We start from the raw sequence: 288358 nt of genomic DNA, 5'->3' as shown, positions 1-288358 counted from the left end.
CTGCCCTACAGACCTTGGGCATAGTTTTCCAAGTGCCTAAGTGATGTAGAAGCCTGATTTCCATATTCACAAGTGACTGAAGCTTCTAAGTCTCACTCACTTCCAATAAAACTCAAGAAAGGACTTTTATATATGAAGAATTAGACCACTGCAAGCTGAGGCGTGACTCCACCCTGCACTAGCCTGCTGTCGTCTAACATTCTATGTGCACTCTATGGATGTGTATTAACACTGCAGTAGCATGCTTGGGGCTAGTTCTGTTGCAAAGAGAACTAGCTCAAAGTGACCTAACACACTGATAATGTGCATCCACACGGTGAATGTGGACAGCTAGACTGAAGCGGGCCAGTGCAGGGCAGATTCACACTCCACTTCCCGAGTCTGTTCATGTAGGCAAGTCCTAAATCTCTTTTGACAATGGGACTTGAAATCTTGATCCACTGATCTCAAGAGTTCTTGCCATTGACTTTAACAGAATCAAGATTTCACTCTTAGAATCCTAAGTTACGTAGGCACTTCTGAAAATGTGTCCCCCCCAGCTAACACTATTTTCACCCCCTTCCTCTGTAGGCACTATCTGATCCAAATCCCATTGAATGGGAGTCTTTCTACAGATGTCAAAGTGGATGAGACCTCCTTAGTGACCTCATGAACCTTTTCTTTCAAAGTTCACAGTCACCACCCCACCTCTTTTCTGTAGCTGTGTCAGCTTCCTTTCATTTCAGACATGGCAGTAGTGAAGACAACCTGGTGTGGGCAGAAAGGTGAGTGGCACATACTTCAAGTAATAGGACAAGAAGCAATGGGCTTAAACAGCAAGAAAGGGAGATTTAGACAGACATTAGGAAAAACTTCCTGTCAGGGTGGTTAAACACTGGAATAAGTTGCCCAGGGAGGTTGTAGAATCTCCATTTTTGGAGATATTCAAGAGTAGGTTAGATAGTCATTTATCAGGGATGGTCTAGATGGTGCTTGGTCCTGCTGTGAGGGCAGCGGACCGGACTTGCTGACCTCTCAAGATCCCTTCCAGCTGCAGTATTCTATGATTTTAAGTATGAGTCATGATACAGTATGCAACTACTATTCCTAAAACATAGAAATAGCTGTGGGTCTAAGTGGTAAGATTTGGGTTTGGGTTTCCAAGTTCAGGGGTTGTCAGATCCTGGGGTTTTGTTTGAGTCCATAGGTAGATAAAAAAAATAAGTCTGGGTTTGGAAAGACTCCAAAACACAGAGGGTGTGTCTAGACTACATGAAGCCATGTAAAGTAGTTTACCCAACATAGTCAGCGAAGCAGGGATTTAAATAATCCCCGCTTCATTAAAACAAAAATGGCCGCCGCACTGTGCTGACAATCAGTTGATCTGGCACAGCGTGGCAGTCTAGACACGGATCAATTGACAAGAGAAGCCTTTGTCGACCACTCCTGTAAAGCTCATTTCACGAGGCATAAGGGAGCGGTCAACAAAGGCTTCCCTTGTCGACCGATCCACATCTAGACTGCCGCGCTGTGCCAGATCAGCTGATTGTCGGCACAGCGTGGTGGCCATTTTTATTTTAAAGAAGCGGGGATTATTTAAATCCCTGCTTCACTGACTATGTCAGGTAAACTACTTTACATGGCTCCATCGATGAAGCCATGTAGTCTAGACACATCCATAATGTCTTCTCAACACAAAGCCCCTCCCCAAAAGGAAAATAAACGTAAACATATTGGGCCAAATCTGGCCCGTATTATTGCAGGTCACCCATTAAAGATAAAGGGCTCTGCTCCCCTGTATTGTGAACCATTTTAGTACACAAACTAGGCTCTCCATGAGTTCTCAGTTTTGTGTCCAAGAGGATGATGGAAAACAGCCAAAACCAAATGCATCATTGTGTTCTCCCAGTATAACAGAACTGATCTGTAATGAACCTGTCTTCCAGCCTCTTGTCTTGTGCAGTTTTGTTTTATGCCATTCTATCCCACACAAAACACTTAATTAAAAGGTAGTAAAGGTGGAAAGAGTATTACAGCCATAAAACCAAACAAATAGTTCTCAGCCTCTCTATGATACATATACTAATCACTCTGCCACACAATTTATATGAGGAATTTAGTTATCTAGCCTGTTCCTTACTGCCACACGGGAACTGACCATTTGGCATCGCCCCAAACACTTAAAGATATTCCCATACACAGGCACAATTATGCCTTTAATTATCATGAGAGGTGAAAAGACGCAGTCACATATAATAGGTCAGCTCTAAACATAGTGGGAGAGCCCAAGCAGATGACGCTGATGCAGATGCATTTGGGTTTAGCTGTTTTTACTTACCTTAGCATTTTAAAATCCTGGTTTAAAAAAGGCGAAAGCTGATGAAAATCCTGGTTCGCATAACAAAGTGATACATGGTGCAATATGAGTAGAAGAACATTTTTCACTCTGCAAGTGGCTCCTTCAAAACCAAATTCTATTAAAGGAGGTACGTCTAGAAAGAAAATGCCTAGATTTAAGGAAAAGAGCTCAACCATCTAATTCTTCTAGTATTTGCCACCTATGAATATAGCCGTGATTTTTTTTATCTGCCTGTCTCTTGAAAAGTCTGGGAATTTCCTGCAAAACATAGAACATGCTTGAGGCATCGAGTTTTTAACATTTGCCAAACAAAATAAAAAAGGTGTATTGTTTGGCTTCTTTCCACAATTACTTAATTCAGGAACTATGAGAAGGATGAAAATGGAAAGCACCTTTCAGTTACTAAATACCATTTGTATGATTCTGAATCTGAATAAATGATGCTACAAAATTCGCCACAAAAATCAAAACATAACCCCAAAGCCACAGCACTTTTCTGTTGCCCAGCTGGGAGCACCATTAATAAGCCATAACAAAGGCAGAACAATGTAGTACAGTGGCTAGAGCAGAGGAGTCAAAGTCAAGAATACTAGGTTCTTTTCTTGTACTAAGTGACTCTGGTCAAATAATGTAACTGCTTTGTACCTCAGTTTCTCCATCATTAAAATGGGTGTGATGTTTCTTACCTACCTCATGGCTGAAGTGAGGCTGAATCAGTGTTGCCAATTCTCATGATTTTGCTATAAGTCTCATAATATTTGGTGAGGGTTTTTTCATTGCCCCAATTCCTGGAGTCATGGGGATCTTAGCTTTCATTTAAAAAAACCTCACACTCTCTTAGCTGTAGAAAAGAACGAACATATGACCCCCTAAATCAGTGGTCTCCAACCTTTTTAATCACAAGATCACTTGTTCAATTTCAGTGCAAGGTAAGATCTACCTCAAACCCAAACACCCTTGCCCCACTTCCTTCCTGCCCCTTCTTTGAGGCCCTACTCCTGCTCTACCCCTTCTCTGAGGCCTCACCCTGCTCACTCCATCTTCCTCCAGGAGGGGTTTCAGGATGCAAGCTCTGGGAAGGAGTTTGAGTCCCCCCGGCACCCACCTCTGGGGCAGGAGGTTGGGTGTAGGAGGTAGTTCAGGGCTGGGACAGGGGTTCAGGAAGCAGGCTCTGGTTGGGCACTGTTTAACTGAGACAGCTTCCTGGTGGGGGAGCAGTGGGGTTAAGGCAGGCTGCCCTGGCCCTGCACCACTCCTGAAAGCAGCTGGCATGGATGGCAGTGGCTCCATGACACCATGTGCTGCCCCTCATCTACAAGCACTGAGCCCACAGCTTCTACTGGCCACAGTTTCCCATTACTGATCAATGGGAGCTTCAGGAGCAGTGTCTGCAGGCAAGGACGGCATGTGGAGACCCCCTGCTCTGCCTTTCTCAGGGGCTGTAGGGACATGCCAGCCATGTCCACGAGCAGCACTTACCACAGGGATAATCACTCCAGCCACGACAGGTTAGACATTTGAGAACTCACTATTCAAAGAATTAAATTTAAGTGTGAGAGAAATGAAAATTTTGAAATGCACAGAACAGTCAAAAACTAAGAACAACACACTTTGCAAGCAGTACAAGGAGTAACAACAACCCCACACATATGTGTTTGGTCAGGAGATGAGAGTGAAGGACAGTGTGTGTATGTGAGAATGACAGAGACACACACAGTGTGTGAGAGTGACAGAGATTTGTATTGCCAAGCTCCCTCCATCACTCTCTCTCTCTCTGTGGAGATGGGGTACAGAAGTGGAGGCAGGGAAGACACCTTGACATCAGCACACACACACACCCTTCTCCCTCCCACATCCTGCACAGCTAGTGGAGACTCCCAGGGGGGCAGCTCCAAGGCAGAGGACAGGAGCATCATGACAGTGGGTGTAGGGGCAACTGAAGTGCTTGATAGCTTCCTGGCCAAACCAGTCAGGATCACCTGTCAGTAGCTCCAAGATCTACCAGTAGATCCCGATTTACTGGTTGGTGACCACTGCCCTGAATGCTCACACACAAAGAGGCAAATAAAAACAACCCATTCATGTATTATTTTATAAACCTCACAATTTACAAGCCAACGCCTGATGTTTTTGGAGTCTGACTCATGATTTTGAATGTTGGAGGGTTGGTAATACTTGTCAAGAACTTTTGAAATTCTTTGTATCAGATATTATTATGAAACGAGGCCAATATTTTGGTTGCCTCCATTTTTTTTTAATTTTATTTTTGTGCACAGTTTGAAACACCTGAAAGGGGCCTGAGTTTCAGAGAGTAGGCATTCAGCACTTCCGAAAACCAGGCTACCTTTAGGGTGTCTTACATTGTACATCCAAAAGTTGAGGTGCTCACCTCCATCCTTAGTGACATTGAAAACTTTGGCCCCAATCCAGAATCATCCTTTCACGAGAGAATACAACTAGTCCTGCAAAATGGAGTTAGTCCAAACAGCAGGCCACTAGAACCTAAAACCTCCAGTACTCCTCTAGAATTAGCCTTATCCAATCAGATCAACAACAAAAGTCTTTGTGCCCTCAAGTAACTTTCGCCTAAAATCTGACTTCACTGACTGTTTTGGCCTCCTATAATGACCTATAGGATTATGCCCCTATTGTTTTGTTAGAGTGGCTGGCTTTCCTGGGCCATTGCCTCAAGTTTTGGTCGACTGACTTTATATTTTATGTATCATCCAAGATGCCTGGATTTGGGTACTTCAGAGAATAACAAAATATATACATAAATTGAGAATAAATTGGCCTCACCAATTCAGCAAACACTGAAAAGACAATGCAGCCATTGGAACACCCTGCTTAAGGCAACCATAAAATAAAACACAGAATGAAGTAAGGAACAAATAGATTGGAGACTGGATCTTGTTTAAACCTTCTGGGAGCCTGTCTGCCCCCTATTCAAATGTCTATCTTGTTCCAAGCAAGATTTGTGGCTATGTGGCTTTCAGTTATCACTTCCTGGACTCATCACATATTGAGAATATACCTAGCTACACTGAGCTATGTAAAAGAAGGATACCAGATTTACATAAATTAACATAAAATTTACCAAACCATGACTTATCAGAAAAAAGTTTTCTTTAATTTCCATTCAAGGGAACTTCAACTCACCCTTTTCAACCAATTCCCCATGGCAACTTCAGAAGCAACTCCCTATTCCTTTCTCTGGGGGCCTAAAGGTGCCTCTCTTCCTCTACAATTCCTCCTCTCTCCATCTCTCTTTGACTCCATTTCTCTCTCCTCCCTCATCTCTCTCTATTCTTTCTGACAGAGCAATGGAGTTCAGTTAGTTGTCCCAGCTGTTGCATCAGCTACTTGCTGCTGCACTGCTGTTGGGCTGGCAAAACAGTTTTGCCGTCAGACTTTTTTTTTTTTTTAAATGGCGGCGGTTTGAAATGTGCTTAGCAATGCAGAATATTAGAAACCCTTGCTGAAATGGATCGGAGGCAGGTGAGAAAACTGAAGTGCATTATAAATGTTCTTCATCACCAATTTCTAGAATGGATTAAATAATTATTATCTATCTATCTACACTTATTTACAACAATATGTAATCACCAAAATAAGCTCAGGTCACCATGACTGCTATTTTCCTTGGTGTGTTGGCCTTGTAAAATTAAAAAAAAAAAAACTGGTGAGGTGAAATTCAGACTAAGTGTTAAACAGCAAAGACGAAAAGAAAGTTCCCTCGCTTTCTGCGAATACACGAACACTGCTGAGCTGATTAGGATACATTTAACTCCAAACCTAGTGTAAGATGGCTATAGGTTACTATTATACCAACAAGACTATTTCAAGTACTAAAATGTTATAATTTTTATTAAAATTATGAAAGTCTTTTCTTTCTATTACAAAATTACTGCAAGCATTGTCTTGATTTTCATACGCTAAGATGATGTACAATTTTTTTTAAAAAAAATTTATCTTCTCTTAGGCTTACCCCAAAAAATCAATCACATACTTAGTCAGCAAATAAACTAATTTAGAGCCTCTTCCAATCTCCCCCTTCCCCCAAAAGCTCAGATCTTCATAGGTTTTGACGGAAAAAGACTAGAATTATGGTGTCAGAATGACACCAAAACTATAGTTCAACCACAACCATGATTCAAGGAAACATGTGGATTCAAAGAAGGCCACAGTTCCCATTAGACAAATTCTGACCTCATTTACACTGTTGTAGAATAACTTAATTGACATCAGTGGAGTCACTCTGGATTTGCACCGGTGTAACTGTGATCACAATTCATGCACACAATGTGCTAGATTACAAATAGTCTCTCATGAAAACTTTCCTTTCATCACAATCAACCCTTTGAGCCAAAATTCTTTCCTCTTTCAATCCCACATAAATGCAGTAAATTCATGGTTGTAATTTACAAGAGTATATAGGGAATATGTAGATTTTTTTAAAGGAGTAGCATGACTTTACTAATACATAAACTTCAGAATAGAAAAAAAATCTGCGTATTTTCCAGTTTGACAATTATTTTGAAAAGCCATTTTTAAACAATAACAATTTGAGTGGCAGGACATTTGCTGGGATTTAATGACTGGGCAGAAGGAGTTTATGGCCTGAGGCCTTGCTTATGACCATTAACTCTGGACAACAATCATTAATCTGTGGGAATTACATATAGATAAGAATGTAATTGCTGTTTTTACTTCACCCCCTCCTCCCAAAAAACCCAATATTTGTTAAAAACCAGTTAAAGATGAGGTAATACCAGCACAACCACAAAAATCATGAGCGAAGATAACATTAGCTAATCCATCAACTAACACACTACAACCATTATTGTGCCTTCTCCACATTACTTCACACACCTCCACCATCCAAGTCACAAAGGACTCCTTCCTCCCCTACACCCCGGGCAGATGGAGAGAGATAGTCTCCTCAGTAGGAAGGTCCAAAAGGTTTATAGGCAGCCAGAACAGATCATGGAGCACAGGTTGAATATTCACAGAGCAAGACTACTTATTGACCAAGCAAACTCCCATATCTTGCACTAGGTTCCAGATATAAATGGCTTTAAGATGTAGCCCCTAGTAAGCATACATTATAGTAATTTAGTCTTTAAGGTTACAAAGCAAATATATGAATTACCGTGGTGATGTCTGCTTTGGGGGAAAAAAGCTGCAACCTACTCACCAGAAGCAAATGTTAGAAGGTTATGTTGGCTTCTGATGAAAGATGACCACCTAGCAATAACTGGGGATATAACTAGACTGCCACCAGTCAGCTGGTGGGAAGCCATCTTCAGCAGTAGAATAGATATAATTGTTCCATGTGTTCCAGTTGTTATTTGCGAACTACCAATGTCACCTCTCTCTTCTTTCGGCTGTTCCTCAGGCTGTTTGTGGCAATCCAGGCCCATCTCCATGAAATATTGTGAAAACCATGCAACTGCTCTTCCTGGGTGAGAAGAGATGGAAATTGGCATTCAGCTTTATGACTGACTAGCAGATTTACCCAGTGTTGCTCAGGTCCTTAACTATAGTCATTTTTGGTTTGTTTGTTTTATTGGGGGTTTTTTAATTAAAAGGAAAATGTGCATTCTGTATTTAAATGATTGTATCAGAGAGGGAGAGGGTAGGGTGTAGTGGGAGAGTTCAGGGTAGAGGGAGGTAGATGTGAGGGGGCTCAGGGAAGCAGTGGGGGATACAGGAGTCAGGGAAAGGGACTGGGAGGTATGGGGGGGACTCTAGGCAGGGGGTGGAGGTACAGGAGTCAGGGCAGGGGTAGGAGGCTCAGGAAAGGAGGTTGGGTGTGGGGAGGGGCTCAGGACTGGGAATGGAGGGTGCTGGAGTGAGAGCAGAGAGTGAGGGGCAGTGTCCAGTTTCGGAACCCCACTACAGAAAGAATGTGGACAAATTGGAAAGAGTCCAGTGGAGGGCAACAGAAATTATTAGGGGCTGGGGCATACCACTTTCGAGGATAGACTGAGGGAACTTGGCTTATTTATTCTTCAGAAGAGAAGAATGAGGAGGAATTTGATAGCAACCTTCCACTCTCCACATAAAACTGAAGAAAAAGTCCAAGAGACAATAGTCCCCTGAGTGGACTGGGAAGAAGCAGGACAACGTATTTTTGTTCTTTATCACATGCACCATGGCGGCAGGTGATGCATAGCAAACAGTGAATACCCTGAGGTTGATCGCATCATTCACCAATCTCCATTTTGAGTACAAGAAATGAACACATACTCATCAGGCACTTTGTTAGGGACAAGGCCCATGGGGGAAGATAAGAGCTATGTCTACACTTGCAGGTTCTTGAGCAAGAACATCTTGCGCAAGAGTTCTTGCACCCTTGCACAAGAACACGTCCACACTGCCATATGCTTTTGCGCAAGAGCATCCAAGGCAGTGTGGACGCTCTCTTGCGCAAGAAAGCTCTGATGGCCATTTTAGCCATAGGGCTTTCTTGTGCAAGAAACCCCTGCCGTGCGTCCACACTGCCCCTTGCACAAGAAAGCTTACACTTGTTAGAAAAGAGCATAGCTCTTGCGCATAAAGCCCTCTCTTACCACGCTTTACTGTAAATCTTCTTGCGCAAGAGTGGGCAGGCAGTATGGACGTTCTGCGGAAGAATGGCTGTTCTTGCGCAAGAACCCGCCAGTGTAGACATAGCCATAGACATTAGACAACATCATTTGCTGGAAATGACCTACCATCTTACCCATACAAACTTCCCTTTGAATCTTGTCTCTGGGGGTATGTCTACACTACAGCGCTAATTCGAACTAACTTAGTTCAAATTAGTTAATTCGAACTAAGCTAATTCGAACTAGCGCGTCTAGACTTAAAAACTAGTTCGAATTAGTGTTTTGCTAATTCGAACTAGCGCATCCACACTGATTGGACTCAGGGGCGCATTTAAGGGCACCTGAAACCGGTTCTGGCAGGGCATCAGGTCAGTAGTTGCTTTGCGTGGCTGCTGTCTGAGGCTATCTGAGGCTCGTGCTTAAAGGGACCCCCCTGGACAGCCGGTTCTCAGCTTTTCCTGCTTGCTTGCCAACCTCGCCGAGGGACACCAAAGCGTTGGTCTCTGTGCCCGTCTGTGTCGGTGCTTCCCTTCGGGAACGCCGCCGCAGGTGGCAACATGGAGCCAGAGCTCGCCCTGCACCTTCTGGTACCACCTGGTGCACGTCAGCCCCCTGCCTCTCCGCCTGGCCGCCCTGGGGGCCGTGGAGGAGCCGCGGCGGCACCCGGATGCTGGCGGGCCCCGCCGCATCTGGCGTCTGGACACCAGCAGTGACTGGTGGGACCGCATCGTCCTGGAGCGCTGGGGAGACCAACAGTGGACCCAGAACTTCAGGATGAAGAGGGAGACCTTCCTGGAGCTCTGCGAGTGGCTCGCCCCTGCCCTGCACAGAAGGGACACTCACATGAGGCCCGCCATCCCCCTCCAGAAGCGTGTGGCCATCGCCCTCTGGAAGCTCTCCACGCCGGATAGCTACCGATCCATTGGGAACCAGTTCGGCGTGGGGAGATCCACCGTCGGAGCGGTGCTCATGCAGGTACAGCACTCGCCGGCCACTGGACCGGGGGCGGAGGGGGGCTGCAAGGAGGGGATGGGCTGCCCCAGGGAAAAAGGGGGGGGGAGGCGAAAGTGCCCCGCACCGGTCTCTCCCGGCCATACTACACGCCGCCCGGGGGGGTTGCTTCCTGGAGTGGGGCACGGGGCACTGCCAGGGCACGAACACTCCCAGCCACCCGGGCACCCCACTGATTCGCGCTTTGCTGTGTCTCTCCGCAGGTGGTCAGGGCCATCAACCGGGTGCTGCTCCGCAGGGTGGTCCGCCTCGCCGACCTGGGCGCCATCATCCGGGGCTTTGGCGCCCTGGGCTTCTCCAACTGTGGGGGGGCCATCGACGGGACGCACATCCCCATCCGTGCCCCGGAACACCAAGCCTCCCGGTATGTCAACCGCAAGGGGTACTTCTCCGTGATCCTGCAGGCCGTGTGTGACCACCGGGGACAGTTCACGGACATTAATGTGGGCTGGTCCGGCAAGGCACACGATGCATGGGTGTACCGCAACTCCTCTGTGTGCCAGAGGCTGCAGGCCGGGACCTTCTTCCCCAATCGCCACATCAGGGTCGGGGACGTGGACATGCCCGTCTGCCTGGTGGGGGATGCCGCCTACCCCCTACAGCCGTGGCTGATGAAGCCCTACACGGGGCACCTCAATCCCTCCCGCCAGGCCTTCAATGCCAGGCTCACCAGGGCCCGCATCATGGTGGAGGGGGCCTTCTGGCAACTGAAAGCCCGCTTTCGATGCCTCCTCACCCGTCTGGACCTCGCCAAGCACAATATAACGCCTGTAGTGGCAGCATGTTCTGTGCTGCACAATTTGTGTGAGAGAAAGGGGGAGGCTTTCCTGCCAGCCTGGATGGCTGAGGCTGACCGCATGGCTGGCCACTACGCTCAGCCCCCCACTGCCGCTGTCCGGGAAGCCCACCTGGGGGCCGTCTGGATCCGGGAAGCCCTGCGGGAGAGCTTCCTGGTGGAGGAGGAGGACTGAACTCTCCCTGCATACCCCACTGGGGCCTTCTTCCACCCTCCCCCCCTTCCCCTTTCCCCTTCCTAACCACCCTTCCTAATGTCAAATAAAGACACCTGTTTTGGCAAACAACCTCTCATTTTATTTAACATAAGTGGGGTGGGGGGATGGAGGAGAGAGGGTGGGAGAGGGGAGAGGGAAACCTGGGAGGAGGGAGCTGGAAGGGGAGGGAAGGGAGGAAGGGAATGGAAAGCTCAGGGGTGGGGGTCCGACTGCCTCTCCCGTCTTGCAGCACTGCGGGTGCGGGGGCCTCGGGGGGGAATGGGTGTGGAGGTTGGGGCAGGAGGGACGGGGGCTGCGGAGGAAGCAGGAGCAGGGGGTACAGGGGGAGCAGGAGCAGGAGCAGGGGGAAGCGGGAACCAGTCGAGGAGGCTCTGGAGGTGGCCTCTGAGGGCACGGCCCTGCTCCTCCAGCGCCTCCAAGCTCCGCTGGCGCAGCCGAAGGTCCTCCTGGACCCAGTGGTCCTGGGTGCGGAGCTGGTGATCCGGGAAGCGGAGGTGCCGCCGCTGGTACTCCTCCTGGTTCCTGGCTCTCCTGCTGGCCCGGACTTGGGCGGCTGCTGCAGGTGGGGTGGTGCACCCTGCAGGACCAGGTGCTGCGGCTGTGGTGAAACAAGAGCAGCGGTCAATTCTCCCTGGGGCTCAGGTGGGTGAAACCCAGCCCCCCTCTGCAAGGCCAGGGCCCCTGCATGACACCCAGCTGCTGCTCCGTGGTGGGCAAGGCCCAGGCGCACGGTCCCTGGGCTCCCTCTCCCCCCAGCCCCCCGTACACATAAGGGGAGCATGATGGTACTCACATGTGGAGGCCTCGCCGGCCTCGGATGACACAGGCGAGCGGCTCAGTGGGGTGCCTCGGGGGTCCTGGGTCCTGGGCAGGCTGCTGCCAGGCTCCTGGCTCTCTGTGTCCTCCTCCTCCTCCTCGGTGTCAGGGAGTGGTCCCTCTGTCCCGGGGTCAATCACCACCCGGGGGGCAGGGACGGCATGAGCCCCCAGGATGCGGTCTAGAGCCAGAAAGTGGGGGCAGGCCTCCCCCTGGCAGGCAGGCCCGGGAGTAGGACTGCCGCAAGTCCTTAATCTTGCAGCAGACCTGCTCCCGGCTGCGGTGGTGGCCTCTGGCGGCCAGGCTGGCAGCTATGCGGCCGTAGATGGCCGCGTTCCTGTGGCTAGTGCGGAGATCGTGGACATTGGAGGCTTCCCCCCAAACCTGGATGAGGTCCACGATCTCCGCACTAGACCACGCAGGCGCCCGCCTCTTGCATCCCCGGGCAGACTCTTGGGAGCTGCCAGGCTGGTCCTGGGAAGAGGGGGAGGGCTGGGGGGCATCGGGTGGCTGGCTCATGGGGTGTCAGGTGCAGGGTCTGCTGGCAGGGTGCTGGCAGCCTTGCAACTGGCACAAACACTGTAGCCAGCCCGTGGCCCTTTAAGGGCTCCGGGGCCGGGAGGGGGTCAGTAGAGTTTGCCTGGTGTTGGCCAGAGTGGCCAGCAGAGCAAGCTGGGAAGGGCTAGCCTCCCACTAGTTCGAACTAAAGAGCTACACAGCCCTTAGTTCGAACTAGTAAGTTCGAACTAGGCGTTAGTCCTCGTGAAATGAGGTTTACCTAGTTCGAACTAAGCGCTCCGCTAGTTCGAATTAAGTTTGAACTAGCGGAGCGCTAGTGTAGCGCCTATCAAAGTTAATACTATATCTCTGCTAAGAGTGTGGGTTCCACTAATAGGCATCCCTGAGCCATGCACTCCAGACATAGTTCCTGATCAATTTTATCTCAGCACATTCAAAGTGCTCATCATACAAGAGCTAAGAAGAGTCTGAAAATGTACTATAAGCCCTATGTATAACATACCAACACTTCAGCATGGATCCGTACATAGCTAGGTACAGCTTTCCCATCACCACGAGGTACATGCTGTAGGCCGTAAGCCAGTCATCCCAATTCCTTTCTCTCCTCTTCAATGGGACATGACTGATCATGAACTTGGTCTGCAGGGACTGGAGTGGCCTGTGCTGGGCATGACAATTGTTTTTCAGAACTGGACTGCATCATCGCTACTAGTTGCCCTATCTCTGGCCATTTAGGATGTTATTCCTCTCCTGGCCTCCTACTCTTTTCTCTATCCTTTCTGACCTTCTGGGTTGCTTCATGGTGCTGGCTAGGCAATATACCTCTCCCTGCAACAGCTGCAACGGATCTGTCAGCCTATCCTGCTGTCTCTCTGGGTCTCAGGCCCAGCCCTGCCACTAGCCAACCACATAATCAAGCAGGTTTCAATCATTGCCAGACTGCTGCTTATAATCTATGTGCACTGAATGCTCTAACCACCCATTGCCTTCAATAGGAGCAGTCGTTAACTCAGTATGGGTATGTCTACACTACCCCGCTAGTTCGAACTAGTGGGGTAATGTAGGCATACCGCACTTGCAAATGAAGCCCGGGATTTGAATTTCCCGGGCTTCATTTGCATAAGCGGGGAGCCGCCATTTTTAAAACCCCGCTGGTTCGAACCCCGTGCAGCGCGGCTACACGGGGCATGAACTAGGTAGTTCGAACTAGGCTTCCTAGTTCGAACTACCATTACTCCTCGTGAAATGAGGAGTAATGGTAGTTCGAACTAGGAAGCCTAGTTCGAACTACCTAGTTCGTGCCCCGTGTAGCCGCGCTGCACGGGGTTCGAACCAGCGGGGTTTTAAAAATGATGGCTCCCCGCTTATGCAAATGAAGCCTGGGAAATTCAAATCCCGGGCTTCATTTGCAAGTGCGGTATGCCTACATTACCCTCCTAGTTCGAACTAGGAGGGTAGTGTAGACATACCCTATTTTACACTAAGTAGTCCCAACTGTATCTCAGCAAAGTGAAAGCCAACTAAAACCAAAGGTCATGCACTTGAATTAGTGGCAAAGCCAAGCCTTTGACAATGTTGTTTGGATCAACAAAGCATAAGAATATACACAGTGTTGTAAGGAATCAATAAGATGACTAAGAGTTCATTGGCTGATACACTTGAATATTCAAGTTGCAAACACTGACACTGCCTCCTGCACACCCAATCTCCATGGATTACTTTTTCATTCCTGGAGAAGAGGCTATCCCCTTACAGTGTCTTTTCTTTGTTTTCTTTACCATGGGCGGGAAAGGAGAGTACTACCATAAACTGACCTCTTTGAAAAATAATCTAATGACTTAGAAACATAAGGTCTCTGGAGACACTTGTTTGCCATATTTCACCCAGCATCAGTTCATCCCTATTTACCCTTCTTTCTCCTGTGCTAACATCTGTGGCCAGCTTCATTTTCCTTGCATCTGTACAGTCTCCACCCATCACAGGGAAGCAGCCAGGCAAAAACCGAAGCTGTGCGTGAAAGCTCACTTAATAGTCTCAGACCATGTATCTCATGGTGATCATTTTTTACAATATTCAGAATTTATGCCCAGATGCCCAGGCCTGACTAGCACAGCGATATCTGGCTCATAACCACATAAAGAACAACAGGTTTTGTATTACATCAAGAGAAAACACATAATTTCCTTCTTGTCATTAGCTTCTTTCTCCGTTTTTTGTTTGTTTAGTTTTGTTTTGAAGCTACAGATTGTTTTCTTCTTCTCACTTTGGTGATGAGCTCCTGGGAAGCCAGAAAAAGAAGATTCACACTGTAAATGGCATGCCAGTGATTGCAAGAACTTAAGCGAAATGTGGGTTACAACAGAAATCCCAAGTTAGGAAGGTTCTATGCCATTGCTGTACAATTAAAATGTGCATCTCATTTGTAGATCATACTTTATTTGCTTATGTGTATTTCAACGATGAACATATGAGTTTCTACAAGGAGCACTTCCACAATAAATTCTGTTCAGAGACAGCTGTTAGTTACAGCATCAGAGAGTCCTGAACTAGGGATGTAAAAGTGTAGTTGATTAACCAATTAACCGATAAGCAAAAGCTTATAGGTTAATGCTATAGACTACATGCATTCTCTCCCTCCACTTGCCAGTCATTTTTTTAGCAGGCTGGCCACAGCCCGGCTCAATCCTGGCTTGCAATAGGTCCGGGACCTACCCCCACCGGACAGGCAGGCAGCCCAGCTCAGTTCTGGTCACACCGGGTCCGGGAGCTCAGACTACCCCTAGACAGGGGTTGCTCCCACTCTACGCCGCTGCCTCTTTATCACAGCCAGCAGCACAGGGCAACGGGCAGCCAGTCCACAAGGGGAGCTGGTTTTTAAACTGGTTCCCCTTGCAGACCAGTTCCCACCTGGCACCCCACACTGCTGTCTCCGATACAGTGGTAGCAGCTCAGAGTGGCAGGGGTCTTCTCGGAAGTGAGGCCAGAGCACACTGGCTGCCAGCCCCACCCCCTGAGACTATAGAATAGTCAACTAATCAATAAGAATGCATGAGGTTACTTGACTGTTCAATTAACCGATATTTAACATCCCTGTCCTGAACATGCTTGTAATATTGCATTGAAAGAAGACAATATACAAAGTATTCCAACAGAGCAACCCCAATTTGGGCATGGGAAATGACTATACCTTGAGTCTGAAGGGCAAATGAAGTGGACTATTTCTCACAGACAAAAAGGCAGGCAGTGGAAAAACTGGCTGGGCTTGTAGCTTTGAAGACCAGCATTCCCCCATCAGCTCCAGGGCAAAAGGGTTTACTCTTTAATGGCTTCATGCCCTCTAATTAAGGTTGCCATCTGCAATCCTTTTAAACAAATGTTTAATGAGAACAACAAGACAAACATAACTACCCATCAGAGGCCCCTGCAGTTATCTACGCACAAGGCAGATGAATCCCATGGCCAAAGCCATGTGTTTTTTAAAACATTTAACTACCTGATCTGCACAAACAAAGGCAAGTGTTACCACATGCAAAAATCTGTAATTGTGGGTACAAATTTAGAGACTGAGCGAGAGCTCCTTTGGAAATGTGACTCATAAATGTCTTAGGCTTTCTGAGACCCAGTGGGACATTCTCATCCAGAAGCAGAACTGAAGAGTCCTTTCAATTTAAAAGTTCCAACAAACTTACAGTCTAAGAACAAAGGTTTCTCTAGGAACGAAGAAAGAATGGGATGCTGCTTACGGCCCCCATATTTAGGACTCTGGACATCTGGGTTCAATTCCAGCCCCACCACAGACTTGAATTTCTTTGTGCCTCCGTCCTTCATCTGTTCTATGGGGATAAGAGCATACTCCTGTCTCACAGGAGTGTTATGAAGAGAAATTCATTAATAATTGTGATATATTCTGACGGAGGCCATAAAAAGTACTTAGGCAGGTATGTGAGCTAAAGGCAGGAAAGGTGCATTTGAAGCGACTCTTATTTCTGATAGGTGAGGAAGGACATTTTTATATCATTCATAGAAATGTGCTTCCTTCTTTTTCAAGAACTTCTCAATAAAAGATAAATATCCACTCAATATTTGGTGCGCCCTCCAATTAAAAAAGGAATAAATAAATCTTTCATTAAAAGGAACTGTCATGATCCAAGACTAGCTACAGCTTTTCAGTTTCTCTGTGTGCTCCTCCTTAGTAGTAGGCCTCTGGCCTTTACCCTACTGGGGTGGAATTCCACATTTTCCCACGCTTATCTCAACCATGGACTGCAGGACTCCGGATTATTGTACCTTGTGTATCAATCGTATTTACATAGAAGGTGAAATTGAGTTTGGATACCTGAGGTTCTTCCTTTTGGAAGTCTTGGACTAATGGTAGATAGTGACAGAACAGCATTCTTGAAAATATTGTTTATTTTACCAACAGGAACAAAGCATTTAGAGAAAAAGATTTTTTTTTAAAGTCTCTATCCAAGTCTCTCTCTGCTAGAAGTTTATTATCCCCTGACCCAGTCTAGACACACCTGACTTTTTCAGACACCATCAGTGGGTGCCTGAGCCTGTCTGATTTTCCAAAACAATTACCCCCCTTTTTATAAGTGCATGTGCCTTTTAAAGCCTGCCACAGTTCTTTTGATCTCCTGCTTTCAGGGCCTCTTCTTGTCCTAACATTGTCTCCTCACAATTAAGGCTACGTCTACACTACAAGGTTTTTGCACAGAAATGGCTGTTTTTGCGCCAAAAACCCGTGGAGAGTTCACACCTCAAGTGTGTTTTTGTGCAAGAAAATCTAGTCAATCGACAGAACGGAGGGCTTTTTGTGGGGTAGGTATACCTCCTTCTACGAGGCATAACTCCTTTTTGCGCTACAGCTCTTGCGCAAAAAGGCATGTGTGGACACTCCGCAGGGGTTTCTTGCACAAAAAGAGCCTATTCAAAAAAGCACGGGTGCTCTGATGGCCATTCTGTGAATGGTATTCAAAGCTTTCTTTCGCATGAGTGTCCATACAGTGTGGATGCTCTCTTGTGCAAAAGCGCATCGCAAAAGTGATGCACTTTGAGGTGTGGACACACTTTTGTGCAAGAAGTTTTTGAGAAAGAACTCTTCTGCAAAAGACTTGTTGCGCAAATACCCTGTAGTGTAGACATAGCCTCAGTGTTTGCTGAGAAGTGGCTTATCTTGAGCCATTCTTTTTCTTCTTGTCCCCCCCAACCCCCCGCTCATCCCCAGGACCCTATATTAAACAACCCAACATATTCATACTGCAAACATCCCAAAAACCAGAACAGCATACAGTTTTCATCAATTCTTAGAAAGCAGCTCCAGATTCATCACAGTCTGCATTTAAATGACTCTGAAATTTGTGAAAATTTGCATCTAGCACTAAATATGAACTTCCTGATAGACCTAGTAAAGACACATTTCCCCTTAAAACTGTAGTGGGAACAGAAAAAAATACCTTATCATATCAGATCAGTCATACAATTGTAGTATCCTGATCTCATGAATGGCCTACACTTCAGGCTTTCAAGGAAAACACATAAAAATAAGTTACCCGTGATAAATCTGGCCAGTTGGATCGTGAATGAAAAACTCCTTCCTGAATCATATGCCACTCAGTTGCCACCATGAAATATGTAATTTGACTAACCCTATTCTACACAGTTACAAGCCAAAAAATCTGGCTCTGAAACCAGACCTCAGAGCTAGCATATGGCTTAGGCCTGTTATAAAATTAGGTGTCACTTTCATATTCAAGAGTTTGGTCGGAGATTGCTTTTGGATCCTTAACTTTGGCTTGGGACTATATCTGATTACACATTTTATTACTGGAGGAGTGAGGGGGGATTTGATAGCAGCCTTCAACTTCCTGAAGGGAGGTTCCAAAGAGGATGGAGAGAGGCTGTTCTCAGTAGTGACAGATGGCAGAACAAGGAGCAATGGTCTCAAGTTGTGGTGGGAGAGGTCCAGGTTGGATAGTAGGAAAAACTATTTCACTAGGAGGGTGGTGAAGCACTGGTATGGGTTACCTAGGGAAGTAGTGGAGTCTCCATCCCTAGAGGTGTTTAAGTCTCGGCTTGACAAAGCCCTGGCCAGGTTGATTTAGTTGGGATTGGTCCTGCCTAGAGCAGGGGGCTGGACTTGATGACCTTCTGAGGTCTCTTCCAGCTCTACGGTTCTATGATTCTATGATCATACCCTCCTCAATTTAACCCAGACATTGAACTGAATGAAAATTTAGTTGCTTACATACAGTAGGTGAAAGAAAATGCAAGCAAGCAGGCCAAAACACCCAAATAGCACTGTCAGTTACCACTCATGCTGGGTAGTGCTATCCAGGCTATACTGAGAGATACATTAGCATATGACCTATATTTTAAACATAAATTTTGTTCTCAAGTTAAGTCTTCTTCCTTCTCCTCCCTCATAGGTAATTGATGTTGTTGTACGTGTATTAATGTATCTGCTCTACTGTATGTTTTCCCTCCCTGCCAGTGTTTGCAAGTAACAAGAGGAGGGGAAACAGACTAGCAAGGGACGGCCCTTCCGGTAACCAAGGGCCAAAAACAGCTTACTCCCCTCTTCTGCATAGCGCATTGCTCACATCAGCAAAGCAGCAACCAATGAGGTTTCACAAGGAAGGCTGCTCAAAGCTCTGAGGACAAAGAATAAACTGCATGAGAAATGGAGAAGCAAGAAATTGAACGAGAGTTAGTTAAGGTTTGCAAATAAAAGATAAAAGGCAGCAAAGAAAATACATTAATTTGAGCCAAAGAGGGCTTGGGGAATTAGGAAGGCTTCTACAAATGTTCTGGGGAGGGGAGGGGGGCCGGAGGGGCAAAATTTGTAGAGGAAGGATGGAGCCATTCATGCAACAGGAGAGGACTAATATGAATAACTCTGAAATTGTTGACATGTGAGACTCCGTCTTTAACAAGACCCACGGAGTTTGGACAATTAGGAAATAGAGTTTGTAAAAACAGTTGTGGATATAAAGCAGATGAGGGTTTACTTGGAAAATTATAAAGATCCAGGTAACAAGTGTTTAAAGGGCTGAAAGGAGTTATGGCAGCAAAAAAAAAAAAAAAAAAAAAAAAAAAAAAAAAAAAAAACCACCACCTGACATAATTTCAAAGGATTGGGGAGAACTGGGGGAAAGGGCAAATGTACAATTTTTTAAAAGGAAGAATGAGTGTTCATGGAAATTATCACCCTTTGGATTAATTTTAGTCCTAAGTAATGGCAATTAACACTTGAGTAAGACCACAGACTTTTACCACTTGAGTTAAAGTCCATGGGAGTTAGATACCTACATACTAGTGAGGATCTTGGCCTATATCTCTGGGATCGCCTGTTATTGGGAGGCATAATTAGGTGCACTAGGCTAGTGTATTACTTTGGGACACCGAAGTAACTAAGGAGGACTGGAATTGAACCGCCACATGTGATATTAACCACCCCTTCTTTGCTGACATGTTCCCTTTTTTCCCTTCTCTAGCTGAGACAGCCTGTATACTCATTAAACAGTCACAGAGTGATACTATGTAAACGCTTTATATTGCATTGGGAAGGATTTAGGTTATTGTAAAAATAAGTTAGAGCACCTTCTTTTGCATTGTTCATTCTTCCTCTTTTTAACCTGAAGCTTCTTAGGGACCAGGGATGTGAAAGATTAAACAACTAACTGGTGGGAGATGGAGCAGTTTCCTGCCAAGCGCAGGCAGGGGCTGCTCCAGCCCTGTGGGGCCTGTTGTGGACAGGGGCTGCTCTGACCAGGCTGCAGCAGCCCCTGTCCATGGTGGGCCAGAGCGTGCCACAGATAGAGGCGACTTTAGCCTGGGCCCCCCTGCCCTTCACTCCCTTTAATTGGTTAACTAGTTAAACATTACATTTAACCGGTTAACCAATTAAACAGGATTTCACATCGCTAATTGGGACAGAGACTGTCTGGGCAGGAGCGAAAGTGAGTATGTGTAGACATATGCAACTGCAGCATCTAGCACAAGAGAGCTGTGATCATGGTTAAATTAAATGATCTCTTTAATCATTGCCTTGGTACTGCTCCTATTGAACAATTGATCCTGATCCATAATTATTTGTTTCTTGTATAATAGTCCTCATTTACAAAAATGACTAATTAATTTTAGAAGCTTCAGGGGGTAGCCGAGTTAGTCTGTACAGGATAAACTTAAAAACCAACAAATAGTCTGGTAGCACTTTATAGACTAAAAAACCATTTAGATGGTATCATGAGCTTTCGTGGGCACAGCCCACACTTCTTCAGATGACCAGAATGTTGGATGTCCAGAACTAAAATAAATTGGGGGTGGGGAGAGGAAAAAATAGGAAGTGTGGGTGGGAACAAGAAGAGGTAGCGGGTATAAAAATATCAAGGGGAAAGCTGAGCTGGAATGTAACAGGAAAAACTAATAGTCTATAAACACCTAAAGACTGGATAGTCAAAAGAGGCAGATAAGAACCATTAGTAGGCAATAGAGAAGAAGAGTACTACCACCAGATACAATAGAGACAAAGAATCATTGGCACCTTCATTGTTTGGTAGGTTGATAATGTCCCAGCCATCTAGTATCTTTATTTAATCCATTAGCATGAGTATCAAACTTGTGAATGAACTGTAGTTCCAGTCCTGCCTGTGTATTTGGCTTGTGGAATTGGTCTGTAACAAAACAGCCACTTGAAGATCTGTTAATGAATGCCCAGGTAGATTGAAGTCTTCCCCAACTGGTTTTTGTATGTTCCCTTTATGGCTATCTGATTTGTATCCATTAATTCTTTCCCATAGGGACTGGACAGTCCCTAACTATTTAAAACTATTTATTTTAGGTCTGGGCATCCAACACTCTGGTCAACTGAAGAAGTGGGCTGTGCCCACGAAAGCTCATGATACCATCTACATGTTTTGTTAGTCTTTAAAGTGCTACCAGACTATTTGTTGTTTAAGTTTAATTAATTTTAGGACTATGCTAACTGAAAAGGCTGAAAATTTTAGTAAAAATTATGTCTTCTAAGTGTAGAGGAAAGTCTGCATAACGTCTGTAACTTTGGATGCCTTCTTGATCTATACACTCAAACTGCATTCATTCCTTACTCAATAAAAGGAATTTCCAAGAAAGCTTTGTTGAAATTAACCTTCTTGCTTTCCACATTTCGCATGGGAACTGTGGGGTAGGCATTTTCTTTTTCTCAGTTTGGATGACTCCATCATAAATTTAACAAGAAACTCTTTATGTAATGCCCCCAGGATAAGAAGGGGAAAAAATGAGGTTTAAACATAAATGAAAGACGACAGCTAAATCTCTAAAATCATAGTAACACTAATCTCTCTGTTAAGCATAATAGCTGCAAAACCACATGAGTTCACTGTGCAGAGCATATTATTTGTCCTTTGGTTGCAGGGAGCAGTATGTTAAAAAACTGACTTTGAGACAGACTGTTCAGACAGTCATTGGTGTCCTACCTAATGAAAATAATTGAAATCAAAATAGTAATTACTACCAAAAATAATACCAAGGGGTGAAGATAGGTGAACCACTCAGTAATAGCAACCACAATATAATTAAATTTAACATCCTTGTAAGGGAAAAAATACCAAAGAAAGCTATCACAGTAGCATTTAGTTTAAAAAAATAAAATGTCACAAAAATGATGGAGACTAGTTAAATGGAAATTAAAAGGAACAGTCACCGAAGTGAAATGCCTGCAAGGTGCATGGAAACTTTTTAAAAACATCATAGTAGAGGCTTACACTATATGTATAGCCCAAATTAAAAAGACAATGAAGATGAAAAAGATGAAGACAAGAGAGAAAGAATCAGAAAATGCCACTAAGGCTTTTTCAAAAGAGGCTGATAAAGACAAAAAGAAATATTTTAAAAATTGGAAGTCAAATCCTACTGAGGAAAACAGAAAGGAGCATGAACTTTTTAAAGTCAAGTTTAACAGTATAATTAGGCAGGCCAAAAAATAATTTGTAGAGCAACTAGCAAAAGACACAAAAACTAACAGCAAACATTTTTGTTTAAGTACCTCAGAAGTAGGAAAACTGCTAGTCAGTGGATGACTGAAGTGTTAAATGAGCACTCAAGGAGAGTAGCTGATATAGGGCAGGGCAAGCGGGGCGGCCGCCCCAGACCCCGTGTTTCAAGAAGCCCTGCGCATGCGCCGTGGTGCCACCGCACATGCCGCGAAATTGTGCTGCCCTGGGCCCTGAAAAATCCTCATCTGCCCCTGCTCAAGGAAAACAAAGACTTTGTGGAGAAGTTAAATCAATGCTCTGTATCGGTTTTCACTGAAGAGGATGTGAGGGAGAAACCCACATTAGGGATGTCAATGTATAGATGACTACACAATTAACCAATAAACTTCTTATTGGTTAATCCTCTTGACTACATGCATTCCCCTCTGTTGCTGCCTCTGTATCGGAGGTAGCAAGCGGGGGGGGGGGGGGGGGGAGCTGGTACCTGTGAGGAGCCCTCTTAAAGCTGGCTCCCCACAAGCACTGGATCCGCCTGCCCTCACCCACTCGCATGTTGCTGCCTCTCGTAAAGGCAGCAGAACAGAGGGTAAGGGGGGCAGGTGAGAGCCAATATGCGCAGGGAGCTGGCTTTCCATGTGCGCTGGCTCCGGGAACTTGCCTGTCTCCCCCCGCTCCCTCCTACAGAGGCAGCAGGGGGAGGCAGGAGGCAGGGTTGGGGGTAGCCACTTAAAACCCAGCTCCTCGCCGACTCTGTAGTGCTGTCTTCCCCGCCCTCACTCCTGCCTCTTCACTGCTACCTCTACCAGAGGCAGCAGCATGGAGGAGGGTGCAGGAGAGGCTGCTGCGAAGCAGCCTCCTTCCACAACAGGCCCAAGCTGCTCCGTGGCACCAGCCCCTGTCCACAGAAGGGTCCGAGCTCACCGCGGACAGGGCCTGCTGTCGCGAAGCAGAACTCTGTCCACTGGTTGCTCAGACCCCCCCACGGATGGGGGCTGCTGTCACCCTTCACTGCTGCGGTTTTTAAACCAGCTCCCCTCGTGGACCTGCTCCCACTCTGGGAGTGGGGAAGGCAGCGCACTGGCTGCCAACCCTGCCTCCAGGGACTATCAAATAGTCCTGTAATGCTAAAGTTTGATGCAATTACATGACTATTTAATTACAGGCTCTCTAATGTCCTTAACTCACACCAGAACCTTTCTTTTTAAATGACAAGGAATTGTCCCAGACCCAGAAGAGGTCTTGGAACAAACTGATGAGTTAAATAGTAATAAACTTATTATGGTATTCTCCCAAATGTTCTCTCTGGAATTCCAATAGGAAATTCCAGAATTCACCTATGGTTTAAATCAGCCTCTGTACCAAATGACTGGTGAATAGCTAACATCAGGCTGATTTTTGAAAGGCTCTAGGGATGGGCCAGGCAGAAGTCAATGGGCAGGAAATATAAAAGGCAGTTCTGAAAACTCAGTTGTGCAGCAGCTGCTGAAGAGTCAGACATATCCTGTATGTTCCCGAGCTGGGAAACTGCTGCCAGGCCCTAGGGAGCAACCACAGCCCTTTCACCTGGATGATCTGGAGAACCCTGTTCAGGACCAGGTATACCCTGAAGAGGCAGAAAGTGGCCCATGGGCCCGAGTCTGGCTGCAGCAGCATCTGAGCATTGATCAGCATGTTGCAGGCAGGATCTCTGCCAACCAATGGCAAATACCACTTCCACTGATTGGGCCCAGAGCTGGGTGCAGTACAGTGGGTGGGCCTGTGCCCCCACCACCATCACTCCAGCACTGGGGGGAGCAGTCTCCCCCTCTAAAGGTCAAGGAGCATGCCAGAGCTAGGATGCATGAATCTTTTGCTGATTGGCTCTGAACACAGGCCCAAGCCACAGACTCCTACACCTGCCATGCCTGAGGAGCTGGGCTACCTAACTGTATTTGTTGCTTGGCCCTGACCACAGGCCCGAGCAGGGGCGACCCGTGACTATAGGTGGACTCGGCCACCACCTAGAGTGCCCGATGATGACGTCACAGGGCGCCCGGGGTGCTCGATGATGACGTCAGTCCATTGGCAGCCCTCCAGGCGGGGGCACTGATCACAAAGAAGAAAGAAGCTGCCACAGTTGGCTTCGGGCCACTCCTGGGCCCAAGCCATATACTCCTTGCCCTACCCTGACTAAGGTCCAGCTTACTAAACTGTGTTGCTCAGCACCTGACTACTGGTCTAAGCTTTAAACTTTTGCCACATTGCTAATTCCTCACAACAGGTAACATCCCAAGACATAGTGAGGCAGACTGGCCTCCCATGGATCCAGAGTGAGAGGAATCCTGCCACTGAATGACTACAGAACTATATAAAAGTGAAGGGTTTATACTACTGACTGGTCAAATAGTGAAAATGTCCCTCATGCATCCCTGATAGTGAATCCCAACTGGAACCTGCAACTAAAAACAGAACAACCCCAAACAATTTTCAGAAGTGTAGCTATGTTTGTCTGTAACTTTAAACACAATGAGGTGTTCTGTAGCACCTTAGGGTATATCTACACTACCACCCTAGTTCGAACTAGGGTGGTTAATGTAGGCAACCGGAGTTGCAAATGAAGCCCGGGATTTGAATTTTCCGGGCTTCATTTGCATATTGCCGGGCGCCGCCATTTTTAAATGTCCGCTAGTTTGGACTCCGTGCCCGCGGCTACACGGGGCACGAACTAGGTAGTTCGGATTAGGCTTTCTATTCCGAACTACCGTTACTCCTTGTGGACATACCCTTAGTGACTAACAAATACAGGCAGTCCCCGAGTTACGCGGATCTGACTTATGTCGGATCCGCACTTACGAACGGGACCCTCTCTCTGGTCTCCAGCAGACCAGGAGGACGGGGAGCAAAGCGGCGGAACACGCGGGCAGCGGGCAGCCCAGATGCGTCTGGGCTGTCTGCCGCCCGCGTGCTCCGCGGCTGTGCTCTGCTTTGCTCCCCGTCCCCCTGCCAAGGGGACCGGGAGCAAAGCAGAGCAAAGCCGTGGAACACGCGGGCAGCGGGCAGCCCAGACGCGTCTGGGCTGTCCACTGCCCGCGTGCTCCGGGGCTTTGCTCCCCGTCCCCCTGGTCTGCAGACCAGGGGGACGGGGAGCAAAGCAGAGCAAAGCCGCGGAGCCCAAGGGCAGCAGGACAGCCACGGCGCGTCTGGGCTGTCCCGCTGCCCCCGTGTTCCGCGGCTTTGCTCCGGGCGCCTGTGGTACAGCAGCTGGGGCGCTGCCGGTTGGTCCCGTAGCGCCTCCACCAAGAATGCCGGTTTTGAAAACTGTCTGCTTCTTCTGTGATGTGGTAAAATGGGAACTATAGTAAAATCAACAATATCATTAAGCAGCATATGAACTTTGGGCCTGTAATATCATCTCTTTACATTGGTGTAATTCTGCAGTAACCTCCTAATTCACCTGATCAGGAGTTACAACTATTAAAAAACAGCATAACAGATCACAATCTAGGCCAGGACTACTCAACACGCGGCCCGCGGGCCGCATGCAGCCCACGGCATAGTTTGGGTTTACTCAGGGCTCAAGACATGGCCCACAGGTGGGATCCTTTGAACATGACCTCCATAATGGCAAGTCAGTATAATGATCTTCTGTTGTTATGCGTTTTAGTAGTTCAATTCCTGGACTGTCATTGCTCATTAAAAGTGCTGTCATATGGGTAGAAATCGGGTAAATATTGTATTTATTAATATCAGCAGAACTGACTTAAATGGAGCCCGTGTGTTGTGTAGTTTTGCCTTAATCTTTGTATTCACGCCCGTCAGTGTGAAAGAAGCTATTTACATATATTTGCATGTACACACAACCACACTTAAGTTGCGACCCTCAGCATGTGCTATGAGTATCATTGTGGCCCCCGGGGCTTCCAAAGTTAAGTAGCCCTGATCAAGGCTGAGGTCTCCAAAGCTTAAAAGCAAGTTATTATTCTGATCTTTTTTCATTACACTTGAGCAATCTACCATTATGGCATAAAATGCACATCTTGTGCCATGTGGCACATCCATGGGGGTATTTTAAAGCTCCCACACTGTACTACAAATTAAAACATAGTTATCAAAGGGAAACATCTACTAGCTTTTTTTATCTGTATACCATAAATGGATAATTGGCATATTTTAAAAGTCTCCTCTTAGCCTTACATTACATGTCCTGTTTATAATTTCATATTTTTATTTTATGTTACTCGTCTGAGAAATTTTAAAATAATTCAGTTTGCTATGACAGCTCTGAACTAAACGCTTTCTCTTCATACAGTAACAGGTATAACATGGGAAGTTTTATTAGCATTCATGCAGGCATCTGTCAGCACTCCTGCCCAGAAATCACTGGAACTCTTTACAATAACTTGTTACCACCACACTAGCTGGGTTCAGAGTGAGAGGAGATCGAACAATATATGTCAGGACTCATGCTTTCAAGGCCTTCCCTCTTTGGCAAAATTAGCTCACACTTTAACTCCTTGTTAACTAAACAGCACTTACAATACACTCAATGTCACGGTGATAAGAAAATGCACGTGATTTCTCTGGATTAAATTAACTATTGACCAGATCACAACAACAAATTATAAAGAGCTACAGTATGATAAGAAGATGAATCTAAATATCTGATGGATTGGAAGAATCCAGAGAACTATAGTTAGTGGCAGTAAATTCGCAGAGATGAGTAACAAGTGAAACAGGCCATTTCTAGACATCCTATTACTTAGGCTGCTGTGTCCAAGAGCTATATATAAACCACAATTTGCATTTTTTTTGCTTTTTTCCAAAAGAGGCTTTCCTGAAATTTGGCCCATCTACACGGTGCCAAATTTGGAAAAAACTCCTCTTTCAGAACATCCCTTATTCCTCTCACCGAGAAGAATACAGGGATGCCGAAAGAACCTGTCTGCTTTTTTGGAAACCGTTCCAAAAAAGCGGATGCGTTGCTTGGAGCTTCCTTTGGATCATTCACCCCAGCCCCAGTGATCACCTGCTGCTGGAAGTCAAAGCAGAACTGGGAGAATTCCCAGAGGATAAATCTGAGGGACTGCCAGGGATCATACAAAAACAGGGTCTCAGGGTGTTTGTTTTCTTTCTTTCTTTAATTTGGCGCTGACATGACTTTGTTTTCTACAGCCGACCACATCACATTGTCACCTTCGTATTGTCAGAAACCACTGACCAACAAAGTAGACAACACGGGGCCAGCTCCTTCTCCAATCTGAGTCAATAGTAAGTCTCACAGCAGCAGAGAGCATGCATTGCGAAAACAGCCTTGGGTTGTTTCAATTCATATGTTATGCGGCTCGGCCTAGTTTAGACATACTGCAGCATTAAACAATTAGACATGCTGAAGTAGCATTATCCGTCTGATGCGTAACTGAGCTTCCCAGGTTCAGTCTTTCCCTCCTCCCTCCTGAGGGCTCCTGGTTTTGTCACTCCCATTGAATAGCTGCCCAATAACTACAGTTCACCTCGTCTTTGTGTTCAGCTGTCTTTTGGCCCTTTAAAGAAAAAAACCACAAACAAATGAAACAGAACTGGAACCCTGCATGACAACACTGATGGTTTAGGTAACACTTTATGGTTGGGGGTGGGGGAACTTACACAAAATGTTATCAGTTTTCATTGATCAGTTTTCATCCTTAAGAGTGTGTGTGCTGTTTAGCTGAAGGGTGCGTGGCCAATTTTAAGCGGCAAGCTTAGTCACACAGGGCACCTTCACACTAGGAAAACATTTCAAAATAACTTAGGGTATGTCTACACTACCCCGCTAGTTCGAACTAGCGGGGTAATATAGGCATACCGCAATTGCAAATGAAGCCCGGGATTTGAATTTCCCGGGCTTCATTTGCATAAGCGGGGCGCCGCCATTTTTAAATCCCCGCTCGTTTGAACCCCGTGCCGCGTGGCTACATGCGGCACGAACTAGGTAGTTCGAACTAGGCTTCCTAGTTCGAACTACCGTTACTCCTCGTGGAATGAGGAGTATTTAACTCCCAAAATAACTATTTCAAAATAGCATGTCTACACTATGGGGAAGCCTCAAAATTAGTCCAAGGCAGGCTCTCTTAATGTGGACGCGCTACCTTGACTTAGAGCCCCAGGAAGCACTGGGAAGTAATTACTTTGAATGACTCCGGGGAGTAGTTATTTCGAAATAGCAGCAGTGGAATACCCACACTACCGCTATTTCAAAATAAGCATTATTCTTCGTGGAAAGCAGGAGTTATTATTTCAAAATAACCAGCCCCTTATCTCAAAATAACAGGTGGGGTAATGTGGATGCTCCTCTTGATATTTTGAAAGAAAGGGAGCTATTTTGAAATAACTCACAAGTGTAGACCATGGCTTAGTAGGGTTTTTCAAAAATCAGCAAAATGCTCATTTTCAAAAGTTACCCTTAAAAAATTCAAAACTTGTGGAACGTTTCAAAAGGTGAACGATTTATACAATCCAACAAAACTAAACAGACTAAGAAATACTGGCACCTTTTTGGGGGGCAGCGGTTGCTTTTGTTGTTGTTGACCTGCTCTACTGATACATTTTAGAACCCCTTGTCAAGGCACTTAAAACAGGAGCAGCAGTGTGTTAGATCTTAAATCACGGTGACTGTTGACAGAGTTGAGCCAAAAAAAATTCCAATTAATAGTTGTTTATTCGCCAAAAAATGAATGCAAAACTATCTGTGATGATGTGTTACATTTGTCCAATAATTTAAATTGAACCAGAAAATTTCACATGTGGTGACACAGAATCCTTTATTTTGTTTCGACTAAAAAAAATAAAAATAAAAATTAAGGCACTTCGAAAAAAACCATGTGAATGCATTAGGCTACTATACATCAACAATGTGTAAGATGAGGGTTCAATTCCTGTGTCCATCTGATGTGGAAAAAGGATTTGGACTCAGCATTTGCACAGCATAAGTAAGCACTCAAATCATCAAGTTATGAAATCATTCTAGGTCCCTGGCCCACTACTTCTTGCCATTCATAATGGCAATTCCTAGTCATTCTGAACTGACCCCTAAGCACTAATATAATAAACATAATAACTAACAACAATGTAAATCTGAAGTACACTGATTTCAGATTTACATCAGGGCATCTGAATGTGACATATGGCCCACAAAATGTAGAAAAATACAAGACAACCTTGTTTTTTCTAGTCCATCTCATTATTCCCTCCAGTATATTCTCAACTATTGCATTCAGACTAGTTTTAAATATCCCCAGATGTGGCTTCCACCATTTCCCTCAGAAGACTATTTCACGAGCTAACAGATCACATGACAGGTAAGTATATGCATTGCTCCTACCATTTGGACTACCCTAAAGATTCATTTTCCCCACTTCATGCCCTTTTAAAGCTAGGAGACGGTTATCAAGTTTAAAGGAAGAATCGTTAGGATCATAAATATATGCAAAATTACAGATGAATGAAATAGAAAGATTAACACTGAGAAGATACAGTATGAAGCATCTAAAAATACCTCAGTGCTGAACTGCAATGGAGATGGATAAGGATAGATCCTTACACAGTATTTAGATGTGGATAAATAATGCAATTAAGCACGTGTACGTGAGTCTGAAGGAAAGAAAAAGAGAATATTATCCCTTCATGTTCCCTTCATGTTCCGTAACACTGGAAGCCTCAGGTTAAATATCATTTCAAAGTGTTTCTTGGCTGAGTCTACTGTTCAACTCTTTTGAGGGAAGTTGTTGGATCTCACTTAAAGGGCTGATTATCCTGTAAAGAGGAAGACCATATTACTTCAAGCAAGTTTATTTTAAAAAAAAAGCCTCTGCCAATCACTTATTAGAAAACATTTGCCAACAGGCCAGGCATTCTTTATAAGACAATGTTAATTTATTTTAGTAATTACTTTTTGTTTAAGGCACAGTAAGCATAAGGTATCGTTTCCAAGTCAAAAAGGTGCCCAGGGCCAGACCATGAACTCCCTATTCATCCTGTGAGAAGGCACATGAATAGCCCATAGAGATGGATATTGTGATCAGTGCTCCCTGTAAGCTGTGCACTTGTGCGGCCGCTCAGGAAAGCTTCAAATGCTTCCCAGCTGATTAGCAGAGGGCCCACGGCTAGGTTTGTTTCTATTGGTATTGCACGGTCGCACGTGCCTCGATGCACATAAAAATTTATTCTGCACATGGATGGAAAAAAATCTGCACATGGAGGGAAAAGATTAGGGGACCATTGATTGTGAGGGAGCTCTGAAGAGAGGTGAAGCTATTCAGTTTTGGTTCTCTTTGCTGGGATATGGCTGGATAGAGAAATAGCTACGTTATTGCTTGGCTGAATATTGCAGGCACATCAGTCTGGCATTAGAGTTCTGAAAGGCACCCTGTAGGAGCAGCTCCTTCTCCACTTCCTTATCCAAACTGGCTGGAATGTTGTAGTGTCCTTCACAGTTCCTGAGGCCTAGAAGATGGCATATCAGTCTGAGGCACTTGCTACCTTCTTCCCCAACAGGCAGGACAAAAGCAGGGAGGGATGTCCACAGTGAAAAGCTAAGCCACAAAAATAATGTTGTCCCTATTGATTAAGGTATTATCTTTCCATCAAACCCCCAATCATCAAACCCCCAATCATCAGTCAGAAATATGTTTGTTCTAGGTTCCAAAAGTTATTCTGTGAATCTCTGTGCATCCTGCTCAAGGGTGCCATTTATGGGAAGTTAGGGGGAGCAGTAGCTCCCACTCCTGAGTTTGAACCCCTGGGTTTCATACTTGAAGTCTGCTTAAAGCCCATGCGAGCGGCAGTTCTTAAATGAAATAGAGTCTGAGTTGCTTGCAGCTTTGCCTTTGGGACAGGGAGTTTGTTATAAAAAGAGGGAGGCAGGATGATTAAGAACCCCAAAGGGCCGGGCATTCAAGCAATTGAAGGATTGTTAGATCATCATGAAAACATTTCCAAGTACTCCACTTACAAGATGGGGTAAAAAAAAAGAGTAGGAACTACTATTGTGCTGCAGGGATCTTCATTTGGACCATTGCTGTTAAACATCTCATAAAATGTTCTTGAAAAGGGGGTAAACAGTGACTAATCCAAAGCTGAATGCAACGAGTTACAAAGGGATCTCACCAAACTGGGTGACTGGGCAACACAAGGGCAGATGGAATTCAGTGTTGATAAGTGCAAAGTAATGCACATGGAAAAATGTAATCCCAGCTACAAATACAAAACTGATGAGGTCTAAAAAAACTGTTCCCAGTCAAGAAAGATCTTGGAATCATTATGGATTCTGTTCAATGTGCAGAGACAGTCTAAAATCTAAAAAACTAACAGAATATTGGGAATCATTAGGAAAATAATAGATAATATGAAAAAATACCACACTGCCTCTATATAAAGTCACTGTATGCCCACATCTTGAAAATTGTATGCAGATCTGGTCACCCCATCTAAAAAAATATAGATTGGATTTGAAAAAGGTACAGAAAGGGCAAGAGACATGATAAGGGGGTCAGGAACAGCTTTCATATGAGGAGAGATTTACAAGACTGGGACTTTTCAGCTTGGAAAAGAAGTGACTAAAGGGTGGGGGGATATGTTAGGGGACTAGAAAATCATGAATGGTGTGGGAAAATAGAATAAGGAAATGTTTCCTTCACTAACATAACAGAAGAAGCTGACCCAATTAAGTTTATCGGCAGCAGATTTCAAACAAAAAAAATAGGTGACAGGGTATGGAATATGATGTTTATTCCTTCTGAAGCACCTGGCATTGGCCACTGTTGGAAGACAGGATACAGGGCTAGAAGGACCATTGGTCCGACCCACTATGGCCGTTCTGATGTTCTTGTATAGAGCTAAAATGTATCTGCCCCCTTGCTGTAACCCACTAGACTCCATTCCTCTTCCAGAGCTGAGAGAAAGCCTAGGAGTCCTGATGGAGTCTCTCCCCCTGCCCCCCCCCCCCCAGCTAGTAACAAAGAAAGAATATATATTAACATTTTAAGGCTAACAAGTGTACCTTAAGTGACTTACTACAAGATGTCAGAATATGCTAGTGTTAGAGATGAGTGGGTCTAATATTTATTTAATTTTCTTTCTTTTATATAGGAATTAGATACAGTGCTCCTGTGAGCGAACTGCTAGGTTGTCTGCAAAAAAAAAAGTAGAGTTTTGCAATGCCTTAGTAGCTCCTGGATAGAGATGATGTGTGTGTGGAGGGAGGGCAGAAAGGCAGATGGCGTAGGTTTCCCCCACACAAACACATTTGGTGCTTGGCTTGTACTGAGCATGCTCAGCAACACTGCAGAAGCCTTTGTCCTCAGTCTGCCCCCTACCCCATACACTCACTCTCTTCCCCCTCTCCCATCACAGCATGGACAGATTGCCCCCTCCTACCAAACCTGAAATGGCACCTCTGGTCCTGCTCTCAGTTGCTCTGCAGTCACTGCTCGGTATTGCTACACCCTCATTAAAACAAGCATTTTCTTTTTACTGTTTATGGGGCAGACTCTATGATTCAGCAGAAGCTGCTGTGTGAAGAAATTGTCACCCTGATTCTCATTTACACCAAGGTTCCCTTTACACCCTTTTCGCAGGGGAAAGGAACCTGAAAGTAAATGGTAACATCACTTTAAGGGCCTCTGACACTGCAAGAGCCACATCAGGACAACTCAGTGTGAAAGAGAGTCAGGCTCAATAAGAACAGAAATGCTACGCTGGCTTGTGTGTGTGGGAACTTTCACAAAAGCCATCTCCCACAGAAATTCTTATCCAGGCTGATACACGTTCCGCCGGACACATGTGGCCTACAGATCTTTTTAGTTCATCAGCCTCTGAACATATGTTATGGCGTCTCTGTGCAGTGGAAAAAAGAGGCGTCTCTGTATCCAATCCCACAAAGGATGTGAGCAAGCTGCGTATACTTCTTCACTCCAAGTCAGTCAATAAAATTAGATCCTTACATTGCACCCACCCCCTTCCTTGAAGACATTTAATGAGTTGCACATTTATGCTTTATAAGGACCAGAATTCACACATGAGTACTGTGGGTGAACAGTAAGAAGAACCACTAGATTGGCTTCTGGCCCTGCACTATACTATCTTTCTGATAGCCAGAAACCTCAAAGATGGAAGTTAATCATGAGTCTGAAGGCCAGGATGAGTGTAGTGCAACATGTGAAGTATACATTACTTTACAATATCAAGTTTCTTATTGAATGCTTGCTAATTACAGCCTTCAGATTAACTCATTTTTAATTTATAAGAGCCTTGCATATTCATAATCAAGTATCACTATGTATTCCTGGCTTTGTTTTTTTCTTGCTTGTTTTTATTTTTGTTTTAAGATGAAAATAAATAGTCTAAGGTTATCCTGCTGAGAATCTAGGTGGCAAGATTTTTGTTAATGCTACCTGTAGGGGAAAACATGTATTATCTTGTCAAGCCTTTAAAATAATGTTTCAAATCACTGTAACTTCAATATAATGAAATGATCCATGATTTATCTATAAATAAAGAAGAAAATCACTGGTTATATAATCATGTATATTCACATCAGGGAAGACTGGCACAAAAGAGCTACATTAATATGCCTCACCTTAAAATATGAGGCAGTCCCAGATATCTAAAAATTTTATTCTAACAATGTAGCTCAGAGCTCTCTCTCCCTCAAAACTTCCCAACTTCCTTCTAGGCCAAGGAGAAAGGTGTTTCCTCTGTCTCTTGATCCCAGATTCTGAGAACTAATAATAGTCCCATTTTTTTTGAAAAGGGGTATTACTTGTAATCATGGCATTTCCATTTTCCTTTCACCCGATGATTTAAAGAGAAGTTTAAAAAGAAATATCAGCAACATAGGCTTACCTGAATAATATAAGAAAGAAAAAAAATCACCCACCGTTCCAATAGTACTTAGAAAACCTTCACAAACTTCTCCATTCCCTTTCCAGCACCTGGGTACAACTCAGACATCCAGAACTGTGAAACAGGTCCCCTCAGCTCTGTTCTCTTCTCTTTTGGAATACTACATTTAGGCTTTGTCTACACTGCGAGTTTTTGCAGCAGAAAATATGCTAATGAGGGACTCATTAGCAGAAGTTGCAATGTCATTAGCATATTTTCTGCTGTTTCTTTTTGCGCAAGGTTTTTTTTTTGTGTGTACAAAAAGAAGCAGTCTATGCGGGCATAAGGATCTTGCGCAAAATGGGGTTTTTGCACAAAACGGAAGCGGCTACACTGCTAATGAGATCGCTACTTATGTTAATGAGTCCCTCATTAGCATATTTTCTGCCGCAAAAACTCACAGTGTAGACAAAGCCCAATTGTACACACACAGCAACTGTCTCTTGATCCTGCTTTTAACGTGTTACTTTGCATTTTAATTTTTATCATAAGGTCAAATCATTTTATGTTGTGCTCAAATATTTGGATTAATTTCCTGAACTATCCTTCTCCTTGCTCTCTTCCTAAACAGGCTCCTGATATCTTTCACATTAACCCATTTTTCCCCAAATGACATTTCAAGAGCTTCACTATACCAAGACTTATTGGAATGTCTGTTCATTTTCTACAGAAAAGCCCCATCCCCTACTGCAATGCACAGTAGCATATTCTAAGTGACGGGCATTATAACCCTCAAAAGCTTATGATACTTTTGTCATTCCATGCAAATTCTCTTTCTAACTGTACATTTGAAACATGTACAACAGTCCCCTTAAGTCCCCTCCTTGTAGTCCCACTGCAGGAAAGCTGTCAGCAAATGTAAAAAGGACAAGTTTTCCTATTACATTTCTACTCTGGGAACCTCCTAAATCATTCATCACTGTGGACATTTACTAATGCATTCTTCCTTTTTAAACAAGGAGGTCAAGAACTAAAAAAAATTAGGGAAAGACCTGCTGAAAGGGTTAAACTTTTACCAACAGCTTCCCTAAGCGGAACTGATATTCTTAGTCTGACTTAAGGATATGGAATAGAAAGGCTGCCAACTTCTGTTGTGGTCATAGACAGATAAAAGAGACTAATTCATAGCTAGAAGAACCCATGTACAGCATTCTGTGTTGCATTACCCTTTTCAGAAAAGCATGCACAACAGGGTTTGATAATGTGGAAGATAGATACCCACCTAAACTTTTCTATAGTGAGGACTCAGAGGCTTGCTAAGAAAAATTCACCAAGATCATCATCACATTACGTGAGAGAACATAAGGAAAGCAGGAAACACTAAGATTTTGATTATAAAATTCCAGGACTGGGACTATTACAGGAACAGATCACAAATCCATACTAGTAAACAAGGCAAAAGTACAGAAAGAGAATAGACAACAAGTGGCTTAGAAGTATAGGACCTGATTTTGATCTCACACTAGTGTCAGGACTATCTCCATGGAAGTCAGTAGGATTATGCCAGTGAAAAATTGACATGGTCAGGATAAAACCCACAGAGTGCACAATTAAAACAATTACTCATTGTATCCTCTCTCGCTCGCTTGTGTGGGTATCTTTTATTTGTTTTGTTTTTCTTTGTTTTGTTGTTGTTTTTTAAGACTGATCTCCCTGGAGGAAAAGAACTTTATTGTATGAAGGGGATTTCAAATGGCACTCATTTCACTACAGGATAGGAACAGCCTACAGCCAAGCTGTAGCATTCTGTAATTTAAAAATTCCAAGGTTTATATTCTTTTCAGTATTGTTTGGGGGTCACATTCTTTGGGCCTTATTCATACAGAATTCCCAGAATGTCAACAGAGCCTTTACCCAAGTGAGGACTTCAGGATTTGCCCATGTGTGATTAAATTAGGAGATGTAACTAACTGTGTGTAAATAAGTGCATTAAAAGATCATATAGTTAGGAATCACTGGGAGTGATGATTATGGCCCAAATTCTGCACTATGTCAAGTATAGTGGACAGTGGAAGCCACAGGGAATGGTTCACGTGGCTCAGCCTTGGTAGAAGTTGGTGCAGCAAGGAGCCTATTGGCATGAAGTGTGGTCCTTATATAAGGAAATAGCGTAATTCCATTCTACCTCTTACCATGCTCTGTCTCTGGGAACTAGGGATATCAACGGGTAACCAATGCAGGTGGGAGCGCTCTAGCCCTGCCAGGAGGGAGGCCACTCCACCCTAGCTGGACTGAAGAGGGCCCCCATCTACATTATCCCGGTTAAACGACATTTTTAACATTCCATTTAACCAGTTAACACCCCTACTGGAAAGCCCTGACATGTCTCCCTACCCTTAAGCTGGGGATTTGGAAGCCACTGGTATAAGAAATGACTCCACAGAGAGTTCTTCTACATGAGGTGAACTCTCCATTGGCTATCTCCAACCTTTTAAAGCCAGTTAGCACTGATTGATTTTAATAGACTAGAGATTCTAGCTTAACATTTCTAAATTAATATAGATAAAGAAAATCAAACTTAAGAGCGGGGGACAATCTGCATCCAATGTGGTTCAATAATCAGGAGAACTTTGTTGTCACTGCCCTCCCTCCATTGTTCATGTGTACTTGCGTATGCACGCAACATTACAGGTTCTAATGTCAAAGCTGCTTTTGTAAGTTTGACCCACATTGCTTATCTTACAATGAAAATCTACCTTCACGTTCAACACGATGTTTATGTGTTCAATATGTACACACAAAGAATTCGTAAAATAATAGTTGAGGTGTTAGCATGATGGATTACAACATCTATTTCCATGGTAAAGCTTCAAAATAGGTCTTTAACTCTTTATATATATTTATTTTTCCATGTTGCTATTTTAGAAATATAAATATGTTTTCAATAACCACTTGGTTTTAGATGCACGGCAATAAATTATTTTAAAAAAAAATTGAGATTTAAACTATATACCTTCAGTTATATGTCAAGATACAGATACGTATTCCTACTTAATTGACATATAAAAATTGTCTCTCTAGAGTGAAATGAAGGATCAGATTCTACTCTCAGATCTGCACTGCATGTCTCCCAGTTTTTTTAATACTTTATATAACTAAGGGCTGACAGAGGCCTTTGCACAAAATTTGATCCACTAGAATTTTGCCATCCAACTTGTGCCAGTCTCCGCATCCATATGTCTTCCACATCTGTGATGGCAGCTCCCCAAAAAGGGACATTGTTTTGTGCAAAAGTGGGAGGATTTAGCACACCACACAAGTTTTTCATGTTCCACAATCTAAAATAGACTTATCTGGAGCCAATTTACTGGATGTAATTTATACCAGACCTTACTGGAATAACTGGCACTCTTGTGGTTCCTCAGATGTATAGCCAATAGGGAGCTCTCGGTCTGCATGAGTTTTTATTCAGAAGTCCAAATACAAAATCCAGCACCCAGAGACCGCATGTGGATTTGTGACATACTCTGAAAGAAGTTGAGCCAATAAATCAAGAGATGGATTACATAAATTCATAGATTTTCTAAGCCGTGACAGGTACAAAAGGGGACAAGAATCCGTGTTAACATTTAAACAGTATTCCTCAATGAATAATTAACCCAAACATTTAAAATAAGTTAGTGTCATATGTATAGAATTGTCTGCATTTCACTTAACTATTTCAGAATTAGGCAAGTCTGATACTGACAGCTTCTGAGCATTTGCAACTTTCACTGAACTCTCCAAGAAATAAGATTCTCAGAGGGGTAGACATGTTAGTCCGTAACTTTAAAACAATGAGTAGACCTGTGCCATCAAAGGGTATGTCTACACTACCCTCCTAGTTCGAACTAAGAGGGTATTGTAGGCATACCGCACTTGCAAATGAAGCCCGGGATTTGAATTTCCCGGGCTTCATTTGCATAAGCGGGGAGTCGCCATTTTTAAAACCCCGCTGGTTCGAACCCCGTGCAGCGCGGCTACACGGGGCTCGAACTGGGTAGTTCGGACTAGGATTCCTATTCCGAACTACCGGTACACCTCGTGGAACGTGGAACGAGGTGTACCGGTAGTTCGGAATAGGAATCCTAGTCCGAACTACCTAGTTCGAGCCCCGTGTAGCCGCGCTGCACGGGGTTCGAACCAGCGGGGTTTTAAAAATGGCGGCTCCCCGCTTATGCAAATGAAGCCCAGGAAATTCAAATCCCGGGCTTCATTTGCAAGTGCGGTATGCCTACATTACCCCGCTAGTTCGAACTAGCGGGGTAGTGTAGACATACCCTTAGAGACTAACATCTGCTCATTTGAAGAAGTGGATTTTGCCCACGAAAGCACATGATACTATAGATATTTGTGTCTCTAAGGTGCTACAGGACAATTTGTTATTCTCCAAGAAATACGCAATCCTATTTTGAATTTGCAAATTCCCAACAGCCCATTGCAAACAAATTTAGCAGCATGAACTATATTACCTATACAGTATTTGCCAATATATTTCATATTCAATTTATGACTGTTCCAGTCATTACACGTAACCAGCATCAGAATTTGTACATTGGTGTACATCGCAACCCTTCTGAAAACTCACTGTGAATGAAGTCTCACGCTGTGGCCCTTGCTCCACAATACACAATGTGACACCATGCATACTGATCAAATCCATTAGACCAATTGGCTATCATAAAATAAATAAATAATGTATTTGTTTAATTACTGGAACCATTTGTTCCTTATATCATAAAATTCCCTGTGATGTTGATCTGTGCTGCAGCTAAAAAAGAAAGGACAAGGAAATAAATGTTGGTTTCCATAGCGGAATGAGGCATATGGTAGGCACAAAAGAACATCTCTCTCCATGCCAGAACTATAGTTATGGAAACCACAAACACAGCCACAAAAAGCCGAATATAAAACAAATTCTTCTGACCTCATGGCATGCAGGAAACATCCAAAATTGTTCTTATGTGTCTTATTCCTTTGGGAACCTCAATAACATTTGATCAACCGGCTTAGAACATAACAACCGATGAATCTTTCTTAGGTTCTCATATCATGAGTGTATTTATCCTCACAGCTCCCATCTGAAGTAGGGCAGCATTGTTATCCTCATCCTATTGTGCTGGGGATAAAGAGAAGCAAACTGATTTTCCCAGGTTCACACAGGAAGTCAGGGGTAGAGCAGGCAATAGAACCCATATTTGACAAATCAGAGTTTAGCACCCTACATTGCCTATTCTTCCTCTTTGGGGTCTCTTGGGCTATGTCTGCACTGCACAGTTATTTTGGAATAAGCCATTCCGGAATAGTTACTCCGAAATAGCTTATTTTGAAATAGCATGGCTACACTGCCAGGAAGCCTCAAAATTAGTCCAAGGCAGGCTTCCCTCATGTAGACGTGTCATCTCGATTTAGAGCCCCAGGAGGAATAACTTAGAATAGCCCACATCTACACATGCCTTATTTCGAAATAGCTATTTTGGAATAGGAGTTATTCTTCATAGAATGAGGTTTACAGAAGTTGGAATAAGCCGTCCATTATTTTGAAATTATTTCAAAATAATGGAATTGATGTGTAGATGCTTGCATAGTTATTCTGAAATAACTTTGTTGTATAGACACACCCCAAGTGGACCTCCCATAGACTCTGTGGCAATTGGGCCTTTAACTCTATGGCAAAATCCTGGCATCTGTGCTATCCAGGAGTGGCCCGAGGCCAGCTGTGGCAGCTGGTGCCCCAGGCGGAATGCGCAATCGGTGCCCCCGCCTACAGGGCCGTCAATGGACTGACGTCATCATTGCCTATAGTCACGGGCCGCCTCTGATGCTATCTGTGCAGCAGACTGAACCTTTTACAACAGCTTCACTTCAATTGAGGGGACCCCCCCCCCATTTGATCTCTGCTCCGCTTTAACTTTTCATCTAAGTAGCAGCACACTCAGAGTTCAGAATACCGCCAAAAAGAAAAAAACAGACATAAGATCTTGAAACAACTCATTCCAAGAAAAAAAAACAGAAGAGTGGGAAAAGGGATAGGTTCTGCTGCTTAATTAAACGTTTTGACAGTTCTCATATATTTCTCACATTTTCTAAACTAAGCTATCATATCTTTGTATTTAAAGTTTATTTTGGTTAAGCTAAAAAGAGTTTTTATTCTTTACTTCTGTTCTGCTACCCAGCTCTCTCAACCCTGTTGGAGAGAAACTCAGATTCTGATTCTGCAAATCACATAAGAATATGCTTAACTTTAAGCATTTAAGCACTTGTCTGAATAGAAGTGGACTTAAAAGCATTCTTAACTTTAAGAATCTATTTAAGTGCTTTGCTGAATCATGCCCTCAGGTAAAAACAAAGCAGGATCCAGAAAGGAAAGAAGGGGGCTGGATTCAGTGTAGTTTTTATTGCCACACCCTAACCAACCTGGAATCATTGCTTGTTGCTGGTTTGTCTGCTTTGTCCATGGCAGCTGGCTCTCCTTTTTCCTGACTGCCACTTGAATTCTGCTCTCAGAGATTGGCACTGTGTTATGAATTGTTATTGTCTGGCCGCATTTACAGTATTTTATTCCAAGTGCCAAGCAAGACAACTATCCTCTGGGTGAGCACATGATCCACTGCATCTTTAAAGATGTGGAAATTAAGCTAATTTCTTAAAGCTTGCCTTGCTGAGGAACCTTAAGCTTTTATGTTTTCAGCATGTGCACACATTGTACTTACTTTCTTTTCCACACTCACGTCCTAAAACTCTAGTTTTTATAACAGTTTTTCCAATGTAAACGCTGGCTTTCTAACAGCTATTCTGCGAAGAATATTGTAAAACAAACTGCATCTTGCTCATGACCCAAGTCAACAAACTCACATGTGAGTGCTTGCTATGAGAATCTTGCCTAAGGTCAATGTCTCACCTGGGTCTGGTCTCTCTTGCCTGAAGAGAAATATTTATTTCATACCTTCTTTTTATAGATACATGGAAAAGCAGAACATAAGGGGATTTTTTTTGCAAGGAGATCTTAATCTTTGCTAGATATTTTGTTGTGCAGCAACTCAAACGTCTTTCACCCTCCCTGCAATAAGCAACAAGCATAGCAGGTGGGAAGCTATGTCATTTTAGACTTCCATTCTGAAGGGCAGTGAACAGATTGCTGAATCTACTTTTCCATTTCTGCCATTGCTGAGCAACTGTCTTGCCTCCCGGATATTACATGCTAGTGATGAAGATAAACGGGAAAGCTGCATGGCATTTGCATTAGCTCCTTGCTATTGCTTCTCTCTACCTGTGATTGTATATCCTTTCTTTTAGGCTTTTATCTAATTTATTGCTGTTTTCCCATTAGTTCTGTGAACTTTTGTTACAGCTGAGTTTAGGAGCTGTTCAGTGATGTTAATCAGTGGAGACAATGCTTTTCCCATATCAAAGATGGCTACAGCAGGTTTCCTTAGTTTCTTTTGCCTTCAGCAAAGGTAGGAACTGCACTTTCTGGTATGTAGAAAGCTGCTTTTTCAACTCTGTTTGACAAGTGCAGAAGTTCTGCCTGGATGCCAGCAGAACGAGTTTTAACTCACCACTTTACCTAGCCCGTAGGTGTGCGGGGTGAAGAAAGAAAGCAGGGACTGCAGACCCAAGCACTCCAGAGAAAGCGATTGCCACTATGTCAATGGATTTAGGCCTCAGTTGGAGTCCTGAGTCCAGTTCTAGGCACCACATTTCAAGAAAGATGTGAAGAAACTGGAGATGGTCCAGAGAAGAGCAACAAAAATGAATAAAGGTCTAGAAAACATGACCTATGAGGGCAGACTGAAAGAAATGGGCTTGTTTAGCTTAGAAAAGAAAAGACTTAGAAGGGACATGATAGAAGTTTTCAAGTATCTAAAAGGGTGTTACAAGGAGGAGGAAGAAAAATTGTTCTCCTTGGCTTCTGATGACAGGATAAGAAGCAATGAGCTTAAAGTGCAGCAAGGGAGGCTTAGGTTGAACATTAGGAAAAATTTCCTGTCAGGGTGGTTAAACACTGCAATATGTTAGGGTATGTCTACACTACCACCCTAGTTCGAACTAGGGTAGTTAATGTAGGCAACCGAAGTTGCAAATGAAGCCCGGGATTTGAATTTCCCGGGCTTCATTTGCATCTTGCCGGGCACTGCCATTTTTAAATCCCCGCTAGTTCGGACTCCGTGCCCACGGCTACACGCGGAACGGAGTAGGTAGTTCAGATTAGGCTTCCTATTCCGAACTACCGGTACACCTCGTTCCACAAGGAACAGAATTCATGGATTTATCCTCACAACACTTCCATGAGGGCAGAGAAATATTAGCCCTATTGTACAAATAGCAAAAATTGAGACATGGAGACATTAAGTAACTTGACCATAGTTGCACAGTGACAGAGAGAAGCATTGAACACAAATTGCTTGAGTCCCAGCCATAGTATATTACCCATAATGACATCCTCCTCCGGGAGGCCTTGACTGAAAAGAATACAGCTCCTATGGATTGGTCTAGACAATTGTTTTAATGACATATCACTTTCTCCCCTTTGGGAGAGGGGAGGAGTTTCTGGATAGGGCATCATGGGAGATGGGAATCTGTAGCGATGGTTCCCAGCTCTAATGGCCAGTCAACATTTCCAATTCACTTAGTAGCCTGACAAAATTGGAATGAATCTCTCAGAACCACTGTACCAAAAACATATTGAGCTTAGTATAAAATTCAGATGGGCTGCATAACAGCCAAACAAGGCTTGAAAGCAGATCAAGTGGCAGCAATATTGCCTAGTAATTAGAGTAGTTGTATTTCTTACAAAAGACCCAGAAGAAAAGTGTCTTATATTTGAAGCCCCTAGTCTCATAAGATTCCCTCAGGAATCTTTCTGTTCTTTCTCAGAAAAGTTGCTTCCCTCCACCGTTAGAAATATCATCCCATTTGGATAATGTTTGCAATCAAAAGGAAATTGGCACAGATCTTTATCAACAAATGAGACCACAAAAATTGGCGAAGGATGGTCCACGAGAGGGGAGCGTGAAAACGTCAAGAGAAAAAAGTGATTGGAAGTAGTTAAAAAAAAAAGAAAAAAAAGAAATGGTTTAGTTTGTTTAATATAGGAGAAAGTGTGAGTAAACAGTGCCACCATTTAGAGGTGAATTCTGCTCCCCTATTGCACAGCTATTTTTAACCTTCTTAGTTTCATAGAGAGTCTGCTCATGGTAATGATTAAACATATTTTATAATGGTTTAGTCTGCTGACACTGCAGGACTTGTTCAGCTAAGTGGGATTCTGTCCCTTTCTGTGCACCAACACAACACATATGGTGCATGATTCTAATTCCCAAACATTCAAAAATCATGAAGTAGGCCCCCCAAAGCCAGGCTATTAGCTAAAAAAATCCCATGAAATTTGTATTTATTTATACACACACATATACACACACAGTTTCTTGCCTTCTAATTTCTGAGCCGTTAGAATGCATTCTGGTCATATTTTCAAGGTTTTTTACAACCCCAAGGTCTAGAACCTTACTGAGGTTTAGTTTGTTTATAAAGAAAAATGGAGATTCTCAAATATTCACTTGACTCCAGTATGAGAACGGTAGCCATGTTATTTTGCAGATACAAACACAACTGTGGAACCTGTTGGTCTTTAAGTTGCCACAGGGCTCCTCGTTGGTTTGACTTCAGTAGTTAGCTCTTTAAAAATTTGTTGCAAAACTTGTCAGGATGTCAGAAAAGCGAGCAATGCTGTCTAAGCCTGTATCTCCACTACTGCAGAAAGTCAACCTAAGGTATGCAACTCCATCTACGTTGAATAATGTAGCTGGAGTCAATGTACTTTAGATCAAGTTACCACAGCACCACAAGGAGTCAATGGGAGAAATTCTCCTGTTAACTTATCTTACTCATCTGTATCCAAAAGCATAACTTTGTAAGGAATCCACAGAAAACTTAATTGGTCCAGATTCATAACCATTGTAATATATATGTCTGGATAATAGTTAAGGAATAATGTATTTATACTGAATATGTGCTTTAGGAACTTGGAGTAGAAATTTCTCATCAAAAAGTAAGCAGGGTAGTCAGTCAGGACCCAAGCAAGCAAGGGGGAGTTGTCACCCCACTCTCTTTAGCCAGGAATACAATTGTTTATCCCTGCACACTTAAGATTTTGAATGGGGAACTAACAGAGTCAAAGGCAAATAATCAAAATCACTTAAAGGTAAAAAAAAGAAACTTTACCAGAAGACAAGGGTTCACCCTGTCTGTGAATAGAAAGAAACAAAAAGCTGCTCTCAGTATCACGCAGAGGAAAGGAAAAGCAGCCTGTATCCATTCACCAAGAAACCCCCTTGTGGAAAAGGGAGTGTTTTAATGAACATTAGGAGCCCGGTTCTAGAGCAATGAGCTATCTCTGAATCAGACTATTTTGGGGGAGAAAAAAAATCTACTTTATTAGAAAGGAAAGGTACCAATTGATCAGTGTAGACCCAAGCTTGCATTTTAGGAATTTGGTTTGTATTGTAACCACTTGTTTCCTTCACCCACTCTTCTTTCTAGTTAAAAAAAACTTTATTCTTTCTTAAACTGCTTTTGTTTTCTCACAAGTGCTCACTAGTACTGTGTGGTGTAGAGAAGAAGTGGGCTAAAGTCCAACTGGATACACTGCTCCTTTGAGTGCAGACGATCTGGGATTTCTGCAAGTAGACCGTGTCAGGGGCTGCTTATCACTGGAGACGACTGCAAGGAACTTAAGAATTAGGCTACATCTAGTGTTAACCTGAAGGTGAAATCAGAGCTGGCATAGCCCAAAAGAGAGAGTGTCTGAATGCCTAAAAAGGCTGATGATATCTGGAAACAGACACTCTCGCATTTGAGGCAGAGGGTAGCAATGTGGCTCTCAGTCCTGGGCACCTCAAAAACTATCGGTTACCTTCAACCAAGTTCATGTATATATCTTTGTTTGATCCAAAGAGAACTGTCCACTGGAAAGCACAAATTAGAAAAGGTGAGCCTAATACTCTGAAAAATGTATGTCTGCCTGGTGGCTCTCTCTAGATGCTAGATTGTAACTTCCTGAGCATCAGGGAAAGTTTACTCTAAGTTTTTTTCAGCAGATTTGCTTTGAGATAGAAAAAAATTTAGAGATTGAATAGCCAAAAAAATCGATAAAACAAAACTAAATGAGAGAGAAGAAAAAAATGTCACCCTCAAGCAGTTCCATCAAGGGATAAAATTCTAAATCACATCATGTCTCACACCCATTTCTTAGTGTAAAATAAATCACTTGAACAGAGTGCAAGCCAATTTTTACTTTAAAAAATGTTTTGTCCTAAGGCTGTCTTCATGAACTTCAAAAGCACACTTCATAATTACTCTACCTATCAAAGGAAACCCAATATTTCACCTCCAACCTTCCTCTACTTGTGTTATAATTTTTAATAGTTAATATATTATATTAATTTTAAACTGGTTATTTTCTTGAAATTACATGTCTTAATGTAAAGTAAGTTTGTGTATCCTTTTAACATATATACCTTAAAGTTATATTTTAGCAAGTTTATGAAATTTCTTTCCCCTTAACTCTTGCTTTAGGATGTAATCTGGGGACACCCCCATTTTAATTTGATTTTAGTACTAGTTTCTTCATTTTGAGAATCAATTTGTTTTGGCAAGTTTCTTGATTCTAGGGGGGTAGAATTTTCTTCTCTTTTTTTGGCAAGAGTGTTCCAACATGCTTTTGTTTTGGAGGCACCAACTCAGAGTGCAGAAAGCCCATTTTGGCATAAGTCCTTGGAGCCTCTGTGTCTCACACAAAGATCTTCCTTGACTACAGGCAATACTGTGAATGGTAAGCTAGTGACAGCCTAGCTGTATTACTGCCACTGGAGGCAGATGCATGGAAAGCAAATCACCCCCCTTTTTAGGCAAAATTAAGGGTGATCAACTTATCTCAATATACATATCATGGAGTTTTGTTCACAAATTCCATCTCATTGAAATAAGTTTTGTCCTACTTTGTTTCCAAGTGTAGTTAACGAAACAGGAACCTGGTTTCCTGTCTCTGCTTTCCAGCACAGCCCCACCCGGCTACTGAGCAAACCACTAGGTTCTAGTTTAATCTCACCTGATCTGTCCCAAGCAGCACAAGAAAAAAAAGCTAACAAGGACATTGCATTTTTCCTTTAAGATGTAATTGGATGGGAAGGGGGCAGGAGGGAGAACAAAAGACAGAGAAAGAAAATGTGTAAGCATTTTTCTCCAACAAAAAATGGGTGAATTGGGGACAGAGAGTAGAGTTCGTCCTTTGCAGATTATGAGGGCGCCCAAAAAATATATTTTTTGCAATAAAAAGCAAGGCATGGTAGCTTTTTCGATGTTTAAATTTTATTTCCTGCAGTTAAAATCATCTAAGGAGCAGCATGTTTTCTCTTGAGTCTGGCATTGCCACTGGCTGAAGCAACAGATGTATCACACTGATGACACTGAAGAAGGGAAAAAACATCTGTCTGTAGGAGTTTTTTTTGACTCAGAGGACTGAATATATAAGCCTTGTGGGAACCCCCACACACACACTTGTAATCCTAATTTATTCATTGTTGATTTATTTATATACCTTTATTCAAAAGCCTCGGGTATACAGTAGTGCATGTAGATAAGTTTTAGTATTTAAATTAAATATGTTCCCCATTTTAAGATAATGCCAAAGATTTCTTTTAAACTTAGGATACCTGTAAAGCAGTGTGTTAGATGTCTAATCTATTGAAGCTAGCATTTGATGTTTTATAATATATATGCTGCCATCTAAGATGCCTAGCGAATTCTCCAGCACATCTGTGGTGCAATTAAAGAACCTAGTGAACAATTAAAATTCAGGTCAGCAGCACAAACCAACAATAGCACGTTTTGATGTGAAATCAGTATTGGTCACCCATGTGCTCATTAAACAGGTTAATCAATTTTGTGCAGTAAAATCACCTTAGTGCAGTAAATACAACAGAACCAACCAAAAATCTGTTTAAATATCAATTCTCTAAAAGTAATAGCAAATAAAACAGTCCTGCTTGTTGGATATTGAATATTTCTTCTAACCACATTGACACTAGATAAAGTTCTGGTTGTAAAACTGGGTTACAGCATGTACAGATGCTATTACTCTTGTTTGAGAGTGAGAGGGGGGGGGGGGGTGTCTACACAACACTGTTACTGTATTTCGGAATAATGGCCATTATTTGGAAATAGCAATGCATCTACACTGAAATTCTATTATTTTGAAATAAATTAGAAATAACGGATGGCATATTCCAACATCTGTAAACCTCATTCCACAAGGAATAATGCCTATTCCGAAAAAGCTATTTCAAAATAGCTGTAGTGTGGATGCTCCACTGCTGCTATTTCGAAATAGCTCCTCCCCAGGGCAATATCCAGCTTATTACTCCTCAGTGCTTCCTGGAGCTCTAAATCGATGTAGCGCCTCCACATTAGGGAAGCCTGCCTTGGACTAATTTTGAGGCTTCCCTGTGGTGTATTCATGCTATTTTGAAATAAGCTATTGTGGAGTATTTCTTCTGGAATAGCTTATTAGTAGACATCCCCTGAGAGACAGAGAACTTAAGCCCTATGTTCTGCAGTTCAGCTCTATGCTGGGCTGGCACAAAAGACACTGCACAGATAATTGACTTTATACATAGTGGGGATATGCATGTGGGGCGCTTGGATCATATACCTCTGTCAAATCCCCCCACGCTCTGCCCATTTGTCTGCCTCAGCCAAACCTACTTTTTAACATCTCAAGCATTTGCTTTCTTAAAGCTGTTCAACTACTAAATAAAACCAGAACATCGCAATAGGTACAAAAATGTATCAGTCTGTCATCTAAACATGGGATTCATCCTGATCCTTGAATAAATTCCTATACCAGCGTACAATCCAATATCTCCTAACCTTTGCTCTAGATTCCCAGCTTCCCAGCGGGGGAGACAACACTTGCTTCTCAACTTAGGAGGCCAAAAGTTAGACTCTTCATCTGGATTTTTGGAGCTAGGCGCCCGACTCCTACTAGAATGCAGAGAATTAGAGACTTGATTCTTCACCATTTGAGTCAGTAGCGAATGTGCCATTTACTTCCATTGGCACAAGATCTGGTCACGGGTACCTCATTTACATAAGCTCCATTCCAATGTTGTATTGTTATATATCGAAAGGGCTGTTTAGGTAACATTTATAAGTTTTAGAAACAGTAGTTATAATGGCTCTCTTTCAGTGCAGTTGGATTTATAAGGGAGCCTGGCTTTAGAGGCGAAGGGAACTGAAAATCAGTTCCAGAGGAAGTGTTAACCAAAGAGGATGGAGAGAGGCTGTTCTCAGTAGTGACAGATGGCAGAACAAGGAGCAATGGTCTCAAGTTGTGATGGGAGAGGTCCAGGTTGGATATTAGGAAAAACTATTTCACTAGGAGGGTGGTGAAGCACTGGAATGGGTTACCTAGGGAAGTAGTGGAGTCTCCATCCCTAGAGGTGTTTAAGTCTTGGCTTGACAAAGCCCTGGCCAGGTTGATTTAGTTGGAATTGGTCCTGCCTAGAGCAGGGGGCTGGACTTGATGACCTTCTGAGGTCTCTTCCAGTTCTATGATTCTATGATTCTTTCAGGAATGTCAGAGATATTGTTTCTGCCCCAAAAAGCTCCCATAGACATATTAGACAAAAAGCCATACAATTTAACATGGGTCTTATAGGTCTAAGTTAAGGTGAGTTAAAGAGTATTCTACATTGCTCCTGCTGCAGCCATGGTCTGATGAGGTTTTAAATTGAGCCCTTTCATTGAATCTCTATAATCAAACACTATTAACACGGTGGTGTTTTTTGCAGCACTTGTGCTTCTGGTAATGACCACAGAAGTTGCTGACTGACTTCACTGTCTAATGGAAAACCAAGCCAGATAGTATCCTTTTACTCCAAAATTTCAGGAAATCCTACTTTGACTTTGTATATTCCCATTTGCAGGGCTCTTCCAAGCTAGAAATACACAAGATTCCTTCAAAGTCAATGCTGTTCCATGATGTGATTAGCACGAGGTGTTTGTGTAGCAAATACAGTCCTATATGACATTTTGCCTTAATTTTCTCTTCTAAAATAAATACAATCATATTTGAAAGAAACAGCACCATTCTGCTACAGGAAAAGAAAATGCTCAGCATAGCAGGAAGACTAGCTTGGGCTTTTCTGCTAACTGAACTATTGCTTTTCCATTAAAGTTATTGTCATCAAGTGTATTGGGAGAGGAACAAAAATAAATGGAAAACATGTTACTGAGCCCTAGCAGAGTTACAATTTGTGGATTCTTTTTATAAGTGTCCATGGAGTATTCCATCTTTATCCTCCCAAGTCACCCACATCAAAGAGCATGTTTGCATTTCTACAATAGATAACAGCATTGACACAAGCTTCAGGGTTCAGACAAATTACAAACTGAATTAACAATCTCACATATTTATAAACTATAAATTGAGCCTACTAAAAATCCAAAAGAGGTGAAATAATAATTGTAAAGCCTTTTAGAAATCACTTTTTCATAGTTAAAATACGAATTCAGGTGGACAAAGAATCCTCATTTTCGTTTTCTAACAACTCTGATCTGATCCATTGTAAGAATCAAACAATAGCCCTTGTTTCTATTGGTCATAGTAGCACCAAACATTACAACATGAGAGTTTGGTGACTAAATCCTCCATCCATGACAGAATTGAACTGTTACTGATCTAAGCTTGCTCCAGCTGACACATTATGGGGTGAAACCAAACCTCTGTCCACTCCTGACCTACCTGTATGTAATGGGCAATAGCAGCCCCATGAAAACAACTCACCCAACACTACTGGCACCAACTAGTAGGGTGACTGTAATTCCTGAGCTAAATATGGGACTCTCTGCATGCTATAGAGCTGCTAGAATAGCTCGATATAGAACTTTCTTACATAGTTTCTGGCGTAGTGGGTATGAAGAAACCAGGGCCAGAGCACAATTTAACACCTGCTATTCTTGGCTGCCAGAATGGCCACTTGAGGCTGTAGGAAGCCAAGAGCAAATTTGGGCAGCCCTTAGGCTCTAGACCAGGGGTGAGGAACCTTTGTTAGGTTAGCGGTCACTGACCCACAGAAAAAAAAATCAGTGGTGGCTGGAGTGCCAACATGCACCCCTCCCCCAGTGCTGGGAGGTGGAGCCCTGAGCCCCGGGGGCTGGATCCAGGCAAGTTGGGGACCACATCTGGCTCCTGGGCCTTAGGTTCCCAACCCTTGCTCTAGAGCTACCTTTCCCCCACATCCAGGTCTTGATTGGAGCACAACTCATCATTCTGGTGTGAATAGTTATTTCACTGTGGCACCGGTCCTTGCCTGTACAGATGAAAAATCCACCAACATATGTCCACTGCCACAATGATCACTCACCTTTCAAGATCCAGGAGTCCTGCATATGCCTATCACAACATGTGCATAGGACCAGACAACTACACAATCTCTATGTTCCCAAATGAATTCACAGAGGAAAATTATAAAGGATAAATATGCCACATCACCTTGTGTGATCATTTTTCACAAAGCAATCACTCTGTGTGTGCTGTTTCAGGCCTCACCCACAAAGGAAACCTGCACACCACTTTCAAAAGACAAGCCTGGGAGCTTAAAACGATAACTTTGCTAGTCACTAAAAATCATGGTCTTCATAAAGAAACTGAATGTATGGCTTTTTACAACAATCTGAAACACACTCACCACCCCCTTTAGTCTATGAACGCGGATGTTAACCAGCCTCTTACCCTTGAACTGTCCCTTAGAATACATGCTCACTAGGGATGTTAAAATGTGTTTAAGAAAATGTGTAACCGCTGAAAATTTCAGCAATTACACGGTTACGTGCACGGCAGCAGTTGGCTCCCCAGGAGCAGATGTACATGGGAACCTGGCTTTTAAGGTACCGTTCTATCGCAATCCTCCCATCTCCTGCCTGGAGCCCCCCCCACTTTAGTGATAGGACAGTGCCTGTAAAAAATTTAAGTTGCTTCCACTCCTTATAATCATGCATTGAGCTTAAGAGCAATATAAACCTTCGACCAGGAACATTTTCTAGATCTTAATTACCAGCCTGGGTAATCAATTCATGGTCAATATTGCCCAGGAAACATCCTACCCTAGGATTATTACTACTTAACATGTGCAAAAGAAACATTGAAACAAGGAGGAGACATCTTGTATTAAAAAGACAAAGTTTGTAAAAGTGGAACATTTTAGAGAGATGGTTTCATATGGAGATGTTTTTAAAGGAACAAATGACATGGACAATTGTATTACAGGTTGAACATCTCTAGTCCAGAACTCTCTGATCCGGAAACATCCGTCATCCAGAATGATTTTAGTTAGCCGGATGTCCATTTTTCATGGGGGTGGCCTTGTTTCCTGCCGTCCTATAAAGTTTGTTTACAACCATCAGTCCTAGATGTCAATGTTCTGTTATTTAGCTCTAATTTACCCCTCAATGTCCTTGAACAGATCAGTAAATAGTGGAAATGTTGCTAATGGTACTAGACAATATTGACCTCCTCTGGTCCAGAAAATTATCTCGTTCAGAACCGGTCAGCTCCCGAGGGTGCCAGACTAGAGAGGTTCAACCTCTATTAACCTTTGTTCAGAGTATATGTCACATTTAAAAACTCATGGTCAATTCCGAGACAGGACATACTTGTTCCCTATTTGGATACTCCCAACAGCAGCTAAGCATGTAAAATACACATTTAGGGTCAGATTTTTAAAGGTATTTAGGCATCTAAAACTGCAAGTTGTTGCCTAATGGGATTTTAAAAAACACATGTATATGCCAAAGATATTTAGACACCTATTGGGATTTTCAGGAATGCTTATCTGCAACTTTAGGCAGCTAAATATCTTTTAAATTATGGCTCTTAAGTACTCTTGAGTATTCAGATAGAACAGTTAGATAACCTACTATCCCATTATTACTATATTTGAAAATTGGATTTACTCAGTCAGAAATAGAAATCCCTGCTATACTATTTTACCTTATGGACTCTACTTATACTCACTCCCCTTCAAAAGATATCCAGGAAATAGAATACATGAAGAAACCACTGTATTATCTCCTGGTGGCCTTTCGTATTAACAGAATGGTGTAACAGGTCACTGAAATAGAATATCTTTAGATGTTTTAAATGATCATTGATTCTCACTTTATTTTAGTTACAAGAAAAAGCATTTCTCCCTATTATGTTCTAACTTCCCGAGCCTACAACTACATTCTATTGCGAACTGTACACTTTGAATTCTGTGCAGTAATTGAAGTCAATACCGGAAAATGTAGATAAATATAATAGTTATTTATAGTACATTTAAATTAGTATTCTTTTACTGTTAAACTGGACAATTAAAACTGCAATTAATTGTGACTTTTTTAAATTGCCCTCCTTTAAGAGCCTCTGTTCCAAAACATCTCGGCTGTGTCTACATTGGCATCCCTTTCCGGAAAAGGGATGCTAATGAGACACTTCAGAATTGCAAATCCGCGGGGGATTTAAATACCCCCCGCGGCATTTGCATTTACATGGCTGCCGCTTTTTTCCGGCTCGGGGTTTTTGCCGGAGAAAAGCGCCAGCGTAGACGCGATTCTCCGGAAAATAAGCCCTTTTCCGAAGGATCCCTTATTCCTACTTGAAAGTAGGAAGTACAGAAGTAACTTATTCACCGGTGTGCCCATGCAGTAGGCTGGAACAGCTGTGTCCTGTGCTGCATGCCATTCAAGAAAGTGCAGGATCAAAGATTTAAATTGTAAGGTGGGAATTGTTTTCTCTCATTACTAATCATGCACAAATTTAGAAGTAGAAGGACCACTCGGCTCCTTTCATTGCTGTTTATTGGACTTCAGGACTTTCTATCATGAGAGAAAAAAATGGAGCAAGAACATTAAATAATCCTAAAGATGAGGGGCTAAATCTTGATTTCAGCTTGAGAAGGAATTTCAGTAGGAGTTTTGTCTGAATGGAGTCCTAGACCCCAATTCTGCTTAGTTAAACTTAATAGGAGTTTTGTCACCGGCTTCAGTGGAAGCGGGGCTTGGCCTTAAGGCATTTCAGAATCCATTCTCCTAAGCCACCAATTAATTGCAGTTTTAATAGTTTCAACAATCTTCACTTTTCTATTATTATTTGTTCTTTGCATTTCCATTGCATCCAAAAGCCCTAATTAGGATTGGGGTCCCATTGTGCTGGTCCCTGTATATATACACAGTGAAAGACATGGTCCTGCTCAAGGAGCATACACAAGAAACACTGAGAGTGATGTTTTAAGACACTGGGTCACCTCTAGAGAGTGCAAATATCTCTTCCTTCTAGTTAACCGACCTGACTTAGTGCTATTGGTACTACTCGCACACTGTGGCCACGTGGTGATGATCTGCTGGCATAAAATGTCTCTAACTTGGCAGAGCCGACCAGCACAGATCCATCATGCAGAGGAGGATCTTATGGATGGCATAGACCCACAATAGCAATCATCTTCTTCACACACCCACCATCACCTCAGCATAGGGGGTGTGGCCAGGTGAAAGAGGAAATGACTTACGTGTTCATTAACCTTGGTTATTCACATTCTTTGGTCAGTGTAAAGTACAGAAGCACTGAGGCTGCTCCTCTGTACATTTTGGACTGGACCAACAGTGGGCCAGCCTCCGGACTAGGAGTATGTGAAGAGCTTCAGGTCTCATTTGACTATGTATTTGACTACGCACTACATAGACTTAGCCTGGGATCCAGCCCAATTACTTCAATAAAGAGCATGATTAGGTTCTTAAAACCATAAGCAAAGACTCTAAAATACATGCCCTCTAATTCTTTCTGGGTCCTCCTTATTGGAAGCTTACAAACTAGAAAATATAAATTGTAGTTCCTAAGAGATTCATGACAAAATTACAGCAGCCTCATATGGGAAGCTGTATAGGTAATATTTAAAATAATCTTAGAAAGTTTAGAACATATCCTTCAAAAGTGCTCTTCCTCAACTTCATCAACTTGAGCAAGAGTTAAGGATGCTAAAAGCCTTACAGCATTCTGCCTTTAAACTGCCAGAAAACTAATTGTCAAAGATTTACTTTGTGTGTGTCTTTTCCCTCAAGTTAAAGGATAGACAGCGGTTGTGGAACAGATTCTGTCACTGAGTAACACTAAAGTAGTTCCACTGATATCAGAAGGATTATTTCCAGAGTCAGGTACTGTTTTGCATGGCTACAGGTAGCAAAATCTGCCTCTGCCAGAGGGAAGAAGCTTACCCAGAGAATACTGGTTATTGTTGCATAGTACAGTGGGGATTCAAACACCAAAAGTTAAAGAAGCAGGAAGGTCGGTGGCAGCAGTACCTAAAGAAGCAACGTTTTATGAGGCTGAGCTATAGCACCAAGTGATCAAGCCAGGTGTCTGCCTTATTGCTCATCTCCATTCACAAAACAGTAAACAAAAGGGTCAAAGAGGAGATAGTTACATTCCCATCTGTAACCAGTCACGAGAGTTGTTTTGATACCTCTGCAAGGGATGTTGTTGCATAACACTGATTTATTTTTAAGTTTCCCGTGGCACTGGGCAAAACCCTGCAACAGGATTTACTTGGGCAAGATTCCCACGGATATGGAAGTTCCGTCTAAGTAAGGAGTGAAGAATGTAAAACTGGGCCTTTAAATGCACTGTTCCTACACCCATTGAAATTGGTACTAAAGTGCCCACTGACTTCAGTGGTGCAGGATCAATTCCTTCCCTTGACTGTGACTCTTATTCTTTTTAAGGTAATGGGAATGAATTCTGACAGATGCTGAGTACTTGCCATGCCCATTGCAGTTATGAGGTGCTATGGTGTAACGAATGACTCACCACTTGCCTGTCTCTTTGTGACAGTGTCTGGCATTCCAAGGTCTTCTCACATAGCAGCTTTGGCCCCCACAGTGGTCAGTCCTCCAGCCACGCCATTCATAGCCTCTTCCCAGGGCAAAAGAACCATGTTGTCAATGTTCTCTGGTCCAAGATGGAAATCAGCTTTCTCTTCTTCATCGGCTGTTTGATGAGCTGTGGACAATCCCAAAATGTTCACTTTCTTTCCATCCATTATTATAGCACAATCTCCTTGGATTTCTGTTATCTTCAAAAGGACATGAATATCTTGAACATCCTTTTTGGCTTAATGACAGCTTCACATAAACAAATCTCCTACGTTGAATGTATGAGATTTAGTACCTGTCTCATAATCTTCTATTTGTTCTTAACATCACCACAGATAGTTTCACTGGAAGGTTTGGTTGAAAAAGTAGAAGATGTAAGCCCTCGAGTAAGTCAGTATTGGCCTTGAGTCCTCTTAATAGTTTAAAGTGTGACACTTGAGTGTGGAGTGGTCCTGTAAGCAAATAATGTTTCACATAAAGCTTTTTTACGTGGTCTTGTTTTAAGATGGTAAGTGGCACACTTTCTTTCATCAGTCTGTCCATTCTCTAGGATGGTATAAAGAAACCACTTTGTGCTTGATGACGTTGCAAATGAGCTAGTGCTGCATTTCAGCATAGGGGACTTGCGTTCCAATGTACGTTCTCAATTCCATGGGAAATGCATCTCTGGCAAAGACTGATATGTGAACTTAATCACCAGTGAACTTCCAGAACTTCGAAAAAGAGTCTACAATTACTACTATGGCAAAGCTTTGTGTAACAGGCTGACTTTCCAATGACCCCATTCTGTCAAGAAATAGTTTCTCCCCTAGGCAGTTGGGACAATCAACTAGTGTGAAAGAGGTTCTGTATGTTTTCTGAGACATCACTACTAGCACAAGCCTTGATGCTTGTCTGTCTCTGGGCACCAGAAGTCTTGTCTCTATCATTTTTTGGTTAGACTCATGACCGGTGCAATGTTCTTTGTGTGCCAGGTGATTTAATCATTCTCTCAGAAGTATAGACACAACAACACAGTCAACTCTCAAAATTCATCCATTTACAAGAGACAACTAATGTAATACGTGTGTATATGGTTGCTACTATTCTGGTGTCACGATTTTGTAAGGCTATGAAAGTATTTAGGTCCTGAAGTAACTTATCTTCTCTCCTAGTTCTTGCCCCTCTGAGACTATGTGGTCACTCCCTGAGATCTGGGCAATGACAATCTTTCCTTTTTTTTTTTTATTGCATCGTCTCGATAAGGTCTGGGCAGAGAAGACAGACAATCTTCAGTAGCGTTCTTGGAACTTGTAAGATGAATTGCGTGGAAATCAAGTCCATTCCTTTCATGACCCATTTGTCAATTCTTGAAGTTCCGGAAGCTCATGTGGTCAATAAAATTGAGAGGTTTCTGATCAGATATTAAGATAAATCTCCTACAATTCAGGTCCTGAAGTGCTTTGCTGCCCAGAAACATGCCAAAGCTTCTTTTTCAGTGACAGAATAGGGTTTTGTTTAATCAGTCAGGACTGTGGAAGTGAATGGAATAGTGACTTCCCATCCTTTTTTTTTTTTTTTTTTTTTTTTTGAGTAAAGACAGCACCAAGACTGTACTCACATGCGTAAGTTATGGCAATTGTTTACATCTCATAATCAAGAGGGCTAAGAGGAAGGTTGGTGGAAATGGCTTGTTTTATCTCATTAAACTGTTCTTACATGGTTCATCCCATTCAAATCGGATTTCCTTTCTTAGAAGATGACAAACTACTTTCAGAGCCAATCACCGTACAATATTTGCACAATCATAAGACAGATAAAATTTTGTCCTTTTTGTCAGGCTCTGGTGCATCATAAATGACTTTCACTAGGTCTCATTTTGGTTGTATGCTGTTCTGAAAGATTTTATGTCCTAGATATGTCATTGAATCAATATGGAATTCATATTTATTCTTGATGATGGTAAGTCTATATCATTAAAGTTTTTCTGTTACCTTTTTAGGGTGACATCACAGTTAGAGTCATATTTGCCATACACTAGAATATCATTTTGAAAGTAAGTAACACCCTCTCTCTCTCCAAAGCATCTGTAAAGGTTGTTCCCCATTCTGGCACTTCAAGTGCAGAAGGTAGGGGCCCATAAGAGACCTTAAAATACTTTCTCTCAATAGGGCTTTGCTTACAAGCTCTCCAAGGTCACAGATTCCCTGTCCTTGGGAGGTAGCTGCCACCACCATAATGGGGGGGGGGGACCCACCTTTCTTCTTGAACCCAGGAAGCAAGCACTTGGGAACTTCTTCCAGAGGGTTACTTACTCTAAGCTATTTTACCACTGGAGAGCTTGTGGGCGGGGGGGGGGGGGGGGGGAGGAGGGAGGCGAGGAAGGAAAAACTAATCTCTGATAGCTGACCTCTCAGTCTTAGGCATGCATACCTCCTATTACCTTCCAGGTCACAAGAATCAAATTATAGCCTTAAAAAAAGTGATTTTATTAACAAAACAAAAATATATACTTGGTAAGCATACTTGGTTGCTAGGTGTTTTAAAGTAACTGAGAAAAGAACAAATCAAACACAGAGAATTTCATCCCTGGGATTCATCTGGAAGCACAGTGTATATGGGGTGGGGGAGGGCATATGGACTTAGCACAGAGTCTAACCAAACAACAGACATATGGGTTGCAGAAGGAGCCAAGGCATGTGGATCCTGGAGGGTCTGTCTGCTCATCATGGCTGGGGAAGCTGGTCAGGAGGAGAAACACTGGAGAGGAGCTTCTCAGGAGCAGGGGAAGGAAAAAGAAAAGAGTCTCACATGTGCTCCCTCTTTTTATATAGTGTCTGAATGGCTCCTGTGACTGATTCACCTCATCATCAGGCAGCAGGCCCAGACTTCCCCTTATCCAGCAGGGAGCATGCCCAGACTGTGATGACTCATTGACATGTGGTCCATTGACATGTGTTCCCAATCTTCTTCAAACACACTCTCTCTCCATTCACCCAGGGGACAATGCCACTTAGGGAAAGTTACAAGCAAAGTGGCTGAGAGTTACAAAGATTACAAAGTTGCAGTTTACAGTAAATTTGAGAGTTACACAGATTACAAAATTTGACAAAGATCACAATGAGGTGCAGTTTAAAACCTTAGACCCTACAGTTTGGTGTAGCTTTGCAAATAAGTTCAGGCAGAGGCTTTTTTATGCAACACTAGCTACCTGGGTCTAACCTTTTGGTTATTGAATGCTAGGATGCTCAGAAAATACCAGCATTCCTCCCATCCACCGTAGAATCATTCTTCAGAATAGGGACACTGCAGTAGTTAACCCAAATGGTATGTGATTGAATTGGCACTAACCTTCTGATTTAATGAAAGCTATGCACTTGCAGGCTTTTTACAGTAAAGGGTATCTGGCGTTTAGCTGAGGATAAATAAAGGTTAGTAAAGACTGTTGCCTATTTCAAGGTGAGAAGTACATCACCGATGTTGGGTAGAAGATGACAATCCACAACGGTGTTGAGTTTAGAGCTCTGAAGACCACACATGCAATAGCGCCATTTGGCTTCCTGGAGAGAATGACAGAAGAAATCCATTCTGATGAGTCAACATGTTCAATCATATGTTTTGCACAGATTCAGAACCTCCTCCCGGAGGAGCTGTCTGAGTGCAACAGGTACGTTTCACACTTTATTGTGTACAGGCACCACAAATTTTTTTTAGTAGGATCTTGTGCTTGAACTTTTTTCAACATCTGTGCATTGGTGAAACTTTCCGCAAAGTCAGAGATAATTCCTGGTTGTGGTGTATCCTTAGTTTGCAGGATCGGTCCTATGCTATTTGGATCTAATATAATCTGAAGATTCCTTTGATGAGACCATCCTAAAACAGAAACTCTCTTTTGAGCTACATCAATTTTTCCCTTGAATTTTTACTCAAGGGTAGCTATAAAATGGGGATGGGTATTCTACTAAACCCTCCAGGGTATACGTCTAGAAGATGCAAGTCTGGTTGTGAGTTGGCAAATAGCAGTGTACAATTGGTTGGAAATTACTGTGCATAGTACAGGCAGTCCCCGGGTTACGTACAAGATAAGGACTGTAGGTTTGTTCTTAAGTTGAATCTGTATGTAAGTCGGAACTGACGTCCAGATTCAGCCGCTGCTGAAACTGACCGCCAGTTCTGACTTACATACAGAATCAACTTAAGAAACCCAGGCGTCCCCAAGTCAGCTGCTGCTGAAACTGATCAGCAGCTGATTCCAGGAAGCCCGGGGCAGAGCAACTCTGCCTCGGGCTTCCTGTAGTCAGCGCTGGTCAGTTTCAGCAGAAGCTGACTTGGGGACGCCTGGGGCAGAGCAGCTGGGGTGCTGCTGGGTTGCTCCAGTAGCGCCGCTCCTCGGTGCTACTGGACCAACCCAGCAGCACCCCATCTGCTCTGCCCCAGGCGTCCTGATTCAGCCACTGCTGAAACTGACCAGCAGCGGCTAAATCAGGACCTGGGGCAGAGCAGCTGGGGTGCTGCCGGGTTGGTCCAGTAGTGCCCAGAGCGGTGCTGCAGGACCAATCGGCAGCGCCCCAGCTGCTCTGCCCCAGGGTCCAAAACAAAAGCCTGGTCTGCTGGGGGGGGGGCACACTAGCTGCGTCCACCCCCCAGCAGACCAGGGACACAGGGAACAGAGCCGCAGAGGCGCGGGACCCCGCCGCGGCTGCGGCTTCAGTCCCGGTGCCTGTGGTCTGCTGGGGACGGTCCCCAGCAGATCACAGGCACCGGGACTGAAGCCACAGCCGCGGGGGGGTCCCGCGCCTCTGAGGCTTTGCCAGAGCAAAGCCTCAGAGGCGCGGGACCCCCCCGCGGCTGCCGCTTCAGTCCCGGTGCCTGTGGTCTGCTGGGGACCGTCCCCAGCAGACCACAGGCACCGGGACTGAAGCAGCAGCAGCGGCGGGGTCCCGCGCCTCTGCGGCTCTGTTCCCTGTGTCCCTGGTCTGCTGGGGGGTGGACGCAGCTAGTGCTCTGGCAAAGCCTCAGAAGCGCGGGAACCCGCCTGGTGCCCCTGGTCTGCTGGAGACGGTCTCCAGCAGACCAGGGGCACCGGAGCAGCTTACGAACGGGGCTTTCTCGCCCCGGAGCTCGCAGGTAGCAATCCGCCACCTCGACCTCCGGGGCGAGAAAGCCCCATTCGTAAGTGCGGATCCGACGTATGTTTACTGCCTGTAAAACATAATGCACTAGCACCCTCATCTCATAGGCACTGACTCGCAGTTGGCATTGTGGACTGGTGTAGTGTTCTGTCACATTCAGAATATCACTGGCATTCCGGCCACATTCATCTTCATCTGTGAGAACTCCAGATGCAACAGAAGGATGATTTCATTTCCCCAAATTAAACTAACGTAAGCAGGTTAGTTATTGGTTCCAGTAGACAAGCTTCTTGTAGACTCAAAACTTTTGAGGATAGGATAGGTCTCTGCCCTAAAGAGTTTAAGGCACCTAACTCCCCCAGAACCTGGGCATATCTGCCTGTATAGCACCTCACACACTACTGACACTTTCCAAATATGTTAATGAATAAGCATCCACATAGCAAAACCACAGATAAGGCTACAAGTGAGGAACTGGAAAAACGTCCCACAGTTGTCAGAATACTTTAAACAGAAAGTCAGCTAATCCATCCAAGAACTTTTTAAAATAAAAATTACTCAGCCCAAGCCTTCCAGAGCCACAGAAAATATTATGTCTAAAAGCAAAGAACCCATAAAAATGATGGGTACCTTATGCCTGGTACATCAGAGCTTTTTTCCAGAGAACAAGTAACATTTTTAGAACTCACTCACTCTAAAATCCACATGCAAAAACTCCTTATGCGCTGGGTTTTACTGAACTATAAACTACCTTAAAACACAACATAAATTAAAGAATTAACTATTCATAGCTCCCAGTGGGGAATCCAATAATTAATATATAGCTTAATCTACAATTTTCACTATCCTTATGCAGCTCTAACACTTTGGCCTGCAGCCCCTTTGTTTTAATTGCTCTTGCTAAAGATAGAACTCTTCTAATGCAAAATAATCTGGTGAATTCTACATCTGTATCTGGGCTAAACTGAGTGTTCACAAGAGGAAAAGAAAATAGCTGAAAGTATTGTGAAATCTGCTTGAATTATAAGAAAAAATGCTTTAAAGAAACAAAATATTATGTAGAAAATGAAATTAAATCCTATGGAGGAAAATTGTCTTCTTGGTGAACGTTTCATGGAACACCCTTTGATAACATCAAATTTTAAGGCCCAATATCAACTGGCTTGCATGCATGCCAACTGTTAAAGCCTATGTAGCATTGCTGATATTTTATACTGAGATGTAGGGATTTTTTTAAAACTTCAATAAATATTTTGTTAATTAGAAATATTGTTGGGGTGATCATCAACCCAAACATATTGATACAAACAGGAGCCTTGGCTGAGTTAGAATTGCAGAATTGAGTTCATAGATAAGAAGGCTAGATACACGGCGTGTTTAATTTCATTATCTACATAATAGTGGCACATGCACATCAGTTGGTATTAATCATCATTATTGCCTGAGGTTCAGCCATTGTAATTAGTGATTGATGGTACATAGTAAATTTAAATATTGTGGGGGAAAATACGGTCGTCTTAATTTATGTATTAAATCTCATTTTAACTCAGATAAGACTGCAGTTGTCTGATCCTTAAATTGCATAAGATGCCCATATTGTTTTCTAAAATGTTCAATCTTTTGTACAGGTTGTGTTATTTTCGATGAAATTAAGGAGACCCAGAAAGTTAACCATTATTATAGGCAATATAATGTTTTATGAACTTTCACACCATTTTTAATAATTGAGTTCACAATTGGGGTAGGCCTGGGGGACACAGGAATGCCAACGGCAGGGGAGGGAAAATAAGGAAAAAGCAGATGCCATGGAGCCTGGTGACTTAAAAGGGCCTGGGGCACCAGGTGGCACCGAGGGCAGGCTGAGGGAGGTGCAGCACTCTCCAGGTGATGCTGTGGGCTAGCTGCCTTTAGTCCTGCCCCTTCTGTCCAAGGTCCCATCCCTTTCAGAGGTCCGGAACATTTTGCCCTCCCCCCCAAACACATTGTCCAGGACCTGGCAAAGTCCGTCACCAGCCCCAGGTGGATCCCAATTATTACAACACTTCTTTTGGCTAAGATGATAAAGCTTAGCAGGATTAGATCGCTAGGCATTAAGAGACAACTGGTTCTGAAGACACTTTCAACAGTAAATGCTCTAAAGCTATCACCGATCAAGGTTTTCAGGAGTGACTGGTGATTCTGGATACCTCCATTTTTGGGTGCCCAAACTGAAATACCATAAAGGGGGTTGATTTTCAGAAAGTGAAAAGAACTTAGCTTAATTTTTCAGAGGGTTTCTTAGGTAGGGCATCCAAAAATCAAGGCACCCAGAACTACTAAATCATGTCAGGAAAGCCTGCCCAGTATGCCCCAACGGAGCATTGAGTATCTGTGTCATTTCCTAGTTACTAGCGAGGCACTAATTTATCTCTGTGGCACTCATATGGGCCCTCTGTGCAACTTGCTCCTGACTTAACTACAGTCAGCATTCAGTGGTTGCAAATTTCATAGAGGTTTCAAGTTTAAAACCATCATAACATCCACATCCCAATATTAAGTACCTGTTGAGTGTAGGAGTAAGCATTTCAGTATTGTTGCCCCTCTAAGAAATTCCCCCAACAATGGCTGATGCAAATATACATATGATTTAAATAACTATTGAACACCCAGATCTCCAGCTGAAGTCAACAGGAACTGTAGATGCTCAATACCTCTGAAAAATCAAATTAATACAATATAAGGAATCTTGTGACACTAGACTGAAGAATACAGCTCCATCTCAGTGTCTGCATTCTCACTAAATTCAGATTCTCTTTTTTTTCTCATCCCAATTTCTAAACCTTCAGTTTTTACTCAAACAAAACTCCTGTTTAAGATCTGTAGCATTTAGCCTAACATTGTCTCCAGTGTTTGTTGTATTGTTTCAGTCTCCTTCTCATCATCCTGTTTTTGTATTAAATAATTCCCCTCTTCTCCTCCCCCATTTTCCTGATCCTGAGGGAGTAATTTTGGAATATTTAATCATTCACTAGTAGGAACAGTATATTTTCTACTTAACCAAGGTCTTCTTGACAAACAATATTATTCAATGTCTATGCATGACAAGGCTGAAATAAAGGTGAAGTTTTCAGCCTTAAAAAAAAAAAAAGAAAAAAAAGCAAGACTAATATGAGTTAAAAGAAAATTTAACTGTTATTCTAAGCTGTGGAAGCTATTTATATTTCAACCACCATCAAGCTGCATGTTTATTATCTGGCTCCTAAACCATTAAGCTAAGGTATTTTGAGGAACCTCTTAAATTATAGCTCAGAATCTTACAATGCCCTTCCAATTGTACTCTGCTTTTATATTTCTTTAGCAAACAACCCTGGATACTGCTGGAATACATCTGTTACTATTAATTTATAAATCTTCATACACTAATTGAGCAAATTAATGTCAATTACTTCATCAGGAAGTAGGAGATTCAACTTCACAACAAAGTAAACCTCCAAATGTCTCATGATAAGAAAGAAAGACATTTCCCTATTATTTGCTTTAAAGACTTTCCTTGGGGAATGCTCTTTGTTACAATACAGACAATTCTGTGGCATAACCCACTGTCCCTCCCCTTCTGTTTCCAGCTGTATTTGTGAAGTGAACTTGGTCAGATGGTGTTCAGAGAATTTAAAAAAAATATAGGAGTAATGCGCTTGGAGCAAACATTCATTGCATTGCTTAACTATCTTACTAAATAAGCAGAAGACTTCCACATCCTCATGCCTTCCCTTGCACAGCTGCCCCTGGAAAGTTTCCCAAAGCCCCTCCCACCCATTTCAAAGAACCTCATCTGAAGCTACCAGCCCTCTTCTGTTAGCAATATTTTGTTACATCACAGGAAATTAATGTCATCTAAAACCCAAGTAAAAATTATTACCACTAATGACCTCAATGAATGAAGATGGTACCAAGTCCCCGTTTCCAGTAACAAGGCAGAGATTTGCAGACTTCTGCATATAAACAGAGAAATCCCAATATGAAAATATAGCTTGTGTTTCAAAAAAGGCCATGGAAAGAGGTACTTTATGAGGATCATGTGCCTGTAAAGCAAGTAGCAGATTCTGGGCACTACATAAATGGTAACACTTTCTACTATTTCAGCTTGAATTTTCAAACAGACCTAAATGTTTTCCAATTTGCAAATATTTAAGGAGCATGTAATCAGATGAAGTCCTCACCATGCAGCTGTGTTAATAGGTGTGTTGTGAGCAAGACAAGAGAAGTCATTCTTCCGCTCTACTCTGCGCTGGTTAGGCCTCGATTGGAGTATTGTGTCTAGTTCTGGGCACCACATTTCAAGAAAGATGTGGAAAAATTGGAGAGGGCCCAGAGAAGAGCAACGAGAATGATTAAAGGTCTAGAGAACATGACCTATGAGGGAAGGCTGAAGGAATTGTGCGTGTTTAGTTTAGAAAAGAGAAGATTGAGGGGGGACATGATAGCCATTTTCAGATATCTAAAAGGGTGTCATAAGGAGGAGGGAGAAAACTTGTTCATCTTGGCCTCTGAGGATACAACAAGGAGCAATGGGCTTAAACTGCAGCAAGGGAGGTTTTGGTTGGAAATTAGGAAAAAGTTCCTAACTGTCAGGGTGGTCAAACACTGGAATAAATTGCTCAGGGAGGTTGTGGAATCCCCATCTCTGGAGATATTTAAGAGTAGGTTAGATAAATGTCTATCAGGGATGGTCTAGACAGTATTTGGTCCTGCCATGTAGGCAGGGGACTGGACTCAATGACCTCTCGAGGTCCCTTCCAGTCCTAGTATTCTATGATTCTATGCTCTAAAAACACTGCACAAACAGTGAATTATTGTCCTCTTCACAGGGCTTGCCTTTTTTATCATATTAAGAAAAATAAACCATAATCTTCAGCCTAAACATTCACCTCACCTGAGTGTCTGGATTTGTCACTTACTCTGCACCCCTTAGAGAATGAGCTCAATACCCTTTTTATGCACCTGGGTTGGATTAATAGAACTCACTTGATATTGTGAGTCAGCAAAAATAATTCTGTATCTCAGCGAACAGTCCTAGTACTTGATATCAGCCTAAGTCAACAAAATTAGCTCCTGTGAGAGAGTTTATTTGAACAAACCATACCATTTCTTATACGTTTTGTATGAAGGTTAAAGAACAAAACAGAAGAAGAGCTGTACTTTGGAAAATAAGATAAAAGAGAACAAAGGGGAAAGTTTAGCTTGCCCCTGACATGGGAATTCTATGTTGTTAAACCTGCAATCTGTTTGTTTCTTAAATGAGACAATATTGCACAGCTTGACTCTCATCTCTCTGACACAGAAATAATTCTGGGGAACTCCCTGGAGTTCAAAATTATTTTTAAAGATTTCATAAGTTCTAGGCCAAAAACATCTTAATCTAAAGAAAATTTCTCAAGTAAAAATACTCATTTCAGATTGCCCCTTAAAAGCCCACAAAGCCCACTTCATCTCATGGGACTCTGGTTAAGAAAAAGCAGCACTTTATGAACAGTCATTCTGAGTTTAGAACACTGATGGATTCCCAGAATGGAAAAGCTGGATGTGACTGTTGCAAACAATAATAATTAATAAATAATAATTATACAATATCCTAATCTGATATGTACTATCCCTGATCACTTCCAAAATACTATTGACCTTTGATACTGCTGATAGATATATAACTGAAGTGCTCTTTTACTTTAAATAACATTGTTTCTTTTATAAAGACTCTAATGACAGCTGAATTTGGGGAAAAAATCTTTGTTTATTTCATTCTATATTTCTTATTTAAAAAAACACATTTATAAAGACCAAATTATGGGTCAAATACAGAAGTTATTTTGTGATCCTTACTCAAAAAACCTCCCATTTTCTTAAATAAGAATTTTGTTCGAAGATGGAGTCAAAACTTCAGGATTTTAGTCCCTTTTAGTAAGTTACTTGAAACACCATAAGAAATCATGCATTTGTAGAGAGTTCCAGCAACTGCAGTACACTATGAGCATCAAGTTAACCACCCAAATGGGAGAACATCATTTTATGTACCAGACATCCCACTGATAAAACACTTTGGCGCTATGTGTAAGAGCAACTTCCTCATTATCTGAGTTCAAACCATTTGCAGCTAAAATCAAAGGTTTGGGAACTGCATGGCTAAAGATTGAGATACAGCCTGTCAACTCTAGGACACTCATTCGAATCTGGACCCTGTCAGCAGTGACTGAAAGCAGTTCCAATCTGATGCCAGCTTAGAAAATTATGGGAAACAGACAGCACAGTCACAGTCCAGAGCCCAGTAAATAGGTTTTGCCATTACACTTAGCACCAGTTAGTCCCTAAGGAAAGAGGCCCAGGACTAACCACCCCTCTTACCTCTCAAAGTGGTCCTTTTAAATCAAGAATAGTGATCATTGATGGGCTCTGGATGAGCGGTTGTACAGCCATTGTCCATGGTGTACCTGACCTGTGGATAAAGGAAGCATTTGGGTTAGGTTACAGCGCTGTTATCCTGGTAATGGGAGGCTGTCATCATTGCAGCTGGCATTAACATTCATTTGAGATCTAAGATAACAGCTGGATTAGCATCATGCTTGTTGTCATCATCTGGCATTACTGTCAGAATGGATCTGTTAGTAACACTCTTGTGTTTAGGCAAGAAATGCTGGTCTTGTACCCAGTGCTATTTAAAAAAATAAAAGCATTAGAGAGATACTTGCATTGTTAAAGGAACCATGCTTAAAACAGAGATCCTTTCTGATTTTCTATGATAGTCATCCAAATCCATTATTTATGGGCTTTCCAATGGGGTTCCTGACTGTAGGTTCTAATAATGGAGTACATGAGCACCTCAAGTACGCCAATGAAATTATCCAGACAAATCCCCTTTTGGGAGGGAATATTCCTGATTCCAAAGAGTAAGGTGCCCACTTTAAGGCACTTTGGATGATTTTCAGAGGTGCTGAACACCCACAACTCCTACTGAAATGAGTCAATGGGAATTGCTCAGCACCTTTAAGTGTCTTTCATTGGGCATCCAACAATTGAAAGCTTTCAAAGATCTTTGAAGTTTTGCTTTGGATTGGAAGCATTGTATAAAAGTTTTGCTGCTTGTGATTGTGTAACTAAGGCTGGCCAGTTTAGCAGGACCCATTGTGCTGAAATTATTGAGGGAAATCAAATGATGAATTATACTTTATAAGTGCAAAGCATTAATTAGTTATTTTTAATCTTTTAATCACTCTTTATTTAATCCAAGCCGCCTGTCTTTTGGAGTTTCGCATGATCAAAAACTTGAGGATTGTTTAGCCTATACACTAAATTTCCACATAAATCAGTATGTTATCTAAATACAGTGGTGAATAAAGACTCCGGAAGCATAGCCATTCAATCAGGTTTTAAAAAAAACAATATAAAGAAAACTTCAACTGATAGTTTAGAATCTAACAACCCAGTTTCTTTTTTTCTTTTCTTTTCTTTTTAATCCCTGTGGGGCAATGACAGCAAACATAAAATATAGGAAAAGCAGAGACAGCTTTCTCTCAGAATGCTGACAGTTTATAAAGTGGCATGTTTACAGAGAAACAAACACCAACGTGTGAAAATTAATGTTTTAATAGTTCTCTCAATCCAACACTGAAGCTATATACTGCAAACACAGCTCACAGTTAGTAATAAAAATACAAGAATGTACCAAAATACACAAAAAGTTCTGTATCAGCAATGTCTTTTAAATCTGTTCCTTAGACACTATGTTCAGTCTGTCTAGCTGGTTTTATAAAGTATTAATGGGGTGCTGATAATGTTTCCACTGTGAATTCTGCACTAGGCTTTTGCCTTTCAGAGGATAGCAACAGGCACTATCTCATGCTTGTCTATAAATATTTTCCCTTGATAAGAATACATTATTGTATGTTTTGACACTCCACGGCATGTTTCTAAACATTACAGGTAACCTGCCAAAACTCCCTCCCTCATGGCAGATTAAATTTTGAGGGGGAAGGAGTGGTGTTGTTTTTTTTGTTATGTGTGTGTTTGTGTAATGAAGTACTTCTCTCCTCTGCTGACAAATGTGGCAGCGAGTCAGAGCAAAGCTCACTCATCGGTTCTGATTGTCAAACATCTGGAGAAAAGTGCAAGACCCATTTTGCGCTCAATTTTTTTTTTTATAGTTGAAGCCATTTGGCATGATAATTATACACCTGAGAGTTTCCTTAGGAAAATAATTGCAAAACCTCCACGCACAAAAATTGTGGGAGAAAAAAATAACTCTTCCCCTCGGATTTCTTCTGTTTTACCCCATGTGCTCAACGCTCCCTCCTCTCTGTGCGCGTCTCAGTCAGTCTGCTCAAGGTTGGACGGCGTCCAGGGCTTGATTTTTATTTTCAATGCACATTTCAGATCCAACTCCACAAACTCTTTGATCTTTCTTTCTGTCTCCTTACCCGGAAGAGAACCCTCGCCTGCTCAGCTGGGAGCGCTGCGCACACGTGGAAAGCCTGGCGCGTCTCCATGTTCTTGCCAAATTTAGTCACACAAAGGGGCCAGGAGGGGGATTGCGGGGGGGAAGGGAGAGGATGAAAGAAGCAGCCGCCGGGACATCAAAGGGAGCAGCCGCCCCGCCCCTGTGCTCCCTCTACCCCGCCTTCTGCCTATTTAAGGGGAGGCGGTGGGCTCTTCTCACGCAACGCCGCCTGCTCCCCCCTTTCGCAGCGGCCCCTCTCTGTGTCGCTCGCTGCTTCCCAGAGCGTTACCGTGATCTATCTCCCCCCCCCCCCCCCCCGTGTTGAATGGAAGCAAATTAGAAAGCTGGGTTTTGAATGTACATTTGTAGACAGGGGCTGAAAGGTGGTGAGCTCCCGGCTGGGCGTCAACTTTCTTCACAAACTTACTCCGGGCGAACTTTCTACTTGGAGAACTTAAAAAAATATATTGGGTGTGGGGGGTAGATTTTTAGTTTCCACCCTCCTTGGCATCAGTCCCCCATATTTTCTCTTACTCCGCGGTCTCGCATGTTCTTTACTATTTGTGTCTGTTGAGAAGATATCTCGTTATCTTTTGATAGAGGATTTACAGACCCGGTCGATTTAGTCATATCCTGATGTCAGACCTTGGCTAATACCCCCTCTCTCCTGCCTGTGGGGCTTATCCCACTGGTCCATCCGCCGGTGTTTATTCAGCTCCGTTACTGATTATGTGTGTTTCCTATCATTATCTCTTCCCCCCCCCCCCGTTACTGATTATGTGTGTTTCCTATCATTATCTCTTCCCCCCCCCCCCCCGCCCAGGCGATTTGAGCATGATTATGTGGGGCGATAAGCTCACTTTCTTTCCACCACCTTTCCCCCCTCCCAAAAAAAAAAAAGTTCAGAGGATCTAGCGAGTTGCACCATGATTGGTCAAACAATGAATTGGCTCCTTCCTTCACTTGCATCAACTCTTGCGATCAAATCCGCAAGAATATTGTGTCTGGCTGCGGGTGGGGGGGGAGGAGTACGGAGAGAGTGGGGCTACTGGGAAATACAGCCTATTTGCTTAGTTCGGGGAGGGGGCCTTTTTTCCACCTGACTTGTTCTGTCCCAGTGTTTGCAACCTTTCTGTTTTCTCTTTCCCCTCTGCCCCTCCCCCTCTATTTTAACTCTACATCCCCGCTTTTGTTTGCAATCGACTTAGATTTTTTTTTTGCCTCCCCTTGCATTTTCGCCCTCCCGTCCTAGGAATTGAAACTACCGACAGCTTTGTGTTGTCTCCAGTCAAGTCTGGCGTTGGAGTTGAGGTTTCCTGAGTTTATCCTCTTGTCATAAATCACTACGCTCCCCCCACCAGCACCTCCCTACTGCCTTTAAAATGCTCCTACCAAAAAAAAAAAAAACTGCTATGGGAAAACCTCCAGCCCACATGAAGGGGAGTGGGGAAACTGGACGGGGTTGCGGGGGAGCCCTTTAACAAGGGATGCGGCTCCGTTCCTTTAATTAAACACACAGTTTATTTTTGTGCAGACTAATTTGGCGGGGAACTTGCTGTTCGGATTTTACCTACCCTACCGCCTCTGGCTATAAGGAGAAGGGCATCTCTGTAACGCGGTAGAAGCGTGTACATGCCATCACTTTTTCATCAACCCCTTTTGTTTGGACCTCCACCCAGAGAAAGCCAGTACGTAAGGAAAGCAGAGATCCAGGACAAAACACAAACACATCTCTCGCTAATTGTTAAATCCGCCGCGTGAAAACTCACACCGTGGAAAGGGAAACAACTCCCGCCCCCTTTTCCAGTATTCTGCCTAGTAAACAACAGCAACATCGACACCAATCTCTTTGGACTGGAAAGGATTTAATCCTGACCACGTTGCCTCCGGATTTAATGCCATCCCTATAGAGCAGATACATGAGTGTTTGCATGTAGATTGGAGACCCACATGCTAACGGTCGCGACAATTAGTATAGTCTCCTGACTGTTCAAGATTTGGGTTTTTTTAATCATTCCAAAAGGTTGAAAACATCTGCATATTTTTTAAAATCTTCATGATAAAGCTAATTGACTCGGGATCTGTCAGCGAACCCTTTTGGGCTACCACGAGTTCCCTTTCAATTCGACAAGAGCAGGACAGCAATACCTGCAAATACGATCAAGTCATTAAAATCACATATGTATGTTAAAGAAAATTCCTAGGGCATCTAATGGGCTCCGTTAGTTTTCCAAAATAGACGGTCCCTGCTCGAATACAGCGAATGCAACATCTTCTGCTCCTTCTCCTCCGCTAAATTGAGTCCCCTTAGGTAGCTGAAACTCGTTTTTCTTGCCTGCAGTAATCCGGAGCGCGAAGGGAGGTGTGCGGCAATGAATATGGAAGTCCCCACAATTAACATGAAGGAGAAAATAGGATTTGAATTAGGAGTAAATACCAGACTTTACAAATAATCACTTCCCCCATTTTCCAAACAACCGCCTCTTAATGACTACTCAAACCATCTTCAAGACATCTCTCAGAGATTATGTGGGTTTCACCCACGAAAGTTTATGCTCTAATAAATCTGTTAGTCTCTAAAAAGACGGAGGACTCCTCCTTATCTTCAAGAGAGTATTTCATTAAGGAGACATTGTACAGTTTAACTTCTTTTTTGGGGGGGGAGGAGTCTATTTTTAATGTCTTGCTTTCTTATGTATTTAGTGCCACTGGTTTAACGTGACAAACATATTCCTATTTCTCTTTTTCTATTTTCTTATCAGGATGTATCCGTTTTATATCCCCACTGGATTTTAATTGCCGTTTGCATAGGAAATGATGTAAAGAAAATATTTAACTTTTGGAAATTCAGCCTAACTTTCACGATTAGGTCGCCGAGAACATGGTTTGCCTTCTACGTGTCTCTTATGAGGAGTATAATTAAAATGGATTAAAAATATCTTTGTTTCTATTTCATCGTATTCTTGAACTTGCATAATTGTCAATTTTATAATGACTATACAAGACATGAGTTTTAGACTTCCCAAGCCAAAGTAATTTCAGCTGTTTCCCGCACAACGTATTTTCACTATGCCACGTACAATAATTAGAGTAAATGCACATTAAGGACATTTCCAAATGCCCTGAGCGCTGGTTGTTTTATACAGATACCGTGGGTGCTGTTAACACATGGGGCTAACAAAATAATCCAAATTCCAACTGAAGGGGATGATGAGGGAAAGGGGTTTCTTTCGCTAGTCCTAAAATTTTTATTACCCAGTTTATTTTGATGACTTGAAACATGACCCCTTCAGGACTGGTTTATCTCATTGTCCCTTCCAGGGCTACTGGCCAGGTACTTCTCTCAGTCAGTTGCTGGCTTGCTCTAGGTTTAATGATGATCTAATAACACTGCCCTTCATCTGAAATGACTGCGAACGTTTTTAAAAGAGAACATAGTACCTCTTTTGCTCTGCGGACAATTTCATGCGCATGCGGTCCCACTCCCTCCAAAAAAAAAAAAAAAAGAGGAAGTCTTAACAAGGCAGCCCTAAAAACATCCTTGTTCCAGATTTGTCTGTGGGATGTTGAGATAACGATTATTTGCCTTTCTGGGGACGGGTAGTCATTTGGGGGGCGACTGATAAGCCTCCGCCGTTTGGGGGTCCTATGTCCCTTCACCGTCCCCTTTGCGGCTCCGCGTTATAGAAATAAATCAACGTGACCGCACGATGCCGAGAACTTGCAAAATCATCACTGGCTGCTGCTGGTGTGCACCATGCAAGTAGTTCTACACTTTTACCAAAAGAATGATTTTTATATTTTTCCCATGCCCCTTCCGACCGCCTGTTTTCTACCCTCTCCCCCTTTTCCTGCGCTGGAAATAAACGAAGCGATGGCTTTCCCGACTCCTCGGTACTAGCTTACGCTGGCCGAGGCGACGGCTTTGTACTGAATGAGGAGGCTGCAGCCCTCCCCGGGGCTTGGCACTTCGCACTCGAGCCAGCTAAGCCGGGCTGCTGCGCGGATCCATTTCCCTTCCCTCTCCCGAGCGTCTATCAACGGGCTGTCAATCAGAGCGGCGGCTTCGCTTTCATCTTCTCCCCCCGCCCCCACCCTGTCCACAGAGAGAAGGCGGGGGGGGGGGAGGCGGAGTGGGTGGAGGGGATGTTAAAGTTACATTGCAGACACTGGCTCCCACTTCGCACCGCCGGAGCTCGGGCGAGCGCGCTTGGTCCGTCCCGCTCCCCTTGCTGCCCTGGAGAGTCTCGCCCGGGCCAGGAGAACGCGCCCCGCCGGCTCCCGAAAGCCCCGGGCCGCAGCCCCAGTCCGGGAGAGGAGGGAGCCGAGGGAGCGCGCGTGGATTGTTAGGGCCGGGCGGCAGCTGCACCTGGGCAGGCGAAGGGGGGCGGCAGCTGCTGGGGGGGGGTCTCCCTTCTCCATGGGGGGCTCCATGCCCGGCCTGCAGCAGGCGGCTCTGGGAGACGGGGCTGGCCCCCTCTAGGGGCGGTGAATGCAGGGGCGCCTCGGACCGCGGAGACTCCTCGCTCGGGAGAGAACTTTCCCTTTCGGCCCCCGCCGGCTGGCGCTGTGACATCCGCCCCACGCGTGGGGGGCTGCGCGTTATCCTGTTGCTCCAAGGCCCCCCCGGCGCCCGCCGCAGCCGGGCCCAGCGAAGAGCAGCGGGGGAGAGAGCAGCGCTCGGAGCAACACGCGAGGACAAAAGCCAAGAGTCTCGGTGCGTGTGGCCGGGCTGCCCGGGGGGGGGGGGGGGCAACTTCACTTCAGAGGCAAACTTTGTAGCATCCCACCCCCCCCAGCCGGAGCGCCCTGGCGGCTCGGAGAAGCAGCGAGCCGCGGCTGCAGCAGGGAAGCCGCTGCGGGCTCTGCTCTGGCAGGACCCTCTCGCCCCCGTTCGCTGGCGGCTGGGGAGGCGGGGGATGGGACCCAGGCGGAGGGAGGAGGTGGCTGTAAGAAAGAAAAAGGCCCGGAGAAGATCCAGGCTTATCCAGGAGGGCTCCCAACACTTCTGCCCTCTTGCAGCCGCAGCTGGGGAGAGAGAGGAGGAGAAAAGTGCCTGTGTTCCCCCCCCCCCTTTCCACGGCCGCAGACGGCCCAACAAGTCAGACAGACAGACAGACCTCCTTCCCTCCGGGTGGCTGAGCCTGGCTCCACGCTCCCGCGGGAAGAGGGCATGGGGAGGGGAGGGCAAGCGGCCGATGCTCGTGGAGACTTGATCATAATCATATTCTTATTCCCTGTGCTGTTGTTGTTCCCCGGGCGGCGCAGGCATTGAAGGGCAATTATGCCTCAGCTGTCGGGCGCCGGAGGCGGCGGCGGGGGGGACCCGGAGCTGTGCGCAACCGATGAAATGATCCCGTTCAAAGACGAAGGCGACCCTCAGAAAGAGAAAATCTTCGCCGAGATCAGCCACCCGGAGGAAGAAGGCGACTTGGCTGACATCAAGTCCTCGCTGGTGAACGAGTCCGAGATCACCCCCAGCAGCAATGGGCACGAGGTGAGCGGGGCCGGGCAGCCAGCGGCGGCGGGGGACCGGGGGGGGTTCACACCAGGGGCACGGAGAGAGGTTTGGGGAGAAGGGCGGCTCTGGAGCTGGGCAGTGCCAGGGCAGAGCAGCACGCCTCAGCAGAGGGCTCTGAGGCCCCGGGGTTCCCGCCAGCCCTCGGGGTTCACACCACCCGGAGTGGCCAGGACTGGGTGAACACACAAGTCACAGGCGAGCAGCGCCGTGGGCACCTCTCCTGGCACCTCTTCTTCAGTGCAGGAGAAATTAAAGGAGCGGGGCCGGGGGGTGGTGCGCAAAGGAAAACAGGACGTCGGCAGCAGACGCGGTTTTCATCAAAGCGCTTTGTACACCAAGCCGCCAAGTTTCCCCTGAATGGGAGGGAAGGCGCTCGGGAGTGAGAGTTGCACAGGTTGGGCGGGGGGGAAGCGGACACGCCGACCTCTGCGAGCCGGAGAGCTGTGTGCGAGAGCGAGCATTTCATTCCCTACCGGCAGGGCTTTGATCTGCCCTGGCCTCCTCCCCCCGTTGGGGCTCAACGGGTTGGCAGACCCGGGATTATCGATTCAGCACGACCCCGTCGGCGCGCTCCCTCCCCAGTCTGCCTCGTGTGCTCCAGCCGGTGCTGAGATAAAAACCCTTTCCTGGAGCCTTGGCCCGAGCATTATCAAGCTTGTGCTTTGCTTAGGGGCTCCTTCGGCTCGAGCGCCTCGATAGGTACAGTCAGGCAAGCGATCCGAGCAGGGTAAATAGAGACACGTGGGTACTTGTGGGAGGGAGCTAGCTGGAGCTTTTACCTTTTCTTTAAAAAAAAAGGGGGGGGGGGAATAAGTTGCTTTATCGATCAGCATCTGATAGGAATTTTCGTGGAGAAAGGGTGGCCGTGGCCCATCTCTTTCAGTACAATGCATTGGCCTGTGTGACAACATTGAAAAAACAGGTCTAGAAAAGTCTCGGGGTTTACTCCAAATACAGGAGGATATGGGGAGAAGTCATTGCATTGGGAAGGCACATTTTTTTAGACGGCTAACTTGTCGCCGTGGACGAAGGGGAAACAGCTGGTGCATTCACGTCACTACATGAATTTTTGGTGTTAGTGATGGGTTTGAATGAAGATCAGAGATTGCTGGCCAAGATTTATGCGGTGTCACACTTGAGTTTGATTGCATCTCAATCATTATATTGACCAGTTTTTTTAATCGCTGCATTTCAGTTGGGCATGAGCCTAGGGAACCAGAATGAGCAACTAAAAGGACTGTGTACTTCTGGAGTTAATACAGTGCTACTTCTAGTGACTAATGAAAGGCATGGCTTTGCAGGGATAATGGAAGGTGGATCCGTATTGTTTGGGAGTTCATTTGCAGTAAGCCAATACAGTCAGAACAGGGGATTGGCACTGAGATCAGCAGTCGATAAACACAGTAGTAGTTACCTTGCTTTGACATCGGAAGTCTTATTTTTGACAGTAGATCAGCACTGCCAACTATCGAAACAACCTTTCTCTTTAGTCATAAGAGACTCAGAGGAGACATGCTGGTTCTTGGCTTCTATTGCAACTTCCAGTAGGGGACTATCCAAAAGCTTAGCTGGCTTTTTTTCAGTTCCAGCCTGTCTCATGATCTAGCCAAACTGCATGTTGTAAAAATAGCTTTAAAAATGAATCTGTGGGGTTGCACTGACATATTTTAAGTGCCTACTAAACACCCTTTTAGTGTGTGTATGCAGGAGGACCTTCTCTCTCCTTCATATTTCAGTTTCATAGCTCAGGACAAGCAAGTACCTATTAATCACAGGATCCTATAATAGCATTAGGCCTAAAGTAACCATGAAATTTCTTCAGTAAAATCAGAGGTCAGAGCATTAATTACAGTATAAACTCTTTAAAGGTTTTGAATAACCTGTTTTGGTAGCAATTTACTAACATGGGAATAATTTAAAAATAAGGATGGAATTTTTAAAGGTCCATATAATGGGACACTCAGTTTTCATGAAAAGTATTCAGTTTAGGAATACTATTTTGATTCTTAAAGCTTTAAAGTGTTTTTAAGAAATAAGCTCCTTCAGTAAATTGAGTGCACTACTTGTGCTAGAACTGCTCTGCAGAACCACATGGTAATTGCATTTGTAATAAAAAAGACCATTCTGTTATAGCTCACTTCCTTTTCAGCATGAGTCAAGGGAGTGAGAAAGTAGAACAAAAATACAATTGCTTCTCTTGACTGAGACACTCACTAATTTTGTATTACTTTTTGAAAGATTGAGTCGTTAGCAAAAGTGAACAGATATGCATAAAAATACTTATTTTTAATAGTGGATTCTGTGTGGTTAGGTTTCCAGGCAAGCCCAAGGTCAGGAATCCTATCATGACAAAGGCAGAGAACATTCTGAAGAAGGTGAGATGTACTTATTCTTTACTTTACATTGTGACTTTATTTATGCCCCTCTCAATGTGTATGCAGCTGTAATTTTAATAATGCTTTTTTAGTTAGCAGTCAGTTGGACTTGGGTGTATATGTGTGTTTATGGAAAAATACAAACGTTTTCAAAACTGAGTAAAATTACATTTGGTGTGCATTCATCCTACTTAAGTAACTAAATGGTATTTCAGTTGATTGCCAGTTGAAGTAAATAGGCCAACCGGATCTTTTTACTGAAGAAATAACTATTTTTAGAATATCAGTGGTTCATATATAAATGTTGTCTTGCTTCCCTCGTTCTGACAAACCTACTGAGTTATGTATATTAAGAAGTTGTACGCTCGCTTTCCAACCCAAGTTCTGCCACTTTAAACATGCCTTAAAATCAGAAAAACGTCTAACCTTTTGATGTGCAAATTAGTGATCTCTAATACTTCATTAAGGAAGATGCGTGAAGCTGACTACACATTTTTAGTTTAGAAAGCTGGACACTAATATAGGATGAGGATCAGTATATTTTTATAATGGGGCTTTAGTTCATAAGGATGATCTTCTGAACTGAAATGAGAGTTTCACATTAAGTTTGGGGCTTCAGCTTTTCTTCAGTCTCAGTCCTTGTTAACAGCTTTTATTATTTAAATTAGATATTAAACAAATTAGAAGTGGAACCTCCTTTGTTTTGAATAGGCCCCAATAAGCAGTAGGGTATCCTTGTACACCAGCCTGTATTCCTGTTCTCTTTAATAGCTTTCAATTAGCATGACCAGAAAGAATTATTCATACATGCAGTATGCCAGCTAGTGAAGGAAGTGGTTCTGTCTAACTGTAATACTGCACTTCTCTGCAACCAGCTGTGGAACTGATGGGAGAAGTCTATATGCAGGACAGTTCCAACAGATGCTACTTAAAATGAGAGACTTACTACTTTATAAATTTGATTTCCATTGCTGGGATTTAATATCTGTAGCATTGCTTATTGTTCATGCAAGAATATGCACCCACATAGCCTAGGAATCGTGTGTTGCGTATTGTTTCTAAAATTTACAGGCACACACCAAAAAGACTATCAAGTAACTTTAGAATCAAATGTAGTAGTACATTAGGCATGTGTCTGTTCTTTGAAGCTCTTAAGCAAATCATCCTAGTCCAGTCTTTGTTTGTGACTTATAAAATAGACTGGTTATACTGAAGTCTTCCCATGTCCTAAATGCAATTCCTAACAAGTGTCTGTTAATAAGCCATTTAAGGGAGTAACTGTTGACGGAAATGCAATACAAAATTAAATGAATCCTTAGCAATATGTTTCCTCCAGCCCCCAAAAGACTTTTACAAATATTGTGAATTTCTTACTGTGAAAAGCCTCTAATGTGCCAGAAAAGCTTAAGAGTTGTTAATTTAGCCTCCACTTATTTTCTTTCACAGGAAAACATCCAGATGGTGGCTTATACAGCAAAGGCCCATCCTACTCGGGTTATTCTGGGTATATCATGATGCCAAATATGAATAATGACCCCTACATGTCTAATGGATCTCTGTCTCCACCCATCCCTAGAACAGTGAGTTACCTGTTACACAAACAGTCCTTGGAGAGACAAATGGTTTTCTGTTCAGTATATGCTTTTGATATTATTTATCTTTATGCTAAATGCAACTAAGATGAACAATGCATTGCTATTCTGTATTCTATTTTCAAATAATATATATACTTCCTGAGGATTTTGATTGGAATGGTGGAAGAAAAGCTGCACATCTAATAACTGAAGTATTGTTGTGTGGTTGAATAAGGCTGAAAAAATAACTTTATGGTATAAGTTGTGATGGAATGGTGTAAATGCTACCTTTAGAATGAAGGGAAAGGACAGAAGCACTACTATACTGTCTTTAGTGTCTCCTGCTTATGAGGGAAGATAGAGGATTGGGGATAGGACTACTAGAATTGCTAATCTGTACATGACACTCAAAAATAGCTGATACGTGGTTTTCCTTAGCTGATATTTATTAGACTACTCTGTGTGAAGTTGTCAGGTCTGTGCCATTGAATGTCACTTGGAACCAAAAGCATAGTTTAAGATAAAGCAAACAGGGGAGTCATCTGTGATAGCATGTGAAACAACTGTAGATAAACTAAGATGTAGTTGAGAGCAACTTTTGTTTGTGCGCTACCATGATGGCCATTGACTTTCATTTACTGTCAAGATATGTAATTTTCTCCGGTTGATGTAGAAGTGAACCTGATTGACACCTGTATTAGAATAGAAAATTCTGAAATGTTTTTGGTAAATTACTGAGGGTTTTTTTGGAAATTTAATTTTAGTTGAGGAAATTGCATTAGCAGAATTATCTTTGAAAACCAGAAGTTTGTGTGTTGTGGAAGGCCATAGACATTAGGAAATAATTTCCTACATTTTATTTGTTATACACATTGCATTTTTTCTAGTAATGAAAAACTAGTAAGAAAAGTATTTTTGGCAACATCTCTATCCTATAACTTGTTTCAGTTCTGATTTTTTTTAAACTTTGAACTAGTCCATATTGGTATTTTTAACAGCAAAATATTATACTTAAACACTGGAGACAGTCTCCACCAGATGAAGGTGCTTGAATTCAGAATGAGACAATAGGTTGTGGCCTTCTGAAATGTGCTTCTGAAACCTTCTACATGCTTCTGTCTTGTACTGTGCAATCTTATGTACATTTGAAAGAATAAAAATCAAAGGCATGTAATGCTTTTATAGTTTTGTGTCTTAAATCTGACTTGAATAAGAAGGTGGCAAAACCTGTTTTTTTTCTATCCGTTTGAAGGTCTATATGCTTAATTTTGAAGCATTCATACTATATCCAGTATAGTCTTTCTATATAGGCTTCTGCTAAAAGATATGTAAAATAAAAATAGTTGACAGAAAATATTGCAGTTCTGATTTGCTGACAAAAAGAATGCAGTCACATGGAAGTCTTTAATGCTCAGATCTGTGTCTCCTTGAAGAACAGGAATTTAGTAAAACCCTGTACTATTTCCTTTACCTCCAAGAAACACTAATGAATGCAAGATTTGGAACCAAAAAAAATTCAACTTCTTAATGTTGCCTATAAAAATAACTAGAGATTTTAAAATCTCAAAATTGTTCTTAAATGTATCACAATGAACCACTGGTTATTTTCTTGTGCATGACTGGTACATTTCTGCAGATAGTATAATAGTTGATATTTCAGACCAAATTGATCAGGTTCTTTGTACTGTAAAAATGTGTGAGTAGCTATTGTGATATTGGGGAGAGAGGGGGAGATAAAATGCATCTGCTTTCCATCCTAGCCTGATGTCTAAGGGATTAATTTAGTTCCGTGTTCTTGCATGTTAGAGCAGCACCACAATAATTGTAAAATAGGGTTCTTGTAATATGCTAATGTTGACCATAAACTGAAATCTCCAGACTTAACCACGAGGCTAGATACTTGAGTTAATTTTTTTAAATTGAACTAACATCTTTTGTTTTTTATACTTGACAGCTGTTTTTAATGTGTGTGAGTGTGTGTGTGTATGAGAGAGAGAGAGAGATCAAAACACTGTATTATAGAAGATGATACTCACTCTGTCATTAACCACAACCTGTGTGGTAAGCAGTTATGCCTTCCCACCTCTTCACTTCTGCTCTCTACCTTTGGTGGGCTTCTAACTGTCACCCATTCAACTTCCCTCTGTTTCCTTTCAGATAGCAAGATTGAAAAACAGTTTAGATAAGTAGATTTTAAGAGACCCAGGCTCTCATCCTCTCATCACAGTTGTCTGACCATTTGCGTGTAGAGTAGCCTTGTGATATACCTGAGATTCTTCATTTGCATAACACAGGAACTACTTATTTACTGCATCCCTTGATTTGAGGTGTTAGAATTTGAAACCACCTTGGGATACTGAGTTTTTTCACACTACTATCTGATTTGCTTATGCACAGATAATCCAGTAAATGGAACATATTAGCTGTGGTGGCCCTTTCTGATTAACACAATTTTATTTCATTATATTTAAATACAAAAGTATAAAACCAGCTTTTCTTTCAGAGGACAGGGATACGAGTTCAGGCCCTGATCCTGACAAGATTGCACATGCTTAACTCTACACATGTGAATAGGCCTGCAGATCTTAATGGCATTGTGTACATGCATAAAGATGTGGACTGTCTGTCAGCAGGGTTGGGTCATTCAACCATAGGTGTAGTCTGACTTCTGTATTTCAAGGCCATTCCCAGTCAGGCCAATGGGGCTACTTGTGCCTGAGGCTTGCAGTTTGGGTTAGGCAAACATGGCCAAATATTCATCTTGAACTTTTTTTCCCCTCTGGAACCTCAAGTACAACAAAGGGGTAGCCGTGTTAGTCTGAATCTGCAAAACCGGCGAGGAGTCCTGTGGCACCTTATAGACTAACCGAAGTGTTGGAGCATAAGCTTTCGTGGGATGCATCTGACGAAGTGGGTCTTTGCCCACGAAAGCTTATGCTCCAACACTTCGGTTAGTCTATAAGGTGCCACAGGACTCCTTGCCGCAGGTACAACAGAGATTCTTCTAGATCTTACATACAGGGCACCACTACCAGTGATGTCTGTAGCTAAGTTTTCATTAAGTCAAAATAATTGGATTTGGGAGACGAAGAACAATGCTGTCACTAGTCATGCTGTGAAAAACTATAATCAAGATTACTGAACATTTTAGAACAATGGAAAAATGACTAAAAAAGGTGCTGTTTAAAACACTTAAAGTTTTCTCCATGTACACCTGATTCTTTGGCTGGACTTTACTATAGCTTGACTCTACAGTTTAGTTTCTGATTAAAGTGCAAGATGCATACTAAACCCTGATAGAGGAAAATTAATAAACTGGTACTGACATTATTATTGATGTAGAGAGATGAAAGTTTATGATCAGTTTTACTAGGGTTAGGCTACTCTCTCCTCGTGGGTTCTTCCCCCACCCTGGTAAGGTATCTTTCATTTATTTCTTGCAGAAAAAAAGCAACAAGCTTTTCTACACTTTCAGCATTGTAGAATAGAAGCCACGATAACAGTATACTCCTTATCAGATAGTTGGGTAGGCGAAAGAGCAAAGAAATTCGTTTAGGTAGCTCTAGTAAAAGTGATATGCACATGCAGAATAATATGAAAACCACAATAACACCTGGTGAATATGAGTCCTGTTAGATTGAGAGTTCTCTTTGTGGTTTCTCTTAGTTGGTGCATAGTGTGGGTGTTGAAGATGGGAGAAAGTAGGCAGCTGCTGTTTGTTTTTTCCCCTTTGAGCAAGATTAGTTTCAATTAGCGTTCTTGAAGCAAAACCTTAATAAAACCTTTTGTACAGTATTTTAAAAAATTCCTCAAAATTCCTACAATGCTAGGAAATGTATCTCTTTTCTAGGGATTAGGGTTTATATTGTATTGTATAGACGTGCTTCAACTCCATTTCCACTCCTCTCTCATATCCGTACATACATGCCTTGTAGAAAGTGAGAGTTTTTTTAATAGCCAAACTGTTTTTTGATTAGCAGCTGGAATTATTAAATAGACCGAAGAATATTTTCAGCGATATTGAAAAAGGGTGTGGATCTGCTCCACTATAGACACTGCAGATGAAACTCACTAGGAAGTTCCACAGGAAGGAATGTGAGAAGTAGTTGTGAGAAAGATGTTGGAAATTTCCAATTGTATTTGGAGAGCAGACAGTACTAGGTTCTCTACAGATGCATAAGAGAGCTTCTGCCTTCAGGTGCTTATGTCTCAAGATGAATAAAACAGAGTTGGGAGAAAGCCTAGGACAAAAAATGATAAGAACACGTGGTTACACAGACTAACAATGTATTCAAGTGTTTTGGCTATTGGGAGCTATCCCTCCAGGAACAGGGTAGGGCACTTGTTTATGGACTATATGCATGCGCCTGAGAACAGTGTGGGGCTTGAAGGGGGGGTTGCCTGGCTATGCTACAAAAAACTTAGAACTTAAGTTCTTAAACTTACCATTCAAGAAGGCAAGCTTCATTTTTGAAGATGTCAACATTGACCCTTACAGGGAAACTGGATAGTCAGCAGGAATTCAATGTTGAATGGATATTTTATGGGTCTTAGTGCAAGATATGATGAGGATGGATAATGGGAGCATTGTCACAGATCAAGACCTGTAAGGGACCTAGACAAAACTACTCCTGTTACTCCGTTACTTTCCTTTTCTACCCTACTTGCTTTCCCGCTTCATTCCTCTCCCCCCACAAAATCAGAGTGATGGCATACTTGTAGGCAGCATATAGGTAAACAGAGCAGTTCATTTGCCCAAACTGTCAAGCCAGGCTCTTTCACAAGCACTGAAAACCCACACTTTTTTTGTTTGTTTTGTTTTTTAAGATGAAATTTGAGGTTAAGTGAATTTTGCTTATTAAATACCACATAAAAATCATGCATGGAGCTGCAGAAAACTTAGCACTTAAGTTGGTAGTTCATTTGATTCAGTCTGGAGAGGAGTAAAACGTGGCCCTTGGAACATTTGATTTTACTCGGTGTATGAGCTGGATGCCGACATTAAGTGCCAAGTAGAGAAAAGTTTCAGAGGGGTGGCTGTATTCACCTGTAACTGAAAAAACAACAAATAGTTTTTCAGCACCTTAGAGACTAACAAAACATGTAGATAAACTTAAAAAACAACAAAATGTCTGGTAGCACTTTAAAGACTAACAAAACATGTAGCTGGCACAACCCATTTCTTCAGATGAATGGAGTAAATTTGTACCCTGGACCCTTTACTCCATTCATCTGAAGAAGTGGGTTATGCCCATGAGTAACCTGAGTTCTCTGGTTTGTCTCTGTTTCAAAGGACTACTCTAGTAGCTGGGATGTTGTAGAATAGTGCTGAATGGGGCCCTATTCATTTAAGGCACACTTTTTTTAAGACACATTTTACACTTGGGTGACTTCCCTTCTCCAGCCATTAGTGAGGGCATTCAGCCCACAGTGGTTTCCCACTACTGCTTTCATTTCCTATCTAAGCTGGTGCTATAATGGTGATTCTTATTTTGAAATCTCAACTGACCAGTTAAAAATCCTTACTGGCTGTGGAACAATGAGTCAGACACACCATTCTGGCTTTGGACTGAGCTATAAATGTGTGTATGTGACTACCTGTTAAAAATCTTTCATTGAAATTGTATTAATTGCTATGAAGTATCAGAAGTGAAGCTTTATTTGATCTGGTTATATGAGACATACTCTCTTATTTCTCCCCAACAGACAGGTTCTCCCCAGGTTGTGTCTAGACAAATTAATTTAATGTAACTTTTAACAACTGGAAACTGCAACTTTCATTTTAAGGAGGTTTAAAAGTAAAATTTCATCCTGTTGGTGGTGGTCATCTTTCAGTCATGCGCCAGAGAAAATGTTGCTCAGAATTGCTTGTTGCAGGCTCTCAGTACCAATGAAGTATCAAATACGAAGGATCTAGTTCTAAAGAAACACTCATTCATTTTGTATCACATCCATGTTGTTAGATGCCAAGAAGAAAGCATGAACCTCTAGAGTTCATGAAAGCAAAAGGGGATGAACCATTGCCAAATATGTCATATTCTTCAGTCTGTATGCCGAGAGCCACAAGAGTGACTTATGAGTTTCTAACATGTTTAGGTATGAAAAGCTCGTCTGATGAGAAGGAAATGTCACTAAACAGTAGGGTTAGTGTATATGTGTCCTAAAAAGTTTGTTAGATGCATGTGCCTTTGTGATAGGAAGTTCCCTCTTATCCCTAATGTACAAGAACACACTTCTTAAGCTCACATTTTTTAGCTAATTTTGAATTGTTGAATCATAAATAAAATCTCTCTTCTGGTATTTAACTGAGGCCTTGTCTACATTAGCTAAATCATAATTAATTCCTGTTCTTACTTTTGGAATGGTTACACTAAATCAATCACTGTCTTAACTGGCCTGTGTGTATGAGGGACAGAGTGTTTGTAATCTGCTTGATCACTGTCAGCGTTACCACATATGACAAGCCATAAGTACAGGGATCCTTCTTTCCCAGAGTATAGGAAGGAACAGCCTAAGTCAGAGGATAAGGTTGAGAGACAGTGGCTACATGTGAGCAGGAATAGAAAGCCCAGAGTGCACAGTCAGGGAGCTGGCTGCAGAGGGGAGGCTGGGCAACAGATAGCGGGACATAGAAGTGGCTTTTTGCTGGGAAAGGCTAGTCATGTCAATAGCTAGAGTTGTCCTTGTAACCTATTCTGGACTGTCTCAAGTATCTGGATCTGTTAGCTTATTTATTGTAAGCTGAAGTGACTGTGCCTTGAGTATTTTGCATCTTGTAGTATTTGGCAGTGTTAATAACAAGAATCCTGTTACTTGCAGCATGAAAGTTCAAGGAAATATGACTGTGGGCAAGAGGTCGAAGAGCCTCGTGGTTGGCGCTTGTGCCGTGGTTTGCTCTCAAGTTGTGGTACGCTGAGCATATTCATATGCATTAGAGAGGGTGGGTACATCAGATCAACTAGACCCGTGGTCACCAACCAGTAGATCGTGAGCTACCGGTAGATCTCAGGGGGTATGTCTACACTACCCCGCTAGTTCGAACTAGCGGGGTAATGTATGCATACTGCACTTGCTAATGAAGCCCGGGATTTGAATTTCCCGGGCTTCATTAGCATAAGCGGGGAGCCGCCATTTTTAAATCCCTGCTGCTTCGAACCCCGTGTAGCGCGGCTACACGGGGCTCGAACTAGGTAGTTCGGACTAGGTGCCTAATCCGAACTACCGTTACTCCTTGTGAAACGAGGTGTACCGGTAGTTCGGAATAGGCACCCTAGTCCGAACTACCTAGTTCGAGCCCCGTGTAGCCGCGCTGCACGGGGTTCGAAGCAGCAGGGATTTAAAAATGGCGGCTCCCCGCTTATGCTAATGAAGCCCGGGAAATTCAAATCCCGGGCTTCATTAGCAAGTGCGGTATGCATACATTACCCTCCTAGTTCGAACTAGGAGGGTAGTGTAGACATACCCAGGGGCTCTAAGAGTAGCTCTTGAGCCCTCTCTGAACTGCGCACGTGTGCAGTACATTTACATTAGTTTTCCTCATTTGAGGAGCAGCTACTCACTGAGCAATACCACAGCTGCGAGGAATGGTCAGAGCTGGGAGGTCGGGAGGGCTGAAACACCCCAGCCAGCTGACTGTGGCTCTGGACTGACTGCAGGGCAGCCGGGCTGGAAGGAAGAGAAGCAGCTGCCTGGCCAGCTGGCCATGGCGCTCAGCCAGGGTGCACCAAGCTCCACATGGGCTGGTGCAGAGGAGAAGCTGCCTGGCCTGCTGACTGTGGCCTTCAGCCCAGAGGAGGCTGAACCGCGCTCCAGCTGATTGGGCGGCTTCCCCTCTGCACCTGCCCATGTGGAGCTTGGTGGCACCCTGGCTGAGGTGGCTGGGCAGCTGCTTTTCTTTGCTCCAGCCTGGCTGCCCTGCGGTCAGTCCAGAGGGAGCGCAGGTCGGAGGCTTCCCTCCGTGGCTGGTGTAGGGAACTCCCTGCCCCCAACCTCGTTCCCTCTCCTCTGCCCCAAACTTGTCCCCCGCCCTCTTGGCCCCCTGTTCCCTCTCCCTTGCCCCCTGACCCCGCTGCAGAAACCTGTCCCCCAGCACCCTGCCCCCCCTGCAGAAACCAGTTCCTTCTGGCACCCTATCTCCTACTACAGAAACCTGTCCCCCTGCTTCCCTCTGCAGAAACCTGTCCCCCCCAGCACCCTGTCCCCTGCTGCAGAAACCTGTCCTGGCACCCTGCCCCAGTGGCACCCTGTTCCCTGCTCCAGAACCCACTAGCACTCCTCCCCAGTACTGTGTCCCCTGCTCCCAAATGACTTTTCTATGGGTCAGTGACCCGTGACTCAAGGCAGGTTCCCTGCCATTCTCATAAATAAAGACAATGCCGAAACTTTTTGTGTTTGACATAGTATTTTATTTAAAAATGAAGCCTGGCCAACAAACCCCCAATTGGGGCCAAGCCCCCATCTGGCCACAACCACTCCTGCACTCCCCCTTCCCCAGACCCTAGATCTGAGCCTATCAAACACTGGAACCTCATGCCCTCAGTCCCTCACATACCCCATCCCAAATTCCTGCACCTTCACATCCGCAAGCCTGTGGCTTGCTTAGTATCCCAACACTGCCCAGCCTGGAGCCCCCTCCCTGAGCCAGTGTCCCCTTCTCCACCTCCTCCTGAATCCAGATTTCCTCCCAGAGCTTGCACCTCTTACCCCTTCCCACACCCAAATCCCTCATTCCCACCCCAGAGCCTACACATCCTGTCTCAACACAGCAAGGGTCCAGCTAGACTGCAGGAGTTTTTCAGGATTCTGGAGATATCCCAGAATAACTCTTCTGCATCCAGGGTTGCGTTTGTTCTTCTGCTTTTTTAGTGGAAGAGCAAACAGGCTCTTTTGGTCACCTCTATATTCCTCTTTCCACAAGTAATAAGGTGGCTTCCAAAAGAAGGGGCTTTTTTCTGACATTTGGTCCAGTGTAGACAGGGCAAATGTTGGAAAAACCTCTTCCTACAGAAGAATAAAAAAAAATAAGCAGCAGTATAAGGATTGGGGATAGCAAGTGATGGAGAGGAGGAGAATAGAGAGGGCAGCGCTTCAAGGAAGGGGAGGGGCGGTAGATCTTGGTTTGGTTTGTTATTTAAAAAGTGATCTTGGGTGTAAAAAGGTTGGAGACCACTGAACTAGACTGTGTGGACTTGCCTTCTCAGCTAAAAATGCTGTGGTTTTCCCACTGGGATGAAGTGGAGGGGATACATATGTTAATGCATGCTCGCTATCCCAGACTGAAGATAAAGTGTCTTACTGCTGAGGCAGTTCCTGGTGGGGGAATGTAGTTGGCATTCTTATTGGTGGAGCAGTAAGGGTTTACATGGGTCAAGAAGACTGAATTTCTTTCTTGCCACTAGTATTGCTCTCCTGGGATCATTGGTGGGTCATTGTGGAGAAGCTTGGATAACTACTTTGCATACTGTTCCTATCCTGGGTGTCAAGGATTAGCCTCTCTATGAAGGCCTAAACACTAAGCAGTAAATTAGCATTAAAAGAAAATTGCATGCAAAATAATTTAGCAGCCCAACAGTTTCTATTTTGAGACTCTGAGCTTGTGGGATTGTTTTTATTTATTTTTGGCTTTCCACTTCAAAAGAATCTGTCCAGTCAGCAAGAAAGTGATTGAGCGCTTAACTAAAAATGTATTCATTGAACTAAAAGAACAGTAGTGAGTCAGCATGTGCCCCAGTTTTGCTAATCGGCCAGAAATTATCCCCTTCCATGAGGGGTAAAATGACGTGAGTTGTTTCAGAAGAGTTTGGATGTATTCAGCAAACAGGAATGTGTGTTCACTGACTTAGATTTAGCCATTGATGGACCTATCCTTCATGAACTCATTTTTTTGAACCTTGTTATACTTTTAGCCTTCACAGCATCCTCTGGCAATGAGTTCCAAGAAATTGACTGTGTGGTGTGTGTGAAGAAATACTTCTTCTTGTTTGTTTTAAACCTGGGACCTATTAAATGTTTTGGGCAACCCCTGGTTTGTGTGTTATGTACAGGAGTAAATAATACTTCTTTACTTTTCAACACAAATCAAGATTTGATAGACCTCTATCATCTTGCCTCTTAATTGTCTCTTTTCTAAGCTAAGAAGTCTCAGTCTCTTAATCATACAAAAGTTGTTCCATACTTCCAATCTTTTTTTGTTGCCCTTCTCTGTACCTTTTCCAATTCTCGCCTCTTTCTTGAGATGGGACAACCAGATCTGCACACAGTAGCCAAGATATACAGTGAACCCTCGTTTATCGCGGTAGATAGGTTCCAAACCCGACCGCGATAGCTGAAAATCCGCGAAGTAGGCTTTGAAAGCCGCGGAGGGGCTCCGGCGGGGGAGCAGCCCAGGCGCGCCTGGGATGCCCCCCCGCCGGCTTCCCCCGAGGCTTTTTAAAGTTTTGGTAAGGATCAATTTTATGTTCACAGTACAGTGAACCCTCGCTACTTCGCGGTTCGACCATCGCGGATTCACGTATATACATAATGTAATGAAAAAAGTCCGCGAAGTCGTGAATCCGCGATGGTCGAACCGCGAAGTAGCGAGGGTTCACTGTATGTGCTGTAAATTTATATAAAAGGAATTATGGCATTTTTGGTCTTACTAACTACTTTTCCTAATGATTCCTGTCAGCTTTTTTTGGCTGCTGCCCACATGTTGAGTGGCTATTTTCAGAGCACTATCATATTGATTCCAAGATCTTTCTTGAGTGGTATCACCTGATTTAGACCCCATCATCGTGTATGTATAGTTGGGATTATGTTTTCCAATGTACATTACTTTGCATTTATCAGTATTTAAATTCATCTGCCTTTTTGTTGCCCAGTCACCCAGTTCTTGACATTTTATTTCTGAGCTAGGAAAATAAAATCATATTGAAAAACATTAAATGTCCACCATGGAGATGAGAGCAGACTTACATGTTTTTTTTATAGATGAAACTGGGAATATGGTTAATCAAATTTGGCTAGTACAGACTGTTATTACTCAGTTATTTAGCTTTTACTGTATCTTTATCAAGTGTAATTTTAAATAGCAAACCTATTGTTGACACTACCTGTAACTACACTTGTGCGTATAGAATAATTTTGGCTATTTATTAGGGATTGATGTGTTCCCAAAGGTTTTCATCCACACAAGTGTTTCTGTAATCAACACTCAGGGCTTCATTTCAAGTGCCACTGCATAAGGGTTTAGGTAGATCCTACTTAACCCGAACTGATGCACTGGGTTGAAGTCTCTTGGGATTCTGTGATTCCACTTCACAGCATGTAGGCACATTTGCCTTTTAGAAAATTTCTAGGCTTAATGCCAGCAGTAGCAGTAGTGTGAGTGTGTGGGTGTGTTTTTGCTGGGGAATCCCAGTAATGCTGTCTCAAATAACAAAATATTTTTTGTTTTGGAGATGATCCTTTGTTCATCTTCTGAGGATAAGGGAGACTTAATATGGATTTTAATGAAAATACGTAATACTATTTTTAATTACAGCAGAGCCTAAAGGCCCCACTGTGATGGGCTCTGTACATATTCCATAAATTCTTTAAGACACTCCCTGCCCTGCTATCTAAACAGACTGCAACTATTAAAACAAAGGAAAAAACAACACACCAGAGAGTGAGATTTAATAAGATTTAAAGCCCGATGCTGAAAGGTGAAGAATGTAGAATTCCCACTGATTCAATGTGAGTTCTACATTTCTCTGCACATCTTGGTCTTAAAAGTGCAATCCATTTGCAGTTGATATAGAACAGGTGCCGGTGCTAGGTATGAGATGACAAGTCTGGCAGTGCCTAAATAGATACCTGTGAAGGACCACAAACAAGATAAAGGAAGTTGGGGCAGTAGCTTTTCTAGGTCTGGATTCCAGCGAGAAGATAAATGTATTGCGGAAAACAACAACTAGATTTGTGAAGCTATACATTTCCAAGCTCAAGGTTCACCCACTGCTATGTGGGACATTTTCTTAGTGGTTTGTCACTCAACTGCGTTATGTAGATATGATTCCATTATTTCTGTCTTTTCCACCCTCTATAGTAAAACAGTGTCTTGAGACTAAGTGCTCAGGAGAGTGACCTGTGGTGATGATATTTCCCCACGTTAACACCTCTACCTATTTTCCTGCTTTTAATTTATGGACTGTGTTATACAGACGATCAGAACAGATGATCACAACAGTCCCTTTCTGTGATTCTAATAGTCTTAGTGAGGCCTAGTATTAAAAAGCACATTACTTTTATAAACTACACTTACAAGGGAAAGTCTATCATGCGGCGGGTCGTCCAACGATACTATATGGTGCTGAATGTTGGGCAACAAAGAAGAAACGTGAGCAGATGATCCATCTGTTCCATAGAAATGCAAATATTGCGATGGATAAATGGTGTCAGCAAGAAAGACCATGCGAGGAAAAAATGAGGGTGTGCAGATGGTTTGGTTATGTAAGGCGCAGTCCTGACAACTATGTGAGTAAGAGTCCAACAGATCAAGACTGAAGGATAAAAGATAGCTGAAAACTCAAAAAAGTGGTGGGATGTCACAAAGGGCAGACATGTTAACAGGTCATGTTATAGAGGACATGGTATTGAACAGAGTACTTTGGAGGTAGAGGACTTGTAGAGTGGATGCCGTTCGATTGGATTAACGAAGACTCTGAGAAATTACAGTTCAGACTAACTAGTACCGTACTTCATTTGTCAAATGTAAAATACATAGCTTTATTTATGAACAAAGCTGCTCTCCTCCCCCTCCCCGACGCGTGTGGGTCTTATTTGCTAATTATAGAGTTCAGTAACTTGTAGTGCATCTGCCGGCCATTGATGAGGTTGTACTGTAGAGCTTTAAAAGGCTCAAATGTTATTGTTTTGAAATATTTAAAACTGAGGTGTATCCTGTTGTAATTATTATGACTGGGGCTGGAATCGGGAGGGGTGTAGTGAGAGGAATGGAAAGGGTTGGTTAAAATATAACTGCATATTATAATCATGATTGATCCCATCATGACTGCGACTTCCCTGGAGTGGTTTAAAAACAGACTTCCTGAGGAAATCTTGTCTTGCCCTAACAGAGTAATGCTGTCTCTCCTGCTTTGATGCCATTGTTAACGCCACTGAAGGACTGTTTATGACTAAAGAGAGTAGGAATGGGCTACTTTTTGTAGTAGGCTACTTTCACCTTGCCTTGATAGTCCCCCACGGTTCATACTACGCTTGCCTCCTTTAACTTGACTAAACTCAGGGGGTTTTTCCTCCAGAGTAAGGCCTATTGTAGCTAGACCTGTAATACAGCTTCAGTGCATTCAGTGGTGCTTTTTAAAAAAACTGCTTGTACTTGCATGGGTGAGTGGAAGCAGAAAGCAGATTAAGGTTTGCCTACTCTGATTTCATGTAGAAACTCCCGAGTACTAAAGGAAATGCTGATTTCTGGTATTGACTGGTAAAAGGAGTAAAATCTACAGCTCCTTCCAAAGCCAGCACAGTTTCATTCTGGCTTTGTGTCATGTCAGCATATTCAGAGCAAGATCAGATGAGATAGTATGACACCTCCACAGCTAATAAGAATTTGCAAACCAGCAGGGAACAGGCAAAGTTGGAAGAGTGGAAAAACTCACAGTGAGCTTCCTTCCTTCACGCTGAATACCTAGGGCAATGGAGACCACATGATGATGTTACTCCTGGCAATGGAGAGCTTGGAGACAGCTGGCTGGACTAAGCACAAATCAGTAACTTCCTGGGAAGAGGGAGCAGAACTTTCTATATCACCAGTGATTGTTGGTCTTCAGGAGGTGGCTCAACCCTCACCTAATTGCCTTTTGTGGTCTCTAGAGCCACATGATTCCTTCCTCTTTCCCCTGATGATTGACTAGTTAAATAGAGCTGCCAGCTGGGAGGAGTCAAGCAACTTAAAATTCAGCTTCGGTGAATGAATGAGTTCAGGTAATAAGGACCACACATTTTTTCCTCAGTGGTGCATGATGCCATTTAAGGGTACTTAAGTCTTGGTGGAATGGCGGCAGAATGCCCAATCTAACATGCAGGTTTCCTAGAGATGGTGCTATAAACCAGCTTCCTCTGTGGGAGGAGAACTTCTGTGGGCCAGCACAGTTAAGTTATCTCTTAAAAGCTAAGTGTATACTAGGGGACTATCTCTTCACTGCAGTGGTGACTTGAGTTGTTAGCGTTAGAACCCTTTTTTCCCCCTTCACTTTTATAACTCTCTTATGACTGTTTAAAGATCTTAACTAGTGGCAGTGGCGGCCAAGACCTTGTTAACTTTTTTTTTTTTTTTTTGGAGAGGGGATGTTACTTCAGTGATCCCAACCTAATGAATAATAAAAAAAAAAACAAGCTTGAATCTGGATCTTTGGGCCATTAAAGCTTTTGGACTGGAGAGTGACTGGCGTATGGATGGGCACAAAGGAAGAGAATAAACAGGATAGGATTCCCTCAAATTACTTTATCTAACCATTGACTAACAAGAGTTCTCAACCATTGGTGTGGGACCCCCGGACAAAGGATAGGGAAGCAGATTTCAGATGGAGCCAATGTTAGACCCGCTAGGGCCCAGGGCAAAAAGGTGGGACCCTGAGCCCTGCCAGCCATGACTGAAGCTCAAGCAATTGCCCTTCTTGCTACCCCCAACACCAGCGTTGGCTTTTATGTGCGGAAAACTAGTTGTTGTGGCACAGATGGGCTGTGGAGTTCTTATAGAATATGGGGTTGGGGGGGGGGGGGGGTCAGAAAGAGAGAGGGTAAGTGCCCCTGGTCTAACAGACTAGATTTTTTTACTGGGAATTATTATAGTGCATGGCTACAGGATAGATAGCATTTTATTATCAAATGACATGTGAAATTGACTGACTTTGTTCGTGCAAACAAAGGACTATTAACCGATTGCCATAAGGACTCCAAGTAAAGAAGGCCAAAATATTTTATTCAAAACTTCCTTAACAGATAACTTTTTGGAGGAAAAAAATGGAAACCCTTTTTAAGCCCTGAACATTCCAGTAAAATTGATGTGTGTGTTGGTTTAAGTAGCATTTTTATGTGTAACACATTGATCTCTACCTCTTTTTCTTTGCTCCACAAAAAAAACCCTATATGGCCTGTGTGGAACAGTATTTATCCCAGTGACAGAATCAAACTTCTCTTTCCCCAAATTAAGAGAACTCCTAGCTCAGAAAGTAGCCATGCGTTGACTTTTATATCCTCTCCGCTGTGAGCAGAGTTAGTAGTAATATGTGCATCTTGCATTTTTATGTGCCATGTATGCTCATTGCAGCAGGTGTAGATTAAAGCAGCGTTCTTGGGATTCAAGGCCTGTCGCTCTGATCATGAACCAGCTGGTGTGTCAGAAGAGGTTCATGGTAAACAGTTGGGCTGTGGAGAATCAGTCCAGCTTCAGGAGAGCAGGATTGGCCATACAAGGCCACCACCCTACTTTGTAGGGTGGGGGAAGGGGGGGGGTGAGAGAGACTGGATGGAAGCGGAATACTGTTACAGTGTATTTAACTATGCTAAAATGCTCATACAAAAGTGCTGAGCATGATAATAACTAAATCTGTGGCAACCACACAGCAGCATTCATCGTCCTACATATGTTCACACTCATAGATTTAATTAATGGAATGGAGTTAAGTTTATCTTGGCCAGCTAACAAAATGGAAAATCCACTTGTTGCCCCTGTTCCCTTCCAGAAAAATCATCCCCAAGAAAATTTTCTCAGAGCCTGGTAATATATAAACAGCTTTTACCGTGTACCCAGAAAATCAGAATTGGACTGACATGTTCTGCACCCAGCTTCAGCCATTGACTCTTTAAGGAGTAGCCCATGCAGTCCATATTACAACAGTCTAATCTTGAACTGAAAAAAGCATACCACAGCAAGGTCTGCATACATAAGAAAGAGGGACTAGAGCAAGGAATATTTCCTATCAAGAATCCCCAATACAAGGATCACTATGACTAAAGAAATAAAAAAACAAACATTAAAACAATTCAGGCAAAAAAGAGGAGTTGGCCTAAAGAAAAGGAATAAATGGCTGTTCATAATATAAGTTGCACTGTTTGTATTTTTACATATTCTGCCTTTCCTACATTGTCCCACCCCAATTTAAGAAATCTTTAGCTGGCAGCTGACACATTTTTGTTATATTCGTTCCTATATTATATTCTTATATTATAAGATAGCTGCCATCCAGGTATTCAGAATGGTAGAAGGTATTGTCCAAAATACCCAGTGCTGGACGTCTGTGGCCAGAATACCGGTTTAGAGTTATGGCACAGTTATTAATACTACTCTCTTTTCTCTTTACCTCTTCCTCGCCTCGGTTTCCTCAAATTGTTAAACTTTGAAGTTTTCTTCCAGTAAGGTACCTGGTACCTGTATATGCAAAATCGTAAAAATCAAAATCTGGAAAAAGTGTCTTGATCAACACAATCCGGCTTGTTTTGCTTTGTCATGGGGGTTTTCATGTGAGTGTTTGTTTGGCTATTCTAAAAACATACATGTGGTAGAAACAATTTTAACATGGCATAATAGTGATTTGGGTGGGAGGGTGTATGTGTGTGTGAGAGAGAGAGAGAGAGACTGTAAAGGCGCTTCTGTGGAGAAAAAGCCTTGAAGGAAGCTGCTCTGATTTTTTTTTTAAATCCTTTAGATAACTAATGAGGATTTTATGCATTTCTAAAATGGACACGTGATGCATTACAAATGCACGAATGAACCATTGTCTGCCTGCTACAAGGATCTGGGAAGGGGAGACAGTTCTTAGGCATCGCTATTATTTCACCTTACATCAGGTGGTTAGAAAGTAAAAATAATTTCTCCAATTTGGCTCATTTATCCATTTTGTATTTTTACTTAAGTCTTTAGGCTTGAAAAAGCAGGTGCATAATGATTGTCTCTTTGTGTGGTCCAGGCGATAAAATGCCCTCTCTGTTTTTTCCCTATGAAAAACATGTTTTTGATTTTGTGAAATGTCTATAATTTGTGTGCTTTTTTTATTATTTCATATTAAAAACAAATGCTTCCTTCCCTTAACTTTGCATGTTCCAAACAGAATTGATGAAAATAAGTTATCTTTCAGCTTTTGTTACTTTAAAACAGCTATTGGTGATGTCAGAGTCAATACTAAAAGCATTAAGAATGCTGGCAGAATGTAATGCAGCTGCAATCCAACATGATGTTGGAAATGGGGTTGAGAGCATAAAGGCTTTCCATATTCCCAGGGCGCACAACTGCTTGCGGCCTTGGCTTTGATCTCTTCAAAGGCTGCTGCCTCCTCCTAGATGGAGAGACTTGGCTGCCACTCGCTTGCATTGAAAAAAGGCAGAGGTCTCTATTCAGGCAGAAATCAATCATTGTGCAGAAACAATTATGTGTAATTCAACCATCATGAAAACAGGACGAGATTATGGGTTTGTTACCTGAGTTACTGTGTGGAGATGGGGAACAGAGAACACTGGAGTCCTGCTGACATGCCACATCTTGATGACAATTATAGACCTATGAATGATGTGGGCGGGGGAGGCATGATGACAAATGCTGGTCACGCTGTCCAGCAGAGCAGAAAATGAGGTTACAATTGGGAGATAATGTTTGCATATGTAACCATATTCCAGAAAGCTGGACAAATTCAGGGAATAGATGAGATGAGATGGGCTGTCATAAACAAGCGTGCGTGCGTGTTTGTGTTTTTGTGCAAGTACTTGTGTATTGACTTTCTGTAATATAAAATATATCACCAGGAGAGGAAAGTTGAGTGCCTGCTTTTTTTTTTTTTTTCCCCAGAACTGATTATTTAAAACATTTTAGCAATCTTTGGGAAAGGGAAAGAAGAGAACTGCAAGCTGAAGAGGGGAACCTCAGGTCATTACAAAGAAGGCTTATGTAGAAGTTTCAATAGTTTTTAAATTGTCCATTGATTTGATTTCCTATCTCGGGACAGTGTTAATATTCGTATTGACACATCAGTGCTTCTGCACAATTTACTCTCCTACTATCTTCCTCTTTCTGTGGGGTATTAAATTGATTTCATATGATTTAATCTTCCAGTAATTGTATGTGGTGGCTTTGAGATTTGCATGGTAGTGATTTTGGCAGTGGTGGTTTTATACATAGTATAACATGATGTGTAATGATGTCCTTATGTTGAGAATAAGGGTCTCTTCTTCCCTCCCCAAAAAGTAGTCTGCAGTTCATAAAGTTTCTCTTTTAAATAAGTCTTCATGACTACTGTGTATGCTAATACTCCTTATTCAAAATCTTCTTGTTACCTATAATATAAACCCTTAAAATAGCCTTCCTTCCCTCCCCCACAAGCAAAAGAAAACAGATAGATGACTGGTTATAAAATGGTATCATTGCTTGATAGGCAGGACTAGGTTTACCTTTTATGCTGCTCAAGCTTAGACATCAGAGGCGTGATATCTGCTTTGAGTTACAGATCTTCAAACAATAAGTCAAAACAAAAAATCAATCCCTCCGGTCCTTGGGTGCAGTTATCTAAAGATAAAAGAGAAAAATAAAGTTATGCTAAAGCAGATAGAGGAAAGGAACAGATATGCCAAGGAAACACAGAGGACAAGTGCAGAGTTGAAGTGGGCCTAGTGTGAGCCAACATCAATGAAATTTTATCTTATCAAAAAGTTTTAGGGTTGCCAATTCTTTTCAAACTGGATCCAGTATGCTCCAGGGCTGCCTAAAGCATTGGCTTCAGTACAGTTACTTCCCTTCACTGCCTTAAATATCACCACACAGGAATTAGATGGCAAGTTACTTAAAGTATAAAACTTTGCTGCAGAGATGAACAATGTATGAGGGGCTCTGATACTCCCTTGATATTTGATATATAAATACAGATTTCTTTTTGAAATGTTTAGTGAAAGGCATACTCTAAGGATGTTAAGTAGCATGTATTTCACTAATCGAATAGTCAATGCATTTTTGCATCGACCACTTAATTAGTCAGTAGGGCGGTGCTGCCCCTTTGAAATGCTGCCACTGCGTTTCAAAGGAGCAGTGCTGCATGGAGCCCAGGATCAGCTAGGGGCTCCCTGGCTTCGTGCAGCAATGCCCCCTTGAAGCGTTTCAAAGTGACAGCATTGCACGGAGCCCAGGCTCTCTGCGAGATACTCCTCTCTTCCTTCTCTCCCCGTCCCCCCGTTCAGAGAAGCGATGAGTCAACTATCCTGTCAACTATCTGATAAGCGTTTGCTTATCGGATAGTTGACTGACTTATTTTTTCTCTTCTGGGGGAAAAGCGTCTTAAACTGCACTGAGAAGAGAAATCTAGAATTTTGTGGAGGGTAAAATGGAAATTTAGTATGTGCCAGCTTACTGAGTCACTTTTGTTAACCTTGGTACATGACTTAGGGCATGTCTATGGTTCAGGGACCATAGGAGTATAGCTATGGCACCCTAGTTATGTCAGCATAACTCCATAGTGTGGATAAAGTCGACAGTGGGAATAAAGCACTTTTTATTCTGTCACAGTCGGAACTCCACTTCTCTGAACACTGGTAGAGAGGTTGTCAGAAAAAGAAGACCTAGCTGCATCTATACTGGGGAATAGGTTGGCAAAGCTACAGTGCTTATGGGGGGAATGGATGCACTATGGTACTGAAGTTGCAGTGTATAAAACTAAACACATTCGCTGATTCTGCTAAGATGTATGCTTTTCTAGACCCCATGCTACTCAACCATGTGAGCACAAATGATATTGCAAGGTGTGACCCTGAGCACATCAAGCGCGAGTACAGGGCTCTGGGAGTATGGGGGAAGGAGTTTGGAGTGCAGGTGGTATTCTGGTCAATCCTTCCTGTCAAAGGTAGGGGCCCAAGCAAGAGATAGGTGCATCCTGGAGATGAATGCCTGGCTGCAAAGATGGTGTCACCAAAAGGGCTTTGGCTTCCTTGACCATAGGATGCTGTTTCAAGAATTGCTGCTAAACAGGGATTGGGTTCACCTTTCGAGGAAGGGGAAGAAAGTAGAGTAAAACTCCGATGGTCCGGCATCTGATGGTCCAGCACTCCTGATGGTCCGGCACCATCAGGAACCCAGAAGTGCTTTGGGCAGCCAGATCATTGGAGCTGCTCCGCCCCCAGCTTCCCGGATTCAGCCACTGCTAAAACTGACCGGCAGCTGAATCCGGAAGCTGGGGGCAGAGCAGCTAGAGTGCTGCCGGTAGGTATCATAGCGCTGCCCCTCGGGGCTGCGGGACCAACCCGGCAGCACCCCAGCTGTCCCCGATTCAGCCGCTGCTGAAACTGACCAGCGGCTGACTCCAGGAAGCCCGAGGCAGAGCTGCTCTGCCCCGGGGTTCCTGGAGTCAGCCGCTGGTCAGATTCAGCAGCGGCTGAATCAGGACGCCTGGGGCAGAGCAGCTGGTGAGCTGTCGGGTTGGTCCCACAGTGCTGAGGAGCGGTGACATAGTTGGTATCACAGAGACCTGGTGGGATAGTACACATGACTGGAATATTGGCATAGAAGGATACAGCTTGCTCAGGAAGGAAAGGGAGGGAAAAAAGGGAAGAGGTGTTGCCTTGTATATTAAAAATAAGTACACTTGGACAGAAATTCAGATTGACATAGGAGACAGAATTGTTGAGAGTGTCTGGGTTAGGTTAAAAGGGGTAAAAAACAAGAGTGATTTCATGCTAGGGGTCTACTACAGACAGGCAAAAGAATGGATAAGGTTTTTTTTTAAAAAAATAACATATAACAAGATTTGGTGGTGATGGGGGACTTCAGCTATCCAGACGTATGATGGGAAACTAACACAGCAGGGCGCAGATTATCCAATAAAGTATTGGACTGCATTGGAGACAACTGTTTATTTTCAGAAGGTTGAGAAAGCTACTGGGGAGAAGCTGTTCTAGATTTGATTTTAACAAATAGGGAGGAACTGGTTGAAAATTTGAAAGTGGGAGGCAATTTGGGTGGAAGTGATCATGAAATTATAAGAGTTCACGATTCTAAGGAATGGTAGAAAGGAGAACAGCAAAACAGAAACATTGGATTTCAGGAAGGCTGATTTTAGTAAACTCAGAGCTGGTAGGTAAGCTCCCATGGGAATCAAGACTAAGAGGAAAAACAACTGAAGAAAGTTGGCAGTTTTTCAAAGGGACATTATTAAGGGCCCAAAAGCAAACTATTCCACTGCGTAGGAAAGATAGAAAGTATGACAGGAGACCACCTTGGATCAACCAGGAGATATTACATAATCTAAAAATCAAGGAGTCCTATAAAAAGTGGAAACTAGGTCAAATTACAAAGAATGAATATAGGCAAATAATGCAACTATGCAGAGGCAAGATTAGAAAGGCAAAGGCACAAAATGAGCACACTCTAGCTAGAGACATAAAGGGTAACAAGAAGACATTCTAAAAATATATTAGAAGCAAGAGGAAGATCACGAACAGGGTAGGTCCATTAAAGGGGGAGAAACAATAACAGGAAACTTGGAAATGGCAGAGGTGCTTAATGACTTCTTTGATTCGGTGTTTGTCAAGAAGATTGATGGTGATAGAATGCCTAACATAATGGTCGGTAGTGAAAATGGGGTAGGTTTAGAAGTTAAAATAAAACAAGAACAAGTCAAAAAATAGTTAATGTCTGCAAGTCACCAGGGCCTGATGAAATGCATCCTAAAATACTCAAGGAGCTTGATAGCTAATGGCTCAGATACCTCCTCTATCATTTTGAAAAATCATGGAAGTCAGGAGACATACCAGAAGACTGGAAAAGGCCACATATAGTGGCCATCTATAAAAAGGAAAATAAGAACCCAGGAAATTACAGGCCAGACATTTTAACTTCTGTGCCAGAGAAGATAATTAAGTAATTAATCTGCAAACATTTAGAAGATAATAAGGTGATAGGTAACAGCCAGCATGAATTTGTAAAGAGCAAATCATGTCAAACCAATCTGATAACTTTCTTTGATAAGATAAGTCTTGTGGATAAGAGAGACGTGGTGGACATGGTATGCCTAGACTTTAGTAAAGCATTTGATACAGTTTCTCATGACATTCTTATCAATAAACTAGGCAACTACAACCTATATGGGGCTATTGTAAGGTGGGTGCAGAACTGGTTGGATAGCCATTCACAGAGAGTAGTTGTTAATGGCTCAAAGTTATATGGGAAGGGCATAACAAGTGGGGTTCTGCAGGGGTATGTTTTGGGACCGGTTCTGTTCAATATCTTCCTCAGTGATTTAGATATTGGCATACTGAGTTTGATTATTAAGTTTTCAGATGATACCAAGCAGAGAGGGATTGCAAATACTTTGAAGGATAGGGTCATAATTCAAAATGATCTGGACAAACTGGAGAAATGGTCTGAGGTAAATAGGATGAAGTTTAATAAGGACAAATGCAAAGTACTCCACTTAGGAAGGAAAAATCAGTCTCACACATACAGAATAGGAAGCGGCTATCTAGGAAGGAGTACTGCAGAAAGGGATCTAGGGGTCATAATGGACCATAAGCTAAATACGATTCTGGAACACATTAAGAGTAGTGCTGTGAGCAAGACACAAGAAGTCATTCTTCCGCTTACTCTGCATTGATCAGGCCTCAACTGGAGTGTTGTGTCCAGTTTTGAGCACCACATTTCAAAAAGGATGTGGAGAAATTGGAGAAGGTCCAGAGATGAGCAACAAAAATGATTAATGATCCAGAAAACGTAATCTGTGAGGGATGACTGGAAGAAATGGGCTTGTTTAGTTTAGAAAAGAGAAGACAGAGAGGGGACATGACAGAAGTTTTCAAGTATCTAAAAGGGTGTTTGTGACGGGTTTTAAGGGTGCGAGCGCCCTCTCTCAACTGAGCAGGGGGGCTCCACGAACCCACCGCCAGGTCTAAGTTAGGGTTTTGGGGTCTGTGCCCCTTGGAATTAGCTCTCAGAGGGGCAATGTATTAATCTCCGGAGGTTCTGGTGCCAGCCAGCACCTGCGCTCTCTGCCGTACAACTGCAGTTGCGGCAGTGGAAGGGTAGGGGGAAGGAGGACGCGGGCCCTCCCTCTCCACAGGGGCCCTAAGTTTAGGGTTTAATACACTTCCTGCACGACAGATGGGGTTTGAGCCTGAACGCATCTGCCCTCGGTCACCAGAAGCGCTCTGCCCCAGGCTGCTTCCTATCCCCCTCCCCGTCTTCTGGTTCTGCCAGTGGCTCTCGGGGGCTTACCCGTCCGCTGCCGTCCTTGCACCCGTCCAGACTCCGTGGCATCCTGGTGTTCCCCTGCCGAGTCCTTTAGCGTGGGGGAACATCCTCCCGCTTAGGGCGTGATCGGCGGCTCCTTTCCCCTGAGCCGCCCTGCTTCCTCCATCCCGGCCGCTTTTGAAGTGGCCCAGGTGAGGCCATGGCAGTCTGGCGCCCCGGGCATCTTCACACCCTAAGACGCTGGACCATGTGCTCGGAGCCCTGCCCCGAGGGCTTTCCCGGGTCTGCGGCTTATGCGGCGGCCAGCCAGCATTGTTCTGCCTCGCCTCCTCCCAGGCGGGGCGCACGGTGTCTCACCACAGTCAATCCTGGCCGTAGCGGGCCGGGAGCGGTGAGCGCTGTTGGCCCTCGCTGCGCCGCCCCAACTTTCTGCTGGGGCCATGGGTGAGGTTCCCCCCGGGGCAGTGCGGGTCCCGACGGGCCCGTCACAGTGTTAAAAGGAGGAGGGAGAAAAAACGTTGTCCTTGGCCTCTGAGGATAGGACAAGAAGCAATGGGCTTAAATTGCAGCAAAGGAGGTTTAGGATGGACATTAAGAAAAAAACTTCCTGTCAGGATGGTTAAGCACTGGAATAAATTGCCTAGGGAGGTTGTGGAATCTCCATCACTGGAGATATTCAAGAGCAGGTTAGATAGGCATCTGTCAGGAATCATTTAAAAGGTGCTTGATCCTGCTGTAAGGGCAGGGGACTGGACTTGATGACCTCTCAAGGTGCCTTCCAGTTCTAGTATTCAGTGAATCTATGATTCTGTGTTTTCAAGTGTAGCAGCAGAGTCTAAACCTCGCACTCATGGCTTTTAATTTCTTTAAAGAAAAACAAATCTGTTAACTTTTGCTGACTGCATATTTGCCACCATAATTAGACTTTGGGATCACAAAAAGGGGGAGGATGGAAAATGTATTCTCATGTAACCATGGTAAGTAGAATTGAATTGTACTAACCAATTCTAGTACGATTTTAGTAATGATGAGCATTTTTAAAGAAAAATGTGGGGTTTTTCCCTTAGTTTCATTAACATGTCACAGTTAGTGATGTCTGTCTGATGTTTGGGGGCACAGAATTTCCTCTTGACCTCACTTGGAGTAGTAAATGCTCCGTACCTCAAAACAAAGGGTTTGGCCCTCTTATTTCAAAGGCTGATAGAAAAACATGAAAGGGATAACTGATTATTTTAAACAGACTCTTGAAACATCTGACATCTTGTATTAAAAGTGCTCCTTAATGGTAATTTTAAGCATTTTAAGTGGTAGTTGATGAAGCATAGATATCTGAGTTCAACAAATCATCTTGCTATATTTCAGAACTATACCACAAAGATATAGTAGTTCCTACTTTTACTTGTGAGAATAGAATTAATAGAATTTACTTGTGGGAATAGAATTCCTAAGGAATTTTTGTTCCAGAAAAGGTATGAACGTGGATTTATTACCTTAGAAAGTACTGAACATGCAGTATTAACTGAGTAGTGTTATATCACTTCTCAAACTGACTCATGGAGCACTTGCTAGTGGTCTGCAGAGAGCATCGGGCAACATTGTATTTTTAAAGGCAGCTAAATATGTATAACTTCTTCCACATAGCAGCTTCAGTAACTGCCTGAAGACGGAGTAGGAAAGAAAGGAGGGCACCACAAAGCATTCTGAATGAAATTGTGGTCCATGCTGTGGTAATCTGGGAATCCCGGTTTTCTAAAATTGACAGGCTGAAAGTATAAAATTACAGTGCCTCATGCCAACTCAAATGCAAGAGGACCACCTGCCTAGCTGTTCCTCCTTTAAAAAAATCCTGCTCAAAACTTAACTCCATTCATCACAAATTAAATTAGTGTCTTGTAGATCGTTTTGTTTTTTAAAATTATTTTAATTGGAATTCTTGCAGTATAGAGCAGTGCTGTGACACCTGTCATCAGGAATGGTGTAGCTAAATTGTTAAATTGAAACAGTTAAGTTAAATTGTACAAGAAGCTGAACTGAATCAGGTGCCTGCCAGCCATAGAGGAAGATTGGACAGTGCTGTATGCATTATGACATTTTTGGGAATAACTTTCCCATTCATCATTTCCCCCCATCCATATTGTTTAGCTGCTGCGATTGTTGGTTGTCAGTGTGTCAGCGGTTATCTTAAATTGTGTGCTTATTGCAGCAGAGAATTATGCAAGAATCTTTTCTAAGATTAATTCATTATACAAAATACAAAACTTTTTTCTTTTTGTTGGGCAAATATAGCTAAACCCCACAAACTGAGGGCCTGAGCCTGAAATACTTAGTATGGGGCATAAGACAAGTTGTTCTTGTCGGATCAGATCCTGGAAATGAGGAGAACATGAGTCTCTGATCCCTGCTTTTTTAAATGCTATCTTTAAGTTTTGAAAGGTGGTGGTATGGTGTTTATCCTCCCCCCCCATCTTTGGAGGATGCTAGGAATAACTGGATAATTAGTTGGTTTGAAGCAAGATGAGATAGATTCAATCATTTTAGGTCATGACACCAGAAGTAAGAAACATCATCATGGGGCCGTTTAACTTTGACATTCAACTTAAACTATGACATAAAATTGTATAATAATGCCATGTTTCTTCCATTAGTTTTGGAAGTGGGTTTTGCTTTGTTTTTTTTTCTATAGGATGGGAGGGAAAGGAGAGACAATGGAAGTCTCCATTAAAAAGTGGTCATTTTTCTTCTTTGCGGACCTCTGATAAGGCTGCTTCAAGTATGGCAGGGTTAAAACACCTGAGATGCAAGCCTCAGGTTCTTTTTAGTAGTGAGTAAAATGTGTCATCCCATTTTGATTCAGTCTATTTCTGAGATTCACAGTGATCAGCTAATTAAATTATTGGAGTCTCTCTATGAACCAACTGTGTAGTGAGCAGATTTCAATTCTGTCATTTCTGCATGGTGTGTAGTCAATCAGAAATTCATAACTTCACTGTGGGTTGAAATTGGATAGTGCATATACTGTACTGAAGAAGTTACCTTAATAATTTTGAACACAAGCAATTTTCCTGATTCAAAATTAACTATGTGCATTATGGAGTTGGGACACTGAACAGCAGCTAGTAGCAGTGTATTGAAAGTAAGCATTGACAAATTGACAGCTTTGACACAATCACTTACTTCCATTTTAAAGTAAACACTTTGTTGTCCCTTAGGGTATGTCTACACTACCCCCCTAGTTCGAACTAGGGGGGTAGTGTAGACATACCCTTAGTGAGCTGTGAGCAGGCCATTGTGCTAGGATGACTTTCTTGAAAGTACCTCTTCAATTAAAGAGTTACTTTCACTACATGCATCTGATGAAGTGGGTCTTTGCCCACAAAAGCTTATGCTCCACTATATCTGCTAGTCTATAAGGTGCTCCAAGACTTCCCGTTGTTCTTGCCGATTCAGACTAACACGGCTAACCCTCTGATACTCTTCAATGAAAGTAGCTTTTAACTGAATGAAATATCATTGAAACCTGAAATTGTTAACTGAAAACTGCGCAACTAATCAATCACAGTGAAATGATTTACTAAAACCCTAATTATACATCTGCTAGATCTATTGAAAAAAAGCCAAGTATCTCCTTTTGGCGTTGAATGCTAAGGAAGTGCACATGAATGCTAGCATTACTCTTATGAAGGTCATAGGTCAGTGCCCAGTGAAAACCATGGATTGAAACATTAATGGTGTGAATCCAGTGGTGAAAAGCCAAAAAACTCAGAGCTAAGTTTGAGAGGCTGGTTAAGAATGACATAGGAATGTGAATGAGCTACATTTTATTTTCACATGTGTCTTTCTCAGAACTCTGTTATGCTGCCCTGAATACATCCATGCTCTTAAATTCTCTCCATAGAGTTCCTCTCCATCAGGATACAAAGTAACAGTAGCAGTTGTGTGCATAAAGTGTTTGCTGGGGCTCTTGTTACATTTCAGAGGTGGAATGCTGCGAGGCGCTTCTGCCTCTGAAATGTAGCAAAAGCCCGGCGGGCTCTTGCTACATTTCAAAGTGGAAGCGTCCTTATTGACTAATCAAAGAGTCGATGGAAATTCCATTGACTATTAGAATAATCTAATTTTAACATTCTGATAGTGTAGATGCATCGCTTACAAACTTTATCTTTCAACCAGAGGGGGAGAAGGTGTTATTTCGGACTATGGTCCTAGTATAGACCAGGCCTAAGAGAGAAACTGAAGTTTTCTATAATTTACTCAAACCAGTTCCCCTCCCCGCATCCTTCCTTTTCTGGTGCTCTATTAATGCCAACGAAAGAGGAATCCTCTCTTTCAAATTGAAAAGTCTGATCAGCTGCACCCTGAAACAAATGTATTGCATTGTAAAAATAACAGTCACAGTAGAAGTAAATAACCCGAGTGTAAGCTAGCGCAGCACCACTTCTCATCAGGTGAATCTGGCTCCTTTTATTGAATTGACAGCCAGGACATGAATTAAACTTACCTTTAAAGACTATGTGGTGAATGGGTGAGTCGGAGCAGGTTACAGGAGAAGGTTGGGAAAAAATCCAGTATGGTGTGGGTGTGGGTGGGTCAGTAGTAACTATAGCAGGAGAATGCATGCATGAGGACAGTGTGGACGAGCTCTAGCAGTCATTTGATGTCTGGTATAGTGGATGTTGTAGGGCTGAGTTAGGAACTATAGTGATGGTGTTGCAATTACTGAAGTAGTCTTGCTAAGCTGTTTTGCTTTGTTTCCATTAAGACTGCCAGAAATAGGAATCCTCCATTACACTGTTTGTGTGTTCATGTGAACACACAGAAGAGTGGAACCTAATGCTTGGGAGTGTCTATAGCAGTTGACTCTGAACATGCTACTAGTCATCTAGAGGGGACCACAACATACTGCAGTGGGGTGGAATTAAAATGATCTGTGGGCATACATTCATGGGCTTTTGTGCTCCAATGACAAATATTTATTAAATTGCCACACCATCTAATTGATATACTTTTACTGAGTAAAATTCGTAACTGCTGGAACCCACTTCTGGACAGGCTTGCTTCCCCCAAAGGCTTAGAAACACTATCTCTGACAGACCAGACACTTTAGTGTGTCTGCACATAGATTTCTGTCTATATTTGAGACTTTACAGTCATATTAGCAGATTGTATAGATGCAGTCTTTTCTGTACTTCAAGTTTTCAATAGGCTTTTACTCTTGTAGAGCTAGTGCTCTTAAAAAGCCTTAAGTGACTAGATGAGTAAGAGGCTGAGATAAATAGGATGCAAGTGAGGGGGCAGACAAAAAAGGGAGGTCTCTACAGCACATTATATAACTCGATCCTAAACACTGCCACTTATTTCAGGAAAATACAGTTAGTTAATCTTGGAACACAAGTGACATGCTCCTATGTTTTCAGGAAAACTTAAACCACACTGTGATGGAGTGCGGTCACAGACGACCCCTCGGGGGTGCCTCACGGGGTGCTGATACGGCCACTGCCACTTGCTTTCCTGCTCTCTGGGGCTCCTCACCACCTGGTCCTACTGGGCCAGCTCTGCTGGTCTCCCCCAGCCAAGGCCCCGAACTGAGGTCCCTGCCCTCACCGAGAAGCAGTACAGACACTGAATCACTTCAGGTCCAAGGAGAGTGCAGTTTAGGGTCCAGCCTCCTGAGAGAGCACTCCCCAGATGGGATCAAACCCCAAAGAATTAGGTAAGCCCCCTTTAGCAATGAAAGGGAGAATATGCACACTGGTTGTGTCCCCCCCGCCCCCCAGGTAACAGTCGCTTACACTGGGTTTGATAGAAAATAAAAATGGTTTTATTAAGTTGAAGCAGTAGGATTTAAGTAGTAATAAGTGAAAGTAGGCAGAACAAAGTAGGTTACAAATTAAAAGAAACAAAACCGCTTGGCTAATTCTTCACTGAAACCTCAGTGCAAACTTAAACTAACCCTAAAACCTTTTCCAGCTGCCACTCTAAACCAGGGCTGTCTTCCATGCCCTGGGATCCCTGACCCCTTCCTTCAGGTGCAGCCCAGGCAAAAGACCTAGGCCTCTCCTCTCCTATCCCTTTTGTTAACGAATTGAGGCCCCTTCCTACCAACCACTGCTCAGACTTAAGGACATAAGATTGTTTAACTGTGGCTCATCTAGAAGTTTCAGGTAACACCCTCCGTGTCTCCCATTCATGCATTTGAAAACTCACCAAGTATTCCCCACTCCATGTGTCTAATTTTCCACACACAAATGATACATACAACAGAGTAAGATAAACAGAACCAGCAGATCATTACTTAAAGATCGATAGGTTACATGAAATAATTTTCTCAAACCTCTTTTGAGTTATGTCTATTCATGTCCATGAGTCCATTTCATAAAGCATGGAGGGGGTCCATCACACACACTTTTTAGCTATATCCTCACTTAAGTGAACTGCAGCTGTACATGTCTGATAAATTTCTAAGACCTCGCTTCTTAATTCACACCAGTGTCTGTCCATTTTCCTAGTTCTCCTTCCCTGATCAGGTCAAAACTAAGAATTAGATGAACGGCGAGGGTACATGTACACTGCACATTTATTTCAAAATAAGCTATTCCAGAAGAAATACTCCGAAATAGCTTATTTCGAAATAGCACGTCTACACTACAGGGATGCCTCAAAATCAGTCCGAGGCAGGCTCCCCTAATGTGGATGTGCTAATTCGATTTAGAGCCCCAGGAGGCACTGGGGAGTAGTTAGTTTGAATGGCCCTGGAGAGGAGCTATTTCAAAATAGCAGCAGTGGAGCATTCACACTACAGCTCTATCAAATTAGCTATTTCAGAATAGGCGTTATTTCTCGTGGAATGATGTTTACAGAAGTCGAAATAAGCCGGATGTTATTTTGAATTTATTTCAAAATAATGGAATTGCTGTGTAGATGCTCACATTATTTTGAAATAACATCAGTTATTTTGTAATAACTCTGCTGTGTAGATGTACTCCAAGAGTATAGTGATCACATTGTTTTCACTGTCTTCTTGTTTCACACATTACATGTAAATGGTGCATTTCCCCTCTTCATGTGCCTGCATCTAGGGTGCTTCTCCAGTCTTATTAGAAACGCATCTCAGATCCAGACCATTGGGTACTTCCCTTGAAAATATCATTCATCTCTGCCTTCTGTATTTACCTGTGCAGTGTTTTCTGTAGCATTCACCATCATCGTATCTGAGCATGTTTAGTCAAAATATAGATAAAACATACATTAATATTCCTGCATTATTTCTGCTCATTCCTGATAAGGTGAGACTGTCTTAGCCTGTCCAGTGATTTAGCAGCACTAGTATTACCCTGGTATGTGAGAAACCTTGCTTGTGTAGTAGTACACTGGCAAACATCACTCGCTGGGCTTTTATAGGCCTGACATGTGGATGTAGGAGGTGGCAGTGGTGTTTTGAAGAGAGCTGACTCAAGGTAAGCAACACCCACCCAGTTGATTAACAGAGAGTAATGACTGCCTTGGAGGTCCACTTTCCAGCATCCTGGCCAGAGGGTGAGCCTCACGATAGCTGCAGCAGGTGGTTTGGAGAGGAGGGAATGCAAAAAAACCTGCATGCCCACAATGACAGAGTAGCCTTTGTCCAGGTTTTCTGGTCTTCTGCCGCCACACCCATTCCTTGACTAAACATGCAATGAGACTGCAGTTCTAGTAGAGGTGCGAATTGGTTCATCAAGCAGGAGTTTAGACTGCGCCATTCCATGTAGAACACAGGAGGACAGTTCTATCAAATGCAAATGTGAACATGTATTCTGCACATGAGTCTGTGGCCTAAAACTGCACTGTGTCTTTAATGGCAGAGTCATATGTACCAAGAGGGCAGGGGAAAACAAGCTGACTTTTTTGGCGGGAAGGGGGAGCTTGCATCATCTCACTGATGGTTCAGAGGTATAGGGTTTGGATCACTCTCTGAATAAATATAAAAACTGCTGTATGAAGGCAGTATTAATTGCAGGCGATGGCTTTACCTGGACTTGTAAGGAGCTTCAGGTCTGGAATACCTATGTTTATTCTGTGAAACCTGAGGGGAAAAAAAGGGTACAGAAATTCTCCCGTGGTTCCAGGAGAGTACACCTTTACTAAGGGTCACCACAGCTCCAACAGCAGAAGCATATGGGTTTCCTCAGACACTCAGGAAAATTCTGACCTGAGACATGACGAAGAAAGACTCTCCAAAATGTTGACAGGTAACAGAGAAGTTTAGTCTCACAGTCTTTCTCCTGGTATTATGTAACAGCACACTAAAAAGCAACCCTCTCTCTGGGCCTCAAGATTCCACAAAACCTAATTAACAGGGAGCAGGGAGTGCTTGTATGCATACAGGTGAAATTTCAGCAGGCAAATGGAGACTCTCTTAACATTGTAGAGCCTGTCCTAAAGTAAAACTTGCATCTTAAATCTACATAATTAGAGGAAGACAAGGTGGCTTATTACAACTTTTTCTTACAGAGAGATAACATCCTGGTTTGCTATATTTGGCTTCAGTCCACTTGCAGCCAATGAGCTCTGCTCAGTGACCCATGCCTGTGGTAAAACCATTGAAGATGATGTAGTCCACAACATACCATTTAAGGAATTGTAATGAACCCTTTAAAAAATCATATTAAAATTGCATGAGTGGAAAAATAATTTGAGACGATCCACTTGCAAATTTATGTAAAACAAAGCCAAAAATAGCCTAGCTGTTAGGTGGATTTGGGTCTTATACCTTCTCATTAAAGAAAACGATTCAAGAGTCAATCTAATTAGCACATACAATATTCAGCACATTCTACCCAGGGTTCCAGATGTTTCATACTTTACTAACTTAGTACCTCAGCCGTTAATTCTAAATTATTTCAAATGAGCCATTCTGAGATAGACGCCTATACATTAGATGTAATTTACTTTTAATGGCAGCCCCATGTCTAATAAAAATATGGGTTAAATATGGAAAATGGAAGTGGGGCCAAAGACTGCAGGCCAAGTGTGACCAAACCCCACCTCTTCTGCAAAAGCAGCAGAAATGTCTATAATTACACTTGCACTAGCTGTACTATGTTCCTTCCTGTCACTATATTACTGTCTTAACTGCACATTGATCAGACTCTTGTACTATTATGCCTATCATGCTGCTTACTTGCAAGGTTTGGGTAGAATGTGCTGAATATTGTATGTGCTAATTAGATTAACTCTTGCATAATTTTCTTTAATGAGAAGGTAAAGGACACAAATCCACCTAACAGCTAGACTATATTTGGCTTTGTAACTGATGTGCCAAAGCCACAACTGTGTGTGACAATTGCTGTAACTCTTTAAAAATAAACCAACTAATCTTAAGCAAGGGATTGAAGATGGGGCTAATCAGAGCCTCTTCCTCCCTTCATACCTTTGGACTTCGAAAACTTTTCTTTTGAGTAAATACCGAGAACAGTTTCATTTAAAGTTCAGGTCTAGAAATGCTATCTAGAAAGCAAAGTTGGATTGGGTAGAGTGCTGGAAGCACAGGTAAGTATCTGGCAGTAAAAACATGAGGACTCAAAGCCGTGTGTGCGTGTGGGGGGAGGGGGCGGAGGTTAACACCACCAGATTCTGCAGAGGGCTGGTTATCTCACACTGTGAGCCAGCATGATCAAAGCCCTGGGAAAGGTCAGGCATTCCAGTAGGAGTGACACTCAGGCTGCCTGCTTAGCACTCTTCTATCCCACATCTCTCAGAGCAGAAGCTACAGTACCTAACTGAAATCCTTTATCTCGTTACTGAGTGAACCTACAAATTAGCTGGCCTGGCCTTAACCGGAACTCTACGGCATGAAACACCTGGCCTGGGTTTTCTAAGGGGGTAAAGCTTATTCCCTTCTATGTATATAAAATAACTTTAGGGAGGGGAGCAGGGGCAAATGTGAGCTGCGAAGTTTTGTGGAGGAGGCCGCATTTTAAAAAAATGTATAGGCATAAAACTAGCATGCTGAGAAGAGGGTGCCTCCTTTGGTATGTTGAAGCAAATAAATAATGTAGACTTGTAAGGATCCGTTTATGCATCTTCACACTGCTGGATTGTAGAGTTTGGGATCCCAGAATTTAGATTCCAAACCTGACAAGCTCTCCAATAAGAGAAGAATGGTTTTAAGCTAACTTGTATTGTTCTACTAGATTTAGGTACAATCTTGGGCTCTTGCCAGCTGTTTTAGAAAGGCGGCAATGATTAAAGTATGTGGGGGAGGAGAGAAGGATGGCGGAGTGGAAGGAGTGTGTTGAAACAGTTTAGCAGCTGAAATAGTTTTAAGGCTTGGCTGCATGCAGTTTTTGTATCTAACTAATTGGTAGTAAAAGTGACAGAGGTAAATAGATGCAGTCCTCTCGCATGGACATTTATGCTGGTATAGAGGTCTTATACAGCAAGCTCCTTAAGGCTGTTACCGTGTATGTTGACATAACTGTGACTAAACCAATCCCCTGAACAACGGAAGTACCAGTGTGGACAATTGCAGCAAGGAGTCCTGTGGCATCTTATAGACTAACTGAAGTGTTGGAACATAAGCTTTCGTGTGCAAAGACCCACTTGGTCAGATGCATGTAGTGGAAATTTCCAGAGGCAGGTATAAATAATTTCCACTATATGCATCTGACGAAGTGGGTCTTTGCCCACGAAAGCTTATGCCCCAACACTTCAGTTAGTCTATAAGGTGCCACGGGACTCCTCGCCACTTTTGCAGATTCAGACTACCCTTCTGATACTTGATGGTGTGGACAATGTTATGTTGTCAGGAGAGCGCCTCCCACTGGCATAGCTCTTGCATGACAGTGAGAGAATTCACCCATCCGCATAGTGTGTCCTCACTAGACGCGCTGCAGCAGCACATCTGCATCAGCGCGGCTGCCCCAGTGTAGCACTTCTAGTGTAGACAAACCCTTATACATTTGAACCTCTTTAATCTGACATATCCTGAGAAACAAGGTATTCCGGATTAAAGATTTTGCTGGGCAAGGGAGGGCAGTGCGGGGTCTGGGAGTGAGGGGGAGGAGAGTGGGGTTCTTACCTGGTGTGTTGCTTTTCTGCACCCCCCCCCCCACTCCCAGACACCGCCTCCTGCCACTATGGGAGCAGCAAGGAAAAGCTGCAGGGGAAGTGTGTCACTGTGCTGCTGTTCCCGCAGCTTGGAGTGGGGAGAAGGGCAGGCAGTGTGCAGAGCCTCGTCCTCCTCCACACCACAGGTGTCCCCGGATTAGGGACCCACGGAGTACAGAGGTTCAAGGATGCTATGGTGCATGTGCCCACAGAAAGGGGTTGCACCTGCTTAAATTGATACAGAATCTGGGTAGACAAGTAGGCTTGCCAGGTGCATTCACCAAAAATCCCGAACATGTGATCTATTCACTTACTGCTTTTTAAGAGTCTCTGTGCTCCTTGCTTCCCCCTGCCCTTGACAGGCATGGCAGGGGAAAATTGTCCCTGCCGGCCTTTCATCTGAGTGAAACAGAAAATACCGGACATTTTACATGTCCAGTATTTTCTGGGTTTTTTTTACTGGACAGGGGCCAGAAAAAACAGACACCTGGCAACCCTATAGACAAGCTCCTATTCTGGCTCTAGTTAAATATGCCTGGCCTTACTGGTTGTAGGGGGAATTTTAGTCCTCCAGAGAATTCAGTTTTATACTACCCAAATATAGCTTAAAACTTTGTCCATACCAACAAAGCAAACTGAAACGAGTGTCAGCCTTAACTAGTTTAACACTGATTTTAAAAATCCAATTTAGCATACTCTGTTCTTGCCAGTTTCATCCTCAAGTGTGGAGGCAACATGTGGAGGATTAACACAGACACAAAGTACTTTCAAATGCATAGAGCAAACTGAAAACCTCTCTCCCCTCCCTTCAGGTTTTTTTTGTTTGTTTGTTTGTTTGTTTGTTTTTAAATATTCAGATAGCAGTGTGATTTAAGTGAGGAGTGTTCCTTTTTAAAATAAGAACTAAATCTTAAACTGACACTGAACTCTGAGAATGGTAGGCTAAAGAAAGTCCTCCTCTTCTGAGGAATATAGGAGGATCTGATGTATCTCCAATCTTGGCTTCAAATTTTTGAAATGCTCATTTAAAAAAAAAATCTCTTTACAGCTTTGTGCTCAGAAAAGATTGGCAAAAAGTTTGAGGCTCCCAGAAGGTTGTGCTGGCTGCATACCCCTTCCTGGCCTAGTTTATGATCGCATCAGACCTCAAATAATTAATACTCTACTCCTAATTGCTTGTCTAGCAGCTTGGCTCTTTCAAAGCCAGACCTTTGTTCCTTGTGATATAGTTTCAGTAAAGATGCTGCGCCTTTTCAAGAATCAATAATATTTTAGTGGACACTTTGCCCTCCTCTCCCCCCCACTTTATTTTGAGCTAATATGACATAACCTGTCACTCCTAGGGCACTGGCTCAAATCTGGCTAACGGGAACAACCGAAACAGTTATTGGATAATGATTGTCACAGACTATGTAGTGCTTAGCACGGGGTGGGTAATAATTTTTTGCTAGGGTCCACTTCAGAAATTTTTTAAGTGGCCATGCGCAACACTGGAAGGGGCGGTGCCTCAAGAGGAAGGGGCGGGGCCAGAGAGTTCCTTGCTTCCCCACCTACAGACCATGATAGGTCTGGGGGGAGGGAGCATGTAAAATCTTCACCCCCCCATGAAGTTCCCCCTTGGCGCCCATTCCCCTGGCAGAGGAAACTGCATGCTTGCCCCGCCCCCAAACTCTAATTGAACTGGGGGCAGGGAAGCAGCAGGGCTTGGTGGGCCAGATTCGGCCCATGGAGGCCCTTTTGCCCATCCAGGCTTAGCACAATGAGGGCATGTCTACACTAGGAAATTATTTCAAAATAACTACATTCGACTTAATATCTTCCAATTTTACAAAATTGAAATAGCATATCCCCACTACGGGGAAGCCTTGAAATTAATCCGAGGTAGGCTCCATTAATGTGGACGCGTTACCTTGATTTAGAGCCCCAGGAAGCAGGGGGGAGTAATTAGTTCAAATTACTCTGGGCAGTAGTTATTTTGAAATAGCGGCAGTGGAGTGTTCACGCTAATGCTTTTTCAGGATAACTATTTCAAAATTAGCGTTATTTCCCAAGGAAAACAGGAGTACAGATTTCAAAATAAGCGGACCCTTATTTTGAAATAACAGGCTTGGTAGTGTGTACGCTCCACTTTTAAATTCGACCTGAGGGGGGTTATTTCAAAACTAGCCAATTAGCCCGTCATAAATGGGATTTTCAGATCTTCGCTCCTGAGCTCTCTCTCTCTGTCTCTCTCTCTCTCTCTTCCTACTGCCTCCCCCCTCTCTCTCAGCTCTCCTCCATCTCTTTTTTTCTCTTCTCCTCCTCCTCCTCCTCCTCCTCCTGCTTCTCTCTCCCCTCCATCTCTCCCTGCCCTCCTTACCCTTACCCTTCCCTCCCGCCATGGCGCTTGGCTGAGTGCTGCCTGCTCAGCCGAGCTGCCGCGAGGGAGAAGGGCAGGGTGGTGACATACGGGGCCAGGGCCGGGGCTGTGTACATCACCTTCCTTCCTTACTCTCCCACCCCAGGGGAGCCCAAAAAGCCCCTTGCACTGCTGTCTCCCCCGGCGGCCCAGCTGAGGGGTGCAGCACTCAGTTGAGTGCCACAGCGGGAGGGGAACAGGAGCGGTGATGGACACGGCCCTGCCCCCTGGTCGTGTACGTCACCGTGGAGCCGCCGTGGGGGAGGAGGAGTGGGGCAGTGACGTACACAGCCATGGGGCGGGGCTGTCTACGTCACCGCCCCCCCCACCACGGCGGCCCGGCTGAGGGGCACACCACTCAGCGCCACAGCGGGAGGAGGAAGGGGGGGCGGTGACGTACACGGCCCTGCCCCCTGGCCGTGTACATCACTGCCCCGCCCCCCTTCCTGTCTCACCGGGGATCAGCTGAGCGGCCCAGCGCCACTCAGCTGGGCCACGGCCAGGGAGCAAGCGGCCATTTGGGGTCTGGCTGCGGCCAGTGGCTGCACCCCCCTCCCCGCCAGGTCTGCTTCCTGCCCTCCTCCTCTCGTCCAGCCATATGGCCCCCAATCTGCCCCCAGCTCTGCTTCCCACCCCCTCTTCCTGCCGTATAGCCCCCCGGACACCCCCCCGCCAGTGCTGCTTCCCTCCCCTCTTCCTCTGGGCCTCCCATCCTCCCCTACAGCCCCCGATCTCCCCCCAGTTCTGCTTCTCACCCCCCTTTCGGCCAGCCCCGCCCCCTTCCCCTCCCTGCGTGGCGCCCTGCCGCCCTTCACCTCCCCAAAGGGCCGCTTGCTGCCCCAGGCCCAGCTGAGCGCTGCTCCTGCCAGGCCCACCTGAGCGGCGCTCCCGCTGGGCCCTGAAAGGGCCCCTTGCTGCCGCTTGCTCCCCCACCGGGGCCCGGCGGGAGCGCCGCTCAGGTGGGCCCGGCGGGAGTGCCGCAGTGCGCTATGCAGGGAGGGGAAGGGTGCGGGGCTGACTGGAAGGGGGGTGGAAAGCAGAGCTGGGGGGGAGATTGGGGGCTTTGGGGCTGGAGGGGAGGATGGGGGGGCCGGAAGAAGGGGGAGGGAAGCAGCGCTGGTGGGGGGGGGGTGTCCGGGGGGTTGTGGGGCTGGTTGAACCGCCGCGGAGCGAGGGGAAGGGGAGCGGGGCACTGACGTACATGACCAGGGGGCGTGGCCGTGTATGTCAGCGTTACAGACGCACAGACACTGGGCTACTATATATATGATAACGCCCTAATGTAGACTAGGGCTGAAGGTCCACCTTGGCTGCCCACAATGGTTTGCTATGTGACCACTATGCATTGCCCTATTGGAAATGAGTAGGTCTCAATACAGATTTATGGTGGAAAAAACAAAAAACCCCACCCTAAAAAAAAGTTCAAATTGGCTCCTAAGACCGTCAAAGATACTGAAAACTGGCAAATTCAGTCTGCAAAGAAATATGCTGTCTGAACCCAGGGCTTCATGTAAGGCAGACTCCCTTCCGTCTATAAAAAGGGGTCTAGCAGACCTGGTGATGAGTACTGAAGTGAACTATACTATTACCACTGAAGGTGGTCCCTCTGGGTTTATGGCGGGTCACATTATTGGCAAGGTAACAAGGCAACGATTGCACTGGAATTAAGTCTCCAAGCCTGTTAAGCTGGCATTTTTGATGAATTGCACCTTTCCATCTCTGTTGTTTTTGTGGATTTTTTGTTTGTTTTTGTTTTTAAATCCCTGTACCCAGTAATTGTCTTAGTTTTGTTGTGCCTCTCTCCCCTAAGGGGATGAACTTTCCATGCCTCTACTTATCCATCAGACACATCTTGTTTTTTCTACAATCAGATGTCTCCAGCTTCATATGCTGCCTAAAATATCTTTTCATTTTTTGTCAGACTATGATATAGCGGGATGGGAAGGTGAATAAATGTCTGGTGCCTGTTTGCTAATTGTAACACTTTCTCACATGTTCCGATTTTAAGAAGCTGGACTGGCTGTACATTTCTTTTTTTATGCATTTGTTTTTAGTTTTTTCTTTCTCTTTTAAATACCAGCCTAACTAAGACCTTTTATGTGCTAAACTTTTTAACCTGTCACAAATGAAAGAGCTGAGAGAATCCTTGTGGTAGTAAAGGCACCACTTGAATGCGAAGAATAAACGTGAGACTTCAGATGTAGTGATGGGAAAGAAGAGTGAGAATCTTTTAAAGCAAGACTATCCCTTATTGAAAGTGATTATTTTTTGTAACTTCTTGTAGCTCTGGGTGACATGAAGAAAATTTTTAAAAAATCTTTGTAATTTAACGCCTTAAAGTTGTTTTGGCACATGCTAATTTTTTGTCTGATAAATTGTTGTGCAAAGTGCTTCTCCTAATACAATGCTTCTCTTTCTCCCCAGAGGCTACTATGGTCTTTGTATATCAACTGCTAAGAAGGGAAGTGATTATGATGAAAATCCTGCATCTCTCTCACATATTTAGGGGAAGGTGCTAATTGCATACAAAATTGAAAGAGCCATTTGTAATGGAAGGATAATGGTGAACTTCAGAAGTCTCTTTTAAAAAGCATAATTTATATTTATAATGTTTCGAAGGGTTAGGTAGGATTGACTTTGGTCTGCAATTGTTTATTAATGTTAGCAGTGGTCTGTATAAAAGAGGAGTAGATCCAGTAGCTTTGATTAATTTTAATTTTAATTTAAAAATGAAATAGTCAAAAAGACCCTGCATTGTTTTATATACCAGAAAAGTGTATTTAGGATTACTTCACAGTGAACACAGGTGAGAATTGTGAAAAAAAATTATCCTTGTAAATTTTAAAAAGGCAGATCTTGATTAAGAAATTAAGCCTAGTAGCAAACAGGAAGGTCTTACATGGAATTTATCAGGCATCACGTGTGTTGTGCATACCAACTGCTTTTGAAGGTCTCTGGCCAACTGGAGGAAGGTGCCCAGGAGAAATCAAATGCATTGACTTGATGGGGGGCGGGGAGAGTCAGAGGAAGCTGAAGGTAAGAAGAAGCAGTCTCAGCCATTGTGAAAGTTGTCATTGCTTCTCCTTCTAGATGCTTGATGTGGCAGATGGTAGAATCATAGAATACTAGAACTGGAAGGGATCTCAAGAGGTCATCAAGTCCAATCCCCTGCCCTCACGGCAGGACCAAGCATCATCTAGATCATGTGTATCCATGATAGATGTCTATCCAACCTGCTCTTAAATATCTCCAGTGATGGAGATTCCACAACCTCCGTAGGCAACTTATTCCAGTGTTTAACCACCCTGACAGTTAGGATGTATGACATGTATAACATTCAAGAAGCAGGAATGTACATCTGCCAGCAGTGAGAAGCAGTGTTCCCTCTAACTTTTTCCATCCTTGGGCGGGTTGAATATTCTTATGTTCAATACCAATATTGAGGTTGTGTGGATGTGTACCTCCAGTACAAAAAAAAAAACCCTATATATAAATATATATTTTAAACAATTTGTAGGTATGGAAGACAAAAAATTTTAAAACAAAGGGATAATTAAAAAGGATCAATGCTTAAGACGTTTATTTAATATCAAATAAAAAAAGAAAATTAGCACTACCCTTGGACTTTCTAACAGCACAAGCTAATAAACACACCAAAATGGGGCATACTAAAAATAGCCATATCAATAAATGAAAGACATATTAAGTAAAAAGCATAAAAAATGTATTAGCGCCCCAATTTAACAGCCTACTCCCGTAGACCACTAAATCTTCAGAATCTCCACTAAATCTGCTCTCAAAAAATGAAGCATCTTCCAAAACACTAGCACGCTACAGACTTTTGCAGTTCACAGAACTATGCTTCTTGCATGCATATTATCCACACGTAGGTCAGCTTTAAGATACTAAACAAATCTGTGAGTCAATCAGAAAGTCATGCTCTCCTTGAAAAAATTAATACATTATTTACTGACACTGGAAAAGAGAGTGAAAGATATTCACTCAGTCTCATACAGTTTCTTTGGGATGTCAACTCTTAATTTGATGAATAGCATACTAATAAAGCGGTGAGGAGTCCTGTGGCACCTTATAGACTAACTGAAGTGTAGGAGCATAAGCTTTCGTGGGCAAAGACCCACTTCGTCAGATGCATGTAGTGGAAATTTCCAGAGGCAGGTATAAATATGCAGGCCAGAATCAGGCTGGAGATGATGAGGAGGATCCAGCAAGGAGGATGAGGTCCACTTCTAGTACCTGATCTGGAGGTGTGAATTCCAAGAGAGCAGCCTGATTCTGGCCTGCATATTTATACCTGCCTCTGGAAATTTCCACTACATGCATCTGACGAAGTGGGTCTTTGCCCACGAAAGCTTATGCTCCTACACTTCAGTTAGTCTATAAGGTGCCACAGGACTCCTCACCGCTTTTGCAGATTCAGACTAAAACGGCTACCCCTCTGATAGCATACTAATATAGAACCGAAAAAATAAGTAATATCAGGAGATTGGTTATAGTCAGTGCTTTTTTTTTTGTGTAAAAAAAAAAAAAGTGCTGGTACTCAAGGGGAAAATTTGTTGATCTCTGATTGAAGGTGCCGGTACTGCGTCTGGAGGTGCTGGTACTGCATACCAGGTAGTAACGTCACAAAAAAAGCACTGGTTATAGGTATTTTAAATGAATGTTTAGGATTCATGCTATGCAAATGAAACAGACATTTAAAAACAGGTAAGTTCTCTTGGTCTGAAACTTTCACATTTGGGTGTGTCACCAACTCCGAATAGAAGCTCCCAAGCAAATTAACACATGGTTTCTGAGTTTGTAGACAGATCCATTCTTTAAAGAGCTTGCAAATAAAGTCTTTATTCTACAAAATATCTAGCATCACACCTAGTGCTTGCTACTTCCGAGTAGACCCATTGACTCATAAGAGCTAGAACTATAACAGATAGCAAAGATTCTCAAACAAATGCTAAAACTTTATGGGAATCACTTGTCTGGAATCCAACTCTAACTGTAAAGCCAAACATACAAACACAACCAAAATCCATAGTAAAGTTCTTCCAGTTTTAATGATTTGCCATGCATTAATTAGTGATGAAGTGGGTTTTTTTTTAAAACAAAAAAATAGGATTAGAGGTTTTAGATTTCTACAACACTCCACAAAATTGTGTTAAAAGAATCCTTTTCTTTCTAACCCTAAGCCATTAACACCTATATAAACTTTGTTTGAAATGTAATCATGAAAATGTAATGAGCAAGACCTATCCATGGCTTGAATCCTTATTTACAAAAGCAATCCAAATGTTTTACAATAGAAAATCACCAGTACAAGTGAAGTCAGATCCTTCATTAAGATCTGCTAATGCAGAACCTCTCTGCCCTCTGTACTTCTCTGTTCTGGATCTGTCTCCTTCCAAACAAACTCAATTTTAGCCCAAGCTTTCTAAAATCTCTGGGCAGATTTTAAACTCAACAGTTTTGTGTTTGCTCCGCAAGTCTGACAGTGAAAAATAGTAGGGTTCTACGTTATTCTCCCCCCCCCCCATATTTTTCCTGGCATATTGCAGATCTTGTAATTATGTCACCAATCAGTTGGTAAAAATACCAACTACTCCTTACACCAGCCTCAAGCAAGAAAAGGGAAGATACACTTGGACTAAGTGCTCTCTGATTCATTAATGAGAACTGAATTTCCAAAGCAGCACTCCATCATCCATGGAGCTCCACATTCCCCCACCCCCATATCCCAGAATAACCCTCCTGAAATTTTGGGCAACCCCCCATGTAGCCTGCTCCCGTTCCCTCCCCCAGCCCAGAAGAGAGTCCTGTGTCTGCAGCCCAGCTAGGGCTGTTATGCTGAGACAGAGGGGGTCTAAACTCATGCTGCAGTCCATATGGGAGAGAGTCAGGACACTTCAAACAAACTACCCCCCCCCACCATACAGACGTCAGCCCTCACCCCACCCTCCTTCTCACGCCTTCTCATCCCCATACAATCTGCTCCAGCTGGGGGGAGAATCCTGCCTCTTAGAGTTCTAGGCACCAGCAGCTGTAGCCCAGCTGGGATTCAGGACTCCATACCAATGCCAGCACCCACCATCCCTCCTTTTGCCCCACCTACTCTATGCAGTATGCCTCCCCCCGCAGTCTCCTCGGCTGGGGAAGAATGCTGGGTTTCTGCAGCCATGTCTCTCTCCTCTCCTGGGATACCCTAAACTCCCCTCCAATTCTGTTCCCCCCAGCCACTCCTTCCCTACCTCCTTCCTTTTGTCCCCTCCATCCCTTGCAGGGAGCTTCTGCAGATGAGGGAGAAGTGCCCCTCCCCGAGCCAGTCAGCTCTGTGCACGGCAGCCCCTAAGCAGGACTCATTAAGCAGTTGTGTGGCCGTGCTGCCGCACTGCTTACAGGGAATCTTGGTGAGGAGTTGGGGCTTCTAAGGCTTAGTCCGTGCTTGATATGATCCTTCATTCATAGATGTATGTCATGGGTCCTCTGGATCCCTTTTTTTCCTGGCTTAAAAACAGTTTGAATCCTAATGATGACTGAAAATAATCTAGTGCTTGTCCATGCACCCTAGATATATCCCAGTAAGACCTGTGAGAGAGCCTGTTTGTCAACCACAGATTTTTTTTTAGCATAGTCAAGACTTAAGCATAGATGGAAGAATGTCCTTTTTGTCGCTGGGCTGAGGTACAGTTGGGGTCTTCAGTAAAATGTAACAGTGACTAGAAAAGCAGTCCAGATTACACTCAAGCCAGGTCTACACTAGGAAATTATTTTGAAATTACTACATTTGACTTAGTAATTCCTGATTTAACAAATTCGATCTAGTGTGTCCATACTATGGGGAAGCCTCAAAATTAGTCCAAGGCAGGCTCCGTAAATGTGGATGTGCTACCTTGGATTTGGAGCCCCGGGAAACAGTGGGGAGTAATTATTTTGAAATAGCCACACCAGAGCATCAACACTACTGTTATTTCAAAATAACTATTTTGGAGTTAGCGTTACTCCTGATGAAAAGCAGAAGCACAGATTTCTAATCCAATGGCCCCTTGTTTTGAAATTATGGGCTTGGTAGTGTGAATACTCCGCTTACAAATTCGACCTAGTGGGGGTGTATTTTGAAATAAAGTCCTAGTGTAGCCCAGGGTTCAGGGTTAATATCCTTGAGCATTCATCTTGTCATTGTGGAATAGGAAGAGATATATAATAAATTAGATGGTATCCCGCAGCAAGTCAAGTGCATGCTAAAATGAGTTAAAAAGCATTTTGGTTTTGGTAATACTTAGAGAGAGTGGAAGCTTGCACTTTCTGAAGGACTATAACGTTGATTTATTGAGTACTGAAGCTGCGTAACATTTCTTAATTAAATTGATAAATCAATGGAGATGTATTCTTAGTAATGATGGGTGAATCTCAAAACACTTAGCTAGCAGGTCACCATTTAAATAGTGAGCTAATGAATTGCTAAGCAAGCCTCAATCAACTCCTCCTTCCTTAGCATCTGGAGACTGTTGCAAAAATTCTGAATTTTGCCACAAGATTGGTGTCTAGGTCCGGCACATATAAAACACACTCTGCTCCAGCATATAGCAAGTGTAAGTGAAGATGTTCATGCGTGTGCACATGTGAATCCTCCTCAAACCACTCATTTTCCTTTTCCATTTCTTTCTTCCTTACACAAACAGGATCTGCCCAGTGTGTGTCAGGGATATTCAGTGCTTGACTGATACTTACAGAAAAGTCTCACTGAAGCATCTCCTCTACATGTAAAATGTTAATAGAATTGTTTCTAAAAAACACTCCAAGTTCTCTATTTTACAAAACCCTGAGTATTTTGGCTCCGGTCCAGCAACGCCATATTTCACTTTAAACACATTAATCCTATTGACTTCACTTCTTGTTTTCTCTCAGCTTTTCATGTTTTTACACATGGTGAATAAACGGTATGTTGATATTGGTAAAATCATTGGGCATCTAGGGTACACCTAGCTAGCTTAGGGTTCAGTTAGTCTTTCAGTTGTTATCAGAAGAGGTTATTAGCCAGAGTTGGTTACTATACATACTGTGTGAGTTAAAAACCATCTTCTACCTATAGATTTAAATGCCCTTTCATATAAATGTATCAAACTCTTCCAAATTCTTCTTCTTCTTCTTCTTCTCTTATAAACATAATTAACGTGGTGTCAAATATGCATCTTATTCTTGTCACAACTGAATTATGGGCTCCTATTGGGGTGACCATATTTCCCAAAGTAAAAACAGGAGTTGGCCCAAGTAGCTTTCCTGAGGCTTTCTTCCCCTTCTCCTGCTGCCCCTGCCTACCCCCATGCTTTATGTAGAGTGATCATACATCCTGCTTTGGCCAGAACAGTCCCCTTTTTAAGCTCTGTCCTGGTCATCTGACACTTTTGGCAAAAGTGGCTATTTGTCCTGTTTGATTGAGTTGGCAAGAATAATTGAGCCAAAAACCCACTTTTGCCAAAAAAAAGTTGGCAATGCACTGTCCTGGCAATACTGGGTTGGCTACGTCTAGACTGGCATGATTTTCCACAAATGCTTTTAACGGAAAAGTTTTTCTGTTAAAAGCATTTGTGGAAAAGAGCGTTTAGATTGGCATGGACGCTTTTGCGCAAAAGCACTTTTTGCGGAAAAGCGTCCGTGCCAATCTAGACGCGGTTTTGCGCAAGAAAGCCCCAATCGCCATTTTCACCATCAGGGCTTTTTTGCGCAAAACAGTTTTTAGCTGTCCACATTGGCCTTCTTGCGCAAAAACATTTGCGCAAGAGGGCTTTTTCCCAAGCAGGAGCAGCATAGTATTTGTGCAAAAACACTGACAATCTTACATTAGATCTTCAGTGTTCTTGCACAAATTCAAGTGGCAAGTGTAGACAGCTGGCAAGTTTTTCCACAAAAGCAATTGCTTGTGCGGAAAAACTTGCCAGTCTACACGCAGCCAGTATGTGGTCACCCTGATAGAAAAGTCCTGTTCTCAAATTCCACATCTTTTTAACAGGTTTTTGCAGTTCTTACGAATTCTTGTATAATTTAGTAGAAAATGAATCCTGGCAATAAAATTGTGTAGGAGGATTCAAATAACCTGTTGAAAAGAGGGAATTCTTTAATAGAGTAAAATTAGTAGGGCTGTGTTGGGTTAATTTCTCTTACATTCTGCAGAACTATTCTACTGACGGCACAATAATGTCAAGTACTTGCAGATGTTTTTGCTCCAGATGTGTTGCAGCTTGCATTAATGAAGCCTTACTAGACAAACTGCTGCTTTTGGTGTTGTCATTATACCTTGAGAAGTTTTTTTCTCAGTTTAAAATGAATATTTTATTTGAAGCATTGGACCCTCTTGACCATATCCAATGATGGATGTCTAATGAGGTGGCTTTTTTGCCTCCAATAAATGATGACATTGTCTGCACTGATGTATGCTAAGACTTGATGCGTTAAATCTTCAGTCATTAGCAGACTCCATCAGCGGAGAAGTCAAATCACTTAGAGCTGAGACTTAAAGACTGTTTTTAAACCCAAATTTGCATGTTATTGGATAAATCTGTTAATACGATTTAACTAGACTCAAAGTTAGTTCAAAAAACTTTTTTTCCTACTAAGTGTATGCACGGTCAGTGTCTGGAGAAGTCTTAAATTTCAATAAACTGGCCCTCTGTTTCCCTTCTTCCCCTTTGTATATTGCATGACCTTCATGTCACCTACATTGAACATGATCCCCAGACTTGTGACACTGCACAACATAATCAGGGATCTGTGTACTTTTGGTTCAAGTGTATGTGATTCTGTGGCAGACTCAGAACAGGTAAAGATGGTGATAAAAGACCATTGCTTGCCAGCACCTTGTTGAAGTTAGTAACAGTGGGGAGGGTGGAAAGGTCCTACCCAACTATTAGATAATGAGTTTTTATGTGTTTCAGTTTCTTTGGGGCAGACTCTGAGTTTTTATACAGTGCCAGTACAATGGGGTCCCACCTTGGTTGTCCTACAAACTATAAAATGTTTGATAGTAATAAAAGTATTCTGGGGAAGACTAAGTAAAAGCAAAGTCTGATCACTGAGCAGCTGCTGTTTGCACCTTTGATTTTGTGTGTTGATCTCTAGAAGCATTATTACTTCTAATATAAGAATTAGGCCATGTCTTCACTTGTAGAGTTTTCCCCTCTCGTCAGTTTCACCCTCCCCCCCCCAGAAGTACCCCTAAAAAAAGAGCCCTTTCACTTTACTTCCAATAGGGAGTTTTTGCATTTGTAACACTTCCATGGCTTCTGAGAGCAGTACCCTGAGGACAGCTATCCCACAGCGCAGCTCTCAGGCGAAGAGGAGGGGCATGATCCCAGGGTATCCTAGGTCCCTGCACAGGCCCCTCTCCCCAAACAGTCGCTCAGCATTGCTGCAAGCAGGGGATTATTTGCTGCGGAGTAGGCATTGTCACCATGCCAGATAAGTGAGCTCTTGCCAAGAAAATAGGAAGGGGAGTTTCAAAGTTTCCCCAGCTTCACAAGGGGAGGGGCAGATGTCTATTTACCTGGCCTCAGAGCAGCAGAGCTGCTGGTTAGGGTGGTCACCTACACCCTGTGGGATATTCTTCTGAGGGTAAAAGCTTTGTAAACTGTCGGAACGTGTCTTCACTTGCACATCACGGCTAAAGCATCACCAGTAAGACTTCTGCGCTGCTTGTGGTTTTCTTTTTGTGGTGAAACTTCTGAATTTTACTGTAAAAATCATTGGCAAGTGTCGATACTCCCACAGTTTTTGGGACTCTTTTCTGCTTTAAATGACAAGCGTAGACATGCCCTAAGTGTTTTTGGCTTGTTGAGATAGCTTTTGGGCTTTAAGATTAAGTGACTCTGTTATGAAATAATGCAAGAACACTTAATGACAATTTCCGATTACACTTAATAGTGTATTAACATAGCTTGTGTAGTTTTGTCTATGCTTTTTGGCAAAAAGTTAGTTGTCAATGCCTGTCTAGTTTTCTAATTAAAAAAAAAAATCACAAATTCAGACGCATAATGAACACATTTGTTATTTTCAGATGTTCCAAATATATAAACGTAGTCTGCCTAAACATCCCTCTACACCCAAAGAATTTTTGCATTGTAAGGAGGGACAACAGGTAGAACTGGGGAGCACTTCCAATTTCTATGATTCTTGCATCTTTTAAACCAATGGCCCCTCTAATAGATAAACCTGACAATTTGCTGTTCCGGAGCAGGGGAAACTATTACTAGTTTCACCTCATTCTCAATAATGAAACATTATTACAGAATTCTTCAGTCTTATATTTTAACAATATTTATAGAGCATAGTGTATAAAAATGCCCTGTTGTAAATATAATCATCACCTTACAAAAGTATGAGCAAAGTATATTTTGTGATACATCTGATTTTAAATATTTGTTTGCATGTTCCACATGATGTAGTAATCTGCAGAGGATCTCCTAGCCATTTATGCAAATTAGCAAAACATTGCCACATTCATCTTTGTGCCCCCCCACAACGTTGAAATACCATATTGCAGTAAAATCCTTGGAGTTTCATAAGTAATCATCTTATTGTCTTAATGCCCTATCTGTTAATGGACCAGCTTCTATTGTATGAGGTTTTTTGTTAAACCATCTAGTCCTAAACTGCAGACTGTGAAGATGACAGCTCTTGAAAACATTTCCATGCTAATGTCCAAAGATTATCAAGACACATTACTAACCTCTTCAAGTGCTAACCTTTAATTCAAGTGCTCAATTAAATTATATACAGGATGCAAAACTTGCAGCCTTTTAAACATAGGGACGTGAATAGCCACACTGGATAAGCATATTAGCTAGAACGAGTCTGGTGGCACTTTTAAAGACGAAGGGCATGTCTACACAACACGGTTAAAACTGAAATAAGCTATGCAGCTTCAGGTATGTCAGTGGCTTAGCCTAAGTCAAAATAGCTCATTTTGGTTTTTGGTACTGTCTACACAGCAGGAAGTCCGAGGAAGAGCACTCTTCCTTCGGCTTTCCTCATTCCTCATAAAATGAGGGTTACAGGAGTTGGAGTAAGAAGTCCTCCAGCTCACAATTATTTTAACATTATGTCAAAATAACTGCTTGTAGTGTAGACATGGACTATGTTATTTTGGAATAACATCAGTTATTCTGAATTAACACTTCTGTGTAGATGTACCCTAAGAAATTTATTTAGCTTTTGAGAGCATTAGCTTTCAAGAGCTGCAGCTCACTTAGGCTATGTCTAGGCTGTGGGGTTCCCGCTGCGTCCAAGGAACACTTTTGCTCTTCCACATTTTTTCACGGAAGAGCAAACGCGCTCTTTCGGGGAGCCCTGTATACCTCGTTTCATGAGGCACAAGGGCTCCATCGAAAGGGTAGGCTTTTTCACCATTTGGCCCCATCTAGATGGGGCCAAATAGCAGAAAAGCATCTTCTGGAAAAAAAACGCGGAAAAAGCTACGCAAAATGCAGAGAACATTCTGAATAGCTTTTTTCCGCAAAAACGTTGCAGTCTAGACCTAGCCTCTATTCCTCAGATGCTTGGTTTCTTTTTCTCTTCAGCATCTGAGGAAGTGAGTTGTAGCTCATGATAGAGTATGCTCTAATATCCTAATAATTTGTTATTTTTTAAAAGTGCCCTTGGCTCCTTGTTTTAGCTGAAACACCCTCGTACAGCTACCTCTGAAACGTGTCATATTAACTAGCTGTATGCGCAACAACAACATTGAAAAGGCCCTTAATAGGTCATCATTAGGCTCTAAATCTAATGCCCCTGTAAGATGACAGTAATAAATTTGCCACCTCTCGGACTTGTTGGTGAGTCTGGTGTTAGAGTAAACCACAACAGCCTTTGTAATGTAACATGTGCAGGTTTTCTAGGTAGAAGTGTTTAAAGGAAATAACACAACTTGTTGAGCTTCCACATTCGAAATATACCACCGTGAAGCTGTTCCTCTGTCAGACAGGGTGATGGTGACCCGTGGGCTAGGCGACCAGTGTTCCCTGTAAGCTCTGTGGCAGCACAGCTTCACAGATGATTCATCAGCCCTGCCTGGTCAGAGGCCCAGGGCTCCCTGCATGGAGCTGGCTGACTGAGTAGGGCTGATGAATCACCTGTGAAGCTGTGCTGCTGCACAGCTTAGAGGAAACACGGTAGGTCACCCAACAAAGCGCCTGGCTCCTGCCACAGCAGGTTGTGCACATCCTTGCTTGAGCCAGTCCAGTCTGGGGAGCAGTGCTGAAGCAGCTTATAAAGAGCATGTGAGGAAAGATGTCAGTCTCCTGAACTGGCTCCCAGTCACCTAATAGTCCTTAGCCTTCTGTGTGACTGGAGTTGGTTCTATTAATTGCTTTCAAGACCAAATTTCAAAAATAAAGCCCAGGACAAAGGGTGTGAGAGCTGAGGTCAAACCATCTTGAAATCAGGGGATCTGCCTATCTCTTGACTGGGAGGGGAAGGTTGGGCAAGGAAGGGGTTGTAAAGATGGGGGCAGAGGCAAAAGGGTCTTATAACCACTAAAGCACATTACCATCCTGAGCCTAGTACTGAACCCATGAGTCCAGAGTCTCCACATTCCTTTCCTGTAAGCAAATAGCTGTAAACCCTCTTGCAGTGGCTCCTCCACTTGGAGTTTAACACCTCTACTCATGTTACCAAAACAAAAAACAGGACTATGTAGCACTTTAAAGACTAACAAGATGGTTTATTAGGTGATGAGCTTTCATGGGCCAGACCCACTTCCTCAGATCAAATAGTGGAAGAAAATAGTCACAACTATATATACCAAAGGATACAATTAAAAAAAATGAACACATATGAAAAGGACAAATCACATTTCAGAACAGAAGGGGGATGCGGGGGGAAGATAAATGTCTGTGAGCTAATGGTATTAGAGGTGATAATTGGGGAAGCTATCTTTGTAAAGGGTAAGCTAGCTTGAGTCTTTATTGAGACCCCCGCGTAGAGTGTCGAATTTTAGCATGAATGACAGTTCATGTTACCAGGACCTCTTTTTCTCAAATGGCAGAAGACTGTGCTGCAAATCTAAGGATCCAAACACTGTTGATGACCAACTTGGGAGTTAAAAAGATTCCATATAATTTCACTTTAAATTCTTTTTTTTATTTTAAAAAAAGGACATTAGATTAGAATTTGTTAATGTTAAGGTTTCACAGTCAAACTCTGTCTCTGAAATGACAAAATTAAGGCTCCCTCATGGGTCCTGCTGAAAAAGTGTGTAAAACGTAATTAAAGATTCTCTTATAAAACATGTACAAGGGAGCTGAATTAAGGATGCATGGGCAACATTAATTCTGACATTTCCTAACATTAGTGTTTGACATTGCAAGCTTGGTATTTTTAACATAGTTTATATTACAAAAAACATCAAAAACTGTATTAAGACTAGACAAAACTAAAGGAATTGCTAGTGAAAAATACTGTTTTTTTTTTTTAAATAAATGTTTCATCAGTGTTCAGGTTGCGTGGCATTTCCTGGAAATTAATGCTATGTGCTGAAATTGAAAGATAAATGCTTAGACAAGTGGACTATTTTTAATAAGTGTTGTGTGTATATACATTGTAACTACATCGTTTATAGAGAATGAAGGTCTTGTTGATGGCACTGTTCAAGTGCCTAATGTATTTGTCAGCTTTACATTCCTTTGTCAATAGTTAATTTCAGAACGATCAGATCTTACAACGCTCTGTGAATAAACTCATTGCATATACCCACAGAGAATGGGTAGATGATATAGTAGATTGGTGCGGAGCTAGTCTACAGAAACTAAGCCATTCCACACTGGACAGGGAAAGATGGAAGGAAATAGTGAGGGAAGCATCGGACACCAACGGGTATTGAGCCCATGGTTGTTGTTGATTATGATGATGGTATTAACTGTGCTCTGTAAATGGGCTTGTGTCCATCGATAGCACATATTGCTCTTTGCGTGGGCTTCTTGTATTCTGCAATAGATCGTCAGGTCTTGCCTACCCTGGAAGACAGAAGAACAAGTCAATTTTTGGTCTCTCTAAAGTGATAATAACAATTGAGATGGCAAGGAATTTCTAACTTCTAATTAAGCTGTTTAAAACTCTTTTAAATCACTCATTTAACTCCAGTGCCTACTGAACACATGGAATAAACTGTGTTCCCTGTGCCTTTTTAAAGGTGTCAGCTCTTAGAAGACATTTAGGGGTAAATTAGAGCTAAATAACAGCACAGAACACTGAGAGCCAGGACTGGTGACTGTAAACAAACTTTATGGGACTGCAGGAAACTTGGCCATACCCATAATAAGTGGACATCCAGCTCACTAAAATCATGCCGGACCATGAATGTTGCTGGACTAGAGAGGTTCAATGTGTAGTAGCTATTTTAAACTGGCCAACTAGATGGCATTTATTCTAAATCTTTATCAATTCATTTTCATGGTTTTTCATCCCATGGCTTCCTTCATTCTTTGTGCATAATGCTCCCTTGCTTGCTTGCATGTTTCACTTACAGTAATGTGTGCTAAAGCTATAGACCAGGGCTACTTAACAGATGGCCTGTTTCTTTGCGGCCCTCGGTGCGGTTTGGGTTTATGTGGGGCTCAACACATGGTCCGTGGGTGGGAGTCAAAACAAAAAAGTACCGGTAGACAATATAATGGTCTTCTGTTGATATGCGTTTTAGTAGTTAAATTCCTGGACTGTCATTGCTCACTAAAAGTGCTGTCATATGGGGGGAAATCAGGTGAATACTGCATTTTATTAATATCAGCAGAACAGACTTAAATTGGGCCCGTGTATTGTGTAGTCTTGCCTTAATCTTTGTATTCATGCCCATCAGTGTGAAATAAGCTATTTGAATATATTTGCATGTATGTGCAACCACACTTAAGCTGTGGCCCTCGACATGAGCTGTGAGTATCATTGTGGCCCCCTGGCCTTCCAAAGTTGAGTAGACCCGAATGCAGAATGAACTTCTCTTTTGGCTGACTGGCGTACAGCACATAAGAGTATTTTGCTCCTCCTGCTTATGGGTTGTCTTCATTTTCCAGATCTTTGCTCCTTTATTTTTATGCTTAAAACTGTGATTTGTGTGGTGGTCTGTGTCCCGGCCAGTGCATTCCAAACTCTCTTTAGCCAGTTTAAAAATACCTGACTGTGAACCATACCAACAGTAAGCAAATTCAAAGCTACTTATGTAACTCCCTCTCTTCAGAGCCATTCGTTTCTTGTACTTTCTCAACTGCCTGTGCCACAAATACTGTCTCTCGGGGTATAATAGTTTTCTAGGATCCTATTAGTAGTTGATATCTGAAGGTAGTAATATGATGCACAGTGTTTAACAGGGAGGGTAATTAACTATTTAAACAGCTTACTTTGTGACACAATAGATTCTCCAAACTTGAAGTCATTTAAAAAGACTGGATATGTTCTCTTTCTAAAATATATAGCACAGCTCAAAGAGAAGTTACAAGGCTGGGTGTGTATTATACTGGAAGTCTGACTAAATGTTCATAATGGCCCCTCCCAGCATTGAAAACTATGTACTGATGGCTCCAAAATACAAATTTATGGTTGTTGCCTCCATACCATCCCACAACCTGTTTTCCTTGCTACCCTGTTTCCCCTCCTTCCCATTTTTATGGCAAGAGCCTTTCCCATCCTCTTCACTCACATATTTCTCCTCCTTTCTCAAGCATTTTTGTCTCTTTCTCTATTGTGTGCCTCCTTCCCTCATTGGGTGACTGATAAAAGCATCTGGCTGCTGCTGCCCTAGACTGTCTTCCCATGGGTTGCAGCCATGGCCAGCTGCTACAGAGCTGCCGAGGAACTGGAGGACAGCTAGAAGACAGACAGGCTCCCTTAAATTAGTTACCAGCTGCTTTCTTCTGCTTCCTAGTAATAGAAGGAATTTTCTGCATTAAGGGAGAGATTTTTAGCATGTTTCCCTGCCTCTGCTGATCATCTGCTTTTGGTTATGATGGCCTGATTGTTTTTTGTCCCTCTGTCCTCTTGGTCTCTCATGTTACTACAGCTCCTGTTCTGTCTTGCATAAAGCTCAAGGTCGAGATTGAACTTGCAGCCCCCTCCCCAAAAAAGCCCCTCACCGACACGGTCCCTGACTGAGAAGCAGAAAGACACTCCCCACGCTCCCCTTGCATTTTGCCCCCCACAGACTCTGGAGTGTAGCCAAAAATGAGGGGTTCAGTGTGTGGGAGAGGGCTGCCAGAAAGGGGGGGTTGCGCTGTGGGGTCTCGGAGGAAGGATGCAGGAATGGGACGAGGGTTGTGGGGTCTGGGAGATTGGGGGGTGCAAAACTAGGGGGGTGAGTCAGGGTGATGGGGGGCATTTACCTGGCACGGCTCCCCAGGGCCAAACATGGCTCAGCATCTCCTGCTGTTCCCATACAACACCCCCTGCTGCTCTTATTAGCCGTGATTATGGCCAGTCAGTGTGGTAGGAGAAAAATCTCCAGGCAGCGCTTTGCTGCACTGCCCTTTCTTCAGCTGGGGGAAGGGGTGCAGTAGCATGTGGAGCTGCTTCCTCCCCACTGCCAGGCAGAGCCTGTAGGTTGGATCTGGCCCTGACTTGCCTGACTCTGGTCCGTGAGGCTCAGGGGTCCCCCCACCCCGCAGTAGGGAGCCAGCACAGATGCCTTGCGGGTGGAGGGCTGTGGGGCTGGAATTCCAGCTCAGGCTCCCTGATGCAGGGGGGTAAACCCCAAACCTCAGAGGCTGGATCCTGGCCTCTGGCTGTAGGTTTGCCACTCCTGTCCTAAAGCATGAGATTTGGTTACTATCAGTTGTTATAAAACAAATCAACCCATTATTTCAAAGTGGCTGCAGTATTTGACTCTGCCCTCCTGTAGTAGCATAGCCACAGATTGATACACAAACATTTTCTTTCTAGTTATATATTTAGTTGTACATGTACATTATTTAAGTTGCTTTTTGAAATGTTATGGATGGAGCCCTACCAAATTCATGATCCATTTTTGGTCAATTTCACAGTCACAGGATTTTAAAAATTGTAAATGTCATGATTCCACCTACTTACATCTAAAATGTCATGGTTTAATTGTATAGGGGTTCTGACGTAAAAAGGAGCGTGTGTGTGTGTGCGTGCGTGTGCGTTACAACGTTATTGTAGGGGAGTTTGTGGTACTAACATCCTTCAGTGTCACTCCTGGTGATGGTGCTGCCGTTAGAGCTGGAGAGTGGGAGCTGTCGGATGGGTGCCCAGTTCAGCAGGGAGCGCCCCTGCCAGTAAGAGCAGCACGCTATAGTATTGTCGCCCTTATTACTGTGCTGCTGGTGGTAGGGCACTGCCTTCCGAACCAGGTGCATGGCCAACAGACAGCAGGCTCCAGCTGCCCAGCTCTGAAAGCAGTGCAGAAACAAGGGTGGCAATACCGCAAACTGGTGTTCCCTGTAAGCTGAGCACTTGGGTGGTCTCCCAGGAGAGATTCAAGTGCCGCCCAGCTGACCAGCAGAGTGTCCACAGCCGACAGCATATATTTCTACTGGTGGTGCTCATCCACACATGCCTTATTGCTCATAACATTTATTCCATACATGGATGGAAATATTAGAAGGAACACTGCCACAACCCCCCTAAAATAATTTTTGGACCCCTCTGCAAGTCCCTTTTTGGGCAGGACCCCTCCGCATTGGAGAAATACTGGTCTCCCTCTGAAATCTGGTAAAATAAGGTAAAGGCACACACAAGACCAGATTTCATGGGGTTAGACCAGATTTCATGATCCTTGACACATTTTTCATGGCTGTGAATGTAATAGGAAGCAAAGCAAGTGGATGGAAGCAAAGCAAGAGGATGGTCTGGTCAGTTTTTACAGTGACTTTCACAACTTTGAATACTTTCCTGTAGCCCCCAGTGACTCTTTTCCATTACTGGATATATCAACCTAATTTGTGTGTACAGCTTTTGCATTAGTTCTTGCTGCATTATTAACCATCTTTGTTTCCTTTGTCTAGCACTCTTCATCTTTGCCACCTTTTACTAAGGTCAGGTGATCAAAGCTCAATGCAGTAATTCAGAGACTGTCATACTTCTTGAGTACAGCATTATTTTCCATTCCGTCTCTTCAAAATAATCTGCATGTCAGCCTAAGAGAAGGATACTTCGTGTTCATTCTACGTTTAAAAAAAAACATTTACTGACAGAAATAATTTTTAGGTGGAAGGAAGGAAAAATTACTTGAACTTTACATGTTTCAAGCTCGCCACACCTCTGCCATGTTGTCCCCAAAAAGCTACTATCTAATACCTCCTAGGAAAGTGTGAGTAGCAATTCCTATGATACTGATCAGTTTATTATACCTACATGTAGCTAGTGTATGCTAAAACATTCTATTCTTGATACCTGTATCCTCTCCACCCACCCACCAGGCTGCCCACTTATTCATGTCACCCGCCTGTTAAAGTCTTGTTTCTGCTGGTAAAACATTTCTGGCAATGGGAACCTAAGCTCCTAAAGGTCCTTAGACTCCTCATCTCCTGCATGGTTCAAAACTACATTGAGTGGAGCAAAGAAACGTTCTTCAGATGCATCAACGTAAAGGTTTGCTAATCCATTACAATTCAGTCACTGTTTTGATGGGGAAATGGGGATAATGTCCATTGCTTTTGGAGTTGCCCCTTTTTTGGTCTGCTAAATCCTCTTTGCCAAAATAACTTCAATCTCAGCCATATCAGAAGAGCACAACACCTGCTCTTGGAATTGATTACATTGCATACCCAAGTGACAGATGCCCCCAAATCTTTCTCAAGTGAGGCAATCCCCTCGCTCACGATCTCTGCTCCTGTCTCTTGAAAGTTACACATTGGCTACGTCTACACTGGCCCCTTTTCCGGAAGGGGCATGTAAATTTCACTAGTCGTCGTAGGGAAATCCGCGGGGGATTTAAATATCCCCCGCGGCATTTAAATAAAAATGTCCGCCGCTTTTTTCCGGCTTTTAAAAAAGCCGGAAAAGAGCGTCTAGACTGGCCCCGATCCTCCGGAAAAAGCGCCCTTTTCCGGAGGGTCTTATTCTTACTTCAAAGTAAGAATAAGACCCTCCGGAAAAGGGCGCTTTTTCCGGAGGATCGGGGCCAGTCTAGACGCTCTTTTCCGGCTTTTTTAAAAGCCGGAAAAAAGCGGCGGACATTTTTATTTAAATGCCGCGGGGGATATTTAAATCCCCCGCGGATTTCCCTACGACGACTAGTGAAATTTACATGCCCCTTCCGGAAAAGGGGCCAGTGTAGACGTAGCCATTGAGTCTATACTGGCATCCCTTCCGGAAAAGGGATGCTAATGTAGCACTTTGGAATAGGCAAATCTGTGAGGGATTTAAATATCCCCCGCGGTATTTGCATTAACATGGCTGCCGCTTTTTTCCGGCTTGGAGATAAGCCGGAGAAAAGTGCCAGTCTAGACGTGGTTCTCCGGAAAATAAAGCCTTGAAAGTAGGAATAAGAGATCCTCCGGAAAAGGCTTTATTTTCCGGAGAACCACGTCTAGACTGGCGCTTTTCTCCGGCTTATCTCCAAGCCGGAAAAAAGCGGCAGCCATGTTAATGCAAATACCGCGGGGGATATTTAAATCCCTCGCGGATTTGCCTATTCCAAAGTGCTACATTAGCATGCCTTTTCCGGAAGGGATGCCAGTGTAGACACAGCCGCTATGTTAGCAATACACTCAGTATATTTTTTTCCCTGAGGGGCTAGCTGAAATTTTTCAAATTCTTATTTGTTAAACTTTTCCTAGGCATAAAGCATCAAATATTGTCTTTTTAAAACAACTTTTTTTTTTTTAAGGACAAAGTATTAATATTCCCTGCAAAGGGTATTGAACATGAATTTGCTAGCCAGGTATGGTGCCCTCTCATTGATAATGATTATAATTTTTTAACTGGGATCAAATGAATAGATTTCCAGGTCTTTTTGCCCCTCCTCAAGTGCTTGCCTCCTGGTACACTCACAAAATTCATGTAAGATGGTAATAGCATTCCACTCATTATTTCAGCTATAATAATAACTTAAATTGCATAAGCATTCCTTACTCGGAAAAAAGACAAAAATAGAGAAAAGCAGAGTGGTCTGAGAGGTTCCAATGTAACAGGGCAGGAAGGGTAGGCAACTAAACCGGTGTACCACTAAGTTCTTTGTCACTGTTCAGCAAGTGCATAAAATTGTATTAAATAACAGTATCGTCCTCTGTCTTAATAACGGCATCATGAAACAAGTAGAGTGCAGATAGTAGTTTAACAGTGACTTCCAAGGTAACATAAAAATCAACCAGTGGATCAATTGCATTTTGGTATGTCCTTTCTGTGTCAAATACAGGCAGGCTATCTTTTACTCTTAAATCATTTTTATACTTCTGATTCATTGAGTCTTGTTAGATTTGCGTGATGCCACTGCATCCATCCAGTGGCTGAGGTTTAGAGCTCTTTTAGCCTAGAGGCAGGGAACTTGGTTGAGTAATTACAATGGTTGCACTTCTGAAACTTGTGTTGCTGAGATCAGGTCATGGGGCAGGTCAGCCTGCATCATGTCAGATGAAGGGCTTTGAAGAGTCTCTGGAATGGTTTCAGACAAAGATTGGGATTAAAGTCCCTGTTGGTTGCAAACAGATGCTGGGGGCTGCGTGGTGGGCATATAAACAATAAAATATCAGAGCTATCTAGTTGCTTAGGTACTGCCCAGAACAACAAAGGCAATCGAGTTACATGGTTTGACTCAGTCTCACTATTTGTTGAAGTCAGTTTGTATATACAAATAATAGCTGCAATAACGACTATTGAAATGAATGGGGATAACAGCCTGCAATCTACTCATCTTCAGAAAAGTATCAGTCCACTTATTACTACAGCATTTGCCACTTTGCCATCTTCCTTAAACTCCTTGTGCAATTAACTCATCATCATCATGGATACAAGAGCCTTTTGGAACATTATTAATTTCATATCTTTTTCTCAGCACCCAGTGGAACAAATGTCTCCATTCAGCTCAACGCAAGTTTCCAAAACAGCTTGATGTATCACTAGTGTAAACCAACAAACATTTTTGCGGTGGCTCAGTCTTGGGCTTTTTATAGTTTTGCACACTTGTTGCACATAGGATATCTTACAGCTGCTGGCTTTCATTGAAGCTTCAATTAATCATTTTTTCCTTCACAGACCTTTAAAAGTAGAGCAAAAACTTTTACAATTTAAATTGAATCCATATATATGGTGGCTTTATTATTCCCCCCAAAGTCTTCTCAGATTAATGGATTTGAATTATTGCTGAATGGTGCTAGACTCTTCATCCAAGGATTATTTTAAAAAGAAAGTCCTGGGCATTCACTGCTTGAGAATCCAGCCCCTCTAAGATGTCTCAGGTTGGGCACCAAAGAAGTAAGGCTCCTGAAATCACAAGCCGCTCCCAAAACCTTGGCTTAGATTCTTTTTGCAAATATCACATGGAATATATTTTCTAAAGCCTTTCTTACATATACATGTTCTGTGGAAATCGTCAGCAGTGAAATTCTAGTTGAAGTAATGTCACATGGTAGATTTCTCAAAATGTCTCATGTAGATAAAAACCTAGTAGTCTCTGAGGATACATCTACACAACAATGTAGATTTTGGATGTTATTCTGAAATAACATAGTCCGCATCTACACTACAAGTAGTTATTTTGACGTAATGTCAAAATAATGTTGAGCTGGAAGACCTCTTACTCTGACTCCTGTAACCCTCATTTAAGAGGAGTAAGGGGAGTTGCAAAAAGTGTGTTCTTCCTTTGACTTCCTGCTGTGCAGATAGCGCCAAAATAAACTGTTTCAACTTAAGCCATGCAATTGATGTAGTTCAAGTTGTGTAGCTTTTCAGCTTTATCCCTGCTGTGTAGATGTGCCCCGAAAGAAAAAACCATCATCCAGGAAACCTGTTTGCCTTCGTGTTAACTCTTAAAAGATTTTCTGCTTTCGCTCATAAATTCATAACTGTTTTTAAAGTGACACTCTGTATATGGGAAAATTCCAGCTAGAAGAGGTTTGTAATATGGCAGCATTTTTTTATTAAATATTTTTGTGTGTGGAAATGTTAGATGCAGTTGTAACATTTTGAATGACATTAAGACAATAATCCAATTTTAAAGGTTACCAGTGTCTGCTGTCTCAGGATGTAAGAAGAGTTCAGCATACAGTTAAGCTAAGGGTACGTCTAGACTACCGCGTTTTGTCGACGGAAGTTTTGTCGACAGATACTGTCGACAAAACTTCCGTCGACAATTTGCGTCCAGACACATGGAGTTCTGTCGACAAAGCAAGCCGCTTTGTCGACAGAATTCCGTAGTCTGGACGCAACGTTACAGGCAATAACACCTTCTGTCGACAGAACTCTGTCGACAGAAGGTGTTTTGCCTCGTAAAATGAGGTATACCAGCGTCGACAAAACCGCGGAGTTCTGTCGACGTTATGTCGACAGAACTCCGCGGTAGTGTAGACGCTGGTATTGTTTTGTCGACAAAAGTCCACTTTTGTCGACAAAACTAGGTAGTCTAGACACACCCTAAATGTTTTTTCTTCTTTAGTTGTCAGGCCAGCTAGCTCTGCTGCGACCATTCAGTCTAGAGTACAAGTTTTCTGAAGCAGGGACCTTATCTTACCTGATTGTAAAGTATCTGGCAGTCTGTTAGCAGTGTGCCAGCAACAAATAATGATATATCATCCTCCGAAGACGCAGGTAATATCAAAACTTCCATGAAGTGTGGAAGTTGCCCAGAGAGGATTCAGTAAGTTCCACCTATTACACATTCAAGACTATTCCCAAATGAGATTGTTAAAATCACGCCGTGTACCTGAGACCCTGTGTGCCAGCACCATGTTCCATTGGAGTTTTGTTATCTCTTCTTTAATAACAGATATGGAGCCAGGGACATGACTCTATTCAGCCTAAAAGAGCCAGGTTAATTTTTAGCTGTTCAGGTGTGACTGTCCTCTTGAGCCTGATCAGTGAAGGTATAACTGGCACACACACAGGTTAATGGGCTTCAGTATTCCTTTGTAGTTAACCTTTAATGTTCATAAACCTGGTAACATCCCTGTGACAAGGTAGTTTAAAGCATAATGTAAGTTTTAAGATCTGTAAACCTCTGCCTCTTTGAGGTTGGGGGGCGGGGTTGTTAGGTTTTTTGTTTTTTTTTTGCTGGTCATCATATGGAAGGGTATCTTCTATCAGTTGGAGGAAGATGAGGTTATGTACCCTTCTAAACACCAGTTGGGGGGAATATTTTTTTCTGTAAAAACTGGATTATTTTCGCTTAGAAGGCATGTACTTTTTTGAGTATACCCTGATTAACATACAAACCAGTTCAAATTCCATAGAAATTACATTCAACTGTATTTTTGATACAGTGGTAAAACAGATGTTTGTATATACAAACATCAACATGCTTTACAATTATTCATTTTACCTTCAAATACATAGGCTTCAGGGGGTTAGGTGAGGAGCCATTTCAAAATATGTGTGACTTTATTAAAAGACACAGTTTTCAGAAGAACTTCATCCAAAACTGCTTTATAGTATTCTATGCAAACATTGCATTTTAAATTCAAATTCCTTTATAGGAATAGTCCTGAAACCCTTATCAAAAAAGTGATTCATAGTCATGCAAATGGTTCCATTGTTTTCAGTGGGACTGATCAAATGATTTAAGGGTTTACAGAATTAGGTTTTAAGTTTATAAATTATTTGGGATGAAAGCTATATTGTACAAGCAAACATCACACCAGTGTAAAAATCAGAGCCTCAAAACTTGCATGTAGTAGAAGTGGCTGTGTGGTCTCTGAGTGTATACTGAACACTGTACTAACGGGGAAAGGCTGATGTGCACAGTCTGTTAAAACATAGAAGGCATAGAGTCCCTATTTCATGGAGCTTATAGCGTGTATGACCCAAACTGTGATAGGCCCTGTGTTCAGATCTATTTGAATTGCTCAAATTTTTTGCAGTAAGATACATTACATTTATAGAATAACGGGGAAAAGCTAATGTGCAGAGTCTGTAATACAGATTGATACAGGAAACCAATCTCTAAAATGGTTGGCGATTGGTTTCCTTTATCATGCTGTACAAAAAGAGAAAGCAAATTATTTGATTTTCCTCTCCTACGCTACATGACCTAGATTGTGGCCACAGCGTCTGCTGATGCTCTCCCGTACAACATCCTGTTATCATTGGCTCTGGCCTGGAGAGAACTGGAACGCAGCACATTTTATCTAGTCTCTTTTGTAAAGACTTTTTTTAAAAAAATCAAGTTACCCTTTTTTCCCCCACCATCCCTCTTAACTGTGCCTCGTTGCCTTATATATGGGGTAAAACACACTCTGGAAAACTGAGCTTCAGAATGAAAAGCAAAACACGGCTCGCTTTCCAGCATGAGCAGGATTAATTGCAGCCATGTAACTACAATACAAAGCGATAACTCTCATAACCCGATACAAATCCTGTTTGAATAAACTGACTTGGCAGCAACTTTTAGAATATTCCGTTGTTGGATTGGCTAATGGGGAGAATGCAGCATATAGTGTTAACATGGTGTAGATGAAAAGTAATATTTGCAGGTTAATTTTAAAACACCCTCTGTGTGCGTGTGGGCTAGCTGCACTTCTGTGACTACAACCCGCTCCTTAGAAACCTGTACCTGTTGTCCTCCCTCAGGAATTTCAGCAGAACTCTAAAATTGATCAGAGCTCCATCAGAATCCTGCTGAGGAAAGTGTGCACAGCAAGAACTGGGCTCTCAGCCACTTCGAAACTCACCAATGAACCCCCTGGGCAGAATCAGCCTCGATTGGAGGGATAACCATAGAAGCTGCCACAATATAGCTATACACGTTGTAGAGCAGTGGTCCGCAACCTTTTTGTGTGGTGGGTGCTGCACTGGTGGGTGACATCATTCTGCTGCGTCAGCTGGCCGGCTGGCCGGCCTTATGCCAAGTGCGCCTTCGCCAGACCTCCCCACCGCAGCCATTTTGCTGCTCCGGACCGGCCGTCCTGCTCCTGCATCTTCCCCGCCGTGCTCCCCAGCAGGTTCTCCCGCCGCTGGCGCTTCCCCACGCCCTGTCACAGTGCGAGTTCGGCCCCGCAGCACGTGTGGCCCATCCTCCCCCGGCCATCCCATGTCGCGACCCCGATTAGGTGGGTGCACATAAATGCCCCGGTGGGCACCATGGCTCCCGCAGGCACCGTGTTAGGGACCACTGTTGTAGATATATCCCCTTCTCAAGCAACACGATCTGAAACAAGGCCCCCTCAAATCATAACTATATCAGTTTAGATTCATATACCTTATTCTGAATCTTTTCTCCCCGTTTAGAGATTGACTGCTGGGCCCGTTCCATTATATTAGCAGGGCCAGATGACTCTGGCCTCTTCAGCAGAGTGAAGATTTTGGGTGACTTACACTGTTCTCTGCTTCTTGCTTCTGGTATTTTTAGCTCATTGAGGGCTTATATCCCAGATTGCCCAGTGGTGGGCATTAAGATTAAGGGAAATGAATGAGTAAAGCACATTATCACTTTTCTAATTTAAAAAGGGCTCTAGAGATTATCCTGGCAATTACAGACCAGTAAGTCTAACTTCAGTACTGGGCAAATTCATTGAAATTATAGTTAAGAATAGAATTGTCAGACACATAGATGAACATCATTTGTTGGGGAAAAGTCAACATGGATTCTGTAAAGGGAAATCATGCCTTACTAATCTACTAGAATTTTTTGAGGGGGGTCAACAAGCATGTAGACAAGGGGGATCCAGTGAATATAGTATACTTCAATTTCCAGAAAGTTTTGGCAAGATATCTCTCCAAAGGCTCTTAAATAAAGTTAGTTGTCATGGGATAAGAGGGAAGGTCCTTTCATGGACTGATAATCGGTTAAAAGACAAGAAAGAAAAGGTAGGAATAAATGGTCAGTTTTCAGAATGGAGAGAGGTAACTAGTGGTGTCCCACAAAGGTCCGTACTGGAACCAATCCTGTTTAACCTATTTATAAATGACCTGGAGAAAGGGATAAACAGTGTGTGTGGGGGGTGGTCACAGACGACCTATCGGGGGTGCCTCCCAGGGTGCTGACATGGCCATTGCCACTTGCCTTCCTGCTCTCTGGGGCTCCTCACCGCCCAGTCCTGCTGGGCCAGCTCCACTGGTCTCCCCCAGCCAAGGCCCCGAGCTGAGGTCCCTGCCCCCACTGAGAAGCAGTACAGACACTGAACCACTTCAGGTCCAAGGAGAGGGCAGTTTAGGGCCCAGCCTCCTGAGGGAGCACTCCCCAGATGGGATCAAACCCCAAAGAATTAGGTAAGCCCCCTTTAGCAATGAAAGGGGGAATGTGCACACCAGTTGCTCCCCCAGGTAACAATCGCTTACACTGGGTTTGATAGAAAATAAAAATGGTTTTATTAGGTTGAAGCAGTAGGATTTAAGTAGTAATAAGTGAAAGCAGGCAGAGCAAAGTAGGTTACAAATCAAAAGAAACAAAACCGCTTGGCTAATTCTTCACTGAAACCTCAGTGCAAACTTAAACTAACCCTAAAACCTTTTCCAGCTGCCACTCTAAACCAAGGCTGTCTTCCATGCCCTGGGGTCTCAGGCTCCTTCCTTCAGGTGCAGCCCAGCCAGAAGACCAAGGCCTCTCCTCTCCTATTCTTTTTGTTAAAGGATTGAGGCACCTCCCTACCCACCACTGCTCAGACCGAAGGACAAAAGAGATAGTTTAACAGTTGAGGGTTTAACAGTTGACACCCTCCATGTCTCTCATTCACATGTTTGAAACCCACAAAGTATTCCCCACTCCATGTGTCTAATTTTACACACAAATGATACATACAACAGAGTAAGATAAACAGAACCAGCAGCTCATGACATGAAGATCGATGGGTTACATGAAATAATTCACTCAAACCACCTTTGAGTTATGTATATTCATGTCCATGAGTCCATTTCATAAAGCATGGGGGGGGGGGATGTCCGTCACACAGTGAGGCTGCAAAATTTACAAAATTTACAGATGATACTAAACTGCTCAAGATAGTGAAGGACAAAGCATACTGTGAAGAGCTTCAAAAGGATTTTACAAAACTAGGTGATTGGGTAACAAAATGGCAAATGAATTTTAATGTTGATAAATGCAAAGTAATGCACCTTGGAAAAAAATAATCCCAACCATACATACAAAATGAAGGGGACTAATTTAGCTCCAACCACTCAACAGAGAGATCTTGGAGTCATTGTGGCTAGTTTTCTGAAAATATTCACTCAATGTTCAGCAGCAGTCAAAAAAGCAAACTGAATGTTAGGAATCATTAAAAAAGGGATAGAGAATAGGACAGAGAATATCTTATTGCCTCTCTATAAATCCATGGTACTCCCACATCTTGAATACTCTGTACAGATATGATTGCCTCATCTCAAAAAAGATATCTTGGCATTGGAAAAGGCTCAGAAAAGGGCAAGATAAATGATTAGGGGGTTGGAATGGGTCCCATATGAAGAGAGATTAAAAAGACTGTGACTTTTCATCTTAGAAAAGAAGAAACTAAGGGGGGATATGATACAGGTCTATAAAGTCATGGTAAATTGCATCAACTATTCGATCAGTCAATTAATCTAAATTTAACATTCCTGTCCCACAATCCTGTAACCATTGTATCGGGTCTCTTTTATATAAGATACAATCTCTAGGAATTAGGGGGTTGTTCGGTCTGCATCCATTTAGTCCTTGGGGCAGTTGCCATCCTTGCCAGCTAATGGTTTGTTGGATTAGACAACTATTCAGTAGGAAGTGGACTGATGCTACCGTTCCTCTTTAAGAAGCTAATACTCACTGCTCCAGAGGGGGGCTATAGGTAAACAACATTCTCTAACCTCAGCGATGGGTAAAGTAGGCTAGTGAGTGGACTGAATGAGTGCCCGCCTCCCCCTTCATCTCAATGGGCTATAAGATTGCCCTAACTAGGACGATCTCCTAGGATAGGGTAATTTTGCTAACTGCAATTGCGTACCTAGCATTTGCGGGGTGGGTCGACTTTGAACCACAGCAGTGCTTTGATTTAATGCAGAAGGAGCACATGGCTCTCATAATCATTGTTGTGTGCAGTCAGCATGCACCTCACTTCACACGCTCCTGCTTCAAGTGCATGTCACATTAATAAAACTGGCAGGGAAAACCCTGCATGTGAGCAAGAGTAAACAAAATGTCTTGCAGGCCACACGTAAAACCCTGATGAGCTGCATGTAGATTGCCCATCACTGCTCTACCTGCTCCAAGCACTTAAAAGCAACATGTTAGCAGGCACTCTGGATAACCTTCTGTCTGTTGTGTGTGAAATAAGATGTTTAAATAAGTCAGTCACCAGGACACTGAAGACCTGGAGGATAGAAAGAAGGGCTAACTAAAAGCATAAGTGGATAATATCTAAAACTAATTCCTGAGTAGCCCCGCTGCCATGGAACAGGCAGATTAATTATACTCAATATGGTACAAAAGATTAGTTACCAAACTTGTTCAATCAATATTTCTGTGTGTGCGTGTATCCTAAATACATCTACCTACTTACAGTATAGTTATTGTAGTTAAAATAACTGCTGATTGGAGAGTCAATATACTAATCTTGCAGCTAAAGCCTGAGACGTGATTTATAAATCATCTGAAATTTGTGGGCACCTATTTTATTTCATTTATATCAAAAGGGATGAACAGCAGTCTGAGCTATCACCTTTAGAACTGAACTCCTACATAGTATTGAAAATTAATATTGCTTCTATTATTTGGTCATAAAAATGGACCTAATGCTTGTTGGCATGAAAACACCCACTAGTGCTGCATTCTCTCTCCAGCTTGCAAAATATAAGACAAGGCCAAAGCTTAAATTAAAATCCTCAGGTTCTTATCTCCTTCCCACAGGAAAGCAAATCTGTGTTGAAAACCGTAAAATTAAGAGGAGAGCAAGGATAGCATAATTTAGCAAAATATCATGGCACTAGATTCTGAGCTATATGACTGGAGGGATAGGTCAGACATTAAGAAGATACTGCAGGCTAATGCAAGTTCCTTAGGGTGGTGCTCTGAAAACAAGCAAAGCAGAAAATACTGCACTGATTCCCAGCCTCTCTCGTCAATGCACTTTTATCAGTCTTTTTTTAAAATGTAGTTATCCACTTAATGATTCTAGTTCTAAAAATCTAAAGAAATCCTTGATTTATACTTTGAATATAGTCCTGAAATCTATTATTATACCAGGATTTGCATATTGGGATTCATATAAAATTCATTTCAATGGGCTTTTAATTTTTCCCCTCTTAATTCCAAATATTTGACAGTCTGTATCCTTGCTGTGCTTTAAGAGCATTTTTTTCTGACTACTCTCTTCATTTTTAATTAAAAACCTGTTTGTGACAATTTTTTTTTGCTGAGGGGCAGCACACAGAATGATGGGGTAGAAGTGACGAGTAATGCTATCTGTTCCATGCTGGGATTACTATAGCATAGTCCTGCTAGGAGAAAAGAGGCATGATGATTAAAATATAGAAACATAGCCAATATGCAAATGGCCAGGTTGTGTTTTCTAGTCTGTGTTTTTTGTAAGGAATTCGGGGTAATGTGTGGGACTGCGAGAAGAATTACTGCTGGCAGTATTTCTTTAGCTTCAAGGAACTTCTGAATATTGCAAACATATGTTTTTAATGGCTGTGTCTAATTTGTAGAAAAATATCAAATAAAAGTGTTGTTTTAATCTATACCCAACTGCCTTTGTCAACATCCAGTTGGGCGCACAATAGGACAATAGACACACAACTGGTCTTCTCCGGTATTTTTAGCATTTTTCTGTTCTTAGGTTGACATGTACTAGGTTTCTAAGCAGCAGTGCTCTGGTGCGATCCTTTTCCAGAAACTGCGTGGGTATGTTTTGATCATCAGCAATCTAGTTTGTCCAAAAGGACAACTGTCAACTCCTTATACCCTAAATTATGGTTTTATGGGGGACTGTTCTGTTTGCTGCGAACTGCTGCATTTCTTTAAAATTCCATCACTCTTTTTGGGAAGGTGGGGGAGGACAGAAAGAAGGAGACTTGACAATATCCCAGAAGCGTTTGAAATGTTCAGCAATATTGCTCTGTATTAATGCATACAAACCAGCCAGTGACTTCAAACAAAAATGACACTGATCAGACTCGTTTCACTGTTCAAGGCCAAAGAAATGCAAACTGTAATTAGAGGTCATCAACTAAATACTTAAGAGCTTTCCTGTAATTTCATTTCTGCTGTGTTGAGTCCTATTCTGGTACTATGTAGCCTGCTTGGCCGCTGCCTGCCCTCCTATTAGCTAGCTCCTCCTCTAGCTTCTCCCCATAACCCCACTCCACGAGGTCTCCCAGGAGCAGCTGCAGCTATGTGTCCGCCTCACTTTTGCTACTTCCTGGCTACTTTAGTACTCTGTCTATCCAGTCCACCCCTACAGTTCTCAGGCTACCACTACAAGCCGGACTGCCATGCCTAATCCCCCTAAAAAGAAATCTGCACTCGCAGGTAAGGCTTTGTCTACACTACAAAGTTTTGTCGCCAAAACCTGCCTTTTGGTGACAAAAACCATGAGGATATACACACTGCAATGGAACTTTTTTGGGGCAAAATGCCCAGTTTCGGTGACGAAAAATGTCCACCTCTGCGAGAGACTTTTGTCTTTTCTCCTCCTTGTGTTGTCGACAAAGAGCCAGTGTAGACACTTACCGGAGGGTTAGCCATGTTAGTCTGAATCTGCATAAACGATGAGAAGTCCTGTGGCACCTTATAGACTAACAGATTTATTGGAGCATAAGCTTTCGTGGGAAAAGACCCACTTCGTCAGAGTTTTTTCATGAGGCTGATGGATTTCCACTAAATACAGTGCCTTGCATGGTGACAAGTATCGGAGGAGTAGCCGTGTTAGTCTGATGAAGTGGGTCTTTGCCCACGAAAGCTTAGGCTGCAAATGAATCTGTTGGTCTATAAGGTGCCACAGGACTTCTCGTTGTTAGTGTAGACACTGGCTTCCACCAGTATCCCACAATGCCTGCCTTGTTGCCTTTGGTCAACTTTGATCTCTGCTGCCCTGCAGGCATGCTCCCCTCCCCCTTTCAAAGCTCCAAGAAGTGCTCAGCAGCTGAGTGAGCTGCTCCATTTGCGGAACACAGAAAAAGCAAATCATTGGACTGCTCCTGTTCTTTGCTGCACTAGGAGAACCCAAGGGAAATCCCAAGATGTGCAGGGATCAGCTGTGCCTTCCCACAACAGGGCACTGGGGATTCACAACCCCAGTTCAGAGCTCGCTCTATCGAGGATGGTGCCCCCAGGGTGGACATGATCCATCGACAGAGGGAGCGAAAGTGAACACCTTCTAGCGATTTTTGGTTTGTTGCCTTTTGGGTGTCGATATAAGTTTAGTTAACAAAGCTTGGTTGTGTAGACATAGCCTAAGATTCCATGTTGTGTGTGTTCAGGAACAAGGAGGTTAAATATGGTGAGTCACACAAATAAGAATATTTTTAAAATGTTACTATGAATGTCCCTCCCCTTCTTCCCTCCCCCCAAGAAACTGCTAGAGAATTGGGAATTGCTACTAATGCTTCTTGTTTGTTTGTTTTTTACTGTCTTGCAGTCAAATAAGGTGCCAGTGGTGCAGCCTTCACATGCAGTTCATCCTCTTACTCCACTTATCACTTACAGCGACGAGCACTTTTCTCCAGGGTCACACCCTTCACACATCCCTTCAGATGTCAATTCCAAACAAGGTGAGGCTACTTCTAACAGCTAAAGCAGGCATGTCCAAAGTCCGGCCCGCGGGCCAATTGCGGCCCATGTTCCGGTTTAATACGGCCCCCGCATCCTCCCCCTCTCCTGGCTCCCCAGCGCTCTTTTGAACTGGCACGCCCAGCGCGCTGCTTCCGGCTGCACCGCCGCCGCCCATGGCCTCTGCGGTCCTAGAGCCTGCCCTGTAGGGCACGTCCGCAGCCCCGCTCCCCCGCTCGGCTGCGGGTTCGCCTTGCCCCCGGGCCGCCGTGAGGCCGGCGTGCCCTGCGCTCTCCGCCCTCCTCCGACCCCACGGGCCCTCCGCCTTGGGGCTGAGAGTGCGGAGACGGCCCTCACGCATGTTCACTTCTTCAAATCTGGCCCTCTTTGAAAAAAGTTTGGACACCCCTGAGCTAAAGGAAAGCACAAGAAACAACTGTGAATACTTGTTTTGGAATTCTACTATCCTGGAGCTTACAAACACCACCAACAGATCAAAAGGTCTAACATAAACCCCGCTTTTGGGGTGGAGGTGGGGGTCTCAGAAGAAGATCATTTGCTAGATTGATATGTAACATGTTGGCATGAGACAGCCATTCTTGCATAATATAAATATCTTCAGTGACTGTTTAAAGTTGGAGGATAATGCACATTTACTACCACTTTGGCTTATTTTGCTCATCACAATATTTTAAATGATTAAATAATTCAGTCCTTGGCGCCCCCTGTTGTGCCAAAGTATTGCAGCATACACACAATACGAAATCTCAATGACTTGAGACACAGGAAGGAGAGATGAATTATATATTTGAAACATTAAGGTCATTTTGTGAACCTTATATTTTATGTCCTTGTTCCTCCCCATATTTCATCAACAGTAATGCCGTGCAAGAGGAAAGTTCTCTGTTCCCTTTCTCTCCTTATTGCCAGTTACCTTAGTTGAGTAGTGGTCTGTAAAACAGATGTGTAGTTTTCAGAACACACAATTTGAGACAACGTAAGTCTAGCAGAATCTTAGGCAAGTAGTTTTAACTGTGTATGATTTCTAGTCTTGCAGAAAGACCGAGTTTTAGATGTGTGCATCTTTAGATGTCAGCTATTTCTCTGTGTACAGGTAGTCCCCGAGTTACGCGGATCCGACGCCTGGTCCCGCCGCCCGCCTCCTCCGGGGCGAGAAAAGCTGCTCCCCGTTTCCCTGGTCTGCTGCGGGAGCCAGCAGACCAGGGAGACGGGGAGCGAAGCGGCGGAGGACCCGGGGCCGGACCCGCGGCCGCTTCCAGATCAGCTGGAAGCGCCGCGGGTCGGGCCGGGTCCTGCGCGGCTTTGCTCAGCGTCTCCCTGATCTGGAAGCGGCCGCGGGTCCGGCCCCGGGTCCTGCGCCGCTTTGCTCAGCGTCTCCCTGGTCTGCTGGGGGGGGGGACGGACGCAGCTAGTGCCTCCCCCCCCCCCAGCAGACCAGGGAGATGTGGAGCAAAGCCCGGGGCCTGTGGTAGAGCAGGTGGGGCGCTGCCGGTTGGTCCCGCAGCACCGCTCCTTGGCGCTACTGGACCAACCCGGCAGCACCCCAGCTGCTCAGCCCCAGGAGTCCTGATTCAGCCGCTGCTGGTCAGTTTCAGGAGACCCAATTTAAATGCTGTCAGTGCACCAGAACCAAGAATATGTTGCCATATGCTTCCAGCTCACTCCGTCCTTCCTCCCCCCCATCCTCCCTCACTTTCACTAGGTGGGGCAGAGGGTTGGGGTGCAGGCTCTGGTCTTGGATGAAGGGATTTGGAGTGCGAGAGGGGCTCTGAGATGAGCTTGGGACAGGCAGTTGGGGTATAGGAGGGGGTTCTGGGTGCAGGCTCTGGGAGGGTGTTTGGATGCAGGGGTGCTCAGGGCTAGGACAGGGGCTTAGGGTGCAGGAGGGGGTTCATAACTGGGGCAGGGTTTCAGGATGTGGGCTCTGACTGGGTCCTGCTTACCTCAGGCTGCTCCTGGGTGATGGTGCAGTGGGGCTAAGCACCACTCCCAAAAGCAGCCAGCAAACTTCCTCGCAAGTCCTGTTGTGCCCTTTGCCCTGCTCTGTGGAGGTAGGATACAGGGTGGGAGAGGGGGCACCTGGACATCAGCACCCCTTGTCTTCCTCCCCTGCCCTGCACAGCAAGCAGGAGGCTCCTGGATAGTGGGGGGGAGGGAAAGGCAGCTTCAAGGCAAAGGGCAGGAGATACGCAGCATTAGCGGGAGGGGCAGTTGAAGTCCCAGCACTTGATAGCTTTCTGGCCAAACGAGTCAGAGGCTCCAAGATCTGCCAGCAGATCCAGATCTACTGGTTAGTGACCACTGCCATACCCAAACAATTCTTAACCAAAGGTGGTGATTTCAGTGGTTGCCATTGAGATTTGTTGTGTTCCTGGAGACAAAACAAAAAAAATGGATATTTTTTCTCAGTTTTCCTTCCTGCACAGCTGAACTTTAAGGTGACTTATCTGGGAGTTCAGGGCTAGTAAATAGTTACAAGACTCTTACTTTTTGTGTATATGAACAAACACACAGCAAAGGCACTGTCCAAGGAGAGTAGTTCTTCCTTTTGCCATCCCTTCATGTATGGCAGCAAGGGCTCACTAAAAATGTGGGTAAATGTCACACTAATAACAGAAAGTTCCACTTTCAGCCCAAACATAATCAGCCCATGCATTTTATTACTTACAGCAAGTAGCCAACATGTTTCTTATTGAATCTGTAGTCCTTGGAGGTCTGAATTCAATGGCATGTTGCAGGGTGTGGGGAATAGCACCAGTCCCTTATATAAAACAGAACAATATATTGGTCTCTTATTCCTTGAGAGCCAGGGGGATTAACCATTGCCAGAGGTGAAAGACACTGGTCTTTTTTTAATTTGGTATGGCAGTTCTGGTTACAGAATCTGTAAGGGTATGTCTACACTACCCCTAGTTCGAACTAGGAGGGTAATGTAGGCATACCGCACTTGCTAATGAAGCCCGGGATTTGAATTTCCCGGGCTTCATTTGCATAAGCGGGGAGCCGCCATTTTTAAATCCCCGCTGCTTCGAACCCTGTGCAGCGCGGCTACACGGGGCTCGAACTAGGTAGTTCGGACTAGGTTCCTATTCCGAACTACCGTTACTCCTCGTGAAACGAGCCTGTAACCATGAACCATGACCAGCGGCCCGCGGCAATGCAACTGCCTGTACCTGCAGAGGTGCAGCTAAATAAAGCAGCAGCCGGCCTGGGAGCTAAGCTGGCGAAATGCCTCCAGCTTATTGCCCGCCCCTGCCATAGATGAATTTTCAGCTTCTGGTCTTATGTTGTTCATTGCTGGTCCTACTGAAATGCCAAAAGTGACGGAGTAGCAGCAACGCGTTAAGGTGACATTTTTGCCATCCTCAGCCCCACACCCAAATACTATAATTTTAAAATGTCTATATTTCTTTTAAATCCCTTAATATAAATGTAGCTTTAAAAATAAGTTTCTGGTCAAAATATCAGTATTAAGTGTCTCAAAGTAAAGAGCACAACATTTCATTCTTCATATTTAGAATATGACTATTTACATAATAAATATAAAATTTAAAGTAGCTGATTTAGCATGTAAATTAAATTGCAATTCTTGCTGTTTCAAACCCCTCCTCTTCCTGAAACACATTTTTAATAAACCAGTGTCTGTGGCCTCTAACCATAATTCTCTCACTCTCCTCGGAGTATGAGTTTTAGGTAAAACACGAAAATTACAGGCCCAGTTGGGACTAAGATTAGCTTTAATCTTGAGGTGATTTTTACAGTTGTAGGACTTTGTATTCTGGGCAATGTGAACTGATAGATCACTTCTCATGGGACTCTTACTTTTTCCATGAAACACTAGTGCAATAACAGATTGACCTTGGAACCCACAGGAGTCAACTTGATGAAGAGCTTAGTTGGAGCTAGAGTGACAATCAGAAGCCAGATGAATCATATCAAGTGTGACCATTATAGGCCTGAATATGATTCTTAATTAACCACTGATCCTCTGTGGTAGCAAGTTTCCAAAATCTGTAAATTCATAAGGGAACCAGTAAAAAATGTACAAGGAGCAATTTACCTAATCTGTTAGCTCTGGTGTGCTGCCTGTTGGAAAATGCTTTATTTTTCTCCTTTCATTTGGCTCTTCAGAACACTTGCTCAGGACTCACAGTACTTTCAGAGATGAAGTACAGGCAGTCCCCGAGTTACGCGGATCCAACTTATGTCGGACCTGCTGTTATGAACGGGGCTTTTCTCGCCCTGGAGGACGGGAGCGGTGGGACGCCCAGATGCGCCGCGGTCCGCCGCCCCCGTCCTCCGGGGCGAGAAAAGCTGCTCCCCGTCTCCCTGGTCTTCAGGGAGACAGGGAGCAAAGCCTTGGAGCACGCCCGCAGCGGGACAGCCTGGGCGCGCTTGAGCTGTCCCCCTGCGGGCGTGCTCCACGGCTTTGCTCCCCGTCTCCTGACCAGCAGACCAGGGAGACGGGGAGCAAAGCCTCGGAGCACGCCCGCAGCGGGACAGCCGCGGCGCACTTGGGCTGTCCCACTGCGGGTGTGCTCCAAGGCTTTGCTCCCCGTCTCCCAGGTCAGCAGACCAGGGAGACAGAGCAAAGCCGTGGAGGACTTGGGCGATCCCGCCACCCCCCGTTTCCCTGGGCTGCTGGGGGGCGGGTGCAGCTAGTGCCCCCCCCAGCAGACCAGGCTTTTCTTGCCTACCCCTGGGGTAGAGCAGCTGGGGACTGCCGGGTTGGTCCCGCAGCGCCGCTCCGGACCAACCCAGCAGCACCCCAGCTGCTCTGCCCCAGGCATCCTGATTCAGCTGCTGCTGGTCAGTTTCAGCAGCGGCTGAATCAGGACGCCTGGGGCAGAGCAGCTGGGGTGCTGCTGGGTTGGTCCAGTAGCGCCGAGGAGCCGCGCTCCTGGAGCAACCCAGCAGCACCCCAGCTGCTCTGCCCCAGGCATCCTCAAGTCAGCCGCTGCTGAAACTGACCAGCGGCTGACTACAGGAAGCCCGAGGCAGAGTTGCTTTGCCCCAGGCTTCCTGGAATTAGCCGCTGATCAGTTTCAGCAGCAGCTGACTTGGGGACACCTGGGTTTCTTAAGTTGAATCTGTATGTAAGTCAGAACTGGCATCCAGATTCAGCCGCGTTTGAAACTGATCAGTTTCAGCAGCGGCTGACGCCAGTTCCGACTTACATACAGATTCAACTTAAGAACAAACCTACAGTCCCTATCTTGTATGTAACCCGGGGACTGCCTGTATTGCCAAAGCATCTCCATAAGAGTTTTAGATTTCATGGTGGCTGCATTCAAGGTCCATGGTTTTCTTTTCCTTTTTTATCCTTAGCCTACTGGAAGATGCAAGCTACTTATTATTCTAAAGGCTGGAATTAATGGTGTTTTCTTTTAACAACAAAAAATGAAGCTAACTTTCTTGTGCAGAACAGCAGTTTTTATAGTGATGTTAACCATGTTAGTTTTGTTTTATAGTATTAATCATTGCATTTTCCAAACTTATTTTTCCATGCTCTCCAACAGGCATGTCCAGGCATCCTCAAGCTCCTGATATCCCTACCTTCTATCCCTTGTCTCCTGGTGGTGTAGGACAAATAACACCACCTCTTGGCTGGTAAGTTCCTTTTGCTGCTGCTTAGGCATATGTCCACACACATCCTCAGTAGGAATATTGCAAAATTTAAGAACTAACAAAAACATCACTGTAGCGAAAGACATGACTTATTTAGTTTGAAAGATCAAAAATGTTGATCTTTGAAAGGAACTGGATTTATTTAACATATACAGATATTGACGTACGTAGCTTTCACTTTGAAGTGAGAATACTTCTTATGGTTCTCACATCTGGCTCTTGGCATTTAGTAGGATTGAAGAAAAACAAGTCTCAAGAAACTAAAGACCAATTTTTTTCAATAAACAAAATACTTGTAACAAACTTTCAAGTAAGGATTTTTTTTTAAACTGGAAACTGCATCAAAATAGAGAACAAACTTTTACCATGTTTCTTACAGAACCTGTATGATTTGAGAAGTACACTCAGTTACTGGAGAGTTCATGTATTAATTTTTAACTTTATATAAGCAATATAAGGCTCCAACTTACATGCTTGGAGGAGGATTATTTCAGGAACTATATTTACGTATAGTGCCTCTAATTATAGAATGATCAATAATGCTTAACATTTACTGTCTGAGAATCACCAGGCATTTTAGAATGGATAACAAATGCAGAGGGGGTTAAGTGAATTTGAATCCCCCACCTCGTGACTCAGTTCTGTGCCTTACCTAATGAACCCCACTGCATGCCTCAAAACTCGATGGCTACGTCTACACTGGCATGAATTTCCAAAAATGCTTTTAATGGAAAAGTTTTCCGTTCAAAGCATTTTTGGAAAAGAACGTCTAGATTGGCAGGATGCTTTTCCGCAAAAGCACTTTTTGTGGAAAAATGTCCGTGGCCAATCTAGACGCGGTTTTCTGCAAAAAAGCCCCGATTGCCATTTTCGCGATCGGGGCTTCTTTGCAGAAAACAATACTATGCTGTCTACACTGGCCCTTTTGCGCAAAAGTCTTTTGGAAAAAGACTTTTGCCCGAACGGGAGCAGCATAGTATTTCCGGAAAAGCACTGATGATTTTACAGGAGATCGTCAGTGCTTTTCCGGAAATTCAAGCGGCCGGTGTAGACAGCTGTCAAGTTTTTCCGCAAAATCAGATGAATTTGTGGAAAAACTTGCCAGTCTAGACACAGCCTATTAGTAATTACATTGCACATGCATCTCTGAGGTAAGTATTCTCATTCCAGTTTCACAGAAGGGAAAAGCAACATATATTTCGGACCAGATCATGTACCATGCTGAGCATCCTCAGAGCTTGGCACCTGGCTTGTTTAGTTTAATAAATGCAGGTACAGGATACCGGGTTGCTTTTCATCAGAGGAATACACAGCAGGGAGAGAGAGAGGAGTCTTTAAATTGAGATCCAAAGTTGGAACAAAAACAAATGGGTATAGAGTGGGCATGAAGAAGTTTAAACTAGAAATTTAGATTTTTGAAGATCAGAGGAATGTTCTGGAACAGCCTTCCAAGGAAAGTAGTGAAGTTTATGGTGTGGAATGGTTGCTTAACAGTGGCAAATATCTCCAATGGCCAGAAATAGGACACTAGATGGAGAGGGTTCTGAGTTTGTATGGAGAATTCTCTCAGGTGTCTGGCTGGTGAGTCTCACCACATGCTCAGAGTCTAACTGACTCTTTATTTGGCTAATAAAACGTGTAGATGGACTGTGCCCACGAAAGCTCATGATACCATCTACATGTTATGTTAGTCTGTAAAGTGCTACCAGACCATTTGTTGGTTTTTTTTCTGTACAGACTAACTCGGCTACCCCCTGAAGCTTCTCTTATTTGGATTTGGGAAAGAATTTCCCCCCAGATCACATTGGCAGAGATTCAGGGAGTCTTTCATCCTCATCTGCAGCATGGGACGCAAGTCCCTTGCTGGTTTTAACTAGAGTAAATGGTGGATTCTCTGAAACTTGCAATCTTCAAAACAAAATTTGAGGATTTCAGTAACTCAGCCAGAGGTTATGGGTCTGCTGAATGGCTGGGCAAGCTGTGGCCTGCAGTGTGCAGCAGATCAGGACAGATTAGATGATTGTGTTTGGTCTCTTGGTCCTTATGAGCTCTGGGTTCTCTGTGTCTTGTGCGATCAGGCCAAAAGTCACTTTCTGAAAGCCAGGTAGTAAGGTAATAGCAAAGACAGAGCACCTGATTTCCAGTTTAATGTTCATTGGTCTTTAGACTGAGCTGCCGCTTGCACCGGTACCAGATGATTTCTGGTATTCCTTTCCCAGTTTTGATTAAGTGCCAGCATTTCTTCTGAGTAGTTTCTTCATGTAAAGATGGGAAGGGTATGGAAGGGAGGAAGGAAATGTAAAGGAGAAAGAAGAGGGGACTAGCTAATTGTCAAGTTTGGAAATCCACTCAGCAGTGCTCTATCATACCTGAACATATTCTACAATCTGTTGTGCTCTGCCTCTTTCCAGCTCAATTTTGTGCTGCAACATTACTGAGATTTCTACCACTTTTTTCTCCTGCTTTTGAGCACTATTCCTCCCCCCGCCTCCCAGCACATACTGAAAGTGTGAAAACTGTCATCCTGAGAAGCTTTGGAAATCCCAGTTTTAACACTAAAACCTGTCCATCAGTAGATGTTTGAATAGAATTGATTGAGCTTAGTCTTTAAAAGATGGATCAATTATTCTGTCTGAACTTTGTTACTTAAGTGCATTAATCTTTGTTCAAGAGTTGCATCAATGCCAACTGAAAGTAAAGACAATGTGAACTAAGCAGAAAAAGTTCAAAGTGAAGCACTCATTTGGTGATAGATTTCCATATATAGAGACAATATCTTTAAGGAATTCTAAAGAATGGTAGAATTTCAAATGAGCTGGTTTTAGTCACTTGATTGCAAAGATGAGCCTTAAACCCAAGTGACTAAAATGTACTTATATTTTATTTAAAGGTATAAATGAAAACAAAACTTTTTTCTTTAGCTTCTTAGAAGCACTGACAACTTGTGTCATGCTGGTCGAGATGCAAAATGAAGACAGTCCCAGGGTCTCAAAGATATTTTTCAAAAGAAAATTCTCCAAATAGTTCTATTGGAATCAGACTTAATACACTAAGAATGGGCCAGATTCTGGTATTTGTACAGTGACTGCAATGAAACTACTGCTCCACTAGAGCTAAGGGTATTGGAATTTGGCCCAGTGATTTCAAACTGGCCAGTGATTTTTAAAAAACAAAAGCTTAGCTTATGAATATCTTTTCAGTGGGGGAGAGAGAAATCGTATTGCGTGTGAGTGTGTAGACAATGGTGAGTTACAGACTACCTGGCACTGTTTATGCTACCACGCTGAGTTCCCATCAGGTGCTTGTGACTCTAGGGGTATCTTTTAATACAATATCATATTATTGATGGGTTCCTTTCTTCTGTGACCTCAGGCAAGGTCAGCCTGTATATCCCATCTCGAGTGGATTCAGGCAGCCCTACCCATCCTCACTCTCAGTCGACCCTTCCATGTCCAGGTAGGTGTAGGAGGTGAATGACTGACTGGGGAGTAACTGCTGGCATTAAAGGGCAAGTTGCTCTTCTGCTTGCGTTTTGGTCTGCCTTTGCTTGCTTTTCAGTCAGCTACAAATGTATGTGCAATTTTTATTTTAAAATGTCTCTGTATGTACAGTTTGCCTGGATCTCACACTAGTCTCATTCAGCATTTCCCTGACCGTCAGCGAAGTATTGAAATTAGAAACAGTTATGAATTGTGTTAACCATTTCACATAAAATGAGAATGATTGGGTGTGAGACACACCGTATTAGGAGATACCCCAGATTTTTTCTTCAGGAATGAAACAAAACCTCTGAGTCTGGTTTGAATTCTGTAATTTACCCTCTTAAGGAGTTTAAATTGGGTACCGTGCCATGTGGAAATATGCAGAACTCCTCCCCAGTTGGAATTTCTTAGCCCAAAGCTATTAGAAGGAAAGGGATGCCAATAAGCTGTAAATACACACAGTCTGTCTGTACTGGTGTGTGAATCTGGCACTACGTTTACATAGTAGTGCAAGCAAGCAATGCTAACTGAGACTTGGCCGGGCCACACTCCAAATCTTCTCTATGCAATGCTTTTGCACTCTGGAAAGATGGCTTATACATCCTGTGCTTGGTGTACACAAGGTTGCAATGTCCCATCTCTGTGTTTTGTTTGACTTATACTGGGCATTTGGATTGTCCATCTAAGCAATGGTCTCCTTACAATTTTTTATATGGGTTTCTGTGTTTAATTACTGTTCCTCTACTTCTTTTCAGGTGAATTACAGGCATGTTTCAGTCAGGGTATCCAAGAAGAAAATAGCTACCCTTTCCACAAGAAACTTTGCCCCTTCCCAACCTTATTCTGTTGGGTTATTAGTTCGCGCCTTCAAATCACTGTAGCATAAGCCTCAACACCAACAAAAGCAGCAAACTGCTTTGGGGGGGGGCGGGGCTTGATCCTGCAAGTACTGCTCACTTGGGGAGCTATCCAGCAAGCTACTGAAGCATGTGCTTACTTGGAAGCAATGAGACTTTATCATGTGCTCAAAGAGAAGCATGTGCTTAAGTGCACTGGAGCCAGAACGCCCAAGTATTTTGAGGCTCACAGCCCTGATTATGAGGATGACTTTTTTCTCCCTATCTTGACGCAATGAAAGGAAGTCACCTAGTTCTGGAAGAGGCAGTTATTTTTCCTTCCAGAACACCAGATATGCATTTGAAATTAAAAGATTAGCCCCAAGAGTTGAAGTAAAGGGTATAGGTGAAATGATCTTGAACCCTTACATATTGACTTTAAAGTATTTTTTTTTGGGGGGGGGGGAAGGTTCTAAACTAAATACAACCAAACCTATGGGATTTTTTTTGACTCTTCCTTTTATTTTTCTGCATGGCAGTTACTTCCTTTTTTGGCTGGTGATGGATATTTTCAATATTTATATGCAGCTGTGGAAATGCACTTTTTGGTTAAGGGTATGTGCATTTTTATTTCTATCCAGTGTAACAGTAGAGACGTTACACTTCCTTGTGCACATGGCCATCTCTTTATCTGAGAAGTAATAAAATAACTTCTTCAGACCCAAATATGGGCCTATTTTGAACAAGCTTAGATACAATGCATGAATCTCAGCTAACTAATTTTTACATATTCTTCATTGCAAGCTCTGTAGTGTTCTGCTGCTGAGGTACAAGATTTGGCTATGCCGCCTGGTCTTGCTATTGTTATAGACTCTGTACTTGGTTTGTTTGTTTTTAGGTTTTCACATCACATGATTCCTGGACCTCCAGGCCCTCACACAACTGGAATCCCTCACCCAGCTATTGTAACACCTCAAGTCAAACAGGAACATCCACACACTGACAGCGACTTAATGCATGTGTGAGTGTGCCTTTCTGTGCTAGCCATTAATATGCAAACACTTCAGGATTTAATAGTTAAAAGGAGGTTGAGACATTAAAAACAAAACTAGTATCCTTCTAAATTATGATTCTGTAAAAAGGGGGCAGTGGATGGGTCAAAGGAGGAGTATTAATCTGAAGCCTTTACCTCTCCGCTACTCTTCTGAATGTTATATAAGGTGATAGCTGCTGAAAGGTCTATTGCCATTTGGTGGCTTACCTAAAACTAGGCTTGTGAACTGATGCTCCATCGATTTCTAGTGCAGAGCTGCTGACTGCAAAAACCATTACAACTGGCATCCTTTTTAGGAAAGGAACACAAAGGGCTCGAGAAATAAATGGGCAAGGAGACTGGGCTACCCTTTCGTGCCAAAGATGGCCTTCCAGACCACTGTGGAAACTGGTTGGCTGAGTGTTTATTTCATGGATAAATCAAATACAGTTTCATTCACTCTCAGAAATTGCAATCCAGCACTCTGTTCCTTGAGCACTAAATTTGCTCCTGAAACCAGAATACAGTAGGATCCTCACAGTTACAAACATCATGGGAATGGAGGTTGTTCGTAACTCGGAAATGTTTGTAACACTGAACAAAACGCTGTGAGTGTTCTTTCAAAAGTTTATAACTGAACTTTGACTTAAGGCATCTTTGAAACATTACTAGGCAGAAGAAAAATGCTTTTAACCATTTTAATTTTAAATGAAAATAGGGGGCTGCACACCCTGATCGCTACGCTTGCAAAACCCCCTCTCTCTGGGGGTAGGTGTCTGGCTGGGAGGAGGGCGCAGGAGTGGGTCAGGAGCAGGGTGTCAGGCAATGGGGGAGGAGGCTGGAGCAGGCTGCGGGTGCAAGGTCTCCGTGGAAGGGATGAGAGAGGGCGCTGGGATTGCAGGGTGTCAGTGGAGTGGGGTGTGAGTGTGCAGGGTCTCGGTGGAAGGTGTGTGTGAGGGATCTGGGGGTGCGAGGAGGGGAGAGACTTGCGACTCCTGTTCCCCCTCCCCCCCCGAGCACCAGGGAGGGGGACGCTATGTGGCTTCCGGCCCCCCTGGGGCACCAGGGAGGGGGAGTCTGCATAGCTCCTGCCCCCCTTGGAGCATTGGGGGGGTCCACATAGCTCCTGCCCCCCTCGGAGCACTGCGGGGGGGAGGAGGAAGGGAGGAGACTGGTGGCTCAGGGTGGAGGGAGGGCTGCGGCACAAGAGTGATGTGATGACCGCACTCTGTCTTTCTGCAGGAAATTTTTTTTTGAGAGAGAGAGAAGCAGGGACACAGTTTCCTTATGACAACTTTTTTTTAAAAAACTCCCCCTCTCCTTTTAAGTAGTTTGTTTAGCACAGTTCTATATGGTATTTGCATTTTTTTTCTTTGGTTTCTTTTGCTGCCTGATTGCATACTTCTGGTTGCAAATGAAGTGTGTGGTTGACCTGTCAGTTCATAACTCTGGGGTTTGTAACTTTGAGATTCGAGTGTAAGTTCAAAAGTTGCAATAGTAGATCCAACATGAGTTCTCAAACTTAACATACAGTAGCATATCCTTAATTTGAAATTGAAGCTTGGAAATATTCCTCTCAATATCTTTTAGGCTAAAGGTAAACAGATGTTATGATTTTTTTCCCCCACCACGTTTTAGGAAGCCTCAGCATGAGCAGAGAAAAGAGCAAGAGCCGAAAAGACCTCACATTAAAAAACCTCTGAATGCTTTCATGTTATACATGAAAGAAATGAGAGCAAACGTCGTAGCAGAGTGTACTCTGAAAGAGAGCGCAGCTATCAACCAGATTCTTGGCAGAAGGGTATGTACAGTAATATATGTATGTACTAGTAATTGGGGTTAGAGGGGTTTAAGGCAAACTTTCTGGCTTGATGTGCTGACTAGAATACACCTATTAACATAGCTAGTAGAAGCAAGGGTGTGCAACTAAAAATAAAAACTGTCATCTTGGTTTCATGCAGGAGAGTCACCCCTTTCTTACGTGCTGTGCTACAGCCGAAAAGCTGCAATTGTGTCTAATCAATGTGTTACCAAGGGCTGTTTTAATATTTTACTAACTCCATCTTAGGTTGGTTTAACTGCACTGTTTGTGATGGGGATTTTTCACATCCCTGCACCATGTAGTGGTACCAACCTAACTTCCTACTGTAGACCAGACTTTAGAATTATCCATGCCCAGCATTGGTAAACTAGCCAAAGAGATATAGCGCTGTCTTAGTAATACTGCATTTTCACTTTACTTTAAAAATTATCAGATCGGAATACATGCCAAGTAACATGATTAGCTTTCTTTGACAGGATAACAGGCCTTGTGAATAAAGGGGAAACAGCAGATTTGATATAGCTAGACTTTAGTAAGGCATTTGATATAGTTTCACTTGTCCACCTCATTAACAATTAGGGATGGAGCTACTGTAAGATTGGGACATAACTGGTTGGATAACTGTTCCCAGAGTGTAGTTATCAATGGTTCACAGTCATGTTGGAAGGGCATAACAAGTGGGATTCTGCAGGGATCAGTTTTGGGACCAGTTCTGTACAATATCTTCATCAATGATTTAGATAATGGCAAAGAGTACACATAGAAAATTTGCAGATGATACCAAGATCGGAGGGTTGTAAGTGCTTTTGAGGATAGGGTCATAATTCAAAATGATCTGGACTGGGGTGGGCAAAGTGCCCTCTGCGGGCTGGATCCGGCCTGCCAAGGCAGTGGATCCAGCCTGATTGGCCTGGGGTGGGGTTTTGCTCAGTCTTCTCACTCCTGCAAGAGTGAGCAGCAGCTAGAGAGATATGCTGGCTGTTTTAAAACAGCTGGAGTGTCTCTAGCTGCCGTGCACTCTTGTGGGGGGAGGAGACTTCGCATGATCCCTGCCTGCAGGCCCTGATTGGCCTTCGGGCAGGGAGAACATGTGAGATCTCTTTTCACTAGACTCCTAGAGGGAATGCCAGCTGTTTTAAAACAGCTGGCATTTCAATCTAGGGGGCAGGGAGGGAGGGAGAAGACTTCTCATGTTCCTCCACCCCAGGCCAATCAGGGTAGGGAGGAAACACAAGAAGTCTTCAGGCCCCGCCCCTTCTGGGGTGGCCCTGGGTCAGTTTAGAAATATCTGAAGTGGCCCTTTTTTAAAAATTATTGCCTACCCTTGATCTGGACACACTGGAGAAATGGTCTGAGGTAAATGGGATGAAATTCAACAAGGACAAATGCAATGTACTCCACTTAGGAAGGAACAATCCACTGCACACACATAAAATGAGAAAGGACTGCATAGGAAGGAGTACTATGGCAAGGGATCTAGGGATCATAGTGGACCACAAGCTCAACAGGAGTCAAAAGTGTGATACTGTCGTAAAAAAAAGCAAATATTCTGGGATGTATCAACAGGAGTGACATAAGCAAGACACGGGGGCTACGTCTACATTGGCCCCTTTTCCGAAAGGGGCATGCTAATTTTACAGGTCGTAATAGGGAAATCCGCGGGGGATTTAAATATCCCCCGCGGCATTTAAATAAAAATGTCCGCCGCTTTTTTCCGGCTTTTAGAAAAGTAGGAATTTGAAGTAGGAATAAGAGATCCTCTGGAAAAGGGCTTTTTTCCGGAGGATCGGGGCCAGTGTAGACGCTCTTTTCCGGCTTTTCTAAAAGCCGGAAAAAAGCGGCGGACATTTTTATTTAAATGCCGCGGGGGATATTTAAATCCCCCGCGGATTTCCCTATTACGACCTGTAAAATTAGCATGCCCCTTTCGGAAAAGGGGCCAATGTAGACGTAGCCAAGTAGTAATTCTTCCTCTCTACTCTGCTCTGATTACACCTCAAGTGGAGTATTATGTCCAGTTTTGGGCACCACATTTCAGGAGAGATGTGGAGAAAGTTCAGAAAAGAGCTACAAAAATGATCTTTGGTCTAGAAAACACGACCTAAGAGGGAAGACTGAAAGAATTGGGTTTGTTCAGTCTGAGATAGGACATAAGGGCTTTCAGGTACTTAAAAGGTTGTTACAAGGAGGAGGGAGAAAGATTATTCTCCTAACTTCTTACGATAGGACAAGAAGAATTGGGGTTAATTGAAGCAAATTAAATGCAAGGCCGTACATTTTGGAAAAAGCTCCCTGTCAGGGTGACTAAGAACTGAAATTGCCTAGGGAGATTGTGGACTCTCTCTCATTGCAGATTTTGAAAAGCAGATTTAAAAAATACCTGTCAGGGATGGTCTAGGTGATGCTTGGTCTTGCTGTGACTGCAGGGGACTGGACTTAATGCCATCTCAAGGTTCCTTCTAGTTCTAGTGTTCTATGATTTAAAAGGTCTTTCTCTACCCCTGGCTATTTGCAAATTCTGAGACTGCCAATAAGTTGAGATTCTCTCTCTCTCTTCTGGGACTTTTGTGCTTGCCAGCTACTTAAAGCTCTTGGCTTTTACACAGATTTGGCATCAATGTGATTCTATTTGTAAAGAATAATGTACAGTTTGCTGTTTGGCTCCATCCATATGCAACACGTAGGAGGTGCATGCACCCCCCCAGGGTGCACGCCACAAGGGCAGGAGGTGCTGGGTGGGTGGGTCCAACTCGTGCAGTGTTACTTATGGCTCCCTCTCTGAGGGAGGGGCAGGACAGCCTCCGCACTCTCCAGCAACCAGCAGCAGGAGTCTCACTGGCTGCGGCAGAGGGGAAGACGCAGGCCAGGTGGCTTCCAGCCATGTCGTTCCAAGGGAGGGGCAGGGCCTCCCCAGCACACACTGGAAGCAGCACCACTTCTGCTTCCAAGGAGTGCCAACGCCACCCCACCACTGCCCCTGGTGTGGTGCAGCCAGAGCCGTCCAGCCCCTGCCCACCCCTCACCACTGCCAGCGTGTACAGGGGTGGGGTCAAGCATGATCTCGTTGAGGGACCAATGGGACTGTGTCGGCAGCAGGAGTCTGCACCGGGCCCCCTCCCCCAACCAGCGGCAGCAGCAGAAAAGATGCAGGCTGGGTGGGTCCATTTCATGCCGTGTTACTTTATGGCTGCGCCTCTATGAGGGAGGGGCAGGACGGCCTCCGCGCTCTCCAGAAGCTGTGCTGCTTCCTGCCCCTCCCTCCACAGCAGCATGCCAGCCTAACCACCAGTTCCGGGGCTGTGACAAAAGAACGCTTTGGTCAACGTAGCCACCGTCACTGGGGGAGTTGATGTTTCCACACTGAAGGGAGGTGGAAGGGGAACGCTTCAATTGGTGCAGACCGTGTCTAACCTCTGGGGTTATGCTGGCACAAACTCCATAGTGTAGGCATACCTTCAGCCTTCCCAGGTGTTGGCTTGGATCATTTCTGCATACCCCCGTCATGTGAAGTGCTCCTCCCTCTGGCCCTCAGTTGTTTCCTAATTGACGGATCGGAGACTGGAAGGCATCTGCCCCCACTTCCCAACTCAGCTAAGACAAGTGGAGCAGAGCAAGGAAGTGGGGGGCCACTTCAAATTAGAGGGGAAGGTATGGGCTGGACAGGCCCCCTACCCTTAATATCTCTCTACCACAGCTAATCCTGCACCTTCTCCCTTGGATCTCCTCTTGCCACTGATTCCCATTTATCCCTCTTCACTTGGCAAAGCCCCAAATCCTTCCTTCTCCTAATCTTCCCTCCCAACAGCTGTACCACTCTTCACTGCTCCATTATCCCCATCCCTCCCTCACTGCTCAACTAATTATATGGCTGTGTAAAATGTTGGGTTTTTAAAGGAGATGAGTCTTGGGAACTGTAACCCCAAACTGGACCACTAACACGACCCAGCACTCCCATGACTCACAGCAAATTTGAGACAATTGAGTCTTGTCTGGGTTTTAGAGCATGTAAAATGTACCTTAAAACAACCTTAATTAGGTTGTTAGCAGAGCTGTAACATGGCTACTTGTTCCCCCATATGAAGATATCTGTTTAAACTGCAGAGACTTTCATTATACCGTTCTCATCTGTCTTGGCTACTGTAACTTTTCTCTGGAGCCTCCCTGACATTCACGTTATTCATTTGAATACTTACAAAATGAAGTACAAAGATGTATCCTGTGCCATGCAGTCTGACCACACACCTCACCCCTCTTCTTTAAATCACTTCATTGGCACCCCCTTATCCAGCATAAGTTTCTAGTTACTGCTTTCATGGCCCTGGCTAATGACACTCACTCCCCTCTTCTCCTCTAATCTGTCTAGCCTTAAGGATCCATTTTATGTTTTTAATCACACAAATCTCTGACTCTTAACCCATGTTATCCATAGTCTGACCTCATTAATATACCTCAAGACCTGCTTTAAGGTGTTAACCACTTTGGCTCTTATTTACATTCTAACTAACCTGCCCAGCCCTACCAACAAATGAAACACACACAAAACCTGTGCTGTGTGAGTGTGTGTACACACCTTTTGAATGTATATGAACTTAGGCCTGGCTACAACTTCAAAGTTAAGATCTACCCAGCTACATCACTCAGGGAGTATGAAAAACCTACACCCCTGAGTAACATAATAAAGCCGACTAACCCCCGGTGTATACAGTGCTAGGGTCCTTAGAAGAATTAGTCTGTCAATCTATCTAGAGCAGTGGTCACCAACCAGTAGATCGGGATCTACCAGTAGATCTTGGAGCCTTTGCCAGGTGATCTATGTGGCCAATAGGCTATCGAGTGCCAGCAAAGAGGAGGGTGCTAATGTCAAGGTGCCCCCTCCCACTCTATATCCTTTCTCCACACAGCAGAGGGGGCACAAGAGGCCTTGGGATGGAGTTTGCTGGCTGCTTTTGGGAGTGGTTCAGGGCCAGGGCAGGGGTGAGCCTGTCTTAGCTCCACTGCACCCCCACCCAGGAGCCACCAGCAGTGCCCAGCTGGAGCCCACATCCTGAACTCCTACCCCAGGCATGAACCGCCTCCTCACCCCAGCATCCAAATGCCCTCTCAGCACCTGCACCTAGAACCCCCTCCCGCACCCCAACAGCCTCCCCCAAACTCAGCTCAGAGCCCTTCTCACGTGCCAAATCCCTGATTCCAAGACCAGAGCCTGTGCCCAACCCTCTGAACCAGACTGGTGAAAGTGAGGGGGTAGGGCCTTGGAGAAGGGGTGGGAAGGAGACAGGGCAAGCGTATTTATATTTGAGATAGATATTGGATTGCACTTAAATTCAAGAAGTGATCTTGTGCTCAAAAAGGTTGCAGACCACTGATCTAGAGCTTCTTGGAGAGAGGAATTCCCTGTGCTGATGGGAGAACCCCTCCTGTCCGTGTAAGTAGTGACTAAGCTAGAGTGCTGAAGCTGCTATTTCGAAATAAGATACTTTGGAATAACTATTCTGGAATAGCTTATTTCGAAACAAGCGTGCAGTGTAGAGATACCCTGACCCTCTCTGGAGTCCAGGTTTTAAGTTGGCAGTACCCGGGGATCAGTGAGAACTATTAACGCCACCCCAAGCAAATATTAAAAAACATTTCTGATATAAAACCATGACAATTGCAGAATCTGACAAAATGCAGCTTTATGGGTTTTTTTGTCTTGATCAGAATTATAACTTTTTAATACCCATCTTTAAAAAAAGCATCTGATAATGTGAGTAATAGGGCATTGTTATGCCCATAAAAGCCAGGAAACACAGCCTTCAGGCTGCAAATGGAGGCTGTCATTCTAGCCTTACTAGCATTATCATACCTGCTCCCTCAACACCTCTCCTTCATACTTGGCAGTGACTTTGTGAATGAAGGTCTCTGTGCCAATTCCAATGTGCATTCTGAACTCTGAATTCTCTTGCTGTCTTGAGCTGTTTTTTTTAACCCTGAACTTAAACACTTTATATGTACATATCTGTATTAAATTAAACCATAAACTGAACGGCTTGTCTAGATTGGCAAGTTTTTCCACAAAAGCAGCTGCTTTTGTGGAAAAACTTGCCAGCTGTCTACACTGGCCGCTTGAATTTCCGCAAGAGCACTGATTTCCTACTGTCTGAAATCAGTGCTTCTTGCGGAAATACTATGCTGCTCCCGTTCGGGCAAAAGTCCTTTTGCACAAAGCTTTTGCGCAAAAAGGCCACTGTAGACAGCTCAGATTTCTTTTGCGCAAAAAAGCCCCGATCGCGAAAATGGCGATCGGGGCTTTTTTGCGCAAAAGCATGTCAGATTGGCACGGACGCTTTTCCGCAAAAAGTGGTTTTCTGCAAAATCTAGATGCTCTTTTCCACAAATGCTTTTAATGGAAAACTTTTCCGCTAAAAGCATTTGCGGAAAATCATGCCAGTCTAGATGTAGCCAACATGTATAGTCGGTCTCCAAGAGATGTGATAGGGGAGAACATCTCTTTATTCAGAGGGGCCTCTACACTTGTACAAGTAAATCTTCTGCAAAATGTTGAAGTCCAGTGATCCCCCCCCCCCAGAAAATAAAATGGAATTCCCCATGCCATTTACCCTTTCACCTCCTCATATTACATGTAAGCTTCTACTATGTTTTGAATGTGGAAAGATAAGATTCCCTTCTTAGAAAGATGTTTTATTTTCATGGTCATAAGGCAGCTATATTCAATGCATCATTTTGCTATGAACATAGCAGTCTTCCCCAACATGTGTCTCATCTAACACTTTCCTAAGTACATATACTTTAGGTGCGTTGGAGCAGAAATGCCTAAACTGGCAACTAGTTGAGGTACTCTGACCTTCATAGCCTAGCCTCTCTGTTGAAAGCTGGCTGTCTTCGTTGTGTCTACCTGCTGCCTGAATGGTGTTCTTTGTGTGGAATTTGTTCCCTAGCTGTTTTTACTGGGTGTCCCAGATTGACTGACTGCTCGGAGGTAAAAGACAGACTTTATTTATTCTGGAATAGTCGGTGCTCTTTGGATAGTATTGAGATACCATGCACTGAGCCTGGTAGAAAGCCACAAATAAACTGATTGCTGTGCTTTCAGCAACATCTTGGAACTTAAGTGAAAACTTACCAAACCTTTACTCTGCACCTTTGACATAAGTGTCAAAAGCAAGACGTTAATAGGACACTCTCGACCTGAAACCTTGGCCATCAGTTAACAGTAGTTTCAGGTGAGCACTCTTGCTGCTGAGTCTCCCTGCTAGTTTGTCACATTATTTTAAAGAATAAATCTTCCATGTTGTCTGAAGAATCCAAACAAACAGAGGAAATGGGGGAAACAATAAACTTGACTGCACAATGGTAAAAAGTTATCTCAAGTCTTTCTAGGTCTGAAGTAGAAAGAAGTTGGATGCTGCCACCCATCGGTTGGCAATGCCCTCCAACTCTGCAAGGTTAGATTTGAAAAGTGGGTAACAGCAAACATATCTCTCTGTTGATCTTGGAAATTTACTGCTGGAACTAAGGAGATAGAAAGGGAAAGTGGCCTTGTTCCAGGATTTTTTTTTCCTCTGCACCCAGGAACCAGCGCAAAACTAGCTTAGCATTTGCTGGGACACAGGCCACAGGCAGAGGTGCCGATACTACTTACTATTGCTAGTGTGCACTTGGGCTGCGTGATTGCCTTACTGGTGCAAACTTGCAAAAGTAAATTATCTTTATTACAGTAGTGCCTTGGATCCCCAAACATGAAACAGGATCCTAGTGTGCTAAGCACTGTACAAATACAAAACACAGTCACAGTCCTATCCCCAAATAGCTTTCACCCATCTTTCTGTAACTTCATTTACCAGCTTCAACTTAAGAGTTGAGCCTATAGGAATATGTGAGGTTTACAAACAACTCAGACAGGAGACTCTCTGTCTTGGAACCTAAATTAGCAATTGCTCCACTGCGGAGAGTATACTGGCATAGCTATGCTGGAACTACCCTGTACTGTAGACCTATGTCTTATATGCAGAGGGGAGAGGTTTTTTCCATAAGTTTAGGAACTAGGGATGTAAAATCCCAGTTAATAAGTTAAACCTTAAACTCCTGCTGCCAACAACCCCCACAATGTGCGGTAGCCAGCAGCCCAGCATGCTTCTACGCCCCCCCCCCTCCCCCATGGGGCTGTTGCTTTTATTCCCCTCACACATGGGGGCTGGCTCCTGACCCCTGCAGGGCTGCTCCCAGGTACCAGTTACCCATTCACTTCCCTATTAGGAACAACACCTTCCTGAGTGAGTTTTGTCAATGAAAGCATTCTCCCATTGACATAGCTGTGCTTACACTGGGCAAGGACGGAGGGTGAGGAAAGAATAGAGTAATATAGCTGTGTGTGTCAGGAGTGTGTGTTTCCCCCCCACACACACTCTGACCAACTGTGTTATGTCAGCCTAACATCTTACATATAGACCAAGCCTTAGGCCTACTCTTATCTTAAATAAAAATAGAACAGTCTAGGTATGTCAATTGAGGCTGTGAAAATGTTGACACCGAGTTGACCTATTCCCTGGTGCAGATGCAGCTATGTTGATTCTTCCACGGACTTAATCTGCATCTCAAAAGGAAGTAGCTAAGTACTTTGAAAGAAAAACCCCTTCTGTCCATTTGTAGGAAGCAGCTACACTACAGTGTTACAGCAGCCCAATTTCACTGTTGTAGCGTGGCTATATCATTCATATTTGCACTCAGATATGGGAAAAGAGAAGATGGTGTAAATAAAGCAAGTTTGTTTTATTGTGGACTTCTCATGTGACCATGAGCAACATAGCTCCATGTACAGATTATATGGAGACTCCTGTAGTTTGCAAAAACAAATTTTGTCTAGCTCCAGGCAGCTGGCATTTATAAAGCTGACAAATGTTCCAAAGATTGAGTAGGAAATGCAAGAGCTCATGATAAGCAATGAATTTCTTCTCCAATTGCAGTGGGAAAAGTCCAAGAAAAGGGTCACAGCAACATTTGTTCATAAGAATTCTTGCTTGGATATGGCGTATTTCCTAGTTTAACACTGTTTGTTTTATTTCCAGTGGCATGCTCTCTCCCGTGAAGAACAAGCTAAATATTATGAACTAGCTCGTAAAGAAAGGCAGCTACACATGCAGCTTTACCCAGGCTGGTCTGCAAGAGATAACTATGTAAGTCATTCATGTAATGGATACTTTCAACTAGCGTTTCCTAACTGATTTTTACTGTGAAAGGCTTTAGGAAATGGGGTGGTGAAAATCCATAAAAATTAAGCCTTGTATTTTTTTCCCTTTTAAGGAAATTTGCTTCCCTGTTGTATTAGTACTTCTTGTGTCATAATTGCAAATTAGTGTAGAAGTGGGTGGGTGGAATAAATATTTTTAATGTTTGACAATCCCAACTTTATTTTTCTTAAAGGAAGCAAAAGGACTCTGGCCACCTTAAGTTCCTTAGATTTTTCTGAAAAGTCTAGACTAAAATGGCAATACATATAGACTTTTACACTTCAAACATCCAACTTGGGAAAACTTTGTGGCCTTACTATTTTGATTGATGTCTTTTGTCTTGAAATACGTGAGAGTTGATGCCTCATTTTTATGGATGACGAAACTCAAAGTAGGGATTTAATAATATAATTGATTAACCAATTAACTGATCAGCAAAAGCTTAGAGGTTAATGCTATAGACTACATGCATTCTCCCCACCAGTACATTTTTTAGCAAGCTGGCCAGCAGCTCAGTCTTGGCTTGCGGTGGGTCCGGGATATACCCCCGCTGCAACTCTGCATTTAAAGTGTATTAGGAGCCAGGCGAACAAGCAGCCCGGATCAGTCCTGGCTTGTACTGTGTCTGGGAGCTCAGACCTGCCCCTGGACAGGGGCTGCTGCCACCCCATGCTGCTTCCTCTCTATTAGAGGCAGCAGCACAGGGCAACAGGCAGCTGGTCTGCGAGGGGAGTGGGCTCCTCAGGAGTGGGCTGGAGTGCACTGGCTGCTGGCCTCACCTCTGGGACTATAGAATAGTCATGTAACCGATGAGAATTCATGAGGTTAATCGACTCTTCAGTTAACTAATATTTAATATCCCTAATTCACAGTGCAACATGTAGATTTATTTGCATTAAGATTTCCTCTCCTCCTCCAATGTGATCATATGTCCTATGCAGTTTCTTATATTACTGTGGATAGCTCTGTGAAAGTAACTTCAGATTTCATGTTCCTTTTTTTCCATTTGGTCTTGGCAGGGAGCTATGCAAAGAATCTTGTTTTGCGAGAAATTCCACTGACTGGCCACTTTTATAGAATATGAAAATCAGGATGGCAGACTGATCTTTCTCTCAAATCTTAGCTTCTCATTTCTCCAAAAATCCTAAGTGATTTTGAAATGCCAGATTGGGTTGTCATGAAGTTTTTCAGCCTGTGAGGCCACCCTGAGTAAGAACCAATGTACAGTAGAGGAAAAGACTCATTTACAGTGTTTGATAGGCTGTTCCTTCTCCTTACTTGTAATGGTAAGATCTATGAATGGAAGGAAAATACAGTTTGCTAAGTTCAGATCCTTGCCCATGCTGCATTCTAAGGTGAATATTCAAAGCGGTGGAGAGAATTTAGCCTTGTGGATATCAATCTGCTGCTCTGAAAGTGTAGACTTTTGAATCTACCATTATTATATCTCATTCAAAACTGATCTGACTATTGCCTACTGATTTCTGAAGAGGAGCTTCAAAACTTAATTTTGTCACATGACTGTGTTTGGTGATAAAACACGGAGCTCGTGGTTCTGCAGGAGGCAGCACCTTAGCCTCTGACTTGAGAGACCAGAGTTTAATTTCCTCCTCTACCATCTTTGATCTTGGGCACTTAGAGAAATGCACTTTGTTTGTGACCTCCATTACAAGAAAATCAGAGTATCGTATAATCTTTGACTTATTCTCCTTGTAAGATAGTGTAACAGAGTTAGATGGAGCAATTAAAAAAAAATCCCCAAAGTCAGGTTGAGCTTGGTCTAAAGTTTCAGCCAAGAAAAAACTTACGTTAAAAAGAAAAATGTTTTGTTTTTTTAATATCTAAAGGTTTCTAATTCCAATATGGCCAATCTTAAATAATAATAAAATAATAATAATAAAAACCACGCAGGCTGAAAAACAGCAGAATCAAAACAAAACACTCCAGAAATTTTGAGTTGACTGAAAACAAGTACTAAAGAGAGTCTGACAGCTACAGTTTTCCATTATGAACCAGTTTTTTTTAAGGATATTTTTATTTGTGTGTTAAAAGTTTTGGGCAAATTCTTAGCAGTGAAGGTGTTAGCTCAGAAATCACTTGACTATTTTCTTTACCAAAACAAATGTCTTGTTCCTTCCCGATTTCCCCTCCCAGCTATGTTCGCACACTTTGTGTAAGCCCTGTATACAGTCGTAAGAGATTGGCTGGTTCCATCTATTAATAGGCTTGTCCGTGCCACTCACCAGAATGGTATTCATGCACCTTACCACAGAGCTCTCATCTTACGGAATATTCCAAGTGGCAGCTGAGTCAGGCTCCCTGTTTTGTTGCATGGCCAGCCCAGCAATACTCCGTGGCTGAACCGGAGAGCTAGGCAGTATTTGAAATAGTGACATGGATGGGAGAAGCATCTCTGTGAGGAAATGCTGGCAATAAACTAGTCAACACTTGGGCCTTTCTCCCTGGGCAACTACAAAAGCTAGGAGAGACCACGGGCAAGTTGGGTTTGCTATCTTTCTCCAGTGCAGCTCCAACACGTCACCCACTCTCTTTGCGTTATTTTCAAGTGCACGTCTAAGCATGCTGCTAACTATTACATTCTGACAATGCGGCAGAAGTGCCATGGTGAGATTCTTGGGAATACTGTAAGTAAAGGCACTCCTGTTTTGAGTGGAACCCGTTTTTTTGTTTAGTACGCTTTCACACTCCTCTGGGCGCATGCATATGTACTCCTTAAAAATACTAGCTGGTTAAGGTCTACTAGATATAGACTTACCCCAAAAATCAGCTAAATGAATATGCCTCACCACCATCCCTCAGAAGCAAAATCCCAAGGAATTGACTCAGAACAGAGTCGTGGAAGTCAGCAGAGCCTTGCTCTGTTGGCTCAAAGGGAATAAATACCAGCTGGGACCCTGTCGCTAAAATCTTTTGGCCTCTAGTCTCCAGCCACTCTAATCTAGTCACTCTTGGGAAGAGGATGTTAGCTTACCAGCTGTTGTGGTGATCAGGCCTAAAATGAGGCCATTTGTTTAGAAGCCTTTATTTGGAAATTAAATAAAATTGGTTTTTATACATAATTAAGCTTTAAATAGTCATTTGTACTAACTTTATAAAATGGTAGATGGTGGATTTACATCTTACTGTTTTTAATGATTATCTTGTGATATCCTACATACGCATTTTGATGACCTTTAGATTGTCAGGGGGAAGCAACTTCCAAGATGGTTCTGCAGTACTGCATAACCTAATGGATTTCAGATCCTTCTGAAGCTGTTTTGGATTTATTATCTATTACGCCCAAAGTAGGTGAACTACACACATTTACTCCTTGATCAGTTAATTTAAAATCCAGTAGAGACATTCTGAGAGCATTGGAAACTACATGTTTAATGTCATTAGTCCACCTACTGACTTTAGTTTTTATTATATACTAAAATAATTGAGATGGACACAACATATGATGCAGCATGCTCTTGGGCACAAGTTTGCAGGACTTCTTTCTCTTCCCCTCTGCAACTCAGAATTTATATTCTTGGATGAGCAGAGCAGAACAGCCCAGTAGAGAGCAGTTTATCACTTAAAATAAATTGCTTCAACAGTAATTAACTTTTTTCAATGGTCACTTGACATGGTTATGTTTGAATTGCACTTTAGGCTGGTCAAGGTTAGGTAAATGTAAAATCCTCTTTAATCAGTTAACCGATTAGGGCGGGAGACAGAGGCTGACAGAGATGGCAGCTCTTTGGCACCAGTTAACAGGTTACCTGTTCACATCCCTAGTCAAGATACATCTAGTACATGAGGTATGAATACTGTTGAGTGTCACTGTATTCTGGGGTTATTAATCTACTGGTGGCCAAGTTTGAAACATATTTTCCCCTCAGCCTGATTCTTGTGTTTCATTCAGGTGCTCTCAGAAATCTAAAGAGAAGGAACATTTCTCAGGTGCAAGACTTTGCTCTCCATGTTGCCTCATGAAGAGGCCAGAGGGCTAGATGGCACAGTATGCTGATGTGCTCCAGGAGCCTTTGAAGTTTGTTTAGCTTGTGTTTGGTCTTGAGCCTCTGGAAGTTTATTCCTATCAAATTATCTGTCGCTACTGGCTCTGCTGAGGACAGGCTAGGACGTGAACCTCTGGAGAGATAGGCAGAGTGCCTACCTGTAAATCAGCATAATGTTTGGTAATAGACTGTTAAATACTAGCTAAGTCATCATATAAGGAGACCTAGGCTATGTCTACACTACGCACTTTACTGGAAGAGGCAATGCAAATGAAGCACGGATTAGCATTTTCTTGTGCTTCATTTGCATAATCCTTTACAGTCCGTTTTTGTGCAAAAACAAGTAGTGTGGATATTTCCTTTTTTGCGCAAAACCCCCTTTTTGCGCAAGATCCTTATGCCTCTCCATATGTAGACATAGCCTTACTCTTCCCTTGATGCCCCAAAGGAGTTTAGAAGACCAGAATATTAATAGTAATGTAGGGGAGGAAAGAAATGTCACTGGCGAATGTAGAGATCGTAGTTACAATGGGATAAGGACAACAGGACCCAGCCAAAATTTGAAGCTTTGTAAAAGATCACAGATGGAGACCTGTCCTCTTTCATATATGAAGAAGGGAATAATTAATTCCTGACACATACTTCTACTGTGTGGGTTGGCATGATTGTCATGCGGGCACATAGGCATACATGTAGTGTCAGAGTAAGGCAGGAGAACTAGTCACTTCTAAAGCCTTTCATAGCCTATTCTTATCCATTGGCTAAAAAGTTGTGATCCTGGGCAAGTAGTCTAACACTTGTACCTTTTTGTTTACATATATATGTAGTGTACATACCGATCACACTTCTGTGTTTGGAATTTAGTGTCTGCAAAAGAGTTTTGAGATACCTGAATGAAGGATCTGTTATAAATCGGAAGTTGTTCGCCAACCCTTTTGGCTGACCTTTTTACCTATTAACATGGGAGCTTTAATCTGCCACTCAAGAGCAACATAGTAGATTCAAACTGCATTTGAACTCAGCATATTCCAAGCAAGCATTTTACATTAAACTTCTTAGGCCTGGTCTGTGCTCAAAAGTTAGGTTAACTCAGCTACATCGGTCTAGGGTATTACAAAAAGACAACACATTACACCCTTAAGCTGACCTAACACCCTAAGGCTACGTCTACACTGGAAGCTTCTTGCGCAAGAACTGTTTTGCAGAAGATTTTTTGCGCAAAAAGTCTTCCACAAGAGCGCGTCTACACTGGCATGTGCTTTTACACAAGAGCTTCCACGGCAATGTGGACGCTCTATTGCGCAAGAAAGCTCTGATGGCCATTTTAACCATAGGGGCTTCTTGTGCAAGAAATTAATGTTGCCTCTCTTCAGTGCCCTCTTGTGGAAGAGGTCTTGCGCAAGAGGGCTTATTCCTCGTGGGGAGAGGAATAACTCTTCCGGAAGAAGCCCTGTTTTACACCGCTATACTGTAAATTTACTTGCGCAAGAACGCGCATGCAGTGTAGACAGCAGGCAAGTTTTTGCGCAAGAACAGTTGTTCTTGCGCAAGAAGCTGCCCGTGTAGACATAGCCTAACAGTGCTAGGTTGACGGAATAATTTTTCTTCTACTACTACTTCTTGGGGGGGAAATGGATAAACTACTTTGCCAGGACAACCCCTCCTGTCTGCCCAGGTAGTGAGCGTTTACACTGAAGCACTACAGTGATACAGCTGTGCTGTTGTAGCTTTTCAAATTGTTGACAAGCCTTGATTTGCAAGGACAGATCCTGTGTAAATATGCCCCCCTCCCCTTTTTTAAAATGTGTATGCTACCACTTACCAACCCATCAGGTATAACACAAATTAGGCCTGATAAAAATACAAATACAACTTTTTATAGCATAATACCTCAATTAGAAGATGACTATTTTAGATTCCCCTACATTGAATTGAAAACTAGTTACCTTTTATTTATGTATAGCATCTTCAACTCAGAAGGATGCCAAAACAATCTATGTAAACTATTTTGTCCATCACTGAAATGTAGCTCTGAGATGAAACATATACCTAACAGTTTGATAGTATTAATACTGTAGCCAGTTGAAATGGCATTAGAGAGTGAACAGCAGTACTGAGGACCACAGTTTGACTGGCATGATTATGGGCAACTGCAAAGGAGTAAGCCTTTCCCTCACTACCACCTACGCAAATGTTGAATGCACGCATGTAACAAAAGTTGTTCCAGACAGAATGTCATACTGCTGGAAAATAACTCAATTACTCTGCTTAAATGCATGTCATTATGTTTGAAGAAATATTCCTCAGCTAATACCGCATGTAGCTGAGTTGGGCAGGTCATGGCTCTCAGAACTATTGTTTTAGACTGTTTGCAAATTCAGAGTCCTTGCAGCACGAAGGTGGCTCATGTTTTAAAAAGGTTATTTTTGCAAATACACGGACTAGCACTTCTTTTTTTAAATGAAAATTTAGTTTCTGAAACACAACTCTGCTCCAAAAGTGGCTTCTGTATCAAATTCCTCAGGCTTAGGGGTCTTGATTTTACAGTTAACATTGGAATATACTTGTATTGATCATGTATAGGGGGGGGGGCAAGTTAAGTTACCAGTTATTTCTGCACCTGGAAAACTTTTCTATTGGTGTCACATAAGACTGTTTGTTTCCTATTAGGCTTTGAAGTTATATATGAAGACATAAGAATTGTAAATCATGGCACTGACCTACTGTTTCTACATCAAGAAAATATTTGTGGTTTATTTGTGACCAAATAATGCTGGCAAATGCAATATGTCTGGAGGATTTGTCTCATTTGAGAAACTGACACATTCTAAGACTTTCACAGATGTTTCTCCGTAAGCATGAAAAGTGCAAAACTGGCTGCAATTGGAACAGATTGCATGGAATTGACATGGGGGTTGAACTACATTGAAAATGCTATTGCTTCAATGCCACTTTTTCACAAAATCCTCAGATTTGAGATGTTATGCATGGAATTCATTTGTTGGTTACTGGGTGGAGGAAAAATAATTCTATATATAGAATGGCATGGTAAAGTCATCTATTTTCCAGGGGAAGAAAAAGAAGAGGAAGAGAGAAAAACTACAGGAGTCAACATCAGGTATGTTGTGAGTGGCTCTTGTTTTTTTTATTTTCCACACTCATTTGTGTATCTTAAACCCCCCACATACCGCACTGTTTCGTTTTCACTCTTACTTCAACACTTTTGATTCACATTTTAATATTTAAAATGTTATTTTGAACGTGACTAAAAATGCATCAAATACACATTTTCACTTGGATAGAAACAATGTACTTTTACTTTGGTGAACTTATTCATCGCTACCTTTATTGTCATGCTTTGCTTCTGTTTAATCAGGTCTTTTCACTTTCATATGTAGACCAAAGAAAGTGCATCAGTGATTATTTGACACTAGTCTGTCATGTAATTTTAGTAGCCTCTGTAGTATTTCCATTGTGTTTACATTTTAGTTTTTGTACACTAACAGCTGCCTTATAGGTCGGCTCGAAGCATCAGTGAGGTCTCTTCTTTTCCTTTCACATCAAAAATATATTTTAAAATAAACAAAATGGCTGGTATAAGAACCACAAAAAAGAACAAAACAAATCTATGTAATATTGTAGCATAAAACTTATTTGGAATGTGCAAAAACTCTTCACTGGAAATTTGTTAAAGGACAACAATCTTCTACAGGTACAGGCCCCAGAATGACAGCTGCCTACATCTGAAGCATGGTAAGAACATCTCTAAAGCTTTACTGCTAAAATTTAGTTGTAAAAGACACTCTTGTAAAACTACTTAGATTTAATTCTACAATTAAATCTAAATTTATCCCAAAATTATAGATATACATATCCCAAAGAAACCTTGTTTTGATTATTGATGGTTTTTATACCGGCTATGTATTAGGAATTTACCACTTCCCTTTTCTTATTTACATTTTTCAAACGCACCATACCTCACTGACTAGCTGCAAGTCTGCCTGTGAAGCACAAGGATGGCTTTATTAAGCAATGAAAACCACTTCCAGCCAGCACCCCAAACAAAATTCCTAAAGCACAGGTTAGAGTTGTGCTTTGTAGCACTGCAATTAACTTGTTGTTGACTTCAAGATGCTTTTTGGCTGGATGTTCTGGTTTGCTTTTTTTTCTCCTCCATTCTCTTATTTTAATTGAAAATGATTAATAAACACTAACAAAAAGCAAGGTCTAAGCAAATAGACTATTTTTCAGTTGTTAAGAATTGTTCTCCCATGATGATTGGACTAAATCTCAAAAGTTGGGTTTTTTAAACAATTTCAATTTGTTCCCCATTTTAGAAATAAGAGATTGTTCTCTCTTCATCTCGCTCTCCAAAGGTAGATCACTACTTAACACAATGGATATGTGATATTACTCTCAGTATAGACTCTACTATAGCAGAATTTTAGTTTATCTTTGTGCTGGAAGGACTTTCAGCTTCCTCCTCTGTAATGAGATCCATTTATAGAGGACATGGAGTCAGTTGAAATATTTCATTTACACAATATAATTAGCTCACAGTGTACCTACAAAAGTCCTCAAGTGTTTTAGGCACTATAACATAACTAAATAAGTCAAACAGGTCTTGCAGAACAGTGACTCACCAGCCAGCATGCCCTCTCATGTCTGGATTTGGCAGGATCTCCTCTTTTGTTGCCCACGCCTTACAGTCTCTTCGGCCCCGCAGTGGTCTGCTATTCTCAGGAGCAGTGTTCCCTGTAAGCTGAGCACTCGGGTGTCTACCCAGGAGAGATTCAAATGCCACCCAGCTGATTAGCAGAGCGCCCACAGCTGGCATTATGTTTCTGCTGGTGGTGCACATCAGCACATGCCTCAGTACATGTGACAAAATTTATTCCACCCTTGGATAGAGAAAAAAAATAGAAGAAACATCTCTCACATCTTAGTCTTCTGTCAGGTAACCAACAGTCTTTCCTCACCGGGGTAACAAATTCCAGTTGACAAATAAGAGTTCAATGACCTTGTCCGTTCTTTAGCGCTGAACCCTGCGTCCAGTGGTCCTTCGTCTTCCTTAGCTAAGGACTTTCAGAAGTTCTTATCTTGTACCAGGAGGTTTCACACCCACTTGGTTCCAGTCCTGGAACACAGTAGTGAGCAGCCACTGTCTGCTCCCTCAAGCTCCTTGCTGTTCCCTGGGTTCTTCCTGTGTTGGCCTGTTCTTAGGCCCTCTTCCCAAGCTCCTTCCTGTCTCTGGTTGTGAGCAGTACTGCCTGGAGCTTTTTTTCTGAGAGCTAGTGCTCACCCCATCTCTCTCCTGACCAATTCAGCATTCCTTTCTCAGGCAAGACTTTCAAGGCCTACACTTCTGGGCTTCTTTCTCCTTCTGACTTGAGGCCTTCTCTTTATATTAGGTACAAAGCTCCTCCCCTACATATTAGCCTTAATTGATCCTGACATCCCCCCCCAAATCAGTAATTGAGCTTTCCAACTCTCATTAGTCATGGGGTATAAGCCATATTCTAGGTGCTCTTTTTCTCTCCTGCCTCCGACATAAACTCTTTGCTACAGAACAAAAAAAAGTGTGTAACTACTGAATCTTCTACACTTTGTTTCCATGGATGCCTTGCATGATTTGAAAGCAGCCAGTGAAACTTACCTGTCGGGAATGCTGCTGCTTGTACTCCAGAAGGGGCTAAAAACTGATCTGCCCTCCTATTTCTCCTGTGCCATATGCCACTCACATTACAGATCCTTATCCTTCTGCGTGTTATGGTGACATTAATCAATCTAAACTGGGTTGTATTGGAGAGCTATTTATTTATTGTTGTTTTCAAGCTAACAATTTTTTGAAATGAATGGGGAAAACATACAAGTAAATGTAAGGTTGGATGTTTCACTGCCTTGTAAGCAAAATTTCAGAAAATCTTTCCTGGATGCCTTTCTATAGACTTGCAAATACTGTTCTGAAATCAGATTTGTCAATAGTAGAAATGAATCCCTTAAGTATTGGACCCACCAGCTCTTTCTGGGGTACGTCGAAATACAAGTTTTACTGAGCTAAAACATGCACTCTGTCGCCTGCATAAAACAGGCTCATTCTTTGTCAGAAGCTCATCTGCAAACAAGTTCCACTGCTTGTTCTCCTGAAACACTCTTCTCCAAGACCTCACTACTTACTGTCTGTAGGGGTGACTCTATCGTGAAAAGAGCATGGCTGCAAGTGAAGGAGTAAGAAGCAGGAACCATTAATGACTAAATAGCAAAGTCCACATCTACATACCCCTAATACTAAAACAGAAAGAAGAGCCTCTAGTAAATATTGTCAATTTTTAATTGAAATTAAAAATATTTAGGGAATTTTGTTCAGATTACATGCATGTAGATCTCATGTAGTTTACTTTTATGATGCAGATAGGGTGGCTCTTCCTATTGTCATGGAACCGTTTGCTCAATTAGAGAACAGTGATGGCCCAAGTATTAAAATTGGCAAGTACAAACCATTGCATGTCTCAGTATGTGAATAATATCCTGCTTGGGTCGCCCTCTGTCTCCTTGCCAAACGTAATAAAAATGTCTATACATGGTTTTCATCTTGGGCTTCAGAGTTACCATAAAACTGCCCTCCTTTTTACTTACTGTTATCACAGGTCCAAAGTGTACCCTTTCTGAATTTTTGTAGATGGATAAAAAAAAAAGAAGTTAAAATCTGCAGTCAGTATGCAGGACTTATCAAACTTAACTATATTCCTTTCTAGATAAACCCACTGAAGTGAAAATTTTTCACTTTTTTTCTTGGATTGCTTTGATTCTCAGAACTGATGCCTGCCTCAGGTGAATTATTTGTGTTTGGAATATTTTTTATGAATTCTGCAGATGATAGAAAATGTTCTGATTCGTTGAAGTAGAAGTGGTTGAATGTGTTCCAGGTGTTTGTGTTTCTCCTCTTTATCCTCATGCAGTTTGTAACATGGGATTTGAGAATGGTACCTATCTCTCTTGCTTGGTTTGTGCAGGTAACTTTTTTGAATAATACTTGATACAGTAAAATGCAGGACTATGTAGCACTTTAAAGACTAACAAGATGGTTTATTAGATGATGAGCTTTCGTGGGCCAGACCCACTTCCTCAGATCAAATAGTGGAAGAATATAGTCACAACCATATACCAAAGGATACAATTTAAAAAAATGAACACATATGAAAAGGACAAATCACATTTCAGAACAGAAGGGGGGGGGAGGAAGGTAAGTGTCTGTGAGTTAATGATATTAGAGGTGGGGAAAGGTAGATGTCTGTGAGCTAATGGTATTAGAGGTGATAATTGGGGAAGCTATCTTTGTAATGGGTAAGGTAATTGGGGTCTTTGTTCAGTCCCCCCCCGGAGAGTGTCGAATTTTAACATGAATGACAGTTCAGAGGATTCCCTTTCAAGTGCAGATGTAAAAGGTCTTTGTAGCAGAATGCAGGTAGATAAGTCGTTGAGACTGTGTCCTTTCTGGTTGAAATGGCAAGAAATTGTTTTTTCTTTGTGATCCTGATTCTGTGTTTGAATTAGGGATGTAAAGGAGTAGTCGACGGGCCGCATCTCCCCTCTCTCCCCCCAACTCTGTGTGCGACTAGCCGCATGCCCCCCCCCAAATTGTGTATGGATACAGTTGGCACCGGAGTTTATTGCAGGGGTGGGTTCCTGGGTTAATATGCTTGCGGTGTGATGTGTGGTTGCTGGAAAGAATTTGTTTCACGTTAGGGGCTTGTCTTTAGGCAAGAATTGGCCTTTCCCCCAAGGCCTGTGAGAGTGAGGGATTGTTTTCCAGGATAGGTTGTAGATTGTTAATGATGCACTGGAGGAGTTTAAAATGGGGTGCTGTAGGTGATGACTAGTGATGTTCTGTTATTTTGGGCCTATCTTGAAGAAGCTGATGCCTGGGTACTCGTCTGGCTCTGTCAATCTATTTTTTCACTTCCTCAGATGGGTATTTAAGTTTTAGGAATGCCTGATAGAGATCCTTTAGGTGACTGGGATTGGAGCAAATCCAGTTGTATCTTAGGGCCTGCCTGTAAACAATTAGGCTGTGTCTACATTGGTGTGATCTTGCGCAAAAGTGGCTGCTTTTGCGCCAAAACTTGCTGCCTGTCTACACTGGCCGCGAGTTCTTGCACAAGAACACTGACGTTCTAATGTATGAAATCAGTGCTTCTTGCGCAAGAACTATGATGTTCCCGCTCAGGAATAAGCCCTCTTGTCCAACTGTTCTTGCGCAAGAGGCCAGTGTAGACAGGCAACATAAATTTATGGCACAAGAAAGCCCTATGGTTAAAATGACCATCAGAGCTTTCTTGCACAAGAGATAATCTACCCTGGCAAGGATGCTCTTGCACAAAAGCACATCCCTTGCGCAAAGGCACATGCTAGTGTAGACACTCTCTTCTGGAAGAGTTTTTGCACAAGAATTCTTCTGCAAGAGTTCTTGTGCAAAACCATGCCAGTGTAGACGTAGCCTTAATGTGTCCTGGATTGAGTCCTCTAGAATCAACCCAAAGGTGCCATGTGACTTGCCAATGGCAAAAGTTGCTCTTTTAGTGGGGAGGGTGGCTTCAGATTAATGAATTCGTAATGAAAACATCACTTCTGGGAGGCTGGTGGTGAAGTAGCTTGTTTATTTTGAATGCAGGCATCCTTAGCAAACCCATAAATGACAGCAACTTATGTGTGGGAAGTGGAGAATTCATATTCCCTTACTGAATTTTATTCTTTTGACAGAATCTGACAAGCTGCTTTTCTCATTACAAACTGAGAATAACGACTTCTAAATTGCTGGAAAGGTGCAACTAAAAAAACAAGCAAACAAAAATTCCACTCCAGATTGTTACCCTGAAATGTGGACATATTTAACTTGACATATAGAATACCTGCAACTCCCATTTGCATCCTGCTATATGTCAATTTCTGAGCTAATTAAGGAATGAAAGAAATTGGGGAGAAACCTGGGAGAATTAAATATATCTTTCTTTTCAGCTTTCAACAATTTGATAGAACTAGCATTTAGTTCAGGAACACACTCAACTCTCAGAAGAAAACCTGAATAATTTTTATTTACAATCAAAACATATTAAAGAGGTGTATTTTGATCTTTTGTGTAATTAAATTTAAACAATGTAAAATAATTAGACTCCCACTTAAGAATCTGTTTCCTTACAGGAATATTGGAGCCAAATTTTATTCAATAAGGGATGAGATTTTTGGATAGGGGGCAAAACTAGAAATGTATTTCTAAATACTAGGGGAAATGAGTGAGAGGTTGACAAACAGAATGTAAACTAGACCAAACCTACTGCCCCAGACATTGTATTGCTGTGGAAAAGAACTTGGTCAGATGACTGCAGTTGACCAGGTAGTTTCCTGGCTGGTCATGTAGAAACATGAAGTTGAAGTGTATGTCTTATTGTCTGTCTGATAAAGTTCTTTAAATTGCTGGTGGGTTAGCAAAACATAAAAACAGTCCAGTGACAGATTGGAGAATTCAGTAAGTAGAGATCCTCGGGGGGGGGGGGGGGGGTCATAAAAATGTAAACCTGAATGGGCCTTGATTGAAGGGCCACTCTTAAGAATTTGGTAAGTGGTCATGTGCCGCAGTTTTCTATATTATTAATGGAGGAGGTGCAGGTTCTGGCATGGAGATTGTGTGCAGAAATGAGGTGGGGTAGGAGATTGGGGTGCAGGAGGGGGTGTGCGTGGGAGTTTTAGTGGAAGGGATTGTGACTTGGGTGCAGGGGATTGGTGTGCAGGGTCTGGGAGGGGGTTTGGGTGCAGGAGAGGATTGTGACCTGAGGAAGATATGTAGGAAGGGATGGAGAATCTGGGAGGACATTTGGGGCAGGGTGTAGATGTCGGAAGGAGTGGGGTGCCATATGCAGGCTATGGTGAGGAGACGTTTACCATAAGCAGCTCCCAGCCAGCAGCCCAGTGGGGCCCTCGGGCAGGCTATGTGTCTGCCACATCCCCACATACTGCTCAAAGCAGCCAGCTGCTGTGGTCAGTGTGTGTCTCTGTGTGGTGCGTGCCTTGGAGCGGGGAAGGGGCAGTAGGTTTTTGTGTGCTGCATGCGCCTGCAGCTCCCAATGGCTGGTTTCTGGACAATGGGAACTGCAAGGATTGTGCTGGGTTCAGGAACAGCATGTGGAGACTCCCCCAAGAAGTGCACCAGGCACAGAGACACAGGTTGGCCCCAGCATCTGGCCGCTTTAAGTGGCATGTGAGGCCGCGACAGACAGGGAGCCTGCCCAAGAGCCAGTCCAGATCCAAATGTTTGGAGGGCTGTCTGGATCCAGCCCGCCCCTTTGTTGTGTCAGGAGTTATGGGAGAGCAGTTCATTTAACACTTATACATTTCCTTTGTTGCTCACATTGTTATTCTAGTAAACAGTATTTGCGTATGGGCAAGGTGGATGGCTGTACAAGTGCTACTTAGGTGTGAACACCGAGACCCTATACACACTCTGGCAAGGAAGCAAGAGAGCTGTTCACTCTAGTATGGCTCACCAACTTTAAACTGTAATGGTGACAATAATTACTCTGCCACTTTCCTCAAAAAATGGCAATATGACTACTACAGCGGATCTCATTTCTAAGTCTGGAAGGTGACCAGTAAATTGCATGGTCTCCTCTGTAAATATTAAACTTATTTACATCGTTAAAAAAAATCTTATCAAAGGCAGGCTTGCCGACAGGGTGAGCGATGCATAAGAGGCGCAACGCCCAAAGGCTGAGCTATTCAAAGGGGCTGGGGCTCCTGACTGCTGGCTGCCTCAACGCTACCCCTTCCACGCAAGGCCCCACCAAAAGCACAGAGTCACTCCCCTTAACCCCCAATTCCCAACTTGCCCAGTGGCCTGGCAAGTCTGTCAGCTCCCCTGATCACATGAGAAATTAGGTCTTGTCTGCCCTGGAAGCTCTCTGATGATTGGAGAACTTAGGTGATGATATCATGTATAGAGAGGGTGAAAGCTGGGCAACTGAGCAGAAAATAATTGGTCAAGATATTTAAAAAGTTTTTTGTTGAAACAGGTGCTAATATCAGTGACTAACATTTTGGAAATACATATCTTTCATGGAAGCTGCCAAGAACATGTAAAAGCAAGCATGGATTTAAGGTATTCAGCGGGTCTGCCAGAAAAACAAGGGGAGGGAGATCAGACTCGATAGTGACATTTCTAAGGTGAAAGACAAACAAGAAGGAAAATGTCTCTTCGGTGCAGGTGTTTATACATAATGAAGATGCAAAAAAGGCACACTTTAAAAAAAAAATTGTTCCTTTCAGGTTACACTTTGGCTGTGTCTACACTGGCATCCTTTTCCGTAAAAGGGATGCTAATGAGACACTTCGGAATTGCAAATGCCGCAGGGGATTTAAATATCCCCCGTGGCATTTGCATGAACATGGCTGCCGCTTTTTTCCAGCTTGGGGTTTTGCCAGAGAAAAGCACCAGTCTAGATGGGATCTTGCGGAAAATAAGCCCTTTTTGAAAGTAGGAATAAGGGATCTTCCGGGATATTTAAATCCCCCGCGGCATTTGCATGAACATGGCTGCCACTTTTCCGGAAGATCCCTTATTCCTACTTTCAAAAAGGGCTTATTTTCCACAAGATCCCGTCTAGACTGGTGCTTTTCTCTGGCAAAACCCCGAACTGGAAAAAAGCGGCAGCCATGTTCATGCAAATGCCGCGGGGGATATTTAAATCCCCTGCGGCATTTGCAATTCCGAAGTGTCTCATTAGCATCCCTTTTACGGAAAAGGGTGCCAATGTAGACACAGCCATAGAGAATATAGTGACATATATCGGGAAAGATGAGGAATAGAACATTCTTCTGCTCTGGCATTTGTAGTAGATGCAGAATAAAGCTGAGTTTTTGAGCCACGGCTCCATTTGTTACCTATGGCATAGTATGTGATTTGTTTGTGTTTGTAAGGTACTATTAACAGGTGAATCTAGGGTTAACATATACATTTTCTAAACTTTTTTTTACAAATTTGAGGTCAAGTGACTCTGGGATTTCAATACCAATCAATATTTAAATCCACTATCTGCAATATTTGTAAACTACATCCTTTGGTGCAAGAGCTAGAAAATGAAATCAGATGAGCTATACAGAAGTGTAACTTATGTACTAACTTGCTCCAAACTTATGAAGTCCAAAAAGTAGTAAATCAGTGTTGTCTGTTCAGATTCAATGTTTTTATTTAAAACAATACAAAACCCTGTTTGAAAGGAAACTTCTGTGAAGTAGGAGTTGTTTTACAAGATCCTGAAAAGCTTATTATCCCTTCCATAGAAAATACCTTAAAAAAAAAAAAAAACAACTTTGAAAATACTGTTGGGGAGGGGGGAGAAGAATGGGAAACTTTTGCTCGAATTCTGACCTGGTAGGGGAGGGAGGGAAGACTGCTGGTAGTCCACCTATACTCCCACCCCTCTTCAAATCAGTTGGTTTAGTGAATTTAGCACCAGACTGACAAGTGTGAAGTTCTCGTAATGTTTTGTGTTGAGGATGGAAATAATTTTTCACACACTTTTTTAAGATTTCAAAATCCAGATTCACTTCAAATCTGAAATTTTCACAATTCTCTTTTATAACAATTCAGTTTTTTTCCAGGGAGATCTAAAAGTTTGTTTTATTTGAAACTTATTTTGTATTCAAATACAAAATAAACACTTTGAAACCAAGATGTTTCAAAACCAAAATATTTTGTCCTACAAATTGAGACATTGTTAGAATTATTTTCCTCTTTTTTCCATCCTGAAATGAAATTGTGGCAAATTCAATCAAATCTTGAAGCTTTTCAGATTCAGTGGAACTGCATATTTTACCCTCACTGCACTTGTGCATGTAGATATGAAGCTTCCTGCAGCTAAGGAGGCAGCGTCAGACCTCTCCTAGGCTGCTGGGAATGCCCCAGCCAGTGGCTCCTAGCTGCTAGTCTTGGGCAGGCTGGGAGAGGGACAGGATTTGGTCTTTGTCTGGACAGCGTTGTTGGTGTAGATTAATTTGTGGTATTGTATGAGTATGTCCATTTACTTCTACTGAGTCTGCTTCCTCACTAGAAAAGTCGTGGCGATCGGGAGAAATCCCGGATGATTGGAAAAAGGCAAATGTAGTGCCCATCTTCAAAAAAGGGAAGAAGGACGATCCAGGGAACTATAGGCCGGTCAGTCTTACCTCGGTTTCTGGAAAAATCATGGAAGGGATCCTTAAGGAATCCATTTTGAGGCACTTGGAAGAGAGGAAAGTGATTAGGAATAGTCAGCATGGATTCACAAAGGACAAGTCATGCCTGACCAATCTGATTAGCTTCTATAATGAGGTAACTGGCTCTGTGGATGTGGGAAAGTCAATGGATATGATATATCTTGACTTTAGCAAGGCTTTTGATATAATCTCCCATAATATTCTTGCCAGCAAGTTAAGGGAATGTGGATTGGACAAATAGACGGTAAGATGGATAGAAAGATGGCTAGAAAGCCGGGCCCAGTGGGTAACGATCAACGGCTCGATGTCAGGATGGCAGTCGGTTTCTAGCTGAGTGCCCCAAGTTTCAGTTCTGGGACCGGTTTTGTTCAATATCTTTATTAATGACCTGGATGAGGGGATGGATTGCACCCTCAGCAAGTTTGCGGATGACACTAAGCTAGGGGGAGAGGTAGATACACTGGAGGGCAGAGATAGGGTCCAGAGTGACTTAGACAAATTGGAGGATTGGGCCACAAGAAATTTGATGAGGTTCAACAAGGACAAGTGCAGAGTCCCGCACTTGGGAAGGAAGAATCCCAAGCATAGTTACAGGCTGGAGACCAACCAGTTAAGTAGTAGTTCTACAGAAAAGGACCAGGGGGTTACAGTGGATGAGAAGCTGGATATGAGTCAACAGTGTGCCCTTGTAGCCAAGAAGGCTAATGGCATATTAGGTTGCATTAAGAGGAGCATTGCCAGCAGATCCAGAGATGTCATTATTCCCCTTCATTCGGCTCTGGTGAGGCCACATCTGGAGTATTGTGTCCAGTTCTGGGGCCCTCACTACAAAAAGGATGTGGACGCATTGGAGAGGGTCCAGCGGAGGACAACCAAAATGATTAGGGGGCTGGAGCGCATGACTTATGAGGAGAGGCTGAGGGACTTGGGTCTGTTTAGTCTGCAGAAGCGAAGAGTGAGGGGGGATTTGATAGCAGCCTTCAACTTCCTGAAGGGAGGTTCCAAAGAGGATGGAGAAAGGCTGTTCTCAGTAGTGACAGATGGTAGAACAAGGAGCAATGGTCTCAAGTTGTGGTGGGAGAGGTCCAGGTTGGATATAAGGAAAAAGTATTTCACTAGGAGGGTGGTGAATCATAGAATCATAGGACTGGAAGGGACCTCGAGAGGTCATCAAGTCCAGCCCCCCGCCCTCAAGGCAGGACCAAGCTCCATCTACACCATCCCTGACAGATGTCTATCTAACCTGTTCTTAAATATCTCCAGAGAGGGAGATTCCACCACCTCCCTTGGCAATTTATTCCAATATTTGACCACCCTGACAGTTAGGAATTTTTTCCTAATGTCCAATCTAAACCTCCCCTGCTGCACTTTAAGCCCATTACTCCTTGTCCTGTCCTCAGAAACCAAGAGGAACAAGTTTTCTCCTTCCTCCTTGTGACACCCTTTTAGATATTTGAAAACCGCTATCATGTCCCCCCCTTAATCTTCTTTTTTCCAAACTAAACAAGCCCAGTTCATGAAGCCTGGCTTCATAGGTCATGTTCTCTAAACCTTTAATCACTCTTGTCGCTCTTCTCTGAAGCACTGGAGGAATGAGTTACCTAGGGAAGTAGTGGAGTGTCCATCCCTAGAGGTGTTTAAGTCTCGGCTTGACAAAGCCCTGGCCAGGTTGATTTAGTTGGAATTGGTCCTGCCTAGAGCAGGGGGCTGGACTTGATGACCTTCTGAGGTCTCTTCCAGTTCTATGGTTCTATAAAAATAAGAATAATGTGCTATGCCCACAAAATTTTTATGAAGAGCTACAAAAGTGCAACTTATGAAATCTGCTCTGACATAGGTAGAACTAGAACACTGGACACTTTGGTCCCCAGCCTGTGACTTTTGTAAAGCCTCGGTTAGTAGATTCAGAGGTCCACATTTCATTGTGGAGGGGAAAGATGCATTCTCCTGAAGCCTGAAAGCTTTTTTTGTTACATTGTTGTGATTTGTTTTTTCTTGCAAACTTATCCCATCTTGAGTTCTTAGAACTGGAGATGCATATTGTTTGCTTGTAAATACTCTAACTTGAGGTCCTGACAAGGTGTGTGTTTATTTTTAATCATTTGTAGCAAGTAGTTATTTGGAAATGATTGAGCCTTACATAGTGCTGGCATAGTGAGTTCTACACATTGCTACTTTGCACTGGAAACTTTGGGCTTGGGGAAGAAGGAGTTAATAGAGCTATGTAAAAACAGGTGGCTGTAACCACTTAGATATTATTGCTCAAATATAAAACTATTTCTGTACTGAATCATTCATGAGCATGGGCTGAATTCTGAGGTTGGGTCTTCATATCAGAATTAAAAGTCTAACCACAAATTTTACTACAAGTTGATCCTCTCTAATCTGGCATACTCTGGTCCAGTAACAGCCATTGTCCAGCCTGATTTTAGTTAGCTGGATGTCCACTTACCATGGGCATGGCCAAGTTTTCCGCAGTCCCATAAAGTTTTACAGTCATCAGTCCTGACTCAGTGTTCTGTGCTGTTGTTTTGCTCTTAATTTACCCCTAAATGTCTTTAAGAAGGCAATAGAAGTGTTGGTAATGCAACTAGACAATACTGACCTCCCATGATTTGGCAAATGCTCTGGTTTGGTGGCGGTCAGGACCTGAGGGTGCTGGACTAGAGAGGTTCAACCTGTACCTATAGGTTAAATGTGATTTACAAAGGAAAAAAATATTTTGCCACTTTTTTCCTTCTTTATTTGAAGAAATTACTTGATTTACCTTAAAGTATCAAAAATATAAACGTTTTTCCTGTTATTGTGAGCAATTTTCTTAGAACAAAAGAGAATTGAAGGGATAGTGTTGTTAAAAGTGCTGCAAGAGAATCTTTCCTCCTGACACTTGGTATTTGAGTGAACGCAATTTGAAACCTTGACTTAGACGACATCTAGCCTACATCCCTTTGTCAGCAGAGGGATGTAAATGAAGCATTTAGAAAGTGTAAACAAAGTCGGGATTTAAATATCCCGCACTTAATTTGCATAATCATGTAATGGCGCTCTTTTGAAAAAGCGCTATTTCAAAATTGAAACCACAGTCTAGACGCAGTTCTTTCAAAAACGGGCCCCATTTTCAAAAACTTAGATTTACAGGATCTTTCAAAAAAGGGCCCCATTTTCGAAAGAACCATGTCTAGACTGCGGTTTCAATTTCAAAATAGCGCTCTTTCAAAAGAGTGCCAATACATGATAAAGCAAATGAAGCATGGGATATTTGAATCCCTGCTTCATTTGCACTTTCGAAGTGCTTCATTTAAATCCCTCTGCCGACAGAGGGATGTAGTCTAGACGTAGCTTAGATTCCCTTCTCTGTGTGCAGATTTTATATCCTTGATGCTTGAGATGTTGTATTTTTCTTCTATCAGACCAAATTTTCCAGGAGGCATAGTGTAGGCAAGAACTGGATTTCGCATGTAAAAAAAATAAAGCAACTCTTCATATCTCTTTTGAAAGATTTGTTCCTTCAAATGTTCATTATACATTAGAACGAAGCAAAAAGGGCACAAACCCATTTTGCCTCCTTCGCAGGTCACTTCATATGTTGATCATTCTTCTCTCAAAGAAGCTGCTGGAGTCTTGGCTACTTAGTGGTAACAAAGTTTTTATTGAGCTACACGGAGTTTCTGTTCTGAAGTGGAAAGAACATGTCAAGAGTTAGCAGTATAATCCTGCCAAACAGTGATAGGTCAAAGGTCATCTTTATACTCTTTATTGCAGAATGCCCTTGATAAATATGTGCTGCTGGTTTTACTCCACCAGTGGGAGTCTTCACATAGACAGGGCTTTAGGTGGCCACAAGCCTGGTCATTAACCCTGCTTTGGAGTAGGTCTATGACTCATGCCATTGAACACACCAGCAGATGCTGCTGCATCAGCATAACATTAATAATCCCACAGTAGCTGCCAGCAGTGAAACTGAAGTGGTGAAGAAACCAAGAATTTCCTGAGTAGACAAGGCATCAATGTGATAGTGTGGGTTACTTAGAATGAAACATTTGTATTAGTGGCGTAATATTTTTATTTACATATTTAGGTGTCTTTAATATTGAAGAATAGTGGCGAGAAGTTGGGCCTTTAGCAGTAGTTCTGAAAACTCCAAAAGAAAAAATTCGGATTAGTTTTGCTCAGGACATGGTTTGATATGTCATTCAAAACACACTAATAAAAGCAGGTTTTGTAATTGAAAAATTTCCCCATTTCACCTTGCCTTTCCTTCCACTGCCTCACCCCAAAGCACGGTGGAAAAACAACATACGTATAGCCCCTTTTAGAGAACACTCGTTCATAAACAGCCTTTTCTGAAGGGCTACTTCTTCCTTTGACCCACTTCCTCTTTCAAGGCTACTTTAATACCCTGATTTCAATACCGTGTCCAGTGGCTGGCCTGAATTGGATGACGCTATGTAATCATCAACATTTCAGCCCCTCTAAACCCTGTTTTTAATCATCTTGAAGATGAGTAACTCTTTATTTTGCAATGTTCTAGGAGATGAGGTGTCCTTTGACCTTGGGTTCATTCTGTTCCATTGCAAAAGATGAGGAAGAGGGTGCAAAACTTGGATGCTGTCTTTTGGGAAAGCAAAAATAATTTGTTTTTTCACCCAACTAACTTCCAGTTGTGAGTCACAGCTTTGGTGTTGCTAGCTGTTGAAGTTCAGCGCTCTCATAATCAGAGAGCTTTTTGTTTGTTTCTATTGAAGTTACTTATTCAAAAACTGGAGAGGGGTGTGTGCTTGTATTTTTCTGCAGTCTGAAGAACAGTGCAAATGGTAGGCAGTAGCTCCGATTATGGCTCAGGTTCAGGACTTCACATATGTAAAATGTGACTTGCAGCACTTTCTTTGAAGCCTAACCACAGGCAGGGAACTGTAATTGCAGTCTTTGATTGCATGGACTTTGCTTGTGGATTGGGCTTTGCCGGGGCATGCCTGGCTTGGCCAGACGTCAGCGGCAGCCCCCCAGCGAAGTCTCAGATGTGGGAAGGCTTCAGTCTCCTTAGCACATGCCTGTGGCTTCGTGAAAAGAAGCCTGATTTGACCTGTTTTATATCATTAAGGCAACACCATAGTAGTTTTCTTAAAAGAAGTGGGTTGATCTATCCGTAGTAGAAGTAACTTTCTGTCTATAGCCTTAAAAAATGAGCAGCTGGGGAAAACCATACCTTTGCCATGATTTGCAGAGAATTGCTGTGTAATTTTCTGTAGTATTACTCTGGAAAGAATAACTTTAGGCCTCCTTGTGCAATTGGAATAATGAAAGAAGCCTCTTTACGGGTGGAAAAAGAAAGGAGAGGAAGGGAGAGATTATGAAAATCTGAGTCAGAAAAATTGCTACAGTTGTACTTTGACTCAAATATGTAAAGGCCCCAGTTTAAAAACTGAAGGCCAGAGCAAGGCCGTGGTCGTTATTTTAACCTCCTGACTTCAAAGATAGCTTGCTGGCAAGGGAAGGGGGAGGAGGTAGGGAATCATCTCAACAGAAGAGCATTTCATTTCCTTCAGTGAAGTAGACATTTGGGGCTGCTAACGGGGAGTAGTTCTGAATCACAGCACTTGTATCAGACTGCTGTGAACTACTGGCCTGGCGCCTCAAGGCCATTCCTCAACAGGAAGCTGAATGTTTTCATGTGCAACTGAGAGGAAAACCTTCCCAGGAAGACTAACCTGGACCAAACCTTTGAAAATCTGGGATGAAAAGGCACAAAGTAAACATAAATCTGCAGGGTGCTCTCACCAGTGTTCCTCTGCTATTTGCTTGGCCTCTTTCGTGCTCCTTGGAAAGGTAGAGCCCTTTATAACTCTTTGATCCCCATATGTTGTGAAGCAATGTGCTACTTTAAAAAAAATGCAGGAAACTGAAAGGCTTTTTTTAGTTGGGGAATTGGGATGGTTTTAGGAGGAAATAGGAACTGAATTAGTCAATATACACCACGTCCGTTGAAACAGCTGGGTTTTTGCAATGGACAGTTGACTTTGTTCTCAAAGGGCACAACAGCTTTGCCTGCTCTTTTTGTAGCTACCAAGCACAACACCAAGTAAAAACTTCCCTTAATCAGCTAAGGGGGAAAGAGTCAGCTCTCCCTCAAATTAAAGATCTGAATGGAGTTAGCAACAGAACTTGCATTTTCATTCTAATGCAGTTTTTCTAAAGCAGCCTTATTTGCTTAATGTTTGTCCTTCTCACCTTTTCTCTTCCACCATAAATAGTGGTCTGTATTTTGATTATTCAATTTACTGGTTGGGATTTAGAAGCTGACTAAAGAAGCATCTTGATTTCAATAGTGATAGAGATGCAGCCGTGTTAGTCTGGTCTAGCTGAAACAAAAGACAGGACTATTCAGCACTTTACTAACAAGATGGTTTATTAGGTGATGAGCTTTTGTGGGCCAGACCCACTTCCTCAGATCAATTTGTGGAAGAAAACTGGCGCGACTATATATACCAAAGTGATACAATAAAAAAAAAGTGAACACACATAACATTGACAAATCAGATTTTAGAATGGCGGTGTGTGAGAGGGGGATAGGTTAGTGTCTGTGAGGTAATGACAATAGGGGGTGATAATTGGGGAAGCTATCTTTGTAATGTAATTTCAAGAGTGTTTTGGTTTTGGACCTTAGAGAGCATAAGTTTTTATAATTGCTCAGGTGAAGTAATAAATCAGCCACTGTCTAATCAGCAGCCAAGATGCACTGTACAAATAAATACCTTCTATAATGAGGCTTCAGTTGAAACTGGTGGCAGGAATGCCCTTTACATTTAAAGTCTGGCACACTGCATAAATATTTGCACCCTAAGTTTAGCAGGCTTTAATTGCTGCTCTGATAACAGCATAGAGCCACTCGCTAACAAAATTCTCTAACCTGATGTTTGATTTGACATATAATAACTAACAGCAGTAATGTGTACGCTTAATCCATTTGTTGTAAAAGTTTTTGTATTGTCTTTTGACATACTTCAAGGTGCTATGTTATCTGTTTTATTATATTACTACTACTATATTTTCTTTAGGCTATGTCTACACTGGCAACTGAACAAAATTTTTATCCTTTGGAGGTGTAAAAAAAAAATTCTCCTAGAAAGATAAAAGTTTTGCCAGGACAAGTGCCAATGTGAACAGCATGCTAGGGATGGAGGTATTTTGTTAGCTGAAGAGCTGACAAACAGTGGCTTCGCTGCATGACTTTTAGCAACATGGCTGTGACGACACAGCTGTATGGCTAAAAGCTATGTCCTATAGACAATGCAGCATCATCACTGAAACTTGCTGTGCTCAGAGGGTGTGTGTGTTTTCACACCTGAGTGAGAAAATTACAACAGTGTAGGTGAGTGTTTAATAATGGAGATTGCCTATCTCCTAGAACTGGAAGGGACCTTGAAAGGTCATCGAGTCCAGTCCCCTGCCTTCACAGCAGGACCAAGTACCATCCCTGACAAATTTTTGCCCCAAATCCCTAAATGGCCTCCGCAGGGATTGAACTCACAAATCTGGGTTTAGCAGGCCAATGCTCAAACCACTGAGCTATCCCTCCCCCTTTTTCTTTCCACCAGCCCCAGCAATTAAAGAGGTGTCTTGTAATGAAATAGTCATGTAAACAACATGAAATCTTAGAGGTTACATGACTATTCAATAGTCCCCAGGGGTGGGGCCAGCAGCCAATGTGCTTCCAGCCCCACTCCTGGGGAGCTCCCTGCCACTCTGTGCTGCTGCCTCTTTATCAGAGGCAGCAGTGTGGGGTGGCAGGCAGAACCAGTCTGTGAAGGGAGCCAGTTTAAAAACCAGCTTCCTGCACAGAGCTCCCTGCAGACAGAGGCTGTTCTGCATCCCACAAAGCAACCCGTTAAGAGGCAGGCGCATTTGGCACGGGGGAGCTGGTGCTGGGTGTACCAGCTTTTAAGCTTGGGCCCCCTAGCATTGGTTCTTGCCTGCTTCCCTCTTTCTACCCCCGCCTCTGTAGGATGCAGCAGGGGAAAGGGGGGAGGCAGGTCCACGGGGAGCTAGCTTGAAAGCCTGTTCCTCATACATATTGGCTCCAGCCTATCCCCCTCACCTCTACGCTGCTGCCTCTCTATTGGAGACAGCAGCACTGGGGGGGGGGGGGGGAATCACTGGCTCCTGCTTCCCCCCACCTTGCTGCCTGTGATACAGAGGCAGTGGGGGGTGGAGGGGAGAGAAAACGTGTTGTCGACAAGATTAATTGATAAGCCTGGGCGTATTGGCTAATTGTGTAGTCCTCTATACAATGACATCTGTATTGTCAACTGGCCATTTCACCTTCAGTGGTTCCTTACAATTATGCATTGATTGCCTATGCTGAACAATGAGTTCCGCCTTGTATTTACCAAGAACACTGAATACTTTTCCCAGGTAGAGCAGTTCTCTCTAAGCTCCAAAGTTTCTTTCTCTCTCCAACAGAAGTTGGTCCAATAGGATCTTTATTAACTTTGTCATTCTTTTATCACAGCTTGAAGAAATCTTTGAATTATCTATGAAGTCTATAATTGATATTAGGGATGTTAAGTATAGGTAACTGACTAATCGAATAGTTGATGCATTTTTCATTGACTATTCGATTGGGTGCCTCCGCCTTTGAAGTGCAGCAACAGCCGTAGGGCTTCAAAGGCGAAAGTGCCACTTGGAGCCTGGAGTCAGCCAGCTGATCCCGGGCTCCATGTGGTGTTTCAAAGTTGTAGTGCCACACGGAGCCCAGGATTAGCAGGGGAGTCCCCAGCTGATCCTGGGCTCCACTGGGTACTACTGTTTTGAAACACCACATGCAGCCTGGGGACACCCGAGCTGGCTCTGGGCTGCATGCAGCTTTTCAAAGCAGCAGAGCCGCATGAAGCCCAGGGTCTGGCCCCAGGCTTCAAACAGCACTGCTGCTTTGAAGTACCCCCTCTTCTCCCCTATCTGATACTGCTTCACTTACCTAGCTGATATAATTTCAAGTATTTTTAAAAGCTGTTCTAATGAGAAGGTTTAAATGAGTGGCAGCTGTGCAGTACCTGCAGGGTTACACTTTGAGTGGATGTTGATGGCATAGCAGCAACACTTAGACCACCACTCAAGATTGATCTTTATGCTAAAAATAACTGATGCATCATCTAAGCAGGGTGGTTTGACTCACTAGTCTAGCATTGGGAGGAGCCCTTTTATAATCCTACTGTCTGGGCCCGGAGGGCCTGGGCGACTACTGAATCAGCAGTGAAGTAGATCCGGTTTTCAGTACGCTCTCATTCATTTGGAAAAACTCTCGCAAATTTCATTCGGATATCTCACATATCTCTACATGATGTCAAGCTAACAACGAGGCTTATCTCTGGAGGGTGGAATGAGCAGTTCTTAAGGCCTGCACCCGGTGACCTTTTGCATGCACAACAATATTAGTCATTCTTCCTAAGATCCTCACAAGCTCTGCTGTCAGACAACATAAGCGCTGTGGTCTTTGACTGACCTGGAAGCCATACCCTTATGGATATATCCGACCCGTTCTGTTTCACACCATGGCAGGGGTTCAGAGGATTCTAAGTAGCTTCCCATTTTAGCATTCCTGCTAGTTGCTTAAAGAAAACACAATATTTTTACTTCTAACTAGAGTAGGGCTTGAGGCATCAAGCTGCAGTTTTAATTGACCTTTATTAGTGTCCTAATAAGGCGTGTCTAACCCTCTAACAGACATCTAGGTCAATTATTGCAAGAGAATAATTTCTCTCAAGCTATGTCTAACACTAGCACATCTATCATTAAAACTTCTAAAAAACAACAAAAGGTCTGGTAGCAGTTTATAGACTAACAAAACATGTACATTGGTATCATGAGGTTTTGTGGGCACAGCCCACTTCTTCAGATGACCAGAGTTCTGTCAGTCAGGGTGTGAAAAAATACCTCCCATACAACAAAAGGTTTGATGATACGCGCCGTATAGACTGCACTCCCAGTGACAATGCTACCTCCTCTTGTTGGAAGTGGTTCTATTTTGTCACTGGGAGAGAGCAACTACACATCACACCTTACAATGGTTCGGCTGCAAAGGCCCAGATGCTCAGTGTAGACAGAGCCTAACTTTGACTTTCTAACTCTGACTTCTTTACATTCTAGGATGGACAGCTTACATGTTGTTTATCAAGCTATTAATAATGCAAAGTAATCTGGTGACTATATAATGCAAGACAAGAGCCCTTGAACATTCTTACAGGCTTCCGCTCTGAGCTAAAGCACTGCTAGAACCCAGGTTGCTATTCCAAAAGCACTCTTTCCTTCGTACAGTTGGTCCATGGGATTTTTGTGACCATCAGCATGGCTTACCCTTTAGAGAATTTAAGACATGAGTCTCAAACTCCCAGCTCATAGGCCTGTTGTCTCGATCGGAATGATTGCACAATTTGGTCCGGGACTCCCGAGAGGCAGGGGCTATCTGTTACCAACCCCCAAGTCTTGCCCCTTCCTGCCATTGTCCTGCCCTCTTGCCCAAGCACACAGCTTTGGAGATCACCAGGGGGGTTAGCACCATGCAGCAGCAGTGGTCAAGCCTCTCTGCAGAAGCAGTAGCCGCAGAGAGCACTGGATGGGTGCACTTATTCCACTTCTCCATGGCTCTTGGAGGGGGCGGGGGAGAATTGACCACTGCTGCCGCATGGCACCTGGCTCCCCTAGTGATCTTTAAAGCAGTATGCCATTGGGGGAGAGGGCAGGGCAGTGGTGGGAAATGGCGGGACTTGGGGCTCAGTAACGGACATGCCTTCCTCCTGCCCACCAGGAGAGCCAGACTGAATTTTGCAATTGCTTCGGCCAGGGCTGGCCCACAGGACGGGAGTTTGAGACACCAGGCTTAAGATATATTTTGTTCAGATGGCTCCTTGGGGCTCGACTGCTTAAAGCAAACTGGATATAGCTGACATTTTTTTCCCCTTCCCTTTGTAGGTGGGAAAAGAAATGCGTTCTCAACATGCAAAGCAAAGGCAGCGACGCCAGGACCCCTTCTGGAGATGGAAGCTTGTTAATACCCCAGGTGTGTCCTTCATCTGTACAGACCACCCCCACGGGTCTTTCCAGGATGTTGAATTCACCATGATGTCACTGCTAAAGACACTGAATCATAAAGACAATCACTGCCAAAATATTTCACTACCACAGGACCCCAGCCCTGATTATAGAATGGAGCAAATGAGTATTTCAGATTGCTCAGGTTGGCAGAACATCTTTCATCTTCACCTTGCACTCCTAAGCCTGTCTCTCTCCTGTTTCCATACTGAGTCAGCAACAGGTAGGTCAGCTGTTTCTGCCTGCTTCAGCCAACTGAACACAGCTACCCACATGTAGCACATTGAAGAATGGAAGTCATCTGGACGAGGAAGATGCTCAGACTTTTTTTTATTTAATGGTGCAAAAGGATCAATTTTGTTTTTAGCTTTAAGACACTTGAATGCTTTTATATTTTAACTCTTAGTTTCTAACTTCATTGGTGTATATTTTACTAGCTGTGAGCTTTAAATAAGCTTCAACTATCTGATTTTTTTTAAGTATTTTTTTTCTGACAGAGGAGAAGAAAAAAAACCTGTATGGAAAACGTGGCTTTTTGTTAAACTATTTGTAACAAATAGTGGCCTCTCAGTCTATGTAATAGAGTGTCCTAGAGAACTTAAATAAATGTAACACCACAGTCAGGTGGTCAGTAGACATGTCACTCCTGTTTCATTTACACTCTGTAAACATAAGCAATACATCCAGTAAATTCAACTGCAGTGAGTTCTTCTCACCCCTTTCCCTCTTCCTTGTAAAAACAACAAAAAGCCCAGCACTTGAATTTACTTCACTTGTTCTGTATTTGTACCTGTTTTTGTTAGCCTGTTAGTGGGATTTTATGCCAGTTGCTAAAATGAGCATCGATGTACCCATTTTTTAAAAGGCACAGCCTTTGCCAAAAATGTTGTCAACTGATTTTTTTGTCATTCCAGTTTGAGTTAATGTGCTGAGCATTTGTTTTTTTTAATAAAAGCTTTGTAATAAAAATCACTGGTCTGATTAAGAGTAATTGCATGATTAAAACTAGAGATGGCTCATGCTAGAATGACTGGAATCCATAGCAGCTATAATAATACTAAGAATTTCATGAAGGTGATTTTGGGGCTTATAGACCTTTAGCTCAACATCTGTTTTATGAGTAACATGGTGTGCGTGTCTCTTGCTCACCCACCTGCATTTCTAAGAGAACATCTACACTTGCCAGAGATTGATGTTCCAGTGTACGATTTAGTGGGTTTGTTTTAGACCCGTAAAGAAAATGCTGAGGGCAGTTCCAGCTGGCGCCTGTACTCCTGTCCACTGTGTGGATGCCTCCAAGCTCAGTTTAAGGTAAGCCAACTCCAGCTAAATATTCAATGTAGCTGGTTTTGCATACCTACTTGACCTAAGTGTCTAGGAAGACATGGGATTTTTTTTAAGGACACCTGAAACCACCTATCCTCATCCTGGGAATGAGGAAGAGGCGGGACTGGCCATCTACCCTGAAGAGTCCACACTCTTTTCCTCAATTTCCTAATGGAGATGTACTAAATGGGCCTGCAGTATCAATGTTGGTTTTGCAAGTTAGAGGCACATATTCCATACTTACAGTCATGTCCGAAAACCTATCTACAAGCATGGGCCCTGAACCTGCATCTATAGCCATATGATCAGAGACTAGAGCTTATATAAATCTCATTGATGTCCCTGTGTCTGCATCCAGTTGGATGCTGGGGACCCTGGTTGATATAGTCAGATTGTTTTGTATGGTCTCTGAACTATTTCCTGAATGTTAGTACTTCCACAAATAACCTCATACCCATCACCTATGGACAGTAACTTCACTTTTGGAAAAAATGCCCAAAGAGGAGTTTCTGGGAACAGCATCACACAACAGCTCTTCTGAAAAAATACAGGAGTATAGTATTTCTTGGTGTTATCAGACATTTACAGATTTTAAAGTCTAAAGGAACCATTACAATAATTTCTAGTCGGACCACCTTTCATAAAAGAGGTGATGGTATCCCTTCTAAAAGTTCCTGCATCAAAACTAACTTCTGGTTGATCTACAACACATTTAGAAAGACCTCTAATCTTGATTTAGATATCAACTGACAGAATCCATCCACTTACAGGTAAGCAGGCATTAAGTCTGAATGTCTAACTCTCAGCTTACGTTTTTTCTAAATTAAAGAGCCACACATAGGTCTCCACTTAAGAACTTACTCACCATGACCAAGGCCCCTCAACTTTTTAAAAAAAGATAAATAGATTAAGATGCTTTAATATAACACTAAAGCAGGCAGGTATTACAGACCAGGATTCATTCTTGTCGTTCTCTTTTTCCAATTTGTCCACATCATTTGAAATGTTGACACAATTGTCTAGTAATGATCTCACAAATCCCTTAACAATAGTAATACCGCTAAACTTCTACTTACTTGTTCCTCTCCTATATACATCCAAGGACTGCATTTGCTCTCTTGGTCACAAGACTGCTGTCTGTGCTCACGTGCAATCGGTTAACCACCATCACCACCCCTACTACCTCCTCCTTTCTCGAGTCACTGTTTCCAAAATATAGTCCCTCATCCTATGTTACCTTGCATTTAGCTACATTAAATCTATGCTATTCAAGTGAGCCCAGTTTACCAGGAGATAGTTCTTTACAGAACTGACCTGTCTTTATTTACCACTACACCAATATTTGTGATCTGCAAACTACACCAACAATCAATTTTCTTCCAGATCAATGACAGACACTTAATAGTACTGGTTCAAGAACAATTCTCTGGGGGACCTCATAGGGATGTAAGTGACTAGTGTCTCGACTAGTCGCTTCTCCCCTCCCGCCTCCCCACCACTGCCTCTATCAGAGAGAGGTAGCAGGATTTCATATTGGGGGGGAGCCAGCTTAAAAGCTGGTTCCCCCCAGCAACCATCTCTATGGGGAGAAGGGGCAGAGATGCAGCAGGGAACTGGCGGTGCTTAATTAAGCCTTTGAAATGTAGCAAGAGTCCTGCAGGGAGCCTGGGGTGAGCTCCTGGGACTCTTGTACATTTCAAAGCAGGGAGTGTGGGGTCAGCAGGAGACTGTTTTAATCCCCAGCTTACACCAGGCTTCCCGCAGCGCTTCTGCTTTTCAAATATAGCAAGGCGCCCTTACTGACCAATCAAATAGTTGATGGAAATTACATCAACTATTCCATTAGTTGATTAATCGAAATGTAACATCCTTAGGATGTCAGTAGAAATGCCCTTGCTTCCGTTGGGAGCTGTGAAGACTTAAACACTAGTTTTAACTCTGCCTGTGCTTTTAATAGTGTGCTGCCCTACAAGATTTCAGCCTCCCAACTGAAAACTGTTTAATATACAAGGTCACACTCGCAGGATGGGGGACTGTATTTGATTTAAGGCCTTTCACTAACTGCTACTTGAGAAGAAACATTTCTGGAAAGTTAATTTAAGAAATGGCAATGATTTGTTTGAATTTTACCTTGGCCAGGTCATTTAACTTGTTTCAGTTCCCTACAAGTTTCTTAGCTCAGAGATTTTGAGAAGAACTCAGCTGATAATGGTAAGTCACACTAGCACAAGTCACAGGGAGAAAGCTGCCCGATAAATGTAATCTATCGCACAGCTATTGTCACCCCCATGAGATGACAGAAAAAAACATACGAGAAGGATGCATTAGACATTCAGTTGGGAGGGACCTTCAACTCTGCTTAACCCCGACAATTGTCTGGATTTAATGGACTACTCACCTCTTCTGTTTTGAAAGTGAGATAGCTCCCAATAGTGACAACGCAGTGAGTAGTAACAGCAGCAGTGTGGGTCTCTCCCTTGTGAAATAAGGTACAAGTTATGGACTGAATGTTTTACATCTACTAATGTTTGTTATAATATTAGGACTTCCACTTCCTATATGCAAGGGATACTAGTGCTAACACAGTTTCACTGGGAAGCAGTTATGATTGCTACTCTCACCATACCTGACAGAACTTCCCCACCCCCTCAAAGCAAAAACAAAGTAATTACGCCATTTAAAAGCATGCACTCTATCAGTACTACAGCTGCTGTACACTACAGACCAACGATCATAGCCTTCCCTTGGTTCTGTTTATACCCTTTTGCACATAAAGTGTTTAGGGGAGATCTGGTAAAGGGTTCACTTGCTAACTGTTGGGGAGAGAATATATTGGTAAAAGAATTCATGGGGGACTGGCACCTCTATCATTAAGGCAGAGATAAGGTTGTGGTCATAAGGTATTTGCCTGTAAGTGGAATAAAGAGGACTTTAGGAGATTTTTTTCCAATTCTTTGCTTTGGTTCATTTGTCAGGTATGGGCTGTGAAATAAGGTGCTAAGTAATTCCTGTATTAACTAGGGATAGTAAGGATCAGTTAACTAATCAAGTAGTCGATGGCATTTCCAACTACTCAATTAGTCAGTTGGAGGGGTGGGGCTGCTGTGGCTCTGCACTTTTAAATGTAGCAAGAGCCCACCAGGCTAAACAGTTCTGGCTCGCTCTGCACTCAGGACCACTCTGCTTCCCCTGCTTCTCCCAACCCCGTGGACATGGTGTTGGTGGGAACCCTCTTTTAAGACAGCTCCTGCTTCCCCCACCCTTTGCTGCCTCTGATACAGAATGCAGTTGACTAGTCACTTACTTCCCTAGTATTAATATCCTTTGTTTTTCATCCAGTTAAACTTGCAGGTAGAATGGGGTAGAAGCGGGACCTGCAGAAGGACATCTGCTAATAGAGATTTTAATCAAGCAACCTGCTTAATTATTTATTCTAAAACAAACACAGTAGTGTCTCTCTCCAGGGAAACCTACTACCCTCTGAAGTATCTGTTTCATACCAAAGAAACCATCACTGGATACAACCAATCTCTCTAATAAATCTCCAATTCTTGGGCAAACTAGGTAAAGTGTATCCTGTGAGCAGCTTCTAACTCCAAACTGATTCTCAGTCTTCTGAAATCATCCTACTCAAGGTTCATGAGAGAGCTGCTTGTGCAGTTACATTTGGTGGATTTTTTTAAAATCATTTAATTAGAGATGGTGTTCTTTAGGCAAAATTTATGTATAGGAAATATTGTTTAATATTTAACACCCAAGCGGTAGCTTTGGTTTTCAACTCCTAGAGCTCACAGGCTAAAACAATACTCTGACAGTACCCATTAATTTATAATAAGCTCTAGTACCCATCTGAAGAAAAAAAAATCCAGTGTAATTGGTAGGACACATCAGTAGTCTTTCTGCCCTACAGGCCCTGCTGTTACTGGTTGAAGTGAATAATTAGCAGCATAGGTGGGCATTTGTTGCTCCCAAAGTTTGAAAACATTAAGATGGGATTCTATTCCATTTTCTTTTATGCAATGAGATATCCAATGAAGACCTGCTTTCCCTAATAGCTCTTGATAGGAAACTTGTAGCAAACTCCTCTTGCTCATCTAATGCTTTGTTAGTTTTAAGGCTCAAATCAAAGATTATCAAATACAAGGGGCTATGATTAGGCTCCTAAATATATCTTTTAGGCACATTTGAAAATCTCACCATTAGGGCTGGTTTTGAAAAGCATTTAATCACCAAGAGCGAGACACACAAGGGGGACTTTAGGCTCACCCTTGAAACAGCTAGGCACCTTGCTTCCCTATAGAATCCACATCCTGGGATGTGGGCGACCCGGGGTCAAATCTTCACCCTGACAGACTTGGATGAGGGACTTGAACCTACTTCCCAGGAGAACCAAATATGCAAACAGAGTGTTGTTGTACAATGGATTTGTGAAGTTTACAGACTACATGTGAACATGCTTGATGGAAAGTGTGCTGTGCCCAATTTTATTGCATGTGAAGAGGAGGAGCTAGAGGACATGCCGATCCCCTTTTAATGGATTACAAAGCAAAAAGGGAGGTATTATTTGGTGCTAATTCAGCATATGCCTATACTAGCTGTTTATTACAGACTTGCCTTCACAAAAGCAAGCTTACAGCCTTCTTCCCACAGCTCAGCAGAAAGCTGCTTGCTGGTGAAAGTGGTTAATCTGCAAGCCTGTCAACACTGGAGCCAAAGCTCCCAATGGGAGGTTAGGTTACCAGTGACAAATGTTTTACATTCTTCTGAATGGCGTGTCTACTGAAAAGGTTTGTCCACTTATGGAAAGCCATCCTAGAAGTGGTTGCTGGCAGAAATATAGGACCAGAATAGCTGGGGCTGTTACTAGGCAGAAGAGAAATGCACCAACAAAACAGTATCAGACAGCAAAAGAGGAAAGATCCTGTAGTCTGGAACAGACACCACCACAATCAGCATAAGCGCAGTTATTTATGGCTTGATCCACAAAGAGACTTAGGCACCGAAGTCTAACAACGAGGTGCCACTGAGATCCTCAAAATCTGCTTAACCTCCACCTAACCCTGGAGACAAATTCCCTAAACACCTCTGCTTCTGCCAGCAGGCACAATCAAAAGTCACCTAAGCCCCAGCGGGATTCTTATACCAGGCATTCCCTTGCTTATGTAGACTGGCCAAGCCTGATCCAAGGGGCATGCTCGGAGAACACATGTAACCAACCCAAAAGAGAGCCAAGAGTGATCAATTGTGTCAGGAAGACAGTGTAATGTGCATATCTGCACCAGAAAAACCAAAAGCCTGGTGCTTAGTGCACTCACCAGGAGCATAGGAGAACCAAGTTCAAGTCAGACAGATCAGGGATTTGAAAAGTCTTCCGTGTCCCAGGTGAATGATCTAACCACTGGCTATCATGGAGAGAGAGTAAATCTCTGACTGACCTGGCACTGGTGCCTAACTCCAGAAGACGGTTCACAGCTAAGAATCCTGAGCAGAGACAGGTGCCTCCTTTCTGCCCAGAATTTAGGCACCCAACTACCTTTGAGAGGTGGGAACTAAGCCTTCTTCCACCTTCATCATCTTGCTGACCTCTCACAATCCCTTTGGTCCCTAATTTTCCCTGCATGTCTAGTTGGCCCTCAACATTATAATACCCAGATCCCTTTGTGGATTTATCTGTAAGCACTCGCTAAGCTACTGCCCTGTACGTAAAAATCCTCCTGCACTCTGCCCAAAGGTGAAAACCAAACCTGACTTCTAGTTTCATTTTTATTATAAACATGCAGAAGAAATGTGAGTTTACCGCCTGGACTGGCACTTTACTAGGAAGTTACTTATCCCACAGGAGCACCTCCAGGCCCCACTAAGGAAGTCTCTGTCTCTTGTCTAAATATATTCATTTAAAACAAAATGCAAACAAGTGACTAAAACATGAGAAACTAACAGGAAGGGGTCGGAATTGGACAAAAACACATGTAACTATTACACAAGTACAGTACTGCTCTATATAAATACAATTGGATTGTGAATTAATATAAATAGTAGCATTTCCTTTGCTCTGCGCTGGCTCACTGCTAGGCCTTTATGTAGATTTCCTGACCTAGATTACACAATTACCTCCATATGCACAAATAGGAAGTCTGGTGTATATGCGATCTCCTGAAGCACAGTGCAAGATACAACTTCCTATATTATTGCAGCAACAGTTTCTAACATGCTACTGGCAAGTGGCTTTTTCCAGTTCTGAGAACAGAAAAAGCATGTTATGTTATCTGACAATGATGGGCATGTTTTTAGCGAAGGGTTTTAAACATTTGAAATCAGCATCAGGAATACATCAAAATGAACACTTTTTGAAGAGCATCAGACAGGAAAAACAACAAACACCCTTGCTCCTTAATACTGCAAATTATGTGTAGGATGTCTTAGAGGAAGACTGCACTTCAGAGCAGTGCAAGACTTAATTCACTGTAGTTCTTATATCTCCCAGCAAGAAGTGGAATAATTCATCAAATAAAAGCTAGCAGTCACCCTTCAAAGAGCAACAACACTAGTAACAGAGACATTTCTAACTGTGGTCACCCCCTTTTTTGTTTTTAAGTAATGGTGTAACCCCTCCATGTGGAAGCTGAGACTGCTACAACCCACACCCTAAAGGAGAGGTACCCAAGTAACAAGGCTTTGTCTTAGATGAGTGGTTCTCAGCCCTTTCCATAACATGACCCCCCCAGAAACCCTCCCTCTCCCATCTAGCTGGGATCTACCCATAGTAGCAATATGGGAAGGGCAGAGTAGTTGCAAACTCCCGTTGATAGCTATTATGATGATTAGCTTTCTTAAATCCTCAGCTCCTGGAGGAAGGCAAATCCCTGGGGATCTCAGCATTCAGTTAAAAAGAGAATAAATTTCTAGTCTGAGGGTTGTAGAGAAAAGCTTGACAATGTGACCAGTGTGTACATTAAAAGCTCACAAACCAGATTAATAGAACTAGTGCTTATTTAAAGAAATCCACATGATCTTTAAGCCAATATCATGAATTTTTGAGGCCATTCTCCTGGTGGGGAATGTCTGGGGCTTGTGGTACTGAATCCCCAGTTGTACCTCACAGGTTAAGAACTACTGCCCTAACTATTGCAGTAGTTCCATTTTTGTCACAATTCTCTGATATTTTAAAAAATAAAAAGCTAGCTTAAAATGACATTTTCATTTTAGCTCCAAAACCATGGTGTCAATCACTGTGTGGAACATGAAAAAAGGGAAAGGGATAAAAAGGTTACCTTTCACGGAGCTTCATTTGCCTGCACAATCCATCTTTCCTCCTGGCACACAAAATACAACAAAGATTCTGAAACTGGTCAGTTGAGAGCAGGTAGGTCCAATGGTGGTGAATTCTCATTTCTAGCTGCCAAATGTGCATCTAAAAACAGCTAATTTTGTTTTAGCAATGTTGGATTTTTTCAACTATACCACTGCTGCAACTGTCAGGGGGATGTACTGTGATTAACAATGGAAAAGAGGCATTGCACAAGACAATCAGCTTTCAAATGTCATCCACACCATTTAAAAACTTACATAGGCCCACCCTACAATTAAACACTTGTAGCTGCTACCCTTTCTGTGAAAGGAGGAAAAAAATCCACCACAATATGATGGCATGTATGCTCTACACTGACCCTGCAACAGCTCAACTGTGTCAAGTGGCCGTAATCATTCAATTAGGCTGCAATCTGGGAGAATTAAGCCTGAGTGAATCTATTGATTCTGACTTGAGGACCCTCTAAACAGTAACCAAGGTGTGGGTCCCAACTATGCTTCTTGGTCCTCCCCTCTCCTCTGAGTTTGCAAGCTTCTCGCTACCCCCCCTCTGAGGGAATATAGTGACATTTAATACTAAATGTCACTATACACCTCCTCTTTCCTCTTCCCACGGGGGACTGAAGATTTATCCTGCCTGTTCCCACACAGGTGAACTTCTCCTAATGAGAAGCATAGTTGGGACCCACACCTTTTTACTGTTTAGAGCAGTGGTCCCCAATGTGGTGCCCGCGGGCGCCATGGCGCCTGCTGGGCTATTTATGTGCACCCACCCAATGATCTGGGCCAGCCCCACCCTTGGTGTGCGGCGCATGCGTGGTGCCGGCCCCTGGCACATGGGCAGCCCCTGCCCCGGCCGGGCATGCAGTGCATGGGCAGTGCCGGCCCCGGGCACACTGCACATGCGTGATGCCAGCCCCGGGCACGTGAGCGGCCTTGAATGCCTGGCGTGTGAGCAGACCCGCCCCCGGGCGCCTGGCAGCCCCGAAAGGTTGGGGACTATTGGTTTAGAGGGTCCTCAAGTCAGAATCAGTAAATGACAGGTTAGGGATCCCCTATCAGCCACTGAGGGATTAGCACCTGGGGAAGTGAAGAGAAGCACTGCCTGAGATTACTGGGGACTTTGAAAGGGAAATCACACAGAGACCTGGCTCAAGGGCTGAGAGAGCCGCAGAGCTAATCCCCAGACTTGCTAGGAAGAGATGCCATCCTGCAAAAAGCAGTGTACCCTGTCATGCATAGTGATATGCTGGAGAATCAGACTGACACCTATGAGTACAAACATTTACAACCAAGACATGCTTGTGTTTGTCTACTGGGCAACATTAAGTATGAAGCCAAAAGTCAAAAGCATTCTAACTAAGACTGTTCCATTAAGAATCAGGTTAATACTGCATTTCTGAAGTAGGCTCTATTTCTGTGCTCTCCCTGACAGAGTCAGTAGCTAGGATGACATGGCTGAAGCATGTATAGCAGTCAAATGTCTCAGATGCTAAGTCCTGAGCCACTTTTCCAACTGCAGTCTCTAGGCTTATGCCCTTCTCCTCAGCTGTTTGCTTTCAAGCTGTCCCCAAAATGCATGCCAAGTGTACATCTCAAAGCTTTGGTGGACATGGAGTGAATGCTTCTGCTGAGAAAAAGCACAAGGCAGATCAAACACTTAAAAGCAAGTAGAGTTAGAAACAACAAATGGTTTTATTCTTCCCTATTCCCAGTTTTTAACAATTTGCTTTCCTTTCCTTTCCTTTATTAGGAAGAGCTTAAGTGACTAGCAGGGCCAGAGTTCCACATTCTCTTTTCATCCATGTGAGCGAAAGGAGCTAAATCCTTGGGTCATCTTACGTGATGAAAGGAGAGGTACAAACAGGGGTTTCCTCTTAATTTCATTAGTTATTGTTTTAAGATAATTTCCTAAAGGTATCTTTAAACAAGTTCCCGACAGAAAATGATACGAGTTCCACAAAATAAGGAGAGCCGTTCAATTTCCATTTACAATTTGCATTTCAAGTGTCTAGTTTTGAAATGCTTGATTTGAATCCCATTTTGCCTTTAAAAGGAAGCTTTACTTTAGACTTGTGAGCCTCATGATGTAATCCAAATCTTAAACTGATTTACTTTTCAGAAGAGACATTTGAACTGTAACAGAATGGCTTTTTGTAGCAGTTATCACTTCAGATTTTGTTTCATCACAATCTCTTGAACACATAATGTTACTTCCAACACGTTCTAGACATGCCTGAGAACAATAAGTCTAAAACCTTACTGGTCCATGTTCACAAACTGGATGTCTAAAGTTAAGTTTAACATACCACATCTTTTTCCCCAGAAGTGCAGCTTTTGATAGTCTGAGTTTCTCCACATTTCTCTGTCTTGACAGGGATTTAAGGAGCTAATTTTAGGCTTTGCAATACACATGAAATACAAGTTGTAACTCCCTCGTCTGGCACCCTTGGGACCAGAGTGGTCCCGAACTAGGGAATTTGCCGGACCAGAAGAGATCAATGCAGCAGGAGCTGTAGCCCGGGGCTCCCCTCCTCCCGCAGTGGCCAGGAACTCCACTGGAATCTGGAGCTTCACTCTGCCCGGAGTCTCTGTGCTCCCCCCAGCACCCTGCTGGGGCTTTGCGCTGCACTGTGCAGCTTTGCTGCTCCCTGGCGGGCTCCATCAAGCAACCCCACTGCCACCGAGGGAGCGCCATGCCCCACTGAATGGCTCTGCTACCACTCATGGGGCTTCATGCTCCTTCCGGAGGCTCTGTGCTCTCCTCCTCAGCACCTACACTATGGCCGGGGGAGGCTCTGTGCTCCCCTGCAGCAGCTGTGCTGCTGCCCTCCCTGCGGTGACAGAGAACTCTGAGAACTCTGCTCTGCTCCTGTCCCTCTCCCCAGAGACAGAGAGCTCTGCATTCTTCCCAGTGATTCAGCTGCCCCACAGTGCTCCGTCAGCCCTCTCATTTGGCAACGCTTCTGGCCCTCTGCCTAATAGCTTATCTCCATGAGTGACAGCATGGATGATGCCGGACCAGGGATGTTGCCGGACCAGGGAAGCCCGGATGAGGGAGTTTCAACAAGTATTACAAAATGCGGACTCAGTCAAACCCAGGGGAAAAGAAAAGTCCAAAACAAGGACTCATTACAGAGAGTGCACTGCCTATACATTTACATAGATGGAACTTGATCTTAAAGAACCCAATTACAGCAGCCTGGTACAAGCAGAGTGAAGCTGCAAAAAGAAAGGAAGTCTTTGAAAAAGTTCCAGCAAAAAAAGCTAGCTTATAGAACTCCCATAAATCTAGAAAAATGTTTACCAGTTTTCTATTCTAGCTGGTTAAAATAAATCCATGTTATTAAGACTTTACATTCTTCAGCACAGGGCCATCTCTGTTATATATTTGTACAGCAGCTAGCACAACGGGGCTTTGATCTATGATTTGAACCCTTAAGTACTACCCCAATAGAAATAATTACTGCTTTAAAACACAATTTTAAGCAGCTTTTTTTCCTGAAGAGTCAGCCATAAATGACAATATAAATGGTTTCAAGAGTAATTTTTAAAACAGAGCCTATAAATATAAATCTGTTTAAGGTATTATTACATCATAATCCAGCTATAACTATGATCTATAGATTAGCATAATTTTAAAAAAGTCAAAACAAAACCAGACAAATCATTTCTACCTCTACATTTGCCAGGATGCAAACAGACTGCCACCCAGTGGATTAGAACCAAGTACATCAATTCAAAGCCAGTGGATTCAATACAGACAATTTTATTTTCCCTAAAATGTGCGCAAGTTATCCTGTTAATATAATTTGTTCAAATACATGAATTCAGTTCTCACTTTTGTCTGCAAGAAAATGTCTTGTGCCTGGAAGAACAGTATCTGCACAAAGGCACAATGTGTGTAAAGATTTCAGAATTACAAGAAAAATTAATCTACCAAATCAGCCCTCAGCACAGAAATTGTTAAGTGGTGTAAACATTCACTTGAGAGACAGATTACAATCAAAATGCACAGAACAGCCTGTGACATTCTAAGAAAGGCTTGGTCAAGCAGCATTCCTAGTGTAGTAGAACAACTGCTGCATGGCGCAGGCTTATTTGGATAGCTTGGCACCCCTCATAGCCTGGAGTTTATTTGTATTTGTAAAATCCTTCACCAGTCTTCTTACCCATCTTCTTCTCTGCTACCAATTTATCCAGTAGGGGGCTAGGAGCAAACAGAGGATTGTTTGGCTCTAATGAATGCCAACCTGGTAGGAGAAAGGAAGTTTCAGTTAAAGGTGATATTTATTATTTACAAAAATGGCAGTCTGCTAGATGTCAGGACACTTCAGTACTCCTCCATGAAATATTCTCATGTGGGTTTCATCTCTCATCTTCAATGCAAGTTCTTTCACTTTAATTAAATATTAGAGCTGTCAGTTAATCACAGTTAACTCACACAATTAACTCAAAAGTAATCATGATATAAAAAATTAAACAATTAATAGAACTGTTAAACAATACCAACTGAAATTTAAATATTTTGGATGTTTTTCTACACTTTCATTTGTATTTTATCCTGTGTTGTAACTGAAATACAAATGTATTTTTATTACAAATATTTGCACAGTAAAAACGATAAAGTATTTTTCAATTAATCTTGTACTAGGGATGTTAGCGTGTAATTGAATAGTTGTGTAACTGCAGGACATTTTAGCAGTTACATGACTATTCGATAGTTCCTGGGGGTGGGACCAGCAGCCAGTGCACTCCAATCCCGCTCCTGGGAAGCCTCATGCCACTCCACATTATGCATGGGGTAGCAAGTGGGAACTGGTCCATGAGGGGAGCCAGTTTAAACACCGGCTTCCTACGTGAACTGGCTCCTCCCTGCCGCCCCACACTACTGCCTCCGATACAGAGCCAGTGGTATGGGGCGGCAGCAGCCCCATCCACAGGGCGTCTGAGTCCCCATGGACAGGGGCTGCTCTGTGGGATGCTACCCTCCCACGCTGCCTCTGATAGAGACAGAGGTGCAGGAGGGGGGCAGGTAGCACTGTGGAGCCAGCACACACGGGGAGCCTGCTTGAAAGCTGGCTCCCCTTGCATATTGGCTCCTGCCTGCCCCCCTCACCCTGTGTGCTCCTGCCTTTTTATCAGAGACAGCAGCATGGGGGTAGAGGGGGAAGGTAGATCCAGTGCTTGTGAAGAGCCAACTTTTAAGCTAGTTTATCATGGGCAATGCTACTGCTCCCTCCCCCCTACTTTGCAAGGGAGGAAGTACATATAGTTGACAAGATTAACTGATAAGGCCAGTTGTCTACATGTTGACATCCCTATTTTATACAATTTCTATATTGCAATCTCTTTGCTCTGGTGCAATTTACAAATGTAGACCATTATTGGTACATAATTGCACTCAAACAAAAAAATGTAAAAACCCAGAGCCTACAAGTCCCCTTAGTTCTATTTCTTGTTCAGCTAATCACTAAGGAATAGGGATGTTAACGTTCCAATGACTACACCATTCGCTGGTAAACCTGGGCTTATTGGTTAATCCTGTGGACTATACACATTCCCCTCCCTTGCTGCCTCTGTATCAGAGGCAGCAAGGGGGAGGAAGTGAGAGACAGTGCCCGGCTTACCTATTCTCCTACCTCTACGCTGCTACCTCTCATTGAGGGTGGAGGGTGAGGGGGGCAGGCAAGAACGGATACGCAGTGCCACCTGCCTCCCCCCAATATGGTGAGGCAGCAGCGTGGGGAGGGTCACAGGGGAGGCTGCCACAAAGCAGCCTCTGTCCGCAGTGGGCTTGGGCTTACCAGGACAGAGACTACTCCGCACCAACAGCCCCTGTCCATGGAGGGGGTCTGAGCTCCCTGCAGACAGAGGTTGCTGCCACCCTGTGCTGCTGCCTCTGCATCAGGGCAGCAGACAGGAGACAGTCTGCATGGGAAGCCAGTTTTTAAACCAGCTCCCTCGCAGACTGGCTCCTGCATATCACCCCATGCTGCTGCCTCTGATGGAGACACAGCAGCATGAGGTGAAAGGGGGCTCCCTGGGAGTGGGGTCAGAGTGGCCCCGCACTTGGGAACTTTGAATAGTCATGTAACTGCTAACATTTGATGCGGTTACATCGCTATTCAATTACACGCTAACATCCCTACTAAGAAAACTGTAGAAAATATTTAAGTAAACGGTATGCTCTTATTGTTTAACATTGCAATTAACTTAGCACTTAATTTTATAATCACTCACTTAATTTTTGACAGCCCTATTAAATGTGTGTTGGATCAGAGAGAGTAAGAATGCCTACTCCTGCTCTAGAGTCAATAAAACGATGGCAGTTCACCAGCATTATCCTCTGGTAGACCTCCTCCGTATTTACCTGCGCCTCCAAAGGTGTGAGCAATCACAGCTCCTGTTGGCACAGATTGCCGTTCCCAGCCAATGGGAGCAGGCCAAGATTTGCCCACTCCTGCTTTCGAGCCTAGTGACTAGGACACTCGTCTGAGATGGCAGATCCCTGTTAAAATCCCTTCACTTGATCAGGGCAGGTCTTGAACTACAGGCCTCCCAGATCCTGGGTGATTTCCCTAACCAATACCCTTAGAAAAGCAAGAGGTCATCCTCTTCCTCCCTCTGCTCAGCTGCTGTGTGTGAACTCTTCTGAGGGGCCTGATGTATGAAACAACATGAACTGCTGAACCTGCCTATCAGGATGAAGTCCCCTACATGTGACTTAGAGGGCCAAACATCTATCTTCCCAATACATGTACTGTTCTGGGACTTAGGTGGGAGATTGGGACCCTACAGAATCTGGAGTGTTCATATCCAGGTGCAGAAGTTTAAGCGCTGAGTGACCTTAGGAACCTACAGAGTGAGGTAGCAACTGATTGGAAGTTTTGTGTATTACAGTGCGCCTATTAACAGGATTTAGAGCCATAAGTACCTTAATGCATTACACCCTAGTTATCTTCTACATATTATTGAAAGGCATTATTATCCCCATGGTCCAAGCAACTGAGATTTTTATATATTATATAAAACAGAAGAGAGACTCCGAGACAAGAGGGAAGGACTAGAAGAGCATGGGTGAAAGGAGGATTTTAATTTGTGCAACATCAGAAAACGTGCAACACTGCTCAGAAGTACTCATGAAAAGAAAGGCAAGTGACTTACTGAAGAGCGTTTCCTGGAAGTGAAATTCTGTTTGAAGCAGACCTTTTTAGACACCAGCAGAATACATCTGAACTGTTTAAACAATTACAGTCAATTTGTCATCAATTGCTCCTTGTTCTCCTACTTCTGATCAAGAAGGCAGAGCCAGCCATTAAACCAGCATCCAACCATTTATCAAAGAGGCTGAGGAGGCCTCCCCCCCCCCACCCCAGACCCCTCATAGCCCCCCCTTCCGATAGTCCGGCATATTTGATAATCCGGCACCCCCTGGGTCCCAAAGGTGCCGGATTATCGAAGTTTACTGTAGTTTGATTTTAAATTTGTTGAGTTTTTCAGCTCCCATTTGGCCCTAACCAGCTCAAACATCCACCCCAACTAGGAGGTGTTTCTGCAAGACAATCTTCTTTGGGGTCTGACGTTTTCTAGCTACTAAGAAACCAAGAGCTTTAGAATTTCATTTTTTGTTGTTCATTTGCACATGATAACACATCATCTTTTTTAAAATGTACACGATTTTCCTCTTAGCACTGTATAAAAATATGGTTTGTAAACCAGTTGGAAAATGGACTGGAGGAAATATTTTCCTAAATGTTACTTCCACTTCATCTCTCTTCTCCGCTTTCTCCCCATTTTTCATTAACGTCTATGGTTTCATTGGGATTATTAACATGTACTGACTCTTCTCTACTGAAAATAAAATCTAAATCAGAAAAATGACCAGTCTCTGTTTCCCCATCAGTAAAATGGGTATGCTTCTATTTCTCTATACTTCACAGAGATGTTTTGAGGATTCAGCTCTTGTTTGAAAAGGGCTCTGAGGATATTAGCACTTGAGTATAGTGTTCAGCAATAAACACTGTAACACTAGACATAGAGTCTGAGTAACAATAAACATGTGACTGGAAACTATCACACATATTTGTTACAGAAGACCATATAATATTTATAGGAGAAATTTATTAAAAGTGGTATGTACATATTTATGCTTCTTGTTTAAGCCTTTACTTTCCATAGTCTGAAGACTTACACTACCAACTCACCAAAGGAGGTCACCTTGACTAACAAGACTAGTTTAAGAGGATCCCCAATGATCACTTTTTTCCTCATAGTATCAAGAAAGGTGTCTGTAAACTGAAGACTCTAACCTCTCTTCCTATTGTTTCCCAGTTACTTTTCTATGCATACTTTATACCCTTCTACAAGACAGACTTCCCCTTACCCCAGCTGAGTTAACTCACTTAACTCTATGGCAACCCTCCAAGATAACTCTCATAATTACCTTGTTAACAACAGCCTGCATTTAGAATTTGTGCATCCTTATCACATATCTCTGCTGAATTGTTATAGCTTTCCCTTATGCTGCTTTATGAACTGACATACTTTCCAGTCAATCTGGCACTCAAAAGCAGCCAACTTATTTTTATAGTGTACAATCCATTTTCCTAATTGTACGACTCAAGTTGCAGTGACCACATTGATTTTAAATCTGTCTCCAAAATAACTATTATAAATCATTTAGTAAAGCTCTTCCAATCAAAACAAAACACTGCTTAGGCTAAAGGGTTTCTTATTCTGCTTCATATATATACACATGCACCATTCTCACTGGAAATTTTAAGTCAGTTTTATAAATTAAAGACCAAGAAGTTTAGGAGGAATTTTGCAGAGTGACTTTATGGGTATCTTTTGGAGCACAATATCTCTCTGCACATTATTGAAAAGGAAGAGTTCAGTAGCTAAACTTCACTTCATGGTTCTCTCAGCCAACACCACATTATGGCCTGGTCTTGGTTAGAAAAGCACCTATGTTCCAGCAGTAGTCTATGTTAAACTGCTCAAAACCTGAGCCATTGCTATATTAGAAGCTGAACACTAGTGCTGCTGTACCATTGATAATAGTTGCTGAAACAAAGGTATTAATTTTTCTAGTACAAACACACCCAAAGGGACCCTCAGAACAACCATAATCACTTGGCATGAACCTTCCCCATGTCACACACACACACACACACACACACACACACACACACACACACACACCTTTGAAAATGATGGTGTGTTGTTATTGATCATTCATCAATCACTATTCCCCCAACCTTTAACTGGCAAAGTCACACTCAATTTAAACTGAAGTGTCAAAATTACAATTTAGCTAAGAAAGAAAGAAAGAAAGAAAGAAAAGATATATACAGTACCATCTATAATATATTTACTGGTATCCAACCCAACATAGTCCAGCAGTTCAAACGGACCCATGGGATAGCCAGCCCCCAGCTTCATAGCAACATCAATATCTTCCTTTGATGCATCTCCTAGAGAAAATATTGACAGTTTGATGAACAAAGAAGATTCGGAATCCATTTGCCATAGTTTTTAAATAATTAACACTGTTAGTTCATGCTGACACAGCTCATTACAGTAATATTTGCAGGTTCACTAAAACTGGGATAGCACACAGTATATATATTACGGAATCAAGTGTTGTGTTTGGTCTGGTTATCAGCAGAAATATAAAACTGTAAATATTAAGCAGTATACAGAACAGTGCTATCATCCTAAATGGCATACTTTCAAGGACAGATTAAGGCTAAATAGAGAGACACAGAGCAAAGTAGTGAGAAAAACCCAGAAACCAATAAGCCTATAACATGGGCCAGGCAGGAAATATTAGAAAGAAGAGTCAAGTCTGGGCCTCTCCCATACTAAGTTTGTGAGTTTAATTCCTATTTTCCTGCATCCTAATTATATTGCCCTATTTCAGTAGACACTTTTATACTGAGGATCATGATACAAAAGACCCCTTCACCCAGAGAACACTAGCAAGAAAAGAAGAGCTATTTTAACTATTGTTAAAGTTGTTTGAAACCTTGAAAACAAAAGTTGCACTTGATTATTTTTAAGTTTTCATAATCTTGCTTTTAGCCGATGTGTTTCAGACTTTCTAAAAATATACAGACATGTCATTAATAAATTTCAAAACACATATTTTCTAGACATTTACATAATGTGAATCTGAAAAATAATTTCACATGGTTTAAAAAAAATAAATGAACCCTCCCCCCAGAATAGAACCCATCCACATAGAGATAAGATACAGAGAAAGATGTCAGTCTGGATAGCTTACACAAAGCTTTTTGGAGTCAAAGGGAATTTTTGGACTGACTTCCAGGAACTTTGGCTCAAACCCCAAATGATTGAGGGTATGTCTACATGGCACACTTATTTCAAAATAAGCTATTCCGGAATAGTTATTTTGAAATAGCTTATTTTGAAATAGCATGTTCACACTACAGGGAAACCTCAAAATTAGTTTAAGGCAGGCTCTCTTAATGTGGATACATTATCTTGATTTAGAGCCCCAGGAAGCACAGAGAAGAAATTACTTAGAATGGCCCTAGTGAGGAGCTAATTCAAAATAGCAGCAGTGGAGTGTCCACGCTGCAAGCTATTTTGAGATAGCTATTTAGGAAGAGGAGTTACTCCTCGTGGAATGAGGTTTACAGACATCGGGAGAAGCTGCCTGTCATTTCAATATTATTTTGAAATAACGGAATTGCTGTGTAGATGCTCACATTGTTATTTTGAAATAATGCTAGTTATTCCAAAATAACACTGCAGTGTAGATGCACCCTCAATATTAAGCCTCAAAGGGCCCAATTCTGTGAAGTGTCAAGTGCCCTCAGCTCCCACTAAGGTCAATCAGAATTGAGAGTGCTCAGCAGCTTGTAGGATTCAAAAAAACCCTGTAGTATAGACACACCCTTACAGACTAATTTGGCTACTCCTCTGAAGCCTTTTATTTAAGCATGAGCTCTTCAACTTCCAATCTGCTTCTGAAGCAGCTGTTTTTAAGGTTCTCTTTTCCCTTTCTGCGGTTGAAAAGTTCTTTTGTACTCTTTTTTTTAAGATTTATGTTGAAATGTTTGGGACCTGCCTTTTGCTTTTGAAAAATGGTAAAAACTAGCCTGCACATTTCACTGATGGGAACCCATTTTTTATACTGCTTAATTTCAACATGATTTAAACTACTGGGCCTAACGCATCACAGCTGAAAGGATGCAACTCAGCTGAAGTTGATGGAACTGTACCAATTCACAATAGCAACAGATTTGGTTCTCTCTCTTTGCTATAGAAGACATCTTTAGATGCTTGACCACATATAGACATTAACTAATTGCAGTTATGTCCCCAGGAAACAAAGACAGAATATATTAGAAGAACAACAGTACAGGTTGGACCTCCCAGCACTCTCGGGATCTGACCAGTTCCAGATGAGGGATTTTGCTAGGCCAGGTGAGGTCATTTCTGGGTCCACTGCCACCAGCCTCTTCCAGCCCTGGCCAGACTACTGGCCTCTCAGCCAGCTCCCTTCTCTTCCTGGCTGCTGCTGCCCTGACAGCTCCCACTGCCTTATCAGGCAGCCCCGCCACCTCCGCTAACCAGGCTCTCGCTGCCGAGCCCAGCATCCCTGCCACCTCTGTGCACATCGGGTTCTTGCTGCCATGCTGGGAACTCAGTGCAGCACCCGGCTCCTTCTGTTGCGCTGCACCTCAGCCTCTGTGCGCTGGGCTCTCGCAGCCCTACTGGCCAGCCCCACTATTGCGGGTGGGACTTCCATTGCTAGGCAGCCTGCTGGCGCATGTTGGGTTCCTGCTGCCCTACCAGCCTGCAGGGCTCTCAATGCTAGCTCTTCGCTGGGACTCTCCGGTCCTGGAACACCTACAGTCCTGCCGGACCAAGAATGTTGCTGGACCAGAGAATCCCAGTTAAGAGTGTTTCAACCTGTACCCAAAAAGCTGAGCATGAAATGTGTAGTCAGAGCTACCCGACTAGAGAATTCCACGCAAGTGAAACTAATTTCCTGGGTTTTTTTGTTTTTTCAGTAAAAAGAGTACAATAAGAAGTTTCCTATAATAATCTTAATAATAATGCATCAATTTAAATAAGTACCTACACAGTTTCTTTAGAGGAATAAGCCTAATCAACATCTGATATCCTGAAATTTTTTATCAGGTACAATACCTATTTGAATCAATGGGCACTTTGGCAGTGTCTAAGGACTTCTATTACTGATCCTATAAAATCAAAATTTCAATGATTATTATTGTCAAGAAATATCCTAAATTCTCGGCCAAGGGCAGTTGGAAGCCATGCTCTTTTTCTAACTAGACTTAATTCACTACAATGACGATCGACACAAGAGGGATGGATGAGATACAAATTTAACATGCTCCAACAGAGTATTTGAATTAGAATGTGACCTTCAGATCTTCAGGCTTTAATGCAATTTCAACCAACCAATGATTTAAAGTTCATTAGTAAATTTTAAACAAGAATGAAATCCTTGTATTTTTTGATCAAACAAAACAAAGCTGAAATCAAAATGATGCTTTTGTTTAGTTGATTTTATTATAAAATCTTTGTCCAATTTTTGCTATATATAAAAATATGTTGTCTCCCTATCTACATAAAATGACATCCATCATTCAGCAATGGCATCTCCTTAACACATTAGAACACCCAACATAATATATTCCAAATTGTGATATTTTACTAAAGGAAAAATGGTCCCTCTCCACCCGACTCCTTTGCCTTTCAAGTCACTGTAATTCACTCTATTCTCCTTTCCACGATGTAATTAAGTGCATTTGTTGATGGATAAGCAAGTAGCACAAGTTTAATTTTCCCCTGGAGATCAAACCACTTCCATGAGTTATGCAGGAGAACTTTTAATATTTAAAACATATTTGCTGGAATCCTGGTAATGGAGTGCTTTCATCTGTAAGAAAATGTTTTCAAAAACAAAACTTTGGAAAGACATTCTTAATAGCATGCAGTGATGAACTGAATGCCTGAAAAAAGACCACTTACAGAAAGCTCTGGTCTATGCCATAGAGATTAGATCAAACGCAAGGCAGCTTATATCAAGCTATGGAAGCGTCTATACTAGATTTTGCTCTTGCCAATGTAACTGCCCCACTACACTGACTCAATTCTGCATCCATGTGTGGCATGGTCGATGTACTTAGGTCAACACAGTGTCAGTGTAAACCCTGCATTGTTTATGTCAACTGTTACTGGCCTTCAGGAACCATCCCACCATGCCCCATACCAACAGTGCAATTGATACAAGTGCTCCTGGTGAGCATGTGCGCTGCTGATATAAGGAACAAAGTGTAGACCGGGGCTGGGGAACCTTTTTCGGGTCAGGGGCCACTGACCAAAAGAAAAATCTGTCAGGGGCCACACACAAGTGAGAAGCAAAAAACAAACCCTCACTGATGTGGCCCCCAACAGAGAAGAAAGACACTCCCCACCTTCTCCTCACATCCCAGAGCCTAGGGGGGCCCAGGCTAGTAGATTTGTGTGTTCCGGCCCCATTGGCGCACCAGTGCAGGCTCCCCAATGCTGGGTGGAAGGCTGGATCCAAGAAGCCGGAGGTCGCTTCTGGCCCTTGGGCCTTAGGTTTCCCACCCCTGGTGTAGACACACACAAACAATATAATTACTGTAGTGGCTGTACACCAGCATAAGTTAGATCAACTTCATTTTCTAGTGTAACACATGGTCTCTGTAACTTGCACTTTATCCACTTACATTATAGCTTATTTTCTTAAAAAAAAAATAAAAAAAAAAAAAGTTTAGGTTTTTAAGATTACCTGAGATTAGTTAAAAGATTCAGGATTCCTTCCCTTCCCAATACTAATGCAAAAGAGACTAGCACAAAAACAGGAGCTTCCAAAGCAACAAAGGCTAGTTAATGTGAGACAATGGTACTGAGGTTCTGTCCACACTGCCAAACCTAAGTCAGTCAGCATAATACCCTAACAAAGACGCAGCCTATACCAACAGGAATTTTTCTGTTGGTATGGGAACAACAGGTACCTACACTGAGAATTTTGTCAGCATAGTTATGTCAGTCAGGGGTTTGTTTTTTTTCATATCCTTAACCACTGTAGCTAGGCAGATATAACTTTCAATAACGGAAAACCTGAGGCACTTGTGTGTCCAAGATGTCTGAAAATGGGTTTTACTAGAAGAGGAGTTCTCTCAGAATAGTTATTAGCTTCAGGTGAGAATTGAGGAGGGAATAGCTTAGTGGTTTGAGCATTGACCTGCTAAACCCATGGTTGTGAGTTCAATCCTTGCAGAGGCCATTTAGGGATTTGGTGCAAAAATTTGTCAGGGATGGTACTTGGTCCTACTGTAAAGGCAGGGGACTCAACTCGATGTCCTTTCAAGGTCCCTTCTAGTTCTCAGAGATAGGCAATCTCCATTAATTCAATTTTTTAAATTTATTCCAGAAACCGGAACTTCCACATGTGCAGTTAATCCAGAATAGTTAATTCAGTTTAAATGTATACCCTACCTTAACCCAGATTAATTTTCGTGTGTCAATATGCTCTTAGGCTCGTAAAACACTTTCAAAAACTTCACCCATTTTAACCCAAGCCAACAGCCATCAGAGAATTCATACAGGCCTGGCTTTAGGGCAAGGTAAGCAAGGCAGTTGCCTTGGGCCCTGCACCTTCAGGGCCTCGTGTTGCCTGGTGCCTGCCTGCCCAGGAGAGCCAACCATAGCATGCCACGTAGGGTCCTGCACACTCTTTGGCCAGGCCTGAATTCATATAAGCAAGTTATAAATTCTGATTCAGCACACAGAGATTATTTAGCACCTCAAAACTCAAATCACAACTTCTTTTATCACTAGACTGATACCTAAACGATCAAGATTTATAACAATTCTAATAATTATCTGAAGAGATTGCACTGCTAGATATTACTGTCAACATTTCACAAAATAAATACTACTGATAGGTACCTCGCTCATAAAGCCGAACTGCTTCAATCAGGTATGGCACCAGGAGACGATTTACAACAAATCCTGGGGTATCCTTAAAAGAAACAGAAAATCTTAATAAACCCTATACAGTGAGACTATATTCAAATACAGGCAGTCCCCGAGTTACGCGGATCCGACTTATGTCGGATCCACTCTTACGAATGGGGCTCTCTCGCCCCGGAGCTCGCAGGCAGCGGGACAGCCCAGAGTGCAGCGGTCCCGCCACCTCGACCTCCGGGGCGAGAAAAGCTGCTCCGGATGCCCCCGGTCTGCTGGGGACCGTCTCCAGCAGACCAGGGACACCTGGAGCAAAGCCGGGGAGGCGCGGGGCTCCGCCGCTGCTGCAGCTTTGCTCCAGGTGTCCCTGGTCTGCTGGAGACGGTCCCCAGCAGACCAGAGGCACCGGGAGCAAAGCCGCAGCGGCGGCGGGGTCCCGCGCCTCTGAGGCTAGCAAAGCCTCAGAGGCGCGGGACCCCGCCGCCGCTGCCACTTTGCTCCCGGTGCCTCTGGTCTGCTGGGGACCGTCTCCAGCAGACCAGGGACACCTGGAGCAAAGCCGGGGAGGTGGAGGGGTCCCGCGCCTCTGAGGCTTTGCTCTGGCAAAGCCGGGGAGGCGCGGGACTCTGCCGCCGCTGCGGCTTTGCTCCGTGTGTCCCTGGTCTGCTAGAGACGGTCCCCAGCAGACCAGAGGCACCGGGAGCAAAGCCGCAGCAGCGGCGGGGTCCCGTGCCTCTTAGGCTTTGCCACAGCAAAGCCTCAGAGGCGCGGGACCCCTCCGCCTCCCCGGCTTTGCTCCGGGTGTCCCTGGTCTGCTGGGGGAGGGGGCGCGCAGCCAGTGCACTCCCCCCCCCCCCCCCCCCCCCACAGCAGACCAGGCTTTTGTTGTGGACCCTGGGGTAGAGCAGCTGGGGCGCTGCCGGGTTGGTCCTGCAGGGACCTACCTGGCAGCCCAGCTGTTCTGTCCCAGGCTCGAGATTCAGCCGCTGTTGAAACTGATCAGTGGCTGATTCCAGGAAGCTGGGGGCAGAGCAATTCTGCCTCCAGCTTCCTGTAGTCAGCCCCTGGTCAGTTTCAGCAGCAGCGGCTGAATGTGGAGCCAGTTCCGACTTACATACAAATTCAACTTAAGAACAAACCTATAGTCCCTATCTTGTACATAACCCGGGGACTGCCTGTACTGTATTACAAGTTCAACAGGAAGTTGCTTGTTAAATCACCAAGTTACAATTCACTCTGGACTACTGGTCTTTTGTCTGTTTACCTGTTCACTACTTTAGTTTAACACATATGAATCTCATAACTAAGAACGATTATGTGATCAAATATGGCTGAGGAAAATAAAAGTCATCTCCTCTTCTCCACTCTTAATTAGTAATTTATCTTAAAAGACCCCAAGTTGCCTCTTAGAAAGCTCTTGTAAAATACTAGCTATTCAGAAAAATTCTGCTGGTACTGAATATTTTTTGTGATTTAGGGGGAACAATTCTTTCCTTTTGTGTGGGACTTTATTAATAGGCACGTTCGTGGTTAAGAGCTTATCTACTCCTGATGTTTATTCATTATAGTAAATCAAACTTCTGTGACATTATAATAATTTCAACAGCAACCAGTGTCAATGCTGAAACAGAAGGTGATTATCTGGGTTAAGAATTATGCAGCAGTAGCAGGATGACTCTCCGACAACCAAGATCTTGTTTTAATGTAAGTTTCTATAGTAAAAAAAATGCAAAGAAATGAGAAATAGACGACAGGAAAGAGTGCTATAAATACCAATATTTAATAGAACATATAAAAATACAAAAATACTACCTCTTAATTTACACAGCACTTTTCCTTAGAGGTCTCCAAGACTTCACAATATTAGGGAAGCATTATAATGTCGCCTCATTTTACAGAGGGGAAAATTAGCACACAGAATAGTGAAGCAACTGCCCAAGGTCTCACCTCCACAGTGCTTTTCATCCATAAAACTCAAAGTACTTTACAAACAGTAACTGATGAGAAGGGAAAGAGTTACCTACACTTTACCATTTGGGAAAATGAAGTGTAGAGATTAAAAAACCTGACAGACTACAAAAGCAATGCAATGGTATAGCTGAAAGCAGAACCCAGGATGCTGCTAACTACTTGACAATAATTCCTCCTTTTTATAGGCCAGCTGCTTCTTGAGGGCCACGAAAGGCAGGAGGCCATCAATTACCTCCGCCCATTTCCACAAGCCCCCACTAAGGCCAAAGTGCAAGAAAAAGTGAAGAAGAATAATAGTGGTTAGTCTCCCATTGAGAATATGCTGTCCATAATGGAGGATCCAAAGGCAACAGAGCACATGAATTGGCTGTGATGTCTCAAGTGTTTGGAGGGCAAGGGGACCAAGATCCCAGGGAAGAAAAGGGGAAAAGAGTCCTGCTTCTCTAGTCAGAATAAACTTGAGCAGTTAACTGAGATCTCTAACCTGCACTAGGTTTGTCAGAATCATCTCCTTTTCCTGTCCACACAGCAGCCAGACCCACCCCATTCACACAATGATATAGCAGATTGATATACCAAGCAAGTTGTTCTTTCCTGAAGGGATTTTCATGGGAACAGATAATCTGCACCAGAAGAGTAGAAAATTCTCATTGTGCTAATACAATTACAAATAATGTGAAAATGAATATCTCTTTTTTTTTTAAATGAGCAGACCTGAAGCCTTCTGAGTGTTGCGCACCTCTCCTCACAATCTAAACCCACTTGCCTTGCAAGATACTGGATTCTTTCCCAATGCTTTGGTGAATTCCACAAGTGACTCAAAAGTCTTTTGGCTGGTCATTGGTGTCTTGATGACCTAGCAGGAAACCAACATGCGTTAATAGCCAACCAGAAGCCATTTTCTTTCCCAACCCCCATAATTGTGCTAATAATTAAACCATGATTCAGGGTGTTCTCTGAATAGTCCACAAAATATGTGTATTACAAAGAATAATCACACTCAACCAGATAAATATACATGTAACAAATAAAAGAGTGAAACCTATGTTAAAGCACTTCAAAGCACCCTGCACATCCTGAAAGTGTTACTGTAAGGCATTTAAAACATCCAAGGGGTTCAAAGCAAAGGAATCCATCTTTTCAGAATTATACTGCAAAGGCTTCTGTGTGGATAGCATAAAAAACTTCAAGCACCATATGGTCTCAGCTTGCCCAGGGAAATGCTTTGGCAACATTAGAGAACCATGTTTATGCACAGTTCTTGATAGAGAGGGTGTAACATGACTTCCTTGGCCAATATAAACAGGGGCACAGGCACAGACATTGTATTATATCAACACATGAAGACTAAAGAAAACAGTTTTTAAATTTCTACTTTTCAATCTGTGTAAAGGCCTCTTATAAGTTTAAGAGTTAGAAGGGCCCAAGTTATTTTCTTAGCAATTTTATCCTTATCCTTTGACAAACATGGATTTTTTTTCTGAAGAATTTAATAGAGTTTGAATTTAACAAGGTATCTATTTATTTATTAATTAGTGCCCCAGAATGAGAAATGATGTCAATACAGCTCTGGAAATAATTTTTGTTAGCTAACTTGAAATATCTATGCAGCCACTCAGAAGCAAAAATGCTACATAAGCAATGAAAGGTAGACTATATCATCACAAGACTGTCAGTGTAATTTTGTCTCCCGAGCATCAGAATGACTACTGATTACAGCAACACAAAAACACAACATAGAATAAAAGAAGCAGCATGTGTTTCTCAGCAGTAAATAGTAGTAAGTTTTCTTTTGAACTTAGAGCTAAGCATCTGGAAAACATTCATACAAGACTGTACACTAGTTTCAAGGGAGTTCAAATGTATTTTACTTCTAGGAATTTTGAAGCCTAAATACTAATGTCTCAAATTATCAAAGAAACCTCCTCTTGCTCCCCCGCCCGCAAAAAACTCTGTTCCTTCTTTTCTAAATTTAAGGCCAAAAGGGATCACTAGGGCATCTAGTATAACCTCTTGTACATCACAGGCTACAAACTACCAAAACTGGACCAACTATTATGGCCCATAGGAGACTAGACTATTGTGCACCACATACAGAGGAGCATCAATGCCCGAGACCCCCCACAACAGCAGGGAAGTGATTAGAGATATACCAAATAATCCTGGTAGGAGACCCCACACACACACACACACATACAAGCTGCACAAGAAGGTGAAACACCCATATAGTCACTGCCAATTTAACCTGGGGGGAAAATTCCTTCTCAACCCCTACAGATGGTAATCAGTTACACCCTGTGCAAGCAAATAAGAACTAACAAGGTAAGAGAATGTCTGAGACACCCATCCAGTTAGATTCACTAAACATATCTGCATGGACTAAATAAGAGGCCTTTAGATAATCTGAAAAGAGGTTTGAGACAGATTTTACCCCAGCATCAGTGGCACATCCAGAGTTCAAACTGTTAATTCCTAACACAAGTGCTTACGTATCAAGGTTAAAATACAGGCTCCGTTACAAAATCTACATAAATGTTTAAATATTCTAGAACATTTAAAATCAATACTGAAACCTGCTGCAGTGGCAGTGGTACAAGTCTCTCCAAATGTATAATAAAAATATCAGTTATCCTACAATTCCGCTCAATCTCTTTCCTCCTCAAAGATGTTCTTGCTTTCTTCCAGACTTCCACTTTTAGGTAATGCAATGCAATGCAATGCAATGCAATGCAAGTGCATTCCATGTGTTCTGTCCTCAGCTCTTTGTGATTCTGAAGCAAAGAAACTGAGTGCCACTCAGTTACTATATCATGTCTTTCAGGCTCATCTTTTCTAAAGAGACACGGAAGTTCCCATGACATATCTGGAAACAACAGGGCCAAAATTTGCATTTCTTCCACTATTATGCAGGTTGCTGTGCACCAGAGGGCTATTTATCTAGGCAGGTACTCATTCATCACCACAGAATGAGAGTGCAATCTGATCCCACAGTTCACTGCATTTCAGTTCTGCTATACAAACATTATTTGAAAAAAAGGTACTGAAGAAGGACTATTTATAAATAAGATATTAAATAGAATTCTTAATTTGCTCACACTGCATGTAACAGGACTCAATTTTGCCCTTAAAACCATCTATTTCTTAGGGGTGCATCTACATAGTGGGGCTTAACTCGAAATAAAGCTATGCAAATTGAGCTATGTCAATTGTGTAGCTTATTTTGAAATAACTTTAGAAATTGGAAAAGTCTACGCAGCACTTATTTTGAAACAGAACACTCTTCCTCCAACTTCCCTTACTCCTAGTACAATGAAGGTTACAGGAGAGTACGAAGTCCTCCAGCTTTGAAATAATATCAAAATACTAAGTAACTGCCTGCTGTGCAGACATGGATTAAGTCATTTCAAAATAACACCAGTTATTTCAAAATAATGTTGCTGTATAGACATACCCTCAGAGATGAATGCTCATACTGAAATGCAGGATTAGGCCCATAATATATTAAGGTCTGTCTATACACAAAGATGCCCAGGGTTAATATAAAATGTGTTTAAACAGATTTAGTTAAGCCAGTTCAAAAGGCCATTTTGAACATTTTTATTTCAACTTAAATGAAGCTTATTCCTGTTTAATTAAAGCTGGGAATATTTTTAAGATAACTAAAATAAGCCTCTCTTATCCCAAAATGAAGTGTTCACATCAGGGTTTGTTTGCACATTCAACTAAACTAGTTTAATTAAGTGGATACAAATCTATAGGTATACAACATCTCAATCAAGTATTTAACAACAAAACTATTAATCTAAAATACTGTATATATGCTATATGAATAAGTTACTGTTACTATGGGAATATGAACTTGTAATTCTTTACATATATATTTATGGTCAAGTGAGCTAGCCCCAAAACTCAGGTTTTATAAAAATAAGCCTCACATTTCTACATATTTGATTATCACTTATCCAAACAGAGAAGATACCACTTTCAAAAAATCCCAGCCTACCTGACCATTTTTTTGAGTGCTAACAGTTTGTAGATGTGCTTGTTTTGTTAAATATGTGTAATCACAGTTTTCACTCAAAAAGGTCACTAGAGACAACATGTAGTATAAAGGTCATCAGTATGTAATATGGTAACATCATGTTAAAGAGAAAGGTCTGATGATTTTACCACTGTATAATATCTCTCTAAACAAAAGCTTACCGCTGAAATAACACACACACACATTTCTGTTTTTTATTTCCACCTGAAACTCCTATTCTACCTAGTGAACAGTGGTCTGCGGTATTTGCTAACCCAAACATTATGATGCTACAGGAGAGCCTGAAATTGAAAGACAATCCAGACAAAAGGGAGTAACTAGTATGTCTATACCCATTTTTAACATTGGTTTCAACCCTACAAAGAGATCCCAGACAGATATTTTTGCCCACGGAAAGTCCCAATGCCAACATCCTTGGCAGAATCAGGTCAGTGACAAGTATTGATGATTCAGAATTTTAAAACAAAACAATTTTTCATCAAAAAATGCCAGTTCCTCAAACCAAAAATACCTGTGGAACCATTTCCATTTTGACACACTTCTGCCAATGCACTCAAAAATCTGCTGGCTACATGCTTGGTGGTCTCTCAGTTCCCTTGGTGAGCTGCTGGGGAGTCTGGGCTTCTAGGGTCAACAGCTCTAGGGCAGCTGTGACATACAAATAGCCTCAGACACAGAAGGCAGGGCTTCCAGACTCTCTGCTGTAGAGCCAGGATCATGACAGCCTCAGTTTGAACCAGGGCTCTCAGGACTTTCAGACTCCCCACTCTATAGCAAGGGACTCCCTGGGTAGACCTCAGAGTCCTGGAGCTACTGGCAAAAATTTGGAAAAAATTCAATGGAAACATCTTGAGTTTTCCAAAATGACATTTTTTTTAAATAATTTCTTTTCTGGGGGAACACTTTTACTCATTATCAGAATTTCTTGCAGAATGGAAATTCTGAATTTTCATAAGCTCCACTGATACATTTCTGCTGTTTCAGTCTTATAAATACCACTTTGTAAACTGGCCTGAATATTAGTCCTTGGTATTCCCTACTAAGGTGGAAAATATCAGCTTGCAAAGATTAGAGAAACACTCAAGTATTTTTACAACAGAAAATGTGTATTATTTTCCATTTTCAGAATTGAAAAGATGGATAGATTTTGTCCAAACTTTCCCAAAATAGCATTTATTTTAAGAATGAGAATGTATGGAAGATTTCATCCAGAAAATTACAAAACAAATAAGCCTAAGAAACTAGGGAGTTATAATGGAAGGCACAACATAAGTGAAGTGTTTGTTTCTGAAAAAACTCTAGTGGAGGCATAGGAAGGAGGAAATCCTGCTTCATAGCAGACATGGGCCGAAAGTTCACTTTTAGACATACCCAAAAGTTCATGTGTGTTTGCCTTTGTGGTTTTTGGTTTGACCTATTTCAGAGATAGAGCCAGCTGAGAAATTCAAACTTCCCCCAGAGTCTGGGGAATAATTATGGTAAATGCTTCAGATCTGGGATTCTGGTTCACCCTCATTCCCACTGCACTAGCATCTGAGGTTAGAAAAATTAGTTATATTGGTTGTTACTTTTTGGTGAGGGAAATAAAATGACTAGTATCACCAAAACGGACATGTGTTGGCAGTTCCAGTGATTGAAGCTGATTGATCTATCTTAAGGCCCAACCATAGATTCTTAGGAGTCAGAGAAGAAAAAGTCCTGTTTGATAATTCACTCCATCTCTCCCTCTCAGAATGCAGGTCATTTCATCTTCTTATCTTGAAAGGTAGCTCTTGCGAGTCAGGAGGACTGCACACTGAGATACAGACTATTATATTAATGAACTCTCAGAAAAATACAAGAATATCGCCATGGTGTAATATTCAGTATTAGAGTACTGTTGGACACTTACTTCTACAAGCTTCATCACAGGCACTGGGTTAAAGAAATGGAGGCCACCAAAGCGGTCCTGCCTGGTGGTAGAGTTGGCTATGTCTGTTATTTGCAAAGATGAAGTGTTGCTTGCAAATATTGTGTGTCTGTGGAGAAAGAAAATGAGGATTGTGTAAATGACAGTTATCTTTGTCAACAAGAAGGTCTATGCTCTAAAGATCATCAGATTTGCTATTAGCATTCATTGACTAATCATGAATCTCCCTCCCCTCCCCAATTTGAGCTAGCCTATTGTTGACCTAGTGTTTTAAAAAGTACTCCTCCACACAACACTGACCCTACCCTCAACTGGTCTTTCCATGAAGCTAAAATAGCAGAGCAATAGTTAAATTTGTCTCTGAAAGTTGTATGAATTCTTAACTCCAAGAGTATCTAGGTCACCCCACTGAGTAAAGGGGGGGCTCCCAAAAAGGGGGAAAACGTGTCCTCAACACAAATCTCTTCTTTCAGGAAAATTCTTCATTGGTTCAAGGGAGCCAACGGGACTTGTGCTCCTAAATCCCTTATATGCTTTTGAAAATCCTACATTTGGGAACCTAAATGTGGATCTAGGAGCCTAGCTTTTGAAAAATGTTGCCAGTAATCTTTTACTTTAGTATACAGTACACTGATAGATCTACACAGCAGACATATTGCCAACAGAAAAAGCAGCAGAGGAAAACAGAGGTGCCATAAGGAGACAGGAATTGTTGCATGCAGCACAGTCATTCAATAGTCAGATCCATATTCCGCTATGTAGTTGGGGCGCAGGAGGGAAGGCATGTGTTGATTTGTTTTAGATTTATAAGGGCAGGAGAAAGAAATCCACCCATTAGCATTAACTTGTTCTTAAATTTAAATAATTCATACAGACCCTTTACCAAGGTTTCTCACAGCATTTTTCAGTTAAGCCTCACAATACCTGTTAAATAGATAAGGCTTATTTTACAGATGGGGAAACTGAGGAAGACAAATTAAATGACATGTTCTAGGCCAGTCATTCTCACGCAGGGATCTGGGCCCCCCTAGGGAGCCACAAGCAGGTTTCAGGGGGTCTGATAAGCAGGGCCGGCATTAGACTTGCTGGGGCCCAGGGCGGAGAGCTGAAATTCTATCGTCTGGGGCTAAGCCCATAGCCTTGAACACTGCCACCAAAGGCTGAAGCTTAAGCAACTTAGCTACATGGCGCCCCATGTCATGAGGCCCTGGGCAGCTGCCCTACTTACTCTCCCCCTAATGCAGGGTTTGGCTATTACATGCAGAAAAATAGTTCTTGAGGCACAAAGGGGCTGTGAAGTTTTTACAGGATATTGGGGGGAGGGGTGTCCTCAGAAAGAAAAAGGTTGAGAACTCTTGCTCTAGGTCACAAGAGTCAGTGGCAAAGTCAGGATTAGGGATGTAAAATCCCATTTAAACACTATGGCTATGTCTACACTACAAAGAAAAGTCACAAAAAGATACACACATTCCGCTTTTCTTACAAAAGAGGCTTTTCTGACACTTGGTCCATATATAGGGGCCAAAAGTCAGGAAAAAACCCTCTTTCAGAACATCCCTTCTTCCTCGTAGAACCAGGTTTACTGGGAAGCCAAAAAAAACCTTGTCTGCTTCGCTGAATTTTTTTTTTTTTTTTTCAGAAAAGCAGACGTGTTCCTTGGACACAGCAGAGCTTTTCCAGGATACTTCTGATATCCCAGAAAAGCTCTGTAGTCTAGATGGACCATATGTTTAACCAGTTAACAAATTAAAGAGGGGTAGGTAATCACGGCTCTCCTACTCCACACCCTGCCAGCTCAGACCCTTTCTCCATTCTGACTCCTCTCCCCGCCCCCAGCTATCCCTCTTCTTAGTGAGACAGGGTCCCTTCTGCCCCCGCCCACCCTGGCCCCTTTCTGCCCTTATCCCCTCCCCAACCTGGCCATGGTTCATGCCAGGCCCAGCTCTAACCCCAGCAGCCAGGGAGGTACAGGGGTGCCTGCCCACCCCATGTGGGGTGCAGCGAGACACAGGTAGTGCTGCATGCACACAGCACTCCAGGGCACTACAGCCTGCTGAGGTGGGGAAAACAGCAGTGCAGGGGCCCAGTATCCCAACCTCTCCCCCGTATGGTCCCACCTGTGCTGCTCACTTTCCCAGCCTTACCCACTGAGCCCAGGAGCAGAAGGGAAGGAGCAAACAGGTCGGTGCAGCGGCTACCCCAAGCAGCTCAAGGGGTCCTCTGGCAGCTGCATTAAGTGCAGATGCTGGGGAGGGGGTGAGTCTCTACATGGGCAGCTGGACTTGGGGCAGTCAGACACCACGAACTTCCTGATGGCGAGGAGCCCCCAAGAGCCAACTGCTGGCACGTAAGCCCAGCTGGGAGCGCTGCTCCTAGCTCCTGAACCCACGCTACTGTCCCAAGTTCTGTACCCTCTCCCCTCAGCTGTCTCAGCTGCAGTGTGGGGTCTGCCGGATGCTGTGCCATGTTTCTTGGAGTTGGAAGCCCTGTGGGGTGGGGTTGGAGAAAGGGGAGTAGGGGCTTAGTTCAAAATAGCAATTCCAAGTGGCAAGGGGAAGCAGTGAGGTCTAGGGACAGTAAATATTGGTTCATTGAATAGTCGCGTAACCTCATGAATTCTTATCAGTTAGACGACTATTGTATAGGGGAGGGGCCAGCAGCCAGGGTGCACCAGCCTCACTCCTGAGGAGTCCCCTGCCACTCCATGCTGCTGCTTCTGTATCAGGGGCAGCAGCACAGGGTGCTAGGTGGGAGTTGGTCTATATGGGGAGCCTGTTTAAAAACCACAGATCGGCTGCCTGTTGTCCTGTGCTGCTGCCTCTGATAAAGAGGCAGCAGTGTGGGGTGGCAGCAGGCCCCATATAGGGCGGGTCTGAGCTGCTGGACCTAGCACGAGCTAGATCTGAGCCGGGATCCTAATATACTTTAAATGCAGAGCTACAGCAGAGGTAGGTCCCAGACCCATCGCAAGCCAGGACTGAGCTGGCCTAATGGCCAGCCTGCTAAAAATTTACTGGAGGTTGGGGGGAGAGGGGAATGTGTGTAGCAGTAACTTATAAGCTTTTGCTTGTCGGTTAATCAACTTCACTATTACATCACTAGCAAGGTTGGACTTGAACTGGGAAAGGAAGGAGAGGGGAGAGAGGAAGGAGGCAGGCGGGACGCAGAGTGATGTGATAATGTCACTCTGTCATCTTGTAGGATTTTTTTTTTTTTAATACAGGCAGTCCCCGACTTACGTCGGATCCGCAGTTACGAAGGGTAACAATTCACGACCCACTCTTATTCAGAATATCCACTATTGCTTCCTATGAACTTCTATACAGAAGTCTCTCGTTAACACTTAAACCCAGAAGAAAACCAAACTGACAAGATTCCTTCTCACAAACTAATGATTACAGGATCAGAGTTTTTTAAATTAAGCCTCTAAACTCTGAAACAGCCACTTCTGTAGATAAAAATCAGAGCCTTGCTATTAAAGCTTTGCATTTTTCTATATGCACAACTTGAAAAAATCCTTAATAAAACTAGACTGTGTCTGAGGCTGCCTTGCCTACATTATCTACTGAACCAATAAACTGGTTTAAAACAAATTTAGTTAGAGGATAAAAGCTTCCATGACACAGACCTCGCAGTCAAAGTTCCAGCCTAGAGCAAAGTTTTACAGACTTTGAAAATAGCATTAGTAATGGGAATACTGACAAACCCTTCATGAAAGCTTTTCAGCAGCAGGTGTGTTTGCCTGCAGTGCCACCTAGTGAGTCCCAGGAAGAATTATACAGAATCTCAAAAGTCAATCAACAATAAACCAGAGACATTAGCCAATTCCCAGGTAATGCTGCTGCCTTCACAGAAAGATAAAACTTGGATCAACAGAAAGGATGTTATGCAATGCCCACTGCATAGAAATTGGCAGTGTGAGGTTAGGGAGGTCAAGAGAAAAAGTAGGAGCTCTCTGAAAAAGGAATAAGGAAAAATGCTCACTGCATGATAATTAATACTCCTGTCTAAAGTAAGAGCAACATAAAGTAAATGCCCACATAAAAATGAACACAGGAAGCGACATGAAAATCCTTCTTTGGTCCATTTTGATCAAGATAAGAAATAATCCAATGAAAGTAGGACGTGCAGTGCATAGAGGGGAACATATGCATATCTTTATGCTGAAAAATCAAACCCAGTCATTACCTGGGTCATTGACTTATGAAGAGGAGGAATCATAACGACATTGCCATGTTGTTGTAGGATTCTAAAATGTAACTGAAAACAAGACAACCTACAAACACTATTAGGGTATGTCTACACTACAAAGTTAGTTCGAACTAACGGACGTTAGTTCGAACTAACTTTAATAGGTGCTACACTAGCGCTCCGCTAGTTCGAATTTGAATCGAACTAGCGGAGCGCTTAGTTCGAACTAGGTAAACCTCATTTTACGAGGATTAAGCCTAGTTCGAACTAGCTAGTTCGAACTAAGGGCTGTGTAGCCCTTTAGTTCGAACTAGTGGGAGGCTAGCCCTCCCCAGGTTTCCCTGGTGGCCACTCTGGCCAACACCAGGGAAACTCTATGCCCCCCTCCCGGTCCCGGACCCCTTAAAGGGGCACGGGCTGGCTACGGTGCCCGTGCCAGGTGCAAGCCTGCCAGCACCCAGCTAGCAGACCCTGCACCTGGCACGGCACAGAGCCACCCACCCGATGCCCCCCAGCCCACCCCCTCTTGCCGGGACCAGGCTGGCGGCTCCCGGGAGCTTCCCCTGGACTGCAAGAGGCGGGCACCTTCCTGGGCTAGTGCGGACATCGTGGACCTCGTCCACGATCTCCGCACTAGGCACAGGAAAGTGGCCGTCTAGGGCAGGAGAGCTGCCAGCCTGGCCACCCAGGACCAGGTGTGCATGAAAATCAAGGGGGTCCACTGAGACCCCCGACACTGAGCCCTGAGCTTACAATGGCCGTACTGGGTCAGACCAAAGGTCCATCTAGCCCAGTAGCCTGTCTGCCAACAGCGGCCAACCCTAGGGACTCTGGAGGGGATGGACCGAAGACAATGACCAAGCCATTTGTCTCGTGCCATCCCTCTCCAGCCTTCCACAAACTTTGGGCAGGGACACCACTCCTACCCTCAGCTAATAGGACTCCATGGACCCAACCTCCATGACTTGATCTCACTTCCCTTTAAACTCTGTTCTAGTTGTAGCCTTCACAGCCTCCTGCAGCAAGGAGTTCCACAGGTTAACTATTCGCTTTGTCAAGAACAACTTTCTCTTACTAGTTTGAAGCCTGCTACCCATTCCTTTCCTTTGGTGTCCTCTAGTCCTTCTTGATGGGAACTCAGGAAGAACTTTTATGAATGCACCCTCTCCACCCAACCCCTGCTTTTAGAGACCTCTATCCTGTCCCCCCTCCGTCTCCTCTTTTCTAAGCTGAACAGTCCCAGTCTCTGTAGCCTTTCTTCATCTGGGACCTGTTCCCAACCCCTGATCATGTTAGTTGCCCTCCCCTCTCCCAGCCTTTCTCTTCCCCTCTCCCACCTCCTTTTCCCAGTCTCCCCCAGTTTTTTTCAATAAAGACAGAGTCAATGTTGGAAGAAACGTTATCTTTATTTTGTACATCAATAAGAAGGGGGGCTAGGGAAGGGTAAGTGGAAGGAGGTGAGGGAGGAATGGGGTACGAGCCCCCGATGGGGAGGACTGGGCTGGCTCTGCGGGCTTCTGGGGGTGGAAGCTCTCCTGCAGCCCCCCAATTACTCCCTCTCCCTAGATGGCAGCCTGCGGCAAGCTGATGGCCGAGTGGTGTGATGTGCCCAGTGTGGGCACTCAGGGCACTCCAAGCCAGAACTTCTTTGCAAGCGGGGCACCCCTTAGAACTGTCTGTCCGGGGTGGGGGTCGGGACCCTTTAAGCGCAGCCCTCGGCTAGCCTGAGACAGCATCTCCATGCTCTAAGTCCTCCTTTTATGCCCTGCCGGCACTGCTTCCGGCCATCCTTAAGCCCTGTTCAGAGTCCACTCAATGTGGACTTGCTAGTTCGAACTAGTTTTTAGTTCTAGATGCGTTAGTTCGAACTAGCTTAGTTCGAATTAACTAATTCGAACTAAGTTAGTTCGAACTAGTGCTGTAGTGTAGACGTACCCTCAGTAACACAACCGTAAGAATTCATATTTTCTCTCCCTCTCCCTAAAAATATTTTTTTCCCCTTGCAGGGTGAAACAGAGTGACATTACCGTGTCACTCTGTGCCCACATGAGCTAAGCCCCATCCACTCCCAGCCTGCCTCCCTCCTTCCCCCGGGCTTACCTGGAGAGCTGGAGCTGCCTATGGCCCTGGCCCAGCCCTCCCTTCCCTTTCATCCCAGCCCCCTCAGCAGCCCAGGGGAAAGCCAGGGTAGGTGTGGCCATGGCCCAACCCTGCCTGGCAGAGAGGGGAGCTGGGGCTAGCAGGGGAAGGGGAGCTGAGCCCTTCCCAGCAGCTATGGGGCAGGAAACCAGGGTGGCCTTGGTTCCAGGCCCTCCCTGGCAACTGGGGAAGAGGGAGAAGAGCCGGTGCAGTCGCAGCCCAGCCCAGCCAGATCCTGCACCCCAGTTCGCTCCTGCCCCCTTACCCCTGGCCAGACACCTACCCCCAGAGAGAGGGGGGTTGGCAAGCATAGCGAGCAGAGGGCACAGCCCCCTAGTATTTCTCCATTTCCCTTTTACAGGGTGCTGATGTTAGAATAAATTCATTATTGTCTGTAAAGCACCAGCATATCTGTGAGGGAAGGGGCCATAAGAATGCAGAGTGATATGCATACAAATCAATGGCATGATTCACCTCTGCTGAAAAAGAGATCATGGGTGACAGCAACAGCTTCAGCCCTTTCGGCTTGCTGGGTGCAGATTTAGTGCTTCGAGTTGAACTTGTACAAGACTTCTGAACTATTAAAGCGCTTAAGTGGCTGAGTTTTAAGTCAATTTGTATCTACGTGCATAAAATTTCAAGCAGTCAGCAGGGACAATAGCTATTTCAGTTCCCAAGTGCTCTTTGGGGCTGCTAAATTCCTGTGGACTACCTGTTTGCCCCATGCAGCATCCATTCCTGTGCAAAACTATTAAACTGTGCAAATGGAGAGTTGGCAAGGCTTAGTTCTAAGGATGTTGAAATGCAGTTATTGGGCTAATGGTATGCTGCCGCGAACAGGGGCTGCTTGGTGGCAGCTACCTCCTCTATCCCCTCCAGCTTGCTGCTTCTGAGAGAGGCGGGGAAGGAGGGGAGAAGAGGAACAGGTGGCACCTCACAGAGAGTGCTGGGGGGAACCAACTTTTAAGCTGGCAACCCCTAGCACTGGCTCCTGTTCCCCACCCTTGCAGTCTCTCATAGAGGCAGCAAGAGAGAGGGGGCCACCGCAGGGAGCACAGGGCCAGTGTGGATTCAAGCAGTCCCGGCTGGCCTGGTGTTCCCACTGCAATGCTTCGGCCTTTGAAATGTACAAGAGCCTTGTGGGGCAGGGACTGCTTCAGTCCCTGCTTGCCTCATTTTCCCACTGGGGGGTAAGAGCGACTAGTCGAGTCTCGACTATCCAATAAACATAAGCTTATGCTTATCGGATAGTCAACTAGTTGCTTACATCCCTACTTAGTTCCTTCTCCCCTCACACAGTTCAGCAACTCCACAAAGTAGCAAACTGCAAGGGCCTGCCAGGTAGCTCAATGAAGCTTAGCATTATCACAGGAAGATAGAGACAGCCCCACCTCACTGAGCTCCTTAAAGACTTATGACTGTAGAAGCAAATCTGCTTAAAGCTCACTAACTTGGCTGAGCTATAAACCAATTTACTTCTAGAAGCTCCTGAGAAGGTTCACAGGAATGGGCTTCCCTCCTGTGAATCCTAAGCCTTCAACAGTAGAAAACAATTCACTTAACACAAATTTTCTGTGCAAACTCCTTGGAGAATCTAGGTAGAAAACTATGCCCTCCATAGAGAGAGATTTGGGCAGTTTCCATCTTTTACTTCTTCTAAAGGTGGGGGGGAGAGGGAAGAAAAGGCTCGGGATCATTATGTGTTCTGCACAAGTGTTATATTTCTTGGAGCAAACACAGCTATAAAGTTAACTAAGTTTATTTTGTGGGATTCAGACATACCTGCTTCTGCATATTAAATAGAGGTAAGAGCAGGAAAGTACAATAAGTAGCTTATTTTAAATCAACTCAGTTTTCTGCACAATAAGCTGCAATGCTATTTGAGCTTACTTATGCTAGTTTACATTTCCAGCTCAAACCTGGCCTTCATTTCAATCTAAGCAAGCTACAGATATTGTTGAGGGCTGGGGGGGGGGGGAATCTGTACCTCCTTTGCCAAACAGAAAATTTATGACTGGTTTAGTCAGGATTTTAAATGTTGCTTCACTATCACAGGGATTAGATATATTTTCAATAGCTCCCACAGTTCTAGGATTTTTCAGATAAGGGAGAACGGGATAACAACCTCCATGCAGTGCTGACATTGCTCAGTGCTTTAGCTAATTACTAGCAGGCTGGAATTCTGAGAGAAAAGGAGTTACAAACCTGGCAAACCCCCTGCAGCTGCTCAATGTGTCTCTTCCAAAGGAGCTGCCACCACATTTGCTAGCACAAGTCTCAGTTCTGACCCTGCTCAGATTTGCCACAGCCGGTAGTTTAGGTTACAAGGAAAAATCCGACATTCCACCTGACATACAGAAGCAACCTCAGGGGAGCAAACAGCTTTGCCAAGCCCCTAGGAAAGGTGAGGGGGAGACAGCTCCATGTTCCCACGGGGTGGGGCATCAGGAGGAAGGGGTGGAGCCAGAGAAAGCCAGGCATCACTACCACCCAGATCATGGGGCACCCTCCCTCCTCACCCCTAGGGCTGCCTGGAGCATCCCATATGGTGCTCTGGCAGCAATTTAAAAGGTCTGCCGCCACACTTGCCAGGCCTCAGGGCAATTTCCCCTTTGCCCCTCCACCCCCTGTTGGCAGGCCTGAACACACATGACCTACAAGCAAGTGAAAGGAGTCACCTAACCCCACACCTCATAAGTTTTTAAGTCCATCCAAATCCAGTCACCAGCTTTTAAGCCAATTAGGCTTGTGGCTGATAGATGAAGGGAGAAAAAAGGAAGCAATTTAGGAACTCCTCTCCTCTCCACCGGCAGTTCTTTTGTAGGGATGAGAATTATAGGCATATGCACATATAGGGAACAGGGACCAAAAATTATTCCAAGCTATGGGGAAGTCAGAAAAAGATGGAGACATAAAAGAGGAAACCTTCCTTCTATATTAGATAATATTCATTTTAGTGACAGTCCTATGCCTTTGTAAAGCCAGTGGGGAAAAGACACTTAGAAGTAACAAATTCCTACTGCCACTGTCCTTTGATTTCTGTGTCAAATTTGAAGACGTGTGTATGGGAGAGGGGGTCTTCGTTCTTTCCTTTGCCCCCCACCCATAATGAAAATAAAAGTCTAATATAAATCAAAATACCACGTTGGGAAATGCTGTAGTTATTAAAAAAAAGTAATAACCTACATATATCAGCATTTACAGATATCCATTTAGTGATCCATCAGACATATGTCTGCATCAGTCTTACTATTCATTTTCTCCACGTAAGAAGTCATTGATCACTATCTTAAATATCAGCCACGAAAGCTTGGCATCCAACTCTACATAATATTTAAACATAAAATGTGCAACCAACACTGCTGGTGAAAAGAATCAGAACAGTTAATAGTGCTAACATAAGCTTTTATTTTACACACACAGTGCATTTCGTGAATTCTTTCCAACAGCAAGTGTTACCGGTGAAAGAAATCAAATATGCTGTACTTTCATCTGAAGCACAGTATATACCTTCATTATAGCTGTTAACTCTATCTTTATAATACAAACAAAATTATTTTTCCTGGGTACTTATCCAGTTAAACAATCTGCCCCAAATACAAACTCTTCTCTGTAGCCTGAAATTAATAATTTGCCTAAATGCAACTCTGACATTTGATAATCGTTCACTAATCAGGACTTCTGCATCCATTTTTGAAAAGCACAGACAAAATGGGTTTGGGATCACAAGTCTCACCTCCATTATCTCCTTGACTGATTATCAGCTTGACAAAGTAGTCAATAATCTTTTCCATCTTAGGACCAGTCCTGTCAGATCTCCATTTCTATAGCACCAATAAAGATTAAGCCTCTTTGGTGTGGGCAACTGGAGGTAAGGGGTGGGATTTTAGTTAAATAATTCATTCTAGATGGCTCACTGTCTTTTCTATATCTTTTTAATCTTTGCTCACAAGCTGAGATTGAAGAATTGTTAAGCCTTTGTTCCCCTTAGAACTCAATTTTTGTTTTAACAGGAAAAAGGGAGATTCTGCATTGCATTGGTGCTATATGCATATAATTTATGAAGACTATTATGGTGAAAGGTAGAATAAATGTAACATTGTAAATAGAAATTAAATAAAAATTTACATCTTTTGCTTTTCCAGCTGCCATGCTTCACAACTGTCAGTATTAAAGAGTTATAAAAACAAAACCACAAAACAACTGCTACAGAAAAAGAAAAGGCCAGGCCTAATGTTTCTCAAATGAGGCATTACATTAAGGATGTTAAGTAGCGAGTAAATGACTAATTGTGTACTCGATACAATGACTAATTGTGTACTCGATAAGGGGCAGCTGAGGCTCTGAGGTTTAAATGTAGTAGGAGCCGGGCATACAAGGAGCCCAGCTCCTACTACATTTAAACTGCAGAGCCATAGTGGGGGTAGGTCCAGGACTCAGCAAAAGGCAGGACTGATGCAGTCCTGGCTCGTGTCAGATCTCCGACCGCTGCGGCTCTGCCTTTTAAGTGTAGTAAGAGCCGGTCAGCTCTTACTACATTTAAAAGTCAGAGCCTCAGAGCTGCTGCCTCCCCTGCTCCGCACCACTGAGAGGGTGCTGGGGGGAACTGGCTTTTAAGCCGGCTCCTGCCTCGCCCCCTTCCGTTGCTGCCTCTGATATAGAGGCAGCAAAGGGGGGGAGGAGGGGAATGGGAGTAGTTGACTTGACTACCCAATAAGCCTAGGTTTATCAGGTAGTCGACTAATCAAATATTCTTTAACATCCCTGCATGTTAACACAGGAAAATAAATTGTGTTTAGAAATTCAGCAACTGGCATCAGAGCCGGCCCAAGGTATGGGCCAGCCAGGCTACCGTCCAGGGCGCCCTATTATAAGGGGCGCCACGTGGGGCTGCCGGGTCAGGCGGGGGCACGCATGCGCCGCGCACCTAGGGCAGGACCACGCATACGTCGCATTCCCGGGGGCGGCGCCACACTCCTGGGGCGCGCAAATGGCTCGGGCCGGCCCTGACTGGCATGTCAATCTGGAATTAAAAGCAGCCTAAGAAAAACTTCTTGCTTACATGTATAACTAAGAAAATGACAAAACTTATTTAAAGAAAAAAGATACTCTCTTAGCTATTCATTTGAAAACAACATAAAAGACAAATGGTGATAGATTCCAGTTCATTAAGTTTTAGTCATACATACTCTGGAGCAAATTTGTCCAGCCTCTTGAAGAGATCATTTTTCACTTGCAGGTTCTCCACGATGGCCTCAACCACAAGATCAGTGCTGTGTACCACTGATACTGGGTCTGTGCTCACTGTTAAGTTACTTAAGGTCTTCTCAATGAACTGAGCAGCAGCCTGAAACGTTAAACAGAAGTCACAAAACCTATTTCCAAAAGGTTTAATTTGTGTGTTATGAAAGTTCTTGGTCAATTTGCTTCATTGATGACTTGTCTGAGCATCAAAAACATTATGTGTTATAGCTTGCACTGTATTTCCAGATCATTTAGAAAGCTTTAAGTACATGCAAATATTATACTTACACAGATTAACTAAACTTTCACAGCAACTCAAGTCTTCTCACAAGCAAGTAGGAAATCTTTTATTTCATTCTTTTAGAATTACTTTTCTCTCCCCCACCCTTCATTTCAACCTTCAAAATGAGTCACAGCAAACAACTGACTTGTCACTTCAATATTTTCCAGAAGAATCTTGACCTGCCTTCAGTGAAAATGGACTTCTTCAGTTTTAAACCCTTATATTGTTTTTCCTTCCATAAGGGAGCTATCTGGTTTCACAGCTCATTGTTAAAATCATAGCCCTTCGCGGACACCTCAGGAGATGAAACGGCTTACAAGATACATCCGCTGAAATAGAGTTCTACTGGGAATGGGAACGAAATTTTGAATCTCTCTTGTGACCTTCAAGACTATTAATCACTAACACAATTTATGAGAACAGATGAAAATACAAAGGCAGGCTTTTTTAACTTGAGAGAATGGAGATGCGGTACAGCTAAAAACAGACATTTGCATACTACATTTTGGGGTTTGAGATTTTGGGATTTTCCACACAGGGAAATTTACCTGCATAACTACTATATTACAGGCAGTCCCCGGGTTACGTACAAGATAGGGACTGTAGGTTTGTTCTTAAGTTGAATTTGTATGTAAGTCGGAACTGGTACATATTGTAGGGGAAACTCTAGCCAAACATTTCTCCAGAGCTCAGTTTTATTCTCCCACACCTCACTTCCCTCAGTCCTTTATTCTCAAGCTGAGGTGTCTGTTGAGAAAAGCCGCTCTGTGTCTCCCTGGTCTGCTGGGGGGGGGGGGAGGGGCGCTAGCTTCGCGTCTCCCTGGTCTGCTGGGGGGAAGCAGCTAGTGCGGGGTTGCCTCACCCCGTTTGAAAGTAGGGATCCGATGTAAGTCGGATCCATGTAACCTGGGGACTGCCTGTACTGTTGTTATATGGTGACAGTTATGCTGGTATAATTCATCATGTAGACACTTATAATGCCTTTTCCCAATTTCATCTTATATTATTTTCAGAGCCACATAAGCTAAAGCTTTTTGTACACTTGCAGCATTAAAGCGCTGCTTTGGCTTCGTTACCACAACAGCACTTTAATGCGACAGTGTGGTTGTGACAACAGCGCTAGGAGAGAGCTCTCCCAGCAGTTTAGGAAAACCACCTCCATGAGGGGCATAGCTCCCAGCTCTGGGAGCCTTTCTATACTGGCAAGTCATTGCACTGAAACTTGCTGTGCTCAGGGGGTGATTTTTCACACCCTTGAGAAAGTTTCAGCACAGTAACTTGCCAGTGTAGACAAGCCCTAAGTCAGCAAAAGGGAAAAAGCACTCTTTCTGGAATACAAATGTCTACACAGGGAGTTATACCACCATCACAGCTGTATAATTATACTGGTATTTTTGTGTTCATATATTTCCCCATGTATGCAAGGCCTTACTAGACCCGCTAAAACGAATGCCAGAACAACCATCTCCGGCGTGACAAAAGAAGACATGCCCACAATGTCTATGTCATCTCCACAGAACCCTGGCATCTCAGTGTCTGTGAACCTGTCTCTGTGGTTGACCAAAGCCTACAGAATAACGGAGTAATAAATATCCTTTGAGGTTGACATGAATTTGTTCCTTGTGGAGGGCACCTTATGGATACATGGGTGCCATCAGTAGCCTCAATGCAAATTGGAAAGCCCACTCTTTCAAAGTCAGCAATTATTTCAAGCACGTTAGTTATACCCACCACCTTTTGGGTAAGCTGCAGTCCTGCTACAAAAGGGAGAACAGATGTCTGCTGTAAAATGCAAAGCTATACTTCTCCTTCCCCCAAGCAGCAACTAAAGCAAGTCTACCTGTAATTATTAGGAATGTTAAAATGTAATAGATTAACTATGTAACCACTGAAATGTTCAGTGGTTACATGCATGATGGAAGTCAGCTCCCCAAGAGTCAGTGCACGCCTGCCACCCTGCTTTCGGGGAGCCAACTGCTGCCCCAATACAGGAGCCAGCTCCCTGCGCATACTGGTTCCACCTGCCACCCCATGCTGCTGTCACAGGCAGCAGCGCGGGGTTAAAGACAGGTCCCTGGGAGCCAGACCAGAAGCTGCATAAAGCCATGTTGCAGTTTGGGTAACTGATAAGCTTGCAGTAACCCATTGACATGGCTACACTCTTACATCCCTATTAATCATAGGCTACGTCTAGACTGGCCCCTTCTTCGGAAGAGGCATGCTAATTTCTAACTTTGGAATAGGGAAATCCGCGGGGGATTTAAATATCCTCCGCGGGATTTAAATAAACATGGCCGCCACTTTTTTTCCGGCTTGGGGAAAAGCCGGAAAAGAGCGTCCAGACTGGCGCGATCCTCCGGAATAAAGCCCTTTTCCGGAGAATCTCTTATTCCTACTTGCAAGTTTAAATATTTTTGGAGTTTTTGGTAGAGAAAGTTGGTGCATCATGGTTGCAAGTAGGAATAAGAGATTCTCCGGAAAAGGGCTTTATTCCGGAGGATCGCGCCAGTCTGGACGCTCTTTTCCGGCTTTTCCCCAAGCCGGAAAAAAAGCGGCGGCCATGTTTATTTAAATCCCGCGGGGGATATTTAAATCCCCCGCGGATTTCCCTATTCCAAAGTTAGAAATTAGCGTGCCTCTTCCGAAGAAGGGGCCAGTCTAGACGTAGCCATACTGTTTAAGGAACCTCAATCTTGCAATCTCTGCTTTTCGTACAGTACTTTACTATGGTTTAAAGAAATTTTACAATTAGATATGGATAAATAATATACATGTAAACTTTGGACTTTAACCTTAGTTTTCAAAGACTTCCCAACTTTTGAGGTCAATCTGTCGTTTAAGACTACAATCTGAGGGGGGAAAAAACCCACGATGCACCAACTTTCTCTACCAAAAACTCCAAAAATATTTAAACTTCATATCTTCCCAGCTTTTTCAATGCATTTTTATACTATTCTAGCAATCTGATGCTCTTGCATGTGTGCAATAACTGCCAACAATCACATTAAAATAGTAATTCTATCACATTCAATAAAATTTGTCCAGTGGCTATAAATACCACAATGTCACCTCAGGCTTGTCTGTAAACATCTTCTTTGACATTCTTTTCAAGCTATCCTCAATCCCTTTCCTGGAGGTCTTCAGGATTTCGTCTGTCTGGTCCACTAACACCACAGTGTGACCAGTTGCTGCAGCGACCTGAGGAGAAGGGGGAGTAGAGATAAGCTATGAAGAATGTAAAACACACAAGTCAATTGGCCTAATAGGAGGAAAAAATGAAAAAGGGTGAGGAGAGAAAAATTATATTTAAGCAGTTACAATAGAATAAAAAGAATGGAGTTCATATCAGATCACCCTGATTTTATATTTGGCTCCTAGATATTGGATCACCTACAAATAATATTTAAAAAAGACACTGTCAGTTTAAAATTTTAAACACCAAATGATCTTATGTTACAATCAGGTCAGATGATTACAACTCAATCTTTAAAAGTCGGCTTTTTATTATATATGTTACTTCATTGCTTATTTACAGTGATGTTGGAGCCACATCGGTCTGAGGCTATATAAGAGACAAGATAAGCAAGGTAATATCTTTTACTGGACCCTGTTGGTAAAAGGTACAAGCTTTCGAATTTCACAGAAACCTTCTTCACATCTGGGGAACGAAGCCAGAGGCTATGTCTACACTGGCGGGTTGTTGCATGAGAAGTATGCAAATGAGGCTAAGCGTTGAATATTGCCGAGCCTCGTTTGCACACCTAATGAGCCGCCTTTTTTGCAGAAGAGGCTCTTGCGCTAGAAGGAGCTGTCTACATTGCCCCTTCTTGCGCAAGAAAAACCCTTTTGCACAATGCCGTTATTCCTGAAAATAATCAGCCAGACAAAAAAGGGACTCGCCACCCTCCCCCCCCAAAAAAGTGTTTTTTAATGGCATAAATTCCTAATAATAATAATAACAACAGTAATTTATAATACATTCTTAATAAATATCACCCAAGTTATTAATAAATATCTTATAAACTTCTACTTTTTCCCTCTACTGCCATGTCTCCTCCCTTTGCTCCATCAGCTCCCCTGGTGCCTGCTGCCCCCCAACCCCTCACCCTCCTCTGCTGTCCTGACTCCTTCCCTTCTCATTGCCCTCAGCCTTCCTGAGACCTGCCCCCCTCCACCAGCCCTTCTCTCCCCCCTGTGCCCACTCCTCCAGTAGCCCCACTCTGATAAAGTGAGCTACCCCTCCTCATCCCCTCTCCTAACACCTCCCTCTACACACCTGCCCTGCCTCTCTCCTCTGAGGCTATTCCCTCCCCCGTAGGTGTCTGCCCTTCTGCTTCACCCCCAGAATCTCCTGGCACCTGACCCTCCTAGCTCCTCCCGCTTCCCTCACTGCCCCTGCCCCCTTTTCCCTCTTTTTCCCTGATACCCATCCCCTCAACACTCTCTGCCCCCCATTCCCTTCATGCCCCTGTGCCCTCACACAGGCCTTGCTCCATCCCCACCTTCCTCATGCCCACTTCTTCTTTCAAGACTTCTCCCAGGACCTTCCCCTCCTCCCTCTAGCCAGTGCCCTTCCTCTCCTAGCATCACCCTGTTCCCCCCTCCCACTGACACCTCCCCTCCTGCCTCTTCCTCATTGTCTGCACTTGGCCCCCTGGGATTTGTTTCTCCTGCACCCCTGTACCTTAGTGCCTTCCCCTTTCTTCTTCTGCTCCTGACCTCCTCCCCACCCCTCCCCTCAGCACAAGCCCCTTCCCCATATTTTTCCCTCCCCTCAGCCCAACCCAGCTGCTTCCCCTCCCTCAGGGCCAAGCAAAACATTCCCCCCCCCCCACTTTTTTGTTGTCTTTTACATGTTTGCATTTTGCAATGGGTTTTTTTTTTTGTTTGCTTTCATTTGTGTCCCAGCATTTTAGCCCTATAAATAGCAAATAGCATTTTCATTCATTTTTTTCCATAAAGGCAAAGGCGCTTCAAGTGAACTCCCCCTTTCACTGCCGCTGGGTCACAGCAGCCTTTTCCCTGCCCTGTCCAGCCCCTTCCCAAGGGCAAGCAACCCTCGCTCCCAACCCACAGGGGAAACAGGGTGCAGGGACAGAACAGAGCCAGAGGGGTGCAGGGAACAGTGGGGGGGGGGGGAGGAGACGGGACAGGGGTGGCGCGGGAAACAGGAAGCACAGTGGTAGAGGAACGCAAAGATCGGGGGGAGCAGAGTGCAGGGTGCGGTGGAGGCACAGGGAATGGGATGTGGGGAACGGGAGGGGCAGAGGGATCGGGGTCTAGGGGCAGTGCAGGGAATGGGCAGCACAGAGCTTGGGGGGTGCAGGGAGCGGGGTGCAAGGACGGCACAGAGCCAGGGGGAGAGCAGGGGATCCGGGGTGCAGGGGCGGCATGGGGAATGGGTGGCAGGAGCCAGATGGGGTGCGGGGTGGGCGCAGCGAGCCGGGCGGTCAGCAGGGAGGTCTCTCACCGGCAAGAGGCTGGGGCCGTGGCAGGACTGGAGTTGGTGGGGCGGGGCCTGGCTCCGCTGCGCGCCGCAGCCAGCTGCCGGGGACACATGGCCAGAGCCGAGCTGCCGCAGCCCTTTATAGTCGACAGGCCCACGTCCCGCCAGCATCCTGGCATCTGCCGGCACCCCGCCTCCTCGCACCACAGCTGCACGCGGGCAGCCCGGCTCTGAGTATCGCCGGAGTTCCCCCTCCCCGGCAGCGGTCTGCTCCTCTGCCAGCTGGCAGATCGGATGGGGCCGCGCCACCCGTACTGCAGGCTTCGGCCAGTCCGTTACAATGGCCCACTGGGCCAGTCCGCCCCTGCACTCGCCAGCTGCCAAAATCTACTCACCACGGGCGAGCAGGAGAGTGCATTTGTCGAGCCCTGATAAGAAGAATGCAAATGCATAGTTTTCATTTGCAGGTTTCTATGCACTAATACAGTGCTGCACAGTTGGGTTGCAAACCCTGCTAATAAACATTAATTTGTTGAAACAGATTTTTTTTTTAAATATTGAACACATTCCTTTTAGAATTTTAGCTTTGTAAAAGCTTTTTTCCCCTTATTGTCCATCACCTGGAACAGCTTAGATGGTCAGGATTTCTGAGATGTAACAGTGGAAAAAGACTGCTTTCTTTACTTCCACCACAGCCATTGCATAAGAGTTCAAAAATTCCATAAAATGTAATGTATCAGGCTTGACAGACCATTTCTACCAACGTTGTCTACTGTCCTCCTTTCACATTTCATGAGTTGCAAATTACTGATACACCAACACAAGAATGGTATCCAGGTACAGTTAGGAGGCACCATGCTGTTGGTCAAGGACAAAAGATGGCTATAAAATTTTACAATGGCTGTATTACAGATCATGTCTATAATTTCAAAGGAGCCAGCTTCCCATTCTAAAATGTTTAGTGTTCACAAATGAAAAGGTTGAAAATCACTGTTCTACAAAGCTGCATATTAAACTTTATTATTGTTTAATGTTTTCTAAGGTGCTCTACTAAAATATAGCAGGTGGCAGAGACTACTAGAGAGAGGAGAGTTATTAAAAAGACTACCACGTCTTTCAAGTCCTCACTCTTACCACATTCAATGTTTCTTCTTTCAAAAAAGCAGAAGAAAAATGGGAAGGGGTCTTGTCAGCTTACTGCAATATTTTCTTTATGGCACTTCCCACCCAAGGAGCCAAAGCTATTTACCAATAGTTAATAAGAACCAAGACAACCCTAAGAATTAAGTAGCATTACCCTAATTTTACATGAGGAACTAGCAGAAAGAACTAATGTAACTTGCCTGAAGGCATACAAGGTACACATGACAAAATCAGGAACAGAATAAAAAGCCCCTGGTTCCTGATCCTACTATGGTAGAATGTACCCCCGTATTCATATCCTATACACTACTGTAATAATATTTCTACAAATTATGTCCTGTGAGGTATTTAAAAATTCATAATTTGCTGGTTGTTATCGTCCTGGTAAAATGCGTGGGGCAACACTATAGGTGATGTTACAAGAGACCACTGTACAACAGGTAGTACCTCCCTTAATTGGGACATTCTAGCCCAGCAACATCCATGTCTTGGGCTCTTCTGAAAGAGGGGGATTTTTCTAAAATCTGGCCCAATGTAGAAGGTTCAAATTTTGGAAAGGCCTCTTCTGAAAAAAAAAATCGGAAAAAGCTTTAGTGTAGACCTAGCCTAAGACTGCTGAAACCATATAGTGACAATTTGTTTTAATTTACGTTTGTTAAATTAGGCACTAATAGCATTTTAACTTTATTCTTCTTGTAATCAGTTCTGCCTTTTATGCTTCATTACATCTTCCCACTTAAAATTAAAAAATGTTTTATTGTTTTATCTAATCCAGTGTGTTTAATTGAAGTGCCTGAGAAACTCCATTTGGGTTGACAAGATGTGTGCATATTATTTCTATTAAAGAAATAACATGATTAAAGTAACTTGTATTGTTCAGGTGAGGGCTGGGCAGTACAAGACATATATTCATGAGGTAAAATCTAAGATGGTGGTGTGCTGAGATCACCTGTCAGTATAACCAAAGGTAGTGAGAGCCAGAGTGTAACCCAAGTGAAGCTAGCAGGTTGAGGTTGCACAGACACTGAGGGTGGGGCTTGCAAGCCGAAAGTCTGTTTGGGAGCAGCAGAGGTGGGCACTGTTTCTGCAAGATTGCAGGGCAGGGGTGATACAGCTGCTCCTCAGTCTGAAATGTTCTGTATGTCTCACCTACACTTGAGCAACCGCCAACCTCCCTCACCTTCAGCATGGAAAGTAGTAGAAGAGGGCATCTTCCAACTCCAAAGAAACAAAAAGGTCATTGCAAATAAAGAATGACGTGCCATCCCAGGCAGCACCAGAGTCACTCTAGCTCTGGGATAACCCCATATTTATAATTACATTAGGATATAGTGAGCACAAGGGAGAAAGACACTCAAAGCATCTCATCATCCTGAGGACTTGCATTCTTGCACACCAGGCTCCCTGTCAAGAACCCCACCGGTTTCTCTTTACAAACAGCTGTCAATAAGAGTTAGAATTAGAGATTTAAAAATGTAACCGTTTAATTGCTAAAATTCATAGAGATTACACACGCTGCATGGTCTGCACTATAAAACTTAAATACTTGAAAGCCCACAGCAAAGCCTTCCCGAAAGCAGGGCCAGCAAGGGGCCCAGGGCAGGCAGGGAGCTGCTCCAGCCCTACTAGTCAACCAGAAGCAGTAAGCTCACCCATTGAGGCTTACCAGTTAATCTTTTAAATCCCTAGTCAGAGTATGTAACAGCATTCACGATGGACTTCAGTTGTCTCTTTTGACTAATACATTTTAAATTGTACCCACATTCCTGAAACTTCAGAGTACACACCTCTCGATTTCACCACATTGGTGTGGCACTGCATTTATTGAGAAAGGCCTTGAAGGTTTTTTCGGAAGACATCCCAAGTTGAAATGACAAAGCTGGGAGAGATTATTTTTATGGGGAAATTAATAAAATTAATTAATAAAATTAATAAAATTAGATGACCAATGTCACTTTAAGTAGCAGACAAATGCATGAACTTTCTTCCCCAATAGATTCAACATTATCAGAATATGAGGAAGCACTGCTGAGTTGTTAAAGCAGGAGATCTGAAGTTAGGAACTCCTAGGATTTAATCTCGGTTTGCTTTATGACTTTGGGCAAACCACTTCACCTCCCAGCCTGTTTTTCCTGTCTGTAAAATGGAAAAATAAGAGCAGCCTACCTCAATGGAGTGTTGTGTGATTTAATTATTGTTTGTAATGCATTTTGAGATCTGTAAATGAAAGATAGTGTAGATGTTCAAAACCGGGTGGATTTGATTTAAATTACTAGTCAGGAAGACTTGATTTAATCATGGCTTTCTACATAAAAATGAATTCTTGTTGGTTGTCATAAGCTTAATACATATTCTTCAAAACTCAGAGACAGATACAGGTTTAATTTTTAGAAGGTAAACAATACTTTTTAAACAGTGATTGAATTTTGAAAACTCTTCAAATTAATTCTATACCTATATCAGAAAATGAATGATCCCTTACCAAAGGTAATTGAAACAGATTTTTATGAAGTCATTGGGAGATTAACGATTGCCAGTTCAACAGGTTAATCATTAATATTTGGAAGATTTTCTTGCCATGCTGTATTAGGAAGAGATCACCAGACAGACATTTAAACTGATTTAACTAAAACAATGATATTATGTATTCTGGAATTTTCCTTCAACAGCAAACATATAATATTTTAACAAATCAGGCAAATGTATTTTTGAATTTAGTTAAACGTTCAAGTTTTTTAAAATCAAGTTTGTTTTTGTTAATGGTTTATAACTAAATACAGGCAGTCCCCGGGTTACATACAAAATAGGGACTGTAGGTTTGTTCTTAAGTTGAATCTGTATGTAAGTCGGAACTGGTGTCCAGATTCAGCCGCTGCTGAAACTGATCAGTTTCAACAGCGGCTGAATCTGGACACCAGTTCTGACTTACATACAGATTCAACTTAAGAACCCCAGGCTCCACGGCTTTGCTCCCCATCCCCCTGGTCTGCAGACCAGGGGGACGGGGAGCAAAGTGGCTGAACACGCGGGCAGCGGACAGCCCAGACGCGTCTCCGCTGCCCGCGTGCTCCGCGGCTTTGCTCCCCTCGTGCTCCGCAGCTTTGCTCTGCAGACCAGGGGGCTTTGCGCGGCTTTGCTCGGCTTTGCTCTGCAGACCAGGGGGGACGGGGAGCAAAGCAGAGCAAAGCCACGGAGCACGCGGGCAGCGGACAGCCCAGTCTGGGCTGTCCGCTGCCCGCGTGTTACGCCGCTTTGCTCCCCGTCCCCCTGGTCTGCAGACCAGGGGGACGGGGAGCAAAGCAGAGCAAAGCCGCGGAGCACGCGGAAAGCGGACAGCCCAGACGCGTCTGGGCTGTCCGCTGCCCGCGTGTTCCGCCGCTTTGCTTCCTCTCCCTGGTCTGCTGGAGACCAGGGAGAGGGAGGGCCCTGTTCATAACTACGGATCCGACATAAGTCGGATCCGCGTAACTCGGGGACTGCCTGTATGTTAAATGAAATATTTGTTAAACGAAAATTAAATAGTGTACATCAGCCAGCTAAACATATGAGAAACTTAAAATACTGCCTTCTATTCATTGAACTTTCTGAAGTTTTGCACTTTTAGAGAGAGATAAGGGATGACTAGTACACAAATTTGCAGAGGGACAATAGGGCTGAGGTCTGTTATTTCTCACCTCTATATATTATTTATTTATTTTAAAGTGTTTTTGTTGTTAATAAGCATGTTAGCTCTGGAAACACAAATCCAGTTTGGGAACTGTAAAACTAAGCATCTCTGCTGGTATCTTTGAAACTAGACTGAGCACCAAGTCCCACTGGGTAGATGGAAAGATTAACCTAAATAATCTATATAGAAGCCTCTGGGATCCCATAAGGTTGGGTCTCTAATCCATGAAGTATTGAAAACTCATTTACAAAACTTTTCTTAAACATTACATGAATTAGAATTAATAATCCCTGCTCTACGATGAGATATGTTTGAGCTATGATGTATCTTAACTAAAATTATCTTTACATAGTTTTTTTTCCCTCAAAAGCATTTTATCAAAAAAGTTAAATAAATCAAATAACTGACTTTTCTCCACCCTTGTTCAAAGTATTATTTCCCTTGTAAAATAAACAAATATATCTGAAAGAGTCCTGTTTATGGCTTAATCAGCCATTTGATGGATAAAAATGTCAAGTGAACTTTACAAGTCAAAGGCTATAATGGCTAAACACTCTGGAAAAATATGCGAATCCCAATTAAATATTAACCTACTGTAAAACACAAAGATTACAAATAAGAATATAGTATCTTTAAAAAATGAAATTTAGTTCTCTATTTAGTGAGACTGTCAGTCAATGTGTTCCTTGGCAAGCTGGTAATAAATTGTTCTCATAGGCTACGTCTACACTGGCCCCTCTTCCGGAAGGGGCATGTAAATTTCAGCAGTCGTCGTAGGGAAATCCGCGGGGGATTTAAATATCCCCCGCGGCATTTAAATAAAAATGTCCGCCGCTTTTTTCCGGCTTTTAAAAAAGCAGGAAAAGAGCGTTTAGACTGGCCCCGATCCTCCGGAAAAAGTGCCCTTTTCCGGAGGCTCTTATTCTTACTTTGGCTCTTATTTGGGCACTTTTTCCGGAGGATCGGGGCCAGTCTAGACGCTCTTTTCCGGCTTTTTTAAAAGCCGGAAAAAAGCGGCGGACATTTTTATTTAAATGCAGCGGGGGATATTTAAATCCCCCGCGGATTTCCCTAAGACGACTAGTGAAATTTACATGCCCCTTCCGGAAAAGGGGCCAGTGTAGACGTAGCCATAGGGTTTTCTTCTGCTTTATCAGTCAGTTAATTGTGTGAAAGATTCACAAGAAAGACTTAAAACTTTGTACTCGTCTGAGACAAACACTGATTGGAACATTGCAAAGAACATTCTGAACACAAATATACATTGGAAAGGAACAGCCTTTATCAATTAAAAAAAACCTACATATTTTGTACTTCAGTGTTGAAAGTAATCCCTTGGGAGTGATCTGCACATAGCCCAAATGGACAGGCTGCATATACCACACAGAATCACACTGACTTCAGTGGAACAATATGGGAGCTAATTTCAAGACTAAGGTCTAAGATTATTATAATAAAGATTTAAAAATATTTGGATTTGCAGTTTTTACTTTGTGTATATGACCACACTTGTGTATAGTTAACATTTCCCTTAGTTTCCGCTATTGTTTTGTCAACTCCTCACAAGCATTTAAAAGATTGGAAAAATATTACTGCAGAATTACAAAACAGGGAAACTCAGCAACAGGTGCAATAACTGAAGCTATTTTTTAATTCATTTTTGAAAATGGGCCAACTTCCAGGTTTACTCATATCTATTCTAATACTAATGGAACACAAAAGGGGATAAAAAAATGAAGTCACCAATGGTTGTTGTGGTCTCTCACATACTTTTATGCTGAGATAAGAGATGACCCTCTATAGGTTTTAACTAGGGGGGAAAAGGAACTTAATTTTTTTCAGGTACTGTCCTATTACAACTCAGGTCCCTGCTGGCTTTTGCTGCAGCTCAGCCAATTCTTGCTGGAGCTGAGCACCCCTTTACTTTCACCTCTGAAAGCTGAAACAGCGTCTCTGATCAATCCAAAGTGTCAGGTTATCAGGAGTTTAAGAACAAGGCTTTGACGGCCTAACTAGGTAGGGCATTTACACAACTCATTCAGGGTGACAATATCAAGACAAGTCCCTCGTGGCCGAAAGGTTTTAAGGCAGCTTGATGCAGAAAGGACGAGCCAGAAGAACAGAGCCCGTAAGAGCGAAGAGGCGGCGGGAGCAGCATTAGTTGTGTTATGGCAACGCTCAGCAGGAGCAGGGCCACGGGTGCGAGGCGCTGCCCCGGCACATCCCAAGAAGCTCCTGCTCGCCAATGCTCTGTGGCAATTAATATACAATGGCGGGGGGGGGGGGCGGGGCCGGCCTGGGACAGGTGGGAGACGCCGCAAGGCGGGCAGGGGTAGGTGCCGAGGGGGGGCTGTTTCCCTCTGTGCACAGGGCTCGCTGCACGCGCCTCTGGGGGCGGCCCGGTCGGCCCAAGCCTGCGCCGCGTCCCCATCCCGCCGCCGCAGCAGCTCCGCGGTCAGGGCGGCAGCGCAGGCCCAGGGCGCGGGCCCCGAGCCCCGTCAGGCCCCCACCGCGGCGCTTCCCGCTGGCCCGGGGCTCCCTCCCCCCCGGCGCGCACCTGGGCGATGCCCGAGCCCATCAGGCCGCCGCCGATCACGGTCACATGCTTCACGATCAGCTTCTTGGCGGCCGCGGTGGCGGCCCTGGCGGCGACGGAGGACGCGGAGCGCACGAAGTGGCGCGTGCCGAGCGCCATGGCGAGCTGGGCTGGCGGGGGCGGCCGCAGGCAGGCGCAGCCCAGCGGGGCGGGGCGGGGCCGCGGCAGCCGCTCCCTACGGGCCCCCGCCCGCTGCGAGGAGGGGCCAGCGGCCCCTCGGCGTGACCCCCGCGGCGCGACCCCCGCGGCGCTACCCCCCCCCCTCCGCGGCCGTTGCGGCCCCCCCCCAACATGGCCCCGCCCCCCGCGGCCGTTGCGCCCCCCCCCCCAACATGGCCCCGCCCCCCGCGGCCGTTGCACCCCCCCCTTCCCCGCCACTCACCATGGGCAAGAGCCACCCACCTCCGTGCGCACCCCACCCAGCTTATGGGCATCGCACCCAGCACCCTGGGCAAGCAGCAACCTCCTCCCCACACTTAAGCGGGCACCGTCCCTGAGCCTATAAAAGGCCCACCCTGCCCCCACAAAACGTGTGTGTGGGGTGGGGGGACGAATACTAAACTGCAGGTCCCTTTTTTCATCTTTTTCCTGAAGTGACAAGCCCTGGCTGGCGGGAGCGATGATGCTTATGGCCCTATCATGTTGCCACCTTGCCAATCGTGGCATGGATCATGAAAATCTTGGGCTGTGGGAAATTTAGCCTTTTTTGTGCACTTTTACCATCTACCGTACAGATTTCATGAAGGATGCCATCATTTGTCAGCATAGGACTCCTGCCACAAAAGGGAGTTGTAGGAGAATCACAAGGTTATTATAAGAGGGCCATAGTATTAGCACTCTTACTTCTGTGCTACCTTCAGACTTGGGCCAATGCAGAGCAGTGGTTGTAAAGTTACTTAGATGCCTAGCTCTGAAGGCAGACCCTGCCAGCTGCAGCACAGAAGTAAGGCTTGCAATACCATACCCATGTCATCCTTAAATCTGTATTGTTGCTTTCAGAGATGGGTGGCCAACAGCCCCACTGTAAGAGTGACAACATGCTATCATTCCATCCTTACTTCTGCACAGGGTAGCTCTGCCTTCAAAGTTTAATTCCTGGCCGGGAATCACTATGCTCCAGCTACCCAATTCCGAAGGCAATGCTGCTACCAGCAGCTGCATAGGAGTAAGATTAGCAATACCACAACCCCCCATACAATAACCTTGCAATCCCTGCCCGAGACATTTTTGGGTCAAGACACCTACAATTACAACAGCATGAAATTTCAGGTTTAAAAACCCAAAATAATGAAATTTACCATTTCTAAATATACTATGAGCATGAAATTGACCAAAATGGACTGAACGTGGTAGGGTCCTACTCATTCTAGACATGAGGACCGCTGTAGTCATCATTCACTTTACTAGTCAGAGTGAATAGAACAAGGGCCCTGATTTTGATGCTTAAAGGTTTTACCACCTTTATAAACTGAATGAGGTTTATGGGGGAAGCTTGACACCTTCCACATTGCCACTACCTATTTTGATTTCATCAAGGGTTGAAACAGCACCAAGTCCCCTACACCAAAAAAATCTCTTGCATGTTCCAAACAGGCTGCTACTGGAATCTGTCAGTAGTGCACTCAAGGAAGCAGCTGCCTAAGGTGACAAACACAAGAGCAAAGCTCAAATTTTATATGCAAAGATGGTATTGTAACTGTTGGTACTGATTACAGTAATACCATACAGCACAGTAAAATGTATGCTGTAAATAGCAAAGTAAAAAGTCAGTTAAATAGATAACTCTGTAAACACTGAGATTTTCAGCAGTTATGTAGTTACATGCAGTGTGGGCTTTGCATTATAAAGCTTAAATAAACTTTGAGATCCCACAGTGAAGACTCCATGGGAGCAGGGCTGCTAGCCCCCGGTAACTTTGAGATCCCACAGTGAAGACTCCATGGGAGCAGGGCTGCTAGCCCCCGGGGAGGCCTCCTCCCTGCCACTGTCAATCCACTTCCCCGGGGAACAGAGCCAGCAAGACCTGACAATCCCACTTCAGGGGCTTCGTTGCAGGCTCCTGGGGAGCTGGGGCATAACCTGCAGTTGGGGCAGGAGGAGGAAGAATAGGGAGCAGGCTGGGCCCACAATGGACAGGGATTGCTCCGGCTGGTTGGAATAGTCCCTGCCTATGATGGACCCAGGGTGGGCAGGGAGCTGCTCCACTTCCTGCAGTTAACCAGAGCCAGTAAGCATTACCGTTTAGGGTGATGCTTACCCATTAACCAGTTAACCTTTTGTATGTAAATATGTAACATTAGTAAGTTTAGGCTAATAAATTAGTTTTGGTTAAGGCTAGTATGCAATAAACACAAATGGGCTCTTAGTTTAACAGGAGATACTTTCTTTGTAGGATACTAAAGGATATACTAAGCACCAAGCTACATCAATTCCCATGGACTTTGGGCACTCAGGAAACAAGCTTTAATTATGATTATATATAACGTGTATGCCAGAAAGCTTATAATCATTTAATTGTAATTTTCTTTTATACAATAATAGATCTTGCAGGCAGGGTTTTGACACTGTCGGTCTACGTAAAGTCCTTCACGACCTGAGTTCTGCATACAAATAGGGTTCATATTCAGGGCCTAAGAACTGGTATGTTTTAAACATTGCAGATAAGATTACACAAATTTAAGTGTTTTTGCTTGTACATCAAAAGCACTACCCAGATATCTGAATTCAAAAGATTGTTAAACATTTTTATCAAATAGAGTTTGTGTAGGAAAAAATACAAACATTAAATTCAGAGGAACACAGTTTTAAGAAAAATATTCAGTGTTTTACAGCCATTCAGGACAAAGCAATAATTTTATATTCCCTTTAAACCAGCTTTTTCTGTTATTGAGAAATGTGTTTACCAGCCACTGCCCTCGTTCTAAAGATTTTAGCTCACCCTGAGTGCTGGCACAAGTAGATTATCCCAGTGATCACATGAACTTTGGTATACACTACAGTAATACAAATACCATAGAATGATTATACTTTTGGCACAGTTCCAATTCTTAGTGTTAAGGTGACACTAATCATTAATACTCTTGCCCTGTTTAATGGGTAATTTGTCACATGGTCTGCATATCTGAATCAACATTCTTTTTTCAAGTAGGAAAAATGGTTGAATTTAAGTTGCTTTTAATTTACTGTGCCAGGATGTGACCCTGTTCAACTTGTTTGCTCTCATGAAGTTACCAATTTCTTTATATCTTTACAGAGGCCATGTCTACATTATGGGGATTATAGCATCACAGCTATGTCACAATACCTATGCTAGCATAATCCTTTAATGTAGAGATAGCCTAAAGTCATACAGAAGGTTTTTCCATTGTTTTAGTAACACCACTTCCCTGTGTGATGGTAATTAGGTTTAAAGAAGCATTTTCTCATAGACCTTGCTGCATTTATTCCCATTTTAATTTATTTCATTATGAAATATATGCTAAAAAGACCAAATAAGCACACTTTGTCAGAAGCTGGGAATGGGTGACAGGGGATAGATCACTTGATTATGCCCTCTGGAGCACGCGGGCAGCGGGACAGCCCAGAAGCGCCGCGGCTGTCCCGCTGCCGGCATCCTCAGAGGCTTTGCTCCCCGTCTCCCTGGTCTGCTGGTCTCCAGCAGACCAGGGAGACGCGGAGCAAAGCCGCGGAGGACCCGGGCAGTGGGACCGCGGTGCGTCTCAGTCCGCCGCCCGCGTCTCCCTGGTCTGCTGGAGGGGGGGGGGGCGCAGCTAGTAGCCCCCCCCAGCAGACCAGGCTTTTCTTGGGACGCCTGGGGTAGAGCAGCTGGGGCGCTGCCGGTTGGTCCCGCAGTGCCGCTCTCGGTGCTACTGGACCAACCCGGCAGCACCCCAGCTGCTCTGCCCCAGTCGTCCCGATTCAGCCGCTGCTGGACCAACCCAGCAGCACCCCAGCTGCTCTTCTCCAGGCGTCCCCAAGTCAGCCGCTGCTGAAACTGACCAGCAGCTGACTACAGGAAGCCCGAGGCAGAGTTGCTCTGCCCCGGGCTTCCTGGAATCAGCCGCTGATCAGTTTCAGCAGCAGCTGACTTGGGGACGCCTGGGGTTCTTAAGTTGAATCTGTATGTAAGTCGGAACTGGCGTCCAGATTCAGCCTGTTGAAACTGATCAGCAGCTGATTCCAGGAAGCTCGGGGCTAAGCAACTCTGTCTTGGGCTTCCTGTAGTCAGCCGCTGGTCAGTTTCAGCAGCGGCTGAATCTGGACGCCAGTTCTGACTTACATACAGATTCAGCTTAAGAACAAACCTACAGTCCCTATCTTGTACGTCACCCGGGGACTGCCTGTACTTACTTCTGTAGACTAACTGCACAACTAGTGTAACATGCTAGGGTCTGTTTACATCCCTCCATTACATCCCACAAGCTCCTTCTGTGCCACCATCCTACCATGTTCCATTTCAAAGACTTTCTGCAACATCCTTCGCCCATCCCTTACGCCATTCTCTACCATTCTTTCCCACCATACCTCCTTATTCCCCACTCCACCATTCTTCCTTTTTCACATTTTTTAAACTGTGTTGGAAGGGCAGGTTGTACTAAAGTGAGAGGAATTCATATCCTGCATGTGTTAATGTCTATCAAACAATTACAGAGAGGGTTGAAACTGGTAGAAACCAATGGCTCTACTATGCGTCTCCTAGACAATAAAATGGAACATTTAATAGCTTTAGAAAAGACTGTATTAAAAAGTCATCTAAATATTACAGTGAAAATCTCAAGTTGCATAAATGTAGGCACCATTCTTTGCATTCAGCAATAGTCAATTTATACAGAAGGTACATTCAAGATTTCTCTCTTGCAAAAACAATTTAGGTCAATATTGCACAATCCAGTTCTCCTCCCAGCTAACTTTTGTTACCAATTTACCTTTGCTCTTCAGCAGAAGGGTATAAATTACACAAACAAGAGTAATTTCCCTCCATCCTCTAGGTCATGCAGTTTCTAGTCTCTCTCAAGAACTAGTAGAAGCTTTAATTTTATTTACCTTTGTGTCAGTTGGAGCAGCAATTCATGTTCTGGCAGATGTGATAATGGTTACCCCGATTATGCAGTATCAGATTCCATGTACAATCAGAAACTACAATTCTTGAGACACTTGTAAAATAACAGTTTTTCAGAGGTAATAGGGTATTTTACATACCAGATTTCTCTGCAGAACACTGGTTTTGTCAAAAGCACATGACAATTTATGTGCAAATCCATATAATCAATATGCAGGTATCTACTCATATACTTTGTGTAGTTTGTTTGGAAAATCTGCAAAAAAATTAAGTACTTCTACTTAAGTGGATAAGTCTATGCTCTTTGTATCTATCAGTTGCATAGCCAGCATTATCATGGTGTTTGGATAGGCATTTAACAGAAGTCAGATAAAAATCATCAACATTTTATTGTTGCTTTGCAACTGAAGGTTTCTAAAATAAGGATTTTCAGCAAATATCAGGTGTGCAAGAACCTTTGCACTTCAACCTGCTCTAAGGAGATTTCTTGTGTCTGGAAGGGAGGTGATCAGAAATATTCATATAGCCAAGTCCAGATTGGTGAGCCATTGGATAGTCTCACAAATGTCTTGGTACAAGCCTAAGATAACATTGGCCAATGACTGAAGTGGGCACTGATTTTACAGGCTGGTCCAGTTTACAACTGGGTTCCATAGACACACTGTGCATTGTCGCTCATCTTTCAGAGATGAAAGAATTAGCAGCATCTGCCATGTGATGATTTCAAAAAAGTTAAATGTGGTCCATTGTTTCTGGGGTAGATTGAAGCCTTAAATTCTTCTCTGGTGTCAGCAATCAGGTGTTTGAAACATTAATACACATTTTTTTCCTAGGGGCCTCAGTTTTAAGTGAGGATAAATTAAGGCTAATTCCAGTCCCAAAAAAGGAATGAGATTTCAGGTAGGTTTTTGGAAGGTTTTAGAGGTCCTCATTAACTGGCAAGTACATGGGTCACCTCTACTTCAAACTGTAGGTGCATCTCTCTCTCTCAGTTTGGATCTTGGGTTGGAGTGTCTGTGCCAAAGCAGACAACCATTGAAAAGTAGTTGATTTTCATGTTTGTTATAATTTTCATTGTAGCATTAAGATGCCTGTCCAGACCAATGCACAATACAGGTTGAACCTCTCTGGTCCAGCAACATCTATGGTCCAGCACAATTTTAGTTAGCCAGATGCCCACTTATCATGAGTGTGCCTAGTTGTGGTTGTTTCCCCCCCCATTTCTCAGTACCATAAAATTTGTTTACAATCATCAGTCCTGGCGCTCAGTGTTCTGTGCTGTTATTTAGCTCGAATTTACCCCTAAATGTCTTCTAAGAGCCCGTAAGCAGTGGAAGTTGGTAATGCTGCTAGGCAATATTGACCTTCCATGGTTCAGCAAATTCTCTGATTCGGCACCAGTCAGATCCCAAGGGTGCTAAATTGGAGAAGTTTAACAATCAAGAACATAGGCTAGATGTGCTGTATGATGAATATATTGGCACTCCCTGTTATGTCTGCATGTTCTTGGCCAAGTTATTTGTGCACGTCTTCTTCAGATGACCTTTAAAAGTGAAGATTCTGTCCAAAGTTGTACCCAAATACTTTGAATAAGGCTCATTTCAGACCTGTTAATCGCTGAAGGGGACACTAAATAATTCCTTGGCAGCTTTGATGTTTAGAAGAAAGGTAGTTACCGAGATCTGTAGAGGCGGCACTGGAGTAGTATTTTCCAATCTTGAAAATATTTTGCCATTATCTTGAGACTGAAGATGATGTTGCTGATGATAGTGAGATCTTTTGCCATGAACCATAAAAGCAATGTCATCAGCATAAATAAACATATGCAAAACTGTGTAATGTAAGTCACTAACATAAATGCTGAACAGTGAAAGCCAGCAGGGAACCTTAAGAAAAACCACAGCTGAGCATGCAAGCTTTGCTGACCTCTGCTTTCAAACAGGATGCAATATTTAGTTGCTCAACACTGTGGAAGGGTGTTGCCTAGAGCTATGGTATTTGATGACCTCTAGCCCATCTCTCTCTACCATATCATAGGCAATGGATAAGTCTACCAGTGCTTTTCTGGGTTTTAGATTCTTCTGGAAACCAGCCTCAAAGTAAGTATTAATGGCAAGAGCCTGGTCACAGCAACTTTGTCCAAGTCTGAAACTGGCCTGTTCTTTTGGCAGGACAGCCAAAGGTGCAATGGACCAGCAAAACCCTCTCTTGCAAGTTATGGAAAGGAGCAATATTGTGCGATAACTGGCAGCAGCGTCTGGTGGTTTCTCATGTTTGAGGAGGCCAGTAACCATTGCTTCATGCCAACTTTTTGGAATCTTCCCAGTGTAATGCATATGGCAGTGAACAGGTTTGCCAGCCACACTTGTTGTCCCTTTCAGCCAAAATTCATACCAAAATTAGAATAAATGCCATCCTTGACAGCAGGTTTCGGAAACTATGAGGGTTTTTTAAAAAAATTTCTGCAGTATATGGAGAGGATAGCAGTGAAATGGCAGAGTTTTGTCAGAAATTTGAGAAGAGCTCTTTCTTCAACTTTGTCTACTGAACTTACTAGTTTTGATCTTTGAGTTACGGAGAAGGTGCATGGCAACAGAATTGGCTGTCATTTTCAGTTGATGCCTTTTCTCCAAGTCAGCATCTCCAAGCTTATGGAAGAACACTCAGGCTTTGAAACTGACATGAGTGAAGTTAAAATCTACCACTGTCTCATTCAATCTCTTTAGGCATGCAGAATTCAGAGACTCTATTCCTGCTTTTTCCATGTCTCAATCACCACTCTTCTCATATTCTTTGAGAAATAATGTGCCAGTACTGCATGCCAGAAAATTTTCAAGACTCTTTGTGAAGTATGCAGAGTAATGATAATATGAGCTTCAGCTATTCAAAATTTGGAAGTCTTCAGACATTAATTATGATCAGTTGTCTGATTCTTACCACAGCAATAGCAATTTCCTCCGTCTTGGGCTCCTCCAGAACTGATGTGACAAGGCAATACTTTGTGGTGTTCATGGTAGCAGTAGGATCATAGCCATTAATTTTAGCTCTTACAATTTGCTCATAATCTGCAACAAGAGTGATGATGTTGCTGCGCTACAAGAAAAATGTCATTCTTCTGAAGAATTTTTGAAAGCTAGTCATGCTGAGCATGTGATAGACCTTCTGGAAAAAGCTGTTCCAACAGTTTGATGCTGACCAAAATTTCACATTGCTAAAGTCATACTGCGAGATTCACGAATTCAGGACTGGTAGCCTTTTGACAATATCTGTTGTGTTAATAAACAGCATACACTGGAATACCACATGATGTTTTTTGTCTTGCAAGAGATTAAAGCAATATTTACTACTTTAAAGCAGTCAATTTTTGACTAAGTTAAATATACTAATAATTACTGTAGTTATTAGTTCTCCCACCTCAGTTCTTTTCTATCCTATAATGTTTTTTAGGATGCTTGTATGAAAAGACACGATTACAGCTCATTAAATTACAGTTAATTCATTTCTTCTTCTATAGTCATATTATATAGAAGTTTTCCAGTTTTACCTATAACCTACAAAGCAAAGTGTCAAGTTTTGGTTCTCATATGCTGCAGGCTCTCTCTCAGAAACATGCCAAGCTACTTTACAAACCTGAGCCATCATTCAACAATACAAAGGCACTGTATTAACCAGCAATGGAAATGAAAATGCTTCATTTTAACCTCGAGAAGCTGGTTGGAAGCTTTAAAAAGACGGACACTAGCAAAACAAATCTCAAATTTAAGAATGCTATAAAAAGCATTACATTATTTCAATTTTCAGAATTTAATGTACTTTTCACCATTTATTTGCTTTTTGCATTTCACTCAGCTTAGACAATAGTTTACTCAACTCCATTTTTCTGGCCATTGAGTTTCACATTCCAGTCATGTGACCTTAGCATCAGGCAGGTAGCAAACACTTTCAAAATATTCCATTGGGAAAAAAAGATGTTTTATAAAGATTAGACATGAGCATATTTCTTGATAACTTTTGAATTTTCTGAGAACACTAACTACTTCAAGGTTAGCTGTTGGGTGCCCCCAAAATAAGCATACAATTAGTCACATGAAGCAGGCCTTGATTATTCCTCATTACAAGGTTTGTCCTCATTTCAGACTCTGAGATGACTCCTGAGTATTTTCATTTTCAGAGTTTGATGATTGTTGAACCTGGGGTTTTAATTTGGCCTATTATTGTAGCAAGCATCTATAGCAGCAAGTCTCCAAACTCAGGTCAACAGACTATGACCACATTATTATGCTAAAAATAGTTGCGTAGATACTCAGCTCAGGCTCTGAAATCTAGAGGGGGAGATATGGCAAGCCACAACTTAAAAGCTTTGTCTACACACCTCTTTCTACCACGATAACATGAGCTCAAGCCTGTCAACTCAGTCGGAAGCTTGCTTCTATGGATATGTCAACATTGCCAGTAGATAGCATGAGCTACGGCAGGAGTTCTCAAACTTCATTGCACCACAACTCCCTTCTGACAACAAAAATTACTACACAACTCCAAGAACAAGGACCAAACCTGAGCCAATCCAAGCTCTGCTGCCCTGCATAGGGGTCAAAGCCAAAGCCCCAGTGGTCTGGACAGAGGGCCAAAGCCCAAAATCTTCAGCCCTGGGCAGGGAGCCTATAACGAGAGCACTGTTGTCTAGGGTGGAAGTCCATAGGCTTTGGTCCCAGGCGGTGGGGCTCTAGCTTCAGCTCTGGACCCCAGCAAGTCTAAGCTGTGGTAACCCCATTAAAAGGAGGTCCCAACCCACTTTGGGTCCCAACCCACAGTCTGAGAACTGCTGAGCTAGAACCTGAATTTTTCCAGTGAGACATTTTGGTTTAGACCCATCTGTAATTACAAAACACTTACATTAAAAAAAATAGCCTTCCAGGTTACAGAAAGTGTCCTGTAGACCAGTGATACTCAAGCCTTTGTGCTTCAGGAGCCAAATTATTGATTTAACATTACCCAAAAGAGCCATAGTAGCGTGAATTCATTGTTTCATTTATGATAGTTTTATAGCACTATATATTAGGATTGTTAAAGACAAGTCGACTATCCGATCAGCATTTGCTTATTGATAGTCTTTTGACTAGTCGACATCCCCTCTCCCTACGGTGACCATGTTTTCTGAACTAAAAATAGGAACATTAGCCACGCCCCTGCTCCCTTTAGCCACACCTACCTGCCACCGGAAATCCCACCCCTGGGCATATGACTGAAAGTAAAGGGTGTAATGTGACCCCTCTAAGAACTCCTCCCATCATCGTCTAGGGTTGCCAGCTGTCCAGTTTTGAACCAGACACTCCAGTATTTGAGCTTTCTGTTCAGGAAACAAATTGAGAAAATATAAATGTCCAGTATTTTCTAAATAAGATGTAATGTAGATTGTGATATGTCAAGTGTGTCTGGTATTTTTGTTGATACCATCTGGCAACCCTACCATCTGCTACCAGTGGTTTTGTGCACCATAGGACTGCAAAGAGTGGATTTGACCATGGGGACACCTCATCTGACAAAGGATAGTTTCTGATCTGTGAATTTGTTCATATGAGAAGTCTTAAAGTGTAAAAAAAATGAATGATTTAATTATACATGTAATGAATCACCTTCATTGAAAAGAACTAATATGAATACAAATATTTAAAAATACAATACAAATATAATAAAATACAAGAAAAAAATAGATAAGTTACATTATTTACATTTGCACTGTCAATTTTCAAACCTTCAAAGTTAGTCTGTACAGGATAACCTTAAACAACAAATAGTCCGGTAGCACTTTAAAGATTAACAAAACATGTAGATAGTATCGTAAGCTTTCATGGGCACAGCCCACTTCTTCAGATAACCAGCTACATATTTTGTTAGTCTTTAAAGTGCTACCAGACTATTTGTTGTTTTTTAATTTTATCCTGTGCAGACAGGAGGTGTGGGCTCTGGGGTGAGAATGAGGGATTTGGGTGTGGGAAGGGGTGAGAGGTGCAGGGTCTGGGAGGGAATTTGGATGCAGGAAGAGGTGGAGAAGGGGATGCTGGCTCAGGGAGGAAGCTCCAGGCTTAGAGTGTTGGGGTCAGCTGGAGGGTGAGGTGCTGAGCAAGCCACAGGCTTGTGGATATGAGGGTGCAGGAGTTTGGGTTGGATATGTGAGGGACTATGGGCTGGGAGGTTGGGAGTATGATGGGCTCAGGACACAGCTTTGCAGTGAGTGGATGGTGCAGGAGCGTAATGGCAGAAGACGGAGGATGTGGGGGTGCAGGAGTTTGGGGATGAGAAAGGCTCAGGACAGGGGGTTCCAGTGTATGATAGACTCAGGTTTGGGCATCTGGGGTAGGGTGCAGGAGTGTTATGATTTATGATGCTGTGGCTAGATGGGGACTTGGCCCCAGTTGGGGCTTGTTGGCCAGGCTTCATTTTTAAATAAAATATTATGTCGAACAAAAAAGGTTTCCGCATTGTCTTTATTTATGAGAGGGACGAGGAACCTGTTTTGAGTCAGGGAGTCACTGACTCACAGAAAAGTCAGTTGGAGCCACACAAGTGAGATGCAAAGAGACAACCCCTCCAACCCCCACACCTCCTCCAGCCTCACTAATGTGGCCCCAACTGTGCTGGTGGGGGCAGGGGACATGGTCCTGGGGCAGATGTCAGGGTACTAGTGGGAGGGTTTGGCCAGGGGGAAGAAGAGTCTGGCTAGGGGGAAGAAACAGGGACCCCTGGGGCCAGGGGATCCTGCAACTGCACTGCTTCCTTCTCTCCCAAACAGCCAGCCCGCTTCCTGAAATGCCAAGTCTGTGGAGCTACCAGGGACTTCTTTCCCCTGCTGCTTTAGGGGTGGTGGTGGTGATGATGATATGTAGGAGTCCCAGGATTGTGCAGGAGTTCCAAATGCTCAGGAAACACCCACCCTGCTCACTGATTCCCAGCTGACCTACAGCTGTTCTGCACTCTGCCTTTTAAAACTAGCAAGACCCTTCAGGTCTGACTATATTTAAAAGGCAGAGCGCAGAACACCTGTAAGTCAGCTGGGACTCAATGAATGATTCCCCTTGCACCTGCAGCTCTGCCTTTTAAACTTAGCAAGAGCCATGTGGTTCTCCTTAGATATAAAGGGCAGAGCTAACAATCTTCACAAACCGGGGCCAGAGGATTTTGAGATCAGCTGGCCCCCGACCCACACAAGTTCTCTGCCCTTGAAATCTAATGAGAGCCATGTGGCTCTTGCTAAGTTTAAAAGGCAGAGGTGCAGCTGCACTGGGAATCATTGGACAATTCCCAACTGAATTACAGCTGTTCTGCACTCTGCCTTTTAAACCTTCAGTTCTAACTAGGTTTAAAAGGCAGAGTACAGCACAGGTGTAGCTTGGCTGGACTCATCCAATGATTCCCAGTGGGGCTGCCCCCCTACCCCAACCCGTGCAAGTTCTCTGGCCTTTAAATCTAAGGAGAACCACATGGCTCTTATTTGGTTTAAAGGGCAGCAGGGTTTGTAGTGGAGGTGGAGGGGGGCCCCACTTATCCACTGCAGCTGCTGCTTCACCCAGCATAGTTCCCAAAAAGAACTACCTGCCAGTGAAGGAAGAGAAGGCTAGGAATCAGGCACCGCCTCCCGCTGCTCTTATTGGCTAGGTTCCAGAGCAGCAGGAAAAGCTGTAGGAGGTGCCTGCACACCTGAATTTTCCCCCAGAAGAGAGAAGCGGAAGAGGAGAGCGAAAACAGCAGCACACTGTTACCTGCGCTGCTGTTTCCGGGACTTTAAGGGTTTTCGGGACACCCCTACAGGAAGCTGAAATCTGGGACTGTCCCGGATATTTGGGGCTATTTGGTTACCATACCTCTCCCCCTTGCTGCCTCTGAGATGCGGTGCTGCTACTTTGAAACTCCAAGGCAGCCACTGCACAGCTGATACGCAGATCAGCTGTGCGGCGGCCTGCCCCTTTAAAACGCTGCCGCTGCACAATTCAAAGGGGCAGCCCTGGAGCCCTGGTGACTTCCCAGCTGATTCCGGGATTACCGCAGCATTTCTCCAGAACCCAGGATCAACTTGGGAGTCTCCAATACCTGGGGTCAGTGGATTAACTCTGTGGTGGCTGCCCCTTTAAAACCATCACCTCCGTGCATTTCAAAGGGGCAGCTGCCGTGGAGCCTGGGTTCAGCTGGAGACTCCCAGCTGACCTCTGGCTCCTCACAGCATTTCCCCAGAACCCGGGATCAGCTGGGGAGTCCCCAGCTGATCCCGGGCTCCTAGCGGCATAGCATGGAACCTGGGATCAGCAGGGGACAGTCACCCATTGATCCCAGGCTCCATAGCTTTGAAATGCACAAAAGCCCCTGCTACGGACTCTTGTGCATTTCAAAGCAGGCACTTGCATGCAGCCCAGAGTCAGTGGGACCGCCTGCTGGCCCCGGGGGCTGTATGTGGAGTTCCGCATTCCTCCTTTGAAATGTACAAGAGCCACAGCAAGTACCTATCGACTAGTCAATCGCATTTTAACATCCTTACTATATATTCATATTTAAACAGCATGACAGGTGACATTTATTGTACACAATTCTCACAGCAAAATGACTTACTAGGTCATGTTATCTGATCAACTACAACTGGTTAATAACATTAACCAGACAGGATATTTATACTATAATTAAATCACAGTGTTTTAGTAATATGTGCTGCAAATAGCCACAGGACATACATTAAAGATGCATATGATGAAGTGCGTCTTTGCCACAAAAGCTTATGTCCAAATAATTCTGTTATTCTTTAAGGTGCCGCAGGACTCCTCTGTAGCCAGACAGACTAACCCCCCATATCATCCATCTTATTTGCCTCTCTGAAGCATACAGGGCAGAGAAGGAGCAATAAAATCAGCATAGTCTATGCTGGCTCATCTGATCCCGAGAAGCTGAAAAAAAAAAAAAAAAACCAGATATGTGGAGAGAGAGCGATTAAGGCAATCAGCATAGCCATTAAGCTTTGATCTGCTTTGATGCGAGATCAGGATATGCGAGAGTGCCCGGCTGGCACCTATGTTGATTCGAACACACACACAGTCCCTGGGAGAGGAATTTCCCACTGAGAAAAGAATCCCCAGTAATTCCAATTTAGTTCTCTCTCTTACAAGTGTAAATTAAGTTCACAACTCCCTTGTAAGAACTGGTCTCACAAAAGACAGACCAGCCCCATTTGGCATGACAGATAAGAAAGAGAAATACGTGACCCTATGGGTATAAAAATAGGTCCAGCAACACACTCACTTTGAGTGTCATTCTACCCTCTACCTGCTGGTCGGGTTAGGTGTTTGACCTCCCGAGGTTCTATGGGGACGCCCACCTCGTATTTTCGTCTTTCCTAGGAATTGAGGGACCGGCCCTGGCCTGACGTGCTGGAGTCGAGAGGCACAGAAGGGGGTAAAAATTGTACCTGGATGTGGTCCTCTGTCTTAAGTGTACACATAGAAAGAGTAAGCTGTTACTTGGTACCATTATTTCCATTTTTCTATCTTTATCTTCTTTGTAACCATTTTTTAAGATCTATATTTTGCTAGTAGTTAAGAAATAGAGCAATAGCCATTGCAACCATATGATTTATAAGCTTCCTCAATAAACCTGTAACTGTTTAAGTTTTAACCTGACTCCTTCAGTTGCTGTAATAGAACCAAGCACAATTTAAAAGAACTTCAGCCAGTCATTAGGGACAGATATAGGGAAAGCTTGGGCGTTTGGATTTGTGTCACACCCAGGTGGCACAATCCACTGGAGCACCTTTCAGTCTTTCCCCAAAGCTGCCCGCTGCGAAGGAATTACGAATTCTAGCAGCTGAAATCTAAGGTGTAATAAGCTCTTCCTATAAACTCGGGGCATCTGAGAGCCTGTTGGCTGCCCTCTGCGATGGGACCACAGTCCTAGCAGTAAAGTCACAGACGTTAAACTATTTTTCGGGGCGCCCTCCAGCCTCCTAGGCTGCCCACTGCAACGAGACTTTGTGTCTCAGCAGTTGAAGACTTGGGTGTAACACACACGCACACACTGCCCTGACCGTCAGCTGACATCCTCTTTGTGTTTGGAGATACAGACTAACACGGCTGCACCTCGGATATGGAGCCATTTGTGGGACTTATCTGAGTATTACTGTTCTAGTAATTTCTAATACTATTCAGTAACGTAGCATTTAATCACTATGTTTCTTTCTACAAAGATACAAATCCCTTCAGTCATTTAATGCGTCCTTTAGTATTAGTTGATCACATCCTTCAGTTTGTTTGGCAAATGTACACACAAAACGCTTTGAAAACATATTGATCAAAATAACACTTGATATTTGGTAAAGTGTCATGTGCTATTTTGGTCCTCTATCCCAAAGTTAACATTACAGATTGGGAAATTGTATCTTAAAAAAAAAAAACAACCCAAAAGGCAAAGAGTATTGAATTAGCTGCCATGTTCTCATCAAGTCACTTGTAAAACTCAGCAGCTAACCTTGAGTTACTAGCTCAGTTTCACGGAATGTCCACCAATCATTTTTATTTAATAGGTTTTCATACCTTAGAATGATAAGACTATAAAGCTGAATTTTCTAAGTGCAGTATCTCTTCACCGAGTCCTTTAAAAATAAAAAAAAAATTAAAAAGTATCTTCATCTCTTCAAAGCAATTATATTGAAAGGAAATGGAGCTAAAGTAAGACCAAATCTGCCTTCCATGGCTGGTTTTGTAGCACTCTCAGGATACAAAAAGGTGAAATTTTGCATCAGATTCACAAACATCAAGAACAACTCCATTTTTGCCAGCTGCTCTCCCATGCACACACGTTTGCCTAAAGAAAGGTTAGAAAAGTAAATACTGCATGAGTCAATAGTATAAGGATTAACAACAACATCCCTACCGTTTTCATACAACCTTGTTCCAAGCAGAGAGGGACTCAGATCTGAACTTAAGATTTGGATTCTGTGTCTTGGTTTGGGCTTCACTTGGTTTTATTGTTTGACATTAGAAGCAAATTCAGTCTCACATTTTAGGACAGTAAAACCACTTTTACAGTATCATATGATCCATCTTGGGGATAGAACTTAGAGGAAGTTGCACTTATTTAATCAGGTAGGAATTAAACTATAGTGTTTTGCAGGTCACTCCCAAAAAGTTTTAAAAAATTCGCATAAAGCTTAAGTAATCAGTGTGAACCACATAAGTTTAACTTTTACTCTATTTTAAACAATGAAGAATATTTTCTATGATGAAATAAGAAAACGGCAAAGGCTTGTAGCTCTCCCCCCAAACTTTTAAACAAAAAAGCCCATTTCAATTGTATCTTGATATTTTACCAATTCCAAAAGGAATGAACGTTTCTCGTTTGATTAGCTGGCCATTTTCATCCAGAAATCTTGTTGGCTGGAAGTCATCTGGTCTCTCCCATATATTGGGATCTCTATGCACTGACCACAAGTTGGGCACAATCACACTGCCCTTAGGAATAGTATATCCCTGTAGAACTTCAAAACAAAAACAGAGACAAGAGTTTTGATGGATGTTAGGAGCAAAAAAGAGATGTCACAACTAACAGACGAGAGACTACAGTCATTACGCTATCGCCTTAATCCTGAGCTATGAACAAGGAACGCCCATGGCATCTCATTCCTGCATTCTAATTCCTTTCTACCACGATCATACCCTGGCAATAGGAATCAGCAACAGGACTGCGAGAGAGGATTGAGGTTTTGTTTTCTGTAGAAATGGAAACCAGCAGCACATTCTTTTCTAGCTTAGCAATCGGTTTACATCATGTTAATGCTTTCAAGGCTCTTTCTGCCAGGAAAAGGTCTACAGACTTTTTTTTTTTTTTTTAAATGAAAGCAGAGATTCTCCTTTAATGTTCCCCAAGGCTGGATCTATCAACAAAGGCTCACACAATTCAAAAGCAGATAGGACTCTAATTTTGAAACACATGGGCATCTGAAGTTAACCACTTTGGATGGGCAGATGAACATTCCTACCCTTTCTGTCTAAAGACATGACATTTTATACACTGAAGTTGCATCTGTAACGGAATAACTCCACAAAGTTACCACCTGTCCCATCAGACATTTCAGTCATACAATGTAATACCCTCCCCCACCGCACACACACACAAAACCCTTACAAACACTTACTAGCAGTTTCTGAGGCCATTCGAGGAACAGAAAGCGGAACAACCACAGTCATCCTTTGTACCTCCATGATGGTTGCCTCCGTGAATGGCATGCGAGCCTTGTCAGCGAGAGAAGGAGCTCGGTCATGCCCGATGGTCACTTCAATTTCTGCATGAACCTTTTCTATGCAAAAGAAGGGAGGAGTAAAGAGAAAGATGAAAACTAGGAGCCAGGGCACTGATGTACTTTCAGATTGATCTACATTTACATTATCGATCATGATGGCTAGAGACTAACTTCTAGGCAGCCAAACGCATAGGAGTTTTCTAACGGCTGTTCAGGTCTCTCTGGTCCTTTCTAACCCACTTTCTCTGTCCTCCTTGCCTCACCTCACCCACCCTACTAAAGGATAAATGAAAACCAATTCTCTAACCTGCTCCATCAAGTATATTAGGCCCAAAATAATGGAGAAAGGTGCAAGCTCCTTCTTTCAATCCCATGCTATATAGGGTGAAGGTTCATCATTAAGTTGCATTACAGCGCCATCCACTAGGTGCTTTCCTGCCCCAAAGAACTCAATCTAAAAAGAGAGGAAGGGCAGGCCAGAGGGGTTTTTTCTTTCTTTTTTTTTTTTTAATAAATACAATTAAATTAATGGAGATTGCCTATCTCCTAGAACTGGAAGGTGTCTAGTCCCCTGCCTTCACAGAAGGACCAAGTACCATCCCTGACAAATTTTTGCCTCAAATCCCTAAATGGCCTCTGCAAGAACTGAACTCACAATCCTGGGTTTAGCAGGCCAGTGCTCAAACCACTGAGCTATCCCTCCCCCCCAAAAGTAATAGCTAATATTACTTACCCACAACTCCACTGGAAATCCCATACCCTAGTGGCTATTCTACTTGCCAGTTTTCCAGTGTTAGAACTGTCACCTACTCAACACCAATTTTGGGTTAATTACCTGCTCTGTCAGCCCAAGAAAAAGTTTAGTGTATTATCTCTAAGGCTGGGAAACGGATTCCTCTAATCGTCACTGGCTAAAACGATACATGCTGCCATCTATGGGTTTGTTAAGAACATTTCTGCTTGAGTGAGGAACATGGAGGCTGGTCTACATGACTAGCTTAGGTCCAAATATTCAGCATTAGGGATGTTAAAAAGCAGATTTTTTTTGTGTGAACATGTATCCAACGAAATTTTCAGCTATGACATGTTGATATATGGGGAGGCAGCGGCTCCCCAGGAACTGGTGCTCGCAGGAAGCCAATTTAAAAGCCAACTCCCGTAGAACACTGACTCCCATGTCTGCCCCTTCCCGCCCGCACTGCTGCCTCTGATACATAAGTATCAGTGCAGAGGGGCAGGTGGGAGTTGGGAGCACTGGCCTGAAGTCACTGTTAATCACGTGTCTGATGGAATTTTTATCGGTTACACAGTTAATTTTTTACATCCCTAGCCTGTGCAGCGTTTTCTCCCAAGCCCAAGAAATCCAGTATCTCCTAATTACTCCAGGCATGGTCAGCTGGGCAGTTTCTCCCAACAATGGAGAACTGCTAGGTGTGCTCAACAACTTCTAAGCTGGACAATCAGGAAAATGCATTTAAAAATATTTTAGGGTTTTGAGGAGAGGAGAGTTTTTAATTTCCAGTCCCTGCAAGCCCTTGACAGAGGAGTTCAGAATTGTGACCAGAGAGGTCAGTGTTTGGCATTGTGAGATAGCTGTTGGAGGACTGTTAAAGTCACCATAGGTAATGCAATGGCTATACTTTCACTTAGTCGGCCTCAGTACATAGACCATGAGTCAATGCTGCTCAGGGAAGGTGTGTTACCGTGTTGCCAAACTAGGATGTTTACATTGACGGGAAGACAAATTTAACTGTAGATACACGCACAACTTGGTCAATGCAATGCAGCTTACATAAACTTAGAGCAGGCTGCACAACGTCACGACTAAATATCAAGTGGAACAAATTGTCTAGCATAAGTACTAAAACATTTCAAAGGGACAATTGAAGATGAAGTGGCTCATTTATATCCCTGCAATCATAGAACAAACAAGGGGGTTAATGGGTTATAAATTGCGGTAAGACAGACACTGGATTTATGGCTTACTAAGAACATGAATTTTAGGATCTAGCAAAGTTAAGAATTTAGACTCCCATGCCTGTCTATGGAAGGTGCTTGAGAGCCAGGACTCAGAGGATGACTATATGCACCATAAGGCCAAAAGTCTCCTTTTTCAGCTGTGTTTCAGCCATCTCTACTTGTTTATGGAAACTGGGCATTTGTCCTGGCTGAAGGACAGAGTAGAAAGTGACAGCTGCTGCGTGGGGGTCAGCTGAAGGCAACACTGCCTGCCAGCAGCAATGGAGAAATTTGTTGTTGGCAGGCAGCACTGCCTTCAGAGCTAACCCACCCTGGGCCATCCCGATTTTAAATTTAAGAAATATGGACACCCTAGAAAAGAGTTTGTCCCTGGGCGAAATGGTATTTGGCTGCTCTAACCTAACCACATGCAATAACACAGTGCTTTAAATTAGCACTGAGTGGACTCATTCATCTTCAAAACACTGGACTGCTGTCCAATTGCGCAACCTTTGCCCAAGGACGAGTTATGACTGAGTTTGGAGAATAAATCGTTACCTTGACCTTTTTCAAGAGATTAAAAGGCACTGACAGTAGTATTGTAGGCAGTACTTATTTTAGCCATGTCTCAGTCCCTCGTACTTGAGGCCTTCTTTGTCTAGTAGATATTGCAGCTGGAGCTGGAGCTCAGACTCTGAAACCTACAGGGGGAATCCTGGCCAAAACCCTCAATATATTCAAGTTTGACATAACAACTGGCTGCAATACTTGCCTTACCGAGGTGGCAAATGAACAGGATGACAGGGATTACATGGGCAGTGTTAATGCCATTGGAGGTATTTTAAAGTAGTACACTTCTCATTTCCACAGTCCAGGATTGTAGGTTTTTTTTTTTTTTTGGTGTGTGTGTGTGTGAGGGGGGAGGAGTTGTATTTGATTTAATATATATATCCACGTACATAAAAAACTAGGATATCATGGTGTTCTACTATGTATTAGCCCTTTACATTGATGATAATTTGAAATAGGGATGCAGTAGTGTAGCTGATTAACCTATAAGCTTTTGCTGATTGGTTAATGCTATAGACCACATGCATTTCCCTCCCCCTTCCAGTACATTTTTGATCAAGCTGACCAGCTGCCTGGCTTAGTCCTAGACCTACCCCTATTGTCGCTCTACATTTGAAGTGTATTAGGAGCCAGGCGGGCAGGCAGCCTGGCTCAGATCTGATTTGTGCTGGGTCAAGGCACTCAGATCCCCCCCCTAGACAGGAGCTACTGCCACCCCGTTCTGCTGCCTCTATCAGAGGCAGCACAGGGTGACCGACAGACGATCTGCATGGGGAGCTGGGTTTTAAACTGGCTCCCCTCGTGGACCAGCTCCAGCATGGCACTCAGTGCTGCTGTCTGATAAAGAGGCAGTAGCACGGAGTGGCCGGGGGCTCCCCAGGTGTGAGACCAGAGTGCACTGCCTGCCGGCCCCAGGGAACTATAGAATAGTTGACTAACCGATAAGAATGCATGAGGTTATGTGAATATTGAATTAACCTATATTTAACATCCCTGATCTGAAGTTAAATATGTAAGTAGGAAACAATTTGTGGTTACTTGCCTATCTGCCTTCCTGATAAAATACAGCACCACATACAAAAAACAAACCAGTCTTGCAGTCCAGTACAGAATAAACAGTTAGCAAATTCTAATTTACCTTGCACATCTGGGTGGAGAGACATATAGAGCAGACACCAAAGCAGTGTGTTGGTAGTGGTGTCAGTGCCTGCAACGAAGAGGTCACCAATGATAAAAAACAAGTAGTCTTCGTTAAAGCTGCTCTCACTGCTGCTCTTTCTCTCTTCTTCCACTTGGAGGAGATACATATCAATGAAGTCCCTAGGATTTTCTCTATCCAGGGTGTCCCTGTGCTGAGCAATTATTTTCTTTAGAAAAACTGTGACATCTAATTCAATTTGTCTCAGTTCCCTGAAAAGACCAAAGGGAAGATAATACAGCCAAGGACAAATGTTGACCAGAAGTACATGACTGCTTACGCTTATCTCTAGCGCACGTGACATTAGCCTTAGCATGATCTTAAACTCAATGTCTTCATAGTCAAAGCGCCTGCCAAAGGCCATAGAACAGATAACATTGGACACCGAGTTGCTGATGATAGGAAAGGGGTTAAATGGATCCTTTCCATGTTTTAACATTTCCTCCTTCACATACTCCAGCTCTTCAATGATTTTGGGTTCCAGACTATGCTTTCCTAATCCAAAATGACGAAGAGTCGAGTGAGAAAATTTCCTCTGTTGTCTCCATACTGGGCCATATGGTGCAAAAACAACACCTGGGGGAGGGAGGGAAAAGGTGAATCCCAAATTAAACAGCTGTATTCTCACAGTAATACATTTAATCCTTCCACCCCCAAAAACCACAGATTCACAACCAGAATAGGAACTTTCTAAAAAGGAAGGAGAATCATGTGATCAAAGCACAGACCTAGAAGCTCGAGAAAGATGACATTGTTCCAGCGCCAAAGATTCTTACATGGCATTGGGTTTAAATCCACAAATGGAATTGTACTGATCACTGCAATAAGCATTTAGACTAGATCAGTGGTGGGCAACTTCTAGCCCATTGGGGTTCTATGTGGGGACCACAAGACATTTTGTTTACTATTGCCCTTGCACACGGCTGCCAGATTCCACTGGTTTCCATCTTTATAGGTTTTTTTCCTACTGATATTACAAAAGTGACATGCATATAAAGCAAGGGCATGTGAAGTAAGGTGCTTACTGACGGCACACAACATTGACCATGAGAGCTGTGCGCTCCCTCTAAATCCAATCAAAGCATTGCTATGGTTCAATTGGCACTAGGAATGTGAACGTGTACCCATGCACACACTTAACTAAGAGCCTGAGCTTATCGGTTAACGAGCACAGTTATACACAGCCTCCCCCCTTGCTGCAGCTGTATCAGAGGCAGCAGAGCGGAGGGGGAGAGGGGGCAGCTGTCAGAAGGTTTATCCCTTCACCCTCCAACCTGCCTGGCCCTTCTCACGTGAACAAACAACAATACTTGAAGTCCAGAGATGCAAACAATTCAATGTTTATTAGGATTAGCTTCCAGCATGAACCCAGTCTCCCCCACCCCCCCACTCATTTCCTGTGTCTTCCTAATTTATATAGCAATATTTTCAGGTATACTTTAACCAGTCATTCTACTGAAATATAATTAACCAATCCTAGCATATTATAACATGATTATCTAACCATTGATATCCTACCCTCTTAATTGGTTTACACCCAGCAAAATTAATTATACAGGAGACAGAAACAATCAAAGAACCTGATAGAGAGAGGGGGAGTGGGTCCTTGCCAGACAGAAAGCTATCAACCTAAGTTTCTAGGCTCTTCCCTTTATCTGTAGGCCTTAGACAACAGCCCCAAATTGTTGGAATGTGCCTTATTTCAATATGAATGCTTTGGACTGGTTTGGAACGTGCCAAAAGACTTAGCTTAAGGACAAGGCCTCAGACATGTAGACTGGGTATTGATTCTTTGTTCTTAGATATTCAGGACTGCCTGAAAAGGCCTATATATGTCCTAACAGTGGGGAGGCAGCAGCACTAGTGAGCGGGGGGAGGCAGTGGGGGTAAAAAAGGGGTCTGCCTGCCCCCGTGTGTAAGCATGTAATTTTTCAGTAGTTACACATTTATCCAAACACACACATTTTAACATCCCTAATTGGCACAGCCGGCAGATTCTAGGTATGCAAGTGTAGTTAGGAAAACTGCAGGAGACCATCTAGATTAAAACAATCTTGCAACCCACTGAGATGAAGAAGGTCCACTCATGCAGCCTACTCACTAGCCTAGGTTGTCCATCACCGGACTACAGAACTTTAATTAACTTGTTTATGGTTTCAGGGTTAATTTGCTCCAAGATCAATTATAGCAGTACAAAGAGATGCAGAAGAATTGTTATTTTTTTTTAATTGGTATTTTTCTATGGAGAATTTGCATTATAAAAACAGTGAATATTTCATGTTTACTTTCTAAGCAATTTACACCAAACATTTTTTATTCATAAACAAATACAACTGTTTATGATAATGTCTAAAGAGGAACATAAAACCCAATTTAAAATGTTAACCAGTTAACCAGCCTCCTGCATTGCGGGTGGGAGGCCACTGGAGGAGCTCCCATCTGCCCCTTTAATCAGTTAATGAGTTAAACTTAATGTTAACTGTTTCCCAGTAAGCATTACCCATTAAGACTACCCATTGGTATCCCTGGTGCCTACATTAAATTAAGCTTGGAATGCAGAACTTTCAGAGACCATAAAGCACCAATGTTTAGTTCCACATTCTCTCAAGATAATGGCTTCCAAGTAATATTGAAAGGAAAGCAGACACAAGCACTTTAGAGTAGCCAACGTGGCAATTAAGATCCAATATCTACTATTTACCAGAGTTAGAACCAAGTGCTTGGCTTCTAAGTAAGGGGACCTAGAGTATCAGTTTCTGTAAAATTTAAGATTTCATTTTTGAAAGTGTGATGCATTTGAACTCCAGGAACCTATCCCATAACAGAGTGCTGCTAAGAAACCTTTCCAAATACAAATCGCACATAAGCCAGTAACATGTTCCCGAGCCTGCAGATTTCAATTTCTTTGCTGCTGCACAGAGCTTTTCAATGCAACCACAGAGTGAAATTCAGACCTTATCTGTACAACTCCTCTCCTCTCCACTTGTGGAATTTAAATGTTTGTTAATATTGTATCTAAAATGTTCGTGTGCACTGGTTTCTGCACTGGCCAACTCTGCCCTACCCTAAAGAGGAGTTGGGCTAGCAAACAGTTATCATAATTAGGTATGTAAGTGACTAATCGACTATCCAATAAGCAAAAGCTTATTGGATAGTCAACACATTAGTCAACTAGCTGCTTCCCTTCCTCCCCCCTTGCTGCCTCTATCACAAAGAGGCAGCAAAGGGGAGGGGGAAGAGGGTGATAGGGACAGCCGACTTAAAAGCCAGTTCCCCCCACCTCCAGCTCTGTAGGACGGGGTGGGGGCACAGCGGCAACGTGCATTTCAAAGAGGACACAAGAGCCCCAGCAGGACTCCAGCATTTCAAAGATTGAAACACCACGTAGAGCCCAGGGCAAGTGTGAAGTCCCCCACTGGCCCCAGGTTCTGTGCGGCGCTTCATCTTTGAAACATATAGGAGTCCCTGCTCCATGCGGTGTTCCTAGGGCTCTTGTACATTTCCAAGGCAGAACGCGTGCTAGTCTTTATCAAATAGTAGACAGAAATCCCATTGACTATTCAATTAGTTAATTAATTGATATTTAACATCCCTAATCATAATGCAGAAGCACATGCTTATTTTGCAGTATAATGTCTGGTCTGCAAGTCCCCATTCTTATCAGACTAGAAAAAATATCCCAAGATGCACTTTTGCAGGTGGTGTTGATGTTCCCGTCCGTGTATGTCCTCAGCGTACTCTGTGCTAGGGATGTAAGATGCCTCCATCAGAAAGGCTCTTAATCCATTTAAAAGGCAGAACGGAGAGCTAACCTCACTGCAGCTCTCTGCTTATCAACTAATCAATGGAAAAATCAATCGGTTTATTAGTTGATCAAACTAAATTTAACATCCCTACTCTGTGCCCTATAGAAATATTTATTATGGATCACCCACCCATATTTTCCCAAAATACACCAGCTATCCTATTCAGTTAAGAAAAACTGCAGAGGAGACACCTCCAATCTCATCTCACCCTGCTGACCAAAACCAGCACTAGCTTTTCTCTTCCGCTTTCTCATCATTGCACGGCCACTTGTGCAGCTGCAGTGGCCACAGCAATGGTGGAAAGGCTAGGGTGGACTTGCTGTTGGTGCTTTTATTGCCATCCAGTCCAACACTACTCAGATCAGCTCTGGATGATGTAGCAGTTAAAACAGAGGTTGCCATATGCTGCCAGTCTATATTCACGCCCCAACTTTGTTGCCACAGGTGGAGCTGAGCTGTGACAGTTTACTGGTGGCAAGTAGGTATGTAAGCAACTTGTTGAGTCACTACTCAACTAGTGACTTCTCCCCACCCCCCTGCCCTATTAGAGGCAGTTTGGGGAGGGGGTGAGGGGGGAAGCAGGAGCTGGTACTAGTGGGAGCCTGCTTAAATGCTAGTTTTCCCCCCCCCCCCCAACACCATCACCGCAGTGGGGTAGGGAAGTCAGAGGCCTTAATACACTTAAAAGGCAGAGCCACAACAGGATTAGTTCCCCAGACTGGGAGCTAACCCTGCTGCAGCTCTGCAATTTCCCCCCTTATCAACTAATCAAGTAGTCGATGTAAATTCCATTGACTACGCACTTAGCTGATTAAATGCAATTTAACATCATTAGTGGAAAGCCTGAAGAAAAATGTTAAGAACATAAGAACGGCCATCCTGCGTCAGATCGAAGATCCATCTAGACTAGTATCCTGACTCCCGACAGTAGCCAGTGCCAGGTGCCCCAGCAGAAATGAACTGAACAGGTAATCCATCCGCTGTTACCCACTCCCAGCTTCTATTAGCACAGCGTACATGAGGGCTAACAGGACCAGACAGTTTCATAGCTGCTACTCAAAACTTTGTGGATTCCAGTGAGTGATATAGTCAAAGATCACTTAATTTGGAATCTGTTGCTGCTGCTCAACATAGCTGCAGATAGCAGCAGAGGCAAGTACTGAAGGTATTCATGAGAGGACCCCCAACAGCTGTTAGCATAGAGAGTGACAGACACTCTCCATACTAACTGCAGCTAATATTTTCCATGGGAGGTACTGCTATTAGCTTTCCTTCCAAGTAGGGATATTAAGTAGCGATTAATTTACTAGTCGAGTAGTCAATGGAATTTCCATCGACTAGTCGATAAGCCCCGATAAGCAGGGGCTCTTGTGCATTTCAAAGTTGGAACGCCACATGGAGCCCAGGGCCAGCGGGAAGTCCCACTGAGTCAGGGCTCCATGCGGGCACTTCTGCTTTCAAATGCGGAAGAGCCCCAGGCTCCATGCAGCACTGCCCCCTCCCCCAGCTGCATTTATCTGATAAGAGACAGCAAGGAGGGCAGCAACTAGTCGATTATCCAATAAGCATTTACTTATCGGATAGTCGATTAGTCCTTTACATCCCTACTTCCAAGTAAACATAGCAAACAGGAAGTCCAAAGAGGAGGAGAAATGCTCCCAGTTGTCTTTATTGGTAACATCCCTGCCCCAGCTTTTCACATCTGGCTAACTGGAGTTTGGTGAATTTTTCAAGCCCAGGTTCACAAAGCTTAAAACCTGATAAAAACATCAGGTGGTTAAAAATTCAGCAAACTACTTTCTCTCCCACACAGTCACATCACCTTGGGACTCTGCACTTTTTCACTGGCTACCTATAAGATAAAGATCAAAGTCAAACTCCTGGCCTTGACTTTTAAAGCCCTCAGAGCCAGGCCTGGACTACTTCAAAGAGCAAGAGCCACTCAATCAATTACACTCATTAGAAACAATGAAAACATTAATAGCTGAAATTCATAAAAGAGCAGGAAAAAGAAACTTTCAGAAACTAGCCCTCAGACATGGAACTCCATGCAAACCTCCTCCTCTATGGCTCACCTTACTTTTAGGAAACCTAGGATTAGGCCTACAAACTCAAATGCCTATTAGTAGAAGGAGACTAACGTCAGGAAACCACTTGTTTAATATATTTTTGTTAGTCTTCAGGTGCTACATGACTACTCTTTTTTTAAAGTTACAAACTAACACAGCTACTACACCTCTTACATTTATTTAATGTAACTGTCACACAACACTCAGATACCAGCATGATGAATGTGAGACAGATGAGAGGTCACTGGCCTCTCATTATAGTGATATTCTGGCACTGGTCTAGAACTAAATATACCAAGACTTGGACACTAGACTAATTATTTATCAATCGGAGGGTGAGGGGGACTGTCAAACAAAGCTCTATTTCAAAAAGTACAGAATACATTAGCAAACCTCCTGTGTGTCCCTCCTCCCTTCAGAAAAGGGATGCGTATATACAGACACACAGATGCCACCCGTAAGAGGTTTATACTTGATTCAAGAAAGGCCCTCAACTTTTTATGTAAAGAAACATTAATTTGCTAAAGAAACATAACATATATGCCATTTTTAAAGACAGTTGCCACAATCAATCCTTCAGTGGCTGATTGAAAATGCCCCCTTAGGCTTTTGAGGCATCCCAGCTAACAACCAATAAATGCAGAGCTGGACTTAAATATCCCCAGCAAACACTATGTATTCATGTATCAACGAGATTCCATAGGATCCCACATATAAGCAGTATTACTTTTGTCTGCCAGACCTAGAGAAGTACTCAGTTATCTAAGCTTCTCACTGAACTACTTGAAATGTCTTCTGATAAAGCTGTTACACCAGTAAGTCCTCAAATGACAGACACTTGCTTCTTTAAATTCCTGCACATAAACAAGACACCTCTCCTTTACTTTACCTAGAGATAAAATGACCAAGCTTCTCATCTCTCATGCTTTAGTGCAAGGTTCTCAAACTCCCAGGCCATCCCAGGCTAGAGCACTTGTACAATCTGGCTCGCGAATCTCATTCATAGTGCTTGGTGGGTGCTCTTTTGCCACTTTCCTTCCCCGCAGCTCCTGCAGTCACAGGAAGCTCAGGAGAACCCAGCCACTACTGCTGCATGGTGCCAGGACCCTCCAGTAATACCCAAAGCCATGTCCTCAAGGGATGGGGTGCCATGGGGGGGAGGGGACAAAGAGCAATGGCGGGAAGGAGCAGGGCTTGAGGAACAGCAACAGACAGTCCACTTCACCAGCCTGCCAGGACTCCTGGGCTAACCAGCACCATTGCTTTGGCTCAGAATTGTCCACGGGCGGGGAGTTTGAAATTCCTGCTTTAGGGTGTAAGCTGATCACCAGCTATGGTAAAGGGCTTTATTGAGATTTTACACCTTTGACTAAGTCTACATTGGCACTTTACTGCGTAGTAACTTTCTGGCTCTGGGGTATGAAAAAACACTCCCTCCTGAACCTCCAGAGCACAGCAAGTTACAGTGCAGCGTAAATCAGGCTACAGCACTGGGAGCTATGCTCACAGCACAGATAGCTACTCCCCTCATGTAAGTGATTTACCCCTAGAGCACTGGAAGAGCTCTCTGGCTACACTGCCACAGCTGCATTTTAAACTTTCTAGTGTAGATAAAGCCGTCCTATAAAGCCAGGGTGCTCATACTTCACCTAACCAGAAAAATGTGTAAGCCTAAGCAAATTGCCAATCACATGCCCCATATGACAGATATAGCCAAGATAACAGTTGGCAACAGCTTTGCTTGCAACTTCAGTACAGAGATGCATCCTGCATGTAGGTTCCCATCACAGTTGGCTTTAGCAATTTAGTCAGGTTTACAAAATAATCCCAATTCTTCTCATTCATCCCTACTAAGGGTTTGTATGCTGTTTAAATGTTAGAGAGGTACAGCTGCAGCTCTGGCACTGTAAAACTTCCAGGAGCTGTAGGTAATTCATCTCCCTGAGAGGCAATAGATAGGTCAATGGAAAAATTCTTCTGTCAACCTAGCGCTGTTCACATGGGTACTAAGTTTAACTATGCTGCCTTGGGATGTGAATTTTTCACATTCAATTAAAATATTTAAACTAACCTAACCAACCTAAATTTACATAACCAATTCTTATTCACCTTTTATCTGAGTAGGTCCCCACCCATCACTGTCATGATATATCTTGCAAAAAGGTAAAGAATTTACTGTACACCTTCCCTTATTATGTACAGAAATACTGTTTGCCTCATTTTAGAAATGGAGAATAAAGAGGGAGATAGTCTTCCCAAGCTTTGCAGGAAGTCTGGGGTAGATCTGATAATTGAACCCAGATGTACTAAGACCGAATCCCGTGAGTTAGGGCTTCTCTACCCTTGAAACACTACAGTAGCAATGCTACAGTGCTCAGTGTTGACTGTTCCGTACAGTGATGAGCAGAGCTCTCCACTCAGCATAGTATTTCTCCACCTCCTCAAGAGGCAATAGCTAGGTTGAAAGAGTTGTTCCATCAACTAACTTAGGGTTAGGTCAGCTAACAGTATCACTCAGGATCACAGCTTACTCAATTTTTTGAGCATAAATGAGGCCTCTACCACACCATCCTTCCTCCCTGAACCTAGAGCCTAAGCCTTTCAGGAAAAATAAGCGAGCCAATGCTTTGGTATCCGCTCCCACCACACCCAAAGATACTTTGTATCATGCTTGTTCGTAGCTGCACACGAGGAGGAGGGCGCAGGAGGGGACTGACAACAGCTGCTACAGTCAGCGGATACGGATTCTGGCTGCCACATGACCCGTAATAATCTTACCCAAGACAATTGACTGAGCTCAGGAAACAAAGGCCCAGCTCTTCCCGGCACTGCTGTGTGTCGAGCCTTTGTTGGTGAGATTATAAGCAGCCCAGCCCTTGTCAACTCCAGACATCACACCCGGCTACCACCAGGGTTAGAGGCTTGTTGGGAAAGGTGAGGTTTGCCCCTTTCCGGGCACTCCCTCCCGCAAGCCCGGCTGGCAGGGAAGCCGCCTGGCCACGTTTCCCTCCTGCCGGGACCCCAGGGCCGCGCCCCAGTCAGGCCGGGGGAGGGAGGGGTCGCTCGGCTGCTCCCCCCGGCCCCTGCGCTCACCCTTTTTCTTGGTGAGCATGGCCACGATGGGCACGCTGGGCCGGTCGCTGAACACCTCGGCCTGGCCGACTAGCGCCTGCCGCACCGCCTCGAAGTCGCTGAGCACGATCATGGGGCGGCTGCCCACGAAGAGGCAGAAGACGCTGCCGTAGACCTGGGCCAGGCCGGTCAGCAACAGGTGCGGGGAGAGCGGCCGGGACTCTCCGCCCCGCAGCCACCTCTGCCGCAGCCGGCCGGGCAGCAGCGCGAAGCCGAAGTTGCCCACCAGCGGCCAAGGCCTGGGGCCGGGCGGGAGCCCCCGCGGCGGGCGGCCCAGTAGCCAGCAAAGCCCCAGCAGGAGCCCGGCGGCCGCCAGCAGCGCGCCCCAAGCGGGCTCCCACCCGGGCCAGCCCTGCAGCCCCGACCCAGCCATGCCGCTCGTGGAGCGCCGCGCGCCGCTACATCGCCCGGGCGCCTCCAGCAGCAGCCAGCGCCCGGCCCCGCCTCCTGCCATTGGCTGCGAGCGCCTGGGGGCGGAGCTCCGTGCGTCACCGCTCGCCACAGACCCCGGGGAGAAGCCCCGACTCCTCCCCCTTCTGTCCCGCCCCCCCCCCCCCCAGCGAGCCGCGTAATGGCCTGAGCCCCGGGGCTTCGCTCTTCCCAGCGCTGCCTCCGCTCCAGCCCCCGCCGGCAGGAGAGCCAGCGCGCGGGGCGGAGGGGGAGAAGGACCTTGGCGCTTTCCTGAACCATGCCGCGACTCCCAGATGTTTGCAAATGGGAAAGGGGGCTGGCTAGGAACGGGGCAGGAAAATAGCCGCCCCCTTCCTTTTCCTTTGGCCCCACCCACTCCCGTGGCACCTGCCAGGGCTAAGCATACAAACCAACATACATCTCGGGATAAGGCTGGGGCCTGACTGGCCAGGTAGCAGTTCTGCAGAAAAGGACCTGGGGGTTACAGTGGATGAGAAGCTGGATATGAGTCAACAGTGTGCCCTTGTAGCCAAGAAGGCTAATGGCATATTAGATTGCATTAGGAGGCGCATTGCCAGCAGAAGTGATTATTCCCCTTGGCTACATCTACACTGGCATGAATTTCGGGAAATGCTTAAAACAGAATAGTTTTTGTTATAAGTATTTCCGGAAAAGAGCATCTACATTGGTCACAGATGCTTTTCCGGAAAAGCCCTTTTTCCGGAAAAGCATCTGTGGCCAATGTAGACGCGCTTTTCCGGAAAAGAGCCCCGATCGTCATTTTCGCGATTGGGGCTTTTTTCCGGAAAAGACTACTGGGCTGTCTACACTGGCCCTTTTCCGGAACAGTGTTCCGGAATAAGGACTTATGCCCAAGCGGGAGCAGCGTAGCTTTTCCGGAATAGCGGCTGATTTTGTACAGTAGAGCGTCGTTGCTTTTCCGGAAATTCAAGGGCCAATGTAGACAGCTCGCAGCTTATTCCGGAAAAGCGGCTGATTTTCCGGAATAAGTGGCCCACTGTAGACACAGCCCTTTATTCTGTAGTGGTGAGGCCACATCTGGGCTGTGTCTACACTGGCATGAATTTCCGGAAATGCTTAAAACGGAATACTATTCCGTTTTCAGTTTTTCTGGAAAAGGAGCGTCTACATTGGCAGGCTGCTTTTCCGGAAAAGCCCTTTTTCCGGAAAAGCGTCTGTGGCCAATGTAGACGCGCTTTTCTGGAAAAGAGCCCCGATCGCCATTTTTGCGATCAGGGCTTTTTTCCGGAAAAGACTACTGGGCTGTCTACACTGGCCCTTTTCCGGAACAGTGTTCCGGAATAAGGACTTATGCCCGAGCAGGAGCAGAATAGTTTTTCCGGAATAGCGGCTGATTTTGTACAGTAGAGCATCGTTGCTTTTCCGGAAATTCAAGGGCCAGTGTAGACAGCTCGCAGCTTATTCCGGAAAAGCGGCTGATTTTCCGGAATAAGTGGCCCAGTGTAGACACAGCCCTGGAGTATTGCATCTAGTTCTGGAGCCCCCACTACAGAAAGGATGTGGACACATTGGAGAGGGTCCAGCGGAGGGCAACCAAAATGATTAGGGAGTTGGAGCATTTAACTTAGGAGGAGAGGCTAAGGGATTTGGGCTTATTTAGTTTGCAGAAGATTTGAGGGGGGTGAGTTGATAGCAGCCTTCAACTTCCTGAAGGGAGGTCCCAAAGCGGATGGAGAGAGGCTGTTCTCAGTAGTGACGATGGCAGAACAAGGAGCAATGGTCTCAAGTTACAGTGGAGGAGGTCTAGGTTGGATATTAGGAAAAACTATTTCACTAGGAGGGTGGTGAAACACTGAAATGGGTTACCTAGGGAGATGGTGGTGGAATCTCCATCCCTAGAGGTTTTTAAGTCCCATTTGACAAAGCCCTGGCTGGGAATGATTTAGTTGGGGTTAGTCCTGCTTAGGGCAGGGGACTGGATTCGATGACCTCCTGAGGTCTCTCCCAGCCCTAGGATTCTATACCTCTGCTCAGAGACACATTAAACTGATTCACTGGAGGGATAATTTAAGGTGCTTTAAAGTAGTTCATGCTCCTGTGCCTTAATTCAGAAGAGAAGACGCCTTTAATCCCCTTCAAAGGAGTAAATTAAGCACATCAACCTTAAACATGTGCCAAGGCAAGTCCACCCCTGTTTATGAAAGCATTTACGTGCTTCGCAGAGGAGCTCTGATAGGCCACCAGCGCTTACAGTGTCCGAATGACAGACATAGTTCGAGGAACTAAAAGACATGAGGAAACGGCAGGGCAGCAAAAGCAGAGGTGGGCGGAATAGGGGCTAGCAGCCCTGCAGTGAAAATATGGTGTGCATGGGGGAAGGGGCTGATCTATGTATGTTTCTACCCCTCTGGCATTGCCTGTGGAATGTGGACAGTTGGTGCAAGGAGGGGTAGAGGCAAGAGCAGGACGCAGACGGGCTAGAGTAGTCATCGCATCTGGGATGGGGACCAGATAGGACACAACCTCCCCCTTTGCTGAAGCTCTTTAATGCCCCCTCAGTGAGCACCATTTCTCTCCCCTCCTATCCCTGGCACCTCAACCTTCCCCTCTGCTCCTAGTACACTTGTTCCCTATCTAGAGAACTATCCCTGCATCCATAACATATTTCCACTAGCACCAGAACTGTGCATTTCTGGGCCTATCCTACACTATCATCTATGATGCTAGAAAACGTAGTGTAGTAGATCATGATAGGCATGAACTGTACATATCAGACAGTCATGACAAGATTTGTCATGCTCAAATGTAACATTTCAATCAAATATTATTGGTTAACTTTTTTGTAATTCTCATGTTTTATTTACAGAATTCTGCCCCCTCTCCTATCTAGTGTGCTTGATGCCAAAGGGCTCCCCCCCCCCCCCAAAAAAAATCAGGCAGTCTTCAGTCTAAGTTCAAGATACATTCCAAAAATCTTGGAGTTGTAGCAAAATAACTTAAAGCATGGAATTATTTCAATCACAGCTGACTAGCTGACTTCCTTTTGTGCAAAATTTTTTGTTTGTTTGACATAAGAGCAGGGAATGGGGAGACTTATAAAACCTCAGTTCCTACAAGCATCAATGACTTTAGTGCAGAACAGATGTATACCAGCATGACCTATAGCGGGGACGCCCTGTATGAGGTAGGCAAACCCCACAATTTTAAGTCCAAACTAGTTCAAATTTCAGGAAGAGGTTTTGATTCAGCTTCCCAGCTGTGAACTTGTCCCTGCTGTTTTGGTACTGGATTAGATCCAAAACTAACAGTATATATTGCAGCAGTAGGAGCCAACGCCCTAAGTGCTCCAGGGCTCAAACACCCACAGAAAAACATAGTGGGCGTTCAGCACCCAGGAACAGAGCTTGAGTGTGGAATATGATGAGTTCTGCGTGAACAACTTCTGTGCTTGGGCCATGGAGTTTAATTATAATCAGAGGCAGGATGATTCAGATAACAAAAGGCTTGTCATTAAATTAAGGATGGTTAGATGATCTTGGAAAAACAACAAGTAGTCCTGTAGCACCTTA

General features: G+C 43.5%; 3 protein-coding genes and 1 long non-coding RNA gene across 8 annotated transcripts; 1 reads left to right on the top strand and 3 right to left on the bottom strand.

Annotated features, from left to right (window-relative positions):
• Nucleotides 1-57586: 57586 nt before the first annotated feature.
• LOC106731710 (uncharacterized) lies at nt 57587-68665 on the bottom strand. Its single transcript, XR_012903798.1, has 3 exons — nt 68532-68665; nt 66610-66700; nt 57587-58665 (listed from the first exon to the last, which is right to left on the bottom strand). It is a non-coding gene; the product is annotated as an uncharacterized LOC106731710 (long non-coding RNA).
• A 4689-nt stretch (nt 68666-73354) lies between these two features.
• Nucleotides 73355-199030, top strand: LEF1 (lymphoid enhancer binding factor 1). Of its 4 annotated transcripts, NM_001286923.1 has the most exon segments (13): nt 73355-73415; nt 73967-74195; nt 76531-76594; nt 78041-78174; nt 147548-147680; nt 153219-153309; nt 156700-156783; nt 158544-158666; nt 160317-160479; nt 169566-169673; nt 176801-176849; nt 177444-177484; nt 197942-199030. In NM_001286923.1, coding segments are annotated over 11 exon segments (1197 nt in total). In that variant the 5' UTR covers nt 73355-73415; nt 73967-73982; the 3' UTR covers nt 177479-177484; nt 197942-199030.
• An 11418-nt stretch (nt 199031-210448) lies between these two features.
• On the bottom strand, nt 210449-254575 carry HADH (hydroxyacyl-CoA dehydrogenase). 2 transcript variants are annotated; one of them, XM_075929706.1, is made up of 9 exons: nt 254294-254575; nt 244550-244678; nt 241143-241300; nt 229606-229732; nt 224439-224528; nt 221684-221756; nt 216058-216174; nt 213863-213934; nt 210449-210948 (listed from the first exon to the last, which is right to left on the bottom strand). In XM_075929706.1, the coding sequence occupies exons 1-8, from the start codon at nt 254429-254431 to the stop codon at nt 213909-213911; spliced, it is 858 nt and encodes a 285-aa protein (XP_075785821.1). In that variant the 5' UTR covers nt 254432-254575; the 3' UTR covers nt 210449-210948; nt 213863-213908. The 2 variants fall into 2 exon arrangements, with proteins under 2 accessions (XP_075785821.1, XP_075785820.1); XM_075929705.1 differs by lacking the exon at nt 213863-213934.
• An 8619-nt stretch (nt 254576-263194) lies between these two features.
• Nucleotides 263195-284866, bottom strand: CYP2U1 (cytochrome P450 family 2 subfamily U member 1). Its single transcript, XM_025182719.2, has 6 exons — nt 284358-284866; nt 275330-275965; nt 271558-271719; nt 270733-270900; nt 269957-270227; nt 263195-268318 (listed from the first exon to the last, which is right to left on the bottom strand). Exons 1-5 carry the CDS (start codon nt 284848-284850, stop codon nt 270049-270051), a joined length of 1638 nt encoding a protein of 545 aa, XP_025038504.2. The 5' UTR covers nt 284851-284866; the 3' UTR covers nt 263195-268318; nt 269957-270048.
• Between the last annotated feature and the right edge of the window lie 3492 nt (nt 284867-288358).

Source organism: Pelodiscus sinensis, chromosome 5 (genome assembly GCF_049634645.1).
Source record: "Pelodiscus sinensis isolate JC-2024 chromosome 5, ASM4963464v1, whole genome shotgun sequence".
In the NCBI taxonomy this organism is placed as follows: Eukaryota; Metazoa; Chordata; order Testudines; family Trionychidae; genus Pelodiscus; species Pelodiscus sinensis.
Note: the sequence above shows the minus strand (reverse complement) of the source record. Positions and strands in the feature narration are given on the sequence as shown.

Excerpts from the sequence above, each read along its gene's own strand:
- LEF1 (XM_075929146.1), top strand. The coding sequence starts at position 73,983 with ATGCCTCAGCTGTCGGGCGCCGGAGGCGGCGGCGGGGGGGACCCGGAG. Across the intron at positions 74,196-76,530 it reads CCAGCAGCAATGGGCACGAG|GTTTCCAGGCAAGCCCAAGG; the intron begins GTGAGCGGGGCC and ends CTGTGTGGTTAG. Across the intron at positions 78,175-147,547 it reads CTCCACCCATCCCTAGAACA|TCAAATAAGGTGCCAGTGGT; the intron begins GTGAGTTACCTG and ends ACTGTCTTGCAG.
- CYP2U1 (XM_025182719.2), bottom strand. The coding sequence starts at position 284,850 with ATGGCAGGAGGCGGGGCCGGGCGCTGGCTGCTGCTGGAGGCGCCCGGG. Across the intron at positions 275,966-284,357 it reads CATGCTCACCAAGAAAAAGG|GTGTTGTTTTTGCACCATAT; the intron begins GTGAGCGCAGGG and ends TCCCTCCCCCAG. Across the intron at positions 270,901-271,557 it reads AATGGCCTCAGAAACTGCTA|TTCTACAGGGATATACTATT; the intron begins GTAAGTGTTTGT and ends TTTGTTTTGAAG.
- HADH (XM_075929705.1), bottom strand. The coding sequence starts at position 254,431 with ATGGCGCTCGGCACGCGCCACTTCGTGCGCTCCGCGTCCTCCGTCGCC. Across the intron at positions 241,301-244,549 it reads TGTTTACAGACAAGCCTGAG|GCTGCTGCTCAGTTCATTGA; the intron begins GTGACATTGTGG and ends TTAACGTTTCAG. Across the intron at positions 224,529-229,605 it reads CTGTGATGAAGCTTGTAGAA|GTCATCAAGACACCAATGAC; the intron begins GTAAGTGTCCAA and ends GTTTCCTGCTAG.